At 43.5% G+C, this 288358-nt stretch overlaps 11 protein-coding genes, 1 long non-coding RNA gene and 3 other non-coding genes across 29 annotated transcripts in view; 3 read left to right on the forward strand and 12 right to left on the reverse strand.

Annotated features, from left to right (window-relative positions):
• Positions 1-497: 497 nt before the first annotated feature.
• c16h15orf40 (chromosome 16 C15orf40 homolog) lies at positions 498-7771 on the forward strand. 2 transcript variants are annotated; one of them, XR_014380860.1, is made up of 5 exons: positions 498-833; positions 5668-5797; positions 5969-6096; positions 6190-6742; positions 6899-7771. XR_014380860.1 is itself a non-coding variant. In XM_014148291.3 (4 exons), exons 1-4 carry the CDS (start codon positions 636-638, stop codon positions 6280-6282), a joined length of 549 nt encoding a protein of 182 aa, XP_014003766.1. In that variant the 5' UTR covers positions 498-635; the 3' UTR covers positions 6283-7771. The 2 variants fall into 2 exon arrangements, 1 of the variants encoding a protein (XP_014003766.1); XM_014148291.3 differs by having other exon boundaries at positions 6190-7771.
• An 11173-nt stretch (positions 7772-18944) lies between these two features.
• On the reverse strand, positions 18945-26193 carry LOC106573332 (small ribosomal subunit protein eS17). Its single transcript, XM_014148292.2, has 5 exons — positions 26094-26193; positions 25013-25164; positions 21842-21947; positions 19381-19446; positions 18945-19069 (listed from the first exon to the last, which is right to left on the reverse strand). Exons 1-5 carry the CDS (start codon positions 26094-26096, stop codon positions 18992-18994), a joined length of 405 nt encoding a protein of 134 aa, XP_014003767.1. The 5' UTR covers positions 26097-26193; the 3' UTR covers positions 18945-18991.
• LOC123727934 (small nucleolar RNA SNORA71) lies at positions 19622-19750 on the reverse strand. Its single transcript, XR_006759896.1, has one exon. It is a non-coding gene; the product is annotated as a small nucleolar RNA SNORA71 (small nucleolar RNA).
• LOC123727933 (small nucleolar RNA SNORA71) lies at positions 22116-22245 on the reverse strand. Its single transcript, XR_006759895.1, has one exon. It is a non-coding gene; the product is annotated as a small nucleolar RNA SNORA71 (small nucleolar RNA).
• Positions 26194-30209: 4016 nt separating the features above from the next.
• LOC106573333 (casein kinase I) lies at positions 30210-94401 on the reverse strand. 2 transcript variants are annotated; one of them, XM_014148293.3, is made up of 14 exons: positions 94129-94401; positions 73221-73562; positions 67340-67380; positions 67004-67073; positions 50983-51134; positions 50568-50802; positions 46782-46867; positions 46340-46424; positions 45707-45855; positions 45221-45328; positions 41828-41941; positions 40654-40760; positions 39240-39263; positions 30210-38019 (listed from the first exon to the last, which is right to left on the reverse strand). In XM_014148293.3, exons 2-14 carry the CDS (start codon positions 73390-73392, stop codon positions 37965-37967), a joined length of 1398 nt encoding a protein of 465 aa, XP_014003768.1. In that variant the 5' UTR covers positions 73393-73562; positions 94129-94401; the 3' UTR covers positions 30210-37964. The 2 variants fall into 2 exon arrangements, with proteins under 2 accessions (XP_014003768.1, XP_014003769.1); XM_014148294.3 differs by lacking the exon at positions 39240-39263 and having other exon boundaries at positions 94129-94399.
• A 909-nt stretch (positions 94402-95310) lies between these two features.
• Positions 95311-97289, reverse strand: LOC106573334 (PCNA-associated factor). Its single transcript, XM_014148295.3, has 4 exons — positions 97035-97289; positions 96337-96420; positions 95952-96126; positions 95311-95481 (listed from the first exon to the last, which is right to left on the reverse strand). Exons 1-4 carry the CDS (start codon positions 97078-97080, stop codon positions 95445-95447), a joined length of 342 nt encoding a protein of 113 aa, XP_014003770.1. The 5' UTR covers positions 97081-97289; the 3' UTR covers positions 95311-95444.
• Positions 97290-100245: 2956 nt separating this feature from the next.
• LOC106573335 (cilia- and flagella-associated protein 44) lies at positions 100246-106730 on the reverse strand. Of its 3 annotated transcripts, none has more exons than XR_006759691.2 (4): positions 103803-106730; positions 103013-103102; positions 102725-102900; positions 100246-100837 (listed from the first exon to the last, which is right to left on the reverse strand). XR_006759691.2 is itself a non-coding variant. In XM_014148296.3 (3 exons), the coding sequence occupies exons 1-3, from the start codon at positions 103208-103210 to the stop codon at positions 100834-100836; spliced, it is 378 nt and encodes a 125-aa protein (XP_014003771.1). In that variant the 5' UTR covers positions 103211-103786; the 3' UTR covers positions 100246-100833. The 3 variants fall into 3 exon arrangements, 1 of the variants encoding a protein (XP_014003771.1); XR_001321318.3 differs by lacking the exon at positions 103803-106730 and adding an exon at positions 103186-103786; XM_014148296.3 differs by lacking the exon at positions 103803-106730 and having other exon boundaries at positions 103013-103786.
• A 1531-nt stretch (positions 106731-108261) lies between these two features.
• On the reverse strand, positions 108262-124030 carry agbl2 (AGBL carboxypeptidase 2). Of its 6 annotated transcripts, XR_001321319.3 has the most exons (24): positions 123068-123439; positions 122838-122884; positions 121563-121629; positions 121053-121199; positions 118324-118503; positions 118025-118132; positions 117752-117902; positions 116953-117619; positions 116666-116808; positions 116350-116509; positions 116068-116194; positions 115891-115991; positions 115681-115799; positions 115514-115580; positions 115312-115425; positions 115043-115135; positions 114815-114931; positions 114470-114527; positions 113389-113616; positions 113094-113118; positions 112557-112940; positions 112255-112395; positions 111389-111784; positions 108262-110695 (listed from the first exon to the last, which is right to left on the reverse strand). XR_001321319.3 is itself a non-coding variant. In XM_014148298.3 (23 exons), the coding sequence occupies exons 2-23, from the start codon at positions 122871-122873 to the stop codon at positions 111523-111525; spliced, it is 3495 nt and encodes a 1164-aa protein (XP_014003773.3). In that variant the 5' UTR covers positions 122874-122884; positions 123942-124030; the 3' UTR covers positions 111355-111522. The 6 variants fall into 6 exon arrangements, 5 of the variants coding, with proteins under 5 accessions (XP_014003773.3, XP_014003774.3, XP_014003775.3 ...); XM_014148298.3 differs by lacking the exons at positions 108262-110695; positions 123068-123439 and adding an exon at positions 123942-124030 and having other exon boundaries at positions 111355-111784; XM_014148299.3 differs by lacking the exon at positions 108262-110695 and having other exon boundaries at positions 111355-111784; positions 115312-115422.
• A 6796-nt stretch (positions 124031-130826) lies between these two features.
• Positions 130827-132434, reverse strand: gdpgp1 (GDP-D-glucose phosphorylase 1). Its single transcript, XM_082962602.1, has one exon. It carries the CDS (start codon positions 132042-132044, stop codon positions 130929-130931), a length of 1116 nt encoding a protein of 371 aa, XP_082818728.1. The 5' UTR covers positions 132045-132434; the 3' UTR covers positions 130827-130928.
• Positions 132435-132541: 107 nt separating this feature from the next.
• On the forward strand, positions 132542-135123 carry cib1 (calcium and integrin binding 1 (calmyrin)). 2 transcript variants are annotated; one of them, XM_014148189.3, is made up of 7 exons: positions 132542-132730; positions 133112-133146; positions 133463-133562; positions 134052-134205; positions 134313-134431; positions 134675-134763; positions 134850-135114. In XM_014148189.3, exons 1-7 carry the CDS (start codon positions 132680-132682, stop codon positions 134869-134871), a joined length of 570 nt encoding a protein of 189 aa, XP_014003664.1. In that variant the 5' UTR covers positions 132542-132679; the 3' UTR covers positions 134872-135114. The 2 variants fall into 2 exon arrangements, with proteins under 2 accessions (XP_014003664.1, NP_001140014.1); NM_001146542.1 differs by having other exon boundaries at positions 132584-132730; positions 134675-135123.
• LOC145861089 (uncharacterized) lies at positions 135116-140568 on the reverse strand. The gene is made up of 3 exons (XR_014380861.1): positions 140288-140568; positions 135897-136041; positions 135116-135616 (listed from the first exon to the last, which is right to left on the reverse strand). It is a non-coding gene; the product is annotated as an uncharacterized LOC145861089 (long non-coding RNA).
• Positions 140569-142360: 1792 nt separating this feature from the next.
• unc45a (unc-45 myosin chaperone A) lies at positions 142361-151962 on the reverse strand. The gene is made up of 17 exons (XM_014148304.3): positions 151777-151962; positions 148821-149013; positions 148524-148699; positions 148337-148426; positions 148059-148226; positions 147777-147945; positions 147501-147671; positions 147095-147266; positions 146595-146895; positions 146325-146419; positions 146083-146224; positions 145765-145905; positions 144530-144657; positions 144365-144431; positions 144154-144267; positions 143591-143980; positions 142361-143463 (listed from the first exon to the last, which is right to left on the reverse strand). The coding sequence occupies exons 1-17, from the start codon at positions 151798-151800 to the stop codon at positions 143188-143190; spliced, it is 2817 nt and encodes a 938-aa protein (XP_014003779.1). The 5' UTR covers positions 151801-151962; the 3' UTR covers positions 142361-143187.
• A 3443-nt stretch (positions 151963-155405) lies between these two features.
• Positions 155406-159815, reverse strand: LOC106573341 (uncharacterized). Its single transcript, XR_014380862.1, has 2 exons — positions 156699-159815; positions 155406-156208 (listed from the first exon to the last, which is right to left on the reverse strand). It is a non-coding gene; the product is annotated as an uncharacterized LOC106573341 (transcript).
• Positions 159816-159824: 9 nt separating this feature from the next.
• On the forward strand, positions 159825-181866 carry man2a2 (mannosidase, alpha, class 2A, member 2). 3 transcript variants are annotated; one of them, XM_082962603.1, is made up of 24 exons: positions 159825-160037; positions 161184-161275; positions 162759-162913; positions 163600-163857; positions 164089-164233; positions 165538-165709; positions 166121-166248; positions 166537-166710; positions 166971-167157; positions 170525-170702; positions 170835-171037; positions 171268-171450; positions 171582-171696; positions 171912-171982; positions 172070-172235; positions 172400-172636; positions 172894-173016; positions 173151-173399; positions 173484-173625; positions 177794-177927; positions 178186-178263; positions 178572-178766; positions 178897-179010; positions 179244-181866. In XM_082962603.1, the coding sequence occupies exons 3-24, from the start codon at positions 162779-162781 to the stop codon at positions 179394-179396; spliced, it is 3540 nt and encodes a 1179-aa protein (XP_082818729.1). In that variant the 5' UTR covers positions 159825-160037; positions 161184-161275; positions 162759-162778; the 3' UTR covers positions 179397-181866. The 3 variants fall into 3 exon arrangements, with proteins under 3 accessions (XP_082818729.1, XP_014003784.1, XP_014003783.1); XM_014148309.3 differs by lacking the exon at positions 178186-178263; XM_014148308.3 differs by lacking the exons at positions 161184-161275; positions 178186-178263 and having other exon boundaries at positions 159868-160037.
• A 33873-nt stretch (positions 181867-215739) lies between these two features.
• LOC106573344 (furin) overlaps positions 215740-288358 on the reverse strand; it is a 170020-nt gene continuing 97401 nt past the window's right edge. For all 3 annotated transcript variants that reach the window (XM_014148311.3, XM_014148313.3, XM_014148315.3), the window contains exons 5-15: positions 282359-282487; positions 279617-279693; positions 247424-247512; positions 241885-242057; positions 229412-229624; positions 228070-228170; positions 223612-223715; positions 223209-223506; positions 222776-222903; positions 222228-222356; positions 215740-218893 (exon numbers count right to left, since the gene is read on the reverse strand). In XM_014148311.3, coding sequence (XP_014003786.1) covers positions 218190-218893; positions 222228-222356; positions 222776-222903; positions 223209-223506; positions 223612-223715; positions 228070-228170; positions 229412-229624; positions 241885-242057; positions 247424-247512; positions 279617-279693; positions 282359-282487 — 2145 coding nt within the window. In that variant the 3' untranslated portion in view covers positions 215740-218189. The remainder of the gene's footprint in view (positions 218894-222227; positions 222357-222775; positions 222904-223208; positions 223507-223611; positions 223716-228069; positions 228171-229411; positions 229625-241884; positions 242058-247423; positions 247513-279616; positions 279694-282358; positions 282488-288358) is intronic.

Here is a 288358-nt window from a genome sequence, read left to right on the forward strand (position 1 = left end):
ATTAGGCATTTTATTTTCAAAAAACGATCTAACATTTCTAAAAACATGTTTTCACTATCCTCATGTAACACAAAAATGTAGAATACGTTGAGGGTTATGAATACTTTATGAAGGCACTGTACAGCCTAACCTATGGATTGTGCACCCATGAAATGCTAATATTTGTGTAAACTCTACACAGTTGTGTTCTGTGAGTGTCAGTGAGAAGGCTGATACCCCATTTCATGAGTGCACAATCAATAGGTTAGTCTGTACAGTGCATATAAGTATGCCCCCAATGCAATTCTAAAGTATAATACATCCACAGTGAGATTTCAACAGATTTGTACTTTTTTTGTGTCAAATTAACAAATTATTGTATTTTATTGAATTTATATAACAACATTCCGACTTTGTTAAGTATTATCTAGTCCAAACATGGCATGATTCCACTATTTCAATGGGGACCTTTATTTAGAAAGCAACCCGGAAATTACACTATTGTTGCTCATCTTTATTCTGGCTAGCTTCACATAGGTCCCAGGCAGCACTCTGTGCAGTAGTTTTGTTAACATTTTCTGACCGCTGTGCCTTGACGTTACTGGAGATTAATAAAACAAATGCACTGTAGTTTGAATAGTCACTGAGATTCCTTGATGTTCACCCAAACCCGTTCTCTTCGTTTAACCCGGACAACATTACTTCAGGTGTTACATTTGAGCAACTTTATCCAAAAGCATCTGTCTCTCTACTTCTGTCGGAGACTGTCCTCATCATCACACCGGCTTGAGGGACCTTTGGCAGCAAGAAGAAATTACTCTGGAAACCATAACATGCCCAAAAAGGACAAAACGGTAGGGCTGTGCTAAAACAATGTCCGTGTAGTACAACCTCCGCCTAGTACAGTACCCTGCCCAGAATTTAGTCACTGCTACTATGCGGCTACAACCTGCGGTACTCAACCCGGCACCTTAGAGACTGCTACACTATGTGCATAGTCATTGAACACTGGACACTTTAATAATGTCTACATACTGTTTTACCCACTTCACATGTATATACTGTATTGTAAAAGCCAATTTATGCTTGATCCGAAAATGTGGTCAGAGGCTTCCTATGGAGGTTGTGACGCAATTACGGAGCCTCTGGGGCATGCAGAGGCCAAATCAAACTCTGTTCCGTTCTAAAATGTTGTAATAATGCGGAGGGCTCTGTATAGCTCCGCATTGACATGCTTGGTCGACAGTAGGTGGGGTGGTACGTGCTGTATAAACACAAATTAACTTCCTTATCAACTTCCTTCACAATAGCTCTGCTCCACTAAGCTATGAAAGCCTTGAAGTCTGCGGAGGCTGCATTGCATATGCATATGTAAAAACATGCATATGTTTTTATTGATTGCTACACTAAGGGATGGTACATTTCATGCTATCATCATGCTTTCATTTGTGTTTGGAGCTCATTATCAGTTTAGAAGTTAGAGTGTTAGCAAGGTAAATGTCCCTTACTTTGAGCCAGTGTATGTGAGGTGAGTTGAGTGGTCGGAAATCCCGCTCATTACTCGCGGAGCGGTGCACCATTCAAGTACTCAATGTTGTTTCCAACGGCTCCGCTAAAAACCGCAGCTCCAAATTCACTCCATTCATTAATATTACAATTTAACCAACACCCATCTATTTTTGTGACTACCTGGACCTACCATTTGGTTTTGAAGTATTGAAACCAAACCATATGATTTTAATGAAAAGTATTTTAATAAACAAAATTAAAAGAAGCACTCATCATTTCAAATAGGCTACATGTCTTATCAAACAGTATATACACTCTAAATAGGTCAGGAGCCAGACAGGGAGACTAATAAGGAAAATTAATTACTTGGGCCAAATTATTTCAATCATTTCAAGGCTATAGCCTACAAAGAAATACATTGTGAAGCATTTGTGAGTGTGACACACTAGGCTGACAGAGACATTAAGCAGTCAACATTTAGTTGTATTAAATCATTATAATCTATAAATTGTGCATATAGACTGACTTACTTATAATTCAATACAAATTAAATGAAAAATGCCTTATTAGGCTCAGTGTCTTTGAATTCCTTTTTGGAAACACGAGTTTGGCCAAAATCTGTGGCTTCAGGCACATGTGATGGTGCCTGGACAGCAGGCCAGCAGTGGAGAATATCCTCTCTGTGCTTGCAGAGCCACTGGGGATGCTAAACACCCTTCGGGCCACTCTTGCCAGGCTGGGCAGGGATGCGGAGTTGTAGATAGGCTTAAAGGTCGGCTAAATAACCCTGTCAAAACGGAAAACTCGAAAGAAGTAATATGCCAGGCATATTGGGCCAAAATTAATGATGGTCTATTGTATAGATAATAGAACGAAAATGAACTAAACATTTAAGAGATCAGATTATTATTATTTTTTAAATACTTTGACACACTTAGCTAGCTACCCACTTTCTTCCTTTCTGTAAAAATGTGCACATAGTAAGTACACCATCATGCTTTCAGGATACATGTATTTTCAGATTCCACAATGATTATGTAGTTGTGGACACGACACCACTGCATTCCATCTTGCTCTTGGTCCTCCTCATCTTTGTAAGTCACCTTGATTTTGCACCTGTGTGCGTTATCAGTTTCTTTATGAAAATATTTAGCGAACTCCATGACAGTAGCTAAAGCATGAGGCTATAGCAGCACACAGGTAGACGACAAATGCATGCTGGGCGGGGCATGCCCTGAGCTTGTGAAGTGAGCACTACTTGGAGTGCTCCTGGAGCGGGCGAGAAGTCCAACACTCCAGCCTTTGGCAAACTCGAAACTCGCTCAAGTTAAATTGGGCACACACTGCTCCTCACTCCAGCTTTGCTCACATACTCTGCTTGGGGCATCTAAGCCCTGAATGATGCCTGACAGGCAGTCCTGTCTCCCAGACTGTGTGCCACCCCCAAGACTACAGCCAATCACATGCAAGCAACAACGCAGCTGACTTGGCTAGTCTTATGAGTGAGCGAGCAAGCAAGCTAGCTAGTCTTGTTAGCTATCTAGCTAGCTAGCTTGTTATCTATGCTGGTTGTTAGCTTACATAACCGATGTGTATAATAGTAAGGGATACTTTTATGGAAAATAATAACATTTACAGAGTGGGTGAGCTCCATTCCTGACAGGCTGATCAGATTCAATAGCAGCCTGAGAGGTTGATACAGTGCATTCGGAAAGTATTCAGACCCCATCCCTTTTCTACATTTTGTTACATTACAGTCTTATTCTAAAATTGATTAAATATTTTTTTCCCCTCATCAATCTACGCACAATACCCCATAATAACAAAGTGAAAACAGGTATTATAAATGTTTGCAAATGTATTAAAAATAAGAAACAGAAATACCTAATTTACATACATATTCAGACCCTTTGCTATGTTTGAACAACTTGATTGGAGTACACCTATGGTAAATTCAATTGATTGGACATAATTTGGAAAGGCACACACCTGTCTATATAAGGTCTCACAGTTGACGGTACGTCAGAGCAAAAACCAAGCCTTGAGGTCGAAGGAATTATCCATAGAGCTCCGAGAAAGGATTGTGTTGAGGCACAGATCTGGGGAAGGGTACCAAAACATTTCTGTAGCATTGAAGGTCCCCAAGACCACAGTGGCCTCCATCATTCTTAAATGGAAGAAGTTTGGAACCACCAGTACTCTTCCTAGAGCTGAGCAATCGGGGGAGAAGGGCCTTGGTCAGGGAGGTGACCAAGAACCCGATTGTCACTCAGACAGAGCTCCAGAGTTCCTCTTTGGAGATGGGAGAACCTTTCAGGAGGACAATCATGTCTGCAGCACTCCACCAATCAGGCATTTATAGTAGAGTGGCCAGACAGAAGCCACTCCTCAGTAAAATGCACATGACAGCCCACTTGGAGTTTGCCAAAAGGCACCTAAAGGACTCAGAACATGAGGAACAAGATTCTCTGGTCTGATGAAACCAAGACTGAACTCGTTGGCCTGAATGCCAAACGTCACATCTGGAGGAAACCTGGCACCATCCCTACGGTGAAGCACGGTGGTTGCAGAATCATGCTGTGCGGATGTTTTTCAGTGGCAGGGACTGGGAGACTAGTCAGGATCAACGGAAAGATGAACGGAGGAAATTACAGAGAGATCCTTAATAAAAACCTGCTCCAGAGTGCTCAGGACCTCAGACTGGGGTGAAGGTTCACCTTCCAACAGGACAACGATCCTAAGCACACAGCCAAGACAACGCAGGAGTGGCTTCTGGAAAAGTCTCTGAATGTCCTTGAGTGGCTCAGTCAGATTCCGGACTTGAACCCGATCAAACAACTCTGGAGAGACATGAAAATAGCTGTGCAGCGACACTCCCCTTCCAGCCTGACAGAGCGTGAGAGGATCTGCAGAGAAGAATGGGAGAAACTCCCCAAATACAGGTGTGCCAAGCTTGTTGCGTCATACCTAAGAAGAGTTGAGGCTGTAATCGCTGCCAAAGGTGCTTCAACAAAGTACTGAGTAAAGGGTCTGAATACTTACATAAATGTAATATCAGTTTTTTTTGTATACATTTGCAAAAATGTCTAAAAACCTGTTTTTACTTGGTCATTACGGGGTATTGTATGTAGATTGATGAGGGGGGAAAAAATATTAAATCAATTTTAAAATAAGGATGTAACGTAAAAATGTGGAAAAAGTCAATGGGTCTGAATACTTTCTGAATGCACTGTAAATCAGTTCCTACCTTGTTGGCTGTTTCATAGGTTAAGCTCCTTGCAGAAAGATTAGCAAACAGTGCATTATGTAAACGATCAAGAGTTAATTCCTGGCATGCTGATTAGATTCAACAGCAGCCTCAGAGGCTGGCAAGTCAGGATGCTGCCTGGTAGGCTGTCTGCATGGAGCCTTACAAATGAAACAGCCTACAAGGCAGCATCCTGATTGAATCTGATCAGCCTGCCAGGAATAGAGCTCACCCACTCTGGTTTATTTGCATCAGCCTATAAAGCGCTGAGTGTTAATCTGCTTGCAAGGAGCTTTACCTATAAAACAGCCTAAAGCATCTAGACATCAGCCTCTGAGGCTGAAATGTAATCTGATCAGCCTGTCAGGAATGAAGCTCACCCACTGTGAGTGTAAATATTATACACAAAACATGAAGTGTCACTTATAATTACACACATATCAGTTATGTAAGCTAACAACCATCATAGATAACAAGCTAGCTTGCTAGCTAGCTAACAAGACTACCTAGCTAGCTCACAAGACTGGCCAAGTTAGCTGCGTTGTTCCTTGCATGCAATTGGCTGTAGTCTTGGGGGCAGCAAGCAGACTGGGAAACAGGGTTGTCTGTCAGGCATCGTTCAGGGCTTAAATACCCTGCGTTGTAATCAACCTGTGGCTGCTTGATGAAGTGGTTATCATGCATCTGAAGAAATTAATAGATGATTCGTGGTACTTTTATTGTTTTGTGATCTCAACAAAACAACTTTTGTTATGTAGTGATCATGAGATAAATAAGTTGTGATCTTGACATAATGAGAACTATTTTTTATTTTATTCATATGTCCTCTCTGGAGAGGTTTGGTTAAGCTAATTGAGTCAAATGAACTTTCATGCAGACCAATGGCTACTTACTACTGTACTGTACAAATGTTGTGCCTCTCTCTTCCTCAGAATAAAACTGTAGGCCTACAGAAGGCGTCAGAGAAACCTTCACCTTCTGGGCCAGTAGCTCGAAACAAGAACGGAGTGGTGACAATTTCAGTGCACGCGAAGCCTGGATCTAAACAGAACGCAATTACAGGTGCACTCTTTTTGTATGCCGAAACATTATGGCAATAGAAACTCAACTATGAGACTAATTGAGGGCTAGCCCCATATTTGTGTGCTCACATTATTTGTGTATTTTTTGTATGTAATAGATTTAACATAGCTAGGCTATGTATTTTTTTTAAAACAAAATGATCTTTCCCAGATGTGTCTATAGAGGCAGTAGGTGTCGCTATTGCCGCACCGCCAACAGATGGGGAGGCCAATGCGGAGCTTGTGCGGTATCTCTCCAAGGTGCTGGAGTTGAAGAGAAGTGAAGTCGTTTTGGACAAGGTTTGTTTATATAGCCTACTGTGTTGCCCATAACAGAACAGTTTTTTACATTTAAACTAAAATGCTGCATCATGTCCTTATGTCTCTCTGCAGGGCTCCAGATCCAGAGAGAAGATTATCAAAGTGACTGGGTCACTAACCCCGGAGCAGGTGTTGGACAGGTTAAAGCAAGAGGCTTCTGGATGACATCATGGAGGACATTGTATTCCTGGTCCTATGCACCTTTACAGTATTGGTTGATTTTCAGACATCTATGGAAAACAGCTCAGATAAAACAAGATAGTAGCTATGTGTTTGCATCAGCTGATACATACACCAATAAATACACAATATGTGACATGCCCTATATGGAAGCATTCTACAATTATTTGAAATGTATAGGGGTCTGAAATGATTCCCAAAATGTTGAAAGAACCCTTGTTTACGGAGGCCATCCTCTCTCTTTTCTCAGAAATAATTAGCTGTCTTATCATCTTTTGCACTATGATAGTTAAAACATTTTAAAAATATATGAATCACAATGAGTCTTGCCTCAGGTGTGGTTACTTATTTGATTGCTATTGATGTGTCATGTTCATACTGATAAAGTTATCTTAAGTTCCCACCTTTTCAGCCCATCTACCTTCAGCGCAAGAGATAGCTCACGGTATGTAGAAATGGCGCTGGAATGTATAGCGTCCGTTTTACGGGCTCCTGTCCAATTCTGCTATTTTGTGTGTTTTTTGCCGCTGATCTTAACTTTCTTTGTACATAATGTTTCTGCCACCGTTTCCTATGACCTAAAATATCTTCTGGACATCAGAACAGCGATCACTAACCTCGATTTGGATGAAGATTTCTACTTCAATCAGTCGGCGGCGGAGGACATACTACCCACCCCGGACCAGGCCCTAATCCTGACACTCAGAAGAGAAAGAGATATAGAGGCTGATGTGCAGGTACCCTGATGAAACTATGGCGGCGAGTTAATAAACCACCTCTACCCTCTGTTCTATTGGCGAATGTACAATCACTGGAGAACAAACTGGATGAGCTCCGTTCGAGACTATCCTATCAACAGGACATGAAGAACTGTAATATCCTATGTTTCTTGTAAACTTGGCTGAACAAGGACGTGGATAATATTCTAGCTTGTTTTTTTCTATGCATCGGCAGACATACCTCATGATAAGCTGTATACCATATTATTTACCAAGAGATTTCATCTATATTTTTCGTAGCCGTCTATTTACCACCACAAACCGATGCTGGCACTAAGACCACACTCAATGAGCTGTATAGGGCCATAAGCAAACAGGAAAATGGTCATCCAGAGGCGGCGTAAGACTGCTAAATAGTTAACCAAAATGCGGACTATCTGCATTGACCCTTTTTGCACTAACTTTTTTTGACTCATCACATACTCTGCTGCTACTGTTTACTATCTGTCAGTTTGTCTACCTCAATTACCTCTTACCCCTGCACATCCACTCTGTACTGGTACCCTTGTATATAACCAACTTATCGTTTCTCATATGTATCTATTATTACTTTTATTTTGACTTTGTTTTACTTTTCTGTTATTTCTTGTTATTTTCTTTCTCAGCGTTGTTGGGAAAGGCCCGTCAGTAAACATTTCACTGTTAGTTCACACTGTTCATGAAGCATGTGGCGAATAAAATTTGATAACATTTGATTTGATTAGTTATATCTTTTAGAAAATAGCTTAGATCCTTTTGCCAGTAAAATGTTTTCCCTGCATTCTATTTGTTGCCCCTAAAACTTACATGAATATACCAAACATTAGGAACACCTTACTAATATTGAGTTGCGCCAAGTTGGCTGGATGTCCTTTGGGTAGTGGTGGACCATTCTTGATACACACAGGAAACTGCTGCACGTGAAAAACACAGCAGTGTTGCAGTTCTAGACCAAACCAGTGCACCTACTACCATACCCTGTTCAAAGGCACTTAAATCTTTTGTCTTGCTCATTCACCCTCTGAATGGCACACATATAAAATCCTTGTCTCAATTGTCTCAAGACTTACAAATCCTTCTTTAAGCTGTCTCTTACCCTTCATCTACACTGATGGAAGTGGATGTAGCAAGTGACATCAATATGGGATCATAGCTTTTACCTGGATTCACCTGGTCAGTCTGTGTCATGGAAAGAGCAGGTGTTCTTAATGCTTTGTTTACTCAGTGTATGTTTTGTTTATTTTCTTTGACCACATGTAGGTACCAGTATTTATTTCTGTATCTTTTTTTCCCTCATTCTTTTCCCCCGTTTTATCCCCAATTTTGTGGTATCCAATTAGTAGTTACAGTTTTATCTCATCGCTGCAGCTCCCATAGGGACTCGGGAGAGGCAAAGGTCGAGAGCCGTGCGTCCTCCAAAACATAACCCAACACAATGTCCACTTAACCCAGAAGCCAGCCGCACCAATGTGTCGGAGGAAACACCGTCTACCTGGCAACCGTGTCAGAGTGCACTGCGCCCGGCCCGCCACAGGCGCCGCTAGGGGTCAAGGACGTCCCTGCCGACCAAACCCTCCCCTAACCCGGATGACGCTAGGCCAATTGTGTGCTGCCCCATGGGTCTCCGGTTCGAGGCCGGCTGCGACAGAGCCTGGACAGAATCTCTAGTGGCACAGCTGCAGTGCCTTAGACCACTGCGCCACTCGGGAGGCCCTTTATTTCTGTATCTTATTGTTGTAGTTGTGGTAAATGAAATGGAAATGGCAGTGAATTCTTAGTGACTCCATCTCCCCTGTGGTGTGACAGCGGGACAAGGCAGTCAGCCTGAAAACTACTTTTAATCAGGCTGTGGATTAATATTTGATTCACAGAAGGAATTAACCTTTATTTTGAATGTCCTTTTATTTACTTTCATGCAGCTGCTTACAAAAAACGTGACAGGATGACTGCTATATTGTTGTTTGCCCCCTTACATTTTTAAATCTGATTACATAGTCCAGATAACATGTACAGTAATCCGTTACTATGCAACCTGCTCAGCTCCAGAGGACCCAAGTAAGGGCCTCCAGCCCTGTCGGAAACCGAGCAGCTTGCCACATGCAGGCGCTCCATTCCCTGGGTCTCCCTCATCATGCTGGGCTCCACTGTGTACAACAGTTCCTCATCGATCTGCTCCCTCTCAAAGGCTTGGCAGTACTGGCCCAGGTTGAGCAGTCGCTGGCAGGAGTACACATGTGCCACACTCATGTCCGGTAGAGAGAGAAATGAATTAGAGAGCACTCTAATTAAGGAGCAGAAGAGTGGGTGCCATGAGCCGCCAGAGGAGGACTGGGAACTGGAGTTCTCCAATGAAGGGTTGGAAGTTTGTGTCTAGTGATTTGTAAATATTGCTGCTTTTCTCTGTAAAGTAGGAGGCTCGATTTTCTCCAAAGGTGTTGGCAGAGGTTGATTTCATCATCCTGCTTCTGAAGGCTCATGTCGATTGGCTTCACTCCATGTATTCATGACCAATGTTCCCTCAACATATTTGCAGCACTGAGAAAATGTCAGGTCTGCTGAGCGCAAACTTGAACGTTGTGAAAATTCTGTGCAACCTCCAGTTCTTGTTTACTGTGAACATGGAGGGTGTACCTGCTTTAAGTTATAGTTTTAACAGTGGCCATGTAGGTTAATGTGGCTATTTGATCATAATGTAGGCTTACCAGACTGTCCTACCATCAAAAACAATGGAGAAAATGCATCACATAACATTTTAACATGGAAATAGCTGTTCTATCATTCAGCATACAATAGCCTGAAAATGTTGTGTTGTTTGATGCAAGAAACCACTTTAGAAAATATAATGCATTATTATTCCCATACCATTACTACAGAGAATCACACAAATTATGCTACCCTCTGCCTATTGGCTACTTAGCTTATTCAAGCCTGTCTCAAAATACAACACTGCCACTTTAAGGGGAAAAAAAGCTCTTTACCTGACTCGCTTTTCAACAATGTCTGGAAATGTATATGTTTTGTGCTCTTGTAGGAAGCAATCCCCTATTGCTGACTCCTTTTTTAAGGAGGGAGGCCAGGTACGTATTGCGGAGTGCAAGTGCGTATTGCACAAGAGACAGAGGCTATAAGTTAGAAGCTTACGCATAACCCATCGTTCTTTAGCTAAATATAGGCTAATACTGCATTTAATTTATTACCTGAAAGACGTAGGCTAGGACAGTGTCAAGAAAAAGTATGTGAACCCTTTGGAAATACCTGGATTTCATAAAATTTGATCCGATCTTCATCTAGGTCTATCTAGACCTTTAAACAGGTCAACATTCACAAGGCCGCTGGGCCAGACGGATTACCAGGACGTGTGCTCCGGGCATGTGCTGACCAACTGGCAGGTGTCTTCACTGACATTTTCAACATGTCCCTGATTGAGTCTGTAATACCAACATGCTTCAAGCAGACCACCATTGTCTCTGTGCCTAAGAGCACTAAGGTAACCTGCCTAAATGACTACAGACCCGTAGCACTTGTCCAGATGGGTGGGGGCAGTGTGCAGTGCAATAGAGATTGCGTCATCTGTGGATCTGTTGGGTGGTATGCAAATTGGAGTGGGTCCAGTGTGTCTTGGATGATGGTGGTGATGTGAGCCATGACCAGCCTTTCAAAGCATTTCATGGCTATGGATGTGAGTGCTACGGGGCTATAGTCATTTAGGCAGGTTACCTTGGCGTTCGAGGACTATGGTGGTCTGCTTGAAACAAGTTGGTATTACAAACCGGGTCAGGGATAGGTTGAACATTTCAGTGAAGAAATGTTCTAGCTGGTCAGTACGTCCCCTGGTATTCCGTCTAGCCCTACGGCCTTGCTAATGTTAACCTGTTTAAAGGTCTTACTCACATCGAGAGATAGATCACACAGTCGTCCGGAACAGCTGGTGTTCTCATGCATGGTTCAGTGTTGCTTGCCTCGACATGAGCATAGAAGGCATTTAGCTCATCGTCTGGGTTTCCCTTTGGAATCCTTGATAGTTTACAAGCATGTCAACAGTTTCATTAAGATGAGGTGAGGTCAACTTTGTAGCAAACTCTATAGCAAACTAAATGTAACATTAAAGCACAGCCAAAAAGTAATTAGGAGACAAACATTTAATGAGTGTCTTAACTGATAAGAGACCTTGTTTTGATCAATGGAGGAAGTCAATGGGATTGATTTAGGTTGTACGGAGGTGAATTGCTATTTCTGTTCCTGGGGATGAATTGAGATTGATTGGGTCAGTTGGTGTTATTTAAGTCCTCTCATCTGGCAGTGACATTAGTCCTCCTCAATCACTACTGCTTGATTCAGAATAGGTAAGGCAAGAATTTTCTGTGAGATTTTCCTGGTAATCTGGCTCATTTTCTAAACTTTTTTCAACACAGAGGAGATTAAGGATGGAAGCTGTTGGAGGATGGTGTGTGTTGGGGAAATGGGGGTGGAGGGATAGGGTGTGAGCACAGTGAGTTTTGAAGACGGGCTACGTAGGCAGCGCTAAACAGACCTCAAAAGGAGACAAGCGGGAACCAAATTGTGGCCAATAGCCAGGCGGAAATTGGCAGAGGAACAAGGGGAGGATTTTAAACCCTTTTACTTGCCCCTCTTTTGATGGATATTTATAGCAGGTTTCACAGCACTGAATAGTGCAAAACCCATTTTTATTGTGCCCTGGGCACACAGAACTGGAAAATAAGATTTGGCTTTCATCCTTGATGCGCTTGGTTGAGACGAGATTACATGATGCTGAATCCTAACTTTAAATAACTTTTTTAACACAAACTGTCAATATCAATGCATGATTTTACCAGTTTAAGTTATGTACTTATGACTCAAGTTGATAATCTGCCTTATGCAAGGATGAAAAATACATCAAACACTATATATCCTAATCATAGTACATTGTACAACTTTTTTACCCCGCTTTCTCCCCAATTTCATGGTATCCAATTGGTAGTTACAGTCTTGTCTCATCACTGCAACTCCCGTAGAGACTCGGGAGAGGCGAAGGTCGGGAGCCGTGTCTCCTCTGAAACCAACCTTGACACAATGCCCACTTAACCCGGAAGCCAGCTGCACCAATGTGTCGGAGGAAACACCATGCACCTGGCGACCTGTGTCAGCGTGCACTGTACCCAGCCCGCCACAGGAGTCACTCGAGCGATGGGACAAGGACATCCCTGCCGGCCAAACCCTCCCCTAAGCCGGTCGACGCTGGGCCAACTGTGCGCCACCCCATGGGTCTCCCGGTCGCAGCCAGCTGCGACAGAGATCATAGTACATTGTTGAACAGTCCAATATCTATATCACTGCAGTTCTACCTGCTACCAGTGGTGCTTGTGTTATTGAATACCTAAAAATAAAGTATAAAATAGGTTACTTTAACTGTGTAATAACCATTTTACCATGTCATATCATATTCTTAGTGATTACCTGGTATTCACTATACAATATAGTTCCACCAAAGTTTCAATAGAGTGCAGAAGGGTATTGTGGTTTGTGTCTGCTATCATTTCAGATATGGTCTGATAACCCCCCCCCCCCCTCCCCCTATCTCAATCTCTACTGATTGGCCTGGTGCACCCCTTTCAAATCCACATCACTTAACCAGACCCATAACCTGCCAGTGGACACCAGGGTACGCTCTTCATCACAGCCCATGAAAAAAAGGGATGTAGCATGAAATGGGGCCTTTTATCTGTGAGCTTGAAGACCGTCATATAGACGCGTCTGGAAAAATAAAAACCACAAAGAGACCAGAGGAAAGAGTCACCCATACTGGCCTTCTAACACCACTTCTATCTGATCTCTCATCCATGGATTGACCAAGTCCAAATTTGTTAAGCTTCAGAGGTAAGTCAGCAGTGGGATAGAAGGTGGTATAGCTACTAGTCTGTTGTCTTCCATCTTCTCAAGTAGTAGGAGACACATTTTTCTGAGTGATTGTCTCTAGATGGTTGACTGAAGTGTGCTGATGTCACCCTAGCTTCCCATTATGTTATGTTTGCTGAGTGTAATATGTTTACCTAGCCTTATTTTCAGGGGTCATTGAATTCTAGAGGGTTTACAATAGGTCTTCTTACTGAATCATTTCAGGGACTAAATCATTTTGTGGCCTGACCGATGCCACAACTCCTGAACTATCTTGTCTTCATGGCAGATATCACATTTTCATTGTGTAACCGATGTGAAATGGCTAGCTAGTTAGCGGTGTGCGCACTACTAGTGTTTCAATCGGTGACGTCACTCACTCTGAGACCTTGAAGTAGTTGTTCCCCTTGCTCTGCAAGGGCCGCGGCTTTTGTGGAGCGATGGGTAACGATGCTTCGAGGGTGACTGTTGTCTGTGTGCAGAGGGTCCCTGGTTCGAGCCCAGGTAGGGGCGAGGAGAGGGACGGAAGCTATACTGTTACAATTGCAAATGCCTCGAATCCCAGAATGTTGATACCATAAAGGCTGAAACAATCGGAGCATTTTAAAGTCAATGAAAGGCTGTCCTTTTTGGTCAATGAGCTGGAGTGAGCTGGCTGGAGCCCATGTGGAGAGCTGACTTGACTTCTGCAATCGAAAGCGCCTGCAACAATTATACCTCTATCTGTGTGGCGTGTGCTCCTGCCAAGCAGATTTGAATGAACTCCTTGTGTGCCGCTTAAAGTGTGCTTCCCATTTGGCTCAGCTTAATAGCTTTTTCCGGGTTGGAAATTGAAAACCAAACTAACCCAGGCTGATGTGTATTTGTATGGATATTTTGTGATTGGCCTAGCACACTGCTCTCGCTGCCAAGAGGACACACTCTCTTGACCTCCATTTTGGTAAAGTTATGAGATGACAATCACATCTAGCTTTTAGAATTTCAATGCAAAACAGAATTTGCGTCAACATAATAATATGAACATATGTTGCAGACCTTATTCACTTCAACATACTGTATTATGTTAAACATGACATGACTAAACATAATCCAACACCCATAATCCAACACTTTTGTGACAAGGACTATGGATTTACAGGACTAAGAAGAAAAACTCATGTAAATAACAGTATTTATTCAATGACTGATTTGGGGGGCTTTAGCAAAAGCGGTGTCACTCTGCACAATTAACATAGCAACAGGAGTTTGCTCCTATTATGTACCTGCCGAGTCTGACACACACAAACACGGTTTGTTTACAAGGCCCTGTTAACTTGACAGATTTTGAAATACATGGCAGCAGTGACTTTCTGACACCCAAAATGATTAATAGATTAACCTCTTTTGTACATAATATATTATGAAATATTATTCACATTAGTCATGTAATAAACTAAACAAACTTTAATTTAATGCAGAAAAATATATGTAGGTGTACAACAGTATATAGGCTATTCCACTAGAAAAAGGCATATGGTTTATCTAAACTGAAAACATGACGTCTTATCTTTGCACTGTTCCTCTGTGGATAGAAGCGCGTTACAAACAAATATCTATTAGCAAGCTAATCTCAGAGCTTCAGGGAGAGGGGATCATCATCTCATAAAGAGATGCATACACAAAGAAGCCAGTGAGAAAATGTTTTAAACTCTAAGGGGTGGTTTCCCACACACAGATTAAGCCTAGTCTTGGACTAAGAAACACTTTCAATTGAGAACATCAATTGAACAAGTGTCTAAGTGTAGGACTATGCTTAATCTGTGTCCGGGAAACCGGCCTTAAATGCCGAAGTTCCAAATTACTTACAAAATGTAGTCCAATGAATACATAACTGACTGTTCATGGTAGGCTATTCATTGAAGAAACTCTGAGAATACATTATATATACAAAATGGACACCCCTTCAAATTAGTGATTCGGCTATTTCAGCCACACACGTTGCTGATAGGTGTATAAAATAGAGCACACAGCCATACAATCTCCATAGACAAACATTGGCAGTAGAATAGCATTACTGAAGTGCCCAGTGACTTTCAACGTGGCACCGTCATAGGATGCCACCTTTCCAACAAGTCAGTTTGTGAAATTTCTGCCCCGGTCAACTGTTAGTGCTGTTATTGTGAAGTGGAAACGTCTAGGAGCAACAATGGCTCAGCCACGAAATGGCAGGCCACACAAGCTCACAGAATGGGACCGGCGAGTGCTGAAGTGCGTAGCACGTAAAAATCATCTGTTCTCAGTTGCAACACTAGTGAGTTCCAAACTGCCTCTGGAAGCAATCTCAGCACAATAACTGTTCGTCAGGAGCTTCATGAAATGGGTTTCCATGGCCGAGCAGCCACACAAAAGCCTAAGATTACCATGCACAATGCCAAGCGTCGGCTGGAGTGGTGTAAAGCTCATCGCCATTGGACTCCGGAGCAGTGGAAACACGTTCTCTGGAGTGAGGAATCACACTTCACCTGGTAGTCTGACGGACCAATCTGGGTTTGGAGGATACCAGGAGAACGCTACCTGCCCCAATGCATAGTGCCAACTGTAAAGTTTAGTGGAGGAGGAATAATGGTCTGGGGCTGTTTTTCATGGTTCGGGCTAGGCCCCTTAGTTTCAGTGAAGGAAAATCTTAATGCTACATCCTAGACGATTCTGTGCTTCCAACCTTGCGGTAACAGTTTGGGGAAGCCCTTTTCCTGTTTCAGCATGACAATGGCCCCGTGCACAAAGTGAAGTCCATACAGAAATGCATTGTCGAGATCGGTGTGGAAAAACTTGACTGGCCTGCACAGAACCCTGACCTCAACCCCATCAAACACCTTTGGGATGAATTGGAACGCCAACTGTGAACCAGGCCTAATCTCCCAACATCAGTGCCCGACCTCACTAATGCTCTTTTGGCTGAATGGAAGCAAGTCCCCACAGCAATGTTCCAACATTTAGTGGAAAGCCTTCCTAGAAGAGTGGAGGCTGTTAAAGCAGCAAACGGGGGACTCCATATTAATGCCCATGATTTTGGAATGAGATGTTAGACAAGTAGGTGTCCACATACTTTTGATCATCTAGTGTATAACCAACTTTCCAGAACATTTTAACAAATTAATTCAGTTTTGTTTATTCCAATAAAAATGATCAGATAATATATTCAAATATTAAACTGCCCATGTCTGTATTCTATGCACTAGCAAAGACCAATAGAGCAAATATGATTCTGTAGGGCACTTGCTGGATATGGGCTTCCTACCTACGTAGGTTAATTAGATCAAGGCAGAGCAATTCAATATCAAAAGTGAATACAATCACCGAAGAGCAAACAAAAGGATGGAAAACTGCAGGGATTGGTCATTTGAATTTAATATCCCAAAGAGGAAATATAATTTAGGGCGCTTGGTTTGTGAAGCACTTTTCCCGATCAGGACCATGGTGAGCTTCATGCTGTTGACGTCTATAATGTGTGCTGCTGAAACGAGCGACTCTGAAATGGAAGTGGATTTGGAAACAATTAACAATCACGACTTCTATACACAAAAACCGAATCTACCGAACGAAAAACGTCTTGTAAATCTAGCTATATTGTTTCTCTAAATGATGCATATGCTGATGTCGCCAGGCAGTTTTTGGCATTTACATTCTTCAGGACTACCTCGATAAATAGTGGCCTAAATTATTCTACATACAAAATGAAAAGCACACTGTTCCAGAGACCATAATTGGTGTAATTTACCTTTCCTCAAAATGTGAAATATATCGTTTAAAGGACTATTACGTAAACTACACAATGAAAGACAGACCAGTCAGAGCTTGAATTCCTGTAATAGGTTGTGCATTTTATACTGTTTCGACAGCTTGTAGCTAGCTCTACATGAAGTTCTAGAAAAACTGCAGACCAAAATAATTAATCCATGGGAAAATACATTTGGCCAAGGTACCACGGTAGGATTCAGTCTTTCTCTTCAGTTTAAATGCAATGTACTATTTTTGGTAAATGACCAACAATTACAAAATGCAGAATGACAACATGAATACTTTATTATGGTAAAGTGTTCTGTAACTAGGCTATTGTAAAGTCTACTCAAATATGTCGTTGGATTATTTCATAAATGCTTACTGCTTTACATGATAATATTGGAACCTACATTATCTTCATTGTTTTAATGTGGCGCTGTCTGCTGATGGTCAGTTTTTTTTGGGGGGGGGGCGGCAGGTCGCCTTGTGGTTAGAGCCGTTGGGCCAGTAACCGGAAAGTTGCCAGAACTAATAAGGTATAAATCTGTCGTTCTGCCCCTGAACAAGGCAGTTAACCCACTGTTCTTTGGCCGTTATAGTAAATAAGAATGTATTCCTAACTGACTTGCCTGGTTAAATAAAATAAATGTAACGTTACCTTTTTCAGCGCGACATGGGAGCATTGAAAAATGTGTGACTGTCCACGGGGAGCTTTCTGCAATTTATTTCTGTTTAAGTGCTTGTGAATGTAGATTACTGGATCTTTCACTGCCATTTAATGGACAGACAAATGTAACAAGCCATTATTTTATTTTTCAAATACAGTTGGACTATATTAAATGTTATGGTGGGAATGTTATGGTGGGAACCAATGAGATAGCGACGCGCTTAGACGTACAGTTGAGTTTAGAGAAACATTTTAGTGTCATCTAAAACGTAGCCGAACTCTACAGATTGCGCATTAAAGTGTCATAACTTCTTTCGTCTCTTCTTGGTCTCTGAATTCTCAGTTTCTAGTGTTCCGTTTCTCATTAAAACTTTAGATCTTTGCAAAATGTTATATGTATTTATAAATGCATCATGAAGCCTATGTTTTAAAGGCAAAGTAATATAGAAATAAGATGTCTTTATATTATGCTGTTCTTGTGATAATATCTTTTGGAGCATTTCAACAACCATACCTCAAACCACAGGGCCTTTAATTTATTGTCATGGTTTTCTGTCATGATATATAAAAAGTATATGTTCAAAATAAGGCTGATTAAAGCGAAGTCCTCAGCCTGGGTGCAAGCTGAAGAACTAAGGGAAAATGTGTCAGGTTCACAAACTTCATTGATCTAAAACTCTACTTATAGTCATGTTTTTCTATTAACAAATAATTGTAAATAATGGAATTTAATCATGTCTTTCAATGTCCACTTAAGTGGAAGTGCAAAATGTAAAGATGCCATTTGATCATAGATGGAACTGAGTTTTAAAGTTCTTGGGTCAAATGGAATGTTTGTTCTAATCCACTCAATCCAAAACCCTACAATGGTTTTAACAGTACTGTGCAGTCCTAACTCAAGAGCTCGCGAATGTAAAGTTAAATTAATCTCACTTCACAATGCTGCTGTAGTAGTGAGTAATACAAGACGTATGTATAGGAACCCAACCTTATTGCACAAAGCCTGCAATGACAGGTCAGCCAATTGAAACAAGCACATGAACGAGGACTAAGCACTTACCCAATTCTCATTTTCCCACATAGCATGATTATTGCTTTCCCATTCTGAAAATAGTTCAAATCCCAATTATCCTGCAGTGTGCACTCATGCGTTTCTACTTGTGCTTAACCAGGAATGGGCAACTCCAGTCCTCTGGGGCCAGAGTGGTGTGTCACTTTCTCATTTACATTTTAGTCATTTAGCAGACGCTCTTATCCAGAGCGACTTACAGTAGTGAATGCATACATTTCATTTCATGCATTTTTTTTTTTTACTGGCCCCCCCCGTGGGAATCGAACCCACGCGTTGCACACACCATGCTGGCGTTGCAAACACCATGCTCTACCAACTGAGCCACAGGGAATGCTCGTTTAACACAGCTGATTAAACGAATTGCATTCTAAACTGAAGATCATGATTAGTGGATTATTGGAGTCAGGTGCGTTAACTGGGGCATAATTGTGACACCAATCCAGCCCTTGAGTTGCCCATCCATGTTCTAGACAGCAACACCACTAGGAAACACTGCTTTTTGTGTACTTTTTTTATTTTATTATTAAGCGATATTACAAATGCCTAGACTCCTCTTGGTGTCTTGAAATTCATTCCGACAGTTGGCTGGGTGACTTGCAGGTTCGACAAACTGCCAAAGTCCTGGAGGAAGGAGGAAGATAAAATCAAATTTCACCATCAAGTTACCACCAGAATACACCACAGGTTAATGCTAACAATGTAAATGGCAGAAGACTGGTCTTGTAACGCCGAGTAGTTTCACCCTGAAGTTAAGACTGGGGAGGACGTGGAAGATATTTTAAAGATGCAGGGTTTGACAGGTCCTGGTATTCCAACAAACACGGGCAAATCTGTCATGGTTCCTGTACTATCAATGACTATGGCAACAATCATGCCATTGCCACATTTTATACAGGGTTAAAACCAAGGTGTCATCTTCACGCTGGACTTACCAGTAGCTTGAGCATCTCCTTGGTGTCTGGGTCGACCTCGATTATCTCCTGGTCGAGAGCAGACACCTGGAAACAAAAACAAAGATTTAGTTACTGCGCTAATGGCATGTCGGCGCTGTCCACCAAACAATGTATTAACAGTGTGCATATTAAACAGGCAACACTGCCACATGACACCAATTCAACAGCGCATACAGCAGTTACTGGTTGCCTGGGGCAAGATTTGCGGTCTTAACACATTTTTTAAAAAGATATAGGGTTTGACAGGAACAGGTATTCCAACAAACATGGGAAAAGCTTTCAAGATCACTATTCCTGAACTATTAATGACTATGGCAACAGTCATGCCATAGTCACTTTCGATACAGGGCAAATCAAAGAGAATTTCAGATTGATTCCAAAGGTATCACATCCCAGACTGAAGATTCCCAATGGCAGCAACGCAAGGCGATTGTTGATGACTAAAAGCAGTTTATGAGAATGCATCTTATGCATCTAGGCAAAGTAGAAGCATGCATAGTTATCAGGGCTTGACATTAACGCAGTGCTACAAATTGGTTAGGATTCTCCTCTATTCAATACTAGCCATGTCATTCTGACAAAGTTAAAAAAATATATTCTTAGAATAGCGTAATTGACAAGTAATTCCAATGCTGTCAAGAAGTGAATACAATATTTTAACCTTACAAATAGATTAACATCTTAGTTAGCTACCTCGCCCACCTTAGCCATTTGATCCCTGGTTCATTGAATGAGGGAATTATTTTATGAAAACATAAAACGTATTTGGTTATAATTGTAATGTTTCAGGGTGGCCAACCCTCCTCCGGGAGATTCCAGAACTATTGGGTGCGCAGGCTGTTTTAAAATGGCCCTGCTCGAACACACATTGTTCAATATATTGGATCAGAGACCAGCAGCCTTCCATTGTCAATACCAGTGATAATGAATGAATGTTACGCTGAACACAAATATAAACGCAACATGTAACGTGTTGGTCCCATGTTTCATAACCCAGAAATTTTTCATACGCACAAAAGCTTATTTCTCTCAAATTTTGGGCACAAATTTGGTTACATCCCAGTTTGAGAGCATTTCTCCTTTGCCAAGACAATCCATCCACCTGACAGGTGTAGAATATCAAGAAGCTGATTAAACAGCATGATCATTACACAGGTGCACCTTCCCTGTGGCTCAGTTGGTAGAGCATGGTGTGTGCAACGCCAGGGTTGTGTGTTCGATTCCCACGGGGGGCCAGTTAAAAAATAAATAAAAAAATGCATGAAATTAAATGTATGCATTCACTACTGCAAGTCGCTCTGGATAAGAGCGTCTGCTAAATGACTAAAATGTAAATCTAAAAAATTGGATAATAAAAGGCCACTAAAATATGCAGTTTTGTCACAGCACAATGCCACAGATGTGCAATTGGCATGCTGACTGCAGGAATGTCCACCAGAGCTTTTGCCAGAGAATTGAATGTTGACTTCTCTACCATAAGCCGCCTCCAACGTTGTTATAGAGTATTTGGTAGTATGTCCAACCTGCCTCAGAACCGCAGACCACGTGCATGGTGTTGTGTGTGCGAGAGGTTTGCTGATGTCGATGTTGTGAACAGAGTGCCCCATGGTGGCGTTGAGGTTATGGGCAGGCATAAGCGACGGACAACGAACACAATTGCATTTTAATTGATGGCAATTTGAATGCACAGAGGTACCGTGATGAGATCCTGAGGCCCATTGTTGTACCATTCATCCGCCGCCATTACCTCATGTTTCAGCAAGATAATGCACAACCCCATGTCGTAAGGATCTGTATACAATTCCTGGAAGCTGAAAATGTCCCAGTTCTTCCATGGGCTGCATACTCATCAGACATGTCACCCATTGCGCATGTTTGGGATGCTCTGGACCGACGTGTACGACAGTATGTTTCAGTTCCCGCCAATATACAGCAACTTCACACAGCCATTAAAGAGGAGTGGGACAACATTCCACAGGCCACAATCAACAGCCTGATCGACTCTATGCGAAGGAGATGTCGCACTGCACAAGACAAATAGTGGTCACACCAGATACTGACTGGTTTTCTGATGTTTGAGTTTGCCTCTACAGCTAGCAAAGAGACATTGTCAGCCTCTACTCATGAGATTCTCACAGGCACACGACTGATGGCCCCATTACCATGGTAACCTTAAAGGGGCAGTTGAAAATGTGTCTGATATTTTGGCTAAAAGTTCACAGAATATTAAATTCAGCAATATACCACATTATTTCTTACTAGTAATACATTTCTTGTTTTAGAAACATTGCTAAGCAATTTCATGTTTTTGGGGGGGTGGTGGTGTAATATTGGCATAAAAATATATTTTGGCTGGTAAAAACGGTGGTTGGTAGATGTTTGTAAATCTAAAGTTGAAAGTTATTTTTAGGCCCTGTGTGGGTGGGGGGGGCACACTTACTTCTGGGACGTAGTTGTCCCTCCTCTCCCTCTCCTCCTCCTGGAGCTTGATGGAGATGCCTCTGACGGGGCCCCTCTGGATGCGCTTCATGAGATGGGTCACATACCTGAGTGCACAATCAAGAATCCAGTTGATTCACATTCAACTTCACAATTGTCACAGCATTCGATCACACCATAGGTTCAAGCTTTTAAAAAATTGCAAGATCACTAAAAACTAGCCTAACATGAGAACGAGGTTTCACACAAGTTTAGATTGTTGCGGATGTGGAAGATGTTTGAAAGATACAGGGTTTGACAGGAACAGGTATGCCAACAAACACGGGAAAAGCTTTCAAAAATCACTGTTCCTGTACTATCAATGACTATGGCAACAGTCATGCCATAATCACTTTCGATACAGGGTTTTAAGTGGCGAACTAGCAATAATTAGCTAGGTCAGGGATATGATAGAATTAATGAGTCTGTCCTTCCAAGCCAGTGCAGCAGACTGGCTGTGATTCTCCCATGCTATTACAAGTAGTGTTGAACTCCAACCTGACTGAACTGCAGCATAGTCAATATTAATTAAATGAACAAATGTAATGGATGAGCTACTTCAGGGTTGACCAATATGTTTTATGTTGACAAACTCAAATTCAATCCATAGGCAACACCAGCCACAAAACACAGCATAGACTAGCTTCTTTTAGAATCCGAGAGTGAAATACTTACTCGTCTCCATCATGGAGGCTCAGCATTACCGAACAGTCCTATTACAAGTCCTATGAACAAACTTTACCCGTCGTCTGCTGATTTTGTCCCCATTTCAGGGGTAATCAGACAAAATATACACAGGGAATCATCATCAACCCAACCTTCAGTACACTGGTCTGTTTATCGGTTCTTCACATGCGACAAACACTTGCACAATATGGCCGAGACGAACCGAACATTGTCCCACACAATCAGCTGGCAAATTTCACACAGTTCCAACAGATGGAGAGGAAACGTGCTTAGGTCAATTACGTTAAGCTTACTTTCGGCTATCATTTCCATATTGTGCATCAAGTGCAATGCGTCAGGAGATTGAAAAAACAAGCGACAAAACCTACAGGCGCCGCAAAAAGTCAGATACACTTCTGTGGATACCCCATCTCCACCTCCTACCGTCAAAAAGACCAACAGCACAGACAACCGGTAAAGTAAGTGTAAAGATAATTGTATTCAACATTCTGGCTTGTAGAGACTCCTGCGTCTTTTTCAGGCAGACTTCTTCCAGACTGAATATCAATGGGGTAACCGTGGAAACGGTCTGACTTTCAAGCAATGTCTAAACATGAGTCATTCAGCGCAACAAATTGAAAGGGGAAGAGCAGTGTAAAATAATTTGATGACATGTTATGCAACTCAGTGGTGTTGGTGTCATGATGACAGTATGGGGTATATCTTGTCCAATGTGATAGTGCCTCATCCCATAGCATCCATAAAGATCTCAGTACAAAGGGGAAACCCCTAAACAATCCATCGCATACACAACCACCTTAACCTGTTAGGGATAGGGTGCAGTATTTTCACGGCCGGATAAAAAACGTACCCGATTTAATCTGGTTACTACTCCTGCCCAGAAACTAGAATATGCATATAATTAGTAGATTTGGATAGAAAACACTCTAAAGTTTCTAAAACTGTTTGAATGGTGTCTGTGAGTATAACAGAACTCATATGGCAGGCCAAAACCTGAGAAGATTCTATACAGGAAGTGCCCTGTCTGACAATTTGTTCTCCTACTAGGGCATCTCTATCAAAAATACAGCATCTCTGCTGTAACGTGACATTTTCTAAGGCTTCCATTGGCTCTAGGAAGGCGCCAGAAAGTGGAATGAGAGGTCTGCAGTCTCTGGGCGAAAAACAGCAGGGGTTTTTGTGAGTGGTCCTTCTGAGGACAATGACACTGGCGCACGCGTGCACGAGACGACTATTATCGCTATTTTACGAGAAAAATCGCATAAAAATTTATTTTAAACAGCGTTTGACATGCTTCGAAGTACGGTAATGGAATATTTTGAAAAAATCTTTTCACGAAACCTGCCGGCACGTCACCCTTTGGATAGTTACCTGAACGCATGAACAAAACGAAGCTATTTGAATATAACTATGGATTATTTCGAACCAAAACAACATTTGTTGTTGAAGTAGAAGTCCTGGGAGTGCATTCTGACAAACAACAGCAAAGGTAATCCAATTTTTCTTATAGTAAATCTGAGTTTGGTGAGGGCCAAATTTGGTGGGTGTCAAATTAGCTAGCCGTGATGGCCGGGCTATGTACTCAGAATATTGCATAATGTGCTTTCGCCGAAAAGCTATTTTAAAATCTGACATAGCGATTGCATAAAGGAGTTCTGTATCTATAATTCTTAAAATAATTGTTATGTATTGTGTGAACGTTTATCGTGAGTAATGTAGTAAATTCACCGGAAGTTTGCGGTGGGTATGCTAGTTCTGAACATCACATGCTAATGTAAAAAGTTGGTTTTTGATATAAATATGAACTTGATTGAACAAAACATGCATGTATTGTATAACATAATGTCCTAGGAGTGTCATCTGATGAAGATCATCAAAGGTTAGTGCTGCATTTAGCTGTGGTTTTGGTTTTTGTGACATATATGCTAGCTTTGAAAATGGCTGTATGATTATTTTTGGGAGGGTACTCTCCTGACATAATCTAATGTTTTGCTTTCGCTGTGAAGCCTTTTTGAAATCGGACAGTGTGGTTAGATTAACGAGAGTCTTATCTTTAAAATGGTGTAAAATAGTCATATGTTTGAGAAATTGAAGTTATAGCATTTTTTAGGTGTTTGTATTTCGCGCCACGCTATACTATTGGATATTGGTGAGGCGTTCTGCTAACAGGTTAATCATCTTTATGTACATGCCACCCCATCTCATTCACATATACAAAATGCCCACTTACCCACAAACACTACCATGGTGTGATCAAATTACAAGTTATGGTCCTCCTTTTAAAAGACTGCATACAGCCAAATCTGAGTTCTTTAAAGTCACTGCTCTAAAGACTGAATCTGTTCAAAGGCCAGTGGTGCCACCAAGATAAATGGTTGAGAAACACTGCTCACTTGGTCCCCTCCTATGCTCTACTCAGAGACCATATGTCTAAAGAAAGACTCACCCAGCTATCTTGTTGCGCAGCTTCTTGCTGGGGATGATTGCGATCTCCTCGCACACCCTCTTGTTGGTGTGGAAGTCATTTCCCAGCCTGGTGTAGTACTTCTCAATGATGACCCGGGCGGCCTTTTTCACCGTCTTAGTCCTGACTCGTCCCTGTTGTAAAGTTGTGCAAATTACTTTCAGTTTCCCGAATGATCAGAATGGCCCAAATTCTCCACATTTAAAATGTCAGAACCAAGGGTCAGTTGGGGTTGAGGACCCATCAAACACGGGAAAGGCTCTTATTTCACGTTTCCTGCACTATCAATGACCTGGCCACTTCCTATACAGGGTTTAATGTAAGAAATTAAAGTACAGAAGCTGCTGAAATTGTAGGTTTCAGTATTCCCACGGCTGACATGCAACCTACATTTGGCTCTACTAACCAGAATTGCACAAACGTAACTAGCTAGCCCAATACCGTTACTACTTGTAACGTTACTAGTTATCTGGGTTGCAACTTTGTGTAGACTGGCTAACAAGCGAGGTACCTGGCTAGTAAATGGAAGTCATGACTAGTTACACCAGTGATTAATCATAACTAGCAAGCCAGTACTGTACATGGGTAAATAACTACCGGCAGCTAGACCCCTAGTTAAGGTTAACTAGGATGATTTAGCAGTAAGGTACCGTTAGTTAGCCAACTAGCCAGTTATGCTTATCAGTATCTCGAATGAAATTCAATTCCCTACACACAGCTTAAACATAGGTGCAACACCACCAAACACACAGCGGATGATTGTGCAACATTGAAGGCACAGCCAGTTCTCTCTACTGATTATAATCTAATCAAGACATGGAGAACGAGGTTGTTCATGGACAGCCAAATGCCAGCGTACTGCTTCTTCTGTTAGACTCTCGGGGAACACTCTACATAAAATTGTTCATAAAAACTGCCAGGAACGGCATTCCAACTCAATATGTCAATGTGATTGAGTAATACATCCAACATTTTACTATTACAGACCTAAATATCATTACGGTTGGTTAAAAAGCGCCGATTACGATAGATTTAGCGGGGTTGTAAATGTTTGAGTACCCACCATATTGAATCGGGTTAGTTGAAGAGGGCAAACAAATTCTTGAGCACAAGTTTAATAAGAGGGCATGCGGAACTTGCAAACCAAGGCAAAAATGTTTTGCTGGCCCCTACTGGTGGAGGAATTCGTGAAACAATTATCAAATTTCGGAAGGATTACTATTCCCAAACTTTTTACATATATAGGATTATGAATTCAAATGAAAAAAGTGAGCTGTGTCCAGCAGTGTACATAAAGGTATTGTCCAAAATAATAAAGTGAAGAGCTACAAAACACACTTTAGGCTACTTTATAATAATGCTTGAAAACAGATACATTTGGTTTCCCCTGTTGAGTGTCAGTCAGTCCGGTCCATCTTCAAATAGTGCAAAAATATTGCACATCTCACATTGTACAGTCTGAGTATTAACATGAGAACCAAATTCAAGTTTCATTGTTCCTTATGCTGATTCTGTCTGTGGCTGATATTGATTCTTATGGAATCATTCTGCCATGTTTGGTTCTCATTCAGGTGATGTCACACCATCATAAGTTCAGTGAAAAGCAAGAGTTGCACACGCCAAAAAGTTAGTAGAGGTGCTGACTAACAGTGAGTAAACTGTAGGCTTTATGAATAAAGACAATCACACACTTTGTATATACATACACGTTTCAATGACACATGCACAAGTTCAGTGAAAAGCCTTTCTGGCAAACTCCAAACATGTAAGCTTCCAGTAATTTATTGGGTAAACCAACGTTTCGGCATCACACTGCTGGAGATGCCGTGAAGGCGGCACTGTGATGCGAAACTTTGGTGGTTTAGCCAATAAATTGCTGGGAGCTTATAGTGTGCAACTATTTATTTTTTATATCCTACACATCATAAGTTAACACTATTCTATTGTACAGTGTATAGAAGTAAAAGGGATGACAATGTTCCCATGTTCATATTCAGACACCTTTTTATACCTCCAGTTCATTAAAATGTTTTGGAGATATGGTTACAAAGGGCTGCACATTTCACACAATGCAACATGGTCACCCCTCATCAACCCTGGTCCTGGAGCACTATTTATTTATTTTTTATTTCACCTTTATTTAACCAGGTAGGCAACTTGAGAACAAGTTCTCATTTACAAGTGCGACCTGGCCAAGATAAAGCAAAGCCGTTTGACACATACAACAACAGAGTTACACATGGAGTAAAACAAACCTACAGTCAATAATATAGTAGAAAAATAAGTCTATATACAAAGTGAGCAAATGAGGTGAGATAAGGGAGGTAAAGGCAGAAAAGGCCATGGTGGCGAAGTAAATACAATATAGCAAGTAAAAAACTGGAATGGTAGATTTGCAGTGGAAGAAAGTGCAAAGTAGAAATATAAATAATGGGGTGCAAAGGAGCATAATAAATAAATAAATACAGTAGGGGAAGAGGTAGTTGTTTGGGCTAAATTATAGATGGGCTATGTACAGGTGCAGTAATCTGTGTGCTGCTTTGACTGCTGGTGCTTAAAGCTAGTGATGGAGATAAGTGTTTCCAGTTTCAGAGATTTTTGTAGTTCGTTCCAGTCATTGGCAGCAGAGAACTGGAAGGAGAGGCGGCCAAAGGAGGAATTGGCTTTGGGGGTGACCAGAGAGATATACCTGCTGGAGTGCGTGCTACAGGTGGGTGCTGCTATGGTGACCAGCGAGCTGAGATAAGGGGGAACTTTATCTAGCAGGGTCTTGTAGATGACCTGGAGCCAGTGGTTTTGGCAACGAGTATGAAGCGAGGGCCAGCCAACGAGAGCGTACAGGTCGCAGTGGTGGGTAGTATATGGGGCTTTGGTGACAAAACGGATGACACTGTGATAGACTGCATCCAATTTATTGAGTAGGGTATTGGAGGCTATTTTGTAAATGACGTCGCCGAAGTCGAGGATTGGTAGGATGGTCTGTTTTACGAGGGTATGTTTGGCAGCATGAGTGAAAGATGCTTTGTTGCGATATAGGAAGCCAATTCTAGATTTCATTTTGGATTGGAGATGTTTGATGCGAGTCTGGAAGGAGAGTTTACAGTCTAACCAGACACCTAGGTATTTGTATTTGTCCACATATTCTAAGTCAGAACCGTCCAGAGTAGTGATGCTGGATGGGCGGGCAGGTGCAGGCAGCGATCGGTTGAATAGCATGCATTTAGTTTTACTTGTATTTAAGAGCAGTTGGAGGTCACGGAAGGAGAGTTGTACAGCATTGAAGCTCGTCTGGAGGGTAGTTAACACAGTATCCAAAGAAGGGCCAGAAGTATACAGAATGGTGTCGTCTGCGTAGAGGTGGATCAGAGACTCACCAGCAGCAAGAGCGACATCATTGATGTTTACAGAGAAGAGAGTCGGTCCAAGAATTGAACCCTGTGGCACCCCCATAGAGACCGCCAGAGGCCAGAACAACAGGCTCTCCGATTTGACACACTGAACTTTATCAGAGAAGTAGTTGGTGAACCAGGCGGGGTAATCATTTGAGAAACCAAGGCTATTGAGTCTGTCGATGAGGGTTTGGTGATTGACAGAGTCGAAAGCCTTGGCCAGGTCAATGAATACGGCTGCACAGTATTGTTTCTTATCGATGGTGGTTAAGGTATCGTTTAGGACCTTGAGCGTGGCTGAGGTGCACCCATGACCAGCTCTGAAACCAGATTGCATAGCGGAGAAGGTGCGGTGGGATTCAAATGGTCGGTAATCTGTTTGTTGACTTGGCTTTCGAAGACTTTAGAAAGGCAGGGTAGGATAGATATAGGTCTGTAGCAGTTTGGGTCTAGAGTGTCACCCCCTTTGAAGAGGGGGATGACCGCAGCTGCTTTCCAATCTTTGGGAATTTCAGACGACATGAAAGAGAGGTTGAACAGGCTAGTAATAGGGGTTGCAATATTTTTGGCAGATAATTTTAGAAAGGGTCCAGATTGTCTAGCCCGGCTGATTTGTAGGGGTCCAGATTTTGCATATCTTTCAGAACAACAGCTGACTGGATTTGGGAGAAGGGGAAATGGGGAAGGCTTGGGCGAGTTGCTGTGGGGGGTGCAGTGCTGTTGACCGGGGTAGGGGTAGCCAGGTGGAAAGCATGGCCAGCCGTAGAAAAATGCTTATTGAAATACTCAATTATAGTGGATTTATCGGTGGTGACAGAGTTTCCTATCCTCAGTGCAGTGGACAGCTGGGAGGAGGTGCTCTTATTCTCCATGGACTTTACAGTGTCCCAGAACGTTTTTGAGTTTGTGTTGCAGGAAGTAAATTTCTGCTTGAAAAAGCTAGCCTTTGCTTTTCTAACTGCTGGTGTATATTAGTTTCTAACTTCCCTGAAAAGTTGCATATCACGGGGGATGTTTGATGCTAATGCAGAACGCCACAGGATGTTTTTGTGTTGGTTATAAGGGCAGTCAGGTCTGGAGAGAACCAAGGGCTATATCTGTTCCTGGTTATACATTTTTTGAATGGGGCATGCTTATTTAAGATGGTAAGGAAGGCATTTAAAAAAAATAACCAGGCATCCTCTACTGAAGGGATGAGGTCAATATCCTTCCAGGATACCAGGGCGATTAGAAAGGCCTGCTCGCTGAAGTGTTTCAGGGAGCGTTTGACAGTGATGAGTGGAAGTTGTTTGACCGCTGACTATTACGGATGCAGGCAATGAGGCAGTGATCGCTGAGATCTTGGTTGAAAACAGCAGAGGTGTATTTAGAGGGCAAGTTGGTTAGGATGATATCTATGAGGGTGCCCGTGTTTACGGCTTTGGGGTGGTACCTGGTAGGTTCATTGATAATTTTTGTGAGATTGAGGGCATCAAGCTTAGATTGTAGGGTGGCCGGGGTGTTAAGCATGTCCCAGTTTAGGTCACCTAGCAGCACGAGCTCTGAAGATGGATGGGGGGCAATCAGAAAAATAAAAGATAAAACTATAGGGTGCAGGCTTTAGCTCTAACCTACTGAAACAATTGATTCAACTAATGAACTGCTCATCAAATGAAACTTGAACAAAGTGCATTTGAGCATCCCAATAGACAATGAAAAAGTTCATTAAAATGAATCAGACTACCCAATCTTGTGTATTTCTAGGACAGCAAGAAGTCCACAGCACAAGGACAGAAACACAGTGCCAAGAGTAAAGGTTAAGAGAGATTTTTATTTTACATAAAAAAATGGGTGCAAACTTGAGTTATTTGAAGTAGTGTAGTGAAATTTGGAAAGGTCCCATGACACGTTTCACTTGAGGCCTCTGGGAAGTAGGCATAATAAGACCTTCCAAACCCTTTTTTCTTTCTCCCCCCCCAAAAAAGGAATTCAAAAACCTGAAGAAAAAAACAAAAAACAAGAGGGGGTTTTTCAGGATAGGAGCCCTTAAATAGGTTGGTTAAAGCATTCAAATACATTTTGAAGTAACATTCATGTTTCAACACAATAATATTCACAATACAATTTTAAGACTTGATTCTTATATTCATAGCTTCGAAACCATTACCAGAGAACACGAGACATAAGCTCTCATAGCACTGTACAAGTTTGCGTTCCACAGCTTTGAAGAGGGTGAAAAGAAAACCAGGCTGAGAAAATAGACTCCAATTTGAACATAAAAACAAAATCAACTTCACATAATTTACTATTAAAAATAATCAGTACAATATTGCAGTCTTGTCTCTAACCACTGGAGGTCTACAGTATATAAGCAACTCTGAAAGTAATGTCAGGAAGTCTTCACTTGAGCAGTATTTGCAGCTTGCGCCCTACACAGTTCTGTAGACAAATGCAAGCAACCGTTGATAAATGGTCCCTCAAACACTGAGAAATTGCAGAGATCATCTGGAATGACAGTCAAAAAAAAAAAAAAATGGTCATTGAGGCCCTGGTGGGCCTTGCTCATTTAAGCAGGACAGTATTATTTAAAAGTACACAAAGTATACCAATACAATAACTTTGTGCTTAAAACCAACGACAAGACCTCAGGTTGAATTAAATCTACCCCTTTATGCAGTATGCAGAAGGCATGAGGAGGATACAATCGGCCAAAGCCATCTGACTCCGTGTCATCTTGTGGTTGCTGATGGAGGGTAAAAAGCCATGCCCCCTCTGCATCATCTAGATAATTTAGAGGACTTTTCATACGTACATGTTACACAAAAGTTGGCAAAAAATATTGATAGTGGTTTCCTTAATAAAAAAAATAACAATAACAAGAAAACAGGGATGATAAAACAATAACTTTGGTGGTTGGGATCAAGCAAAACAAGCAGGTCTAGAATACTTAATGAAAGAAGCAAATCATCTGTAATCATAAGCAATATTACTATAGTAGAAGCCTCATGTCACCTAAATGCGCCAAAGCAAAATAATAATATTTCACTATACAAATTCTGAGATGGTATGGTTGTCACACAAGCATAACATGGCAAATTATTATTTTGAACGGTTTTTCAAAATCACTTGCAATGATCCAGCTAACCCACCGAATGGGTCTAAAATGACACCATTTTAAGAGCAGAGAATAGGGCTCATGTCTACAACACGCTAACATTTCAGCGCCCTTGGCACCAGAGGAAGGCTAGAGGTCAACAAGCTGGCACTGGGGAGCAAAGACAGAGAGAGAGAGCAAAAAGGAGAAAGGGAATGAGAATGTGCATGTGTGTGGTGAGAGAGACAGAAATGGCTTTTCGCTGAGGTATAAATCTAATTCATAGATTATCCTGATACAGTGAGTGACATCTCAAACAAACCCTGCCATTGGAGGGGGTTATGTTAACATGTCATGGAGCAATGGGAATGTAAGGCTTCAAAATGACCCACAGTGGGATCAGACGGCTGTATGGGCAAATACAGAAATATATACTGCCACCAGGGGCGTGTGGAAGTCAGTGGAAGTCCTCTGTCCTTTCAAGAAACCCTAGTCAGCACCTCCATGCTGCACCAGCCTCATAGCAAGTCAAAAGTCCTGGTACAAACACTGTCCTTTCTCCCTGTCCTTTAAGTTATCACTAATTACATATGACTGGACAGGTGAAAGCCATGAGGGAAAAGCCATCCCTTTCACCTGTCAAATCATTACTGATCTAGCCATAGGAGGCTGGTGGGAGGAGCTATAGGAGGACAAGCTCATTGTAATGGCTGGAATGGAATACATGGAACGGAGTGAAAAATGCTGTCTCCATATGTTTGACGCTGTCACATATATTCCAGCCCTTAACAATGAGCCCATCCTCCTATAGGACCTCCCACCAGCCTCCTCTGGTTAGATCAGTAATTACTTCAAGGAAGGGAGGAAGTCACCAACAAAGAGTTGAATGAGGGAGAAAGGGCGAGAGATACATGACAACAGCCTAAGCCTGGACTTTTACTCACTTCACAATTAGCCTGCTGTGGTCAGCATTGATGTCTAAAAGAGCCTAAATGACATGTGGGTGAATCAATCAATCGATCAATTGACCAATCCATGTATAAAAACATTGCTCATACGCACATAATTTAGTCCGACAATGGCATGAGTAAATCCTGACATTCCACTCTTTGACTAAGACTTGTCCAATATCTTCCCATTCAAGTACTTTTGAAATAACTTAAATCCACACACAGCACACAAACTCTGCTTTGTTACTCAAAAATATACGGAGCATTTGTTTGTCCATCCCTAAAAAGGCAGCTAGGGAGTGGACATGCCAAAGATAAATGCGTCATCATAGCAAAGACAAAAGTCCTCCTGCACACCAGGGGGCATCACTCAGTGTTAACTTGGGAGCCTGCCAAAAGACAATATAGTAAAAATAATTAACACTGTGCTTGGGTTTCACGCCTGTGTGTCTGTGTACAAGGGAGTTATTCAATAGAAGCATATAAGGAAATTGACAATTCCTCCAGCCTTGCCTCAAGGCCACGAGTTCTTTCCACCATTTCCATAACACACAAATTAAACAGTGGATAGTACCTAGATCACGTGTCAAACTCATTCCACGGAGGGCCGAGCGTCTGCTGGTTTTTGCTCCTCCCTGTACTTGATTGATGAAATAAGGTCACTAATTAATAACGAACTCCCCTCATCTGGTTGCCTAGGGCTTAATTGAAAGGAACAACTAAAAACCAGCAGACACAAGTCCCTCCATGGAATGAGTTTGACACCCCTGATCTAGATGGTAGAGAACGAGACCGGCATCCTAACTACATTCAACAGTAGGTGCAGAAGAAGTAGTGCACTCAATCACTGTTTAAATACCTTCCCCCACCAAAAAGCAAGGTCATTACATTTTGTAAAATTACAGTACATCATACATTTTTTGTTCACATTAACAAAACAATAAATCGAAACAGACAAGATAACCCTTCAGGAGTCAACACTGGTGTTTAACAAGTGGGTTGAATATCATTCTCAAGTTTAGCATTTCACAACCTCAAATGTTTTGACTGCAGAGGCCATTCACTTCCTTTCACTCCGATGACATTACATAGAACAAAAAGGAGGTTCCTATATTTTAAATATTCAAAATCTGCTTTCTCAACCATGTCTGCGCTAATATTGATTTAAAGTGAGAGACACCACAGTATCATCTCCCAAAATGCGACCATTTCCACAGGCTAAATAGTGACCACGTTTACATGCGCACAGTATTCCGGACAGTAGATCATATCCTGCTTAAGGTCTTATTGGGGATAAGCTGTTTACATGCACCTTCGAAATCCTGTTCATGGGTATAAACAGAATATTAGTCATTTCAGTTAATATGGGTTAAATGGAAAAGTAACTGAAATATGGACACTGACTGTAGGCTATAACCCCTCACATGTAGCATAATATAATATTAACTCCTGCAGAATTATGGATTTCTTGCAGTACAAATGATACAACAAATTATAATTGTGTCTCGGGAACAGGAGTGGACAAATATGACTTTCTATCAGCATCTCTTGAGAAAATGCTTCGGCGATTGTAATGTGTTTTCTTTGACACCATTATGCAAGCAGACAGTATTTCAACCACATAAAATATGCACCCAAGAAGAACTGAAGTCTTATCAGAAATGTTTAATAGTTCTCAGCTTTTCATTTCCTTAAAACCGGTCAAAATGATGACATTGGACATTTTGCTCAGGACCAATCTTCACACTGTTTTGGAGTTATTGCGTTTTCTCCCGGTCCCTAAAAGAAACAGAAAACTTTACTGGTGTTAACTAGATTACAAATGCAGCAGTCAAAGCTGCTGAGGGGAGGACGGCTCATAATAATGGCTGAAACGGAGCGAATGGAATGGCATCAAACCATGTGTTTGACACCATTCCACTTATACCGCTCCAGTCATGACCACGAGCCCATCCTCCCCAATTAAGGTGCCACCAACCTACTGAGTAATGCATTCATTCTATCGATGTAAGACATTCTGGTGAGCACTACTTTAGTCTTCTGGGACAACAAGTTATGACAGAAGAAAAGATGCATGTATTTAACTATAGTTGACAAAGAAATGGCCTACCAAATGTCCGAAATGATACGACCTACCAAATGTCAGAAATAAGCAGAAGTGTCTAAATTAGGGGTGAAAGTAGCCAGTATGCTATACAGTCCAGTACGGAGTATCAGCAAAATAATTTATTATGGAATTATGGTGGATCGAACAGCGCCGATAGCCTTCTCTTTGGAGTGATTTGTTTGACAGATGAAAACATCACAGCACCATAGACTGTACAACACCAATGATATGCGCAACTGAGCCTGTGCAGACTGCGAAAACAGTGATGAGATGTTTACATGCCACAGTATCCCGTCTAAGATCAGCATATCTCAGGCATCTTATCCTGGTTTCACATAACCGGGACTCAAAACTTTTCGGGTTATTGTAAACGGAATCATGGCTGTGTATGTAAATATCTTCAAACGTATTTCCTAACGCCCACATGGCCAGACAGTATTTCAAGGGCCAAAGAAGGCTCAGGGAAATAAATGATAAAAAATATATTTGTTAATTTCATGAAATAAACAGTGATTTATTAGACACAGTGATGATTTAAAAATTAAATTGTAAAGACTGCATGGGGGGCTTTAAGTCCAGGTCTTGAAGGTCCACACCGCAGCACTGCAGATTTTTTTTGTTCTAGCCCCGCACTAACAGACATGATTCAAATACTTAAAGGCCCAGTGCAGTCAAAAACATGATTCTCCTGTGTTTTTATATACATTTCCACACTATGAGGTTGGAATAATACTGTGAAATTATGAAAATGATAACACCTGTTTTGGTGGGATGGAGTTCCAAACCACTCTGCCAATAACAGCTCGTTTACAGTTATCCCCTCCCCACTCAGATCACTCCCCGATAGTCCTAGCAACAAAAAAAAATGGCTTGAAAAATTGCTCTTTGTTAAGAAAGTCTTTCATTTTGACCATTTAAATTTAAAACAATCACAGTAAGGTACTTAATTGTTACCCAGAACTAATTTGATATGGAGATTAAAAAAAAAAAAAAAATGCTGCATTGAAGCTTTAACTAATCACAAAAGCCTGTGATTGGTTGACTCGGTTGTGTTAGGGCAGGGCTAGAACATAAATGTGCAACACCAGATGGTACCCCAGGATTGGAGTTGAGAAAGAACGCTCTATAGGAATCAGACTAGTCAACATGCATGTCTTCTTATTGGCTGGTATGTTGTTGCAGTGACCAGACACCTATCCTGATAGGCTCTAATGAGAAGTGGTCTGATTAAGGCATTCCATGTTAAGGCCAGAAGAGGGAGCAGTAGCATCTAAATCAATGAGAGAGCTAAGTCTGTTCTCCTTATCCAAGATTCTGTATACAGACAGACTGGCGGTAGAAGCTGCCCCGAAGTACACATCTGGGATCAGTTCATTCTATCCCAATCCTAGCCTTAAATATTAAGAGGTAAAAAAGCTAAACTGACCTTAGATCAGCATTTGGAAGCAACTTTTCCTTCATCCACACAGACAAATCTAAGTGTTTGTGGATAACAGGGACCCATTTATGGGTACGTGCAATGTTAACTAAAGCAATGCAACTCGTAACTGATCTATTGTCGATATATTGTCTCCCCCGAAAATGAACAATAGACCAAGGCCTAAAGTTGAAAAGGAGCGAGTGGGTTACAAGCAATGATGTGCATTTGCTATAATGAACAGTGCATCAAACACAGGGATCTAGAATTCAAATCATTTTCAGAAATAAATCCCAACCGGGTAACATAATTGGTCCTCGTTCCACACACATCCCTTTGGTCACTCACCAACTGCTGTCTTACATTTTTCTTGCTTATCGTTCTAATTAGCACTTCTAGTAGTTTTTAATACAAATATGGAGGCACCAGGCAAATGTAGTAACTGACTTGTGAGGTGAATAGTACAAGCAGGTTTTTTTCCCTGGCAACAATGCATTAGGAACGTGCTTGTCTTTCGCTGTTCCCTCCTTCTCTTTCTGCTTTGACTACTTATGCCCAATCCCAAATAAACCCTTAGATGTAAAAGAACTGGATGTGTGTTGAGCAATGTGGTGGACACTTCACCTAGCCAAACAGAAGCAAAAGTGGAACTATTAACATATTGCTTACACCTGTCACATCTTTGCAGATCTATGAGGGGACATGAAGCGGTGTCTAGGCTTGGAGCAAGAGGTTACTTTAGGACTTTGTAGTATTTTTTATAAATGGCCGATTCTATGCCAGGAAAATATTTTGGGTAACTCGGATTGTTATGGAAATTCTCATATAGAAACTTCATTGCTTTTTTATTTTAGATAATCATGATGTAAGTAGCAATTTTGGGCCCTTTTTAGACCTATACATGTACGTGAACCGTACACGACACAGACAACATCTTGGTGTCATTATACTCCTTATAGTGTGCTCTAACATAATGGAGTATGTCTAGATTCTGAAATACAATTTTTGATTTTGCTCATTTTAGGACATTGTTTGAAACAATATACTCTACAAGTAAATCACATTTCCAGAGTAGGCTCTCCGCAAATGTTTAAGTTATGATACATTTTATAAGCACCACCAACAGTGAATGGGAAAATGGATTCAAAAGGGAACTCCCTCTGCTGGTGATTTGCTAAATGTGCAATTCTAAAGGAGGGATGTGATTGGTTAATGACCTATAATGTCAACTTCTATATATAAAATGAGTCATACTGTATCTTCCAAAGTACCAGAAAACCACTTTCATTATGATAAAAAAAAAAAAAAAAGAGATACAAATGTAAAAAGCATGTCAAACATTCTTCCTTCCAATGAACTTTCTATGTGAGAATTGCAAGAACAATTTGATACTCCCAAAATATTTTCAGGCTGTCCTGATGTAGAATTGCCCTAATATCTCCTACACTTCCAAGACAGTCAAACAGGGCTAAGTGGGAGGGGCTGTGTGGCATATGAATCAATGAACCATTAGGACACATTCATACATCCACACCCATGTACAGACATAAATATGCATGAACAAAAAGCAAACAATTTGGGACAGCTTAAGACCAGCTTTTACTGGGGATGTGAGAGGGTTTGGTGAATGGGGAGAGAGAAAGCGCGAGAGAGAGACATGAGACACAAAAAATATGGGGTCTATAGACTGCAAGACTAGTCTCCTCACTCCCTCAAAGAGAGGGAGGGATATTTGACTTTGATCTCCACTTGAGAAAAATAAAATAAAAAAAACAGAGGAAGATTAAGAGATGTTCTCCAGTATCCAGAGGGAGGGTCAGTGGTCAAATAATCAAAGAAAGGTCTCTGTGGCGAAGGTCATTCAGTAGGTCCGGGTCATTAAGAATCGCATATCTCTCGTAATAAAAAGTCTCTCTCCCAACTACAACTGGAAATGTCCCTTAATTAGTTTCCTTAAAACCAAACCCGCTCAGTGACATCGGACAGAGTAGCAGGAGCTCATTTCTGTCGTGGAGTGTTCTTCTTCCGTTTTCGCTTGAAGAAGCAACAGCACCTGAGGAGAAAGGAATGAGAAGAGGGAGAAAAGGACAGACAGTTACTTGGAAATCTACACTGAGTATACCAAACAGTAGGAACACCTAAGGAATTGAGGCTGTGCCCTCAGAACATCCTCAATTCGTCAGGGCACAGACTACAGGTGTCGAAAGCATTCCACAGTGATGCTGGCCCATGTTGACACTAATGTTTCCCACAGTTGTCAAGTTGGCTGGATGTCCTTTGGGTGGTGGACCATTCGTGATACACACGGGAAACTGTTGAGCATGAAAAACCCAGCAGCTTTGCAGTTCTTGACAAAAACCAGTGCGCTTGGCACCTACTACCATACCCCGTTCAAAGGCACTTACTGTAAATATTTTGTCTTGCCCATTCACCCTCTGAATGGCACACATACACAATTCATGTCTCAAGGCTTAAAAATAATTATTTAACATGTCTCCTCCCAATCATCTACACTGATTGAAGTGGATTTAACAAGTGACTACCATAGCTTTCACCTGGATTCACCTGGTCAGTCGGTCATGGAAAGAACAGGTGTTCTTAATGTTCGGTATACTCCATGTGTATCTCTCACTATTATCCCTTAAGACTCATGTTGCACTCAATTCAACTTAAAATATTAAAAATGTCAGCTTGTAAACAAACCCAACAGTGACACGTACGGGTTAAAGGGGTAATAAAGAACGGACGTTGAACATTTAACAGGTATAAGAATGAGTGTGAGTGTGACGGTGAAGAAGAAAGCAAACATTCAATGGGGAGGGAATACACCCAGACTCTGTATGCTACCCAGCTGGCCCAAAAACATTTCTGTCATGTTCTGCAATTAGATTGTACAAGGACGCAGGTTAATAACTGTAGAACCAACGTTCTAGTTCTTTGCGTGCCCTGTACAAACACAATTCGCAAATCCGTTCTTGACAGAAAACAAAATCTTTGTGTGGCCCAGGCGTTGTCTTTCCAGTTCACTCAACAAACTCTCAAAAGCTTTACATTTGAGCTACATAACCATCCTTCAGCTCCTCTCAGTAGTGTGAAAAGGATATTAAAATCACATCATGTGAGAGGCCTAAAACCCAATATGAAAGTAACATAGTTATTTGTTTAATGGAAGGGGTGAAGCCAAGAAAGCAACACAGTGCTGGATATGTTGTCTGGTGCTAGTCTGGTCCACTCCCTTTTGAATGGCTGATGTGCATGGGAGCGGAGACTCACCACAGGTTGAGCAATTTCACGCAGCTACAGAGAGTGTGAGGAGAAAAGACATATTAATACTGTACAGAGAGAGAGAGAAAGAGAGGGACAACAACTCAAGATAGTCCTTCTGAAATGTAGAACTGCATGCACATACATACACACAGGCAAGAGACAAAACTGTGTCTGGGCAATGGAGGAAAGGACAATCATAGGGAATAATCAGAATAGGGATATCATCTGTAAATCTACTAGATGACATTGAATGTGAAGTTAGTTAATAAGTATCGTATACCTATTTTGAAATGATGATTGAACAGGTAGAACAGATTCTTACTAAACAAGGGGATTTTTATTTTGATATTTTTTGTTTTAGCTAGTTGGTATATTTTCAGAACATTTTAAGAAAATAATTCAGATAATCTTAATAACTTTTCCCCTCATATTGTAATTGAAACTGTAACGGAAACAAATTTGGATTTGTTGCAGATGATCAGTTTATCAGGAGATCCCCCATCAAAACCCCATCCGGTCCCAACAGGTTCTAGCCACAAGAGACAACTTGTTAGGACTTTATCCTGGCTCAAGCAGTTTGACTTCTTGGATCCAATCCTCTTTGACTGAGCTTCAAACTGGTTGGGATTGGACAGTCAGTCAATCTCATGGATTGAGCAAAAGTCATAGTAAAGAAATGACCCCAATGACCACTTGCTGTTGTAAATTGTCTTCCAACACAAATAATAACAAAGTGCTACTGAAAGAGACAGAGAGAGAGCCAGCTAGCTGCGACAGAGCGACAGAGCGAGAGCCAGCTAGCTGCGACAGAGCGACAGAGCGAGAGCCAGCTAGCTGCGACAGAGCGACAGCCAGCTAGCTGCGACAGAGCGACAGCCAGCTAGCTGCGACAGAGCGAGAGCCAGCTAGCTGCGACAGAGCGAGAGCCAGCTAGCTACGACAGAGAGAGAGCCAGCTAGCTACGACAGAGAGAGAGCCAGCTAGCTACGACAGAGAGAGAGCCAGCTAGCTACGACAGAGAGAGAGCCAGCTAGCTACGACAGAGAGAGAGCCAGCTAGCTACGACAGAGAGAGAGCCAGCTAGCTACGACAGAGAGAGAGCCAGCTAGCTACGACAGAGAGAGAGCCAGCTAGCTACGACAGAGAGAGAGCCAGCTAGCTACGACAGAGAGAGAGCCAGCTAGCTACGACAGAGAGAGAGCCAGCTAGCTACGACAGAGAGAGAGCCAGCTAGCTACGACAGAGAGAGAGCCAGCTAGCTACGACAGAGAGAGAGCCAGCTAGCTACGACAGAGAGAGAGCCAGCTAGCTACGACAGAGAGAGAGCCAGCTAGCTACGACAGAGCGACAGAGAGAGAGCCAGCTAGCTACCACAGAGCGAGAGCTAGCTACGACAGAAGACGAAGCACCAGATACATACTTGGCCTCTTCCACCACCTCCACCTCGGCCTGCGCTGTGATAGGTGCGTTGGAATGGGCCGTCATTGGGTCGTCTGCATTCAGGTCCCCATTGGTGGAGGTTACCACCTGAGGCACATGGGGGGGGGGGGGGAAAGGTCATATCTGTCAAGCCAAAATAAGGATTATTCTGCTAGGAGGATTAAAAACAGAAAAATACAACATTGACATCTCCATCATAAGGTCAACCAAACACTGACATGATCATAATATAGCCCAAAGTGTCATGATTACATTAAGTGCCTTGCTCAAGGGCACATAAACAAATGTTTCACTTAGTCGGCTAGGGGATTCGAACCAGCGACCTTTGGATTACTGGCCAAACGCTCTTAACCGTTAGGCTACTTGCCGCATTTTGTGACAACTTAACACTGTCACAACATAAAACTGTTTCTCACATATGCACACTAGCTTGCAGTAGGCCTAGCCAACTATCTCAACAACAACGTGTCAAGTTAGCGTTAAGCGGGTTGTCATAAGCTGTTACGATGACATCAGCTGTAATAAATGCTTATGGTATCTCTCCCGCTCGGTCACGCCCATGACAGTAGTATGTAGGCCCTCACCACAGAAACATCAACTAAAGTGAAGTTACCAATCTCCCTCCATACAGTTTAGCCATTGCCAGACATCCATGTGTGGCGCCATTTACCCATCTTATTAGCCTTTATCTCTACCCCTTTACTACCGGTCTCCCTTAATGGGAAAGGTTCTTGTTCGAGTGTGACTGAACGTGTTTGTCTGATGGGCCTTGTGAACCTGTCTCTCCCTGTCTGCCTCCTCCTCAGACAGAGTGTCTGCTTGCTGCTGTGTATGAGGCTGTCTCTCCTCTCTTGCTGCTAAACAGAAACACAACACGGACAGCCTCCGCTGTTGATCATCATAACAGCGTCACATACACATATACAGTACAACATTTTATCTTAAGCGTGGTGAAGGTGGTGCAAGCAATGTGGCGAGGGCCCCACCTAACGATTCAATAAGAAGTTTCTGCCATATTGCTTTCATCTACTATGTCCCTTCTGATCTGTGGGCTAGAGGGCTATCAAGGACATAGGGCAGGTTTTTTGGTTTGAAAGGCAGCCAGTGTACAGGTAGTTAACATTCGGGTCTCTCCGTTGTTGGTTGGTGTATACCTGCACAGAGCCCCCATGCCTGTCTGCAGCCAGGTGGGAGCTGCTCAGGTAGGAGGAATTTGTCTGCCGGTGGGGCTGCGCATCCCATGCTCCTCTGCGGTCTGATGCTGCCATCTGGTTGGTTGATTAGGGAGGCAGATGTGGACGTGGGTGGGCCGAGAGTGAGTGAGAGAGAGAGGAAGGCGCCGACAGGCCATGCAGCACAAAAAAAAAGCAAAAAAAAAGCAAAGGTGAGACGTATTCATGGCTTTGCCACGCGTGTAAGTAATTGAGAACAATCAGGTCAACAAAAAAAAGCTAAGCGTGAAAAGGCAAAAACAATAGCTTTAAAATTAGATACATTTGAGTATTTAAAGAAAAACGTTTTTAGCCAGTTAAGAGAAACCCTGTATGCATGTTAGACATCGTCATCTTTTTTTATTTCCTTATTTTATAACCCTGGTGTCTTTACTAAGAGACTTGCGTTGTTTCTTTGACCTGAATCCTGGCTATATTGATTGAGAAGTCTGGACCAGGCAGGCTCTGCTTTGTCCCCCTGTAATTCTTTCATCACCGTTCCCTTGGACAGGACAGGTTGTACATGACAGAACATTGAGGGATTAGCTGCTAATGGAGTTGTTGCAGGAGTTTTGGCAGGTGACTTACGCAGTCTGGGAGCTTTCAACTGGAAAACACTGTGTTCATTTCAGACTGGCTGGCATCTCCTGTCTCACAGGGCTGAAGCCCTGGCTCAGTAAAATGACTCACCTGATGGGGTGATCTAGGTCGACCTCCTCAAAACCAAGGACGTTTCCTTTCTCTCCCTCTCATTTCTCTCCCTCTCTCATTCAAGTCTACTCTGCCTTCTTCACCTTCCATCTCTTTCCGCTTTCTCCCTCCACCTAAATCCCCCCTCCATATCAATTCCTTCTCACCCTCCCTCTGTCTCTCCATCTCACAATCTCTGTCTGGCACATACTGTAGCACGAATGGTGGCACAGGTGGAGCACTGATTAGAGATTAGTCTGGGCCTCCTGGGCGCAACGCAGTCATAGGACAATCAAGTAGCACCACTCAAGCTGCAGCCAATCAGATTTGAGACAAGCTTCCCTGCCTGTCGGGAGCAAAGTTGGAGGACTTCCAGCGGAGAAATTCATTTTGCGGCTCTCCATGCCTCTCCGGTCGAACAGTCAGGCAGAGGCGGATATGGACAAGGTATTTTGGTGCCAACATTTGAAATATCATATGCTAGGATCCCAATATGCTTGGATCCCTATTTTGACCTGAAAGCTGCTTTGCTTCTGTATTTTTCCAAAAGCGAATATGCAGAAAAATATAATTTTCACTAAAACAAGCCAAATAGGACAAACCCAAAACAAAAGATGATTGAAAGCAAGGCATGAACTCCGTGGAGCAGAGGTATCAAGTTGGAACAAACTATATGGTCTACTACTTGCACCAATTTAAATGTTGGATGTATTGTAGTGTAAACTATAAAAGCTTGTTGAGATCAAATTTAGACAATCCCAAAACCATAATCATAAGTCATTCAACTCAATAGCATTGACATGAACCTTCAACAGCTTTGCAGCTCACTCTAGGTCAATTATACAATTACACTCCCCTCTTAAACTCCCCTTTACTTGGAAAGTACTGCTTGCTTGAACACCATATGCACTCCCATATTAGACAGTGAAGCCAAAACTTTAAATTTGGCTCTACACGCCAGCATTATGGATTTGAGATCAAATGTTTTTTAAGGTGACAGTACAGAATGTAACCTTTTAAAAAGTTAAAACAGATGTATGAAAATACCGTAAAATAAAAAGGTGACATTCTGTGCTTGCTGCCTCATATGAAACATTTGATCTAAAATCCAAAATGCTTCAGCATAAAGTTCAAATTGAAAGTTTAGGCTTCACTCTCCAAATAATAGGGAGGGAGTGTATATGGTGTTCAAACAAGCAATGCTTATCGATTGTCCGTGTGTGGCTGGCAGGGTTGTGCTAAATACGGCTGCTACAATCTAGAACCAAAACATTTGATCATATTACTCCAGTGCTAGTGGCTTCCTGATAAGTCTAGGGCTGATTTTGAGATTGTACTGCTAACCAACAAAGCATTACATGGACTTGCTCCTACCCATCTTGTCGATTTCATCCTGCCATACATACCTACACATACGATACGGTCACAAGACACAGGCGTCATTATTGTCCCTAGAATTTCTAAGCAAACAGCTGGAGGCAGGGCTTTCTCACATACAGCTACATTTTTTATGGAATGGTCTGCTGATCCATGTGAGAGATGCAGACTTGGTTTCAACCTTTAAGTCTTTAGTGAAGACTCATCTCTTCAGTAGGTCCTATGATTGCGTGTAGTCTGGCCAAGGGTTGTGAAGGTGAACGGAAAGGCACTGGAGTTACGAACCACCCTTGCGGTCTCTGCCTGGCCGGCTCCCCTCTCTCCACTGGGATTCTCTGCCTCTGACCCTATTATGGAGGCTAAGTCACTGGCTTGCTCCCATCGTGTGGTGGGGGAGAACTTCGTGGGCTATACTCGGCCTTGTCTCAGTGTAGTAAGTTAATGGTCTTTGATATCCCTTCAGATGTGCTTTGGCAATGTAGGTGGGGTTATATCCTGTCTGGTTGGCCCTGTTCGGGGGTAAACTTTGGACGGGGCCACATTGTTGTTCCCCCCGTCTCAGTCTCCAGTATCTATGCTGCAATAGTCTATGTGCCGGGGGGCTAGGGTCAACCTGTCCCATCTGGTGTAATTCCCGTCTTAACTGGTGTCTTGTGTTATCTTAGGACACCCTCCCTCTCTGAGGACCTGAGCCCTAGAACCATGCCTCAAGACTAGCTGGCCTGACGACTCCTGGCTGTCCCCGCCCGTCCCACCTGGTCGTGATGCTGATCCAGCTTCTGAAGTTCTGCCTGCGGCTATGGACCCCTGACCTGTTCAACAGTTGTGCTACCTTCTCCCGGACCTGCTTTTTCGACCCTCTCACTCAACCCCCTCTCTTTATTCCTAGGTTCCTGCCTTTCTAGGGAGTTTTTCCGAGCCACTGCGCTTCTACATCTGCATTGCTTGCTCTCTGGGGTTTTAGGCTCGGTTTCTGTATAAGCACTTTGTGACAACTGTCCATTTCAAATCTCTGTCAATTTTTGAATTGGATTCCATGTCCAATTCAACTGAGGAGTAGAAATGGAATTGAGTAGAACCATTGGGGTTGATGACATAGGAAACAAACTGAAATTGCATTCATGAAGTGGCTCCAAAACAAATCTCATTATGTTCTATGAGGATTTGTTGATTTATGAAATGGATTTTAGTATATTTTCGTGAAATTATTGGCATTTTCAGATACAGGCAGAGCTGAAGTGAACTGCTAAGTGAGACTACTGTGTTTACCTGGTTCCGGAGGGGTTGTTGCTGAGAGGGCCTGTCTCTGTTAGCGTGGCTCTCTCTCGTGATGGCAGACGCACCCGAGTCCACGTTGACAGACCCCACTGGAGTAGGCTGAGAGAGCGAGAGAGTCCATTGGAGCAGAAACAACAAAGTAAATATAACGCAGAGAGCGAGACAGCAAGAGACCGAGACAGAGACAAAAAGGCTCAAGTGGAGAACTGCCCAAGGAAAGTATGTCGTCTTCTTTGAAAAAATAGTTTTACAGTATTGTATGGCTTTCACTTGTTTTAAATGTCTATTGTACTTTTGATTTCACAGCTTTCCAGCTATGAACACAAATAAAGTTTACTACACCAAAACATACAGGACTGAACAGTTAACAAGCTGCTGCTAAATCAGCACATTTTCTCTAGTCTCAATAGCCTCAGTATGACTATTGTACGTGAGACTACACTTATGCTATTTAGCACGTGAATGCTAGCTACTCACAATCGGTCTGCCATCCCAGTCGTAGGTGTAGTCAAAAGTGTAACCTTTGCGCTCAAGCAGCTCGGTGAACAGAGTCCTCAAATACTCGTAGTCGGGCTTCTCGAAGAAGTCCAACCGCCGCACGTAGCGCAGGTACGTGGCCATCTCTTCTACAAGGGGTTGATACAGTCAGTCAACATGGTTCAGGCAAAACAAGAGCTCCATCTAGTCACACAGTACCGGACAATAGACTGCATGGAGTTGCAGCACCTTATGTAACGAAGTAGAATAATTTTTTGGGTGGAACACAATTGATCCATTCCAACAGATGTACTTGAGAGACAAGGCCAATATCTTCTGAGAGAAGATAGAGGAGAAAAATGTGGTCAATGAGCATTCAAAGGTCAAGGAAACATTTGCAAACAGTGTCTTGCAAGTGCATATTCTTCTAATCCCTCCCCAATGCGCCTTTCCTTCAAGAATCATCTTCTGCTCACTTAAGCCCATTTCTCAGTACAGCTCGCTCTTATACATTCTATTGCGATTATTTACTGCCACTTTACTACGTATGCCGTGCAGAGCGTGTTTTAGGAAATGTAACCACTTCAAAAGGCATGCACTAGTGTCAAGGTCAGAAAGGAAGATTGGCAATACCTGGAAAGCTTTCACAGAGGACCTCGATGGGAGTGTTGCGCTTGGTGTCGCCAATCTTCTGGTATCGCTCCTTCAGGGTGTCAGCCTGTAGATAGAAGGCACACTGAGTTCAACACACTTTTGCCATCTCATCTCCTTCCCTTCACACTAATGTTAAACGTCCTCAGCAGTCTTTCAATTGCCCTCTTTTTTGCTCTTCTGCTTCGTTTAGGCTAGCATTCCCTCTACCCCTCTCTGAATCACTAGTAGTAGTAGTGCATCACACTCTCCTAATATCTGGGTTGTGATTATTATTTGGAGTACATTGTAGTAAAATGTCATGCAACAGAAAACAAAAATGAGCGTTTCCAAATTGGACAAATTCAGATCGTGCGATCCGTTTTTCTATCCATTTTGTGCCTACTGAAAACAACCCAGCTGATATCATGCCTAGCTCTCCTACCTTGAGTCCTTGCCACGGCAGACTCCCTCGTAGGAAATACATAAACATGTGGCCCAGGGCTTCCAGGTCATCCCGTCGACTTTGCTCTGAAACAAAAAGGGAGGGTTATCCGCTTTATGCTGCAACCGACGTCCAACCTACCTACCATATCCCTGGGTTGGGGCTTATGTAGGACTTTCAATGCACTGAGCTCCAAATTAGGAACAAAATAGAACCTTTCTGATTTTGAATTACCTGTGGCTTACAGACATGAAAGGCTATGTATGGTCACATACACTACCGGTCAAAAGTTTTAGAACACCTACTCATTCAAGGGTTTCTCGTTATTTTTACTATTTTCTCATTGTAGAATAATAGTGAAGACATCAAAACTATGAAATAACACATATGGAATCATGTAGTAAACAAAAAAAGTGTTAAACAAATCATAATATATTTTACATTTGAGATTCTTCAAAGTAGCCACCCTTTGCCTTAATGACAGCTTTGCACACTTGGCCTTCTCTCAATCAGCTTCATGAGGTAGTCACCTGGAATGCATTTCAATTAACAGGTGTGCCTTGTTTAAAGTAAATTTGTGGAATTTCTTTCCTTCTTAATGCGTTTGAGCCAATCAGTTGTGTTGTGACAAGGTAGGGGGTATACAGAAGATAGTCCTATTTGGTAAAAGACCAAGTCCATATTATGGCAAGAACAGTTCAAATAAGCAAAGAGAAACGACAGTCCATCATTACTTTAAGACATGAAGGTCAGTCAAACCGGAAAATGTCAACAACTTTGAAAGTGCAGTTGCAAAAACCATCAAGCACTATGATGAATCTGGCTTTCATGAGGACCGCCACAGGAAAGGAAAACCCAGAGTTACCTCTGCTGCAGAGGATAAGTTCATTAGAGTTACCAGCCTCAGAAATTGCAGCTCAAATAAATGTTTCAGAGTCCGAGTAACAGACACATCTCAACATCAACTGTCCAGAGGAGACTGTGTGAGTCAGGCCTTCATGGTCGAATTGCTGCAAAGAAACCACTACTAAAGGACACCAATAAGAAGAATAGACTTGCTTGGGCCAAGAAACACAAGCAATGGACATTAGACCATTGGAAAGTTGTCCTTTGGTCTGATGAGTCCAAATTGGACATTTTTGGTTCCAACCGCCATGTCTTTGTGAGATGCTGTGTAGGTGAACGGATGATCTCCACATGTGTATTTCCCACAGTAAAGCATAGAGGTGGTGTGATGGTGTGGGGGAGCTTTGCTGGTGACACTGTCAGGGATTTATTTAGAATTCAAGGCACACTTAACCAGCATGGCTACCGCAGCGATAGTCCCACTAAGCCCAAACCAGATGGGATGACGTACCATTTGTTTTTCAACAGGATAATGACCCAACACACCTCCAGGCTGTGTAAGGGCTATTTGACCAAGAAGGAGAGTGATGGAGTGCTGCATCAGATGACCTGGCCTCCACAAATTGAGATGGTTTGGGATGAGTCGGACTGCAGAGTGAAGGAAAAGCAGCCAACAAGTGCTCAGTGGAAAAAGAGTTTGCAAAGCTGTCATCAAGGCAATGGGTGGCTATTTGAAGAATCTCACATATAAAATATGTTTTGATTTGTTTAACACTGTTTTGGTTACTACATGATTCCATGTGTGTTATTTCAAAGTTTTGATGTCTTCACTAATTATTCTACAATGTAGAAAATAGTAAAAATAAAGAAAAACCCTTGAATGAGTAGGTGTTCTAAAACTTTTGACCGGTAGCGTATAGCTGCGGGAAGTAAAAAAAAATCTACAAAAGTAGTAGTTCACTGGGCCTTTACTAGTCCTGTATTAGCAGACCAATATAGCCTTCTGTAGTGCAGCCCCCAAAAAATTACAGCGCCGCAATATACAGTATCTCAGTTTATTGCATAAATCGTGCATGCATTGGATTACAATGCTGGTGTGGTAAAATAATCCAGTACAGTTTAATGAATTACAATGTAGGCTAATCCAAATGTAGGCTATGACCACAATGTCAATGGAGAAGGCTAAAACATGGTCAGCGGCAGATCAAAGTAGCGGCACCAAGTCTCTGGGTGGGACGAGTTGTCCATGGTGCTGTCATTCAAGGTCCTTTAATTACACTGTTCGCAAGAGCACAGGAAGGTTGCATTTTGGCTTCTACTCAGTTGGATGAAGCCAGCGGGGACACATGCAGTTTACAGACACCATCGGCTACAGACCTACCACAGATCTGACTTGCAGTGGTGAAAATGACGTCATCATTTCCTCAATCAAGATTTGTACCGACAGATAACAGCCTATCATTACAGGGCTCTCCAACCCTGCTCTTGGAACGCTACCGTCCTGTAGGGTTTCACTCCAACCCTGCTCTTGGAGCGCTACCGTCCTGTAGGGTTTCACTCCAACCCTGCTCTTGGAGCGCTACCGTCCTGTAGGGTTTCACTCCATCCCTGCTCTTGGAGCGCTACCGTCCTGTAGGGTTTCACTCCAACCCTGCTCTTGGAGCGCTACCGTCCTGTAGGGTTTCACTCCAACCCTGCTCTTGGAGCGCTACCGTCCTGTAGGGTTTCACTCCAACCCTGCTCTTGGAGCGCTACCGTCCTGTAGGGTTTCACTCCAACCCTGCTCTTGGAGCGCTACCGTCCTGTAGGGTTTCACTCCAACCCTGCTCTTGGAGCGCTACCGTCCTGTAGGGTTTCACTCCAACCCTGCTCTTGGAGCGCTACCGTCCTGTAGGGTTTCACTCCAACCCTGCTCTTGGAGCGCTACCGTCCTGTAGGGTTTCACTCCAACCCTGCTCTTGGAGCGCTACCGTCCTGTAGGGTTTCACTCCAACCCTGCTCTTGGAGCGCTACAGTCCTGTAGAGTCTCACTCCAACCCTGCTCTTGGAGCGCTACCGTCCTGTAGGGTTTCACTCCAACCCTGCTCTTGGAGCGCTACTGTCCTGTAGGGTTTCACTCCAACCCCAGTTGAAACTAACCTGATTCATCTTATAAACCAGCTACTTATTAGAATCAGGTGCGCTAGATTTGGGTTGGAATGAAAACCTACAGGATGGTAGCTCTCCAGGAACAGGGTTGGAGATCCCTGTTATAAAATATGCATAAAATGCATCCTCCAATAGCAATGTCTGCTTATGTCCACACATATTGTCTCAAGAAAATGTTATATTTTTAATACACTCAAACACCAAGTTAGACATACCTATAGGCCATCATCACTGTCAATCATGAATGATAATTATTCATGTTTTACCAGTGAAACTGCATCAGTGCACACATGTAGCCTACGGTACTTCATTATTCGCCAGAGAGAAGACGGGGAAGAAACCACAATTAACCTAGACTGCTGTAGCTTCCATATTTGTTTGGTTTGTAATTGTATCGTTTTTCATGGAATTTTTGTGGTGATTAAATATATTTATTTAGAACAGATCAGAATAAAAGTGAGGTCCCTCGGGCTCCCCCAGCATTACTCACCTGTTTACTGGTGAGGCGAAGGCAGCTGCACTGCGCTATTTCATCAATACTAATGTTTAATTGTGTCGCATCCCCCCTTACACCTGCAGAATACATTTTTTTGCAGCACCCCCACACTACTTCCCGTGGCCATGTGTAAACAGGACAGACTAGAAAAAAATTGCAAAGGCAATGCGCTTCAAATTGCAGAGTTCAGCCAATCAAATATGAGAGTAGCCTATACTGTATCCATGTAAGTACCACACAGGGAAGTTGAGACAAGTTATGTTGTCTGGTAGAGGGGAGAAGTACTGTAGCCCTACCTTTTCCCAAGTGGGTGTTGATAGACATGTAGCGGGCGGTCCCTGTGAGACTCTTGTGCTCCCTGTACGGAATGTGTTTTTTGGTCTCGGGATCGATGTACTCTTTAGCCAGGCCAAAGTCGATGATGTGGATGATGTGCTCCTGCTTGTGCCCCTGACGCCCGATGAGGAAGTTCTCGGGCTTCACGTCTCGGTAGATGAGGTTCTTGGAGTGGACGTACTCCATCCGTGAGAGCTGGGGAGCGTAGTGTGTGTGACGGTCAACCGCATGCACTCAAAAAAAGGTGTACACACAACTCCATGCACACCGAAAAACTGAATGGACATCCACACTGGGACATACAATCAGAACAGACACATGGGCATAATTCACCAAAACAAGCTTCTTTGTCATTTGGATGGGAACTTTACTTACCAGCTGAATAGCCATCATTAAGACTGTCTTGAGAGAGAAGGTCCTGTCACAGAGGTCAAAGAGGTCTTCTAGACTGGGGCCCAGCAGCTCTAACACCATGGCATTGTATTTCCCACACGGCCCAAAGTAGAAGACCTGAGGAAGACCCTCCGCTGAGATAGAGAGGGATGGATAGAGGGCGAGAGAGACGGATGGATAGAGGGAGAGGAAAATTAAAAAAAATATAGAAAGAAGTCCATTTAAACTGAAATTTGAAAAGACTATCAGTAGAACAAATCATATGACAAACAATTTAGAGTTTGGATTATGCAGTGTTCCATTAGTTTCTTTCAAATATGCATGAGGGTCTGGCAGCGCAGTTCACATGCCCATTTAACGGCTCTACCTGTGAGACCACATACCTGGGTATTGTTTCATCATTAGCCTTTTTGGAACTAGTTTGTACTCCAGTCACATGCAGGACTTGAGACGAGCAGTAGTTATGCTGTACATAACACTTCACAAGTGGCATCTAAAGATGGCCCAAGCGGTTTGGTTGGGGTTTGTTATGAGTGTTGTTCTGAATTGTCTGTTGCAGCTGTTAGAAGCCATCTTCTAATACCCATCTCAGGAGGGAACAGAGAGGAATGGTGACCAGAGGAACCTGGGCAAGCTAATAACGACGGTCATGAAACCCACAACTAGAACCGCCCCCATTTTCTAAAGCCAAGTAGCCATTAGCGCAAAACTACAACAGTGATGGGACTGCAAAAATATCCTGAATTATCTCTGCTGTGTTACAACTCGAGGAGAATTGCTGCAAAAAAAACGATTAATAACAGAGGGAAGGATACATTTTGGGAATTTTAGAGTGGCTCAATCCATTGGGATTGCAACCTGCTCCATACTCCGCTCCAATAACATCCCTGGTGTGATGTTTCTTGTACGAGCTGAGCTCAGCGAGAAAGTGAGCTTTTTCCCCCCTCTCAAAGAGTGCTCTGGACGAGTACGGCGGATGAGTTTGTGCGTTTATCAACAATACAGGAGTGAGAGTGGATTTCAGATATTTTCTCCTGACTGAGCATATTTTAGTCAAACTGTTGTGTATAGGCATCATTTTACTTAAATGTAACTTAAGAGTGCTTCAGAGAATATCATTGAAATTCAAAACGCCATGAAAATGACTGATGTATTTTATTGGACGACAGAGGCTAACTACAGAGGTTGAGAGCTCCAAAACGATCCAATAGCAAACTCCCATCTGTACAGCAAAACAACGTTATTCTGGAGTAGTGCAGAAGTATCCTAGACATTATTTGAGGCTCTGGGAATGATAGTTTCCCGGTGCATCAATGGGGTGAGAGATGCCCAAGTTACCTTTTACAATGATCTGAACAATGGGGATTTCATTCCCAGCACCATAAACAAGACGAGAGAGAGACAGCATGGTGGAGTCGAAGAAGAGTTAATAATATTCCCCTTAGACAAAAGAAAGTGAGAAAGAAGATGAGCCAAGGGAAAAAAAATAGTTGTGGAAAGTGTGTGTCTCCATGACAAGAGGGGCCCAGATAAGCAGCAGCGGAGTAGGTCAACAATTAGCCAACGTGTACAAGCTTGGAGGCTCACAAACAGAGTAATGTGACAGAGGTAAGTGAGCAAGCAGAATGTGGGAGTGGGCAGGTGTTTCCAAGCTTGACGGAGGGAGGGAGCGAGGGAGGGAGGGCGCCAGAGAAATACGAGCTCCTGAGAAAAGCCCAGTGGTCCTGAAGGCCCGCTCTGTGTGTAATGTGAGAAAGGACAACGTTGACGACAGCAAACAGCCACATGTTCTCATGTCTTCTATATGCTGCCTAACTGTCGAGGCATTACAGGAGTTCCACTCTACAAGCTATTAACACAAATGTGATTTTACCTTACCCCTTCCGCTCCCTAAACCAATTCGTATTTGCACCATGTTTTTACCAAGTTTCGGAATGATGAAAATGGCAACTGGTCTCAGATCCCATTAAATTTAAGCAGAGGCGGGATAAAAGCCTGTTAATGCCATGAGAGTGCATCTTTTGAAATGCTTTGGGGGAAAAAATGAATTCAGTCACACAGGAGCAAATGTCGGCTTATCCTGAGACACGCAACCAATCAAACCATTAATCCACCCCCACACTCAAAGAACAGTCAGGCCTGAGTCACCTAGCTAGTCATCAATAATGGCAGCTCTGTCTGTATGCATCTCATGTCATTTATACCTGAATAAAAAAAAAAACTCAATTTAGCTCTCCAGCAAAGGTAGGCACATCAAACATACTCCACACCCACACTGTTCCAAAACGACAACAAACCATGGATCAATGCATGTCAGAGATGTGGAATCTCTCCTGGCTTGACAGCATGTTCATGAGTTTGGGATTATTTCAACACCGTCATTTACGAGTTTCGTCCATTTTTCTTTTTCATTGTCTTTTGTTTGGAGTGCTCCGTGTGAGCAATGAGTGTGTGACTGGTTTCTCTGCCCTGATAACGTGTGTGACTGGTTTCTCTGTCCTGATAACGTTGAAGGACCGTGCCTGAGCACGCACAGAAGTAGGCCTACCTGGCCTGCTGTGCGCCAACGTAGGAAAGTGCACATTTGGGGATGTCTGATCGTCTTAACTTACTACATCCACCACTAATAAGCTGGTGCTCTCGCATTCGTAGAATTTTAGTCTAATTTTTACTTTATCATTTAAATTCTGATCTTTATGATTAACCATGTGACAATGATTGAGGAACAAAAACATTATTGAATTGAAACTCTTCCACAAAAATGCACATAGAAAATATTCAGAAATGACACGCAGGTAGGTAGAAATGGAAGGTTAAATTGTAAGCTTCCCCAAACTTGAAACTCATGAGCCACCTATGGTCTTTACTATAACACCCAATTATATAATGCGGAGGTTGTTGCACACATAGGAGGTCCTGTGAAAAAAACACACCCACTGACAGAAATCATTCACTAGGCCTAATTTAGCTCTCCCTACCACTAGTGTCTCCGTTTTCGACTTCTTCTCCCCCACTGACGGGGAAGGCTAAGGGGGGGTATAAGGATTGAGGCTAGACAGAGAGGAAGAGGCTAAACAAGAGGGATAACTGGGTCAAAAATCGGTTTTCTCCAGCAGGTGGCAAAAATAAAAATTATAATGGCGTGACTGTCAAATTTGGTTAACAAAATGTAATGGATTATTTGCTACGTGTGGCTTATTTGATCCAATAGAAGTTTGGTAATGATTAGGTTGAGTGTACTGACATAAGTAGGACACGTGACATCCGGGAAACTTTGAAAAAAAAAAAAAAAACACTTGGTATATCGGAGTTGTGCCTGGTCATCTGCTAAACTCTGTGTCAAACAACTGGTTAAGTTCTCTCAGCCATGATCATACCCAGATGGCATGGTGGTTGGCACACCATGGACCCATTCCACTGACTACTCATTCATCTCATAAAGAAAGGCCTTTGAGCTGAGCCAATGTACTGTGCAGGGCATCTGGTGTCACACACGCACCATTGTGGACTGTCTGTAGTGACGGGTACATTTTCAGAATTGTTTTTGTTACATGGACCACATCAAAACATCAAACACGAGACAAGTCATTAAAAGTGCCTTGGGTCGTGCATGTGAGGCTGTACTACCTCACAGGCTGATATTTATGCAACTCCGCCCATCAAATTCAAATTGCAGATGGAGGGACAGCAAGAATAATTTTGTAATATTTCATGTGGTGGTGCCTAACTGATGCAGCTTTAAAAAAAAGCACATCGCATCCAAAAACACAAATAAAAAAATATTTGCAAAGACTATTTCAAATTTATACAGGCTGATATACACTGAGTGTACAAAACATTAGGAACAACTTCCTAACATTGAGCTGCATCCCCCCCTTTCCCTCAGAACAGCCTCAATTGATCGGCGCATGGACTCCACAATGTGTCGAAAGCGTTTCACAGGGATACTGGCACAAGTTTCACAGTTGTTTCAAGTTGGCTAGATGTTCTTTGGGTGGTGGACCATTCTTGGTACACACAGGAAACTGTTCATCCTAAAATAAACAGCAGCGTTGCAGTTCTTGACACACTAAAACCAGTGCACCTGGCACCGACTCCGCTTAAAGGCATTTAAATATTTTGCCTTGCCATTCACCCTCTGAATGACACACATACACAAGCCATGTCTCAATTGTCTCAAGGCTTAAAAGTCCTTCTTTAAAACCTGTCTTCCCCCCCTTCATCTTCACTGATTGAAGTAGATTTTACAGAACGCATCAAATAAGGTATCATAGCTTTCACCTGGATTCACCTGGTCAGTCTATGTCATGTAATGTTTTCTACACTCACTGTAGATTAGCTAGCTGCTTTGCTGGTTAGTTATATCTTTTCAAATTAGCTAACTTAGCTTGCTAGCTAGCTGCATATGGCTGCTATTTGGATGGTTTTTCATCTAACTAGATGATGCAGCAAGAACAGCTACAACTGTTACAAACTTCTTAGCTACCTATTTTCTCTGAAGCAATGTTCTAAATTGCAAGCTGAAATTTACCAGGCTGGTTAGATAGTAGGGTTGGGCGGTATCCAGATTTTCACACCGTCCTTCTCTCACTCCAGGATTTGCAGTATTACCGGTTTAGTACACAAGAGGGTGCCAAAAACGCAAAAAGAAAGCCTATTGGGCTTCCATTACCAGAATGTTAACTAAATTAGCACAAGTAATAGCGAACTTCCATGGAACCTGCTAGCTAAATATGCTAACGAGTGCAAAGACAGGCAATCCAGCACATAAAGGTATACATATATATGTAGGAGCTATCGAATGTCATTTTTGGTGATTTTGGACAAGAGACATTGTGCAAATGAACAGTACTGGCTCTGGAGGAGCATGTGTACAAGCTGTCTCTGTGTGGAGTCTAGAGTCGATAGAGCAACGGGCCTGTCTGCTCTGCTCGGAGAAGATGGGGAAGGAGCAGAGAGCAGATGGGCCGAGAACGGAGAGGAGAAAAAAACGCAAGGAAACCAAAAGATAGCAGTGGCATCTGTACAGATAACTCATCCAAAGGGCTTTGTAAAACTGCTTCTTATTGTAATTTCTACTCGGCATCACACTAATTTTGTGCTTCAACTGCATTTCTCCACTCAGATGAGAATTCACGGACGGGTATTTTATCAGTAGACAGTGCTCTAATTAATGTGTAGCTACTTTTCTCTGGTAAAATGCAAGATTAACTTGAAGAAACACATTAGGATATGTAGCTGGCTACATTCTTTCTATGATGAACAGAAATATGATGGCCATGCATAGGTTTAGCAAATAAATACCTTGATTTTTCATTATAAGCTCATTTAGCCTACTCGTGTGGCTGTCAGTGAAATAGCATTGCACTTCTGTTGCCATCTGATTAAAATTAAGCTATTTTCTGCCGAATGTGTTGCACTAATGTACTTTGTGAAGGTAAACTATAGTTGCATGTCCCTGATCCCTCTATTGAAGCAACAAAAAAAACACTTGACTGTCAATACCCAGCTGGACTAACCTGTTCCCTCCAGTTGTGCTATTTACAAACAAACACGTGACAGGCTCAACATTCCTGGGGAACTACAGTAAGCTTCATAATGTAAAATAATGTGACAGGTGAAATGAAGAACGTGATCTGCTTAATCTTCTAACATATTGCACAAGTCGATTGCAGGTATTTACTTAAGTAGCTACAAATATTAATATCAAAGAAATAGTTTCAATGGTATTCACGGTATTAAAAAACCAATCCGTGGCTATTTCTAAATACCACGGTATACAGTATATACCCCAAGCCTATTTGATAGATATAATTGCATTTAATTAACACAATGCAGGCTCCTCCCAGGCTGGTCAGTCTACTTCGAGACCTTACCAAGGCTGGTGGGCCTCAAAGCTAGCAGTTTCACCCGAAACCTCTGAGGCTGGTCTATGTGCAAGGCTCCTCGGAAGCTGATCTGAGTAAATCGGCATAATAAAAAAGGTTCCTTGCAGGCTGGTCAGTGTAAATAGGGGCTTCGTGGGTGGTCTATAATAAAGCGTTCTCGCAAGCTCGTCAGTGTTAATAGGAGCTTTTCTGGCCCATGAATAACGATGGCTCGTCTTTTTTAAAAGCAATGATTGTTCTATAAATGAACAAAAAAGTAAAATGCAACAATTTCAAAGATTTTACTGAATTACAGTTCATAAGGAAATCAGTCGATTTGAATTTAAATAAATTCATTAGGCTCTAATGGATTTCAGATCACTGGGCAGGTGCGCAGCCATGGGTGAGCCTGGAAGGGAATAGGCCCACCTCACTGGGGAGCCATGCCCAGCCAATCAAAATGCGTCCCCCCAGGACGATCCCGCAGACGCAGAGGCCAGATGTGGAGGTCCTGGGCTGGCATGGTTACACTTGGTCAGCGGTTGTGAGGCCGATTGGATGTACTACTAAATTCTCTAAAGCCAAATTGGAGGTGGCTTATGGTAAAGAAATGTACATTCAAGTCTCTGGCAACAGCTCTGTTAGACATTCCTGCAGTCAGCATGCCAGTTACATGCTCCCTCACTTGAGACATCTGTGGCATTGTGTTGTGTGACAAAACTGCACATTTGAGTGTGGCCTTCATTGTCCCCAGCACAAAGTGCACCTGTGTAACGACCATGAGGAAACCTGGCACCATCCCTACAGTGAAGCAGGGTGGTTGCAGCTTCATGCTATGTGGATGTTTTTCAGCGGTAGGGACTGGGAGACTAGTCAGGATCGAGGGAAAGATTAACAGAGCAAAGTGCAGAGAGACTCTTGATGAAAACCTGCTCCAGCGTGTTCAGGACCACAGACTGGGGCAAAGGTTAACCTTCCAACAGGACAACGACCCTAAGTACATGGCCAAGACAACGCAGCTGTGGCTTCGGGAAAAGTCTCTGAATGTCCTTGAGTGACCCAGCCAGAGCACAGACTTGATCCTGATCATACATCTCTGGAGAGACCTGAAAATAGCTGTGCAGCGACGCTCCCCTTCCAACCTGACGGCGCGTGAAAGGAGCTGCAGAGAAGAATTGGAGAAACTCTCCAAATACAGGTGTGCCAAGCTTGTAGCGTCATACCCAAGAAGTCTCAAGGCTGTAATCGCTGCCAAAGGTGCTTCAACAAAGTACTGAGTAAAGGGTCTGAATACTTATGTAAATGTAATAATTCCGTTTTTTTTCCTCAAAACTTCTTCCATTTAAAATTGGAGGCCACTGTGTTCTTGGGGACCTTCAATGCTGCAGTAATTGTTTTTGGTACCCTTCTCCAGATCTGTGCTTTGACAAAATCCTGTCGTCTCGGAGCTCCACAGATAATTCCTTCAACCTCATGGCATGGTTTTTGCTCTGAATACGTACAACTTTCAGAAGGTGTTTATACCTGCCGTTAACATGCATCCTTCGTCCTGATCTTGACCTGATTTGCAAAATTTAACAAAAAAAATAAAACTAGTTTTTTCTTTGTCATTATGGGGTATTATGTGTAGATTGATGAGGGGGAGGGGAACGATGTAATCCATGTTAGAATAAGGGGTCTGAATACTTCTTGAATGCTAGTCAGCAATGAGTCAAGTACCATTGGTATACGCGCATCAGGGTTAGGGTCACAAATTCAATTCTCTCTTCCTGTAAATTCAACATATTCAATTCCTCTGAATTCCAACGTTGGGAATTGAATTCTTGGAATTGACCTAATTCAATATTATCCCCAACAAAACCACTATTTCCAATTTGAATTCAATCTCAGGCGGATCATGTCACTGTTTAGACAGAAAGTCTAGTTCAGGCCTGATGAGTTTAAAAAAAACGTAGACAATGAATGTAGGGTGTTCCAGAAAGAGTGGACATAGAAATATTTCTTTATTGAGGTATCAGGGAAAGCTGTGTGCAAAGAGAGCATCGCTGGCTTGAAAGACTACAACTTGGCCCCGACACTTCCAGACAAGGCATGCAGAGAAATATAGGAATGTCTACTGAGCAGAGTGCAAGTGCATCGAACGAGTTGCTTTCTCAGTTGCAAAAGCAGCAAGGACTTTTCACAAAACTGCATTCAGCAAATCGATGGAATTGCGAGAGCTAGCTAAGTACTGTCCCACAAAATTTCCAAACATAATCAAGCCATTCGCTAAGGGAGAATTCATTAAAGCATTTTTAAAATCAACTCTGCAGCAATACTTTGCCCCGACAAGAAAGAGCTGTTTGAAAATGTTTCCCTGTGAAGACAAACAGTGACACGGCGTGTTGAGGACATCGCAGAGAATATGGAACAACAGTTGAAAGACAAGGTAAAGGATTTCACCTATTTCTCCCTGGCCCTGGATGAGAGCAGTGATGCACGTGACACAGCGCAGTTGTTGATATTCTTACGAGGCATAAGCCCAGAGTTTTAAATTACAGAGGAGCTTGCTTCAGTGGAGTCAATGTAGAGCACAACCACAGGGAAAGATTTATTGAAGGATGTTAATAAGTGTGTGGCAAAGCTGGGACTGAGTTTTATAAAGTTATCCAGTGTGACCACTGATGGGTGCCCAAACTTGACTGGAAAAAACATTGGCCTTTTGAAAAGGACACAAGATCTGAGCTGAAACCAGATCAGAAAATGTTTTTCCTGCATTGCATTATTCATCAGGAGGTGCTCTGTAAATGTGCCTTGAAAATGAGCCATGTTGTGGACACAGTCACTAAAGTCGTAAACTTCATAAGAGCAAAAGCTTTAAACCACAGGCAGTTTGTCTCACTGTTGGAAGAGAGAGTCGGGCCATGCAGATCTCCCCTACCACACAAACGTGAGATGGCTTTGAGGAAGGTGCTTAAAAGGGTCTGGGACCTGATGTCGGAGATTGCTGAGTTTTTGCAAATGAACGGAAAATGTGGATTTCCCTCAACTGCAAGATAAAGAGTGGTTGGCTGATTTTGCCTTCACCGTGGACATCATGGCCCTCATGAATGAACTGAATACCAAACTACAAGGGAAGGGCCTTTTTTCACATCAGATGTACAGCCTTGTCAAAGCCTTCAAGGGAAAATTAATCCTCCTGACCCGCCAAGTAGAAGCCAACAATCACCCACCTTCCAACACCACTAGTCTGTTCCCTATCAGATGACCAGCGGGAGTATACATCGCAGCTGCGTGCTTTGAACGGTGAGTTTTCTTGTCGTTTTGAGGATTTTAAAGTGCTGTTGGTTTCCTCTCCTTTCACCTTCAATGTGGATAACGCTCCCACTGACCTGCAACTTGAGCTTATCGATCTTCAGTCTGATGCAGTGATTGGAGAACTATTCAAAACAATGTCACTGACGAGGTTCTATGCATCTCTCGATGAACAAAACTTTCCGAAGATTAGGAGTCATGCTCAGAAGATGTTTGTACTGTTTGGGTCAACCTACGTATGTGAACAGACATTTTTCAGTGATGAAATATAACAAGGCACAGATCATCTCTTACTGACTCTCACATTTCAGCAATCCTGCGCATAGCGACGTCAGAAACTATACCTGACTTCACTGCTCTAGTCAATGCCCATCAGAGAATACACTCCTCACACTGATTGAGTAGTTTAAATGTAATGTACAGCTCTCTCTTTCTTGTGTTTTTGTGCATACCCATTAACAAGAGTTTTGTCCTTGGTGTAGAACGCACAGTGTACTTGTCCCTCAGTGTAGTTCATTGCATTTAATAATGAAAATACCTACCAAAAGGAGAACATGGATGTGGTTTATTTCTGTGCATGTTAAAAAAGTTAAATAAGTAGCATATCTGGACGGATTTACAGTAGGTATACAGTTGAAGTCGGAAGTTTACATTACACCTTAGCCAAAGACATTTTCACTTAGTTATTCACAATTTCTGACATTTAATCCTCGTAAAGATTCCCTGTCTTAGGATCACCACTTTACTTTAAGAATGAGAAATGTCAGAATAATAGTAGAGAGAATGATTTATTTCAGCTTTTATTTCTTTCATCACATTCCCAGGTCAGAAGATTACATACACTCAATTAGTATTTGGTAGCATTGCCTTTCAATTGTTAAACTTGAGTCAAACATTTCAGGTAGCCTTCCACAAGCTTCCCACAATAAATTGGGTGAATTTTGGCCCATTTCTCCTGACAGAGCTGGTGTAACTGAGTCAGGTTTGTAGGCCTCCTTGCTCGCATACGCTTTTTCAGTTCTGGCTTCAATATATCCACATAGTTTTCCTACCTCATGATGCCATCTATTTTGTGAAGTGCACCAGCCCCTCCTGCAGCATAGCACCCCCACAACATGCTGCTGGCACCCCTGTGCTTCACATTTGGGATGGTGTTCTTCGCCTTGCAAGCATCCCCCTTTTTCCTCCAAACATAACAATGGTGATCATACCCAAACAGTCATATTTTGTTTCATTAGACCAGAGGACATTTCTCCAAAAAGTACAATCTTTGTCCCCATGTGCAGTTGCAAACCGTAGTCTGGCTTTTTTATGGCGGTTTTGTAGCGGTGACTTCTTCCTTGCTGAGCGGCCTTTCAGGTTATGTCGATATAGGACTCCTTCCTGAGCTTTATGACGGCTACGTGGTCCCATGGAGTTTATACTTGCGTACTATTGTTTGTACAGGTGAACGTGGTACCTTCAGGCGTTTGGAAATTGCGCCCATGGATGAACCAGACTTGTGGAGGTCTACAATCTTTTTCCTGAGGTCTTGGCTGATTTCTTTTGATTTTCCCATGATGTCAAGCAAAGAGGCACTGAGTTTGAAGGTAGGCCTTGAAATACATCCACAGGTACACCTCCAATTGACTCAAATGATGTCAGAAGCTTCTAGAGCCATAACATCATTTTCTGGAATTTTCAAAGCTGTTTAAAGGCACAGTCAACTTAGTGTATGTAAACTTCTGACCCACTGGAATTGTGATACAGTGAATTATACGTGAAATAATCTGTAAACAATTGTTGGAAAAATTACTTGTGTCATGCACAAAGTAGATGTCCTAACCGACTTGCCAAAACTATAGTTTGTTAGCAAGAAATTTGTGGAGTGGTTGAAAAACGAGTTTTAATGACTCCAACCTAAGTGTACGTGAACTTCCGACATCAACTGTATCTGTCAACACAGTCATACACATGATGTATAATCCTGTAATATGATTCTGGCCCGCAATGGCAAAAATATATTCTAATGTTGCCCTCCATGGAAAATAATTGCCCAGTCCTGGTCTAGCTTTACAAATAAATATAGGAATACAGTTTGGAATAATTAAAAACAAACCCTACAGTCAATTTGATACTATGTGGATTAATTCCTTTAACTGGGAAATATAAAAAATATTTTATTCCAATTAAAATAAAATTCCAAAAGGTTAAAACATTTAATAATTCCAATCCAAAAAGTCTAAACAGTCTAATTACAAATTAATTCCAATTCCATAACTAGATAATTTGACTTTCAAATTTAATTCAACTTCAATTCTCCACTTCATGAGTGAATTCAAAAATTGACATTTCTAATTAAATTGGAAATGGCACAAACTATAAATATATCACTCACAGAGAAATAAGTAGTACTGCTCCGTTTACAGTGGGGGGGAACTAATATTTCCGGTTATTGCAAAGCCATTTCACAGCTGTTTAGATCTTGATTAGTGTTATGTTAGCTAGCTAGCTACAAAGTTGCTTTGTATCATGACAAGGTGTAGTACTGAAACTATCGAGGTTACCTAGCCAGCTACACGTTCAAAGTCAACAACGCAGCCACTGCTAGCTAGCCTACTCCACCAGCCAGCAGTACTGTATCATTTTAGTCAATAAGATTTTTGCAACGTAAGCTTAACTTCCTGAACATTCGAGACGTGTAGTCCACTTGTCATTCCAATCTCCTTTGCATTAGCGTAGCCTCTTCTGTAGCTTGTCTACTATGTGTCTGTCTATCCCTGTTCTCTCTCCTCTGCACAGGCCATACAAACGCTCCACACCGCGTGGCCGCTGCCACTCTAACCTGGTGGTCCCAGCGCGCACGACCCACGTGGACATTCTCTCTTTCTCCCCTGACCCATCTGTCTATCTCCTCATTTGAATTCCATGCTGTCACAGTTACCAGCCCTTTCAAGCTTAACATCCTTATCATTTATCGCCCTCCAGGTTCCCTTGGAGAGTTCATCAATGAGCTTGACGCCTTGATAAGTTCCTTTCCTGAGGATGGCTCACCTCTCACCAGTTCTGGGTGACTTTAACCTCCCCACGTCTACCTTCGACTCATTCCTCTCTGCCTCCTTCTTTCCACTCCTCTCCTCTTTCGACCTCACCCTCTCACCTTCCCCCCCTACTCACAAGGCAGGCAATACGCTTGACCTCATCTTTACTAGATGCTGTTCTTCCACTAATCTCATTGCAACTCCCCTCCAAGTCTCCGACCACTACCTCGTATCCTTTTCCCTCTCGCTCTCATCCAACACTTCTCACTCTGCCCCTACTCGGATGGTATTGCGCCGTCCCAACCTTCGCTCTCTCTCTCCCGCTACTCTCTCCTCTTCCATCCTATCATCTCTTCCCTCTGCTCAAACCTTCTCCAACCTATCTCCTGATTCTGCCTCCTCAACCCTCCTCTCCTCCCTCTCTGCATCCTTTGATTTCCTCTGTCCCCTATCCTCCAGGCCGGCTCGGTCCTCCCCTCCTGCTCCGTGGCTCGACGACTCACTGCGAGCTCACAGAACAGGGCTCCGGGCAGCCGAGCGGAAATGGAGGAAAACTCGCCTCCCTGCGGACCTGGCATCCTTTCACTCCCTCCTCTCTACATTTTCCTCTTCTGTCTCTGCTGCTAAAGCCACTTTCTACCACTCTAAACTCCAAGCATCTGCCTCTAACCCTAGGAAGCTCTTTGCTACCTTCTCCTCCCTCCTGAATCCTCCTCCCCCTCCCCCTCCTCCCTCTCTGCGGATGACTTCGTCAACCATTTTGAAAAGAAGGTTGACGACATCCGATCCTCGTTTGCTAAGTCAAACGACACTGCTGGTCCTGCTCACACTGCCCTACCCTGTGCTTTGACCTCTTTCTCCCCTCTCTCTCCAGATGAAATCTTGCGTCTTGTGACGGCCGGCCGCCCAACAACCTGCCCACTTGACCCTATCCCCTCCTCTCTTCTCCAGACCATTTCCGGAGACCTTCTCCCCTACCTCACCTCGCTCATCAACTCATCCTTGACCGCTGGCTATGTCCCTTCCGTCTTCAAGAGAGCGAGAGTTGCACCCCTTCTGAAAAAACCTACACTCGATCCCTCCGATGTCAACAACTACAGACCAGTATCCCTTCTTTCCTTTCTCTCCAAAACTCTTGAACGTGCCGTCCTTGGCCAGCTCTCTTGCTATCTCTCTCAGAATGACCTTCTTGATCCTAATCAGTCAGGTTTCAAGACTGGGCATTCAACTGAGACTGCTCTTCTCTGTGTCACGGAGGCTCTCCGCACTGCTAAAGCTAACTCTCTCTCCTCTGCTCTCATCCTTCTAGACCTATCTGCTGCCTTTGATACCGTGAACCATCAGATCCTCCTCTCCACCCTCTCCGAGCTGGGCATCTCCGGCGCCGCCCACGCTTGGATTGCGTCCTACCTGACAGGTCGCTCCTACCAGGTGGCGTGGCGAGAATCTGTCTCCGCACCACGTGCTCTCACCACTGGTGTCCCCCAGGGCTCTGTTCTTGGCCCACTCCTATTCTCGCTATACACCATGTCACTTGGCTCTGTCATATCCTCACATGGTCTCTCATATCATTGCTATGCAGATGACACACAATTAATCTTCTCCTTTCCCCCTTCTGACAACCAGGTGGCGAATCGCATCTCTGCATGTCTGGCAGACATATCAGTGTGGATGACGGATCACCACCTCAAGCTGAACCTCGGCAAGACGGAGCTGCTCTTCCTCCCGGGGAAGGACTGCCCGTTCCATGATCTCGCCATCACGGTTGACAACTCCCTTGTGTCCTCCTCCCAGAGTGCTAAGAGCCTTGGCGTGACCCTGGACAACACCCTGTCGTTCTCCACCAACATCAAGGCGGTGACCCGATCCTGTAGGTTCATGCTCTACAACATTCGCAGAGTACGACCCTGCCTCACACAGGAAGCGGCGCAGGTCCTAATCCAGGCACTTGTCATCTCCCGTCTGGATTATTGCAACTCGCTGTTGGCTGGGCTCCCTGCCTGTGCCATTAAACCCCTACAACTCATCCAGAACGCCGCAGCCCGTCTGGTGTTCAACCTTCCAAAGTTCTCTCACGTCACCCCGCTCCTCCGCTCTCTCCACTGGCTTCCAGTCGAAGCTCGCATCCGCTACAAGACCATGGTGCTTGCCTACGGAGCTGTGAGGGGAACGGCACCTCCGTACCTTCAGGCTCTGATCAGGCCCTACACCCAAACAAGGGCACTCCGTTCATCCACCTCTGGCCTGCTCGCCTCCCTACCTCTGAGGAAGCACAGTTCCCGCTCAGCCCAGTCAAAACTGTTCGCTGCTCTGGCACCCCAATGGTGGAACAAGCTCCCTCACGACGCCAGGACAGCGGAGTCAATCACCACCTTCCGGAGACACCTGAAACCCCACCTCTTCAAGGAATACCTGGGATAGGATAAAGTAATCCTTCTAACCCCCCCCTTAAAAGATTTAGATGCACTATTGTAAAGTGGTTGTTCCACTGGATATTATAAGGTGAATGCACCAATTTGTAAGTCGCTCTGGATAAGAGCGTCTGCTAAATGACTTAAATGTAAATGTAATACAATGATTCTCGTTTGGTCACAAACTGAAATTAGGTGAACATGATCGAATTTTAGCAACCATGACAGAGGGATTTCTACATATTGCGCCTAGGAATTTTCTATTCTCCACCTGCTTAGCTAACTTTTGTTTGTATTAAAAATGTGACTGATACAACTCTGATGTACCCATTGATGGATTTATTAGTTCATTGATTAATGACACTTGCTTAGCCAACACCGCCCAAGAGGAAATGGCCAGAACCCGCCTATACAAGACCTTATATTTGAGATTTACATCTGCCTTCCCCCAACACTGACATTATCTCTACACACTGGTCCTGTCAATGACCCACATGCAAAGGTAACACAGGAAGCTGTGTCACAACAGCTGTGCAAGTGTGAACAGACTGCACTTCCTGTGATTGTCTTCAGTGAATGGGGGGTTTCAAACAGAAAGCAGTCATCCCATATAGAACTGGACTACTGTTCAGAAAAATAGTAAAGGTGATTACCATCACATCAGACTTATCAAAAGATAATATAAAAAAGACAACTACAGCCAAATTTGTCAGACTTATAAAAAAACAAAAACAATTGGGTGTGATTGGTAAAATAGCTTAACTGTTAAAGGGAAGCGACAGCACACTCTCAGCAGCGTATTCAGGGAGATACCATGGCAACGTGTCGCCTCCCACAGAGGTTCTGCAGGTGTCTCATCAACACCACAGGACTAGTGCTACTTTCTGTACCTGAGCAAGGAGACTGACAAGTGTGTAGGAAGTTCACTGACTGAAGTGTGACTGGTTGTGTATGTGAGGGAGAGGTAATGTATATGTGTAAGAGAAAGATATCTCAAGTTCTTTCCCAGGCAACCGTTCCAATCATTAAACCACAACACGGAGAACCACAAAAAGACCGTACACCTGCACAACATTACCATGTCCTTGCAAGCCTAAATATTCTGGAGCAAAGTAATGCCTGAGATTCAGGTATTCTGCGTGAGCAACCGACAACAGGAACCACACACCTACATGCAGTCATTTATTAATATTGAGGGCCTTCACCCTATCAGACATGGAGGCACAGTGAAATTGATATAACAGGAGAGCTTGATAATTCTTCTTTTGTGTGACAGTTAAGAACGGGCACAGTCTTCCTTCATACAAAACATCACCAATCTCAGGTGACCTCAAGTCAGTAGGAGTGATTAGTGAGCCGAGGAAGAGAGAGGATGGAGATAAATATGTGGCAAACAGAGTGAAGGTCTTACCTGTGCTGCCTAATGTTTTGTAAAACCGGTACTCCAAATGCAGCTGTGGTGCCCTTGACTTTATTGGTTCCTGGAGGGAGAATACAGAAGGAAACACTTCAGTTGAAGGGGGGGCTTTTCATTCACTACACGTCAAGAATAAGAAGTACACCTAAATAGGTACATTATTCAAATAAATTATCCTTCAACAAACTACTTTCAAATTCAGGTCTACAAATACCTATATATTGTTTAAATAAAATAATATGTAAATAGGCTGTTCACTCGAGGTATGATTTTAAGAGCTGCTCATTGGGTCACTCCACAAATAATACAGAAATAAGAATACATACTTACCAATTTTATTGCAACATACTCATTGGTGTAGAGGTTTTTACCTAGGAAATAAATAAAAAAAACGGTTATTAGAAGGTTGGGTAAACTATTTATTTCCAAACAGATGCGAGGTCGCACCATAGAAATAGAATGAATAGAACAGGCTTGCGTGCTCTAACCCTGCTAATTTGACTGGCAAACTCATGGGTACGGTCACATTGCATTTCAATACCAGGAAGCCAATCATTTCTATCAACTGATACGCTGAGTCGATATTCACATCATAAGGAGCAACACCCCTCTACCACGTCCGCAAATTGGGGAAAAGAACCATTCTTTCCCATTGCACCCCATTGTAAAGAGTCAACTTTGTCGTCGTTTTTTTGTTATACAGAAATCGCAAAACATGCCAAAAAGCTGCTGATTGAAAAAATGGACACGTTTTTGCTGTGAGTCAATGGGGTAACCTAGGTAACCACAGATCGTTTTCCCCACAGGCGGGCAAGGCCGAGACGTTCTAATACTATGCTGGATTGCCATGGTAATGAAGATGCTAACCAATGTGGCTCATGCAATGGACTGTACTTTTTGTAATGTCAGTTGAGTTGACAACAAATCACAGCACAGATTGAAGGGTACACTTCCTGCTTTTACTTCCAGGCATGGGTACACTCAAAATGTCTGCCAGTACACCCATTATGCCATCATTGACTTGAATGGGGACGCCCGTTATATTCATTATACTTCTATGGTGGTACATCCAGTGCAGCCACCAAGGAATCATCTTAACTCCCACAGCTCTAAGACACATGCTTCAGAAATAACAGTGATGACTGAACAAACAGTGACTGGAAAGTCAGAGGTGTGTAAATTTGATAAATGCGGAGGTTCCCATTGGACAGTTGAGGTGAGGAGGACAACCAGGAGCTTCAAATGCACCATTAGGCATCTGAATATGCCCATTGTGCAATACTATTAGGTGCACGTCTTGCACGAAACTAACAACTTCAGATGAATTAATAAAACCAGTAACTTTGGGCCTCCATTTTAATCCAATTACCTGTCTCTTTGTTGGTAATTGGAGAGACTGTATGCCTTGCTCACGAAGTCATATCGCATTACAAAAGGTGTCATCTTGGAGAGAGAAGTGAAATGCGTTTGCAGAGCAAGCTGAGAATGAAAGAGCTAATGCCAACAGTGCGACACCAGCTGGGAAAGTGAGAACACGGCTTGTGTTTTGATGTAATGATCCTGCGCATAGCAGTGCAATGATACTTTATATAAATGTGGGGGAATACATAGGGCAGTGGGAGAATATGTTTCATTGTAGAATTCAAACACTTAGCGTAGCACATTTCAGTTTATGCGTTTTGAAAATAGACCAAACATGTTTTGAGATGCCAGACTTAAAAGGAAAGATTCACCCATGTTGAATGTTATATCATACTTTGCCATCTCTGAACAATGTTCTATTGATTCCTGGAGTCATCTCATGTTTATCTGAGCTCTTGCTGTTCACAAAGGCAGAAATACACCAGCTGCATTTCTGCCTGCTTGAAAGTGCTATATATTGAAAGCTTGACTGCTGACCAGCCAACATTTTTGGGACTGTATTTATAGTGGACTAATGAAAAAAATAAAAGATACTCAGAGGATTATTCCTTTAAATTTCAAAGGGTACAAGGTTTAGTGTACACATGGAGGCTTCTTTCCTGGTTAACACCGGCTCCCAAGACACCTTGTGACATTTGCTATTTTTACAATCCTCCACGTTCAATGTTGAAATGCCAACGATTTGTGGTGAGGTCTCCTGATTAACAAAGTCAAATTTGATGAATTGTAGTCAGAAGATAAGAATACAGGTCTCAATAACAAGTCCCTCCCAAGACAGTTAGTATTCACATCTGCTTTTTAAGATGTCTTGCACCTGTAGGCTTATCTCTTCTCAACTTCAATCTAGCAATAGCAGTCCAGCGTTCTAAATGTCAGGGCAATTTAGGCCATTCTTAAATTCCTCATAAGTGAGTAGATGAGCCTGTGGAACCCAGCCACACTCAGGCTGAGTGACAACGCCACAGGCAAACTATAGGCCTCAGAGAACCTCTGACTGCTCAGCAGCACAGTTCATGCGTGGAGCATACCAGAGAACAGGCCACTCTCTCGCCCACCCCCTCCTGGACTATTATCCACGTGGGAGGCAGCAGAGTAGAATCTCAGTCTCTCAACCAGTTTCAGAACAAACAGTAAAGCCTTTCTGGCTATAGCTCTTCCTTTCATGGCGTCATGCTCCTCACTGTTCTGCTTAGAGAACATGTTCATTAGACAATCCAGAGATCTTAGTCAGTCGCAGGCTACAGGTGATGTGAAATAGGCCCAATGAGTTTAACGTATAAGCAAAAACCGGTAAAAATAAATAAAAATAGGTCTGTTGTACTGTACCCAAATGAACAACATTGTCTCTTCTCTACAAAATAACTGTTTACCATGCAGGTACTGTATGTCCCTTTGCTGACTGGATTAAAAAGGAAATCTTATTATGAATTCTATTATATTCTTTCAGCATACATGAAACAAGGCAACATTAACAGCATATTCATGGGGAAAGAAGCAGAGGGGTCTTCTTATGAGCAGGCACCTCCATGCATAAACTCAGGTAGGGTCGCACAGTTTGGGGAATATTCAGAAGTGGAAACTTTCCATGGGAATTAACTGGAATATATGCAAAGTAATATTAATACCATTTAAAAATGCAGATATTTTTTTGCATTGGATATATTTACCATATCATAAGGAGACAGAAACATAAACCTTTTATCTTATCATAAGTAGACATAATTGCAAATTATTAAATCCTTCCAATAGAAATAAAAAAAACAATTTAGTTATGAATTGAACTTGAATTAAATGAGTTGACATGGGATGATTTCACTGAACAACCAAAAGGGAATACTGTAGGATCCCTAATGACCCATCGCATCTCCTAAAAACATTTTCAACATGCATCTGTAAAATGATAGTCTAGTAACTAAAGCTTTGGTTGTCTTCCTCTCAGGCTTCCATGTCTTCTCCCTGGACCTCCTCAATGTCCACCTCTGGTACATCAGACTCTGAGGCCTCATCTTCACTGTCACTTTCCAACCTTGTTGAGGGTGGCTCATTGTCAGGCTCAAAAAGCCTCACATTTGCCCGGATGGCCACCAATTTTTCAACCCTTGTATTGGTCAGCCTGTTGCGTGCTTTGGTGTGTGTGTTCCCAAACAAGGACCAGTTGCGCTCTGAGGCAACTGATGTTGATGGGATTTGGAGGATGATGGAGGCAACAGGGGAAAGAGCCTCAGATCCACAAAGTCCCTTCCACCAGGTGGCTGATGAGATACGTTGGCTCGACTGCCATATTGTATCTCCATCCCAAAGCCCTTGCTTGGAAGTGTACTTCGCCAGACTGCCAAGAACCTTGCCCACGTCCAGGCCAAGGTGGCAAGACATAGTGATGACACCATAGGCCTTGTTGATCTCTGCACCAGACAGAATGCTCTTGCCAGCATACTTGGGGTCCAACATGTACGCTGTGGCGTGTATCTTCACGCTTTTTGATGTATTTCAGTAATGCAGTTTCCTCTGCTTGGAGCAACAGTGAAGTGGACAGGGCAGTACGGATTTCTTCGCTTACATCTGCAAGCAGAGTCTGAACATCAGACAGGACGGCATTGTCTCCCTCAATTCGTGCAATGGCTACTGCTATAGGTTTCAGGAGTTTCAGGCTGCTTACCACTCTCTCAAAATACATCATCCAGGATGATCCTCTTGATGGGGCTGTCCATATCGGCAGACTGTGATATGGCCATTTCACGGAGACTCCTTCCCTTCCAGGAGACTGTCAAACATGATGACAACACCACCCCAACGGGTGTTGCTGGGCAGCTTCAATGTGGTGCTCTTGTTCTTCTCACTTTGCTTGGTCAGGTAGATTGCTGCTATAACTTGATGACCCTTCACATACCTAACCATTTCCTTGGCTCTCTTGTAGAGTGTATCCATTTGTTTTCAGTGCCATGATGTCCTTGAGGAGCAGATTTAATGTATGAGCAGCACAGCCAATGAGCGTGATGTGAGGGTAGGACTCCTCCACTTTAGACCAAGCAGCCTCCATGTTCGCAGCAGTGTCTGTCACCAGTACAAATACCTTCTGTGGTCCAAGGTCATTGATGACTGCCTTCAGCTCATCTGCAATGTAGAGACCGGTGTGTATGTTGTCCCTTGTGTCTGTGCTCTTGAAGAATACTGGTTGAGGGGTGGAGATGTAGTTAATTATTCCTTGCCCACAAACATTCGACCACCCATCAGAGATTGCAATACAGTCTGCTTTCTCTATGATTTACTTGACCTTCACTTGCACTCTGTTGAACTCTGCATCCAGCAAATGAGAAGATAAAGCATGTCTGGTTAGACGGGTGTATGCTGGGCAAAGAACATTCAGAAATCTCTTCCAATACACATTGCCTGTGAGCATCAGAGGTGAAACAGTTGCATACACAGCTCGAGCAAGACAGTCATCAGCATCTCTGACTATGTTCCTCCATTGAATCAAAAAAAACTTTGATTCCAGGAGGCCCATGAGCTGTTGCTATCGATAAGGTGTCTGATTCATCATTTTCACCTCGAATAGAAGTAGAGGGACTTTTGTCAGAGGTTGCTTGTTGTGAGCACTGAGGGAACTTTATGCACTTGGCCAGATGATTCTGCATCTTTTCTGCATTCTTCACATATGATTTGGCACAGTATTTGCAAATGTACACAGCTTTTCCTTCTACATTAGCTGCAGTGAAATGTCTCCACACATCAGATAGTGCCCGTGGCATTTTCCTGTAAAGATTAGAAAAACCGTAAAAAAATATATGTACAATTCCATGTACAGATAAATAGTTAAGCAGTTAGATTAAACAACTCCTTTGTAAGATAAATGTATTAAAATGAAACATGTATGGAAACAGGTGAATTAACACTCAGTTAGCAGGGTCAAGCAAGCTAGAACCCACATGGTAGCAAAAACTAACTAGCAGAAATTGTTAACAACACACTTTGCTGTAGGCTACCATTTACTAGTTTAGAAAAATCACATATGTCATGTAAAATATATTCACCCCACCCAGTATTGTAATCAAAACTTACCAGAAAGCATATAGTCCTTGGCTCAGACAGTGTAGTAGTGTGGGCTCAATAGCATCTCATTAATGTTCAAGATCTGGAGAATCAGCTGTACATGTGATGGAAGAATGCAATGTGCATGCAGAGGGTTGCAATTCCGTTTAATTGGGGATAGTTTAACCAAAATATACCACAAGACCAAGAATTGCCTTATGTGTATCCCATAAAAAGGTTCACTGTTGTAAGCTAACTTTTTTGATGAATTTAAGCAAAATTCCCAAGATGCCCATGATCAACTTCAGACGGAAAATTTACCGGGAAGTTTCCGGACTATTTTTAAGCCTTTAAGGTCACCTCAGGCTGCGAGGTGTCAGATGTGATAATGAGTTGTAGTGGAGGTGCAGGAGGATAGACATTCAGCTCTCAAAGTTAAGTAATTATCCATAACGAAAATGATATGCATCTTACTTGTCGCCAACGTAATCTGTCTCAATTCCAGTGTCTATAGCCTTTGCAGAGTAGCCGGGGCCTGACCTCATCATGATGCAGTGATTGCATCCAACTTTAATCATCGTGTTGAGATATTATGATAGCGAGGGTGAGAAGAGGGCACTGACTGCCATTAGGAATTCATCAATGAACAAGATTTTACATTTCCAAGAGGAATGTAACAGAGGCCCAAAATTGTAAAACCAATCTTCATACATACACCAAAAAAAGTTACAAACTTATTCTTGAAAGGGTGGCGAGTTCTTACCTAGCTTCAGCTCTCCAAAGTTACCACAGCCAATCTTCTTGCCCACACGGAAGTTGGGCCCAACCATGAGTACTCCGGAGGATCCAGAGGGGCGCGAGTGCCCGCTGCGCCCCTGACCCGTCTTGCTGCTGCGCGCCGGTCGCTCACCCTCTTTTTCCCGTGGGTGCTCCATGGCTCAAAATGCCTCCTAGAGGACACGAGGCACAAGGAGATGGTGCGCTCCCTGTCAGGGGCTGCTCCTCAGCTGGGCAAAGGGGCCGGGGCACCGGGCTCTGCCTCTGCCCAGCCCCGTCACTGCGACCTCGACATTGGGGTGGGGGAGCGAGAGCTTTCACAGGTATCCTGGAAAAAAGTGAAAAGGAAATGTCAGAAATTGACCAATTTAAGTGTCCTGCTGAGATAAGCTATGGAGTGACTAGGTACTGAGAAACCATGACAACCCCACCACACAGGGACCTGGAGGATAAAAGAACTCTACAAAAAAAAAAAATAATAAAAAAAAAAAAAAAAAGTGTAAGAAAATCAGACCACTTTTACTAGAGTAGCCTACATATACCGTGGAGTCCTAAATTGATATTGTCAGGATGCTTTTTTCCCCCAGAACCCCATGCTTATCCCCAATTTGACAAGCTTGCTGGACAGTTCAGATGTGTGTGCCATCCTGCACTATTCACATATAGGATACAATACTTTACAAAGGCTAATACTTAGCCCCAACCGAGTGCTACATGTTCAAATATTATTACCTCTCAAACTATGTTGTGCACATCTGTATGTGTACACAAAAAAATCAAATACCTTATTTTGAAAATCTATGCTAAGACACTTTTTTTTATTTTTTTTTATTTCCTTTTTCCATTGGTGGCGCTATAAATCTTTCACGAGTCCCAGTCTCATTTCGCCTCCTCTCTTTACAACAGGCTTGACAGCTATCTCAAGATGAACGGTGTAATTCGCAAGACAAATATCACCAAATTCAAATCAGGCCACCAATGCAACAAAAAAAAAGTCTCAGGAGAAAAACTGAAATATGACATCCCATAAATCTCAGATTACATACAGTGGGGGGAAAAAAGTATTTGATCCCCTGCTGATTTTGTACGTTTGCCCACTGACAAAGAAAGGATCAGTCTATAATTTTAATGGTAGGTTTATTTGAACAGTGAGAGACAGAATAACAACAAAAACATCCAGAAAAACGCATGTCAAAAATGTTATAAATTGATTTGCATTTTAATGAGGGAAATAAGTATTTGACCCTCTCAATCAGAAAAATTTCTGGTTCCCAGGTGTCTTTTATACAGGTAACGAGCTGAGATTAGGAGCACACTCTTAAAGGGAGTGCTTCTAACCGCAGCTTGTTACCTGTAAAAAAAGACACCTGTCCACAGAAGCAATCAATCAATCAGATTCCAAACTCTCCACCATGGCCAAGACCAAAGAGCTCTCCAAGGATGTCAGGGTCAAGATTGTAGACCTACACAAGGCTGGAATGGGCTACAAGAACATCGCCAGGCAGCTTGGTGAGAAGGTGACAATATTTGGTGCGATTATTCGCAAATGGAAGAAACACAAAATAACTATATCCCTCGGCCTGGGGCTCCATGCAAGATCTCACCTCGTGGAGTTGCAATGATCATGAGAACGGTGAGGAATCAGCCCAGAACTACACGGGAGGATCTTGTCAATGATCTCAAGGCAGCTGGGACCATAATCACCAAGAAAATAATTGGTAACACTACGCCGTGAAGGACTGAAATCCTGCAGCGCCCGCAAGGTCTCCCTGCTCAAGAATACATATACATGCCCGTCTGAAGTTTGCCAATGAACATCTGAATGATTCAGAGGACAACTGGTGAAAGTGTTGTGGTCAGATGAGACCAAAATGGAGCTCTTTGACATCAACTCGCCGTGTTTGGAGGAGGAATGCTGCCTATGACCCCAAGAACACCATCCCCACCGTCAAGCATGGAGGTGGAAACATTATGCTTTGGGGGTGTTTTTCTGCTAAGGGGACAGGACAACTTCACCGCATCAAAGGGACGATGGACGGGGCCATGTACCGTCAAATCTTGGGTGAGAACCTCCTTCCCTCAGCCAGGGCATTGAAAATAGGTCATGGATGGGTATTCCAGCATGACAATGACCCAAAACACACGGCCAAGGCAACAAAGGAGTGGCTCAAGAAGAAGCACATTAAGGTCCTGGAGTGGCCTAGCCAGTCTCCAGACCTTAATCCCATAGAAAATCTGTGGAGGGAGCTGAAGGTTCGAGTTGCAAACGTCAGCCTCGAAACCTTAATGACTTGGAGAAGATCTGCAAAGAGGAGTGGGACAAAATCCCTCCTGAGATGTGTGCAAACCTGGTGGCCAACTACAAGAAACTTCTGACCTCTGTGATTGCCAACAAGGGTTTTGCCACCAAGTACTAAGTCATGTTCTGCAGAGGGGTGAAATACTTATTTCCCTCATTAAAATGCAAATCATTTTATAACATTTTTGACATGCGTATTTCTGGATTTTTTTGTTGTTATTCTGTCTCTCACTGTTCAAATAAACCTACCATTAAAATTATAGACTGATCCTTTCTTGTGAGCAAACGTACAAAATCAGCAGGGGATCAAATACTCTCTCCTCTCTTCCCCCCCCCCCCCCCACTTTTTTTAAATCAGCCATCCGTCCCAGGAGATTGGGGTTGGAGGCAATTACTGGAACAACCTCCAAGCCAGCATTTGCGTAATTGATCTTATTCCACCTCAGAGGTACAGACTACAGAGGCAGTGCAGATAGGCAAGGTAATCTTCAGGGTCTACCTGCCAAGGCCGTGAAGTGGCATGAGAGAGATCAGGAAGCATTAGTTGTCAGTATCCTTAACCTCCCTATTCAAGGGCTGTGGTGGTTTAAGACCGTCTGTGCATGGCAACATGGGGAACCATAAACACAGCAGAGCAGGCCTTAAGAATAGCTACATGTCCCTGGGGATTCTCCCTTTGAAATTTTATGATTAGACCTAAACTGATTTGGCGGCAGTGAAATTGGCATGTCAGTAAAACACTGGAGTGAAGTGACAGGGAGGTGAGGTACTACGCAACAGTAACGCAATAAGAACAGAGGTTGTTGCCAATGACAACACAACCAAAGGTTAACATCTGAAGTGTTGAAAGGTTTTTTGAAAACTGAAAATCTCACATTTGTTAAGAATCAGGGCCTTAACATTGTGCTTCCTGTTCATTTTCCATGCAAGTTTTGTTTGTCCAGAGAAGTGTGGGAAGTTGACGTGACACCTCTTTTGTTTTGTTCATAACTGAAAATGGCAAAAATTGTGATGGGGAGTTTTGGGCTGGGCGATATATCAAATTAATTCAAATGTATGTTTTTGCGTGATATTCCAAGAATCAAGGTTGTTATTTTTCGTTTTTATGTCCGCTTATTCTCATGTTGTATTTTTGGTCTAGTCTCCGTCGCTACTCTGTGCACCTTCCCCATTTACACCAGAGATGTGTATATAATGACGAGATGTACAGTACCATTCAAAAGTTTGGACACACTTACTCATTCAAGGATTTTACATTTATTTTTTACATAGCAGAATAATAGTGAAGACATCAAAACTATGAAATAACAGACATGGAATCATGTAGTAACCAAAAAAAAAGTGTTAAATCAAAATCTAAATATATTTGAGATTCTTTAGAGTAGCGAACCTTTGCCTTGATGACAGCTTTGCACACTCTTGGCATTCTGTCAAATCAGCTTCACCTGGAATGCTTTTCTGGTCCCGTGTGGCTCAGTTGGTAGAGCATGGTGTTTGCAACGCCATGGTTGTGGGTTCGATTCCCACAGGGGACCAGTACGGCGGGGAAAAAAAGGTATGAAATGTATGAAAATGTATGCATTCACTACTGTAAGTCGCTCTGGATAAGAGTGTCTACTAAAATGTAAATGAATGCTTTTCCAACAGTCTTGAAGGAGTTTCCACATGTGCTGAGCACTTGTTGCCTTCTTTTCCTTCACTCTGTGGTCCAACTCATTCCAAACCATCTCAATTGGGTTGAGGTCAGGTGATTGTGGAGGCCAGATCATCTAATGCAGCACCCCAATCTCCTTCTTGATCAAAGAGAACTTATATAGCCTGGAGGTGTGCTGGGTCATTATCCTGTTGAAAAACAAATGATAGGGGGACTAAGTGCAAACCAGATGGGATGGCGTATCGCTGCAGAATGCTGTGGTAGCCATGTTGGTTAAGTGTGCCTTGAATTGTAAATAAATCCCTGACAGTGTCACCAGCAAAGCTCCCCCACACCATCTCCTCCATACTTCACGGTGGGAACCACACATGCGGAGATCATCCGTTCACCTACTCTGCGACTCAGACCAAAAGGACAGATTTCCACCGATCTGATGCCCATTGCTTGTGTTTCTTGGCCCCAGCAAGTCTTTTCTTATTGGTGACCTTTAGTAGTGGTTTCTTCGCAGCAATTCAATCATGAAGGCCTGATTCATGCAGTCTCCTCCGAACAGTTGATGTTGTGTCCATTACTTTGAACTTATCCTCTGCATAAGAGGTAACTCTGCGTCTTCCATTCCTGTGGCGGTCCTCATGAGAGCCAATTTTATCATAGCGGTTGATGGTTTTTGTGACTGCACTTGAAGAAACGTTCAAAGTTGTTGAAATTTTCCAGATTAACTGACCTTCTTGAAGTAATGGACTGTCGTTTCCCTTTGCTTATTTGAGCTGTTCTTGCCATAATATGGACGGTCTTTTACCAAATAGGGCTCTCTTCTGTATACCCCCCTACCTTGTCACAACACAAGTGATTGGCTCAAACGCATTAAGAAGGAAAGAAATTCCACAAATGTACTTTTAACAAGGCACACCTGTTAATTGAAATGCATTCCAGGTGACTACCTCATGAAGCTGGTTGAGAGAATGCCAAGAGTGTGAAAAGCTGTCAAGGCAAAGGGTGGCTATTTGAAGAATCTCAAATATAAAATATATTATGATTTGTTTAACACTTTTTTGGTTACCACATGATTTCATATGTGTTATTTTTATGTTTTCACTATTATTCTACAATGCAGAAAATAGTCCAAACTTTTGACTGGTACTGTAGATATATTTTTATACACACTTGAAGAACAAAAAGCAAATGAAAAATGTTTGTGGTGAAATCATAAGGAAGGCTTACTATTAACAATAAGGACCAAAATGGGCCATACAGCCTGGGATTTCCAACGGTGTGACAGGAAGATGGTGTCACAGCAGAGGAAATAGCGGTCACTCCAGGGGACATATACAAGTTTAACCTATTAATAAACAAGTCTAAACATTTCATTATAATCAAATAACACTTATTTGCATTAGACCTATTTGTATCCTGTTGCAATTTTGATGCTTTTAAGTGATTCTGAGTGCAATATTTATGAATTCATTTCCCCACGCCTGGTTTCTCACTCTCTGCAACCTCTGCGTCTGTCTCTGCCCTCTGGGGAGGGTCAAGTTTCTTTACCTGACCCTAGTGATCATACAGGCAGATATTGGGGAATGGCTGTGGTGCTCCCATTCCTGGTTCTCACTCCCTGCATTAGAACATCCATCCCCTTGGTCCCTTTATGTCTGTCCTACCAGTTTCCCCTCTTCCTGACCGATTGGCATACGTGATCCACCCTGGGAGCCTCCATCAGCCGTGCCTCTATTGGAGACTTTCCCCCCCTGCTCTACCTGGTTGATCCTGCCATATTCTTGTCCCAAAGATTAAGCCAAGTCTTAGTACACACGGCCAGTACAGTGAAACTTTGCATGGCTCATTAAATCAGTTAAGATTCTATTAAATCACTCCAATGTTACTTGAATAACTGTGGCAATTGTAGCGCTAAGATATGCCAACAAGTGTTGGCCGAAAACCGATACGGGGACCCTTCGTGGCACTGGCATCGCATTCAAATATCTGCCCTATCAACTTTCAATGGTAATTTGTGCCTACCATGGTGACGACTGGTAACGGAAAATCAGGGTTCGACTACGTAGAGGGAGCCTGAGAAACGGCTAGCACATCCAAGGAAGGAAGCAGGCAAGGAAATGAGCCACTCCCGATTCGGGGAAGTACTGACAAAAAATAATAACACAGGACTCTTTGGAGTCCCTGTAATTGGAATGAGTACACTTCAAATCTTTTAATGAGGATTCATTACTGATGTTTAGGATTGATGTTTAGAAGCATTTTTACAGTGGTCAGAAACTTCTGAAAGTGTCGTTATGTTTTAACTGCCTGTTGTGTATTGTCCATCGGTGTGACAATGTCCTATGGGGTGACGCCAATAAATGAAAATTAAAAAAGGTGTAATCTTGGACAAAATCTAAAAGACATTGTCAAGCATGAGGCAGGTAACATTATAATAATACACAAGTAAGATAATTGCTTTTATCTAAGTTCAGTGAAATCTTACCTAACATTTTTGTAAAGCTTTACACTCGGTTATCATCATTATACAAGGAAATTGTGTGTTTTTCCATTTCAAATGCCGGAATATGATTACTGATTTAAAGACAGAAGTAACTAATGAGTAAAATAATGATTGTTATTTTGGAAACAAACCATTATATTAAAATGAATTGTAATGTCACACCAGAGGACAAATTCAAGGCACAAATACAGGTTCATTAAACTGGATATAAACTCTAAATTGAAAGAGGCTATATAACATTGAGTTGTAACTCTTTTTTTAAAAACTCGTTTTGGCCATATGGCAACTACCCGTGTACAGTTTCAAACTGTACTTTGGCTCACATTGATACATTCATTATGCTGTAAACATTAGCCTTAGCATTCAACTGTAGCTTATGCTCGTTGACATCAAGCTACAACTAGAAACCAGGAACTGTGTTAAATGTATCCACTAGTGACCTTGTCAAAGTGACACAGAGCCTGTGTTTGTCTGTAGAGGCAAAGTTACAGGACCTTTGCTCTAACGTGGAGGGTATAACTGCCATGAAGATTGTCACTAATATTATTCAAATGTAATATACATTTTAAAATATAGCGTAGGCCTATTTAACTTTTATGTAGGCTACCTACCCAGTGAGGGTTAAGGCTATTAACTACAGCCATTACACTGAGTATACAAAACATTAAGGACATCTGCTCTTTCCATGACAGACTGACAAGGTGAATCCAGGTGAAAGCTATGATCCCTTATTGATGTCGACTGTTAAATCCACCTCAAATCACTGTAGATGAAGGGGAGGAGACTGGTTAAACAAGGATTTTTAAGCCTTGAGACATGGATTGTGTATGTGTGCCATTCAGAGGGTGAATGGGCAAGACAAAAGATTTAAGTGCCTTTGAACGGGGTATGGTAGAAGGTGCCAGGCACACCGGTTTGTGTCAGGGACTGCAACGCTGCTGGGTTCTTCACCCTCAACAGTTTCAAGAATGGTTCAAAACCCAAAAGGCATCCATCCAACTTGACAACTGTGGGAAACATTGAAGTCAACATGGGCCAGCATCCCTGTGGAATGCTTTCGACACCCTGTAGAGTCCATGCCCCAACGAATTGAGCCTGTTCTCAGGGCAAAAAAGGGTGCAACTCAATATTAGTAAGGTGTTTTTAATGTTTGGTATACTCGGTAATATGTCTACATACATTTCCCCCCCATACATTAATGAATTAGCCTACACCCACATAGATTTTTGGGAATAGACCAAGCCTCAGTAAATCATGATGGTTTATGTTACAGTTGCCACTACTAGACCTAAATGAAACATTGCAGGACAGGTCTCACCAACCTGCAGAGAACAGTAGGCATTTGGTTAATAATTCATGGAAGAAAGTCAACGTCTTCTGATCCCCCTTTCATTTCCCACAATTGTCTGTTCCATTTCCCTCTGACAATGACAGGAGAGGGCCTTGGTACTGGAGTATGGCGATCTGTCACTGTTCTCCACAATGTGGGTTTGTTATCGCTCTCAGTGACTGGGATCGCACAAATTAGGCCGGCTTCCTATGAGATATTTCCTGCGCCTGGATCAAAGAGTTTCTATCCGCAGAGGAAAAGTGATAGATGGGAAAAAAGCACAGTCGCTGTGAGATGGCCATCAGAAGACAAAGATAGCTTTCTGTGCTTCCTGCACCCTAGATGCAAGACCTTCAAAACTTTGTTTCACTGAGGCCATAACAGTTGGTTACAAAGCTTGGAAGGCCTCATCTAAAAGTAAAACGATACTCGTGCTTGGTTCGCATCCGACAGTGACTGCCCAGCAAAGCATTTTTCCTCCATTGTCTATGAACAGCATTGATGGAAAGGAGTTAGACAGCCACGTCAATCAAACTAGTGCAAATAACCCTTGATGTGCAATATCCAATCAGACCTGGGGTCACAGAGCTTGAACATAATAAACACAAAAGGTACTCAGCATAGAGGGGCTTCTTGAATAATTTAAACCCGTAAAAGGTTGAGTTGGGATTCACCAGTCAAACGGGGGGAGGGGAGGTGGATACAAACCGTTAAACACATGAGCTGAACAAGTGGCCATTATATCAGCTCCCCTTCCAGTTTACTACACTTGAGACCATTCACACTTCAACAAATAGCTTACTGGTAATGAGGAGGAAAGCTTTGGTAAAAAAACAGTTCCCGCAACACAGTCTAATACTGGAGGAGATTATAGAGTTTGACTAGCCTTTTTCTTTAAGGGTTGTTTTCAGAGCGGTCATGTTCCATGTGCACTAATTCAAAACATTCTAGAATTTCATTACTGTTTTTCAGGTTCTTACTATTTCAATTTTTTCAGCTCTTTTGAGTAACAGAGCTGTGAATTGAAGATGGAGGGGATTTTACACCTCAATCCAGTTAGAGCCCAGTGAAAAGAGGTAGGTGTTTTCTTAAGGTAGGACAATAAACAAAAGTACAGGGGAAGGTGTTTTAAATGGCATTGTGAGAATAAAGGCTGTTTTTTTCAATATAGAGCGTGTGTCTCGCCTGCGGTAGCAAAGTCACTGATTCACACCATGCTCTCTCTACCGGCTATTATGCAAATTCCAGCTCTGTGCACGTCGCACACTTCATGGCTAAGCCTACAAGTGTGTGTGGAAAGTCAGGGATTAAATCGCTCAGTGTGACACAGTGCGTGTGTTTTTCAAATGCATTCTCTCTCTGCCTGAATAAATGTGTATTATTTTTCATCTAGCTGTGCTAAATCAAATGAAACGTCACAGTCATGGAGTGAAGTCGTTATGCAAACATGTTACAATGGACAACTAAAACTAAGAAAAATGAATAAATAAAAGATACAATACAATTCATTCATAACTTTAACAGAATGAAGGGTTCTGTTACATTTGGGCCTTCCCGGGCCTCCTTGTAGATGGTAGAGAGCAAGTCTTGGTGTAATTTTAAACCTTACTTTGTGCTCTGGAATAGATGTTAGGCATATTGGTTTATAAAGAGCGGTTTCAACGAAATTCCTGCTATGATAGTGCTTCCCCTATATTCATTTATTAGCAGCCACCACTGCTAATATCATATATATGTATATTGAAGAAAAAAAATCTGGATGTAAAACGTTCAGTGTAAACTTAAATTGATAAAGTATGTAGAAAAGATAATGGACAGTTATGGAATAAAATAAAATAGCATGGGGGCCTCACTGAGTTTGTTAAAATGTTTAAGTCAATCAGACCGCATTAGAAAACCACAAGACATGGCAAAAATTGTAGAATTGCAGGAAATTAGCTTTAAAATGTATTTTTATCTCAGCACCATGACAAAATGTGTAGAAATGTAGGTAACTAGCTTTGAAACTGGATGAAAAATAAAGAAAAAAATTAAAAAATAAAATAAATGTATAGAATTGAAGGAAATTAACTTTAAAAAAAATGTAACATTTTGTCTCTGCGGCCAAGAGGACGGTTTCAAAAGATTTGATCTCCAGTGTTCTGTAAAATAACAATTTTTAGTTTTTTGTACTTTTACCACTTTTTCCTCCCAAATTTCGTGATATCCAAATTGGTAGTTACAGTCTTGGCATGTCGCTGCAACTCCCCTACGGACTCAGGAGAGGCGAAAGTTGAGAGCCATGTGTCCGCCGAAACACGACCCTGCCAAGCCGCACTGTTCGCTTAACCCGGTGGCCAGCCGCACCAAATGTGTCAGAGGAAACACCATCCAGCTGGCAACCGAAGTCAGCTTACAGGCGCCCAGCCCATAACACGGACGACGCAGGGCCAATTGTGCGCCGCCTCATGGGTCTCCCGGTCACGGCTAGCTGTGACACAGCCTGGGATCAAACCCAGGTCTGTAGTGACGCCTTAAGCAAGTGACACCTTAAGCACTGCAAAGCAGTGCCTTAAACCGCTGTGTCACTCGGGAGGCTTCAGAACCATTATTTTAAAAGCATGGGAACCGGTTAATGTTATTTTACGTCGCATGCATTTTACTCAGTCCAACAAAAAAACAAAATCAAAGCGCCTATACAAAGCACTCACTGTCACTCAAAAACGTCTCCTTACTCTGTCTGCCTGCCAGCTAGTTAAGGATACTATAGTGATTACATTTCACAGTGGATTTATTAACAACAAAAAATGTAGGACTTGTTTTGAATTCTGGTGCGCACCTAAGTTTGTTAGTTAGATCTGGTCCAGGGTGTTGAGCTAGCCCCGGCATTGGGCCAACTCTCAGACGTTCAAAGTTCCTCCATATTAGGCGCTCCTCCGTAGCTAGGTACAGTGAGTTCTGAAAGTATTGGGACAGTGACACATGTTGTTTTGGCTCTGTACTCCAGCACTTTGGATTTGAAATTATACAATGACTAGGAGGTTAGTGCAGACTGTCAGCTTTTATTTGAGGGTATTTTCATCTATATCAGGTTAACAGTTTAGAAATGTCACGACTTTTTGTACATAGTCCCATCCCCCACATTTTATTGGGACGAATTCACTTATACAGTGCATTCGGAAAGCATTCAGACCCCTTCACTTTTTCCAGAAATCTTGGTTTCATCAGATCACTAACAGCAGCCACACATCACTAACATTGTGTGGCTGCTGCCAACATACTGACTCAACTCAAGCCACTCTAATAATGGGAAAATTGACGTAATCAATTTATCACTTACCACTTTATATTAGATAATGTTTACATAACCTACATTTTTCATCTCATAACCTACATTATTCATCTCATGTATATACTGTACGCCATACCATCTACTGCATCTTGCCTATGCCGTTCGGCCATCACTCATTTATATATTTTTATGTACATATTCGTATTCATTCCTTTACACTTGTGTGTACAAGGTAGTTGTTGTGGAATTGGTAGATTACTTGTTAGATATTACTGCATGGTCGGAACTAGAAGCACAAGCATTTCGCTACACTTGCATGAACACCTGCTAACCATGTGTATGTGACAAATAAATTTGATATAGCAATTTGCATTTGGTACCTTGGGTCGAGCGTTAGCACCAACTCACAAAACCCCCGTTTCTCGACCGTGTAAATTGGTGCCATGTTTTTGCAGATGTAAGTTGTAACGGCAGCTGTTATCTCCTTCCATCTTTGTGATTCTTTGCCATATGGTGTGCCGCGGGCAAAAGCCTCTTGCAACGTCTGAGTCAGGGTGGGGGGGGGGGGGGTTGTTTTCAGCACTCAACTGTACTTTTTTGGTTCTCATCAGTAGACTCTCTCTGTACTGTTTCACATGATTCTTGCGTAGGTGGTAAAAGAGGTTAGGGGTGTTTGAGCTTGTTGTCGGGACCGGCCTGCGGCATATTTTACATGTGTCGATTTTCTGGTCCGTGTCAGACTTTTCATAACCAAACCTCATCCATGCAACCGAAGTACCCCTCTTCTAGATACGAGCGCCATGTCTCCATGCCACGCTCGCTCTCCTCTGTTTGTTTCTGTTGCAAATTTCCTTCCACACGAACGCAAAGCGTCGTCCAATTAACGAAAAATATTGCCGTAAAGAGTGTGATTTGCGACAACTAAATAAACGAAAGAGCATAATATGAAATGATAAAACCTTTATCATCACATGATATATCGTCATATCACCCAGCCCTATCTACAATACAAAATCCATGTATACGTGTGTGTTAGCATGTGTATGAGTGTGTGTGTGTGTGTGTGTCTCTCTTCACACTCCCCGCTGTTCCATTAGGTGATTCTACAGCTTGCGTCAGTTACCTGAGTTCCATGTAGCCATAGGTCTATGTAGTACTGTGTGCCTCCCATAGCCTGTTCTGGACTTGGGGATTGTGAAGAGACCTCTGGTGGCAAGTCTGCATGGGTGTCCGAGCTGTGTGCTAGTAGTTTAAAAACAGAAAGCTAGGTGCATTCAGCATGTCAATACTTCTTACAAAAACAAGTAATGATGAAGTCATTCTCTCCTCTACTTTGAGCCATGACAGATTAATATACATTTCAATGTTAGCTCTCCACGTACATTTAACGGCCAGCCGTGCTGCCCTGTTCTGAGTCCATTGTAATTTCGCTAAATCCTTTGTGGCACTTGACCACACAACTGGACAGTAGTCTAAGTGTAACAAAACTAGAGCCTGTAGGACCTACCTTGTTGATCATGTTGTTAAGGCAGAGCAGTGCTTTATTATAGTCAGACATCTCCCCATCTTAGCTACTGTTGCATCAACATGTTTTGACCATGACAGTTTACAACCCAGGGTTACTCAAAGCAGTTTAGTCACCTCAACTTGCTCAATTTCCACATTATTCATTACAATATTTAGTTCAGCTTTAGGGTTTAGTGAGTGTTTTGTTCCAAATACAATGCCTTTAGTTTTGGAAATATTTAAAGACCAACTTAATTCTTACCACCCATTCTGAAACTGACAACAGCTCTTTGTTAAGTATTGCGGTAATTTCACTCGCTTTAGTAGCTGATGTGTAGTGTTGAGTCGTCTGCATTCATAGACAAACTGGCTTTACTAGTTAATAACGATTGAAAAAAGTAAGAGGCCTAGACAGCTGCCCTGGGGAATTCCTGATTCTACCTGGATTATGTCAGAGAGGCTTCCATTAAAGAACACCCTCTGTATTCTGTTAGAGAAGTAACTCTTTATCCACAACACAGCAGGTGTAAAGCCATAACACGTGTTCTTCCAGCAGCAGACAATGATCGATAATGTCGAAAGCTGCACTGAAGTCAAACAAAACAGCTCCCAAACTTTTTATCATTAATTTCTCTAAGCCAATCATCAGTCATTTGTTTAAGTGCTGTGCATGTTGAATGTCCTTCCCTATAAGCGTGCTAAAGTCTTAATTTGTTTACAATAAAATAGCATTGTATTCCGTGGCAACCCGTCATTCAAGGCAGATGGGGCAGAGTGACAGTGGACTCAACCGATCACATTTAGACTTGTAATGGGCGGGTCCGTTTTTACAAAAAAAACGTATGGAAACTTGTGCCTTCTCAAAGGCCAACAGGTCACTGCGCAAAAGCGATTAGTAGTTTTTCCCACGGTCTAGCTAGCCATCTTTAGTTGTAGGCTAGTTTGCAGCAGCTGCAGCAGCTGTTATCATAGAAGATGTTGTTGCTCATTTGTTAGCTTCTACACTACCGTTCAAAAGTTTGGGGTCACTTAGAAATGTCCTTCTTTTGAAAGAAAAGCACATTTTTGTCCATTAGAATAACATAAAATTCATCAGAAATACAGTGTAGACATCGTTAATGTTGTAAATGACTGTTGTAGCTGGAAACGGCAGATTTTTTATGGAATATCTACATAGGCGTACAGAGGCCCATTATCAGCAACAATCACTCCTGTGTTCCAATGGCACGTTGCGTTAGCTAATCCAAGTTTATCATTTTAAAAGGCTAATTGATCATTAGAAAACACTTTTGCAATAATCTTAGCACAGCTGAAAACTGTTGTCTGATTAAAGAAGCAATAAAACTGGCCTTCTTTACACTAGTTGATTATCTGGATCAGCAGCATTTGTGGATTCGATTACAGGCTCAAAATGGCCAGAAACAAATAACTTTTTCTGAAACTCGTCAGTCTATTCTTGTTCTGAGAAATGAAGGCTATTACATGAGAGAAATTGCCAAGAAACTGAAGATCTTGTACAACACTGTGTACTACTCCCTTCACAGAACAGTGCAAACTGGCTCTAACCAGAATAGAAAAAGGGTGGCCCTGGTGTACAACTGAACAAGAGGACAAGTACATTAGAGTGTCTAGTTTGAGAAACAGACACCTCAAGTCCTCAAATGCCAATAAAGAGAAAAGCTTAAGATTGTGTCATTGTGCCCATCTTAATCTTTTCTTTTTATTGGCCAGTCTGAGATATGGCCTTTTCTTTGCAACTCTGCCTAGAGAGCCAGCATCCTGGAGTCGCCTCTTCACTGTTGACGTTGAGACTGGTGTTTTGCGGGTACTATTTAATGAAGCTGCCAGTTGAGGACTTGTGAGACGTATCTACAGTATTCTCCTCCATCCTGTCAACAAAAAGATAGGCCCGTGGCTGAACCTAGGTGATGATCCCTGCACTAGAGGGGTAAATGGGTAACACCCAATTGCTGTGATTCCTATGTTGTTGACACATTTATGAAATTGCTTATTTAAGTTACCAGTGTGGTAGTACTCGAGACCAGTCTTGAGTCCGGTCTTGAGACCACGTTTTAAGTGTCGAATACATTTGTACTCGGTCTTGACTCTGTCTCGGACAGTGAAGACTTGTAATTTCTTCCCGAGACCAGCGGAGTAATATATATATATATTTTTTTAACTTATCAGCTTCCATTAAATAAGCGCATAAAACCGATTCGCCAGGCCAAATGTGTGTGTACACACACACACACACACACACACACACACACACACACACGTTCCTTTCTTAAAACATTAATATCCATTATAGACATGTTTACTCAGTGGCGAACCTATTGGACCTGCCGTTTCCAGCTACAATAGTCATTTACAACATTAACAATGTCTACACTGTATTTCTGAGGATGGAGCTGATTTCCTAGTGTTTTTACAGTCTTATGTCCCAAAATAATTGCTCAAAGAACATGGGGGCCTAAATAAAAAATTGCAATTGTAGGCTTAGATTGAAGACATGGTAAATAGGAGTGGCAATATCGTTCGCTATTATCCTCAGTAATTTTCCATCCAAGTTGTCAGACCACGGTGGCTTGTCATTGTTGACAATTGTTTCACCTCTTCCACACTCACTTTACGGAAGTCAAAATTACAATGCTTGTCCTTTATAAATTTGATCAGTTATACTTAGATGTGTAGTCTCAGCATAAGTTGCTGGCATGTCATTCCTAAATTTGCTAATTTTGCCAATTAAAAACAGAGGGGCGCTGTTTCGCTCGCATGGATGCCTTCTTTGGTGAGAAATTTGCATGAGGCTGAATGTAACAAAAACGATGAAAGAGACGAAAAACAATGTTCTTTTTTTTTTTTATTGCTAAATTTGAGGACGCCTGCCTTCCCTTGGAATCAATGAATACATACCACTGCAAAACATGTTTTATTATCAACTGAAACAAGATGTTTCTCCTGTCTTGAATGAAACCCTATCCTAACAAGATTGCATGAAGTTCGCATAAGACGTAATGAAATACATCACGATATAAAACAGGGCATAAGTTGATTGTCACTAGTTACCACAGTCACAAAGTCATAAACCCTTTTTTCGTCAAATTCTGTTTTTAAAATGTGATTAACCCTAAACACTGCTAATCTTATGCATAAACTTAAAGTAAGAACACAAAAGCCATTGACTTTTTGGCTGTGGTAACTAGTGGAAACCACAAATTCCATCGGTAAATCGGGAAACCGGCCGTGGTTGGTTGGCTACCATAGGTAAAACTAGCTACACTAGCTACTTTAGAAAGGGCAGGATGAGCTAGCAGTTGGAAAGACAAATCTAGCTAGCTGAAAAGCTCAACTCAGTAGGGTGTCCACCCAGTGGGTGAAAAAAAATACTTCCCCAAAGCGCGTTATGTAAGGAAAAGAAATCCATTTTACCAATACAAATATGATTACTCATGTTCTGAATCATTCAGTGGGGTCTTTAACCTAATATCCAAAGTGTAGCACTTATTTACATAATACATCTTTTGGGTTGATTGTTTAGCAACAAAAACGACACACGTGCAACCATGGGTAAAACAGCTGACGTTGGCTTAGGTTGTTGACAACATGTATATATCGTCCCCAATGTTGATTGAAAATGTAAATAAATGTGCACAATTACCATTCATCTCAACTACATCGTTACAGTTGTTGGTTAGCCAGCTAGCAAATTTGACATATTAGCCTTGACATGAAATCAGTCAAAACAACAACACATGGTATCAATACCATGATGAAACAAGCTGATTGAGCCATATATAATTCCCCACATGGCAGTTTCTTGTCATCCTTGCTAGCAAGCTGCCGTCAAAAAAATTCACAGACTGACTTCTGCCCCATGGCAGCGCAGGCATCGTTTTCGTGACATTGTCAGCCAGGCTTTCAAAATAAAAAGCTTGTTATACGCTCAGTATTCCATTGATATTTCACAGAGATATGCTTGTTTGTGAGGAATCTTTAAAAAAAAAACATGTATTTCTAATTAATACAAAAAGGTATACTTAAGCAATAAGGCCAGAGGAGGTGTGGTCTAATGCCAAATTACCACAGCTAACGGCTGTTCTTAGCACAACAACGCAGAGTGCCTGGACACAGCCCTTAGCCGTGGTATATATTGGCCATATATCACAAACCCCCAAGGTGCCTTATTGCTATTATAAACTAGTTACCAACGTAATTAGAGCAGTAAAAAAAAAGTTGTCATACCCATGGTATACGGTCTGATATACCACGGCTGTCAGCCAATCAGCATTCAGGGCTCGGCCCACCCAGTTTATTATAACACAACACACACACACACACAAACTCAGCAAAAAAAGAAACGTCCTCACTGTTAACGGAATTTATTTTCAAACTTAACATGTGTAAATATTTGTATGAACATAACAAGATTCAACAACTGAGACATAAACTGAACAAGTTCCACAGACATGCGACTAACAGAAATGGAATAATGTGTCCCTGAACAAAGGGAGGGTCAAAATCACACACACACACACGACTCAAATGATATCCATCTTACCTGGGTCAATATTGTTTTACGTCCTACAGATTTGATAAGAAAGATTACGAGTTCAACTGGAAAGTGAGCATGTTGGGTAACCAGTAGCCTTAATTCTGGCACAGAATTGAGCATAGTTGACACGATGAGAGAAATTAGGTTTGGATGACTACTCGACAATGTGCAATCATTGGACAATACACGAGACGATCACGAATATCCTACCAACGGGACATCAAAAACTGTAATATCTTATGTTTCATGGAATTGTGGCTGAATAACGACATGGATATTCAGCTAGCGGGATATACGCTGCACCGGCAAGATAGAACAACACACTCCGGTAAGACGAGGGGGGGTGGTCTGTGCATATTTGTAAACAACAGCTGGTGCACGAAATCTAAGGAAGTCTCTAGATTTTGCTCGCCTGAAGTAGAGTATATTGTGATAAATTGCAGGCCACACTACTTGCCTAGAGAGTTCAGCTATTCTATTCGTGGCTGTTTATTTACCACCACAGACAGATGCTGGCACTAAGACCGCACTCAGTCAGCTGTATAAGGAAATAAGCAAACAGGAAACCACTCACCCAGAGGCGGCGCTCCCAGTGGCCGGAGACTTTAATGCAGGGAAACTTAAATCAGTTCTACCAAATTTCCATTAACATGTTAAATGTGCAACCAGAGGGAAAATAATTCTAGATCACAAACAGAGACGCGTAGAAAGCTCTCCCTCGCCCTCCATTTGATAAATCCGACCACAACTCTATCCTCCTGATTCCTGCTAACAAGCAAAAATTAAAACAGGAAGCACCAGTGACTCGGTCTATTAAAAAAAGTGGTCAGATGAAGCAAATGCTAAACTACAGGACTGTTTTGCTATCACAGACTGGAACATGTTCCGGGATTCTTCCGATGGCATTGAGGAGTACACCACACCAGTCACTGGCTTCATCAATAAGTGCATCGAGGACGTCGTCCGCACAGTGACTGTACGTACATACCCCAACCAGAAGCCATGGATTACAGACAACATCCACACTGAGCTAAAGGGTAGAGCTGCCACTTTCAAGGAGTGGGACTCTAACCCGGAAGCGTACAAGAAATCCCTAGACCCACTCCAATTTGCATACCGCCCAAACAGATCCACAGATGAAGGAATCTCTATTGCACTCCACACTGCCCTTTCCCACCTGGACAAAAGGAACACTTGTGAGAGAATGCTATTTATTGACTACAGCTCAGCGTTCAACACCATAGTGCCCTCAAAGCTCATCATTAAGCTAAGGATCCTGGGACTAAACACCTCCCTCTGCAACTGGATCCTGGACTTCCTGACGGGCCGCCCCAGGTGGTGAGGGTAGGTAGCAACACATCTGCCACGCTGATCCTCAACACTGGAGCCCCCCAGGGGTGCGTGCTCAGTCCCCTCCTGTACTCCCTGTTCACCCACGACTGCATGGCCAGGCACGCCTCCAACACCATCATTAAGTTTGCAGATGACACAACAGTGGTAGGCCTGATCACCGACAACGACGAGACAGCCGATAGGGAGGTCAGAGACCTGGCCGGGTGGTGCCAGAATAACAACCTATCCCTCAACGTAACCAAGACTAAGGAGATTATTGTGGACTACAGGAAAAGGAGGACCGAGCACGCCCCCATTCTCATCGACAGGGCTGTAGTGGAGCAGGTTGAGAGCTTCAAGTTCCTTGGTGTCCACATCAACAACAAACTAGAATGGTCCAAACACACCAAGACAGTCGTGAAGAGGGCACGACAAAGCCTATTCCCCCTCAGGAAACTAAAAAGATTTGGCATGGGTCCTGAGATCCTCAAAAGGTTCTACAGCTGCAACATCGAGAGCATCCTGACTGGTTGCATCACTGCCTGGTACAGCAATTGCTCGGCCTCTGACCGCAAGGCACTACAGAGGGTAGTGCGAACGGCCCAGTACATCACTGGGGCTAAGCTGCCTGCCATCCAAGACCTCTACACCAGGCGTTGTCAGAGGAAGGCCCTAAACATGGTCAAAGACCCCAGCCACCCCAGTCATAATAAAAAATGTGATTCACATTTAAAAAAATAAAATAGATTTAAAAAATCTTCACATTTTCAAACAGTACATTTATATTTTCCAACGGGGCCAAACATTTAGGTGAGGCTATAATTAAGAAGTTAGACCTCTTCTCTGTCTGCATTAACAAGGACAACACACAGGTCTTTCTATCATTGTATGATTTTTGGTGTGCAATTAACTCATGTTTACGGACAATGTCAAATGTGATATAGTGAAGCACCTGAGTGAGCTGGGTGCGCAATTACGCAGGTACTTTCCTGAAATGGATGACATAAACAACTGGATTCGTTATCCCTTTAATGCCCTGCCCCCAGTCCACTACCAATATCTGAACAAGAGAGCCTCAACGAAATTGCAACAAGCGGTTTTGTGAAAATGTAATTTAAATCAGAAGCCACTGACAGATTTATGGATTGGGCTGCGCTCATAGTATCCTAACTTGGGATGAAAAAAAAATAATCACACTGTTAATACAATGATGCCCTTTGCAGCCATGAACCTATGTGAGAGTGGCTTCTTGGCCCTCACTAGCATGAAAACTAAATACAGGCAGACTGTGTGCGGAAAATGATTTAAGACAGACTCTCTCCAATACAACCCAACATTGCAGAGTTACGTGCATCCTTTCAAGCACACCCTTCTCATTAACCTGTGGTGAGTTATTCACAATTTTCGATTAACAAATAAAGTTTGATATGAAAGATGGCTAAATAAAGAGCAAAATTATTGATTTGTTATTATTATTTGTGCCCTGGTCCTATAAGAGATTTTTGTCACTTCCCACGAGCCGGGTTGTGACAAAAAAAAACACTCATTCTTATGTTTAATAAATGTATTATATAGTGTGTGTGGCAGGCTTACAATGATGGCAAAAAACAACATTTGAGAGTGCGCTGACCTTGGCGCTAGAGGGGGTACGCAGCTGGAGGTTGAATGAAGGGATACGGGACTATAAAAAGTTTGGGAACCACTGTTTTAGAGGATTACCTACACAATTAACAATTGATTGTTGACCCATTGGTCAACAGATGCATTTTTGATTGACACCTCAATTAAACTAGTAGAGTAGGGGCCTGACGTCACACGCTTAATGTTTCGTGAAATCTGTAGTGAATGTATTGTAATGTTTTTATAATTGTATAACTGCCTTAATTTTGCTGTATCCCAGGAAGAGTAGCCATAATAAATACAAAACAAACTCAGACACTTGGCTAGCTTGGTTCTGACATGGGTTAGTGTAATGTGCCAGATTACTGGACATAGATAACCACTTGTGAAAAACGAGCGTCCCAGTGTCCTTAAATTAGATAACCTAGCAATTTTAGCCATTATCCTCCTAGCTATATCACCAGTTAACGTTAGCTAACTACAGTAGTTAACTAATGACGGAAACTCGCATTTGACAGACAACAAACACTAATAGTCAACCACTCACAATCCCATTACATACCATGTATAGTACTGTCTGCACCACACACAAACAAAACAGTGAATGCATTTCCTTGTGGTCCAATGCGCTCTAGCCTTGGTAGGTGGTTCGTTAGCTAACTACAGTAGCTGGCTAAAGGTAATTGTCCAGGCAACGTCTTCAATTCAGGCCAGCAAGTTGCTAGCTAGCTAGCTGCTACTAGCTAAACCTAGCCTAGGCGGCGTTCAGAAAACGCAGATAAGCTAGTGTTAGTTGTTAGCCAATGTTAGCTTGTGGAAATGTTACTTACTTTCAATGTGGTCTTGGATGCATTTAGTAATTTATTTTCCGTGTAGCGATTACACCAGAAACGAGGGAGCGACGTCAATTGGTGTTTTCAGTTAGCATCCCAGAGCCCTCTTCTGTTCGCCTCCACTGATATAAAAATCAAAGATGGTGCATAAACGAAGATAGCTCACTCCGGCTGTTTACCATTGAAAAAAGCAGTGAGTTCCGGTCTAACAGAGTGTCTCCCATAGACACCAATGCAATAGCAGTTGGGTCTTGTGTACTTATGTTCATTAAAAAGGGGGGGGGGGAAATGGAGTGTCTCGCTTCCTCTTCAGTCTCTGTAAAAATGGTCCCGAAGCGTTGATCCAACATCCTGCGAGAAAATCAGTTCCAAGTGTATCCTGACAGCACATTGTCATCATGGAAATTACAGGTCAATGTGTTTATGGGTGGCCGGTAGCCTTGCGGTTAGAGCATGGGCCAGCATTTGAAAGTCGCTGGTTTGTATACTGTCAATGTGCCCTTGAGCAAGGCACTTAACACTAATTTGCTCCAGGGGCACTGTACTACAAGTGACCTTGGCATATGACATTTTTCTGTCACACTTGGCACTTCTCAATGATTAAATTGGTTCCACCAACCTTTCCTGCTGATACTGGTTGAAATGCTCATGGTATTGACCAAACATGCAGCACTGGAGGTTCTCCTTACTTTACAAAAGGTCAAGCATTTAAACATAAATTGTAGGGACAACTTAATCTAAGGAAATTTTTTAGCACTAACAACATCAAGCATTGCTCAGAGGCAGTCATCCTCATTACATTTAACAAAAGAATGTGACTGAATCTTTTAAGGTGGGCGCTTATGTGTCCCATTTCATTGATGTACAAGTATGCATTAATCCTGTCCCCAACATTTTGATATCATTCTTAATTATCTAGCGCCATCTACTGGTATGTAGAGGTTACCCATATGACCAGAAAAATATTGGCTAATAAATTAGTAGGGGCATGATTTCCATAGCTGTTGGACATGCAGGGAATCCACTGATATATTTACTAATTCTACCATCAAGGCATTTCAATAACAAAAAAACATTGTTAGCACAGAAAACCTAAGAAGTGCAATTTAGATTGAGAAAATAGACCAGGTATTGTAAACAGGAAGAGCTTAACAAAACAAACGGTTATGGAATCAGGCATACAAAAAAAAAAAAAGGTTTATTAAACTTCTGTACAATAACCATGGATTCATCAATTATATACACATAAAATCTGCCAGCCCATTCAAGTACTAGAAGCAATGGCTTTTTAATTGGGACATGACTGGCAAAGCTCATTCATCCTCATCTTCAGCAGGCAGTGGTCTGGATCTGAAAAGTGAGTGGTTGACATTAGACGGGACAGCAATGTTTGGCCCATAATCACATTTGAACAGGCTCTGCAGCAGTTAAAGTCATGATGTGCCAGGTTTCACATTTTCAGGGTACATCACCCAACATACATACACGCTTACAAAGAATCATAAACAGCCAGATGAGCCTTCAAACTTAAATTACATTTTTACAGAAACAAAAATAGCACGAATGCACACATTTCCCATTGATTCTGTTGCAAAAACATTGCCAAGTTATCTATGGAGAACAGACCAAAGCAATATATTAAAGTATCAGAATGAGTTCTTAATATTAGTAACTTTGGCAAGGTTTTTGGAACAGATTCTAATGAAAATGTTTGAGAATATACTCCACTTCCTCCAGATCCGCAAGCGCTAAAAAGGTAGGCATTTTAGGGCTGCTTTTGGACTGACTCTAAAACTAAGCATAATATAATTCAAATGTACTTCTTGGATGCCTTGGACACTCCACTTCCTCCAGCCTCTTCATCATCTGACTGGGGGAGCTGGTTCTCTTTCTCAGGCTCCCTGCAGGGCCCACCAAAGAAATCCCCAATGCCTTTTTGCCAAGTTGGGGTGGGCCGAGGACACACAGGATTCCCGCCAGCAAATTTACTCTTCGCTGCAAAACAATGCCAGCATTAAAATTCACAATTTAGAGAATATCTGCCATGACTACTCACCACTTGGACACATTGAGAAAGAAATGCATCTGGAGGCAATAGTTGTTAGACATCTACCAAAAATTGTTATGTAGGTATCTAGCTTACATGGAAATATGGGCTATTAACTAGACAATTTAACTTTAAGCCTGAATGAAATCATGACTCACCAGGCGTGCCTGCTTGAGAGCCGCTTGATGCATTTGCAGAGCTCGAGGCACCCAATGACTTCCTGGGTGCAGATGCAGCCACAGCTGAAAATGGATAAGTGTGTTAGTTAGCAAGCCATTTTATTAAGCAAAAGCCGTGTATTGAAATGCAGAGTTACAGTGTATAGTAGCAAAGTAATCTTCACCGACACATGTGTGTGACTGGATTGTTTAGTTTGGGCGGTGAAATTGGCGCCAGATTGAGGATAATGAATAACAAGTAGTTAGTTAGTTAACGAAAATACTCCAATAAGACATTTTATTATCTTTTTTTTTTAAATATAGTATTTCGTTGTAAACAACACGTTTAATAACGTTAAGGTAACAATCAAATCCGGCACAAAAACCATGATGCGAGTACGAACGCGCCTGGGTTAGCATGAGCGCCATCTGTGCTCACAATTCTATTGAAATGGCGGGAGACAAATCTTACTTATCATCTAGTTACCTAACTAATCAATAAAATCCTATATTAGCAGTTACAGTTGTTCCAAAATAATGGAATGCAGGGGTTGCAATTATCTTCGCAAAACTCACTGGCTACAGTAGCTAGCGATTCCAGTTTCGTACAATGAATAACCACTTAACTAACGTTAGCTAGCATGTTATGAATCAAAATAAGTGTAACATAACTTGAAGTTTTGATTGTAGAACATTACCTTTCCTGTAAGTTCCGGGGACACTGTCTGCCTTCGTCCTCACCATGTTAAAACTTTTTTTTTACCCCACAACCTGAAACAAAACTGGACGTACACTTTCAATGTAAACTTCTACTTTCCCGCCTGGGTTTAAATGACGAACCTCCTGGCTCACCTGACGTCATTGGTTACGTGACTATTCCCCTCCCTTCACGAAAGCCTCGCCCGTTTCTTCTGTGCTTGCCTCTGGGCAGCTCAAAGCACGCACCATCTAATGCAAGCACAAGCGTGTTAAGTACTTCGATAGGTTATTACATTGAAAACGGCTTATGGTCTGAATAGAGACAAAGCCTCAGATATAAGTGCAAGTTAGGCCAAAATCGGCCTCCCGCGTGGCGCTGTGCCAGGTTCGAGTCCAGGTTCTGTCGCATCCGGCTGCGACCGGGAGACCCATGGGGCGGCGCACAATTGGCCCAGCGTCGTCCAGGTTAGGGGAGGGTTTGGCCGGCAGGGATGTCCTTGTCGCAAGGTGTAGGGTGTTTCGTCTGACATTGGTGCGGCTGGCTTCCGGGTTAAGTGGGCATTGTGTCAAGAAGCAGTGCGGCTTGGTTGGATTGTGTTTCGGAGCATGCACGGTACTGACCTTCGCCTCTCCCGAGTCCGTACGGGAGTTGCAGCGATGATACAAGATTAACTACCAATTGGATACCACGAAAAGTTAGGCCAAAATCTTCCTCAATAGAATAGTTTCCAACCCGATCAAATTTATTTATATAGCCCTTCTTACATCAGATGATATCTCAAAGTGCTGTACAGAAACCCAGCCTAAAATCCCAAATAGCAAGCAATGCAGGTGTAGAAGCACGGTGGCTAGGAAAAACTCCCAAAAAGGCCAAAACCTAGAGAGGAACCAGGCTATGAGGGGTGGCCAGTCCCCTTCTGGCTGTGCCGGGTGGAGATTATAACAGAACATGGCCAAGATGTTGAAATGTTCATAAATGACCAGCATGGTCAAATAATAATAATCACAGTAGTTGTCGAGGGTGCAATAAGTCAGCACCTCAAGAGTAAATGTCAGTTGGCTTTTCATAGCCGATCATTGAGAGTATCTCTTCCGCTCCTGCTGTCTCTAGAGAGTTGAAAACAGCAGGTCTGGGACATTGTGCCAGCTCTACGCTCCAGACCTCCAGTGCACCTCCACGCACCGTGTCTCCAGTGCGCCTCCACAGCCCAGTGCGTCCTGTGCCAGCCCCCCGCACTTGCCGTGCGAAGGTTGTCACCTGTCCAGGACACATTGTGCCAGCTCTACGCTCCAGACCTCCAGTGCGCATCCACAGGCCGGTACGCCCTGTGCCAGCTCCACGCACCAGGCCTCCGGCGACAGTTCCCAGTCCAGAGCTTCCGGCGACGGTCCCCGGTCCGGAACCTCCCGCGACGGTCCACGGTCCGGAACCTCCCGCGACGGTCCACGGTCCGGTCTACGTCCCGCACCGGAGCCGCCACCGAGGCTGGATGCCCACCTGGACCCTCCTCTATAGAGTCAGGTTTTGCGGCCGGAGTTCGCACCTTTGGGGGGGGGGGGGGGGGGTACTGTCACGCCCTGACCTTGGAGATCCTTTATTCTCTATTTTGGTTAGGTCAGGGTGTGACTAGGGTGGGCATTCTAGTTTCTTTATTTCTAGGTTGGCTTGGTATGGTTCCCAATCAGAGGCAGCTGTTTATCGTTGTCTCTGATTCGGGATCATATTTGGGTAGTTTTTTCCCACCTGTTGGTGGTAGGATCTTGTTTGTGTATAGTTGCCTTGAGCACTGCATAGCTTCACATTCATTTTTGTTCTTTATTGTTTTTGGCTGGTTCACGTAATAAAGATGATGAACCCAAACCACGCTGCATTTTGGTCCGATTCTTACAACGGCCGTGACACATGGTTCGTTTTTCTGTGTGACTCCTTCATTTTAGTTGTTTGATTGACCTGCTAATCTCGGTTCATCCAGAACTAAAGTATTGCGTAATTGGTCAGATGCTTGATTACCATTTATGTTTGCGGAGTCTGTCCATGACAGATTACAATGAGTTCTAGAGCAAGATTGATAAATGTTCCTCCGGCTCAGCGGCTCCATCAACGTCTTCCGACAAACAACTGTCTGTCACATATGCCAACAGGAAAATAGATCATGCTGCAGGCAGCATAGATTAGAAAAATACATGTTTAGAACTGATAATTGATCGCATGGATAAGAATAAATGCAATTAATTGATTATTTAATGTTATGATGGACACAGCTTTGTAGAACCAAAAAATATGCAGCCTCTGCTCAACAAACTCGAACTCAAGAATTAATTGTTTGTGGGGCTGCAGTTCGTGAACGATGTTGTGTTTATCACCCTCACGGCAGTCAAGCAATGCATTCCACCAAGAGTCGTTCACAATCTAGTCCGGTTGCTGCCACAACTAGACCTCATTTCAAAAATATCAAGAAAGTATTTTATTTGTATGCCTAGCAATCAACAAATGTAACCAACAGTGTTTAAAGCACACTTTTTTTTTGCAAGTCTCAGTCACAAATGAGACTATGGTGAACGACAGTCTTGTAGAATTATGACTCTTGAGTTTTCCCTTCTTCGTTCGCCGGTAGTGTGTTCTGCGTGCTCTGGGAATTACTGGCTCAAATTAACTAAATCAGTCAGAAAAATTATTTATTTGGACTCAACGAGTCGAAAAGATCATAGTCAGTAAAAAGAGTCGAACTTCCCATCACTATTAGTAACCTCACGTGCCATTGTTTTTTGTCAATATTTCACTGTTCTAGGATCAGACTGACATGTGACTGGGGGGACCACTCCAGCCCCTGTACATGTCCTGGGACTGTGACAAAGCCGAGGTCAAGGTCGTACCTGTCCCCCACAGTGAAGAAGAACACAGTACAGTCCATACTCTAGAGCCGGGTTTCCCAAACTCAGTCCTGTGGCCCACCCCTGGGTGCACGTTTTCGTTTTCGCTCTAGCGCTACACAGCGGATTCAAATAATCAAAGCTTGACGATGAGATGGTTATTTGAATCAGCTGTGTAGTCATAAACTAAAACGTACACCCAGGGATGTCCCCAGGACCGAGTTTAGGAAACCCTGCTCTAGAGAGGGAAGGAGAGATTGTGGAGGGGAGGTTTATTGATATTGGTTATTGTTGCATCCTAAGAAGCTGGGTTCTTTTACTGAAGACTCAGAAGCGTACTTATAATAACCGGAACAGATTTATTTCATGTTCTCCTTAACACATTACAGTCGACTACTCTCTACAGTATCTTCAGCCCAACTCTTCCATACATCGAACTTTTACCGCCCTTGCATCTCGTAATCCAATCACTTCAATGCAAGAACAGAAACCCCATTGTCATTTGTTAATTCAAATAACTGAACCCCTACATACAAATCCCATTAGCTATTTGCAACCATTTTAAATCTAAACTCATTAACACATAATACATTTATCAATACACCACAGTTATTATACCCATCCACTTGGTTTTTGATCTACAAGTGGATTGTCTATAGATGGGAGCTAATGATTGATTTCACATTGGTCAACAGTCTGTGGCACTCGCTAGTCCGAATACCCAGTTGCCAGGATCTCTCCGTTGGGTTCGTACGCAATGGCCGTCACAGGTGCATTGTGGGGTATGAAGGCCTGTTTGAGAAGGAGCTCAGCTTCTCCATAGCGACTGCGTTCGGCAACCACCCATAAGATCTGGGGGTTGTAGAGCTCCAGCAGACAGACCACTCCGTCCTGAAAGCCCACCACCACCAGTCCCTCCTCTAGGGTTCACCTACACACACAGGCAGTGGCAAACACTCTCAACACATAGTACATTACACAGATAAGCAAAGCGCTTTGAGACCTAGTGAAAGGCAACAAGGCATTATATAATTATTATTTTACCATACAGTTAAGTCTGACAACTGTAACTCAGTGAGCTCAAAAATGATTGGAACAGTGATTTGTTGTTGTTTTGGCTGTATTTTCATCCATATTGGGTGAACGGTTTAGAAATTACTGCACTTTTTGTACATACTGTTGTCCCGCCATTTTAGGGGACCAAAAGTATTGAGGCAAATTAACTTATGTGTATTAAAGTATTTGGTCCCATATTCATAGCACGCAATGATTACGTCAAGCTTGTGACTCTACACCTTTGTTGGATGCATTTGCTGTTTGTTTTGATTGTGTTTCAGATTATTTTGTGCCCAATAGAAATTAATGGTGGGTAATGTATTGTGTCATTTTGGAGTCACTTTTATTGTAAAAAAGAATACAATTTGAATATGGTAATCCTGAATTAATTGAGAATAATGATCAGAGAGAAAGTTAGACACAAATACTGTAGGGGGGGTTAGCATTTTTTGGGGGGTATGATATGTGTGTCTAACTTTCTCACTCGTCATTATTCAAGATTCATTCAGGATTTCCCATGACCATGGAGGACATGCTAACGTTGCGTCCGATCACAATCTCGTTCATTGGCTCGATCTCAAACAGACCGGTGTCATCATTACAGTCCGCTGTGTCAATACTCTCAATGTCTCAGCCCTGCACAGGGTGGAGGAAGTGACATCATCAGGGAGAAATAGTACACAGCAGGCAAAACTGACCTCGCTTTTTAGGGTTAGCAGAGACCTCTTAGACTGGGGCTGAGAAGACTGTACTATATCTGAAAGGTTAACCTAATGGCTCCGTCAGTGCCAATGGTCATGAGTTCCTCCTCGTCCAGGACAAACTGCTGGATGGTGCCAGCGTGGCAAGTCCTTCCACCCTTATGACAGATCTCCACCTTGATCAGACCCCTGTCCCACACTAGCATGTTCCCCCACTCAGACCCTGACACCACTTGGCACTGTTAGGTTTTAATTCTCAGAGTAAAAACTCAATGGACACTATGAAAGCTAAAACCAAGTTAATTCTTCCCAGAGGATCAATAAAGCTGCATTAGAGGACAACATATTCACACAAGCACTGATATTTAACCCTTCCTCCTATGCTGAGTCTCCTCCTACACATCTGAACAGCCAATGCATCTCTGCTGCTAGACAAAACCTTAGTGATATCTGTTCTTCCTCACTTCATCTGACCTGACCTCTACCCCAAAGTGCTCACTCCTGTCATGGTGATTTGTACCAGACTGTCTCTCTTCTCCTCGGATCCCTGATGGCTAACAATAACATATCCTGACATAATGTAAACATTATCTTTCCCTCAGTGACATGAATAAGTATATTTCATATTCTCAGAACCCAATAGCACACAGACAGAAGGGATGTGATCGGGACAACATAGAACAACAGGAAAAGAGCATATTGCTTTGGGTTTGGGTCATTTTCAATGAAATAGCAGGAATTGAATGATAAGAGCAGTGGACAGACTTTCCCCACGATATCTGTCAGGGTAGTCTACTTAAACCTTTCCAGAAGGCCTTTCAGTTTGAGACCAGTAAAAGTGCTGGCCATTTTCCAAAACCTAGAAGAATGCATGATAAGAGATCAACTCACATGGTGTACGACTCTGTACACATAATAAGCCATTTATGTATTTATTGTCCATATTTCATGATGAAATCGGTTTTCTCTTTGGGGGGTTTGGCGTTCTATAAAGTACTTTTTGACAAATGTATAAAAGTGCTAGTACACAAAAACATTTTGATTGATTGATTGCTACTGACTTCATGTGTCCTGATCCGGAGGTGGTGAGTTGCCCGGCGTTGTCAGGTGAGAAGGTGACCCTTAGACGTCCTGTGAGAACGAAGGCCTTGCAACACAGCATCGCCTGTTCATGCCTCCACTCCCACAGTGTTAGCATGTAGTCCGGAGCACTGCCCACACTGGCCAGCAGGGTGCCCTTACGGTTAAAGTCCACAGACCAAATGTCTTGATCCTTGATCATATGTTTTATAAATTGTAAATCTTTTAAAAATATTTAATAGTTTGTGTGTGTGTTGTAGTTCCCATACCTCTGAGAATGCGGTAGAGTTGTAGTGAGGGACGATGTTGGGCTGGTCTCCCTTCTCTGCCACAGCAAAGTATCTCTTACTGGGGTGGGCCTGCAGAGAAACACAGTGACAGATGGGTTTAAAATGAGGGTGTATCAAGGTTATCCAGGGCCAGTGTGTTCGTGTGTCACTACCATGGTGGTGTGGTACCTCCCCCATTGCAGGAGCGGAGGTAGCATTGCTCCTTGGTCCAGATGTCCAGGAAGATAAGCAGGTTTTCCACCAACGATGGTCAGCGTTCGCTCATCTAACAACTGCAGGTTTGCCTTGCGCCCACAGTCATACCCAAAAGAGTGCCTTGGAAAGCATTACAACCCACAAAACATATTAGCTTGAAGTAGTGGTCGGATATGTAGACTACTACACGAACCTCTGGCAAATGGGATCCACAATGTTAAAGGATACATGAGGTGCTCCTCCTCTTTCTCCACAGCTTTACTACTCCCACAAGGCTCAGTGGTTCTGGTATGTCAGGTCTAGCTACTGTCTGATAACCGTGGCATGATTTACATTGTCTCTCAGCTGCCTTTTCCATGCCAGGATACCAAACCTTGGTTCTGAGATGCTACTTTGTGCCCACTATTCCTAAGTGTCCTTCATGAGCTAGTGCAAGTGCCTGCACATGTAATGCCTATGGCAGCACGATGCCTGTTCTGCGAAGAACTAGGTATCCAACTACACATAAATCACTCGCTATTGAGGCAGAAGCTTTACAGTTCTAAGAATGTCCACTTGTAATAGCATTACTTACCTCTCTTAGATCTGGGTCTTTGGCTGAGGCTTCCTCTACCTCTCTGGTAGTCAGTGCTTTGGGTGTAGCACTCACTGCTGCAATCCTCACATACTCATCTGATCCATGTGAGTGTTTTTCCTGCTGTGCTCTCACTCCCAAGCAGGCAGCTTCTCACTTCTGAGGTTCTCTCTGGGTCTCTGGAGTGCATCACTGCACTCCCTCTGCTGTCAGTCCGATGCCTTTGGAATCGTTTACTGTTGGGATATTATAGCCTGGTTTGCTTGTCTCATGTCTAAGCACATTCTTATCACATCATTTGCCTTTGGTACAATGAACACTGGGTTTACCCATGGGGTGAGGTCATTAACAGGTTATACAATGTCCATGTCCAAAAGTTTCTCTACATTTTGGCCTACCTTCTTCCTGAGGTCTGTTTTGTTTTCAGTTTTCCAACTCCCTGGAACACTTGTAGGTACTGCTGATTTAGTGAGGGCTTGGTGCCTGTCACTGTTGCGATATCAGCACCTATTCTCAGAACCTCCAGTTTCATGACTGTATCTTTGCCCAGGAGTGGTTCTCCATTTCCTTTGATTACAATGAACTCTGCTTGCTCAGTTATATTGCTGGTTGTGATATGGAGCTCCCCAGTGGTGCGTGCTCAGTCCCCTCCTGTACTCCCTGTTCACCCACAACTGCATGGCCAGGCACGACTCCAACACCGTCAATAAGTTTACAGACAAACAACAGTTGTAGGCCTGATCACCGACAATGACGAGACAGCCTATAGGGAGGAGGTCAGAGACCTGGCCAGGTGGTGCCAGAATAACAACCTATCCCTCAACGTAACCAAGACTAAAGAGATGATTGTGGACAACAGGAAAAGAAGGGCCGAGCACGCCCCCATTCTCATCGACGGGGCTGTAGTGGAGCAGGTTGAGAGCTTCAAGTTCCTTGGTGTCCACATCAACAACAAACTAGAATGGTCCAAACACACCAAGACAGTCGTGAAGAGGGCACGACAAAGCCTATTCCCCCTCAGGAAACTAAAAAGATTTGGCATGGGTCCTGAGATCCTCAAAAGGTTCTACAGCTGCAACATCGAGAACATCCTGACTGGTTGCATCACTGCCTGGTACGGCAATTGCTCGGCCTCCGACCGCAAGGCACTACAAAGGGTAGTACGTACGGCCCAGTACATCACTGGGGCTAAGCTGCCTGCCATCCAGGACCTCTACACCAGGCGTTGTCAGAGGAAGGCCCTAAACATGGTCAAAGACCCCAGCCACCCCAGTCATAGACTGTTCTCTCTGTTCTCTCTTGTCTAGGACAAAAATGCTTCTCAACAGTTTTTACTCCCAAGCCATAAGACTCCTGAACAGCTAATCAAATGGCTACCCGGACTATTTGCATTGTGTTCCCCCCCAAACCCCTCTTTTACGCTGATGCTACTCTCTGTTTATCATATATGCATAGTCACTTTAACTATACATTCATGTACATACTACCTCAATTGGCCCGACCAACCAGTGCTCCCGCACATTGACTAACCGGGCTATCTGCATTGCGTCCCGCCAACCCCTCTTTTACGCTACTGCTACTCTCTGTTCATCATATATGCATAGTCACTTTAACCATATCTACATGTATATACTACCTCAATCAGCCTGACTAACCGGCGTCTGTATATAGCCTCGCTACTGTTATTTTCAGCTGTCTTTTTACTGTTGTTTTTATTTCTTTACTTACCTATTGTTCACCTAATACCTTTTTTGCACTATTGGTTAGAGCCTGTAACTAAGCATTTCACTGTAAGGTTGTATTCGGGGCACGTGAGAAATACTTTGATTTGCTTTGCTTTCACGTTTGAATGCACAGTTGACTGATAGTGGTTCACTAGAACAATAAGAATAAAACAATTCTGTCAGTGGCGATTTTAGCATGTACATCTTGGTGAGGCAAAAAAAAAAAAGTGGGATAGATGCCAGCAAAGCCACTACACAACACATTAATTGCACTATAACGGTGACCACAAACTGTTAGGGCCTACATAAAGCTGCCCCAACAGCAGAGTCCCAACACCTTACCACTGGTACACCTGGCTATCAGCGGAGCCTTTTCTGGCAGCGAAACAGTTAATTCAGCCTCATTTACTCCCTTTAAAAAAATATAGCTGATATGGCTGACTTGCAGTGAGTGCAAATGAGGTAAGTTAAGGCAATAAATAGGCCATGGTGGCGAAGTAATTACAATATAGCAATTAAACAGTGGAATGGTAGATGTGCAGAAGATGAATGTGCAAGTAGAGATACCGGGGTGCAAAGGAGCAAGATAAATAAATAAATACAGTGTGGGGATGAGGTAGGTAGATGGGCTGTTTACAGATGGGCTATCTATGTACAGGTGCAGTGATCTGTGAGCTGCTCTGACAGCTGGTGCTTAAAACTAGTGAGGGAGATATGAGTCTCCAGCTTCAGAGATTTTTGCAGTTTGTTCCAGTCATTGGCAGCAGAGAACTGGAAGGACAGACGACCAAAGGAGGAATTGGCTTTGGGGGTGACCAGTGAGATATACCTGCTGGAGCGCGTGCTACAAGTGGGTGCTGCTATGGTGACCAGTGAGCTGAGATAAGGCGGGGCTTTACCTAGCAAAGACTTGTAGATAACCTGCAGCCAGTGGGTTTGGCGACGAGTATGAAGCGAGGGCCAACCAACGAGAGCGTACAGGTCGCAATGGTGGGTAGTATATGGGGCTTTGGTGACAAAACGGATGGCACTGTGATAGACTGCATCCAATTTGCTGAGTAGAGTGTTGGAGGCTGTTTTGTAAACGACATCGCCGAAGTCAAGGATCGGTAGGATAGTCAGTTTTACGAGGGTACGTTTGGCAGCATGAGTGAAGGATGCTTTGTTGCAAAATAGGAAGCCGATTCTAGATTTAATTTTGGATTGGAGATGCTTAATGTGAGTCTGGAAGGAGAGTTTATAGTCTAACCAGACACCTAGGTATTTGTAGTTGTCCACATATTCTAAGTCGGAACCGTCCAGAGTAGTGATGCTGGACGGGCGGGCAGGTGCAGGCATCGATCGGTTGAAGAGCATGCATTTAGTTTTACTTGCATTTAAGAGCCGTTGGAGGCCACGGAAGGAGAGTTGTATGGCATTGAAGCTCGTCTGGAGATTTGTTAACAGTGTCCAAAGAAGGGCCAGAAGTATACAGAATGGTGTCGTCTGCGTAGAGGTGGATCAGAGAATCACCGCAACAAGAGCGACATCATTGATGTATACAGGGAAGAGAGTCGGCCCGAGAATTGAGCCCTGTGGCACCCGAATAGAGACTGCCAGAGGTCCGGACAACAGGCCCTCCGATTTGACACACTGAACTCTGTCTGAGAAGTAGTTGGTGAACCAGGCGAGGCAGTCATTTGAGAAACCAAGGCTGTTGAGTCTGTCGATAAGAATGTGGTGATTGACAGAGTCAAAGCTTTGGCCAGGTCGATGAATACAGCTGCACAGTATTGTCTCGTATCAATGGCAGTTATGATATCGTTTAGGACCTTGAGCGTGGTTGAGGTGCACCCATGACCAGCTCGGAAACCAGATTGCATAGCGGCCTTGTACCTGGACTTGTACTTCAAAGACCATTATACCCTCAAACCCTTCCAGGACATTACGATCTCACGACGCAGGATATTCGATGGTCCCTAGACTCCTTTCTAACAGTCCTCAAGCTTCAATAGGATGGTCAAAGACTGTGTCATTGTTGAAATTCAGAGTTAATGTTAGAATTTTTGTAAGTCTAATGGTCGGGCACAAAATGTTGTCTCCAGTTTCTTGCTTTCACGGTATTGATGCATTTTCAGTCTAGCTCCAGTCAGGTGTCCTTATGTTATAGCACCACGGCACGCACCTCCCTTTCATAACACCATCTCATCTTCTACCATTTGTCTACACTCCAAGAACCATGAGAGCCCTCAAGCTGTAGACGCCCCAAGATCCATGACGACTGAGATTCCCATATCCATAGCCTTCCTCCCAGACACACCCTCATGTCTATTAACCTGACAGGAAAGACGGGTAAAGACTCACATACAAATTGAATATTGGGGCCAGTTTGTCTGAGACCCCTGCAGAGATATGTACTGTACTGTAAAACTACCTGCAGGATCGCTTTGTTCTGTATGCAAAAGTGCTGACATGCCGTGTTTCGTTGATGGCTGACTATAAAGATTGCCAAGTTTTCTAACCAGATCAGATACTTCGGTAGAGGGTATATGCTCTGCCAATTTGTCTGTCCATTTAGGAATGTCGTGTGTATTTGTGCAACAAAATCCAGAACTCATCTTGAAGCTTTTCTCTGAAATACCTTTCTTTCTTCTCCATCAACCATAGGACCTTATGTTTGGTTCAACAGGTCTCATATTCTTCGCCAGTGGTATATTTATTTCAAATGTGTGCTAATGTAAGCAGGCCACTTGTACTTCAAAGACCATTAGTTAATTTAATGGAGGACAATCTGCAGATTTCTTACATCCAATTTCTTGAATAAACCTGTAAACTTCCACATCTTTTGTCATAAATAATTATTCTATATTACAAAATGTTTATAAAAAGTTAGAACTACACAACTAACAATTACATAGCAGGCCCATCTTCACCTGTAACTACATTCAACTTTTACAAGGTAATAATAAGAAATACACTAATAAATGCATTTCAAATGCTTACATTTGTATGACTATCTTAGAGGGAATCCTTTCATCTTTGAAGAAAACGAGAATTCCTGAGGTGTTTTATGAGTAATTTAGAATGTCTGTATGACTCTGCTTTTTCCCTTGGGAAAGCTGTCGTGGTGAAGGACAACATGGTCTTTGATAAGATGACAAAGACACACATTTGCCCAGGCCAGTAAGCAAATGGTCAGCTGGAGACAGCAAGTCTGTTTGCCGCCAGAGAGATAACATTTGCTATTGCTGAATGATACAGGCACCGTCATGTAAACAATCTGGCGATCAACGAACAAAGCAACACAGGTTCTGCTATTATGAATATTCTTTAACAATATGTTTGAACCAGATGCTTATTCCCTGTCGGACTGGAGACCGTGCTTTTCCATGTTGATGTAAACTACCTGTCAAATGGCCCACAGAAACAATAGTCTGAAGCTTCAATGTAGCTTGTAGGTCTAAAAGCATTTTTGTCCTTACTAGGGTTGAAATATCAAAGACTAAGCTTTTTGTGTGACTGGTAAGTTATTTCAAGTCAAAGCCTTGTTTTCCCTGGTACATAAATGTATACTACTAACTAGTTCTGTTAATTTTGACTTTGGCCGTGCAGTTAACTCTCCATCCCTGCTTTGGACAATTAATAATATGACTCTCGTAATTTACCCTTTTCCTTTATGGTTGATATTAACGATGGAGGGAGATATTCTCTTTATCTCTCCTATTGTGTAACGGTGGTAAATACTGTGGCAAAATAAATACTTAAGGAAAGGAAAAATAAGTACTCAGAACTACCAATTATTATAGATAAACATTAAAGAAAAGGGTAACCATAACACTGGACTGAACCCCCTAATTGTCAAACTAATATTCATCTACAACAATATAGAAGATACATAACTAAAGGTTATGCAATATGGGTATATATCCACTGCATACTTCTTAGGTGAACCTTCAGTTTGTTTGAGGTCAGTAGGTCACATGACCGAGGAGCTATTGAAATTCTAAAGATTGAAAAATGCATGTTAAAACGTGTGAGATGAAAATGGACAAACTAAAGGGTGTGCAATGTGTAGGCCCACTGAGTGTACATTCTGAACCTTGTTTGAGGTCAGTAGGTCACATGACCAAGAAGCTATTGACATCCTAAAGTTTGAAAAATTCATGTAAAATCACCTGAAATGAAAAGAGGCAAACAAATGGGTGTGTAATATAGAAGGGTAGTCAGTGGACATTCTGAACCTTCTTTTAGTCCAGTAGGTCACATGACCAAAGAGCTATTGAAATTCAAATGTAAAGCAAGTTTGTACTTTGTTTACGCTCCCTAACTAATATGGAACGCTGCTCACATTTCCACGTTTATTAGCTTTGAAAAGTGAATTCATGTTCAAATCGTGAAAATAAGACCTGTGCAATGTTGTGCGCAATGTTTCCAACATCATGACACTTATTTGGAGTCTGTGGCTCAAGTGGTTTGAAAGCTATTGAGGTTTGAAAGTGCGAATATCTGGCGAATATCCAACCTGAAACTGTCTTAACCTCAGTACTCAGTGAATATTCTGAAAGGGTTGTAGGTCATATGACGATAAGGAGCTATTGAAATTTGAAACTTCAAAAAATTCTCATAAAATCTCATGAGATGCAAAAGGGTGTGCAATGTGTAGGCCCACTGAGTGTACATTATGAACCTTAGAGGTTTGTGTACAATTTTTTTCATAAATAATTTAAAATAGTGCGAGATGTAAATCGACAAAAAAACGTGTGTGCAATATGTGTCTCTGACATTGGGTTAGCGAGAATCAGTTTTGAACATTTTAGGAGTAATGGTTAAAGAGCTATTGAAATGTGAAAAATGTGATATGTCACTATGTTGACGGTCCCTAACTGCTGTTGGTGGACATAAGGAAAACTACAGGCGAATATCCAACCTGAATCAACCTGAGTCTTAACCTCGGTCGCAGATTTTCCAATTTCAAAACGATTTGGAGCACAACACGAATTAGAAAAATAAATGCAGTACTTTTCAATGTGTGAGATGTAAGAGGTGTGCCGTGGTTGCATGAGATGAGGGTCAAATCCATGTGTCTCACGGTCAATGCGTGAGAGTTGGCACCTCTGATTTGATGGGATTCAGGATCTGAGGGCCGCCTGACTGCTCGGTTGAACGGACACACAGAAACAGAGATGAACACTGGGAAACAGAGGAAAGAGAGTCGTGTAAATCTCCTACTAATGTTGATTATGATTAAGGAGAAACTTACATGCTACTTACATGTATCTCAAGTTAGGATTAAGCCCTCAGTTTTGTATCAGTGGACCATGTTCAGATGAATTTTCATACCATGTGCACCTGGAGTAATTTTTTTGTACAGATGTGAAGAGATTAAATGTTTGTCTTTTTAGTCACATATACTGTATATTTTTTTTTGTCACGTGATATGTGGATGTCTCACCCAGCTATCTTAAGATGAATGCACTAATTTTAAGTCGCTCTGGACAAGTGTCTGCTAAATATCTATGTTTCACAAGGTTTATGCTACAGTAACATTGAGTCTGAATGATGAAGACATGCTTACACAGTTTGATAATACTACACGGGCTGCCCAGTAATACTGACACAGTATTTTCTGGACCGATGTTATATGATACTTTAACAATGATGAGTTGTCTCTTGATTAACAGAAATCATTTCTGCATTGGGAGTGACTCAATCTGATTATGCCCCATTTGAGAAATGAAAAATAAATAATTGACATTATGAAAAATGGATACAAAATATAAAAAGTATGCAAAACAGTTCAGTTAGATTTAAAGTGACATGTAGACTCATCAAATAAGAAAGGCACACAATTGAGGCAAAAATACATGTAATTTCGATATCCACCTGAAAGGCAATGTGCTGTACATCTTCTTGTGGTGAAAATAGAGCAGAAACTCCCTATAGCCTCCGCCCATCTTCAGGGGTTCATATCAGCAGTCTGTCTGGTACATTTGTCAATGTGTGTCCCTGCCTGGTTCTCAGCTCAAAGGTGCTGTACTGCGAGGAGGGGCAGACCCTGACGGTCTGGCAACCATCCTCTTCTCCAGATCCATCCCTGCTTCCTCCCCTCTCCCACTGGAGTGGAACCTGGAGGTCTTGGCCAGGCTGAGTTTCTGGAGCCTACGTAGACTGTCTAGCTGTGGGGGCGGATGATCTATCTTGGTGAGGGTGGTCGAGGACATCTGGGGTAAAATGCCCATTTCCTGTTTATCCTCCTCTTGCAATGTCTGTTGGGCCAACCTGAGAAGAATAGTACCATTCAGAGATTGCAAAATGAGCACTGAATGCAAGTTAAGCATTCCACTGAGCGCAAGCAAGTTCAGCGTTTCACTGTACTTGTGCATGTGACACTTGAACGTAGTTTTTAGACGTACTAGCTGGTAAGATAAAGAACATTATAAACTGGGTGAATCGAGCCCTGAATGCTGATTGGCTGACAGCCGTGAAATATCAGACCATATACCACTGTATGACAAAACATTTATTTTTACTGCTCTAATTACATTGGTAAACAGTTTATAATAGCAATAAGGTACCTCGAGGGTTTGTGATATATGGCTAATATATCATGGCTAAGGGCTGTATCCAGGCACTCCGCATTGTGTCGTGCTTAAGAAAAGCCCTTTGCCGTGGTATATTGGCCATATATAACTCCACCTCGGGCCTTATTGCTTAAATATGAAACTGGTATAAGCCAAGGGGTGGCATACCTGTGGTTGCTTTTCACACGCCTTGCTGCTGCATCTCCTCCACACACACGCCTGCCTTCTCCCCCCCTCAGCGGCTCTCTCTTTGAGGGGCCCTGCCTCTGTACTCCAGCCCCTGCCTGGTCCCCCCATAGACGGCCATGGCTACAGAGGAAAGAGGGAGGAAAGAGGGGTTATAACTGGAGCAGGGCCTCAGAGGGAGAGAGTTATTCTCACATGTAGAATGAAAGAAACATAAATAAACATCTGTTGTATATGCACTGTATTATACTGTGTATACCAATATACGTGGAGAGGACAGTAACCTTTTCCCTCTGAAGTCTATGTGCCTCAGGTCTGGCAGGAAGGAGTTACCGTCTGTCCCAGGTTTACTCAGTGGCTTCTCAAAGGCTGCTTGAGGTCCACTCTGGTCCTGCTCACCCACAGGCATAGCGCCTGATACACCTGCTGTGCAGTCCCTTTCTGGGCTCCTCCGTAGGGGCTCCAGGGCGTCTGTGTTAGAGGTCGGAGCCTCTGGCATGTAATAGCGTATGGAGACCCGGGCTGCGTGGCCTTGTTTCTCTGGGTGTGGCCACTGGTGGTGGGACTTGGCTGGGTAGACGTTGGAAGAGCGGCAGGGCTCCAGGCCTTGTGGCAGGATGAACTCAGGGACCACCCTGCACTGCATGCCCGGAACTACTGGGGAAGACCTGACACATTTCCAACACAAAACACATTTGTGTGACGGACTGTCCAATCTAACATATTTATGCCGACGATGTACGGTCCCAGTCCTGTATGTAATAAATGCAGTCAACTTTCAATAAAGAGCATATTTTACCGCTATGTCTCGCTGTACTTGCCTGGTGTGTAAAGCAGGCATCCTCTCTGAAAGACAAGAGTGATAACAGCATTCATACTGATCGAACATCTCTGCAATAGCAATATTTGGAATGTTTGATTAGCATCTGTTAAACTGTGGAGTGGAAAAGAATGCCACTGACTTCACTCCTGATTGCAGTTCTTTGTCATACTACTTTAATTCTAGTTCATACTACTTTTCTGTTAGTGAACACCTAACTTCATATTGGGTGTGTGTTCTTCATGTCAATATTGTACCATCCATTCTACCCACTCTATTTCTGTGCTCCAACCCACCTTTCATCCCAGCGTGGCTTCTGTGATCGGGGCTGAAGGGTATGGGTTGCTGCTGAATGGGGGTGGTGTGAACCCTGATCTTCGAGGTGGGCACAGGCACAGAGAAGCCACGTTGCTGTATGGCTGTAAAAGATAAGGGGCGACGCTGAGGTCCCGGCCATGGGGCCTGGGAGGAGCCAAACTGCAGCTGGGGACTCCAATACTGCAGCCGCTCCTCCTCCGGCTCCTCTGAGGAAGGGACGTTTATTGTAATGAATATTGCCCTGGAGGCAGAACTGAGCAATTTCCGCTATACGAGCCAGTTGCAAAGTACAAATGAATTAATGAATTTAAGGTTAGGGTAAGGCATTAGGGTTAGCATTGTGGTTAGGGTTAAGACAATATTGTATTACTTTGTGGCTGTACCAGCTAGTGACCACTCTGCAGAGGGTGTAACGTCTGATTCCAACTCACAAACACGTAGATACCCTGAACGTAGCTCACTTTCCAGCTCACACTCTCAAACACATAGATCCCCTGAATGCAGCTCACTCTCCAGATCCCAATCACCTGAATTCTGATCACACACCTGTATGTCATTATCACACACTATTTAGTTCAGTTCTTTGCACCCCATCATTGTGAGGTATTGTTTGTTTTTTGACACAATTCTATTCGAAGCGCTGGGTTTCCTGTAATTAATCCTTCTGTGTATGATAGTTTTTGCCTGCCTCCCTCCCTAACGACGCCTATTCCCTGCCTGTACTTTAGCCTATCGGATTTCCTGTTATCAACCTATTGCTTGATCTCCCGGTCGACGTTACTAGCCTGTTCCCTGCCTGTACTGTTGCCTTTTTGGTCCCCTTGTGTATGACCTGCCTGCCCCTGGACCCAGCTACCTGCCTCCTCCTGTGGTCCTTTAGCGCCCTGCACTTGAAACCAGCTCTCTGTCTCCCATCGTGGTCATTACACAGGGCAAGATTCATGACAATAAATGTCAACCTAAACATTCAGCATGTAAACTGGGAAAGAAAAAAAAATGTTTTTCTGAAGTCACATGGCCAGAAAAATAAATCCATTCCTAAAGAGTCTATCCATGTACCTGTGACAGGTGGCTGAGTACGCAGGTATGCAGCCCTTACAGCGTCCAGGTATTCATTCTGGAACACAGTTAATGCTGAGCATCAGACTAGGACAAAACACTAGGACAAAACATTGCTCGTTCATGCCTTTTGTCAAGTTTGATTCCCATCAAACTTGACAAAAGGCATGAACGATGGGGATGCTCAGAGTGCATTGACCTACTGAGAAAAGGTGGGGGGGTGGGGGTTTAGGCCCAGGTTGTTGTGAAATACCTTGAGAAAATGTTACCTGTAACATTACTTTATTGACAATGTAAAACTATCAACATGCAGTAGGGCTTGAAGGGTGGAATGGCAGCCATTACCTTCTCTGACTCCTCCTCCTGCCAGAGGGTCACATGGCCTATGACCCCGATGCGAGTGGTGGGATGGGGGATCCAGGAGCGTCCTGTCTGACGGCTCACTGTCACCACAAACGGCACCTACCGTTACATCAGAAGTGATGAGATGAAATGAGATACTGGGGAAATGCAAAAGCCACAATCTGTCTAAGCAAATGAGGAAGAGCGTGAGCTTCTCTCTCTAATCCATACCTCTCTCTTCTTCTTCTTCTTCTCTCTGACCACAGCCACCGTCTTTTCCTCGATCCTCACCTTCACCATGTCCTCAGTGGGTAGCACAGGGTCCTGCAGAGAACAGACAAGAGGAAGAATGTCATTTGTTTTGTCCCTAAAGTGAAGTGAAATCTCCACCCTTCCGAGGCAAAAGGCAATGCAAAACGAACTCGCCCAATCACGCTTGATCCATAATCATTGCATCTGGTGGATGAGCTGCACTAATGTGTTGTGTGTGTTCTTCTCACTATGTTCTTGATGTTCCTGTGGATGACCTTTGGGTCGACGTTCCTCATTCTCTCCTGTCTCAGTCTGTTCCTCTCCTTACTACTCCTCAGTTGCTTCTTCTTCGCTTGGCTCTGCTAGAAAAGAAGGTGGCATTAGACTCAGTTAAAGCTATTGTACACAAACATAACTGAGGTCATATGAAGTTTAAGGTTCGAACGGCACCTCATCAATTCGGTTCAGTAGATGGACAGGCAGGCCATCAGACTCTGTGCTGTTTGAGCCGCTGGTACTGTGGAGGAGACACAAAAAGGACATTTAGGTGTGTGTGTGTGTGTGTGTGTGTGTGTGTGTGTGTGTGTGTGTGTGTGATGCTCTAAAACCTTCCTTACCTGGACTCAATGTCAGAAATGGAGACGCTGAGAGATCCATCAGAGTCAACCTCCCGGCCCAGCCTCTCTCTGACCTCCTGCCTTAACATCGCCCGCAACTCGGCTAGGCAGTGACTGGTCTAACACACACACACACATTATGGCTCATCAACATGACAAGCTGAGACGTAACCTTGGTCACTGTGGTAGTGAGAGGTTGACTCCACTCACCTTGGTTGGGTCGGGATCACAGTAGTCCAGCAGTGTGTCACATAAGTAATACCCCAGAGACTTCAGGTCCCTGGTGGTGAAATGGGTCCCCTTCCTGTTCCCTATAATACAGAATGGCTATGTGAAATTAAGCTCTATAGCATGCATACACACACACTACACCCTGTGCATGCTTACCCAGAGTGGAGCCTCCGAAGGTGGACTCCATGGTGTAGCTGTTCCTGATGCCTAGCCTCCACATGACGACGCGTCCTGTTCCCTCTTTACTCTGATGAACCCTGAACTTACAGCTCCTGAACGAGAACTTCAGGAAGAGGGCACAAACATCGTGTTGGACTCCCTAGCTGTGATTTATAACATAAATGTATGATTGTACTGTGGTTTTATACTGGAGATGCCTTCTTGGCCAGGTCTCCAGTAAAAAAAAAATGATTTTCTTTATTTCAATGGGATTGGAACCTTGTCATTGGCGTTCTTGCTCATCATGAGCGGGAAGACTCTCTCATGGAGTCGTTGTGTGGCATCGTCGCTGTTGGTACAGCCGTACATGAAGACGTTGTTCTTACGACTGTGACCGTGGAAATCACAATACAACACCACGTCCCTCTCAGCCATCAGTCTTCGGTGCCATGGCAACAACAAGGACAGAGGGGAAACCATGGCAACAGGGTCAGAGGTCAGAAAAGGCAGAGTGAACTGACAAACCTCTCCGTAGGTTAGAAAGGTATGACTGTGTCACATCTGTTTGAGTATCCTCCGGCTTCCCGCCTCTCACCTCTTGACCATGTTCCTGGTGTGCCAGACACAGGGGAAGGAGTCCCTCAGCAGGGTATTGTAGTTCCTGTTCAGGTCCCTGCCGGCCAGAGAGCAGCGGTAGTTCCCCACAACCACCCCGTCTGGGTTCAGCATGGGCACCACCTGCAAGTCCGCAAGGGAGAAACACAACAATCAACATGGGTGTCTTTATTGGGTGTTTCTAATTCTGAAGGGAAAACGTAATTTATCCCACATGGAACACATGGATATTTACAAAGATAAAAAGGCCCAAAGTGCGTCAGCGACCTTAAACACAAAAGTCTCCCTCAGCAGCCTGGCATCGTCTGACTCTCCCAGCAGGAAGTCCAGGAAGCCCTGCATCATCCAGGAGCTGTTGGTCTCCCCGGGGTGCACCCTGGCTGTCACCACCACCGCCCGCTTGGCACTCCTATCCATCCACCCCCCTCCTGGTGACGTCACTGTCAGCACGTGCACAGCGTTGCCGGCCAGGCTGCGGCACAGCACCCGCAGCTTGCAGTAGGCGCCGGTGGCTGAGTTGGAGGTGAGGCGGCTGAGGTAGCGCTGCAGGTGGGAGTAGGTGTAAGGGTAACAGTGGGCCAAATAGCAGGTGTCTGAGTCGTAGGGGAACTGGCCAGTCCAGGTAAGGGAGTGGAGGGACTCTGTGTTGGTGGTAGTGTTGTTGTCCTGCTCAGCCTGGTGGTGCTGGTTGCGGTAGTATCTAATGTTAGAGCCAGTTCGGCGCCAGCCCTCTCCCTTCTCCCAGGCGGCTCTTTCAGAGTAGAGCAGAGGCCTCATGCCCAGGCAGTACAGACTGCTAGCCTTCATCAAGTTGACTATGGTGAAGCGATAGGTGACCCCCGCCTTCATGTTTCTGACCCGGAAGTAGAACCACTGCGTGTGCTTGGTGGTGTACATGTCGGTGCGGAGGGTGAGCTCATAGTCATGGACACCGCTGTGTAAGGGGGAGAGGGGGATAGAAAGAGAGTGAGAAGGAAAGATTCTTCCCTACACACAGTTACCCTCCCTGTAACTTAGCAACAATTTGTAAATAGGTTAAACAGTTATACAGGCTCTGTAGACTCACACTTGAACTGCCTTCTGCAGGTTGCCGCTCTCGAAGCGTGATTCAAAGGCCAGGGTGGACTTGTCCTGATGCATGGCAAAAGAGGTGGAGCTATTGATGGGCCCCCGGCTTCCTCCCACACGAGAGTAGGTGAAGTAGGAGGTCTTTGTGCCTAAACAGGGGAAAGAATAAGAACAGGAGCTAGAAGGACAGGTGAGAGAGGTAACACTGTCAGAAAATAAAAGCCTACTAAGGGCACCACTATATACCTTAATGACATACAGTTAGGGTTACCTGGGTCAATGCAGTAAACCACATTCCCCTTTTCCTCCCCGACAGGCATGGGGGCCCTCTCATGGCCCGTGGGCTGGTAGAACGGCTCTGGGTCTGGAGGGTCCCACTCTAGAACACAGCAATATATTTCAATAACATTACAATTTAGATTAACACTATACTGTATAATAGTTAAAATGGGGAGCCCACTGAGAAACAGAACTCTGTAATGGATAGCTCTGGACTGTTCTATACACTGTAGAGGTCAAAACAACAACACTTAGTGTTTGTTACAGCATATACAGTTCAGTGGTATGTACCTATGTGGTGTATGGCTTCCTTGAAGACCTCATACTCAATGGGCCAGCGGACCCCCTGGAAAGGGGTGGAGGGGATGGCAAACAGGTCCAGGGGCTCCCTAAGCCGGGGGATGGGACGCTCCCCGTCAAAATCTATTACCAGCTGCCTGGTCCTGAGGGCCTGTCCCAGGTGCAAGGTGACTGGGGATAGATTGAAAACAACACTGCATCACAAAAAAAGGTGATAGAATTTAATGACAAAACTATACCTATGCATCCTGGAGTCGCCTCTTCACTGTTGACGTTGAGACTGGTATTTTGCAGGTACTATTTAATGAAGCTGCCAGTTGAGGACTTGTGAGCCGTCTGTTTCTCAAACTAGACACTCTAATGTACTTGTCCTTTTGCTCAGTTGTGCACCGGGGCCTCCCACTTCTCTTTCTATTCTGGTTAGAGACAGTTTGCGCTGTTCTGTGAAGGGAGTAGTACACAGCGTTGTACCAGATCTTCAGTTCCTTGGCAATTTCTCACATGGAATAGCCTTCATTTATCAGAACAAGAATAGACTGACGAGTTTCAGAAGAAAGTTCTTTGTTTCTGGCCATTTTGAGCCTGTAATCGAATCCACAAATTCTGATGCTCCAGATACTCAACTAGTCTAAAGAAGGACAGTTTTATTATTACTTCTTTAAATCAGGACAACAGTTTTCAGCTGTGCTAACATAATTCCAAAAGGGTTTTCTAATGATCAATTAGCCTTTTAAAATGATTAACTTGGATTAGCTAACACAACATGGCATTGAAACACAGGAGTGATGGTTGCTGATAATGGGCCTCTGTACACCTATATAGATATTCCATAAAAAATCTGCCGTTTCCAGCTACAACAGTCATTTACAACATTAACAATGTCTACACTGTATAAAGTATTCAGACCCCTTGACTTTTTCCAAATGTTGTTATGTTACAGCCTTATTCTAAAATGGATAAAATATATTTTTTCTCTGTATCAATCTACACACATATGCCATAATGACAAAGCAAAAACTTTTTTTTTTTTAAACATTTTTGCAAATGTATTAAAAATAAACTGAAATATTACATTTACATAATATCACATTTACCCTTTACTCAGTACTTTATTGACGCACCTTTTGCAGCGATTACAGCCTCGAGTCTTCTAGGGTATGACGTTACAAGCTTGGCACACCTGTATTTGGGGAGTTTCTCCCATTCTTCACTGCAGATCCTCTCAAGCACTTTCAGGTTAGATGGGGAGCGTTGCTGCACAGCTATTTTCAGGTCTCTCTAGAGATGTTAGATCGGGTTCAATTCTGGGGTCTGGCTGGGCCACTTTAGGACATTCAGAGACTTGTCCCGAAGCCACACCTGTGTTGTCTTGGCTGTGTGCTTAGGGTTGTTGTCCTGTTGGAATGTGAACCTTATCCCCAGTCTGAGGTCCTGAGCGCTCTGGAGCAGGTTTTCATCAAGGGTCTCTCTGTACTTTGTGCCGTTCATCTTTCCCTCGATTCTGACTAGTCTCCCAGTCCCTGCCGCTGAAAAACATTCCACAGCATGATGCTGCCACCACCATTCTTCACCGTAGGGATGGTGTCAGGATTCCTTCAGACGTGACGCTTGGCATTCAGGCCAAAGAGTTCAATCTTGGTGTCATCAGACCAGAGAATCTTTTAGGTTCTCTTTGGCAACTCCAAGTGGGCTGCCATGTGCCATAAAGGCCTGATTGGTGGAGTGCTGCAGAGATGGTTGTCCTTCTGGAAGGTTCTCCCATCTCCACAGAGGAACTCTGGAGCTCTGTCAGAGTGACCATCGGGTTCTTTGTCACCTCCCTGACCAAGGCTGTTCTCCCCAGGAGGCCAACTCTAGGAAGAGTCTTGGTGGTTCCAAACTTCTTCCATTTAAAAATGACGGAGGCCACTGTGTTCTTGGGGACCCTTAAATGCTGCAGATTTATTTTGGTACCCTTCCCCAGATCTGTGCCTCGACACAATCCTGTCTCAGAGCTCTACGGACAATTCCTTTGACCTCATGGCTTGGTTTTTGCTCTGACATGCACTGTCAACTTGGGGACCTTATATAGACAGGTGTTTGCCTTTCCAAATCATGTCCAATCAATTGAATTTACCACAGGTGGACTCCAATCAAGTTGTAGAAACATGTCAAGGATGATCAATGGAAACAGGACGCACCTGAGCTCAATTTCGATTCTCATAGCAAAGGGTCTGAAATCTTCTGTAAATATGGTATCTGTCTTTAATACAGTTGCAAAAATTTCAAAAAACCTGTTTTCACTTTGTCATTATGGGGTATTGTGTGTAGATTGAAGACAAAAAACAATAATTTAATCAATTTAAGAATAAGGCTCTAACGTAACAAAATGTGGGAAAAGTCAAGGGGTCTGAATTCTTTCCGAATGCACTATATGTATAATATTTGATCTATACTGCTGAGAAAAACAAAGCCGGTTGATGGTAGTAGACGCTAATAATAAGATGCTTAACCGTAACTAGCAGAGGCATTCAACAGAGATCTAATCTGGTCTTTTGGGATGACAGGGCTTTAAAAGATGACTAAACTGACACCACCCTCTGTGTCCTCTAATCAAGGTATTACCCCTACTACTATCCAGATGAAGAGTATATTGTTATAGTTCAAGTGTAAAATAGCTTTATTCGCTATTTAGACCCATTTGTCCTTTTTGCATGTCCATTTTGTGGCTCTTATCTTACATGCCCTCCTGCCAGGCTCCTGCTCCTCATCCTCCATGTTGGAATTATTGCTGTCAGAGGAGTGGGTGCCTGGGTGGATGGATCCGGGGTGGTGGGAATCCCTCCATCTTTGTCTTAAGAGGTTGCTTTGGAAAGAATTCTCTGTGCCTGAGGGGAGAGAATTGACATTTCTGAGGGAAGCACTCTGTAATGTTTTTTTTTTTCTTGGTTTAATAGCAAAGAATGCATAAACATGTTACATAACTGGCTAATATGGCAAGAGTAGCAGTAGCACAATCTCATGTACTATGCTCAACTACTGTATAAAAGGTCACAATGGCATCTTGTTTGTTGGGGTAAGATTGATGCCCTTGAATTGATTGATTTGCAGGATTAAATTGCATGGTAATTTGACAGACAGTGGAATGATGTAGGTCAGGTCTCACCAAGTAACATTTATGTAAACAAATGATGCAAGGCAAGCCTCTTGAGTTTCCAGTAATTATGTCAGGTTGCCAAGTGCCAACCTACTTGTAAAGAGTCCATAGTGCTGTAGGTGGTGCAGGATGAGTCTCTCATTGACATCCTCTGATGGCCTCTTGGAATAAATCAGATGAAGCTTGCATTTAGTAGGCTAGGTGATAGACTACTGCAATTATTGTAAGCATTTTGTAAAAATACTGTAAATATGTGAATAACCGTAAAACACCTGGGGCCGGTTTCCCAAAAGTATCTTACGGCTAAATTAATCGTTAGAGCCTTTGTTGAAGCATTGTTAAATCTCTGAGCCATTCCCAAATCCATCGTTATTAACGTCGCACTTGAAAACGCTCCTAATCTAACGCCTGCCTCAAACCACTCGTAGAACAGCTAAACATGAAATCACATGATTTATCCATCTATCTGTGACGGCAGATAACTTCCGACCAAAGTTGACTAGAAAAACAAAGTTGCCAGTGTCTTTGCGATTAATCAAAACAAGCAACCGAGATGACTGCATTAACATATAAAACAGTTGGCTATAGGCTTATTTTAATCATATTGAAATACATTTCATGTTCAATCAATTTAGTTATATTTGGAGGCTAAGGTATGTAATTGGTCTCAATATATGACGTGTAGCCTAAAGTGTGCAATGATGTGCCAAATCGGTTATTCTGTGAAATTTTTTTTGGGGGGGGGGGGGGGGGGGGGAAGCGTTAGAATAAGCCACCTCAATATTTACAGCCGTAGGTAGTAATATCTCTCTAGGAGCTGATCCCTCGTCAGTTTTGTGAAATAATGATAATGTTAAGGAAAGATTTGAATGGAGAAAGCTGATCCGAGAGCAGCGCTCCCTTCCTATCCTATCAGGATCGATACAACGACGCACTGCAAACCTCTCTGCTTGGTGTTTTGTGAAACGCATGTTACATCTTCTGCCTTTGTAGGAAATATGCATAATTAAAACACGAAATTCCATCGCTATCGGGAAACCGGGTCCTGACTAGTAACGTTATATGTACAATCTTACCTGATCACAACAACAATCACGTTTGTGTTTTGTTGGCATAGGATACTTTGTAAAAAAAATTGTCGCCTATGGCTTCAAATATTGTACAACACCTCATACGTTGCTCTCATATAAATAATTCCTAGAGATCATTGAAGATCTAGCTAGCTAGCCTAGCAATCAAATAAATCTGATTTGCATGTGAACATGTTTATTATGGGATGCTTTTGCTCTACTCATGTTTAGGTTTTTGTTAGTGGTCCACCCAACATGTTAAAATGTTTCTCATCTAACTAACTAGCTACAGTACTGACCAGTATCTCTGTGTCTGTCTTCAATGCTGGGCACATCCTGGGTAGAACTGCAAAAGAGAATTCCCACAGAAGTTAGTATTCACGTGTTGCTTGCTAAGTTAGCTAACATTACTTAGCTAGGAACAGAACTTTAGACCAACAACAACGAGTGGTTACAGTTTCTCAGATATTATCACATATTATTGAACATTCCTAACAGCAAATAACGTTAGACAAAACCCCAAACGTACCTTTGAATGAAAAACACGTCTTGACTTGCAAGAAAAGTATGGGTGAACTTCATAGCTAGCTAGGTCACTTGACCAGTAGCAGCGAGCAAAAAAGAACTTTCACTACAATGTTGCTTAGGAACTAATGTTCCATGCACCGTTGCCATGGGATCAGGGGTGCGTTCAGTATGACAGAATGGTATTGAAAGTTTAATTCAACGGAAACGATCATGTACTGAACGACCAGTTTAATACCGATGTGATTATGTGGGCCAGAGAGAGATTGTATGCTGTGTGCTGCACGAGTTTTGCGATTTCAAGTGATCACACCCACCAAACGGGAGCAAACGCACCTCAAACCGTCACGCAACGTAGCACACGTTGAATCGAACTGAACTCACCCCAGTTCTCTTGTTTGTAGCTTTGCTTTGATCGTGGTGGCGACAATACCTAGCTAGCTACTGCAAGATCAAGAAAGCTTGCAGTGCTCACCTTTTGTTTACACCACCGGCATGGGAAGAGCACACGAAGGTAGCTTTCTAGCTGCAACTTGCGTTATCTAAAAAAGTATTCAATACAGTTGCTACGGGTTTTTCTCAACAAGCGATTAACAGTTGCTGTTGAGATATTCCGGGCAGTTGAATAAAACGCAAACTGAGTACCAGGAAGAACTTTCCCCTTCAAAGGAGGAAAACGACTGTCTGCAAAGGCTGCTTGAAATCGCTGTTATTAAACCTGAGATCAGGCTACACATAGCAGGTTCGTTAGTTTGTCTAGTTCGACTACTCTACATTGTATGTAACAAAATGTACAGTATTTATTGGACGACTCATATCAGCTTTTGCGTTTTCAATGTCAATGCGTGTATTGTGTATGGTGATTGCAGTCTACCTACCCTAGGCGACTCGTGACAACGTTTACATTGTCATTTCATCTAGACCTCCAGCAGCTCACTCTCCATGCTGATCAGGAGGTTCCCCCTGATCAGCAGCACTGTGTGCAGGAGTGGAGCCCACACATATTACAGAGGAACATGGGGAGCTCAGGACCAGTCAGTGGGAAGAGCAGCTTCCAAAGCTGGAAGATGGTACCAAACACTCCATATTCACTCCTGCCTGTGTGAAAAGTGACTGTGATGAGAACCTAATTCTGCACTCATATATTTATCATGGTCAACATGAAGTTAATTATGAAAGGGTCTCTCTCCCCAGCACCTCAACTAAACAGATCAATACAGAACCTTATGAAGAGGACTACATAGTATCAGAACTAACCAGTGAGTTATTATCTCACTGCAGTAATCCAGACTGTTCTGCAGTTCAGTGTGAAAACAGAGTGTCAATGGGGTGGAAAGTTAAAACCTGACTGAGGGACTTAAGCCCAGCAAATCAAATATAACATGGACAGAAAAAAGACAAAACTCCTGTGTCATTAATAAGGGTAGGAATTCTACAGTCATCCAATCTGAAATCACCCAGTCAACGTCATAATGCTTCTTGTCATTGTAAGGTGTTTTAGTGAATCATGTGAAAATTCATACAATGGATAAAGAACATCCTTGTGCTGTGTGAAAAATGCATTGAGTCTTCGGAAAGTATGAAAGATCACCTGCAAATGCAACTTACAGCGAAGTTTCCTTGTAACATTTGTAGTAAATGTTTTGTAAGGAATTGTAAGCTGACAGTGCACACAAGGACTCATTCACCACTGGTTCCCATCTTAGAGTGCACGAGGCCTCATACAAGGGTGAAATCATATGTCTGCCCTGATTGTGGCACAGGCTTGTTTCAGAGTGAACATCAAAGCACACAAGGATCCACAGGTGAAAAATCATACCATTGCTGTTTTTGTGACAAATGTTTGAGGACTGGCACTAATCTGACGGGTCACATGAGGACTCACGGGGGAGTAACCATATACGGTGCATTCTGAAAGTATTCAGACCCCTTGACTTTTTAAATTTTTTGTTACATTACAGCCTTATTCTAAAATGGATTAAATCCCCCCCCCCATCAATCTACACACAATACCCCATAATGACAAAGCAAAAACAGGTTTTTAGAAATGTTGGCAAATTTATAAACAATAAACTGATTAAATTTACATAAGTATTCAGACCCTTTACTCAGTATTTTGTTGAAGCACCTTTGGCAGCGATTACAGCATCGAGTCTTCTTGGGTATGACGCTACAAGCTTGGCACACGTGTATTTGGGGAGTTTCTCCCATTCTTCTCTGCAGATCCTCTCAAGCTCTGTCAAGTTAGAAGGGGAGCGTCGCTTGATGCTGCCATTTCTACAGCATGATGCTGCCACTACCATGCTTTGCCGTAGGGATGGTGGCAGGTTTCCTCCAGACGTGACGCTTGGCATTCAGGCCAAAGAGTTCAATCTTATTTTCATCATGGTCTTAGTCTTTTAGCTGCCTTTTGGCAAACTCCAAGCGGGCTGTCATGTGCGTTTTACTGAAGAGTGACTTCCGTCTGGCCACTCTACCATTAAGGCCTGCCTGGTGGAGTGCTGCACAGATTGTTGTCCTGGAAGGTTCTCCCATCTCCACAGAGGAACTCTGGAGCTCTGTCAGAGTGACCATCGGGTTCTTTGTCACCTTCCAGACCAAGGCCGTTCTCCCCCGATTGCTCAGTTTGGCCAGGCGGCCAGCTCTAGGACGAGTCTTGGTGGTTCCAAACTTCTTCCACTTAAGAATGATGGAGGCCACTGTGTTATTGGTGACCTTCAATGCTGTAGAATTGTTTTGGTACCCTTCCCCAGATCTGTGCCTCGACACAATCCTGTCTCAGAGCTCTACAGACAATTCCTTCGACCTCACGGCTTGGTTTTTGCTCTGACATGCACGGTCAACTGTGGGACCTTACATAGCAGGTGTGTGCCTTTCCAAATCATGTCCAATCAATTGAATTTACCACAGGTGGACTCCAATCAAGTTGTAGAAACATCTTAAGGATGATCAATGGAAACAGGATGCACCTGAGCTCAATTTCGAGTCTCATAGCAAAAGGTCTGAATACTTATGTAAATAAGTTATGTTTTTTATTTAATACATTTGCAAAAATGTATAAAACCTGTTGTCGTTATGGAGCATTGTGTGTAGATTGCTGAGGATTATTTTTTTATTAATCCATGTAAAAAAATAAAATATATATATATATATAACAAAACTATTCCTGATCTTTCTTATATCTCTCAGATATAGGAGAGACACTTCAGAACCAACTTCCTTTTGATATTTTTTGGGGACTGTTTCATGTAGTGAATATTTTATTAAATTTGTTTGTATGGGCTAATAGCAGTAAGGCCAAAAAATAAATATTTTTTAAATATCTTTTTGTTGTTACTGCAAGTGGTCATAAAATTCCAAATCAAAAAGCTAAATTATCCTTTGTATGACCTTAAAACAATTCCATATAGCTTAGTAGAACCCCCCCCCCCCCCCAAGCAGGTTTGTGATAACGTTAGTTTATTTAACCTCTATTGTATGGAAGTTTATAGAAAAATAACACAGCTTTTACACGTACATAGCTGTGTCGTTTGTCTGCTTCACTAGTAATAGGGATCTGACTGTGCACATGAGAAGCCACACTGGGCAGGAAGCGTATCAATGTTATGTAATAAAAGTCACAATGGGGAAAATGTGTAAAAGTGCAATGATTGGAGTAAATATTTCAATGACAGTGGCTGCATGAACTTCCAAAAGGCCCACGCACGCCACTGTCAACTATTTTGCTCACAGTGGTGTTCAGGGCCGTTTACGATGAGGGAGGATGATAAATTTTTTTAGGATCATGGCCTTGTTTATATTACAGCATATTGGATGACTGTCATTCATATTCCATTCACCCAGCACCCAATGTAACATCGCTAGGTTTAGGCTACTACATGATACTCAAATTTTCCCTGTACCCATCATTTCATTGCTAAAACAAAGCTTATGACTTAAAGTTTACAACATAGGTGCACTGGTCGAGAGAATTTTGAGCAATCAAGGTAAGACAGTGACACATTCAATACCGCCTTGCACACTCTTGCCTGCATCTAGCTGATCTAGGGTGTAATCATTAGTCCCAACAGTTGGAAACATAAGTTTCTATTGGATAAATTCAGGTATGTTTATCCCCGTTTTGTTTGCTTCCATTTAAGAAACATTTTTTAACAGAATTGAAGGAATGAATACACCCCTGATCACACGCAAACACAGTTCACTTTCATAGCAGCCACATAAAAACAGCATGATCACATTGCTCGTTGTATACATATATACACTGCTCAAAAAAATAAAGGGAACACTTAAACAACACAATGTAACTCCAAGTCAATCACACTTCTGTGAAATCAAACTGTCCACTTAGGAAGCAACACTGATTGACAATACATTTCACATGCTGTTGTGCAAATGGAATAGACAACAGGTGGAAATTATAGGCAATTAGCAAGACACCCCCAATAAAGGAGTGGTTCTGCAGGTGGGGACCACAGACCACTTCTCAGTTCCTATGCTTCCTGGCTGATGTTTTGGTCACTTTTGAATGCTGGCGGTGCTTTCACTCTAGTGGTAGCATGAGACGGAGTCTACAACCCACACAAGTGGCTCAGGTAGTGCAGCTCATCCAGGATGGCACATCAATGCGAGCTGTGGCAAGAAGGTTTGCTGTGTCTGTCAGCGTAGTGTCCAGAGCATGGAGGCGCTACCAGGAGACAGGCCAGTACATCAGGAGACGTGGAGGAGGCCGTAGGAGGGCAACAACCCAGCAGCAGGACCGCTACCTCCGCCTTTGTGCAAGGAGGAGCAGGAGTAGCACTGCCAGAGCCCTGCAAAATGACCTCCAGCAGGCCACAAATGTGCATGTGTCTGCTCAAACGGTCAGAAACAGACTCCATGAGGGTGGTATGAGGGCCCGACGTCCACAGGTGGGGGTTGTGCTTACAGCCCAACACCGTGCAGGACGTTTGGCATTTGCCAGAGAACACCAAGATTGGCAAATTCGCCACTGGCGCCCTGTGCTCTTCACAGATGAAAGCAGGTTCACACTGAGCACGTGACAGACGTGACAGAGTCTGGAGACGCTGTGGAGAACGTTCTGCTGCCTGCAACATCCTCCAGCATGACCGGTTTGGCGGTGGGTCAGTCATGGTGTGGGGTGGCATTTCATTGGGGGGCCGCACAGCCCTCCATGTGCTCGCCAGAGGTAGCCTGACTGCCATTAGGTACCGAGATGAGATCCTCAGACCCCTTGTGAGACCATATGCTGGTGCGGTTGGCCCTGGGTTCCTCCTGATGCAAGACAATGCTAGACCTCATGTGGCTGGAGTGTGTCAGCAGTTCCTGCAAGAGGAAGGCATTGATGCTATGGACTGGCCCGCCCGTTCCCCAGACCTGAATCCAATTGAGCACATCATGTCTCGCTCCATGCTTTAGTCCAGGTCTGGGAGGAGATACCTCAGGAGACCATCCGCCACCTCATCAGGAGCATGCCCAGGCGTTGTAGGGAGGTCATACAGGCACGTGGAGGCCACACACACACACACACACACACACACACTACTGAGCCTCATTTTGACTTGTTTTAAGGACATTACATCAAAGTTGGATCAGCCTGCAGTATGGTTTTCCACTTTAATTTTGAGTGTGACTCCAAATCCAGACCTCCATGGGTTGATAAATTGGATTTCCATTGATTATTTTTGTGTGATTTTGTTGTCAGCACATTCAACTATGTAAAGAAAAAAGTATTTAATTAGATTTCATTCATTCAGATCTAGGATGTGTTATTTTAGTGTTCCCTTTATTTTTTTGAGCAGTTTATATATAATATATATATAATTCTCACAACTATCTACGTGCTCTCCTCTCACCTTTTCCCTTCGCTTGTGGACTTCAGTGCACTACACATAAGCTGTCTGTGACCAGGCAAAAAAAACTTTCCAAGCCAAACCTTCATATCAAGACCGCTAAACACTACACACAGACTACATGGTTGTCACGTCATAGTCAACATACCAGGACTAACGCATTAGTAAACTATCATGCAGTAAAGTCAGATATCAGTTTAGCAGTTACACCGGCACGCCCCGGTGGCAATAAATTAATAAAACCAAAAGCTTTCCTTGACTTACCTTGAAGTTCCAGTGTTGGATAGCCATAGCAAGCTAGCTAACATTGCATCCCTCTCTGTTTGATTAGGCTAAACTTGCTAGCTGCATTCACTAGCTAAGTAAAAAATATATATACACAACCTAAAATAGCTAGCTCTCTCGCTTCTCAATTTTGGAAGAAATTAATTTGTTCAAAACTGTTCAACTATTGTCTTTCTTTCTCTTTGAGTCAACTACTCACCACATTTTATGCACTACAGCGCTAGCTATCTGTGCCTTATGCTTTCAGTACTAGATTCATTCTTTGATCCATTGATTGGGTGGACAACATGTCAGTTCATGCTGCAAGAGCTCTGATAGGTTGGAGGATGTCCTCCGGAAATTGTCACAATTGCTGTGAAATCTATGGAAGTGGGTGAGAACCATGAGCCTCCTAGGTTTTGTATTGAAGTACCCAGGAGGATAGAAGCTAGCTGTCTTCCAGCTACACCATGGTGCTGCCCTACAGTGCTGCTGAGGCTACTGTCGACCTTCCTTGATAAACAATTTTTTCATCAATTATTTGGTGACCTGTGAATATATTTAGTAGTTTTATCTAAAAAGGATCACTTTTAATGTTTCACCATTTTTATGAAACTCACTGAGGATGGTCCTCCCCTGGTTTCTCACCTAGATCTGTGTAGTCCTAATGCTGGATGAGAGGATTAACTTGCAACCTGTGAGGCCTAAATTAGTTTGAAGTAATTCTAATATGGTGGGGAGGAAAGGAAGTAAGCTACTTATGCTCACTGACATACCTGTGCGCCTGTCATTGATGTAAAAAGATATGTAGGTATTAAATCATTGACAGTAACCCTCAAAAGCCATTAATACATAAACCTTTTTAATTTCCATATGTACTTGGAAACTAACAGGCTGACTACACCACTCGCGTCGCGTTGAAAAATACATTTAGAAATCTATATTATTCAATTATCACCTGCGTTGCTAAGGGCTAAAATAGAAGTCAGTTCTATTTGTGACGCAGATCACGCTAGAACTCCTGCCTCCCCCATCTCCTCATTGGTTTATAGAAGCAGGTACCCATGTGCCATCTCCTCATTGGTTATACCCACGTGGGTGACAAAGACGAACGAGGTCGGTGGCGGTAACGAACCTAATTTATGAGTTGCCAGTCGCAATATAAAGTCAAGAGAAGTAAAAGCCTGGAAGGAGGAGAGATGACTAGAAATGATTCGGGTTGACCATTTTATGTGTGGATTAATTGACGGAGTAGAGGACCTTGTGCATTTCTGGTAAAATAACAACGCAATGTTTATATCCCAGGACAAATTAGCTAGCAACAGCAAGCTAGCTAAATAGGACAAATTAGCTAGCAAGTGCAAGCTAGCTAGCTAAATTGCCATGAAGGTTTAATGCTTTTCGACCTGTCCCCAAATGAATGGAATTGGTTCAGTTTGTTTTGATATTTTAACCTGCGTGTCGTGATCGCGTTTGGTGTGGGGAGACAAAATAAATGTATGCACAATGGCGCCGGTTTGGGTTCGGAGGACCGTTCCTGTCATGCAGGTTCAGGTATCCTATACAGGACAGTTGTATATTCTAAAAACAGAGAAACTGCATTACGCCAGTGTTTGTGGTCATCTGAAAAAGCAAAAAATAAAAAGTTACTGCGATTTCAAGTATGTTTAATTCAGTTGAGATTTGTTGAGTTATTCTTTAATGCCCATGAAATATAATAAGCCCAATTGTTCACTTCCAGGTAAATCAGGCTTAAATGTCTTTCTGTAAATGTGCAGTAAGTTGCTGTTCCAACTGAAGAAACTGTTGGTCAGGCAGCAGATACCTCTGAATGATGGCCATCACATCTTTTTCAGTGCTGTGTTCAAAGTCATGTCTGTTCTTGAATGGTAAATGTCCAGCCAGCTCACACAGAGCCACATTGAAGGCAGATTCATCTTTGGCACCAAAGCAGGACCTCCTAGGCCACACGACAATGCGCACACCACGCCTGGCACGCACATCAGACTTCCCAGGTGGGCAGCCTCGAGTGAAAAACAGGTTGTGTGCCTTGTTCCCCTCCACCAATGAGTCTGTGACCTGACTAATGGCACAGACAACTTTCTCAAGGTCATCCACTTCAGAGTAGAACATAAAGCCGACAGGGAAGTCTCTCAGACGGTAAAATCCCTTTTCCGGCACTAAGGGTTGGGTTGAAGCAGTTTCTAAGTTTAGCTCCTGGTTCATGTAGTATCCATGAAGGTGGAGATGATTGACAGATGCAAACGCACCAAGACTATTGAATCCCACCCGGAAGCCCGGGTCAGAACTCAGGAGCACAGATTCAATTCCGATTTGGATGGCAGCGGGGGTCAGGACCTGTGGCGAACACTGGGTGGGTTCTGGAACTAATAAACAGTGACCAAATTCCAATGGGCTAACATTGACCATCACCATAATTCTACAGAGTTCATCACATGGCCGTCCATTTTCTTTATAGGGCCCCCCACCTTTGGGGTGCGACGTAGGCTCAATTTGCTTACTCATTTCAAAAATGACTTCATCTGGATTTATTTTGTTGAAGTTGAACTGCTTGGTGTCAAAGTTTTGTTTGATGCTTAATATTTCCTGAGGCTGTCTTCTCTCTATCCCTCTTTGAATATTCAGTTGGGCCACATACCCAGCCGGCCCAGGTAAAATTCTTGTCGCCAAGTCACCCAGGTGATAACGGAACAGCCCTCTGTCCATCCTGTCAGTCCAGCCGGCTTGAATTGTCGTGTCAAATTTTGACATCGGGGCAGTTCGGTCACCACATCCAGACCAGCAAACATGGTCAGCAAAATCTCGGTTACAGTAGACGAAGCGTGTTGGCGATTTGCCGTTCTCCATTGGTCTGCAATAAATATTAGCACCGGTAGCTACCCTGACGTTACGTGGCACGATGTGTCTCGTTTCAACAAGGAGATGAATGGCATGGAGTGAGAACGCCGAGTCTTATCTCAAGTTAAATAGCATGTAGCTAACGCACCGATATCTGAACCAGCAGCGTAGAAAATAAATTACATATCTGTCGAGTTTAACCCCGTTATTTACCACAACTATCAGGAAGCAACTAAAAACATGGCATACTTTATCAGCGTCTCCGCATCAACACTAAAAAGTACTTCCGGATTTCGGACATTTTCTAAATAAAAATGTTCCACGTAATAGTAGAAAAGAGTCAATAACCTGTATTTATTAATGATTTATTCAAATAATTGAAGGAAAAATACGTAAACTGGAAGTCAATGTGGTTAGGATCCATCTTTTGTTCCGATTTTCTTCCTGTGTCAGCGATTTGTATTGAGGCACGTGATCGCCATCTGGTGGTGTGTTGGCGTGCTCTATGCAAATCTTGTTACTATGGTATATTTCGTCGATTCTGGAAAGGGGAAGTGGCTAGCTGCTTTGGAAAGTTATCGAAGCAGAAAGTTTTCTTTCTCTGAAGTTGGCTAGCTAATAACAAACAGAAGAAAAAAAACAACATGGGAACAACAGCAAGTCAATTAAGGAAGGATCTGCTCTCAGAATATCAGGTGAAATAAGACAGCCATCTAGCCAATGTAACGTTACACAACAAGTTGTTGGTCATTGTACTTTCTGATAACGTGGTTAGGTTAACAAATAGCTTCTTAGCAAGCTAGTTAACGCGGTATCTAAAAACTAGCCAAGTTGTTTTTAGCCAGCTAGTTAGTTATATAGTTTATGCCCTCATAAAGAGTCGCTGTTCGGCTTGAATAATTGCCTTATTAATTCTCAAGTGTATTGTCAGCTTTTGATGACGTTGTTGGTAGGACAACTTCTTGAGCGCATTGCAAGTAACACGACACTGATAAAAGCAAGAAGTTGAGGCATAATTATATCAATTTGGAATGTGTGGTGTATTTGAAAATAATGCACCAACTCTTCCCCTCCAGGAGCTGACGTTTCTTACAAAGCAAGAAATTATTCTGTAAGTAACTAGCGTTATTCCCCATTATTTCAATTCACTGATGCTATTGTTGTCAATATCCTTTTTGATCATATAGTAAATATATAGGCTCCATCTTGCCAGAGCCAAACTTCCTTGTCAACTGAACTTTAATCCTTACTTACACTAAGTACTAAAGTCTAATTTACAAGGAAGTTTGACAGGCAAGATGTATTTACTGTAACAGTTTGAACTAGGGTGGAAAGGTTTGTCATTGTACATCTATTGCGAAAGAGACTTGTTGAGCAATCAACATCCATACAGGCAGAGTGCAGGTTGTGATGCATGCTTTCTTTAGGGCACACAAGAGATTCAGTGAACTCCTCTCCAAAGAGGACAGAAACATCCCCACCCCTCGAGTGCCCATGGAGAAAGTCCTTTCACTGCCAGAACTCAAGGTGACAAGATTGCAATTAAAATTATACTAAATTACTAATACAGCGAGCAAATTATTTTTAGTTAAAAAACATTAACATGTTTGATTTACTTTTGACTGCACTGGCCCTTTAAGGAACAATGTGGTTTTATTGTGTGTTATATATATTTCCATACTGAGGTTGGAATAATATTGTGATAATGATAATGCCTTTTTAGTGTAAGCTGTTTGAAAAGACTGCCTGAAATGTCAGTCTGTTTTGGTGGGATGGAGCGTTGGCCTTTCCATGGTGACCTCACCAAGCAGTAAATTAGTTAGTAGTTTTACCCTCCCCACTCAGACCACCCCAACAGTCCTAGCAAAATTCTTGCTTGTGAAATTTCTCTTTGCTAATAAAATGTTAAATTTATTTGAATTTAAAACAGTAAGGTAATTGTTACCCAGAAGTGACATCGACAGAGAAAAATGGCTGCATTGGACTTAATGTTTATGTTCTGTCCCCACCCTGTAGTCCAACCCTTTCAGAAAAAGGATCTGTCACGTATTCTCAACATCTGATATGAAAGATGGAAGTCTCACCTTTGAGGACTTCCTTGATCTCTTGAGTGCCTTCAGTGATTCAGCTACACTGGAAATCAAGTCCCACTACGCATTCCGCATTTTTGGTAATACAATTGAGACTTTCTTAGGCCTGTATATGCATGTAGTGTATTCATTGTTGTTTGGGGGGGGCTGGTGAAAATGTTGAATTGGTATTGTTTTGTCTGTTCAGACTTTGATGATGATGGCACTCTGGATGGTGGGGACCTGGAGAAGCTGGTGAACTGTCTGACTGGTGAGACGGATGACACAAGGCTTACCACTGAAGAGATGAGGCAGCTCATCAGCAATGTGAGTTAACAGATTAAGGCCACTATTGCCTGGTTCTTTCCAATGTGGCCCTGCCTCAGGGGAGACCATAAACTGGGAAGAGCATCAGCCTAGCCTATAGTAGCAGCTGTGGCAGATTTGAAAACCGTCTCAACACAGGAAATTGCATTGCTGAGTATGATCTATGGTCCTATCGAGTCTACCTTTCAGGTCTCCGTTTTCAATCTCCAAGGCTAAAACAAATACTTATTTACAATATTGCAGATTCTTGAAGAGTCTGATATAGACAAAGATGGTACTGTGAATCTGTCAGAGTTCCAACACGTCATCTCAAGGTCACCAGATTTCGTCAGGTCAGTACAAATCTGATTAGAATACTCTTCATAATCTCTACATTGCACCTATGAGCCTCCCTCTAATGCTCTGCGTTGTTCTCTAGTTCTTTTAAGATTGTTCTGTGAAGTCGACAAATAAGATACCAGGATATGGATGCCTTGGATTCTCTGTCCCATTAATACTCAGAAGACCCATTTTTTTCTTCTTCATTGTAATAATATATTTTTAGATTTTGCCTTATTCTTTAGTCTGTAGATTAATATTCTATTATGTTTGATAATGTATTTTTACATAATGTATATGCAATAAGAGCCCTCTAACTGTATTTTTTAAATCTAAATATCTAGAATAAAAGTAATCAAGTCTTAGTCACTGACTGTCATTTTTTTATTTGTCTGAACAAATAACCATGAATATCTAGTCCAGGGCTCTCCAACCCTGTTCCTGGAGAGCTACCCTCTTGTATGTTCACTCCAACCCTAGTTATACTGTAACTAACTTGATTCAGTTTATCAACCAGCTAATTATTAGAATCCGGTGCGATTGATTAGGGTTGGACTGAATATCTACAGGACGGTCGCTCCAGGAACAGGGTTGTAAAAGCCCTGATCTAGTCAATCAAAATATGCACTGTCCTTAGTGCTCAACTCCTACAGCCAGTTTTTCCATTCCATATAGTCCTTAGTTACAAAGGAAGGATAAAGGATATGTGTCAGGATGGAGAGGGGTCCTCTTTGATAGCAGAAACAAAAGTGTTCCATGGCCCAAACACTACATCCACCACACGCAGCCCCTGGTCCTTGAAGAACTCTACTCATCTTGGCTCGTCTGAGCTGCTCACAGTCCCCTGTCCCAGCTGGCTATATTCACCTGAAACAGTGATACAAGCAGAGCTTGTAGCCGTGGTTATGAGGAAAGGCCAGGTCTTTCCATTCCTGGATATGTATTGCGCTTTGGAGTTCATAATGACTTTATGCAATACATAGGCCTACTCGAAGCCACCTACAACAGGTGACATTTTCTAATCATGAATAAGTTAAGCTTACCCCAGCCGCAAGTGTAGAGATCACCCGTACCAGAAAAATAAATGGGGGAAAAAATGATATTTCTAAATTAGCAGTTTGAGGACGCTTATGTGAAGGGCTCTTACTTGTGACTGCCGCAGTATGGCAGGACCCACAGCTGATCTTGCTGACCTCACATGAATGAGTGACATCCACCAGGGCTGGGAAGGCCCTGGTGGATGAACACCTCGTCGCTGCTCTCCTCTTGATCTTCACATGTGCTGGCACCACCTAAACGGCATACAGCAGTCCAGATAGACAACATCAATAATATATGTTCTACACTGAACAAAAATATAAACACATGTAAAATGTTGGTCCCATGATTCATGAGCTGAAATAAGACCCTAGAAATGTTCCATATGCGCAAAAAGTTAATTTCTCTCAAATTGTGGGCACAAATTTGTTTATATCCCTGTAAGTGAGCATTTTTCCTTTGTCAAGATAATTATTCCACCTGGCAGGTGTGGCATATCAAGAAGCTGATTTAAACAGAATGATTATTACACAGGTGCACCTTGTACTGGGGACAATAAAAGGCCACTCGTGCAGTTGTCACAAGTTGAGGGATCATACATTTGGCATACTGACTGCAGGAATGTCCACTAGAGCTATTGCTAGATATTTTAATGTTAATTTCTCTTCCGTAATCCGCCTCCAACGTCATTTTAGATAATTTGGCAGTAAGTCCAACCGGCCTCACAACTGCAGACCACGTGTGACCACGGTAGCGCAGGACCTCCACATCCGGCTACTTCACCTGTGGGATTGTCTGAGACCAGCCACCTGGAAAACTGATAACTGTGGGTTTGCACAACCGAAGAATTTCTGTGCAAACTGTCAGAAACCGTCTCAGGGAAGCTCATCTGTGTGCTCATCTTCCTCACCAGGGTCTTGACCTGACTGCAGTTCGGTGTCTAACGACTTCAGTGGGCAAATGCTCACCTTTGATGGCCACTGGCACTTTGGAGAAGTGTGCTCTTCACGGATGAATCCCGGTTTCAACTGTACCGGGCAGATGTGTGAGCAAGCGGTTTGCTGATCGCAACGTTGTGGACAGAGTGCCCCATGTTGGGGGTATGGGCAGGCATAAGCTACATACAACGAACAGAATTGCATTTTATCGATGGCAATTTAAATACACAGAGATACCGTGATGCAATCCTGAGGCCCATTGTCATGCCATTCATCTGCCGCCATCATGTTTCAGCATGATAATGCACAGCCCCATGTCGCAAGGATCTATACACAATTCCTGGTGTAACCGATGTGAAATGGCTAGTTAGTTAGCGGTGGTGCGCGCTAATAGCATTTCAATCAGTGACGTCACTCGCTCTGAGACTTGAAGTAGGGTTTCCCCTTGCGTTGCAAGGGCCGCGGCTTTTGTGGCGCGATGGGTAACGATGCTTCGTGGGGTGTCAGTTGTTGATGTGTGCAAGGGTCCCTGGTTCGAGCCCGGGTTGGGGCGAAGAGAGGGGCGGAACCTACAGTTACACTGGAAGCTGAAAATGTCCCAGTAATTTCATGGCCTGCATGCTCACCAGACATGTCAAACTGAGCATGTTTGGGATGCTCTGGATGGGTGTGTTACAGTTCCCACCAATATCCAGCAACTTTGCACAGCCATAGAGGAGTAGGACAACATTCCACAGGCCAAAATCAACAGCCTGACCAACTCTATGCAAAGGAGATGTTGTGTAATGCTGAATTAGGGAAATGGTGGTCACACCAGATACTGACTGGTTTTCTGAGCCACACCCCTACCTTGAAAACAAGCTATCTGTGGTCTCATAACACAACTGGTTATTGTGTGTTCGTGCTATTTGTAACTTATTTTGTACATAATGTTTCTGCCACCGTCTCTTATGACCAAAAAGAGTTTCTAGATATCAGGACAGCGATTACTCACCTCGTACTGGAATAAGATTTTTTTCTTTAATGAGTCGGACGCAAAGGATTTACTTAACACACCTGACAAGGCCCTCATCCCCGTCATTCGCAGGAGAAAGACCGAGATATCAGGGACATAGGTCGGGGTGCCTTGTAAGGATCCGACAGCGAGTGGGTAATCTGCCTTTACCATCAGTCCTTTTAGCCAATGCCAGTGTTTTCCCCGCACATTAACTCTGTACTGGTAACCTCTGTATATAGCATCACTACTGTTATTTTACTGCTGCTCTTTATTTTTTACTTAAGACTTTTTCTTAACTGCATTGTTGGTTAAGGGCTTGTAAGTAAGCATTTCACTGTAAGGTCTACATCTTTTGTATTCGGCGCATGTGACAAATCAAATTTGATATCTGTATTCCCAGTCATGTGAAATCCATAGATTAGGGCCTAATGAATATATTTCAACTGACTGATGCCCTTTTATATAAACTGTAACTCAGTAAAATAATTGAAATTGTTGCATCTTGCCTTTTTCATCAGATAAAGCATCCGAGCGAGCGAAACAGCGGCCCTCTATATGTAGCCCGTGTATCTGATGCTATATGGCCAGAAATAGTATGACATTCCACAAGATATAGTCCCGACACATATCTAGGGTTGCCAGAGGCTCGACCCAGTCATTCAGTATCTATGGATGCGACCCAGTTGTTTAGTTCTAAATGTTCCATTGCCATACTGGCTGGCAACGTGCTTATCCCTTGCTTGTTAGCTAGCCAACTACGGCTAATTTGCAGTCACGTCAAACAGTGCAGACAGAATAACAGTGGCCGCTTTTGTTTAAAGTGTTTTCTAGTGACATTTATTTGGATACATCCATAACAATGAGCTAATGAGGTATGATTTCGCAATGTGCTCTCTCGGTAGGACACTGTTGTTCAGAGGAGCTAGTCAACACAACTTCAAACTGAAGATGGAAAGACTGCAAACAATTTTTATTTAAAAAGGCAAGTCAGTTAAGAACAAATTCATATGTACATTGACGGCCTAGGAACAGTGTTCAGGGGCAGAACGACAGATTTTTACCTTGTCAGCTCCGGGATTCGACCTTGCAACCTTTCAGTTACTGGTCCAACCAATGAGGAGATGGGAGAGGCAAGAATTGCAGCGCGATCTGCATCACAAATAGAACTGACAGGCTGAGTACACTGCTCACGTCGTAAAATAAATTTAGAAATCTATATTATTCAATTATTGCACCCACACTGCTCGCGAGTGTCTGCGTTGCCATGCGCTAAAATAGAAGTCTGTGACGCAGATCACGCTTCAAGTCCTGCCTCTCCCATCTCCTCATTGGTTTATAGAAGCAGGTACCCACGTGCCATCTCCTCATTGGTTATACCCACGTGGGCGACTGAAAGATGAACGAGGTCAGTGGCGGTAATGCACCTAATTTATGAAAGTTGCCAATCGCAATATAAAGTCAAGAGAAGTAAAAGCCTGGAAGGAGGAGAGATGACTAGAAACGATTCGGTTGACCGTTTTATGTGTGGATTAATTGTTGGAGTACAGGGCCTTGTGCATTTCTGGTAAAATAACAACTCAATGTTTATATCCCAGGACAAATTAGCTAGCAACAGCAAGCTAGCTAAATTGCCATAAAGGTTTAATGCTTTTCGACCTGTCCCCAAATTAATATAATTGGTTCAGTTTGTTTTGCTATTTTAACCTGCGTGTCGTGTGATCGCGTTTGGTGTGGGGGACAAAATACATGTATATGCACAATGGCGCACGCGCAGCCGTTTTGGCGTGTTTCACTTTGGAATAAATTGGGCATGGTTATTTTGTTTTATTTTTGTGTGGTGTCTGTGGGTTGAGCAGTTGTCTCGGGGGAATATCCGTGGCTTGGGGGGGAAATCTGCCAGCGTGCTGGGGTTTTTCATTGCCAGCGGCCTACAGTGCGTAATTACCCACCGCGAAGACTAGGATTGAGTTATTGTAGGATTTGGGGAAGCTGCATATATTTCATCGCTCCCCTGTGGTGCCCAGTGTGATTGGCGTTTCTCTTGTGGTTTGGTGTGCTCAGCAGAGGGGAAGAGCGAGTTAATTTAAAAAAAATGTATTTACTTGTGACTATGGCGTCTAATGTAGACGAGTTCATTCGCTTTCCATCAGAGGAACTGTTATAATTATGTACTAAAGAACAGCTGTTGCAGATCGCTGAACACTACAAGGTTGAAGTTAGTTATAAAGGTCTAAAATATTCTGTTGGGTTGACTATTGAAAGCCAATCTGATGAAGTGGTATTCTTTAAGTTACCACTGGGGCAGCCTCTGCCGAGAACTCGCCACCCCCATCGTCTCCCTTTTTCGTTTCAATGGCCGCTCCATCTGTTAGCCCTAGTAGTCTTTCTTTTGAACACCAGAAATAACTGCTTTGTTACAGCTAGAGCATTATTATGAAAAGGAATTGGCATTTAAACAAGATTTGTAGCGTACTACAATCAAGTTGCAATAACTGCGGCTAGAGTTGGTTAGGGAAGGAAAGCTCTCAGGGGAGAGTTTGCGCTGGGAAGGTGACTCAGATTTACCTGGTGGTCGCTCCTCTCTCGGTCGTTCCCCGGACTCAGTTGATATTGTTGCAAAATTACTGTTAACAAAATTGAACGAGAAGGACCCTGAGACGTTCTTCTCGTTGGAGCTTGTGGCTGACGCACTCTCTCGTGCGCCCTGTTCCTGAATGTCTACGTGACTGACCATTGTTTATTTTGTTTGGTATCGTTCTGTCGCTTCTGTCTGGTCTCGTTTTTTTCTTTCCTCTTAAAAGTTTCTTCCTGTGCGCAAAGGTTGCTGAGGTCTGGGGAGGGCAAGTGGAAGTGTGAACACGTACCCCCGATATTATATATGGAATAATCGGGACATGCTGTATAAAAAATACTTTTTAGAATACTTGTTCCGAAATAATATCCTATTGTTGAACCAACTTGTAAATGCAGATGGTCTTTTACTTAATTATAAGGAATTCTGATCACTTTACAAGATCCCTGTAAAACCTAAATATTTGGCAATTGTTTTAGATGCCATTCCCTCAGGTGTTGCTTTATTATTCAGGAACCTGACCTTACCTTCAGAACATACCTACAATTAACCCCGTTGACCCAACAATAGGAAAGTTTTGTTTTTCTTTTCGTCCATTCAACAACAGAGCTATAGGAGCCATGTTTCAACAGGATGTTGTACCTATGCCTTATGTCATGCCTTATTGGAATGGTTTTATTGATGTCTGTTGGAATTTTGGGGGGGATGTTGCCACACACACCTACTTATTAACAAAATGAAGGCAGTTTCTTTCAAAATTATTCATAAATATTATCATGCCTACCACTATACGAAGAAGTTTAAAAAAATCAAATATTTTTATAATGACCACCCAGAAAGTGTTGCATCTTTTTTGTCATTGTATTCATGTAAGGGCTTAAATGTCCTTTGTATATTCTTTCTATATACTTGTTTCCCAATTAGTTTTTGTGTTGATTTGTTAAAAAGTAACACATTTTTTAAACATACTATACTATTTGCCTCGTACCATGAATATGCATAGCCATCTCGAGAACTCTAAACGTTTTCTCAAAGTTTCCGGGATGTCACATGGCCTACTTATATCAGTACACTCATAACTTAAGCATTACGAAATTTATATTCGATCAACTAAACCTCACGTACCAAATAATAATTTTTGGTTGACGAAATTCGATACTCATTGTCCTCCATCCGAAACAATGGAAAAACGCCACCTGGTGGAGGGAGACATTTTCCGCTGTTGGGCCTCTTTCTCTGGTCTAGATTAAGGGGCCAGGGTTCGGGTCTAGAAGCACGATTTCGACTGCTCCTACACTTTCGCTTCAGTACATCAGTTTAACTGACGCCCGGCCCAGAAATAGAATTTCCATAGAGATGTCAGATTTGAAAACTAAGACACTTTAGTCATCACCTTTGTGCACAAAGCATCCATTGAATTATTCCCCCGACATTTTATTCCATCACTTGCAGCCAAATATATTATTTTATATTCATCCAATATCTGCCATGTTTTTGGATAACATCATGCGCATGTGATGTTGGTCCAATTCATGCCAATGACTGGAACAAATTGCAAAAATCAATGAAGCTGGAGACTTACATCTCCCTCACTACATTTAAGCATCAGCTGTCAGAGCAGTTTACCGATCACTGCACCTGTACAGAGCCCACCCACCTACCTCATTCCCCAAATTGTTTATTTTTGCACCCCAGAATCTCTACTTGAACATCATCATCTGGACATCTATCACTCCAGGTTTAATGCTAAATTGTAATTATTTTGCCACTATGGCCTATTTATTGCCTTACCTCCCTAATCTTACTACAGTTGCACACACTGTACATAATTGTCTATTGTTATTAACTGTACATTTGTTTATCCCATGTGTAACTCTTTTGTCGCACTGCTTTGCTTTATCTTGGCCAGGTCGCAGTTGTAAACGAGAACTTGTTTTCAACTGGCCTACCTGGTTAAATAAAATAAAAAAATAAACAGGATGAAATCTGGATATAGAAGGTCCGTGAATCGGCATATGTGAACATGAGTAGATTACCTTAAACAACGGGCAAACATGTCTCATACCTCAGTGGTCTAGATGCAGTCTTTAGTGATGAAAACATTTGATACAATGGATTAGTTAATGAATAATCATTGACTTTACATAGCAACAGTTTTTGTCAGCCAGCCTTCTAACTGGGTCGTGCTGGTTGTTTAAAAAACAACCAAGACATTGGAAATGTAGTGGAAAAAGAAGAGGCAAATAAAAACAATGATCCATATAAGGTGCAAGTAAATCATAACATAAATATTGTGTTGCAAACATTAAAAAGGAAATACATATTGGAATAGAAAACTACAGCAAGATAAAGGAATGACTTGTGATGAATGCATGAAGTACTATATTTGGTTGTTTAAGTTGTGTTACTCTTGTTGGCTATGCATTGTGCCTCTAGCATCAAACAGAATAATCCATGAGTGTAAAGTGGCACAACAGTTGAAGCATGTATAATGTGTCCTCTTTCTCCCAGACCTAGGAGATCTGTTATGATTGAAAGAAAAATTGGTGTGCTCAAATGTTTGTAGAGACAAAAGGTCATTGGGTGGCAGTTTCAAAAGGCATATACTTGAAGGAAAAGGCTGCTAACTCTTTTGATTAAAACAAATCATATTTAAGTGAGTGCGTGTTTTTCCTTTCTTCAAGATCTATTATGAACATTCACCAACTCCAGCTCTCAGGTTGTTGCAAAGCATATCAGCCCTCAAACCGAAACCAGCACAGCCTACTGACCTCAAACACCAAAATTGCTTGCCTCCTATTCTACAAAACACACCTCACACAGAACAGCAGTGGAACAATCATCTTATAAGTCTCTTCTCCTGTAGCATCACACAGACACTTCCATACTGTCCTCAGGGCTCATTTCCTTCTCCCCCTTCCTCTGGCTTCTTGATGATGCCGTACTCAATGGCTTTATCCAGGCAGTGCTGTGCTGCTCTGGAGATGGGGCTCTGCTCTGTGGATTTAGCCAGGACGGAGAGGATCTCCAGCGCCTCGCTCTCCATCAGCGTCTCGGCCAGGCTCTTCTCCGCCTGCATCAGATTCAGTATGACCACCACTCCACGGTGACGCAGCTCCAAGCTGTCACTAAGCAACAGGGCCTGAAGGATCTCTAGCCAGTGACTGGTCTGGAATCAGAGCAAGGGAAGTAAAGTCAAACTCTGGACAGAAATAGTAAAGGAAAGTTGTCTGGTACAGTATATTCAATTTAACCTATGTTAGTGTGTATATATATCTCGAGGGAGGATGCTTCACCGTTCCAGGGATGCGGGCACAAAGCTCAGGCTGCTCTGCGGTCAGCATGGCCAGGGTTCCAGCTGCAGCTTTCCTCAGCCTCTCATCTTCCTCTCCACTGTAGAGCACCAGCAGCTTCAGACGGTCATTCCCTGTGGCCACGTAGAGCTGCTGCACCTCAGTGCTCAGGACCAGGTTACACATGCACTCTGTGGCTGCAGCACGGACCAGCTCATGCTCCTCAAACATGTAACCCTCTACCTTGGGTACAGCTTTCTCCTTGATGATCTTCTGTCTGAGCCGCTCGCTGATACCAGCCAGGTTGGTGAGGGCCATGAGAGACTCAAAGTTCTGCAGCAGGGAGCAGTCCAGGGTGAGCAGACTGACCAGGGGACGCACCACCTCATAGATCTACACACACACACACACACACACGAGAGAAAGGAATCAGGGAGTTTACATGAGACCACCACCATGGATTGAAATGGTCAAATCTGAACAGGCTCAGCAATATCTTATTACTAGATCTCCAGACAAACATATTTATTTCTCATCAGTGGAGCAGGATAGGGCAGTTATCTCACTCTCTCCCCAGGGAAGGCTATCTCTGGGTTGGATGTGATGGTGATCTTGGCCAGGGCCTGTGCTGCCTTGGTCTTTCCAACATCAGTACTCTCAGACACCAGTGGGAGCAGAGCCTGGCAAGACAGCATCATTAAATGCATTTTACTGGTCAATTAAATCAAGTAAGAAAGGTGGTGTGTTTAGACATAACTGACGTGAGGATGGTCTCACCTTTCCTCCACCCTGTGCCACCACTGTACCCCTGTCCTCCTGCCTCTCCACCAGAGCCAAGAACACCCTGCAGAGAGAGATACACACAGGGGGAAAAGACTGTGTTGTAAACGGGGAGGACAGAGTATTGTTAGGCTAGAGCCAGGGAAGATAAGACAGACAAACCTGGCGATGCACTCCCTGCAGGTCTCAGTAAGGGCGGGACTCTCCTGTTTCCCCATGCACACCAGAGCAGACACCACACCTGCCTCCAGCAGCTTCATCAACCTCTTCTCCACAAACGAGTGAGCGTCCTGAAACAAAAACACAGTCAGTGGGGCAATCTCATCGCCATCTTGGTCAGAGTTACTCTATTGGCCAGGTCTCTCTTAATAATGGATGTCTTTGACCTCAAATGGGACTTACTGGTTTAAACAGTTTAAGTAATAAAATAAGTCTGGGACAAGAGCTGATAAAAATAACCTAATTAGAGGAATATTCCCTGTGTCGAGACTTGGGGTGTAACGGTTCACCAAACCCACGGTTCGGTACGTATCACTGGTCGATTCGGTTTCAGTACAGGAGGAAAATAAAATGCCATTCATAATGTTCCTGGCATGGTCTGTTGTGACATGATTGTTATGTTGGGCCTCTAAAGTTTACACTGATGCTGCGTTTGTAACCATGTGGGAGGTGGGAATTTACCAGTTGTGAAGTCGTAAATACCAGTTGGATTCATTCATGTGATTTGAACTCTAATGCTGTGTCAACCATGAACTAAAAAGTACAGCTATCATGCTTATAAACAAAATTTGAATTCAAAAACCACATTAATAGATTGCTTTTTGTAAATAATATTTTGTTGTAACATTTAACTGCCGAAAATGCTGTTATAGAGGCCATTTCCTTAGTTAGTGACATCAGAGGTCACCATATGGAAGTGGGTGCTCAGGATGATAAACGAGTTTCCCACGAGTAAGTACCAGTTGGAGGACCTTTCACATTTTATCCACAACTCTCTGTCCATCGTCATTGTAATCTACTAGGAAGCCAAAATCTTAAACTGGAGATTTAAACGATGGAGGATCCTCCAAATCTGGTTTATCGACCCCACCGGAGAAAAAGCTCCCGGCTGCACCTCACAAAAGGATAGTTTGAAATGCGGCGATTAAGATTTTATTTTTTCAAATGTTTTTCAGCTCAGATTTACTCAAGAGGCATATCCTATAGGCCTAGTGTTTTTATTTGTTGTGATGTATTCATTCGGGTTCACAGTGCGAACTGAATCGAGGTCCCCGTACCGACCAGTTCGGTACTAATACGTGTACCATTATACCTCTAGTCGAGACCCAGTGATTAGTGAGGTTTGGATGTCTATAAGTACCTTGGGTAACACGGCCCTGACACACACAGTGCACTACCTTGGGGTGTTCCTCTGGTACGTGCTGTTTTGCATACTTGGCCAGCTCCACCATCTGAGGGTCAGGCTTGTCCACATCATAGCTGTTAGTACAGTTCACCAGGGTAGAGCCCACTGCAAACAGTACTGTCTTATCCTCTGACTGTAGGGACACAATACACCACCAACAGATCATTAAATTAAATTACTAGTTATCATTACATCTCTACACCAGTACAATGGGAGGCTGAGCGGTACATATAGCCTCATGATATAAAAATATATAATCCTATTGTCCAATTTTACTTTGATATTGGGGGGGGGGGGGGGTTAAGCTTACCTTAGCTAGCTGAAACATTGCCTGCAGGGCATTCCTGTCCTCAACTAGGTCCTCCTTTACGTCAGCGTCGAAGGTGAGGTAGGCCAGGCCCTCAATGGCCCACCGCCGAGACGTTGGGGGGAGAGACTCGTTACACAGCCACCTGGGACAGGAAGAGGTACATCATCTGACTGTTTCTATAATAACAAGCTACATTTTAAGTTACACACTTTGAAAAAAAAAAAAAAAAACAGGTCACATACTTCCTGCACTGTTTGGCCAGTTTCAGTGTGGATCCCTCAGCAAACTGCTTCATGCTGAAATCTGTCCCCCCAGCTGAGCCCAGCTTACACAAACCCTGTAAAACACACACACTTTTTCAGTCAAAAACAGATTCAGTTGTCACTACTTATTTCAATGTTTTTTTTGTTATTCCAATGGGACAATTGGCCCAGTGTGTTGGAGTTTAGCTGAACCATAGACAATATAACAATTGTATAGTATTGTTCTATAGCTATTGGCTGAACCCTCACCACTAGCGCTCGAACACGTATCTGGTCGTTCTCACTCTTCTTGTATAGGTCCTTGAGCAGTGCCACGCCATTGGCTGTGATGAACGAGGCCCTCTTGGCCTTGCCTGCAGCGTGGATCAGAGCCTCCACCGCCACCTGCTGGTGACACACGACCTCCGAGGCACACAGAGAGATGACCGCATCCATCATACCCGACATCTCCAGGGTCCTGTTGCCCACGTCGCTGGGTCCTTGCAGAAGCACAGACACCGTCTGAATGGCGCGCAGCTTACTCTCCAGGCCGGGGCGGCCAAAGTGACGCCTGCACAGAACAATATTAGTAAAGGTATCAGAGTAGTTCACACATGCACACACAAGCAGATAGTTTGGATTTGTACCGACAATGAAAATAAAAAGATGTTCACAATTCAATAACCTACAAGACATGACTATGCAACTTGGTGGGAGGCACAACCACAATCAACACAGACTAGAAAATCAAGACAGGACAAAACACTCACTGGACATATTCCTCGCAGAGTTTATTGAAGTTCTCCCTCTCAGCATCACTCTTCAGGTCATCGTAGAGTTTGCTGAGGAGCACAGAGCAGCTCATGTGGGAGTTGTCTGTGAGGGGAGGTCCCTCAGACATCTCAGGGACCGTTCCTGCTACCTCTAGAATCTTCTTTAGCCCTGCACAGGAGAGAACAGAGATATGGTTGATCTAACACCTTGATAGTTCATATTTACATGTACATCAGATTCAAAATACTATACAATACTGTGTGAGCCTCATCTGCATGTCAGAATGGCTGCATCCACCAAAGAGGAAAATTCAACATGCTCCGTCTCTACCATACCCTGGTCTCTACCATACCATGGTCTCTACCATACCATACAGTGTGAGGGAGTTAGTCCAGCTCTTACCCTGGTCTATGACCCACAGTGTGAGGGAGTTGTCTGGGTTCCTCTGGGACTTGCGGGGCACCTGTTTGACCAGGAGGTTGATGGCGCTGTCTCGGCCCGGCCCAGACACACTGCTCGCTGGCATCATCTCCACCAGGTGGCGCAGCATGGACCGCAGCTCACGAGACGGCTCTGTATGGCACACACACACAAATATATTTAAGTCAGTCACCTTTCTTTTCTTTCTCCGTCTTATCGAGAAGCCGCAACCTGTAACCGGAAGACATGTCATCTCACCAGGCAGTATGGCCTCGTCCTTCCCTCTGATCTCCCTCTTCATGCCCTCTGTCAGGGCCTCGAACATCACCTGCAGCAGGTGACAGGCAGCCAGGGACACAGCAGACGCCCCAGAGCCCATCACCCCACACAGCTGCTCCATGCCCAGCTCGTTCACTATGGCCATGGTCTGGAGAAGAAGATGGTGAAGGTGGTCATGGTTGAATGCAATGTCGCTAGAATCTTAATTTAAATAATGTCTAGTGTTTCATATGGAGAAACACAGATATGACCAATACTTACTCTGGACTGATGGCCAGTACACAGGCCAACCAGGGTCCTGAGAGCAGACAGGACCACCTCCTCCTGCTTGGAGCCCAGCAGACTTTGGATCAGCTTCACCCCGTCGTTACGGAAGATCTGCTCGGCTCCCGCCTCCTCACGAGACAGCACCACCAGGTTCTGAGCAGCCTGCCATTGAAAAATAGATCACAAGGTGTAAGGTTCATCAAAGCTGAAAACATGCCAGTGTGTGCTTTTGTGTAGTCAGTGTTTATGTGTGTATGGTGTGGCTGTTTTACCTTCTGTCTGTCCGAGGGCTGTGCTGAGGGGTCCAGGAGGAGAGAGAACATCTGCTGAACGCGAGCGTCTGTGGAGGACATCTGAACTGACTACAAGGGAGAGAAAAATAAATCCTTATTATGGCCTTGGACCTCCTGGGTACATTGTAGAGACTTCATCAGAACTACATAGTCTCTGGTACGTCACCTTTTTCTGGCTCTGTGCTCCCAGCAGTCTGAGCATCTCCTTGAAGGTGTTGTTTGTGGGCTCCATCTGTGCACACCTCTGAGCGTCCAGAAACGCTTCGTTCAGACGACCCAGCTTCTGCAGGGCCTGTGCCCGCCGGAACCTGGCTTTCACGTCACCAGGGTCAACATCAAGAGCTGGAGAGAGAGAGCCTCTACTTAGTCAAATGTAGTATGTAGTATATATATATATATATATATTTTTTTTTCCCCCATTGGTGAATGACAACATCGACAGGGTTGTTCTGCACTCTCCCACCTTTGGAGGCATCAGCCTCAGCCTTGGTGTAGTCCTCTAGCTTGAGGTAGCAGGCGGAGCGGTTGCGGTGCAGGACAGCCCTCTCCGCCTGGCTGTCGCTCAATTTGAGAGCCTTGGTGTAAAAGCACAGAGCCCCCTGCATGTCCCCTGCATTGAACAGGGTATTCCCCTCTTCCTTCAGGGCACTTGGGTCCTGGATCAAAGATGTACAGATAGTGGGCACAATACTGTCACGATCTGACAACGAATCATCCAACTTCTCTCCACAATATCATGGTCATATGGGATATGCGGTACCAGTCGTAGCTCTGACAAGCTATCCACCTTCTTCCCATCTAAAGGCACTTTGCCTCAATAAAGAGAGCCTCCCTTCAAGTGGTCCTTTACTTCTTTCATGTTAACAATTTCTGAAACTCCTGTAGTAACTCCCTTCACCCAATGCCGTCCAGCATGCTACTCTCAACTACACGTTTACATACAGTAATAGTCAAAAAGGTTGGACACACCTACTAATTCCAGGGTTTTTCTTTATTTGTACCATTTTCTACATTGTAGAATAATAGTGAAGAAATTAAAAATATGAAATAACACACATGGAATCATGTAGTAACCAACAACAAAAAAAGTGTTAAATCAAAATATATTTTATATTTGAGATTCTTCAAAGTACCCACAGCTTGGCATTCTCTCAACCAGCTTCATGAGGTAGTCACCTGGAATGCATTTCAATTAACGGGTGAGCCTTGTTAAAAGTTAATGTGTTATTTATTTCCTTCTTAATGCGTTTGAGCCAATCAGTTGTGTTGTGGCAAAATAGGGGGGTATACAGACGATATCCCTATTTGGTAAAAAGCCAAGTCCATATTATGTCTCGAATAAGCAAAGTGAAATGACAGTCCATCATTACTTTAAGACATGAAGGTCAGTCAATTCAGAAATCCATCATTAAGAACTTTGACAGTTTCTTCAAGTGCAGTTACAAAAACCATCAAGAAATATGATGAAACTGGCTCTCATGAGGACCACCACAGGAAAGGAAGACCCAGAGTTACCTCTTCTGCAGATAAGTTCATAAGAGAGTTACCAGCCTCAGAAATTGCAGCCCAAATAAATGCTTCACACAGTCCAAGTAACATACACATCTCAACATCAACTGTTCAGAGGAGACTGCATGAATCAGGCCTTCATGGTTGAATTGCTGCCAGGAAACCACTACTAAAGGACACCAATAAGAAGAAACTTGTTTTGGCCAAGAAACACGAGCAATGGACATTAGACCTGTGGAAATCTGTCTGATGAGTCCAAATGTGAGATTTTTGGTTCCACCCACGTGTCATTGTGAGACGCAGAGTATGTGAACGGATTATCTCTGCATGTGTGGTTCCCACCGTGAAGCAAGGAGGAGGTGGTGTGATGGTGCTTTGCTGGTGATACTGTCAGTGACTTATTTAGAATTCAAGGTACACTTAACCACCATGGCTACCACAGCATTCTGCAACAATACACCATCCCATCTGGTTTGCGCTTAGTGGGACTATAATTTGTTTGGGAGTGATGGGAGTGCTGCGTCAGATGACCTGGCTTCCACAATCCCCCGACCTCAATCCAACTGAGATGCTAAGTGCTCAGCATTTGTCAGAACTCCAAGACTGTTGGAAAAGCATTTCAGGTGAAGCTGTTTGAGAGAATGTCAAGAGTGTACAAAGCTGTCATCAAGGCAAAGGGTGGCTACTTTGAAGAATCTCAAATATATTTTGATTTGTTTAATCAAAATATTTTTTGACTACTACATGATTCCATGTGTTATTTCATAGTTTTGATGCCTTCACTATTATTTTACAATGTAAAAAATAAAGAAAAAACCTTGAATGAGTAGGTGGTTCCAAACTTTTGACTGGTACTGTACATGGTTAGATGCAAATGTAGAGAAGCCGTACTAGCTAGTGGTGCATGCCCCAGCTCTTGTTCATAATGGTAAGTAAAAATACTGATCAAACATAAAATTGCCAGAATAAGACCAAATGCATACATGTATCATCGTAGTAGCATGTGGTTAAATGTTCAATCTGTGGATGAACCCAAATAGCTAACAGTCAGATTCATCAGGCTGTAATACAATGAATTGGTACATACAGGCTGAAACGAATGACTACAACATCATGTACATTTTCCTTACAAACAAGAATGTTTAATAAAATTACATTTCAACTTACTCTACAGGTTGTCCATGGTGTTTGTCCTTCAGATGGTCGAGACAAAATATCCATAGGAAAGTATTATTTACCCTACTTTTTATTGCGCCGGTAGTGAAGTTGACATTTCAGGGTTAACCATACTTTCCTGTGGATATTTCCTCTCAAATGTCGAGCAGCTGAAGGACAAGCCGCACAGCCAACAGGTAGAGTAAGTTGAAATCTCATTTTATTCAACATTCTGACTTGTTAGGAATATTTACACGATATTGTGTAGTTTCAATCTGTATTACAAATCAATTGTGTATTACAGTCTTATGAATCAGACTAAACAGTAAGCTAACGTTGCCCCATTTTATGTGCTTTAGGTATCGACAATGAGCATTTTTTCGGTTGCTTGTAAATGTTTATTTAGACCTTTTTTTTTAGAAGTACATACCGGCCGTAATGGGAGTAAATTAAGATAGTTGCTCAGCGAAACTCCATATTTTCTGAGTAACGAACGTATTTTGACAACGCTTTCATCTCTCTAGATATGCTGCATTCAAATCAATCGGAACTAGGAAACTCAGATTATTTCCGACTAACAAATGTGTCTGTGTATAACTGCAACCATCAGTAAGTCGGAAATTTCCGAGTTTCCTAGTTCACACCAGTACGTGAACGCGGCATCGGACAACAGCTACTGGGGAAGCTAACGTTAGCTAGCTAAGAAACCCACCGAGCAATAGACTCAAAACTCTCCGCTACTGGCGATCTCTTACCTTTTCCTTCCCGTTTACACTCATGACTTCTTTCTCTGGCCGATAAGCTCTGACTGTAAATGAGACTCTTCTCACTGCAGATTTGTTTCTTTATTTCATTGATTTCTCTGCTTTTACAGGCGCTAGTTTGTGACAGTACTTTCTGAAGTTCTTCCTGTGGGTGCACGATGATGACGATTATGGAGCGGCTCCTCCCTCTACACATGCTCCATGACCAAATAAGGCAGAGAATCTCTATACGCTTTCACACTTGACCGTTTATCTCTTAAACGCTTTATTTGGTTACATTTTCATTGCAGGTATGTTATGTATTGGACCAGTAGGCCTACTGTCAATGCTTTTTACATAGGGACTGATAAAGTGAGTGCAAAGCATCTGAACAAGGCCTAACGTCAAGATGTGACATTTCATAAAATATTAGATTACTATTTATTCCATTTTAAAAAAATGCTATAATATAGGGATATGTAGTTGTCTTTTTCAAATGAAATACAGATCAAAGCCCGGTGCCTTACTAAATCCATTAAGTGATAAAAATAACGGAATCCTGCAGGAAAACTACTTAACAAAAATATAAACGCAACAATTTCAACGATTTTACTGAGTTCTAGTTCATGTAAGGAAACCAGTCAATTGAAATAAATTCATTAGGCCATAATCTATGGATTTCACATGACTGGGCAGGGACGCAGCCATGGGTGGGCCTGGGAGGGCATATGTCCACCCAGTTCAGAGCAAGGCCCACCCACTGGGGAGCCAGGCCCAGCCACTCAGAATTCGTGTTTCCCCACAAAAGGGTTTTTATTACAGACTTCTGTCTGTAGTAAAAATCCTTTTGTGTGGAAAAACAAATTCTGAGTGGCTGGGCCTGGCCGCAAAACCTGACTTTATAGGGGAGGGTCCAGGTGGGCATCTAGCCTCGGTGGTAGCTCCATTTCGGGACGTAGACCCCGCTCCGCTCGCTGATCCCTCCGCTTCCATGGAACCGGACTGCGGACCGTCTCAGGAGGCTCCGGACTGCGGACCGTCTCAGGAGGCTCCGGACTGCGGACCGTCTCAGGAGGCTCCGGACTGCGGACCGTCTCAGGAGGCTCCGGACTGCGGACCGTCGCAGGAGGTTCCGGACTGGGAACTGTTGCCGGAGGCTCCGCGCCATGGATCATCCCTGGAGGCTTCGGGCCATGGATCATCACTGGAGGCTTCGGGCCATGGATCATCACTGGAGGCTTCGGGCCATGGATCATCACTGGAGGCTTCGGGCCATGGATCATCACTGGAGGCTTCGTGCCTTGGATCATCACTGGAGGCTTCGTGCCTTGGATCACCACTGGAGGCTTCGGGCCATGGATCATCACTGGAGGCTCCGGGCCATGGATCATCACTGGAGGCTCCGGGCCATGGATCATCACTGGAGGCTCCGGGCCATGGATCATCACTGGAGGCTCCGGGCCATGGATCATCACTGGAGGCTTCGGGCCATGGATCATCACTAGAGGCTTCGTGCGTGGAGCCAGCACAGGGCGTACCAGGCTGGGGAGACGCACTGGAGACCGGGTGCGTGGAGCAGGCACAGGATATACTGGGCCGTGGAGGCGCACTGGAGTTCTGGAGCGTAGAGCTGGCTCAACCCGTCCTGGTTGGATGCTCACTTTAGCCCGGCAAGTGCGGGGCGCTGGCACAGGACGCACTGGGCTGTGAAGGCGCACTGGCGACACAGTGCGTAGAGCCGGCGCAGGATATACTGGACCGTGGAGGCGCACTGGAGGTCTGGAGCTTAGAGCTGGCACAACACGTCCTGGACAGATGACCACCTTCGCACAGCAAGTGCGGGGGGCTGGCACAGGACGCACTGGGCTGTGGAGGCCTACTGGAGACACGGTGCATAGAACCGGCTCACATTGTACCGGAACGGTGACACACACCTCAGGGCGAGTGCGTGGAGGAGACACAGGACGTACCGGACTGGGGAGGCGCACTGGAGGCCAGATGCGTGAAACTGGTGCATATGACGCTCCTCAGCACGCCCGCTCTGCAGCGCTCTCAACGCCAACACCTCTCTCTGGAATCTTTCGTCGAGTTCCTCACTTGACTCCCCGACTAGCTCTGGTTCACCCCTCGGCTCCGCCGACCACTCCGTGTGCCCCCCCAATTTTTTTTCGGGCTGTCTTTTGGGCTTGCGTCCTGGACGCGAACCCTGGCGTCGTCGTTCCTCCTTCGCTGCTTCCACCTGTTTCCATGGCAGGCTTTTGTCTCCTGCCATTATTTCCTCCCAGGTCCAGGATGTCCTCCACTCCTGGCTTTCCTCCCAGGCCCAGGATCCCTGCTCCTCCTGGGCACGCTGCTTGGTCCGTTGGTGGTGGGATCTTCTGTTACGTTCATCGATGGAAGGATCGGACCAAGGTGCAGCATGGTAGGCGTACATCATAAATGTATTAAATGAACACCAAAAAACAAGAAAGATAAACGACACGTAAAGTTTTGTAGCGCTAACACAACAACTAAACAAAATCAAGATCCCACAAACTAAAGGTGGAAAAAAGGCTGCCTAAGTATGATCCCCAATCGATAGACAGCTGCCTCTGATTGGGAACCATACCCGGCCAACAAAGAAATAGAAAAACTAGATTGCCCACCCAAATCACACCCTGACCTAACCAAATAGAGAAATAAAAAGGCTCTAAGGTCAGGGCGTGACACCTATAGCCTAATTTTGTCTGTCAAACAGGTAAACCTACCTTTTACTTCTTAAATGTGAATAAATAGGCTCCAACACAAAGGCTTCTTTTTTTTTTAGTAAAGTCTAATTAAAATGAACACTGTTTTGAATTATGCCTATTTCCAGCACCATGAGCTGTCCATTCCCGATCGATTGTGCTGCGACTGCTGCTTCAAGGGTCAGAACCCCAATGTAAATGACTTGAATCTGGATTATTGTGAGGTCAATAACTCTAATAGGCTACATCATGGGAAACAAACATATTGTTTTTAATACAATAAATTATAGTTTAGAAAGCTATCAAAGTTTACCGGTAGTCCACATTTTCGCACAATCCTTCTCAAACTGTATGCGTAGGATGTGCATTTTTTGGACTAAGCCTAATAGATCATTTTTGGAAGAAGCCTTTGACTGTCCTGCTCTGCTCTTGCTAAAAAACATTTTTGTGTGCTGCCTAACCATTGGCTGTGCTGTGTAGGCCTACTGTGGCAGTTCAGGAGGTCAGGGGGGCTCAGGATTGGAATATACATTGCAGTGTGTACTGCAGCCTAGTTGTATTTACACTATCCCAGCAGCTATATTAGAAATATAACTTTGCTCTGTGCTTCTCCAAGCATGCACTTCGTAGCCTATAGATCATTTTATTGACACCACACTAAATAGCCTATAGGCACACTTGATAATGCATGCCCATCAGAGAATCAGAGATGAGGGGCGGCATCTGGCACACATCAATATATAGCCTAATAAGCAAATTATTCTAAAACACAGAAAAATATTGACATTTCATCAATTACAAATTATATGACCCTCCCGTTCACTGAAATTTAAAAAGCATGACCCTCCCCCGTTTTACTCCAGTAATCATTCTGAAAATGTAGATTCATCCCTAAATAAAAAGATTCACCAAGTATTGATTTTATTAGGGCTGCAATGTTACCTTTTATTTAGTATGAAGCATTGTATTTCATTATGATAATGATGACAAAATACAGACCATAGATATCATACAGTATCATCCAATGTTCCATACATTTACCTGAAGTAGACACCCAATGCAGGGCATTAGGTATGAGCCCTCTTGCTCAGTATAGAGACAAAATAGTTTACTGATTCACTGTATATCCTAATACATCTGGTGCTGGTGGGAATAAATGTACCTATTAAAACTATACACATTGGAAATATACAAGCAAAACCATAAGATACCTTATGATCACTCATTATCCCTATATACTCTGGTGTGATCCATATGCATGAAAACACCCTGTTATGCCATAGTGTGGCAGTATGTTATCCAGTTTTTTGTTGTTTTAAATTGATGGCCATCAAGGGATTCAAATGCTCAAATGTAGAACTTGGCATGGACATTTCTCCCCTAGGACACTCTCAGTCTTTAATGGGTCAGCCAAATTGCCTGACTGTTGTCGGTGTCCTCTGTTACCTTAGAGACAAGAGGAGTCTTGAGGGATCTTGTGCTCACCTAGGACTTGTGAGTCCCTCCCATTGCCATGGTAGCGGTAGAGCTGCTGCTGTGTCTTGTTGCTGTACGGGAAGAGGAGGCTAGAGATCCAGCGGGGACACGTGACATGCCTCGTAAGAGCTGACATTACTGAGAGACCCCGCGCACGACAGAACCATAGGAAGTCCACAAGCATCAGGACCAGTACCAAGGACCCATAGAGCAGAACCACAGTCTGGAACAGGGACCTGTAGCTGTATTGGAATCAAAACAGAAAGCTCTCATGAAGAACTAGAGCCAAGCTTTCCAGTGGTCAATGACTATGATGCTTCCATGAAAGTCATTTTTGCAGACAGTGCCCAAAGTTTAAGGATAATAATTTGATTTGATCAGTTTCCCACAAAAAATTATAAATAAACATCCATAACAATGCAAAAATAACAACACAGGAAATATCAATATGATCAAAGCTCCAAAGTGTTCCAAGGCTGAAATGAGTCACAAACACCATCTGTCTCCAATATATTCCTAACAGCTTGTTTAATGAATTATTGAAGTGTCAGCTTTGCTTATATTTCCACAAAAGCAACAAGTATAGGGCGTGAAGTATGTTGTATCAACTAAAAAGCCTAACATACGCTCACTCAATCTAAGGAAAAACACAACATAAATGCTGGATAGAAAGTTCTGCTCTCCTAGGGTAGCCATACTAGCCTACAGGTTTAGGTGAGTATGGTTACTAACCTGTAAATAGGTTCTTTGGAGTTCGCTCTGGTCTCTGTCTGACTGCTGTTCATGCTATTGTGGTACAGGGAATGTGGGCAGCACTGTTTGAGCCCCAGCCCCTCTCCCAGCCAGCAACAGAAGGACAGGTCAGGGGGGTCAGAGAGGCGGGGACAGTGGAACCCTGTGTGGTGACCACCCCAGTGGTCAGAGTAGGCCTCACACAGCATAGCTCCACACCCTACTTTATTAGGATTTCTGCCAATGAAAAGCAGCTCGTTAGTTGCATATAAGATATGTTAGTTACATGTAAGACAATTGTTAGTTACAATTGTTTGTAATAGGTGACTTAATCAATATTACAAATTAAATCAATCACATTTTGTCACATGCTTCGTATACAACAGGTGTAAACTATCAGTGAAATTCTTACTTACAGGTCCTTTTCCAACAAGGCAGAGTTAAAGATAAAGAGGATACAATTAAGATAGAAACAAGGATAAAGTGGAGAGTCTTACCTGGTTTAAGTCCACAGTATCCCCTGCCTTTGGTTTGTGCTTTGTGTGGATCATGTATGATGTAGAGCAGGAAACTTACCTGGCATTCCATAGGGAATGCTCACCTAGGGATCTGCTTGTCACATGGCAAAACCTTGCATGTCCTGTTTACTCCCTATCTGGTCCCATATCATCCCTACATTTTTTATCCAAACCTTCCTCCCAATCCAGTCATCATCCATCACTGGTAGATAATTAGCTGAATAATCAGGCACTCTGCTATATTTTTATATAATACTCTGCAATATAATACAAATTAAGGACATTTTTTATTGAACAAAAGAACATTCTCAGATGGACCAAATGTTATCAAAACATATTTCACAAAGTTCATCATAATGTAACAACTTTTCTGAGTGCGCATAAAAATCGATTTAAGATATAGATGGTTATTTAATCATTGGCTTTTGAGTACATCCCACAAAGCTTTGCAGGTCTCAATCAATCGAGCTAGGCTAAAACAAAGATGATGAATACATTAAAATAAATGGTCAGTTCCTGTCTGCTTACAGGATCCGACCCTTTTTTTTAAATTTTCGCCTAAAATGACATACCCAAATCTAACTGCCTGTAGCTCAGAACCTGAAGCAGGGATATGCATATTCTTGATACCATTTGAAAGGAAACACTTAAGGTTGTGGAAAAGTGAAATTAACGTAGGAGAATAACACATTCGATCTGGTAAAAGATAATACAAAAAAAAAAAAAAACATATTTGAAATGCAAGAGAAAGGCCATAATGTATTATTCCAGTCCAGGCACAATTTAGATTTTGGCCACTAGATGGCAGCAGTGTATATGCAAAGTTTTAGACTGATCCAATGAACCAATACATATCTGTTCAAAATGTTGTATTGACTGCCAAAATGTGCCTAATTGGTTTATTAACACATTTTCAATTCATAATTGTGCACTCTCCTCAAACAATAGCATGGCATTCTTCCACTGTAAGCGGTTAAGGGTGATCTCAGACGGGAAGCACTATTTTCATGCCACTTCGATACCATATTGACTTTTTAGTAGCAGGTTAGGATAATTAACATAGCAGGTTAGGAGTCTGAGGTTAAGGTTAGAGAAAGGGTGAATTTGCAAAAATCACTTTGTATTAAAGTGGCGTGAAAAGTGTGTCCCCTGTTACGAACCGGCTCAGAGTTCGCAACAAAAGGGAGACAACGTGGAGACAAGGAGTATCAAAATATATATTTATTAAATAAAGTAACTAAGTAATTAACAATGGTGTGTGTAATCAGTAGTGTAAGTGAGTGTTTTGCATACCTGAATGTAATAATGCAGAGTGTTGAAGGGTGCCAAAGCAACCAACCAACCAACAAGCCACAACTAGCACAACCAAAAAGCCACAACTAGCACAACCAAAAAGCCACAACTAGCACAACCAAAAAGCCACAACTAGCACAACCAAAAAGCCACAACTAGCACAACCAAAACAACAAGGTGTCTGCATGGAGAGAGTCTCCCCCAATGACTGTGGAAGAGGTCTATTTATCCTGGGACACACCCGGTCCCAGGTGTCTCCCATGTAGCTGACGACCCTCCCAGCTCCGCCCACCTAATAAGGAAACAAGAACAAAAAGAGAGAATACGGCAGACAGAGTGGGAGGGTCGTCACACCCCTCAGAGTAGCTAGGAGGAGATTGTTGACCCTTCCTGTCCGGAAGTAATTTAGCCATTGCGATCTGTAGAATTGCTATTTTCTCATGTCAATTAACTTGTGACATTCTGGGATTACGCATTATATTAATAAAGTCCGATTTAAATCAACAAATAAGATTAAGGGTAAAAAAAAAGGTTAAGGTTACGAGACTGTACATATCAGTGGTGGCTGCTGAGGGGAGGACGGCTCATAATAACGTCCGGAACGGAGCAATGCAATGCCATCAAACCATGTGTTTGATCTATTTCATACGGTTGCATTGATTCCGCTCCAGCCATAACCACGAGCCCGTCGTCCCCAATTAACATGCCACCAACCTCCTGTGGTACATATCTGTCTGTTGGCAGAATCACTTCATAGCCCATAGAGCCATAGATAGGCTGCCCGTCGTCACAGTTCCAAGACCAGTCAGAAACGTCCTGCTAACCCTACGTCAATGCCGGTGGATCTCAAAACTGAACTTGGATCCGCGTTAAGTAGTAATGATATCCTTCGCCACCGTTTTCTTACAATAAATAATTTCAAGATTCTTTCCAGCGAATTTCTTGGATATATTATTTTAGAACTAGCTAATTAGTTTTGAAGTTGAGGGTACAATATTTATGAAGTTTGGCAACGAGGACGAAAACTAGCATAGTTCCGCTAGCCAGCTAGTTTAGCCAGGGAAAACTCGGGAAAGGATATAGCTGTGCGAACTAGACTAATTTTTGTGCCCTGAAATCAGGAGCCGGCGGCGAAAAGTTTGATTAAAAGTTTGAGACTGAAACGAATACATCAGATAACAAATATTTAAGGAGAGAATCGATATACAATCCCGAAATCGGTAGTAACTGTCACTAGCTAAACAAAGCTTAAAACGTTTGAATGACCCTGAATCCAGAAAATGAATGGTGACTGAAGTCGCTTATGGACACGTCGGTAGACTCCTCCTCCTCACCTCATTGAAAGAAAAAAAAATGAGGGAGTGGGATGTTTCGGTTCCTCTTTCGTCTCTGACACGCATATCCAATCTGTGGCTGACGGCGAAACAGAGAACCATTCGGTAGCTGTGGATAACCGTCCACCAGCATCATAACGTAAATGTTTTATGTGTCCCGAAAACAGATATTCAGGATGATTCGACTCTGACTGGTAGGTTGATTCCTTTGACACTGAGCTAGCTAGCTAGTTACTGGTAGCTAGGCTAATGCTAGCTAACTGGTTGAGTAGTCAGATAACTAACGTTACGTTAGCTAGCAAACGTTAGTGTTTGAGCGGTGGGATTGTGCTCAGCAGCTGTCAGTCAGTCAGAGATGAGTGCAAACTCCAGTGGCAAAAGGATTGATGAAGCAAGCTTGCTAATGCAGTAATGTAACAGCACCTGCTAGCTAGCTAGCTAGCTAGCTAGCTGTCTGTCTAAGACGTTCTTAACCTAACGTAACAGGCGTAAATGAAACAGACAGGCTAACTAGCTAGCTAAGTTGTTATGGTAACAGAGAAATGCCAACCCATAGAAATAGAATGAATAGAACGGACTTGAATGGACGCTCTAACCCTGACAAGTTGGTAAACTCATGGCTACACTCGCAGTGACTGCCTGGTATTGCGATGCAATAATTTCCATGGTAATTTGAAATGTTCTATCAATTGATGCTGGATTGCCATGGTGATGTAGATTGTTCATTCAAATAATGCTTGCTGATGTGGCTCTTGCAATGGAATGTATTTTTTTGTAATGTCAGTTGAGTTGACTCACAGCACAGATTGAAGCGTATGTACACTTCGGATACACTCAAATTGTTGCAAACCCACCCATTATGCCATCAATGACTTGAATGGGGATGCCCGGTCTATTCATTCTATTTGTGTGTCAACCTGTCATTATAGATTCTAGCTAATTTAGCTAGCTGTCTGTCAGGCATGACTGCATGAATCATATTTTATGCCTGTGTATGAATGGTATCCTATTTGGAACTACCTAGCTCATTTAAAAATACAATGACACAGACTATTCAATGAAAGCTTTAGCTAGCTAGCTAGGGCCATTAATTCAAATAAAATCACATTTTATTTGTCACATGTGCCAAATACAACAGCTGTAGACCTTACTGTGAAATGCTTACTTACACGCCCTTAACCAACAATGCAGTTTTAAGCAAATATAGTTTTAAAGTTAAAACTACGCAATACAATAACGGGGACACCTGCTTCACACCTCATCCCACACATGGGGAAATCACCATGAACTATTCCGGAGCTTTATTTGACTTCACTGATTGCTGCTGTTTTCATTTACAGGTTCGACAAACAAGGATACATTTCCACAATCAGGGATATTTCTTTACCACGTCGGTTTCCATCATCTCTGTATTGATGAAGGGGAATCAGCAGTCAGTGGCCCCATCTTTTTCTTACAAGCTCATGCATGGGAAATAATCAAATGTAGTCTTTGGAGTCTGATATCCATATGTAGTGATTTATGCATTGAAAAAGATGTGGAGCTTTCAACAGTGACTTTTCCTAGCAAAGATTGCAAGCTCATTTATATTAAAGGCATAATACTTTACTTAGCTAATATCACTGGAGCCTGTCATTTCCATGTTAGGAGAGGTTTAGTCATCATGCACAGATGGCCCAACAAATCATTTTTGAATTGGGAACCATTTAGTTGTTTTTCAGCCAGTGTAAGTGTTGGGTTTTATCATCACAAATCCCCATGCCAAGGCTGTCACTGACAGCCTGTTAGTTGATAGGATTATGATCATACAGGATTTGCAGTTGGAAGGAGGAACACCTGTCTGTCTTTAGCTAGCAAGCGTCCTGAAATCCAGGCCACTGGGCTCAGCATGGTTGTTTTTGCTTCTTGGTATACATTCTTTATCAAGATCTGTCTGTGACTCTCCTCTCCTACACACTTGCATACAGCCTTTTACTGAGTACAAAAAGCGGGATTACATAGTTGTTTTGGCCATGCTTCCTTAAACTGAGATTATTACCCTCCGGCTTCAGAAAAGGACCCTAGGACATAATTTAAACATGATGCAAACGTGACCAAGGAAACGTATCTTATTTTTTTGCCATTGTTGATATGCTTAGGCTTTGTCAAAGAGAGCATCGTAGTGACATTTGTCTCATCCTGGAGTGCTTTGAGCCAAGCGAGAAAGGCTATCTAAAGAGCTGGTGGTACCTGTAGCCAAGTCCTTCATTCACCCCTGTTTCTCCGCACCACTGAAGCCATGTGCTTACTGTTATGGCTATGCCCTGGCAGCCAACCAGAGCAAAAGGGGACTCTGCCAGTGCTAAAGAATTAGACACAGCCCTGAGAGTTGGACTGGACCAAAGGATTGCACACACACACACACACACACACACACACACACACACACACACACACACACACACACACAGACACCATGCTGCGGAGACAGTAGGCTCCCTGTTTGAGCCCTCGCTGTTTAGTGCTTGTTTTTGTGTGTGTTTTTTTTCCTCCTCCGCAAATCTCAAAGGTTTGGATGGTTGGGAGCACAAGGGCCACTTTGAAGGAGCCCGGCTGTGGTTTGGCCGGAGCTGACAGACTGCTTGCCAGCTACTGCTGATTTAAGTACCCTGTGTCCCTCACCACACCTACATCCACCTTCTCTGCCAACTGTTCCACCTCTGACTGTTCTGGTTAATGGAGGTCTAAGGGAGTGTAGGCAAGGGTGCGGAATTGTTGCTGACACTGGTCCTGCCGGTCACTTTCAGGCACTTTTTGCACTCCAAGGACTGCACTCCACTCTGTCCTAACTAAGGACCATTCCCGCTTATCTTGGAAGTAAAGAACTACAAGTCAAGGTCGTTTTTTTTCTCCCCCCCCCCCCCCCCCCTCAAAAGGCTTTTCTACAGGCTAAAGTATGAAGCTGAAGAAGCAGGTGACTGTGTGTGGAGGAGCCATATTCTGTGTGGCCGTATTCTCCTTATACCTGATGTTGGACAGAGTCCAACACGACCCTGCAAGGCGACAGAACGGCGGCGGGAACTTCCCAAGGGTAAGACATCTATAGACATGGCACCACTAGTTAGCTTGTTAGTCTCAACCCTTGTCTGCAATCAAACACCATGTTGTTGTGATACATCTGTGTGCTGCTACAAGCCAGAGGCAGTACCTTTTTCAAGTTTAATGAACACTTTTCCTTTGATATTGAGTTGCATCAAAGCTTAATTATCAAACATAGAATACTCTAGGGCCTAAATGGTGAGATGCACACATGTTTAAATAATTCATATCTCTCATTTATGCATTTATTTAGTACTGTATTCTGAGAGGCATTGAGTTATTTTCATAAACACACCATGTGTAGAGATGCCCAGCCACCACAGCTGTACTGCTTGGCAGCAGCACATATTTGTGACCTGCAGACCCGCTCCAGCAACAGTGTAAATAACGAAGCCTGGATTTGATTGTTTCTGACAGGATTTTAGGCATGTTGGCCTAAACTTGTTTTGTAGCATTTGGCTTAAATAGGACCCATAAATTGTTTGCTTTTATTTATTCATTTACGTATTTGCTACAGCTTGAGTGAATAAGGACCTGGATTTTCACAACAGTGTTTCCTTTGGGGAGGGGACAGTGAAGTAGTGTATCCATCTAAATAGACTTGCTTGCCATGTTTAGCTCGTCCTGTGACGTTCATCCCCATTTTCCCCCCGGGGCCTTTTTCCTCCTGCATTCTAGAGCCAGATCTCTGTTCTGCAGAACCGCATAGAACAGCTGGAGCAACTGCTGGAGGAGAACCACCAGATCATCAGCCACATCAAGGACTCTGTCCTGGAGCTGACCGACACCGGCGCTGTGTCCCCCAGCGGACAGCTGCCTTTCCGCAGTGCCAACGGCTCCTGGGTCCTGCCCTTCGACGGACGCCCCACTTTCCTCTCTGTCAAGCCCCAGGACTGCCAGTTTGCCCAGGGCCGCCGTGGACAGACCGACCTGCAGGTGAGCTGCTCTCCAGGGACTTTTTGGGTGTTGTTCTGTTGGCCATCAGTAGGCCATATGTGTATGTAATTCTTAACACACAGTCTCTTGTCTACGTGACACGTTTAAGGTGAGAGATTACCGATTTCATGTGATTTGCCTCTTCTCTCCACCCCCACCACCCAAACATTGGCTTGTATTCCAAACCCAAAGCAGAGATAAGTTTGCCAACTTCGGTCTGTTGTCTTCCAGATGCTGGACGTGTACTCCCTGCTGAAGTTTGACAATGTAGACGGGGGTGTGTGGAAGCAGGGCTTTGAGATCACCTATGAGCCTGGGGAGTGGGACAATGACCCTCTGCAGGTGTTTGTGGTCCCTCACTCCCACAATGACCCAGGTGAGGCACGCCTCAAAAGCTAGTTTCTTCCGCGCACACCTTAGCAAAACGTTATGAAACGGATAATGAAAATGAGGATTTCTTATTGGACGAGGTCAGGTAGTAGATCTACCTTGCTGTTTCAAAACTGCAAAGTGTGAGGAAGGGAGGCCTAGCGACAGGGAATACCTTTATTTTTTGGGCTTTACCACAATTCAATCAATTTTTCATGTTTTGCTATTACCTGCTGATGACAGGATTGACAAATGGAGTGACACAATTACATTAGAATGCCAACGTCTAGGCTATTTTTAGGTTAGAATGGCTGTTACTTGGCACAAGATTTGATTTTAGCCAGAGATTGACAGTTCCATTAGATTTATTTACAGCCAGTGTGAGGCCCGCTAGCTAACTTGACAGTTATTGACTTGTTGACCGTGGTAGAGCTTGCAGGTTGTCACTCAAGAACAGGAATAGCCATTCATTATGCTTCCATTTGAATTAGTATAGACTTTACTCATTACTAAGGTGTCACTGAGTAAATGTTCACAGCTATGAGAGACCCCTGGGACTGTTGTCAGTGAATCACGCTAAAGCAGTTTTCTTTTGTTCTGGGATGTCCTCCAAAAGCCAGGCCAGAGCTTTTAAGGTTTAACAAGACTGCAGGTAAAGTGAAGTAGGTCAAATGGCAGGACTGGCGATTTGAAATTGTTATTACATTATTTAAAAAATAAATAAATGTTAAAACCACTTTATATTGTAATAATCAATGCATAATGTAATAATTATTTCATACGCAAAAACTTTAAGTTATGCGTTCAGCATTTACTACATTATTGGCAATTTATTACATTATCAGCATTTATTACATTTTAAATGCCAAAGTTGTTAAATTATTAGCAGTTTTACATTATCAGTTGCTACATGCATCTCATCCTTTGACAATGCATTCAAGGTGGCTCATTGTAAGGCACAGTTTCTGTTCTGTTTAAATAATAAAACGGGTGTTATTTTTAATACCGCACAGCTGTTTTGTATGGTACTGTACCGCTGACCTGCTCCTACCCCTCGTCTTGTCATGGCGCAATGCAGAATACACTATAGGTAATGGTACAGTGCAATACAGGGTCATATTTTGTAGACTCATAAATGCTTTGAAACAGGGAGGTAGCCAAAACCACAGGAACTTTTCCAATAAGGAACTCCCATTTTCGTTTTCAGTTTAAGCGTTTTGCTTCAGGACTGCCAGTCCTCCCCTCCTGATCTGTATTGTTGTGCTCATCACCTTTGTGCTGCTGTCTCCCATCCCCATCCCATCCCGGCAGGCTGGATAAAGACATTTGATAAGTACTACACAGACCAGACGCAGCACATCTTCAACAACATGCTGGTGAAGTTGACTGAGGACCCACGCAGGAAGTTCATCTGGTCCGAGATCTCCTTCTTCGCCAAGTGGTGGGAGAGTGCTGACATGCACAAGCAGGAAGCCATGCGCAAGTAAGTGTCTCACAGTCACAGTACTAGCTCTCAGGCATCTTACTACTGCCCAAATGGATTCTTCCTTAAAGTATTTGAGCCGTCTTTTGAGGATAGCCCACATGGGGGAAGAGTCAATAGTGCCGGTCTTGGTAGATTTGATTTCAGTTGTTTTCTGTAATTAGGAACTCGTCCAGCTGTGAATGTCTACCGAACTAGCAAAACAGTATATTTTCAGTATCACTTATCACAGGCTGTAAACAACCTGCCAGGCCATATTAGCAGGGTGATCTACAGTAATTAGCTAATGTGCCACACATCTCCCTTGTCAGAGAGACTTGATACTCCTGACATAGTCTGCTTTCTGGTTAATGCAGTGGCTCGGAGTAAGAGTTTGCTTTTTCTCACCTCCCTATTGTGTGGATGTCTCAGGCTAATCCTAGGAGGTCAGCTGGAGATGGTGACTGGAGGCTGGGTGATGAGTGATGAGGCCAACGTTCACTACTTCGCCATGATCGACCAGCTCATAGAAGGCCATCAGTGGCTGGAGAAGAACGTGGGTAAGTGACACGTCTGCCCTTTCCAAGACACTTTTTCTTATTCATGCAAGGGGCTTTGCACCCTAAGGTTTGGAGCAGAAGCATTTGAAAGTTAAACTGATTCAAACTCTGAGCGGATAACTTTGCAACGACAACTTTTGTGCATATTGTGTGAAATCCTGTATGACTTCGGACATAGTTCTGTCTTCTGTTCCTGTATGAGTTCCATTAAGATGACATGGAAACTGTGCACCATGCTCTGTTATATTCTCCATGATGTTAACCCTCCTGTGCTGTGCCCTACCGCAGGTGTGACCCCCCGGTCAGGCTGGGCTGTGGACCCCTTTGGCCACAGTGCCACCATGCCCTACCTGCTGAAGAGGGCCAACCTGACCAGCATGCTCATCCAGAGGGTCCACTACTCCATAAAGAAGCACTTCGCCTCCAGCCGCAGCCTGGAGTTCATGTGGAGGCAGGCCTGGGGTCAGTGGCTGGCTGGTCTGCTGCCAGGAAAACCATCTCATCTATTTACACCACAATGTGCTTTTCTCTCTGGAATGCGCTGCCACTCTGGACTGTCTTTCAAAGTCAAATTGAGTTTGTGGGAAATGTGGCAATGGCCAATTTATAGTTTTAACTAAGAACAGTAACTGTGTTCCTTGCTTGTATTTGCATTGAACTTTTTATAGTCACACAAACTCCAAATAAGTCAACTATTTTCTTCCTTTTGTTTGTATTGCCAGACCAAAAGTCGAGCACAGACATCTTCTGCCATATGATGCCCTTCTACAGTTATGACGTGCCACACACCTGCGGGCCGGACCCCAAGATCTGCTGCCAGTTTGACTTTAAGAGGCTGCCAGGCGGCCGGGTCAACTGTCCTTGGAAGGTTCCTCCGCGGGCTGTGGTGGAGGCCAACGTGGCAGAGAGGTGAGCCAAGCAGAGAGAGCCTCCCCGGGGCCTTGTACACCGCACTGCCGGGGGTGAATGTGGGTCAAGGAGCATTTCCAGGGGCTGTGTGGGGGATTGGGGGTGAGGAGATGTCAGAGCTCTGCAGTAGAACAGGGAGTGTGGTTGCAGAAAAACAGGAAAGATGCAACTGGCTTTGGAGACCGTCACTGCAACTTGCTTGTCAATCACTAGTTTTGTGTAGAAAAAACAAACGCTTCATAGAACTCTACAAAGCACACATTCCAGAGAGAGGCTAATAGAAAATAGCTCTCTAACTGAAAGCTATTGATTGCCTTTTTCCATTAAAGGTTTTTTTTTTTTTTTATCTTCCATTTTCTAAGGTCATGTACAGTCATCTATTGTCCTGTAACACTGGCATTACACTGGGATGCACTCACACATCTAAGAGATGTGATTGAATATGTAATGCATTTCAAAAGAAGACATTTCTGCACACTGCTTGCAAGCTTTCTTCTTTTCATTAAAATGTATGCTTTGACGAAGGTCACTAGACAGAAATGTTGCTAATGCCAATAATGTCAATATTCTAATGCTGATATTCCCAAACCAGGGTACGTGCAATGCCGTCGGGGGTACGCCAAATAAAAATGTGATTCACATTTAAAAAAATAAATACAAATAACTTATTTTTTTCTCACATTTTCAAACAGTCCATTTATATTTTCTAACGGGGCTATACATTTGGGTGAGGTTTTTTTCTCGCCTGAGTAGCCTCGTTTCACTGCCAAAAATAACATTAAACCATCTAGTGTTCAGCGAAATAACAGCACAATGTCAAATACAGGTAGCCTAGTCAAGTAGTTAACATTCAATCACATTAACCGTTACTCTCTCGCGGGAATTCCACAAACGTAGCTGCTGCTCATTCCATTTGCTCGCAAATTGAAAAATGGTTAAAAAAAACGAAGGCCTGCGTCCATAGAGACACATACCAGCTCTACTGGTAGTACTACTACTACCAGCAGTACTACACCTGCACCTGTCGACAACACAAGTTGTTCTGCTTCCACGAGCACATCCAATGCTAGCATCAGTAATTCTACATTTATTGTTAGCCCAGCTAGCATGGACACTGACCGTTCTGAATCTGATTCAGCTAAAGAGCCCCTTCACCCGGGAAAGCACCGAACAACAGACAGGGACGTTGGACCATCGAAGAGGTGCAAATATGATGAGAACTACATTGATTTGGGGTTCACTTATATTGGGAGTAGTGCCTTTCCTCAGCCACTGTGAGTACTTTTGCACATATAACAATCTCACAACTCGATGAAACCTTCACTCTTGTGCAGACATTTAGAAACAAAACATGCCAATTTGAAAAATAAGCCACGAGTTTTTTTGAGCGAGAATTAAGACAACTTTCGCGTAGTAAGACATGTATAAAAGCAACAGATACCATTAATAAGAAGGGGCTAGAAGCGTCTTATATGGTGAGCTACCAAGTGGCTAGGACAGGCAAGCCCCATACTATTGTGGAGGACTTCATTCTTCCTGCTGCCGCGGATATGGCTGGGACAACGCTGGGGGAAAAGGCCATTTGAAAACAGTACAGACAATGTCTTCATCAAACAACACTTTCACGACACATCAGTGACATGGTAGGGGATGTTTGAAACAATTACTGCTTCGCACACAAGCCAGTGAATTCTATGTGTTACAGTTGGATGAGCCAACAGACGTGGCAGCCTGGCACAGCTTCTGGTATATGTCCGCTACGTTTATGGGGGGTCAATTAAGGAAGACATCCTTTTCTGCAAACCACTGGAAACCAGGACAACAGGAGAGGATATTTTTTAAGTACTGGACAGCTTTGTGACATCAAATGGACTTTGGTGGTCAAGATGTGTTGGTATCTGTACTGATGGCGCAAAAGCCATGACAGGGAGACATAAGGGAGTGGTAATGCGCGTGCAAGCAGTTGCTCTCAACGCCACTTGGGTTCACTGCAGCATCCAATGAGAGACTCTTCCTGCCAAAGGAATGCCTGACAGCTTGAAAGACGTTTTACAATGAAAAGGGTTAACTTTGTTAAACCAAGGTCCCTGAACTCTTGTGTATTTTCTGCGTTATGCAGCGACCATGTAACGCTTTTACAACATACAGAAGAGCGCTGGTTATCAAGGGGCAAAGTATTGACACGTTTTTCTGAATTGAGAGACGAGCTTAGTGTGTTATTTACTGACTGTAATTTTCACTTGTCTGACCGCTTGCATGATGACGAGTTTCTCACACGACTGGCCTATCTGGGTGATGTTTTTTCTCAAATTAATCATTTGAATCTAAGATTACAGGGACTCAACGCAACTATATTCAATGTGCGAGAAAAAATTTGAGTCTATGATTTAAGAAGTTAGAGCTCTTCTCTGTCTGCATTAACAAGGACAACACACAGGTCTTTCCATCATTGTATGATTTTTTTGTGTGCAAATGAACTCAATCTTACGGACAATGTCAAATGTGATATAGCGAAGCACCTGAGTGAGCTGGGTGCGCAATTACGTAGGTACTTTCCTGAAATGGATGACATAAACAACTGGATTCGTTATCCCTTTCATGTCATGCCTCCAGTCCACTTACCGATATCTGAACAAGAGAGCCTCTTCGAAATTGCAACAAGCGGTTCTGTGAAAATGTAATTTAATCAGAAACCACTGCCAGATTTCTGGATTGGGCTGCGCTCAGAGTCACCTGCCTTGGCAAATTGCGCTGTTAAGACACTGACGCCCTTTGTAAGCATGTACCTATGTGAGAGTGGATTCCCAGCCCTCACTAGCATGAAAACTAAGTACAGGCACAGACTGTGTGTGGAAAATGATTTAAGACTGAGACTCTCTCCAATACAACCCAACAGTGCAGAGTTATGTGCATCCTTTCAAGCACACCCTTCTCATTAACCTGTGGTGAGTTATTCACAATTTTTGATGAACAAATAAGGTTTTATATGTAAGATGGCTAAATAAAGAGCAAAATGATTGATTAGTATTATATAATTATTTGTGCCCTGGTCCTATAAGAGCTCTTTGTCACTTCCCACGAGCCGGGTTGAGACAAAACGCACTCATTCTTATGTTTAATAAATTTATTATATAGTGTGTGTGGCAGGCTTACAATGATGGCAAAAAAAACTGACCCTGGTGCTAGAGGGGGTACACAGCTAGAGGTTGAATGTTTTAAGGGGTATGGGACTATAAAAAGTTTGGGAACCACTGTTCTAAAGCAAGCACTGTTGAGGAATTTATTATTTTGAATCCTGTAATACTGGCACCCACAAGCCAGAATTGTGATTTTTAATCAGTGTGTAACCTCTCTCTCTCCACCCTAGGGCCCACCTGCTCTTGGACCAGTACCGAAAGAAGTCCAAGCTTTTCCGCAGTAAGGTGGTTCTGGTTCCACTGGGAGATGACTTTCGTTACGACAAGGCCCTGGAGTGGGACCAGCAGTATCTCAACTACCAGAGACTCTTTGACTACATGAACTCTCACCCCGAGATGCACGTGCAGGTCAGAGACTTAGCCCACAATTCTCTGGCTCTTCTGGGCAGAGGTCTGTTAGTTATTGAACATTTGTTTTTGATTGATGTTTAGAGTGAATCTAAAATGTCCTATCTCACCTGTGTTCCTGTATGTCTCCAGGCCCAGTTTGGGACCCTGACCGACTACTTCACTGCGGTTTACAAGGCCAACAATGTGCCCCAGGGTGCCAGACCCCCAGACTACCCGGTGCTGAGTGGGGACTTCTTTGCGTACGCAGACCGTGAGGACCACTACTGGAGTGGCTACTACACCTCCCGGCCCTTCTACAAGAGCATGGACCGCGTGCTGGAGTCCCATCTCCGGTAAGGCCAGATGGAATCAGACAGACATGGCTTCAATACACCTGTGAAACAGCAGGTTGGCATCTGAGCCTTACTCTCAGTTGTTAATTCAACAATGTTAACCACGTGTGTAGGTTTCAAGAGCTAAATAATTGGAAGATGGAAACCTGTCATGCACACTGTCAAGGTTTGGGAAAAATCCCAAAGGTTCACTTGTCTTTGTTAAAGTATTCCTGTGTGGTGTTCCCAAGGGGGGCAGAGATCCTGTTCAGTCTCGCCGTGGCCCACGCTCGCCACACAGGCATGGAGGGCCGCTACCCCACTTCAGACTACACCCTGCTGACAGATGCAAGGCGTACCGTTGCCCTCTTCCAGCATCACGATGCCATCACCGGCACCGCCAAGGAGAACGTGGTCATTGACTACGGCAACAGGTCAGTGGCTAAGAGAGACACAGAATAGAGATGTGCATGGTTTGGTGACACTGGTTTGATAAAAGACACTCATGTCACCAGCTTCAGGAATATTAGGATAATTTGTCCTTGGTCCTTTGTCTCTCCTGTAGGTTACTGCACTCCCTGCAGGGCCTGAAGAGAGTGATCATTAACGCAGCTCACTTCCTAGTGATGAAGAACAAGGATGTGTATCGCTTCTACCAGACAGAACCCTTCCTAGAGACGGTGAGGAAGAAGGACTGGGAACGTCAACCTGTTCATAACATGGAGCTCTCTAACAATGCATTAGTGTTACAGTAGCTTATAAGTCTATCTTCTCTTTTCTGTCACTTTCCAATGGATTCTGTGGTTGACAGGAGTTGTGATCTACTACTCAGTGCTTCTCTAGTGTAAGCAATCAGTGCAACTGACGATCACATACTCATATCCTTATCCTATAGGATGACAGACGTGCCACCCAAGACTCCCTGCCCCAGCGCACTCTTATCGAACTGGACCAGTCAGGACCCAGGTAACCCCCCCCCCCCTCCACTCTGCCCCAGTACAGTCTCTCATCGGTGGGGTGTTTGTGACTGATATCCCCCTGTCTTTCCGTCAGGTACCTGGTGCTTTTCAACCCGGTGGAGCAGGATAGGCTGTGTGTGGTTACAGTGTTGGTGAACTCTGCCAGGGTCAGGGTACTCACAGAGGACGGACAGACCCTCCCTGTGCAGCTCAGTGCCCAGTGGAGCTCTGCTAGCCAGATGAGCGCAGAGGTCTTCCAGGTGTGTGTGTGGTTGCTGGTTTAATTTGTGGTGCTCTCAGTGACTACTTAATGGGCATTGCTTGGTACTTCATTTGACAGATGCATTGATTATATTAGGTGTAGCATGAGTGCCTCGGTCTGTCTGCCGTGTGTGTGTTTAACTGTGTTCTCTCCTGTCTACAGGCCTCCTTCATGGTGCGTCTGCCTGCCCTGGGCCTGGCTGTGTTCCACCTGTATGACTCTGCCGACACCCCCATGACGCTGCGCTCTGAGACCCTGCTGAGGCTGTCTGGTCGGGGGCAGACTGCCCACGCCGTGGATCCCCTCCCCCTCCGCTCCCAGACGGCAGACCCACAACCCTTCTACATCGCCACCCAGTCCCTCACATTGGGCTTCTCAGGAACCACCGGCCTGCTGGAGGTACGTGGAGAGGTAGAGGGCTGGCTGCAGCCCAGATGGTAGCCTATGTAATGCAGTACTTTTGGCCAAAGGCCTGGACTGTCATTTGGGGATGCAGCCACTGACTGTGCTTTGTCTCTAACAGATTTGGAATTCAGCCTAAAAGTTTACTAAAATGATCAAATTCGTCCAAGGCCCTTTCTTATTTGATGAATTCCAAATGGGCAGCACAGACTAATTTGGTTGAAGTGTAATGTATAATATGGTCTCTCGAGCAGAGTATCCGTCGTAAAGACGACCCTCAGGAATTGAAGGTTCAGATCCAGTTTGTGACATATGGTACTCGGTCCTCCAAGGATAAGAGCGGGGCTTACCTCTTCCTGCCTGACGGAAAGGCTAAGGTGAGCTAGCTTTAAAACCCTCCTACCTCTACTAGAGATACAGTAAGTTACATGGAGACCATTTTAGGATCAGTAACCTGCCTCATTCCTAACCTTAACCATTCCTAACCTAACCTTAACCATTAACCTTTCAGCCCTACAGTCAGAAGGAGCCTCCTGTGGTGCGTGTGGTGGAGGGACCTCTTTTCTCTGAGGTAGTGTCTCTCTACCAACACTTCCAACAGACCATCCGCATACACAATGTGCCAGGTGTGGACGGTCTGTCTCTGGATGTCACCACCATGGTGGACATCAGAGAACAGTCTAACAAGGAGCTGGCCATGCGGCTGGTCACTGACATCCAGAGTGACGACACCTTCTACACAGACCTCAACGGATTCCAGGTCAGACCACAACACACACTTTACACTATAGAATGTCTGATCTTCGGCTTCAACATGTACCTCAATACTGTAATGTTTCCACAGATGCAGCCCCGGCGCCGCCTCCTGAAGCTCCCCCTGCAGGCCAACTTCTACCCAATGCCCAGCCAGGCCTACATCCAGGACAGCCAGCACCGCCTCACCCTGCACTCTGCCCAGGCCCTGGGTGCCACCAGCCTAGAGAGTGGTAGGGAAGGACCGCTCATATGTTGTTTTTTCCTAAAGGGGAAATCTGCAGTTGCTCCATCAATTTTTGGATTTATGAAGTAATGATATGTACCCACTGATTTTTTTTTTTTTACATTTATTTTTATTTCACCTTTATTTAACCAGGTAAGCTAGTTGAGAACAAGTTCTCATTTACAACTGCGACCTGGCCAAGATAAAGCAAAGCAGTGCGATACAAACAACAACACATGGAATAAACAAGCGTACAGTCAATAACACAATAGAAAAAAAATAAAGTCTATATACAGTGTGTGCAAATGGCGTGAGGTAAGGCAATAAATAGGCCATAGTAGCGAAGTAATTACAACTTAGCAAATTAACACTGGAGTGATAGATGAGCAGATGGTGATGTGCAAGTAGAAATACTGGTGTGCAAAAGAGCAGAAAGTAAATAAAAGCAATATGGGGATGAGGTAGGTAGATTGGGTGGGCTATATACAGATGAGCTATGTACAGCTGCAGCGATCGGTTAACTGCTCAGATAGCTGATGTTTAAAGTTAGTGAGGGAAATATAAGTCTCCAGCTTCAGTGATTTTTGCAATTCGTTTCAGTCATTGGCAGCAGAGAACTGGAAGGAAAGGCGGCCAAAGGAGGTGCTGGCTTTGGGGATGACCAGTGAGATTGACCTGCTGGAGCGCGTGCTACGGGTGGGTGTTGTTATCTATAGACTTATAGATGACCTGGAGCCACTGGGTCTGGTGACGAATATGTAGCGAGGGCCAGCTGACGAGAGCATACAGGTCGCAGTGGTGGGTAGTATATGGGGCTTTGGTGACAAAACGGATGGCACTGTGATAGACTGCATCCAGTTTGCTGAGTAGAGTATTGGAAACTATTTTGTAAATGACTTGGACAAAGTCGAGGATCGGTAGGATAGTCAGTTTTACGAGGGTATGTTTGGCGGCGTGAGTGAAGGAGGCTTTGTTGCAAAAGCCGATTCTAGATTTCATTTTGGATTGGAGATGTTTAATATGAGTCTGGAAGGAGAGTTTACAGTCTAGCCAGACACCTCGGTATTTGTAGATTCCACATATTCTAAGTCAGAACCGTCCAGAGTAGTGATGCTAGTCGGGCGGGCGGGTGCGGGCAGCCATCGGTTGAAAAGAATGCATTTGGTTTTACTAGCGTTTAAGAGCAGTTGGAGGACACGGAAGGAGTGTTGTATGGCATTGAAGCTCGTTTCGAGGTTAGTTAACACGGTGTCCAAAGAAGGGCCATATGTATACAGAATGGTTTCGTCTGCGTAGAGGTGGATCAGGGAATCACCTGCAGCAAGAGCGACATCGTTGATATATACAGAGAATAGAGTCGGCCCGAGAATTGAACCCTGTGGTGCCCCCATAGAGACTGCCGGAGGTCCGGACAACAGGCCCTCCGATTCGACACATTGAACTCTATCTGAGAAGTAGTTGGTGAACCAGTCGAGGCAGTCATTTGAGAAACCAAGGCTGTTGAGTCTGCCGATAAGAATACGGTGATTGACAGAGTCGAAAGCCTTGGCCAGGTCGATGAATACAGCTGCACAGGACTGTCTTTTATCGATGGCGGTTATATCGTTTAGTACCTTGAGTGTGGCTGACGTGCACCCGTGACCAGCTCGAAAACCGGATTGCACAGCGGAGAAGGTACGGTGGGATTCGAAATGGTCAGTGATCTGTTTATTAACTTGGCTTTTTAAGACTTTAGAAAGGCAGGGCAGGATGGATATAGGTCTATAACAGTTTGGGTCTAGAGTGTCACCCCCTTTGAAGAGGGGGATGACCGCGGCAGCTTTCCAATCTTTAGGGATCTCGGACGATATGAGAGGTTGATAATAGGGGTTGATAATAGGGGTTGCAACAATGGCGGCGGATAATTTTAGAAAGAGAGGGTCCAGATTGTCTAGCCCAGCTGATTTGTACGGGTCCAGGTTTTCAGCTCTTTCAGAACATCTACTATCTGGATTTGGGTGAAGGAGAAGCTGGGGAGGCTTGGGCAAGTAGCTGTGGGGGGTGCGGAGCTGTTGGCCAGGGTTGGGGTAGCCAGGAGGAAAGCATGGCCAGCCGTAGAGAAATGTTTATTGAAATTCTCGATTGTCGTGGATTTATCGGTGGTGACAGTGTTACCTAGCCTCAGTGCAGTGGGCAGCTGGGAGGGGGTGCTCTTATTCTCCATGGACTTTACAGTGTCTCAAAACCTTTTGGAGTTAGAGCTACAGGATGCAAATTTCTGTTTGAAAAAGCTAGCCTTTGCTTTCCTGACTGACTGTGTGTATTGGTTCCTGACTTCCCTGAAAAGTTGCATATCGCGGGGACTATTCGATGCTAGTGCAGTGCCATAGGATGTTTTTGTGTTGGTCGAGGGCAGTCAGGTCTGGAGTGAACCAAGTGCTATATCTGTTCTTAGTTCTACATTTTTTTTAAAGGGGCATGCTTATTTAAGACGGTGAGGAAATTACTTTTAAAGAATGACCAGGCATCCTCGACTGACAAGACAACGTCAGTATCCTTCCAGGAAACCCAGGCCAGGTCGGTTAGAAAGGCCTGCTCGCAGAAGTGTTTTAGGGAGCGTTTGACAGTGATGAGGGGTGGTCGTTTGACCGCGGACCCATAGCGGATGCAGGCAATGAGGCAGTGATCGCTGAGATCCTGATTGAAAACAGCAGAGGTGTCTTTGGAGGGCAATTTGGTCAGGATAATATCTATGAGGGTGCCCATGTTTACGGATTTAGGGTTGTACCTGGTGGGTTCCTTGATAATTTGTGTGAGATTGAGGGCATCTATCTTAGATTGTAGGACTGCCAGGGTGTTAAGCATATCCCAGTTTAGGTCACCTTACAGAACGAACTCTGAAGATAGATGGGGGGCAATCAATTCACATATGGTGTCCAGGGCACAGCTGGGAGCTGAGGGGGGTCTATAACTGGCGGCAACAGTGAGAGACTTATTTCTGGAGAGATTCATTTTTAAGATTAGAAGTTTGAACTGTTTGGGCACAGACCTGGATAGTATGACAGAACTTTGCAGGCTATCTCTGGAGTAGATTGCAACTCCTCCCCCTTTGGCAGTTCTATCTTGATGGAAAATGTTGTAGTTGGGTATGGAAATCGTATAATTTTTGGTGACCTTCCTAAGCCAGGATTCAGACACGGCAAGGACATCAGGGTTGGCAGAGTGTGCTAAATCAGTGAGTAAAACAAACTTAGGGAGGAGGCTTCTGATGTTAATATGCATGAAACCAAGGCTTTTTCGGTTACAGAAGTCAACAAATGAGAGTGCCTGGGGACACGCAGGGCCTGGGTTAACCTCCACATCACCTGAGGAACAGAGGAGGAGTAGGATGAGGGTACGGCTAAAGGCTATCAAAACTGGTCGTCTAGTGCGTTGGGGACAGAGAATAAAAGGAGCAGATTTCTGGGCGTGGTAGAATAGATTCAGGGCATAATGTACAGACAGGGGTATGGTGGGATGCGGGTACAGTTGAGGTAAGCTCAGGCACCGAGTGATGATAAGAGAGGTTGCATCTCTGGACGGGATAGTTATGCTGGGTGAGGTCACCGCATGTGTGGGAGGTGGGACAAAGGAAGTTTCTGAGGCATGTTGAATGGGACTAGGGGCTCCACAGTAAACTAAAACAATGATAACTCTCCTAAACAACAGTGTACAAGGCATATGGACATTTGAGAGAGACATAAAGCGAGGCATAAAGCAATCACAAAATGTAACTTAGAAATGCCTCATGAGCTTAGTTCAACTGTCGAACCCAAAATATAAGCTTCTCTTAAGCCAAAGTTTGTAAACAAACAGAATATAGCCTCAAAACATGATTAAAACTATAATTTTGATATCATGGTTTGGCCAGTCCTTGCATCTTTAGCTCTGTCTATAAATTTGTTTGTTTTTTACTCCAGCCCCATACTTCAGCATTTTCCAAAACAGAGGCAGGGAAAATGCCATTGACCATCCATAGGCAACCCAATTTGAAGAAGACAATGCTCTGGTCATTGTCTGAATGCTCCCAACCCGTAGGAATCCCCACCCAGTTAGAATGGTGGAAGTCCTCAATGGGAATGTCAATCATAAATCACAGTCTATCCAGATTCTATGATAGAGCTCTATGTGCATGTCTCTGCTTTTCCCTACCTCAGGCCAGTTGGAGGTGATTCTGGACCGGCGGCTGATGCAAGATGATAACCGCGGCCTGGGCCAGGGACTGAAGGACAACAAGAAGACGGCCAACCGCTTCCGCCTCCTACTGGAGAGTAGGTCTACTGGCAACAAGGTCAGTCAATCTAGAGTCCTCAGATGGAAGTTACTGGAACTTCCTGGATCTTGTTTATAGGTGTCATATCAAATCAAATGAAGCCACTCTAGTTTTAGTGGGAACAGTAGCTAAGCAAGGAATTCTGTTTATCAGCAGTTGTTGAAAATGTCTCATCTCTCATGCTGCGATTGTTAACCCCTGTCCCTCTATTCTTTGGTCAACCCCTTCCATTTATTTTTGTTATCTTTGTCTGTCTGCTCTTTCATTGCACTCCAGCATGCTGGCTTCTTTGCCAAACTCTCCTCCATGTTTCACTCGCTCATCACAATCGCTCTGAGAGGCGGTGCTCAAGAGGTAAAGTTGCCATGGCAACAGTGAGGTTGCTAGCTACCCAGCCGTAGCTGGCTGGCTGTCTGTCTGTGTAATCTGTGCTATAGATGTAGTTCTTAACTTAAGTTTAACCTGTGTTTTCGCTGCCCTCTACCCTGTAGCTCAAAGGTCTGCTATAGCAGCATCCTGGAATTGGATATGCGCTTAAAATTAAAATAATTGTTTTTAGCTCTGCAGCTTCCCTGCTGTGCTGAAGATAAGCAGGGTGGGACGGGGTTAGTTGTCAGATATGACCCGTGTTGTCTGTTGTGACATGTTTCTCTGCCTCCCAGGTGGTGGACAGTGGACCAACCAGCTTCCCCTCCCTGCTCAGTCACTTGACCTCAGCCACCCTCAACCACGAGGTGCTGGCGCTGCCCGTGCTGCCCAAGAAGCGTGGCATCCCTCCCCTGCACACCTTCGCCCCCCTCACAGGGGCCCTGCCCTGCGACTTCCACGTGATCAACCTGCGCAGCATCCAGCACCAGGTAACTAGAAATGAAGTCCTTCTCTTGTTTGTGGAACATCAATATACTAGAAGATATAATACATGTAGGGTTCTGTGTGTTTACCATGGATGCTGATATGTTTCTGCTTTGCTGTTTGTGTTATGTGTAGCAGGACACCCACTCCCCGTCTCCCTACACGGCCCTCATCCTGCATAGGAAGGGTCTGGACTGTGGTCTGGAGACCCCAAATCCCGGCTTCAACTGTACCACTACTGAGGGACAGGTCAGTGGTCCTCAACCACACACACACACACACACACACACACACACACACACACACACGGCTCACCACAAACACACATGGTTAGTACTGTAGGTTACACACGCATGCAATTGGAGTCATTATGGTAGTCTGGAAAGATTATTCTAGCAAACACACTCTACCCCTCTTTCACAAACTGTATTTGTCTCTCTCTCTCTCTCTCTACATCTCTCTCCTTGTGGCTATCCCTCCAGCTGGGTTTGTCGTCTCTGTTCCGTAACCTGGACCTCCAGCTGCTACAGCCCGTGTCGCTGTCCCTGATGTACTCCAGCCCCCCTATGGCCAACGACTCCTCCGTCAGCCTGGAGCCCATGGAGATCTCAGCCTTCAGGCTCAAACTGCGCTAGCCGGGCCCAGATACACACCTCCACACCAGTCCAGGCCCAGACCAGACCCACCCAGACCAGTTTTGGTCCCACCTGGTCCTGCTCTGTTCAGTTTTATTCTATAGGAAAACTGCCTCCAAGTGCACAGAAGGGTGGCCACGCTGGTGCTTCCTGGTCCAACCTGTGTATACACTACGCACTACACACACACACTACACACCACATGCACTACACACACACACACTACACACCACACGCACTACACACTCTGAACTGTAAATTCAGCCCGTAAGAGCAGGTAGCCTTCATGACTAAACTCTATCTGCAGGGGGCAGAAGATGGCTGTCGCAGACACAGGCAGACAATCTCAGAACCAGAAACCTTTTGGGGGTTTTGTGCTTGTGATAATACAGGTGCTGTCTTTATCACAGAACAGATATTGGCGGTCTTCTGCCTTTGCATTGCAGTAGTGATGTCAAGTAACAGAAACATACTTTGTTTTCAGTTAAGAGAACTTTATTTGATTATTTTTTGTATCCCATCCTGGACTAACTACTGAATGTAAATATCACAGGGATAAGGACCTGGGAATAACGTGGCAACGAGTGCAATTTCTAAAGCTTTATTTGGTGTGGACAGTTAAAAAAAAATATATATATATTATATATAATTCTGATGGAGCCTACCTGCGGCGGACTAGAGAACTGTTCATTCCATTAGGTGCTCATCACTGCTCATTGTTTTCTATTGACTGCATTAACCGACTGAATGCAGCTGTGTACTAGCAGTGTGAATGTGTTCTCTCGCTCTCACTCTCTATGGCTCTCTCTCTATGGCTCTCTCTCTATGGCTCTCTCTCTATGGCTCTGTAAGATACTGTATGTCAGGTAGTTAGTCACTACCAGACTGGTGACTAGATCACACACACTACGGAAATCCCAATCCTCACGCTACTTTTTTTCAGTCATCATTACCGAATGAACTGGACGGCTTGCTATCCTTTCAACCCCCCCCCCCCCCCTTGTAGATGGTCTGAAGACAAAGCTATCATATCCTGATGAGTTGGCTGGCTGTGGAGGACCTGGAATGGAATTTAAATTCTCCTAAAGCCGTTGTTGTTGTGTACTATACTGTATGCAGTGGAAGATACAACTATGATGACGATACCTCGTATTTAACATATGACACATGGTTATGTATAGTATATTGCTGTGGAAAACTTCTGTGAAGATGCAGTATGCCGGAGGAGCAGTGAGTGTGTAGTGAGACCCAGAGTGCAGTATCGGGGACAAGGTTTCGGTTCATACTACTGGACTGCTAATCATCATATTAGTGAGTCTGTGTAGTGGTGTTGGAGCATCGGCGTACTTCCTTATCTCCTTGTTTCAAAGCCAGGCATTGAAGGCCCCTGTCTTTGCAGGGAGGATTGTGGTTCAACCTTCACTACCTAATTATGTGGAGACATTAACAGGGGTCCTCCAGGGCTGACTTAGACAACCAGTGTACTTTTGCATATGTGGTCTTTTAAAAAAAAAATCTGCTTTCATCATCTCTATAGCCTTGACCCTGGTGAGGTGAAGGTACTCTATGATCCATATCTGTCTTTGGTAGTGGTAGTGAAGGTAAATCATCAGTAATGGCAGATGCACTATGTTGATATCGGGCCACTCTTTCTGCCATTTCTCACTATATGTTTCTCCTCTACCTTCTTCCCTGCCTCTTCTACCATCCTAGTATCAGTGGAGGCTGGTGGGAGGATCTCTTTGGTATGGCTGAAATGGAATGAATGGAACGGAGTCAAACGTCATTTCCATATGTTTGATACGTCCCTTTTTTAAATTCCATTCCAGCCATTACAATGAGCCCGTCCTCCTATAGCTCCTCCCACTAGCCTCCACTGCCTAGTGTCCAATGCTACATTTCCTCTGGGCTTTTTATATTTCTCCACCTTGCTGCCCTCTGTTTCACCTCCCTCACTACATCCCTGATGTTTTACACTCCTTCCTCACAACACACTTCCCTATGGTCCAACATTTCACTCAACAATGCTCAGGCACTAGCCTGGTCCTATACAGTGTAAGTGCTGTAGCCAATTCCTCTATTGGTATGACAACAAAAGAACACAGTGGTGGTTGAAGTACCAACACACTGGACCACCAATGTACCTGCATCACTTTTCAGGTTGCATTTTCCCTCTGATTATATGTTCTACCATGACATGACACTACCACTGTACCTAGTACAGCACTCTCCCCTGTTGTCCCTTTCTCCTCTATTTCCTACTGTCTATGTGTCCGAGTCACTCTGTAGATTTGTCTTTTGTATGTGATTTGTTGTAGCACTTTTTTTTGTTTAAGATGGAATTTATGAAGGAATAATTTGATGTTTTCCTCAGTTTTTGTTTCTTCCTGGATGTGTGTTTCAAAGAAGATGCATAGAAATCAATTGCAGACAAGGTGGAGACACAATAAAGATCAAATATGACACTTGGTATGCGTTTTGCCACTGCTTATTTTCCTCTTGTAACCAACTCTTTGTTAACACCTTTTATTAACCTCTATGGGCTAGGTGGGACGTGACCGTCCCACTCTATTCAACAGCCAGTGGAACAGCGTGGCGCAAAATACAAAAACCTCAAATGCAATAATTTCAATTTTTCAAACATACGACTATTTTACACCATTTTAAAGATAAGACTCTCGTTAATCTAACCACATTGTCCGATTTCAAAAAGGCTTTACATTGAAAGCAAAACATTAGATTGTTAGGAGAGTACATAGACCAAAATAATCACACAGCCATTTTCCAAGCAAGCATATGTCACAAAAACCCAAATCACAGCTAAATGAAGCACTAACCTTTGATCTTCATCAGATGACACTCCTAGGACATTATGTTATACAATACATGCATGTTTTGTTCAATCAAGTTCATAGTTATATCCAAAAACAGCTTTTTACATTGGCATGTGATGTTCAGAACATGCATTCCCACCAAAAACTTCTGGGGAATTTACTAAATTACTCATCATAAACGTTGACAAAATACATAGTTATTTTAAGAATTATAGATACAGAACTCCTTTATGCAATCGCTATGTCAGACTTTAAAATAGCTTTTTGGCGAAAGCACATTTTTCAATATTCTGAGAACATAGCTCAGCCATCACGGCTAGCTGTTTTGACACCTGCCAAGTTCAGGGTAACCTAAACTCTGAATTAGTATTAGAAATATTGTATTACGTTTGCTGATCTTCGTCAGAATGCACTCCCGGGACTGCTACTTCCACAAATGTTTTTGTTCCAAATAATCCATAGTTATGTCCAAATTTGTTCGTGCGTTCAGGTCACTATCCAAAGGGTAACGCGCGAGTGCATTTCGATACAAAAAAAATCAAAATGTTCCATTACCGTACTTAGAAGCATGTCAAACACTGTTTAAAATCAATTTTTATGGTATTTTTCTCGTAAAATAGCGGTAATATTCCAACCGGACAATAGTGTATTCATTCAAAGAGGAAAAGAAAAAACAGGGTGCTCGCGTGAATGTGCATATCCAATCTCTTTGTCACCAGGCAGACGACTGAGAGACTGAGCTACTATACACCGCCCAGAGACAGAAGACGCCTCAATCCGCTTTCTGAAGGCTTTAGAGAGCCAATGGAAGCCTTAGAAAGTGCAACGTAACCCCACAGATACTGTAGTTTCGATAGAATCAAAAGAAGAACTACATATTCTCAGACAGGCCACTTCCTGCTTGGGATTTTCTCAGGTTTTTGCCTGCCATATGAGTTCTGTTATACTCCCAGACACCATTCAAACAGTTTTAGAAACTTCTGAGTGTTTTCTATCCAAATCTACTAATAATATGCATATTCTCGTTTCTGGGCAAGAGTAGTAACCAGTTTATTATCCGGCTGTGAAAATTCTGCCCCCTAGCCGAGACAGGTTAAAGGCCCAATTGCAGCCGTTTTTATATCAATATCGAATCATTTCTGGGTAACAATTTAAGTACCTTACTGTAATAGATTTCCATTTATAATAGGTAAAAACCTATCATTTTACTAGGACTGTCTCGGAGTGGTCTGAGCAGGGAGAGGAAAATTGCTTTTATAGAGCGGTGAGGAGAAGTCGTCTACGGAAGCGACTTCACCATTCATTTGCTGTGTTCAGGGTTCACTCAAACATCGTTTTAAGCTTTGTTTTACTGTTGAAGTTACAGCTGATTTCGGGTTTGTATATCAATACCCTCCTTAAATATGTCATCTGATTTATTCGTTTCAGTCTCAATTGTTTAATCAAACTTTTCGCCGCCAGCTCCTGATATCAGGGCTAGGCCTGAGCTTGTTTTCCCTGGCCAAACTAGCTGGCCATCTAAACTATGCTAGTTTTCGTCCTCATTGCCAAACTTCATAAATACTGCACCCTCAACTTAAACTTATATTGTAGTTATACATTCATGTAACTAAGACATTTGCCAGAAAGAAACTTAATTAAATGATTTATTGTTTGTTTGAATAGTCATGGCTGGTTCGAGATATCTGTCGTAAGATGACGGTGGCTAAGGATATCATTGCTACGTAACACGGATCCAAGTTCAGTTTGGAGATCCACCGGCATCATTAGCGAAGGGTTAGCTGGACGTTTGACTGTTCTTGGAACTGTGACAACTGGTAGCCTCTCGCCGCTTGGCTCGATGGGATATGTAGTGATTCTGCTAGCACAGCCAGATATGTACACAGTCTTGTACCCAACTTCTTAGGGCTAGGCCCCTTTTTTCTCCACTTCCTGCCTGAATGACGTGCCCAAAGTAAACTGCCTGTAGCTCAGGCCCTGAAGCCAGGATATGCATATAATTGGTACCATTGGAAAGAAAACACTTTGAAGTTTGTAGAAATGTTAAAATAATGTAAAAGAAAAACCAACCTGAATAGTTTTTTTTGGAGAGAGACCATCCTCTTAGAAATGCAAGAGAAAGGTCATATTGAAAATTAGATCCCTGGATGCAATTCCTATGGTTTCCACAGGGTGTCAGCAGTCTATGTTCAAGGTTTCAGGCTTGTAACTTCAAAATGAATAAGAAATATCCGTTTTTGTAGGACACAGTCTTGGAAATTCGTGTTTGCGCGTGCCATGAAGACATTATGCACCTGCTAAAATCGGTTTCCTATTGAACATACTTCTTTCCGAAATAAATATTATAGTTTGATTACAATTTAGGGTATCTGAGGAGTAAATAGAAACATATTTTGACTTGTTGAAACAAAGTTTAGGGCTAGATTTTTGGATTTCTTTCTCTGCAAGTTGAACGAGTGGATTACTCAAATCGATAGCGCCAACTGAACAGACTTTTTGGGATCTAAAGAAGGATTTTATCTAACAAAACACCACATGTTATAGCTGGGACCCTTTGGATGACAAATCAGAGGAAGATTTTCAAAAAGTGAATATTTAATCGTTATATGTGAATGTATGAAACCTGTGCCGGTGGAAAAATATTTTGATGTGGGGCGCCGTCCTCAAACAATCGCATGGCATGTTTTAGCTGTAATGGCTACTGTAAATCGGACAGTGCAGTTAGATTAACAAGAATTTAAGTTTTCAGCCGGTATAAGACACTTATATGTACCTAAATGTTTCAAATCCATAATATTTATGATTATTTATTTGAATTGCGCGCACTCCAGTTTCACCGGAAGTTGTCCCGCTAGTGGGACACCGATCCTTAACCTTTTTTTAAATGAAAAACTCCTTATCGTATTTGTTGATTAAATCCGACTTTATTAATATAATGAGTAATCCAGGAATGTCACGAGTTAATTGACTTGAGAAAATAGCAACTCTACAGAGAGCAATGAGTAAGGTTACCATGGCACGGACCGTGGCAATATGTTGGCATATGAGAATTATTAGAATATGGCAAATATTAGTCAACCCTTGCTACCTGCGACATGAAACAGCAAGGTGGGAGGGCATACAGGATGTCGCCAATGTATTAATACGCAATTTGCCTAAATGGGTAAACACTTCAACCACTACATTTTTATTCGTCACTGTAGGTTTCTGCAACAAAATAAGTTTTACTTCCAGCGGTTAATATCAACACAAGATAGTTAAATGTCAACTCACCCTAGCAGGCAATTGTCGCATCTGCTTTTATGCAAACTTTCTAAATGTCACAAAAAAATTTAAAAAATCACAGGGCAAGTTAATGGAAACATAGCTTGTGAGTATATTTACATACACACAAATAATTAGATATTAAACCGATTATGGCAGTAGGACGAGTGCATTAGTCATTTAAAAATGGGTTGAAGTGTACAGCGATTAAAACACTTGGTTTTCTGAGCAATCTTTCGGATTAGTAAATGTATTAATCGGAATTAAAGTGGTTTATTTGATCTGTCCATGTGTTAGCAAGAACAGCGTGAGCTTCCTTCTTTTTGAGGAGTGAAGTGAGTTCGTAAAAACAAAGTATGCATCTTAGAAATAGTTCACATATGAAGTTTGTGAGTCCGAATTCAGAATCAAATAGGCTTCACAAAAACATGGTCGCTGTGGTAGAACGTTTATTTTGATTAGCGATTTTCTGCATTTATCAAGGTCCCATCAGGTAGCCTGATTTCAGATGTGTCCATGTAAACAGGATTATTATGGAAATCATTCTTCTTGCAAAGCATGTAAAGTTTAAATCAAACTATTATAGAAATCTGACACACAAGATTCACAATATTGTGGTCATGTAACATGTGAAACTTGCACTGTAAAATCTTGGATGGTGAAACTTGCATCCATCCAACCAGAAAAGCAATTCAGCCATTCTTTAAAGTCAGGAAAACGATCCTGCAAAGAAACATCCTTTTTTATAGTTTAAAAATAGATTTAGCAGTCAGTTGGCATTTAGAATTAAATGTGTAGTGGAGCTTCATAGTTGTATTGACATCACGTGCTCCGCGTACCTTCAAAATTATTCTGCAACAATCATTTGAAAAACTGTTTCCATCATTTGTAGCAATAAAGATAAATCCACCCCTCTCGAACAGATAAAACTGTTGTCTTTCTACACTAAAGAAAAATACACTGAGTATACCAAACATTTAGGAATACCTTAATATTGAGTTGCATAACAAAACAGCCTCAATTCGTTGGGGAATGGACTCTAAAAGGTGCCGAAAGCATTTCACAGGGATGCCGGCCCATGTTGACTCCAATACTTCACACAGTTGTCAAGTTGGCTGGATGTCTTTTGGGTAGTGGACCATTATTGATACACACAGGAAACTGTTGAGCGTGAAATACCCAGTAGCATTGCAGTTCTTGACACAAATCGGTGTGCCTGGCACCTATTACCATACCCTGTTCAAAAGCACATCAATCTTTTGTCTTGCTCATTCACCATCTGAATGGCACACATACACAATCCATGTCTCAGCTGTCTCAAGACAAAATCCTTTAACCCTTCTCCCTTTCATCTACACTGATTTGAAGTGGATTTAACCAGTGGCCTCAGTAAGGGATCATAGCTTTCACCTGGATTCAACTTGTGGAAAGAGCAGGTGTTCTTATTGTTTTGTATACTCAGTGTATAAACGCAACATGTAAAGTGTTGGCAGTTAGCCTAGTGGTTAGAGCATTGGGCCAGTAACCGAAGGGTTGGTGGATCGAATCCCCAGGCTGACACGGTAAAAATCTGTCATTCTGCCCCTGAACAAGGCAGTTAACACACTAGGCCGTCATTGTAAATAAGAATTTGTTCTTAACTGACTTGCCTAGTTAAATAAATAAAAAATGAGCTGAAATAAAAGATCCCAGAAATGTTCCATATGTACAAATCATATTTCATTTTGTGCACATGTTTACGTCCCTGTTAGTGAGCATTTATCCTTTGTCAAGATAATCCATACACCTGGCAGGTGTGGCATATCAAGAAGCTGATAAAACAGAATGATCATTACACAGGTGCACCTTGTGCTGGGGACAATAAACGGCCACTTGTGCAGTTGTTACACAACACAATGCCACAGATGCCTCAAGTTTTTAGGGAGTGTGCAATTGGCATGCTGACTGCAGGAATGTCCACCAGAGCTGTTGCCAGATCATTTAATGTTCATTTCTCTACCATAAGCCGCCTGCAACGTTGTTGTAGAGATTTTGGCAGTACGTCCAATCAGCCTCACAACCGCAGACCATGTGTATGGAGTCGTGTGGGCGAGCGGTTTGCAGCGTTGTGAAGAGAGGGCCCCATGGGGGGTTATGCTATGGTCAGGCATACGCTACAGACAATGAACACAATTGCTTTTTATCGATGGCAATTTGAATACACAGAGATACCGTGACGAGATCCTGAGGCCCATTGTCGTGCCATTCATCCACCATGTTTCAGCATAATTCATGGCCCCATGTTGCCCCATGGGGGCCCCGTCGACGTGTATGACAGCATGTTCCAGTTCCCACCAACATCCATCAACTTCACACAACCATTGAAGAGGAGTGGGACAGAATTCCCACTAGTGGTTCTGGGGGGGGGGGGGCAGAGGGGGCCAGTGGCCCTGTGACAACAATTTTGGACCCCCTTGTGGCCCCCCTAAATGTGGAGTATGAAATAATTTTTACATAACACATTTTTGCTATCGTTCATTTTTTACATCCGTTATTAGACAGTGGCAACACGGAACACTAATTTAACCCACACATTTTCTAAGGGACGGCTTTAGGCGGAACACAACAGTATCGTACCACATGCATCTGCATTATGAACATGGTCTTTTGCCTGCTAATGCCTGCAATGCAGTAAAGAAAACGATATGACAACAATAACGTCTAATGTAACTGGCCCCTCTAACAGTACAACTGGCCCCAGCTTGGCCCCCCCAGTTGAAATGGTCTAGAACCGCCACTGAGTATTCCACAGGCCACAATCAACAGCCTTATCAACTCCATGTGAAAGAGATATCGTGCTGCATGAGGCAAATGGTGGTCACACAAGATACTGACTGGTTTTCTGATCCACGCCCCTACCTTTTTTTTAAGGTATCTGTGACCAACTGTATTACCAGTCATATGAAATCCATAGATTAGGGCCTAATGAATTTATTTCAATTGACTGATTTCTTTATATGAACTGTAACTCAGTAAAATCTTTGAAATTGTTGCATGTTGCAATTATTTTTGTTCAGTATATTAACTATAGTGCCAGTGAGGATTTCCTACCACTGGACAACTTGTTACAGCTGTTGATAAGCCAATTTTTTTTCATGTCATTACATTAAGATATAAGGGGGATCATAGCTATAGTCAATCAAATTCACGAGTTGATTTAAAAACTGTGTAACATGGTTGGTGTCTTGACTGATTTGTCCAACATCGTGTGACAAAACGTGACTTTTCTGACCTTGCATTTATGGCAGTGTGACACCATGCACAAACCCTGTCTGTCAAAATACCCCTGTCTGTTAGATTTGTATATATCTTTTTAGATCTTTTTCTTCGCATATCTTTTTAAAATATTTTCCTAAACCTCAACTTCTAAATACTCTCCTGCAACCAGCCACACCCAATATAAAAAATAAATAAAGCGTGGATCTGTTTTTTCTAAAGTATTTTTATTTACATCGGATCTGGAATCCCTCAACTGAAGCTAGCCAGCTAATTACCTACCAGCTATCAGTCAGCAGAGCAAACCAGAGCATAACGGACATATTTTTTCTATCCATATCCCCAGATTCTCCATACCGCAACTCTGAACATTTTCATCTAGATCTTCGCAACTAGCTAACCGCAATCCCAGGTGACTACTCCTAGCTAGCATTTCCATCCCGGAGCAAGCACCAATTAGCCTGAAGCTAGCCCGACTAGGGCTCCTGGGCCACGACCGAAGCCCACTCCTGGGCTACAATATCCGGATCCCTTCTACTGCCGGTACGGGGCACGGAACCCCGCCGATCCTCTACGACTGGAATACCGACATAATCTGCCTGACGATTCTAACAGGCCCCTCAGGCGCGACGTCCGCTGAAGGCCCCTTCTGCTAACCATGGCCTGCTAGCTACCTAGAGCTACTTGGAACCCTACTAATTCCACGACTGGTCTATCGACGTCACCGCACGAAGAGGCAAAAATGGACTTACCTCCATCGCGACGTCCCCCAAAGGCCCTTCTGCTAACTTGCTAGCCCCGGTCTGCTAACTACTAGCTTGCTAGCCCCGGTCTGCTAACTACTTCTGCGTTATGAACTAGACACGGACACGAATGATCCATTGGTAGCTTGTTGTTACCAAGTATTGGTGCTAACCATGTGTTATAGGATGCTAGCATGCTAGTTAGCTACGGCGTCATAGGACACAGTGCACTAGGTGGGTTTTCACGGAAGAATACTGTACCAAGTTATTTAGCGGAATAAACTAAGTTTGAGCCTATTCCTGGAAACATTGAACCACTGTAGTTTACATCAATTTTAATATCTAGTGGTAGCTAGAAAAGTTATATTTTAGCGTTTTAGTGTTTCAGTGAATTGTTAGTGAGGGAGGCCCTGCTCTCTCGCTTCCCCAGTTGTTTAGTTAATTTTCATGCCAATCTCCTTTGCATTAGCGTAGCCTCTCCTGTAGCCTATCAACTATGTGTCGGTCTATCCCTGTTCTCTCCTCTCTGCACAGGCCATACAAATGCTTCACATCGCGTGGCTGCTGCCACTCTAACCTGGTGGTCCCAGCGCGCACGACCCACGTGGAGTTCCAGGTCTCCGGCAGCCTCTGGAACTGCCGATCAGCGGCCAACAAGGCAGAGTTCATCTCCGCCTATGCTACCCTCCAGTCCCTCGACTTCTTGGCGCTGACAGAAACATGCATTACCACAGAAAACACTGCTAATCCTACTGCTCTCTCCTCGTCTGACCACGTGTTCTCGCACACCCCGGGAGCATCTGGTCAGCGGGATGGTGGCACTGGAATCCTCATCTCTCCCAAGTAGACATTTTCTCTTTCTCCCCTGACCCATCTGTCTATCTCCTCCTTTGAATTCCATGCTGTCACAATCACTAGCCCATTCAAGCTTAACATCCTTACCATTTATCGCCCTCCAGGTTCCCTTGGAGAGCTCATCAATGAGCTTGACGCCTTGATAAGTTCCTTTCCTGAGGATGGTTCACCCCTCAGAGTTCTGGGTGACTTTAACCTCCCTACGTCTACCTTTGACTCATTTCTCTCTGTCTCCTTCTTTCCACTCCTCTCCTCTTTTGATCTCACCCTCTCACCGTCCCCCCCTACTCACAAGGCAGGCAATACGCTTGACCTCATCTTCACTAGATGCTGTTCTTCTACTAATCTCACTGCAACTCCCCTCCAAGTCTCCGATCACTACCTTGTATCCTTTTCCCTCTCGCTCTCCTCTAACACTACTCACTCTGCCCCTACTCAGATGGTATTGCGCCGTCGCAACCTTCGCTCTCTCTCCTGCTACTCTCTCCTCTTGGATCCTATCATCTCTTCCCTCTGCTCAATCCTTCTCCAACCAATCTCCTGATTCTGCCTCCTCAACCCTCCTCTCCTCCCTTTCTGCATCCTTTGACTCTCTATGTCCCCTATCCTCCCGACCGACTCGGTCCTCCCCTCCTGCTCCGTGGCTTGACGACTCATTGCGAGCTCACAGAACAGAGCTCCGGGCAGCCGAGCGGAAATGGAGGAAAACTAGCCTCTCTGCGGACCTGGCATCTTTTCACTCCCTCCTCTCTACATTTTCCTCCTCTGTTTCTGCTGCTAAAGCCACTTTCTACCACTCTAACTTCCAAGCATCTGCCTCTAACCCTAGGAAGCTCTTTGCCACCTTCTCCTCCCTCCTGAATCCTCCTCCCCCTCCTCCCCTCCTCCCCTCCTCCCTCTCTGCGGATGACTTCGTCAACCATTTTGAAAAGAAGGTCGACGACATCCGATCCTCGTTTGTTAAGTCAAACGACACCGCTGGTCCTGCTCACATTGCCCTACCCTATGCTTTGACCTCTCTCTCCAGATTAAATCTTGCGTCTTGTGACGGCCAGCCGCCCAACAACCTGCCCGCTTGACCCTATCCCCTCCTCTCTTCTCCAGACCATTTCCGGAGACCTTCTCCCTTACCTCACCTCGCTCATCAACTCATCCTTGACCGCTGGCTACGTCCCTTCCGTCTTCAAGAGAGCGAGAGTTGCACCCCTTCTCAAAAAACCTACACTCGATCCCTCTGATGTCAACAACTACAGACCAGTATCCCTTCTTTCTTTTCTCTCCAAAACTCTTGAACGTGCCATCCTTGGCCAGCTCTCCTGCGATCTCTCTCAGAATGACCTTCTTGATCCAAATCAGTCAGGTTTCAAGGCTGGTCATTCAACTGAGACTGCTCTTCTCTGTGTCACGGAGACTCTCCGCACTGCTAAAGCTAACTCTCTCTCCTCTGCTCTCATCCTTCTAGACCTATCTGCTGCCCTTTGATACTGTGAACCATCAGAACCTCTTCTCCACCCTCTCCGAGTTGGGTATCTCCGGCGCGGCTCACTCTTGGATTGCGTCCTACCTGACACGTCGCTCCTACCAGGTGGCGTGGCGAGAATCCATCTCCGCACCACGTGCTCTCACCACTGGTGTCCCCAAGGCTCAGTTCTAGGCCCTCTCCTATTCTCACTATACACCAAGTCACTTGGCTCTGTCATATCCTCACATGGTCTCTCCTATCATTGCTACGCAGACGACACACAATTAATCTTCTCCTTTCCCCCTTCTGATAACCAGGTGGCGAATCGCATCTCTGCATGTCTGGCAGACATATCAGTGTGGATGACGGATCACCACCTCAAGCTGAACCTCGGCAAGACGGACCTGCTCTTCCTCCCGGGGAAGGACTGCCCTTTCCATGATCTCGCCATCACGGTGGACAACTCCATTGTGTCTTCTTCCCAGAGTGCTAAGAGCCTCGGCGTGACCCTGGACAACACCCTGTCGTTCTCCGCTAACATCAAGGCGGTGACCCGATCCTGTAGGTTCATGCTATACAACATTCGCAGAGTACGACCCTGCCTTACACAGGAAGCGGCGCAGGTCCTAATCCAGGCACTTGTCATCTCCCGTCTGGATTACTGCAACTCCCTATTGGCGGGGCTCCCTGCCTGTGCCATTAAACCCCTACAACTCATCCAGAACGCCGCAGCCCGTCTGGTGTTCAACCTTCCCAAGTTCTCTCACGTCACCCCGCTCCTCCGCACACTCCACTGGCTTCCAGTTGAAGCTCGCATCTGCTACAAGACCATGGTGCTTGCCTACGGAGCTGTGAGGGGAACGGCACCTCCGTACCTTCAGGCTCTGATCATGCCCTACACCCAAACAAGGGCACTGCGTTCATCCACCTCTGGCCTGCTGGCCCCCCTACCTCTGCGGAAGCACAGTTCCGCTCAGCCCAGTCAAAACTGTTCGCTGCTCTGGCACCCCAATGGTGGAACAAGCTCCCTCACGACGCCAGGACAGCGGAGTCAATCACCACCTTCCGTAGACACCTGAAACTGTCACAGGATCCAACGAAAGTGGCGCCCCTCCTCAGTCGGCCTATTAGCTGCCACCAATCGTTGTTTCTATGTCTTTTAGTTTTGTCTGTCTGTTCAGCACCTGTTTTGTGTATGTCATTAGTGGGGGCTTATTTAATGTGTGTTTTCAGTTGGGATTTTGTGCGGGATTGTTTATTGTCCACGTTGTGTTTACCGACAGTTTTGTTGAAGGATTTACCGGGCTGCGCTCCTTGCCTTTTGTGCCTTGGAATATATATTTTGTGTTTTATGGGAAAGTGTTTCTCCCAGGCGAACTTTGTATAGCACCCTGTGCTTTTCGGCGTTTGTGTGTGTCAGTTTTATTAAAAGACACTCACCTCCAGCACCTCTGTCTCCTGCATCTGATTCCGCCTCTACGCCAGTCCAAATCAGACGTGACAGAATCCCGCACCGAACACTTATGGAGTCAGCAGGAGCAGAAGCGCCATCCATGGCTGAGCAGGTCTCCCAACATGCCGGCCTCCTCCACCGCCTAGGCTCGGCCATGGATCAGGTGTTGGCCCGGTTGGAGAGATGGGAGAGAGGTGCCTCCCCAGCCGGACCAGCTCCGGTCCCTCACCCTGCGCCCCTACCCACATCCACTGAAGCGGGTGCCAGCGGGATCCGGATTTCACCTCCCAGGGAGTTCGATGGGACGGCCGCTGGGTGCAAGGGGTTCCTCCTCCAACTGGAACTGTACCTGGCGACCGTCCGCCCCCCTCCCTCGGACGAAGAGAGGGTGAGCGTCCTCGTCTCGTGTCTCATGGGTCGAGCCCTGGAATGGGCCAATGCGGTCTGGGATGGTCCAGACTCGGCCCGGGGTGACTACCCTGAGTTCACCCGCCGCTTCCGGGTGGTTTTTGCTCATCCCCCGGAGGGCAGGGCGGCGGGTGAGCTACTATTCCATTTGAGACAGGAGACGAGGACCGCTCAGGATTTCGCGTTGGAATTCCGGACTCTCGCCGCTGGATCGGGGTGGAACGAGCAGGCCCTGATAGACCACTATAGGTGCAGCCTTCGCGAGGACGTCCGCCGGGAGCTGGCATGTAGGGACAACACCTCCACTCTGGACCAACTGGTGGATTTGTCCATTAGATTGGACAACCTGCTGGCTGCCCGGGGACGTTCCAGTCGGGGCCTGTTCGTTCCGCCTCCCAGTCCTCCCGTTCCACAGCCCATGGAGATAGGGGGGGCTGCATCGAGGAGGACCGGAGGGGGGGGTCTCTCCTGCACCCGATGTGGGCGCAGAGGACACACTGTGGACCGGTGCTGGAGAGGTCCCTCCGGGAGTTCGGAGGGCAGGCAGAACACTGCTTCGACCCCCCAGGTGAGTCCGCACCAGCCACACCCAGAGCCCCCTGTCGACCACTTGTACACCTCCGTTTGTTTTCCTAATTTTTCCCCTCACTTCCAGTATAAGGCGCTAGTCGATTCAGGTGCAGCTGGGAGTTTTATGGACCATGGGTTAGCTAAGAGGTTAGGGATTCCCCGGGTTCAGCTGGACCACCCCTTCCCCGTGCACGCCCTAGATAGTCGACCGCTAGGGTCAGGCCAAGTAGGGGAGGTCACCGTGCCACTGGTTATGCAGACGTGGGGGGGTCATGTGGAGCGTATCAGCCTGTTCATCATTGACTCCCCAGCGTTTCCAGTGGTACTGGGAATCCCCTGGCTAGCCACACACAACCCCCAGATTTCGTGGGGGCAGAGGGCTCTAACGGGGTGGTCGAGGGAGTGCTCAGGTAGGTGCATAGGAGTTTCCATCGGTGCGACTACGGTGGAGAGTCCAGACCAAGTCTCCACCGTGCACATTCCCTCAGAGTATGCTGATTTGGCTATCGCTTTCAGTAAGACGAAGGCGACTCTATTACCACCCCATCGACGAGGGGATTGTGCGATAAACCTCCAGGCTGACGCGGTTCTTCCTAGGAGTCACGTGTATCCTCTGTCTCAGGAGGAGACAGTGGCTATGGATACAAACGTCGCTGAGTCCTTGAGACAGGGATACATTCGGCCCTCTAAATCCCCCGTCTCCTCGAGCTTCTTTTTTGTGAAGAAGAAGGAGGGAGGTCTGCGCCCGTGCATTGACTATAGAGGTCTAAATGCTATCACAGTGGGTTTCAGTTACCCGCTACCTCTCATTGCTACGGCAGTGGAGTCATTTCACGGGGCGCGCTTCTTCACGAAATTGGATCTCAGGAGTGCGTATAACTTGGTGCGTATCCGAGATGGAAACGAGTGGAAAACCGCATTTAGTACCACATCGGGCTATTATGAGTACCTCGTCATGCCGTATGGGTTAAAGAATGCTCCCGCTGTCTTCCAATCCTTTGTGGACGAGGTCCTTAGGGACATGCTCGGGCAGGGTGTGGTGGTGTACATCGATGACATCCTGATCTGCTCCGCCACACGCGCCGAGCATGTGTCCCTGGTGCGTAAAGTACTTGGGCGGCTGCTGGAGCATAACCTATACGTCAAGGCTGAGAAATGTGAGTTCTTCAAAAGAGCCGTCTCATTTCTAGGATATCGCATTTCCACCTCGGGGGTGGAGGTGGAGTGTGACCGCGTGACGGCTGTGCGTAATTGGCCAACCCCAGCCACTGTGAAGGAGGTGCAGCGGTTCTTGGGGTTCGCTAATTATTATCGGAGGTTTATCCGGGGTTTTGGCCAGGTGGCAGCTCCCATTACCTCACTGAGGAAGGGGGGGGCGGTGCGGCTACGATGGTCAGCAGAGGCGGACAGAGCCTTCCATCGTCTGAAGGTTCTGTTTACCGATGCACCTGTCCTGGCGCATCCGGACCCCTCTTTGCCATTCATAGTGGAGGTGGACGCGTCCGAGGCTGGGGTAGGAGCTGTGCTATCGCAGCGCTCGGGCGTTCCTCCGAAGCTCCGCCCATGTGCGTTCTTTTCTAAGAAGCTGAGCCCGGCGGAGCGCAACTATGATGTGGGGGACCGGAAGCTGTTAGCCGTGGTCAGGGCTTTGACGGTGTGGAGACATTGGCTTGAGGGGGCACGTCACCCTTTTCTCATCTGGACCGACCACCGTAACCTGGAGTATATTCGGGCAGCGAGGAGGCTTAATCCCCGTCAGGCAAGGTGGGCCATGTTTTTTACGAGGTTTAACTTTACTCTCTCGTACATTCCAGGTTCCCGGAACCGGAAGGCTGACGCACTGTCGCGTCTCTACGACACCGAGGAGCGGACCATCGATCCTACTCCCATACTTCCTGTCTGGTGGCACCGGTGGTATGGGAGGTGGATGCGGACATCGAGCGGGCGGGTTGGTCAGAACCCACTCCACCGCAGTGTCCCGGGGGCCTGAAATACGTTCCGCTTGGTGTTCGCGATCGCCTGATCCGATGGTCCCATACTCTACCCTCCTCGGGTCATCCTGGGGTGGAACGGACAGTGCGGGGCCTGAAGGGAAGGTACTGGTGGCCCACCTTGGCTGAGGATGTTCGGCGTTATGTCTCTTCCTGTTCAGTGTGCGCTCAGTGTAAGGCTCCTAGGCACCTACCTCGAGGGAAATTACAGCCCCTCCCCGTTCCACAGCGGCCCTGGACTCACCTCTCGGTGGATTTCCTTACGGATCTCCCGCCGTCTCAGGGGAACACGGCGATCCTGGTCGTTGTGGACAGGTTCTCTAAGTCCTGCCGTCTCCCTCCCTTTGCCCGGTCTTCCTACGGCCCTGCAAACCGCGGAGGCCCTGTTCACCCACGTCTTCCGGCACTATGGGGTGCCCGAGGACATCGTATCTGATCGGGGTCCCCAGTTTACGTCCAGGGTATGGAAATCGTTTATGGAGAGGCTGGGGGTCTCGGTCAGCCTGACCTCGGGGTTCCACCCCGAGAGTAATGGGCAGGTAGAGCGCATTAACCAGGATGTGGGCAGGTTCCTGCGGTCGTATTGCCAGGACCGGCCAGGGGAGTGGGCGCAGTTCGTGCCATGGGCCGAAATGGCCCAAAACTCTCAGCGCCACTCCTCCACTAACCTGTCACCCTTCCAGGTGGTGCTGGGGTATCAGCCGGTCCTGGTGCCATGGCAACAGAGCCAGACAGAGGCTCCTGTGGTGGAGGCATGGGTCAAGCGCTCTCAGCAGACCTGGAACGCGGTCCAGGAATGTTTAAGGAGGGCGAGCGAACGACACAAGGAGAGCGCTGACCGCCACCGCAGTGACGCCCCCGTGTTTAACCCGGGGGATAGAGTCTGGCTCTCGACCCGGAACCTGCCTCTCCGCCTGCCCTGCCGGAAGCTGGGTCCGCGGTTTGTGGGGCCGTTTAAAGTCCTGAGGAGGATAAACGAGGTGTGTTACAGGTTACAACTTCCTTCGTATTACCGCATTAACCCCTCGTTTCATGTGTCTCTCCTCAGACCGGTGGTAGCTGGTCCACTGCAGGACAGTGAGGTGCTGGAGGCCCCCCCGCCCCCCCTGGACATCGGGGGGATCCCGGCGTACACAGTCCGAGCCATCCTGGACTCCCGACGTCGGGTAGGGGGCCTGCAGTACCTCGTGGACTGGGAGGGGTACGGTCCGGAGGAGAGGTGCTGGGTTCCGGCGGCGGACGTTCTGGACCCCTCTATGCTGCTGGATTTCCACCGTCGCCGACCGGATCGGCCGGCGCCTCGCCCTCCCGAGGCCGGCGTCGGCGCACGGCTGGAGCCGCGCGTCAGGGGAGGGGTACTGTCACAGGATCCAACGAAAGTGGCGCCCCTCCTCGGTCGGGCAGCGCTCGGCGGTCGTCGTCGCCGGCCTATTAGCTGCCACCGATCGTTGTTTCTATGTCTTTTAGTTTTGTCTGTCTGTTCCGCACCTGTTTTGTGTATGTCATTAGTGGGGGCTTATTTAATGTGTGTTTTCAGTTGGGATTTTGTGCGGGATTGTTTATTGTCCACGTTGTGTTTACTGACAGTTTTGTTGAAGGATTTACCGGGCTGCGCTCCTTGCCTTTTGTGCCTTGGAATATATATTTTGTGTTTTATGGGAAAGTGTTTCTCCCAGGCGAACTTTGTATAGCGCCCTGTGCTTTTCGGCGTTTGTGTGTGTCAGTTTTATTAAAAGACACTCACCTCCAGCACCTCTGTCTCCTGCATCTGATTCCGCCTCTACGCCAGTCCAAATCAGACGTGACAGAAACCCCACCTCTTTAAGGAATACCTGGGATAGGATAAAGTAATCCTTCTAACCCCCCCCCCCCCCAAAAAAAAAGATATAGATGTACTATTGTAAAGTGGTTGATCCACTGGATATCATAAGGTGAATGCACCAATTTTTAAGTCGCTCTGGATAAGAGCGTCTGCTAAATGACGTAAATGTACGAGCTTGCTAGCCCCTGTCTGCTAACTGCTAGCTTGTTGGCCCCGGCCTACTAACTGCTAGCTTGTTGGCCCCATGCTTGTTAGCACCGGCCTGCTTAACTGTCTGAATCTCTGTGTCCCCAGCCAGCCCAACCACTCACTGGACCCATATGTTCACTTGGCTACGCATGCCTCTTTCTAATATCAACATGCCTCATCCATTACTGTCCTGGTTAGTGATTACTGTCTTATTTCACTGTAGAGCCTCTAACCCTGCTTAATATGCCTTAACCAACCATGTTGTTCCACCTCCTACATATGCGATGACATCACCTGGTTTAAACGTCTTTAGAGACTATATCTCTCTCATCATTACTCAATGCATTGGTTTACCTCCAATGTACTCACATCCTACCTTACCTTTGTTTGTTCACTATGCCTTGAATCTATGCTATCGTGCCCAGAAACCTGCTCCTTTTACTCTCTGTTCCGAACGTGCTAGACAGCCAGTTCGTATAGCCTTTAGCTGTACCCTTATCCTACTTCTCCTCTGATCCTCTGGTGATGTAGAGGTTAATCCAGGTCCTGCAGTGCCTAGCTCCACTCCCACTCCCCAGGTGCTCTCATTTGTTGACTTCTGTAACTGTAAAAGCCTTGGTTTCATGCATGTTAACATTAGAAGCCTACTCCATAAGTTTGTTTTACTCACTGCTTTAGCACACTCTGCCAACCCGGATGTCTTAGCCGTGTCTGAATCCTGGCTTAGGAAGACCACCAAAAACCCTGACATCTCCATCCCTAACTTTAACATTTTCCGCCAAGATAGAACTGCCAAAGGGCGCGGTGTTGCAATCTACTGCAAAGATAGCCTGCAGAGTTCTGTATTACTATCCATTTCTGTACCCAAACAATTCGAGCTTCTACTTCAAAAAATTCACCTTTCCAGAAACAAGTCTCTCACTGTTGCTGCTTGCTATAGACCACCCTCTGCACCCAGCTGTGCCCTCGACACCATGTCAACTGATTGCCCCCCATCTATCTTCTGAGCTCGTGCTGCTAGGTAACCTAAACTGGGACATGCTTAACACCCCGGCCATCCGACAATCTAAGCTTGATGCCCTCAATCTCACACAAATTATCAAGGAACCTACCAGGTACAACCCCAAATCCGTAAACAGGGGCACCCTCATAGATATCATCCTAACCAACTTGCCCTCTAAATACACCTCTGATGTTTTCAACCAAGATCTCAGCGATCACTGCCTCATTGCCTGCGTCCGTAATGGGTCTGCGACCAAACGACCACCCCTCATCACTGTCAAACGCTCCCTAAAACAGTTCTGCGAGCAGGCCTTTCTAATCGACCTGGCCGGGTTATCCTGGAATGACGTTGACCTCATCCCGTCAGTAGAGGATGCCTGGTTATTCTTTAAAAGTGCCTTCCTCACCATCTTAAATAAGCATGCCCCATTCAAAAAATGTAGAACTAGGAATAGATATAGTCCTTGGTTCACTCCAGACCTGTCTGCCCTTGACCAGCACAAAAACATCCTGTGGCTTTCTGCATTAGCATCGAATAGCCCCCGTGATATACAACTTTTCAGGGAAGTTAGGAACAAATATACACAGGCAGTTAGGAAAGCTAAGGCTAGCTTTTTCAAACAGAAATTTGCATCCTGTAGTACAAACTCAAAAAGGTTCTGGGACACTGTAAAGTCCATGTAGAATAAGAGCACCTCCTCCCAGCTGTCCACTGCTCTGAGGCTAGGAAACACTGTTACCACCGATAAATCCACTATAAATGAGAATTTCAATAAGCATTTCTCTACAGCTGGCCATGCTTTCCACCTGGCTACCCCTACCCCGGTCAACTGCTCGGCACCCTCCACAGCAACCCTCCAAAGCCCCCCCCATTTCTCCTTCACCCAAATCCAGATAGCAGATGTTCTGAAAGAGCTGCAAAATCTGGACCCATACAAATCAGCCGGGCTAGACAATCTGGACCCTCTCTTTCTAAAATTATCTGCCGAAATTGTTGCAACTCCTATTACTAGCCTGTTCAACCTCTCTTTCGTATCGTCTGAGATTCCCAAAGATTGGAAAGCTGCCGCGGTTATCCCCCTCTTCAAAGGGGGTGACACTCTAGACCCAAACTGCTACAGACCTATATCTATCCTACCCTGTAGTTCTAGGGTCTTCGAAAGCCAAGTTAACAAACAGATTACCGTCCATTTCGAATCCCACCGTACCTTCTCCGCTATGCAATCTGGTTTCAGAGCTGGTCATGGGTGCACCTCAGCCACGCTCAAGGTACTAAACGGCATCATAACCGCCATCGATAAGAGACATTACTGTGCAGCCGTATTCATCGACCTGGCCAAGGCTTTCAACTCTGTCAATCACCACATTCTTATTGGCAGACTCGACAGCCTTGGTTTCTCAAATGATTGCCTCGCCTGGTTTACCAACTACTTCTCTGATAGAGTTCAGTGTGTCAAATCGGAGGGCCTGTTGTCCGGACCTCTGGCAGTCTCTATGGGTGTGCCACAGGGTTCAATTCTCGGGCCGACTCTCTTCTCTGTATACATCAATGATGTCGCTCTTGCTGCTGGTGATTCTCTGATCCACCTCTACGCAGGCGACACCATTCTGTATACTTCTGGCCCCTCTTTGGACACTGTGTTAACTAACCTCCAGACGAGCTACAATGCCGTACAACTCTCCTTCCGTGGCCTCCAACTGCACTTAAATGCAAGTAAAACTAAATGCATGCTATTCAATCGATCACTGCCCTCACCTGCCCGTCTATCCAGCATCACTACTCTGGACGGCTCTGACTTAGAATAAGTGGACAACTATAAATACCTAGGTGTCTGGTTAGACTGTAAACTCTCCTTCCAGACTCACATTAAGCATCTCCAATCCAAAATTAAATCTAGAATCGGCTTCCTATATCGCAACAAAGCATCCTTCACTCATGCTGCCAAACACACCCTTGTAAAACTGACCATCCTACCGATCCTCGACTTCGGCGATGTCATCTATAAAATAGCCTTCAACACTCTACTCAACAAATTGGATGCAGTCTATCACAGTGCCATCTGTTTTGTCACCAAAGCCCCATACACTACCCACCACTACGACCTGTACGCTCTCGTTGGTTGGCCCTCGCTTCATACTCGTCGCCACTGGCTACAGGTTATCTACAAGTCTCTGCTAGGTAAAGCCCCGCCTTATCTCAGCTCACTGGTCACCATAGCAGCACCCACTCGTTGCTCGAGCTCCAGCAGGTATATCTCACTGGTCACCCCCAAAGCAAATTCCTCCTTTGGTCGCCTTTCCTTCCAGTTCTCTGCTGCCAATGACTGGAACGAACTTCAAAAATCACTGAAGCTTGACTCAAAGCTCCTTCACTAGCTTCAAGCACCAGCTGTCAGAGCAGCTCACAGATCACTGCACCTGTACATAGCCCATCTGTAAACAGCCCATCTATCTTCCTCATTCCCATACCGTATTTATTTATTTATCTTGCTTCTTTACACCCCAGTATGTATACTTGCACATTCATCTTCTGCACATCCACCATTCCAGTGTTTAATTGCTATATTGTAATTACTTCGCCACCATGGCCTATTTATTACCGTAACTCCTTTATCTAACCTCATTTGCACTCACTGTATATAGATTTTTTTTTTTAATATTGTATTATTGACTGTGTTTCGTTTATTCCATGTGTAACTCTGTGTTGTTGTATGTGTCAAATTGCTATGCTTTATCTTGGCCAGAACGCAGTTGCAAATGAGAACTTGTTCTCAACTAGCCTACCTGGTTATTAAATAAAGGTGAAATAAATGATGTACTCTTGTTTGCATATTTCTGTTTATTTGTATTTGTTGTGTTCATAATAAAACATTTTTTTTTTAAAACATGCACAAACTGGACACGCGCGTGCGTCCGCGATCGTGAGCAAATTCATTTTGACCCCCCTCACACCAAACGCGATCACGACACTGAAATATCGCAACAAGCTCTGAACCAATAATATTACTTTGGGGGCGGGACGATGTTCGCGACTTTTCTTGCTTACATTTTTCATTGACCGTGTTGAAATGTATTCTGATTCTTCTGATATCACCGAATTGTGACATGGGTAAGTACATGATTGCATATTGTACAATAGTGATGCCAGGACAGGAGTTAATACATTTAATGCATGCAAATTGTAGTTTTACACATCTAGGCACTTTCCTCTCACAGACTCCCATATGCCAATAATACACATGATGGCAGGCTGATTACTATGATTAGCTAGTTGCTTTCACCTTACTACCAAACAACTCTGGTATTAGATATAAACAATGCATTTACTGAATAAAATCCCTTTACATAAACTGTAATATTATACAAATAAAAAATAAATACTTTATGCATGCTTTTCTAAACAACATGGATTAAACAGACACCACCTGCTAAAACAGAAGTTGGTCACCCTTGTATTATTGAGGCGCAGACAGGGAAGGAGGTGGTGGTTATGGGTGCATCCCATAAATGTGCTGTGAAGGGAGCATGGGCAATACTACCACCTTGTCCAGGAGCTGCTCTTGGACTGTGCCCCAACATCACCGATACTTCCGATGAGTGCAGAAGAGATGGAGAATGTTTTTTTGTCAGCCCAGACCTCACCAAGCAGACAATCAACTACAGGACCCCAATAGAGCCAAAGAAAAGACTAGCTGTCACTCTAAGGTTAGTTATTGGAAAAGGTTGTGCTGTGTAAGCAGGTGCATGAAGAAGAGCAGTATACTATAGTGTAAAGAAACTCCAGCACACTGGTGATCATGATGCTCCACAGATGTAGGCCTATGTTCCATTACATCTAGGAAGCAGATAGATCACCAGGTATAGTGTCTTCATTATACTCAAGGTAAGCAAGACACACTGTTCTTTGTTTAGTCTTTTGTTTATAATTATTCAAGGTGACATTAACTTCTTAAAGTATAGGGGGCAGTATTTTCACGGCCGGATGAAAAACGTACCCAAATTAAACTGGTTACTACTCTGGCCCAGAAACTAGAATATCCATATTATTAGTAGATTTGGATAGAAAACACTCTGAAGTTTCTAAAACTGTTTGAATGGTGTCTGTGAGTATAACAGAACTCATATGGCAGGCAAAAACCTGAGAAAAATTCAACCAGGAAGTGGGAGATCTGAGAATTGTAGTTCTTCTTTCTAATCCCTATCGAAACTACAGTGTCTGTGGGGTCACGTTGCACTTCCTAAGGCTTCCATTGGCTGTCAAAAGCCTTCAGAAAGTTTTTTCATCCGTCTCCTGTAACCGGGCAGAGAAAAGGAGCTCAGTCAATCATTGGACTGCCTGGGGACAAAGGGATTGAGGATGCGCGATCCTGCGAGCGCGCCGTTCCTTCTTTTTCTTCTTGAATGAATATGCTATTGTCCGGTTGGAATATTATCGCATTTTTACGTTAAAAATACCATAAAGATTGATTTTAAACAACGTTTGACATGCTTCTAAGAACGGTAATGGAACATTTTGACTTTTCGTCTCTGGTACCACGCTCGCGCGTTATGCCTTTGGATAGTGCTCTGTACGCACGAACAAAACGGAGGTATTTGGACATAAATATGGATTATTTCGAACAAAAACAACATTTCTTGTGGAAGTAGCAGTCCTGGGAGTGCATTCTGACAAAGATCAGCAAAGGTAAGAGAATATTTATAATACTAATTCTGAGTTTAGGTGATCCCAGAACTTGGCGGGTGTCTGTATAGCTTGCTTTGATGGCGAGCTATGTACTCAGAATATTGAAAAATTTGCTTTCGCCGAAAAGCTATTTTAAAATCTGACACAGCGGTTGCATAAAGGAGTACTGTATCTATAATTCTTTAAATAATTGTTATGTATTTTGTCAACGTTTATGATGAGTATTTTTGTAAATTGATGTGGTCATTCACCGGTAGTTTTGGTGGGAATACATTTTCTGAACATCACGTGCCAATGTAAAATGCTGTTTTTGGATATAAATATGAACTTTATCGAGCAAAACATACATGTATTGTGTAACATGATGTCCTAGGAGTGTCATCTGATGGAGATCGTCAGAGGTTAGTGCTTCATTTAGCTGTGTTTTGGGTTTTTGTGACATATATCCTTGCTTGGAAAATGGCTGTGTGGTTATTTTTGTCTATGTACTCTCCTAACATAATCTACTGTTTTGCTTTCGCTGTAAAGCCTTTTTGAAATCGGACAATGTGGTTACATTAAGGAGAAGAGTATCTTTAAAATGTTGTAAAATAGTCGTATGTTTGAGAAATTGAAATTATGATATTTTTGCTCTTTTGTATTTCGCGCCATGCTATTTCACTGAATACCCACTTTTTTCCCCCACTGTATAAAACACATCGGTGCTCATCGGCCATTGGACAAACATTACACAACAAGTTGGAAATCGCAAATTCAACAATGAGTGGTTTGGAAGAAGTCAGTGGCTAACTGCCAGCATTGCAAAACAATCACGAGCCTGCTATTGAGTGGAGTGGGTGTGTAGTCCAAGTCTGGGTTTAAGGGTCTCTTTTCCAAGCTTAAAAGGATAAAAATTCAACATTGGCCATGCTGTCAATCCATCATGACTGCTGCCAGCGTTCAAAACAACTGGAAACTCGGTATTGGGAAATCTCAGACATCCGTGAGTTCAAAACAACTGGGAACTCGTAAAAAAATGAGCTCCGACTGGGAAAATACGTTTTAAACGGTGATCCAACTCGGAATTCCAAGTCGGGAACGCTAGCCTCATTCTAGAGCTCCGACCTGAAGATCACTGACGTCATGATTCGACCTTGTTTTTTTCCCCAAGTTCCCAGTTGTCTTGAAAGCACCATAAATCCAGAAAATGCCAGACTTCAATTACAAAGTATGATGACAAAATGTCTTGTATGCTGCTGCATAAATTAGGTAATATGCCAGGGAGATACTAAGTGTATGTTGTGTAGTAAGCTGTTAGTAGCCCATGTGCCTAACCCTAATAATTTGGCCCCTTTTCCCCTCATAACTTAGCCTACTGTTCTGACTTGGTGGTGCACATGTAGGCTGTAGCCTGTTTTAGAGATATGTCATAATGAAATATTGTAAGAGCTTTCATTATCTGTTTATATGCCCCCTTTATTTTCTTAAGGTTCTGACTTGGTGTACACAGAGAATACTGTTCTGAATTCTGTCACTGTACATTTAAAAAGTGCTGAACAAATACTTATATTTACTACGTCCATCCTAGCTCACTCATTAATGTCTTAATCAAAATTACGGATTGCCTCTTATCCGCTCGTTGTCCCCTTATGCCATAGTTTGTACATCTCAATTGTCAGTAGAAACTACATTTGTTTAAACAAGTCAGCCATGTAAGTAATGTTTTTTTTAAAGGCAGTAAATGAGGCTGAATGAACTGTTTCGCTGACAGGTGTAGCAGTGGTAAGGTGTTGGGACTGCTGTTGGGATAACTTTATGTAGGCGCTAACAGTTTGTGGACACTGTTTGTCCTCGTTATAGTGCAATTAATGGATTCTTTAGTGTTGTGTAGTGGCTTTGCTGGCATGTATCTAAAAAAAAATATTTGGGGAGTTTGGCCCATCAAGATTTACATACTAAAATCGGCACCGAGAACAACCCTTAGTCGGGAGTTATCACACTACAATCCACGGGTTCCCCTGACTTATTGCTAAATTAACCAATTTAGTTGAAACTCCCGCGCATGCAAACCTGCTTATTAGAAGGTCCTGTGTAGATTGTATTTTCAACCAGTCAACTACCAGGAAATAACACTGACCAAATCAAAGTGTTAGTGTCATCACCTGTACAATGATACAAAATATAAGAAAAACATAATTTTGATCACACTGGGCCGTTAACTGTTTTTTACCTACTGATCTCTAGTTTGTCAAACTAGTTGAAGGGGGCAGGATTGTAGCATCCCCAGCTGAATGAATGGTCAACTCTCAAACTGATGGTTGATGAAAGTTTAATACCGTACCATTCCCATAAACACGCATTAAGAGCTGATGGAGAAACAAAAATGCTCTTACAATGTGAACAATACATTCCACAAACAATACACTTTTACACAACTTTAATTTGGTGTGTATGATACATCAAGTGCATCAACATGCATGATAATTTCTACCTGAATATTTGATTACATGCTAATGTGGTGCAAGATAAACTAATATTAGCCATCACACAGTGGAGCTAGGCTACAGCTAATTACGTCATATTGCTAGCAGACTTCAGAACATCAATTACAGTACAAATATCCGTTCAGTACACTTTCAAAAGAATTAGAAAGATATCTGAAACAAGACCAATATTGAAAGACAGTAAATATCTTGTTCCCTTTCCAGCTAGGTGCTAAATTTGACATTGTTTCTTGGGTGCTTGAACAACCTTAACAATTTTTTTTCTCCCTTTTCCTCTCTCGCGCCCGTTTTCCATATACCCTTGGCGCATAAAACTTATTGAATTCAACCATTATTTGGTTCAAAAACACATTTAGATTTGTGAACAGCCATCCACAACAACCACAAACCGTAAGGTGCAAATACCTAAATGAGAGAGCAGCAGTGTGATTCACATCAATGCGCTATGTAGATATCAATAATAAGTGATATCCGTATCGCCGTAGACTACACCACTACTGTCATCCTTACCTCCAAGCATTTATTCAAGTTGGATCTTTGGATGCCGACAGCAGTCGCACCATTGGAAGACAAAGCTTGGACTGTAGCGTACAAAAGCCTATTCCTGCTCTTTTCCCGCGATACATCAAACACATTTGATGTGTCATCAAAGTGGTCTCTGATTTATGGTCAGACTCGCTCAGGTGGAACAAACGTAAACTTGCGCTTTTGTTCAATGCTGATTTGAATGTCATTGAGAAAACAGAGAAGTGTCAAAGATTTTTTTCGCAAACATCCTTTCTGAATTTAAAAGTAATCCTTGAAGTAATCAATATTTTTCAAAAGTATCTGTAATCTGATTACAATATTTTTGCTGGTAACGTAACGGATTACAGTTACATGTAATCCGCTACTCCCCAACCATATAGTATGTAGTATATACTCATTAAGTATGTTGTATACAGTATGTTAGTACGGGTATTCAAACACAGCAAGGATGTATTGTATGAGGTTTTGCTGTGCTTGTACAGGGTGAAACAGATGGGGGTATTTGCAATGTTCCTCTGGTACCAGTGCATGTGGGAGAAGAGGGTAATGAGCAGGTTCTTAAACATCCAAATGTTGATATGGAATTGTCAAATCAGTAAAGCAGAAGCCAAGGGGTTAATAAGAACAGTGGTTAAAAACAAATGGCAAGAGTTGTGGAACAGGGAGAGAAAGGGAAGACACCTGTATACGATCCAGGAAAAGGTGGGGGCAAGGATGTCCACAGGATGAGAGAGAAGAGAGGAAAGTATAGTCACAAGGCTGAGACTGGGACACACAAGGATCAATAGTACATTGTAATTGGTGGGGAAACATCCAACTGGGAGGTGTGATCATTGTCAGGAGGAGATGGAGACAGTGGAACATGTTCTATTTCAATGCCAGAAATATGTGAGGGAAAGGTAGGGATTGTTATTAGATTTGATGAGTAAAGGGGTTGAAGAGCCAGGATTAAGTGAACTGCTGGGCAAATCTTCAGGGGATGTGGTATATACAGTTGAAGTCGGAAGTTTACATACACCTTAGCTAAATACATATAAACTCAGTTTTTCACAATTCCTGACATTTAATCCAAGGAAAAATTCCCTGTTTTAGGGCAGTTAGGATCACCACTTTATTTTAAGAATGTGAAATCTTAGAATAATAGTAGAGAGAATGACTTATTTCAGCTTTTATTTCTTTCATCACATTCCCAGTGGGTCAGAAGTTTACATACACTCAGTTAGTATTTGGTAGCATTGCCTTTAAATGATTTAACTTGGGTCAAACGTTTCAGGTAGTCTTCCACAAGCTTCCCACAATAAGTTGGGTGAATTTTGGCCCATTCCTCCTGACAGAGCTGGTGTAACGGAGTCAGGTTTGTAGGCCTCCTTGCTCGCACACGCTTTTTCTGTTCTGCCCACAACATTTCTATAGGATTGAGGTCAGGGCTTTGTGTTGGCCACTCCAATACCTTGACTTTGTTGTCCTTAAGCCATTTTGCCATAACTTTGGAAGTATGCTTGGGGTCATTGTCCATTTGGAAGACCCATTTACGACCAAGCTTTAACTTCCTGACTGATGTCTTGAGATGTTGCTTCAATATATCCACATAATTTTCCGTCCTCATGATGCCATCTATTTTGTGAAGTGCACCAGTCCCTCCTGCAGCAAAGCACCCCCAGAACATGATGCTGCCACCCCCGTGTTTCACGGTTGGGATGGTGTTCTTCGGTTTGCAAGCCTCCCCCTTTTTCCTCCAAACATAACGATGGTCATTATGGCCAAACAGTTCTATTTTTGTTTCATCAGACCAGAGGACATTTCTCCAAAAAGTATGATCTTTGCCTCCATGTGCAGTTGTAAACCGTGGTCTGGCTTTTTTACGGCGGTTTTGGAGCAGTGTCTTCTTCCTTGCTGAGCGGCCTTTCAGGTTATGTCGATATAGGACTCGTTTTACTGTGGATATAGATACTTTTGTACCCGTTTCCTCCAGCATCTTCACATGGTCCTTTGCTGTTGTTCTGGGATTGATTTGCACTTTTCACACCAAAGTACGTTCATCTCTAGGAGACAGAACGTGTCTCCTTCCTGAGCGGTATGACGGCTGCATGGTCCCATGGTGTTTATACTTGCGTCCTATTGTTTGTACCGATGAATGTGGTACCTTCAGGCATTTGAAAATTGCTCCCAAGGATGAACCAGACTTGTGGAGGTTTACACATTTTTTCTGAGGTCTTGGCTGATTTCTTTTGATTTTTCCATGATGTCAAGCGAAGAGGCACTGAGTTTGAAGGTAGGCCTTGAAATACATCCACAGGTACACCTCCAATTGACTCAAATGATGTCAATTAGCCTATCAGAAGCTTCTAAAGCCACAACATCATTTTCTGGAATTTTCCAAGCTGTTTAAAGGCACAGTCAACTTAGTGTATGTAAACTTCCGACCCACTGGAATTGTGATACAGTGCATTATAAGTGAAATAATCTGACTAAACAATTGTTGGAAATATTACCTGTGTCATGCACAATGTAAATGTCCTAACTGACTTGCCAAAACTATAATTTGTTAACAAGAAATTTGTGGAGTGGTTAAAAAACGAGTTTTAATGACTCCAACCTATGTGTATGTAAACTGCCGACTTCAACTGTAGGTAGTTAGATGGGCTGTGTACAGCTGCAGCGATCGGTGAGCTGCTCAAATAGCTGATGCTTAAAGTTAGTGAGGGAGATATGTCTCCAACATCAGCAATTTTTCCAATTCATCCCAGTCATTGGCAGCAGAGAACTGGAAGGAAAGGCGGCCAAAGGGGGTGTTGGTTTTGGGGATGACCAGTGAGATATACCTGCTGGAGCGCGTGCTACAGGTGGGTGTTGTTATGGTGACCAGTGAGGTGAGATAAAGTGGAGCTTTACCTAGCAAAGACTTAGATGACCAGGAGCCAGTGGGTCTGGCGACGAATATGTAGCAAGGGCCAGCCGACGAAAGCATACAGGTCGCAGTGGTGGGTGGTATATGGGGCTTTGGTGACAAAACGGATGGCACTGTGATAGACTACATCCAATTTGCTGAATAGAGTGTTGAAGCTATTTTGTAAATGACATCGCCGAAGTCGAGGATCGGTAGGATAGTCAGTTTTACGAGGGTATGTTTGGCAGCATGAGTGAAGGAGGCTTTGCTGCGAAATAGGAAGCCGATTCTAGATGTAATTTTGGATTGGAGATGTTTAATATGAGTCTAGAAGGAGAGTTTACCGTCTAGCCAGACACCTAGGTATTTGTATTTGTCCACATATTCTAAGTCAGAACCGTCCAGAGTAGTGATGCTAGTCGGGCGGGCAGGCACGGGCAGCGATCGGTTGAAAAGCATCCATTTAGTTTTACTAAATGGTGTTGTATGGCATTGAAGCTCGTTTGGAGGTTTGTTAACACTGTGTCCAAAGAAGGGCCAGATGTATACGGAATGGTGTCGTCTGCATATAGGTGGATCAAGGAATCACCCGCTGCTCCAAGTCAGAGAAAAGAGTTGGCCCGAGAATTGAACCCTGTGGTACCCCCATAGAGACAGCCAAAGGTCCGGACAACAGGCCCTCCGATTTGACACATTGAACTCTATCTGAGAAGTAGTTGGTGAACCAGGCGAGGCAGTCATTTGAGAAACCAAGGCTCTTGAGTCTGCCAATAAGAATACGATGATTGACATATACCTTTTGCAAATTCGTAACATATTGTCCGTTTTGCAAAATCGTAACATATTGTACATTTTGCAAATTCGTAATATGTCATACGAAATGGAGTGCCTCAGATAATACAGAATAATACAAAATGCTCTGAGACCAGGTTGAGGGCCTGAGGGTGATCTCCACAGCACAGAGAGGAGATCCTGCTGTGCCTTTGTGGGAGGGAGATAATGGAGTCAGGGAGGTAGAGGGCTGAGAGGAGAGATGATGCTGGAGGAACCCTGGGGCAACAAAACACCTGCATTGGAATCCGTTTTATCAGATGGGATTTATTTCTGGATTAACAGAATTTGACCTTTTGACTGACCTTTTCAACAACAGTAATACTATTCCTTATCTTATCCTGTAGATAAGATACTATTTAATCTTTATTTTGTAGCTTGTCTTTGTACTAGACTGGTAGCATTTTATCATGGTTTTCTATGTTTTTGCCCAGTATTTCTCATTCTGTTCCCTTGCAGAAATTGTCATGTTACAGAACTACTCAAATTGAACTAAGAGCTTAAAAAGACAACTTAACTGGAACACTAGTGAACAGTATTCCATAGACCATGACTGTTCTACGGGGATTTGCTTAAAAGCCTGGAGCAGAATCCATCCTGCCAGCCTGGCCTTCCAGGAGATCCAAAACAGCCAGATACCCTCCACTACAGTAGATCCTTCCTCCATCCAACTGCAGAACGACAAAGAGGACAGACTAAATGACCACTGAACAACCTCTACAGCACACCCACACACAAGTACATGGGTGAGTGAATGACAAGTGACTCTCCATCTCCTCAGATTCAACACATGGACAGACACACTCATTCGCTCACTCACTCAACACACATACTTGCCATGCAAGGTATGCACAGGTTCCGGGATCTGAAATTAACTACAATTTCTCCCTGTAGATCTAATTATGAGGTGCATTCAGAATGTACTATTATCTTAGACCTGCTCCCCTCTACGCTTCTGGGGAATGGAGGAAATTTCCTGTTAATGAACTCCGCAAATACAACCTACAGACACGCAAAACTTTCCATATGAATCTAGTTTAAATATGAATGTCCTTGTATTTCAGCAGTATTTAGGACTAGAGGAAGTTATTGAATCTTAGGGGGTTGTGGTGATGCTCTTCCAGAAGCTGGAGAAAGTGGAAGAGAAAACGGTAGAGGACAGAAGCCCTAGATATCAGGAAGTGGGCTTGTGTATCGCTGGCGGGCACTGACAAAGCATTTGCGGCGTGTGTGTTGTGAGTGTCTGTAAGCTTTGGCTGACTGCTGTGAAACCACGCCTACACAGAGCTCCACAAGGGTGCGCTGGCGGGCACTGACAAAGCATTAGCGGCGTGTGTGTTGTGAGTGTCTGTAAGCTTTGGCTGACTGCTGTGAAACCACGCCTACACAGAGCTCCACAAGGGTGATACAGAGCACAGAATGGGTCAACACACCAGCTTTCATCTCACATGACCTACAAAGTCATTTTATTTTAGCATGACATTTATCCCCACAATATTGACATCAATCATCAGTTAAATAAAAAAGGATAAAATATAAAAAAGGATAGAAAATACAATCTATTTAAAATATGCTGTAACTGATCTATAAACATTTCACTATAGCAGTTATCACATACAATACTCAAGAGCTTTGATTGTAAAGACCAGTCCAAAATATGTTCTTAAAGTTGACCAATAACTTAATAACGCATGTCTGTAAATACCAGCAGGCCAATACATTTGCTTGTCAAAATATGTGAAATGTGTAATAACAAGAGAAAGCTATTATCTTTTTTCCACTGATAAATACTTGGCAGAGAAACAAACCCTGAAAATCAATAGAGCCTCCATGGGGAAAATGAAGACAAAATGATCTTATTTCTTGCCGATAGCAAGAGAATAGAGAGATGTTGAGAAGGTCAAATAGCTTTGGGTTAAGTGTTTTTTTCTTCTTCTTCTTTAGAAAGTTGGGAACAGTACTGCAGGGTTGGTAATCCCTCTAAGTAACCCAGTGTGCAAATGAAAAAAGTGGCTGACTAATATTACCTGCCATCCCTTCTCCCACTTGTCCTGTAGTGTGTGCGTTTGCTGATTGATGCATGGGCTTTCTACTTACATCGAAAAACCACAATACTAGAAGTTTGGCCTTTCAGCAAATGTCTATATTGGTATTAAGTGCTTGTAAGCTGTTGGTGACCATATTGCTAAGCTAAAGCTCAATAGTTATCAAAACCTTGAAGTCTACTCCAAAAAAGTCTGTGCTGGATTTGATGTGTTGTCTATATTGGGGTTATATTAGCTGATTAAGAAATGCTGGAGCCCACTGATTATGGAAAAGAGTAGGAAACGCAAAAAACAAACAGTAGGAAAAAGTGTTATAAAAAAGTGTTTAAAGGCCCAGTGCAGTCAAAAATGTGATTCTCCTGTGTTTTATATACACTGCTCAAAAAAATAAAGGGAACACTTAAACAACACAATGTAACTCCAAGTCAATCACACTTCTGTGAAATCAAACTGTCCACTTAGGAAGCAACACTGATTGACAATACATTTCACATGCTGTTGTGCAAATGGAATAGACAACAGGTGGAAATTATAGGCAATTAGCAAGACACCCCCAATAAAGGAGTGGTTCTGCAGGTGGGGACCACAGACCACTTCTCAGTTCCTATGCTTCCTGGCTGATGTTTTGGTCACTTTTGAATGCTGGCGGTGCTTTCACTCTAGTGGTAGCATGAGACGGAGTCTACAACCCACACAAGTGGCTCAGGTAGTGCAGCTCATCCAGGATGGCACATCAATGCGAGCTGTGGCAAGAAGGTTTGCTGTGTCTGTCAGCGTAGTGTCCAGAGCATGGAGGCGCTACCAGGAGACAGGCCAGTACATCAGGAGACGTGGAGGAGGCCGTAGGAGGGCAACAACCCAGCAGCAGGACCGCTACCTCCGCCTTTGTGCAAGGAGGAGCAGGAGTAGCACTGCCAGAGCCCTGCAAAATGACCTCCAGCAGGCCACAAATGTGCATGTGTCTGCTCAAACGGTCAGAAACAGACTCCATGAGGGTGGTATGAGGGCCCGACGTCCACAGGTGGGGGTTGTGCTTACAGCCCAACACCGTGCAGGACGTTTGGCATTTGCCAGAGAACACCAAGATTGGCAAATTCACCACTGGCACCCTGTGCTCTTCACAGATGAAAGCAGGTTCACACTGAGCACACGTGACAGACGTGACAGAGTCTGGAGACACTGTGGAGAACGTTCTGCTGCCTGCAACATCCTCCAGCATGACCGGTTTGGCGGTGGGTCAGTCATGGTGTGGGGTGGCATTTCTTTGGGGGGGCCGCACAGCCCTCCATGTGCTCGCCAGAGGTAGCCTGACTGCCATTAGGTACCGAGATGAGATCCTCAGACCCCTTGTGAGACCATATGCTGATGCGGTTGGCCCTGGGTTCCTCCTAATGCAAGACAATGCTAGACCTCATGTGGCTGGAGTGTGTCAGCAGTTACTGCAAGAGGAAGGCATTGATGCTATGGACTGGCCCGCCCATTCCCCAGACCTGAATCCAATTGAGCACATCTGGGACATCATGTCTCGCTCCATCCACCAACGCCACGTTGCACCACAGACTGTCCAGGAGTTGGCGGATGCTTTAGTCCAGGTCTGGGAAGAGATCCCTCAGGAGACCATCCGCCATATCATCAGGAGCATGCCCAGGCATTGTAGGGAAGTCATACAGGCACGTGGAGGCCACACACACTACTGAGCCTCATTTTGACTTGTTTTAAGGACATTACATCAAAGTTGGATCAGCCTGTAATGTGGTTTTCCACTTTAATTTTGAGTGTGACAACAAATCCAGACCTCCATGGGTTGATAAATTGGATTTCCATTGATTATTTTTGTGTGATTTTGTTGTCAGCACATTCAACTATGTAAAGAAAAAAGTATTTAATAAGATTATTTCTTTCATTCATATCTAGGATGTGTTGTTTAAGTGTTCCCTTTATTTTTTTGAGCAGTATATATTGCCACACTACGAGATTGGAATAATACTGTGAAATTGTAAAAAAAGGTTGATAATGCCCTTTTAGTGTAAGAGCTGTTTGAAAAGACACTGTTTTGGTGGGATGGAGTTTTGGCCTGCCTGGTGACATCACCAGGCAATAAGATGAGCGTTCCAAACCTTTGCCAATAACAGCTAGTTTTCCCTTCCCCACTTAGACCCCTCCCAAACAGTCCTAGCAAAATTATTGTTTGAGAAATTGCTCTTGCTAAGAAACAATTTTGTTTTCAATCAAATGGTAAAAAAAAAAAACTGTAATGTACTCAATTGTTACCCAAAAATGATTTCATATGGAGAAAAAAACATCTGCATTGGGCCTTTAAACCCTTACACTCGTGGGACTATTGATGGGGCTTAATTGAAAAGTTTCTTACAGAATAAATATTAAAAGCATATGCATAAACATGGAAGTAATTGAAAGGAACAGTTTGGAGATTATGGTTAAATTATAAGACCGAAAGGTGAGGACACAACAGTTCATTTGACTGAATCCAAACATTACACTGTCTATTAGTGCTGAGCGATTAACCAAAATGTCAGTTATTTTTCAGTTTTCAAACAACTAATTGACCGAAGTCGTTCGTAAAAAAAATTATCTGTGAACTCAATGCTGACATCACTCAGTTTCTCTAGAGATCCAGCCTGAACTGTGTGATGTAGTAGGGAGTTGTGGTTTCCAATTGGCCAATTTCCTACATAGTTCAGCGCATAAAACATGGCAATTAACTACAATCACCATAATCCATTGCGCATCTACTTGTCCAGTCTGTCTTTATTTTATGACAGCTACGGAAGAGAGACGAATGCGCGATCCTGAGGGGATATAGAGAGCAGCTGTTGCTTAGCGTGGTATCTCTACCTGAAAATACATGATCTAAGTGATTGATAGTTGGTATTCAGCAGTCATAAAATTATGCCTTATTTACTTTGAAGAACTACAAAATAGTGATTTTGTCAGACAGCATAGGAAGCAGCTCTATAGAGATGAGATGATGACTTGGAATGAAATAATAAAGTCATAAAATAAAACAAATGTAATATACACAACAACTGAAATATTTTATTAAAGTAATGTGAATAAATGATGGTTCATAAGTGATAAACAGTAATGGGCAGTCACTACCATCATTGTCTTTTATTAATTGTTTTATTCTGTGTTGTTACAGCATTCAACCTACATAATGCATAGAGCATTTCATCTAAAAACAATCGAAACCGACACCGAAAATCGCTTAGCACTACTGATGATAAAGGTTTGTGTGAGAGGACTAATTGGTGTCTCCAAGTGGCCACACACCAAGTAAATTCAATGCACTTGTATGACTCAAAGAACAGCCTTCAACTATAAGGTGCTGTTTTGAGCTCTCCTATATGTGCCGTTGAGGAACTAGAGCAAGCACACTTGAAGTTGTTTTGTTTGGAACACAACCCATTGTCCCCGCCATTACACAGTTACTGGTGTTGTTTACGCAATCCAAAAACCATTATAAATCCCAATCTGGGTCAGGTGGGCATACTTTGAAAGCTTGTTCTATTGCCAACATGACTAGCTAAGTTATAAAACACGATATTACAGTGTTAGGCTTTCAAAATGCAATTCAGGGAAACAGATTGTAACATTGGTGCGCATAGAAAGCAGTCATGAGTGCATTCAGGTGCGTGTGCTGCGTCATATTTTCTTTACAGTAGACAAACGTATGCACATTCTGTTCAGAATAACCCAGGGTATGACGCCATATGATCTTGTAACTGTACCTGTACTTAAATATAGATCATATACGGAAATGTGAAGTACACATTTGGACTCATGGGTGTTTGGCTTGCTTGTATGACATCAAAACAGTATTTAGTTATAATCCTCAACGTCTCATCTTTCAAAATACATAGTCTCATTCATTTACAACTTTCCCTCACTCAGTCAACAAAAAAAGTTGCCCAATTAGTGAGCGAGATTGGGGCAACTTCATATCGCGTGCGGTGTTCAAGTGCAGAACGGCTGTCAGTCAAAACCCATACAGCGCTATGAAGCGCAGAGCTTGAGGTCTGACGTCATATATAGCATGTTACTGTACTGCCACTGCATTCAAATGTAGTCATTTATCAATGCCCAAATCTGCAAACTTTCTCTCTTACATTAAATAAAACCCTGTTGAGGTCTTCATCCAATCAGAAACTGTGTTGGGAGGCTATTCAGTTCTTGTCTACAAAGTCACTGTCACACAGGCACACTCATACACACGTATACTAATACATACGGACATCTCTTCCGATGTCTGCTTAAAGGAAAACTCCACCCAAAAACGATATTTTGTTTCATTACATGCTGACCAGACCGGACAAGTCGCGTGCGCGAGCGTCGCAATATAAATTTAGAAATCCATGTTATTCAATTATTGCACCCACACTGCTCTGCGGGCCAACGAGCGTCTGCGTTGTCAAGGGATAAAATAGAAGTCATTTCTATTTCTGACGCAGATCGCGCTGCAAGTCCTGCCTCTCCCATCTCCTCATTGGTTTATAGAAGCAGGTACCCATGTGCCATCTCCTCATTGGTTATACCCACGTGGGTGATTGAAAGACGAAATGTTTTGCCGGTTGTCGTGGTAATACTATGAAAGTGTAGATGCCGATCACCATATAAGTTCAACGATGAAAAAGCCTGGAAGGAGGAGAGATGACTAGAAACGATTCGGTTGACCGTTTTATGTGTGGATTAATTGTCGGAGTAGAGGACCTTGTGCATTTCAGGTAAAATAACAACTCAATGTTTATATCCCAGGACAAATTAGCTAGCAACAGCAAGCTAGCTAAATAGGACAAATTAGCTAGCAAGTGCAAGCTAACTAGCTAAATTGCCATAAAGGTTTAATGCTTTTCGACCTGTCCCCAAATTAATGTCATTGGTTCAGAGTTTGTTTTGATATTTTAACCTGTGTGTCATGATTGCGTTTGGTGTAGGGAGACAAAATACATTTATTCACAATGGCGCACGCGCGCAGCCGGTTTGGGTTCCGTGTCAGTCCATTGTTGATATAGTCCCAAAATGTTTTGCATGTCACAGCAATCAAGTTTTCAAGATATGCAACTTTCAAAATACAGAAATCGGCCTTTCTACAATAAACTAAAGGTCAATGGGAAACATTAGCGAAAACTGTACTTTACCAAGACCCTTGGGCAAAGGGCAAATAATCTTATTCAAGTGTTTAAAAGCAAAAAATGAAATTAAAATAAAACCAAAATAATATATATATATAGTCATTATAAAACAAAAACATTTTCAATTGATTAATGCTTGAGGGTGAATCATTGGACCAGGAGCTGCTTGCTGGGCTGAGCCATTACATCCCTGGATCAGAATCTCTGTGTATCAGCTAGGGACAATGCCTAAACCAGACTCACACTACAGACCCATGAGCTCTAGCAGAGGGAGGGGCTGGAGAGACCAAACCCTCTGAAGAGTTTCCTCCAGACGTAGGGGTCAGAGAGGGGGCTAGAGAGAGCTCTGTGTCCTGATAAAGGCTGTCCTCTCACTGTGGCAGTTCAGTTCTTCACTGTCGGAATCAGAGCCCCCCAGTGTTACCTGGTCCTCGTCACCCCACACGGTGGGGATCCCTTTATATGATACTCTGCCCTGCCTCTCCCAGCCCAGCCCCAGGCCGAAGCCCCCCGAGGCCCATCCCCCCGTCTCCACAGAGTGCAGTTTGGTCCTACGGGCCCAGGAGGCGCCACGAGAGCGCAGCTGCAGCATAAGGAAGACCCCGGCAAAGGCTGCCAGGATAAAGGCACAGCTGAGCACCGCCAGGAGGGTGGCCAGAGGGGAGGACAGGGCCAGGCTAGGTCCTGGAGGCTCCCCCACTCCCCCACCTCCCCCCTGTTCTAACCCCACTGAGCTTTCCCCTGGTCCACCCACATCTCCCTGGAGGTCGGGGCCAGTGGGGGACTTGCGCTGGACCTGGTTCTGGTGCAGGCAGGCGGTGAGGACCAGGTGGCTGTGAGGGGGGCAAGAGAGGCAATCGCTGGGCCCGGGGCCGGAACAGGTGAGGCAAGCAGGGTGGCATGGCAGGCAGGACTGAACGGAGGACAAGTCCACCCAGTTGTCCAGGGACATGTTGAGGAGCTGGGGGCCCGTGGTGAAACCGGGGGGGCAGAGCTTCACACAACCCTGCAGGAACAGGGAGAAGCCTAGGCTGCACTCTGGAAAGGGGGAGAGAGGGGAAGAGGGAAAGAGAGAGAAAGAGAAACTGAGAAAGCAAGATGATACACACACAGGGGGATGAGGTGCTGATTTTCTGAGCATTCAGTGGGGACAAAGGCTTGTACATTTACATTTTAGTCATTTAGCAGACGCTCTTATCCAGAGCGACTTACAGTAGTGAATGCATACATTTCATACATTTTTCTTCTCCGTACTGGTACATACATACTGTACATACACCCACACACAAAAAAGCAAAAACATGCCACGAATTAAGCCTTTTAACACTCCTGTTATATGTGCAGGTTGACGTTTATTGTCATGAGTCTTGCCCTGGAGGCAGAACTGAGGGGTTTCGCTAGATGGGCCAGCTGCAAAGTCAAAATTGGGTATATCGTAAAAATGTATGAAAGCAAAAATGTGCATTTAGGTCTTAATTTAAGGTTAGGCTTAGGCATTATGGTAAAACCGGGTGTACACTACTTTCAGAATCCTAACATCGCTGAGCCTCTCACATTAAACAACCGTCTTTCCTGTAGTTTTTTGTCTTGCCAAAGTAGTGATGCGCACACTACACGATGAGGCACAGATGGGGTGTCACACACTACACGATGTGGCACAGATGGGGTGTCACACACTACACGATGTGGCACAGATGGGGTGTCACACACTACACGATGTGGCACAGATGGGGTGTCACACACACTACACGATGTGGCACAGATGGGGTGTCACACACACTACACGATGTGGCACAGATGGGGTGTCACACACACTACACGATGTGGCACAGATGGGGTGTCACACACACTACACGATGTGGCACAGATGGGGTGTCACACACACTACACAATGTGGCACAGATGGGGTGTCACACACTACACAATGTGGCACAGTTGGGGTGTCACACACTACACGATGAGGCACTGATGGGGTGTCACAAACTACACGATGTGGCACAGATGGGGTGTCACACACTACAAGATTCTTCACTTGGCTGTGAGGATTTTCGATACCACCACAATGTCTCACGAAAATGTTTTCAGTCACACATTCACACCTGCCATACAGAGTTAAAATATACTGCTCAAAAAAATAAAGGGAACACTTAAACAACAAAATGTAACTCCAAGTCAATCACACTTCTGTGAAATCAAACTGTCCACTTAGGAAGCAACACTGATTGACAATAAATTTCACATGCTGTTGTGCAAATGGAATAGACAACAGGTGGAAATGATAGGCAATAAGCAAGACACCCCCAATAAAGGAGTGGTTCTGCAGGTGGAGACCACAGACCACTTCTCAGTTCCTATGCTTCCTGGCTGATGTTTTGGTCACTTTTGAATGCTGGCGGTGCTTTCACTCTAGTGGTAGCATGAGACGGAGTCTACAACCCACACAAGTGGCTCAGGTAGTGCAGCTCATCCAGGATGGCACATCAATGCGAGCTGTGGCAAGAAGGTTTGCTGTGTCTGTCAGCGTAGTGTCCAGAGCATGGAGGCGCTACCAGGAGACAGGCCAGTACATCAGGAGACGTGGAGGAGGCCGTAGGAGGGCAACAACCCAGCAGCAGGACCGCTACCTCCGCCTTTGTGCAAGGAGGAGCAGGAGGAGCACTGCCAGAGCCCTGCAAAATGACCTCCAGCAGGCCACAAATGTGCATGTGTCTGCTCAAACGGTCAGAAACAGACTCCATGAGGGTGGTATGAGGGTCCGACGTCCACAGGTGGGGGTTGTGCTTACAGCCCAACACCGTGCAGGACGTTTGGCATTTGCCAGAGAACACCAAGATTGGCAAATTCGCCACTGGCGCCCTGTGCTCTTCACAGATGAAAGCAGGTTCACACTGAGCACGTGACAGACGTGACAGAGTCTGGAGACGCCGTGGAGAACGTTCTGCTGCCTGCAACATCCTCCAGCATGACCGCTTTGGCGGTGGGTCAGTCATGGTGTGGGGTGGCATTTCTTTGGGGGGCCGCACAGCCCTCCATGTGCTCGCCAGTGGTAGCCTGACTGCCATTAGGTACCGAGATGAGATCCTCAGACCCCTTGTGAGACCATAAACTGGTGCGGTTGGCCCTGGGTTCCTCCTAATGCAAGACAATGCTAGACCTCATGTGGCTGGAGTGTGTCAGCAGTTCCTGCAAGAGGAAGGCATTGATGCTATGGACTGGCCCGCCCGTTCCCCAGACCTGAATCCAATTGAGCACATCTGGGACATCATGTCTCGCTCCATTCACCAACGCCACGTTGCACCACAGACTGTCCAGGAGTTGGCGGATGCTTTAGTCCAGGTCTGGGAGGAGATCCCTCAGGAGACCATCCGCCACCTCATCAGGAGCATGCCCAGGCGTTGTAGGGAAGTCATACAGGCACGTGGAGGCCACACACACTACTGAGCCTCATTTTGACTTGTTTTAAGGACATTACATCAAAGTTGGATCAGCCTGTAGTGTGGTTTTCCACTTTAATTTTGAGTGACTCCAAATCCAGACCTCCATGGGTTGATAAATTGGATTTCCATTGATTATTTTTGTGTGATTTTGTTGTCAGCACATTCAACTATGTAAAGAAAAAAGTATTTAATAAGACTATGTGTTGTTTAAGTTCCCTTTATTTTTTTGAGCAGTGTATTTGGTCAACATTTTGATTTGAATAACATTGCCTTTGAACTTCAGAGCTATAACGATTTGTCACTTTGGTTAAAGGCAAGTTCAAATGCATACTAGAAGCAGTCATCGCTCCTGCTCGAGAGTCTACACATTTTGTGTGATGCGAAACAACGTCATCTCACTGGATAATTGTTTTTGCGAGCTCTCATAGGCTATTGCTGATCACCTTTCTTAAAACTTGTCATTGCACATCTCACACTGCAAGAGCATTGAAGATTTAATGCTGATAAAATCTAACATGTTTGAAAATATCGGGATGTCTGGAACTGCTCAAAGATAGGATCAGATTGTGTCGCTTACTCGCTCACATTAAACGAGCGTTGGGGACAGCCGCGCACCCCGAGTAGGCAACGACATGGGAATTTTGTCTCTCCGATCTCAAAAACTACACCGGGGCCAAAACCGTGTCATGTACACCTGGCTTCAGGAGGTTAGGGATAGGTTTAAAATCCGATTTGATAACTTTGTGGCTGTGCCAGCTAGTGACCACTCTGCAGAGCTGCCTCTAGTACATGAGTCATCTCAAAAAACGCCAACCTGCATCATATGCATGAGAACCCCACATCCACATGCTGAGTGTCACCAAGAGGCTTCTAAACTCATCTGGAATCTTTTAGTGCTATAGATATCTCAGTGTGTCTCGGACAGTCAGTCTCACCGATGCAGATCTGCTGGGTGTCAAAGGTCTTGCAGCTGTTGTTGGACGGCCGGGGGAAGTCAGGAGACGAGGGGTTAATGGAGCTGGAGCCTGTACCGTACAGGATCAGAGTAAACTGACTCAACACACCTGGGAGGGGTGGAGGAGAGAGAGGGTGAACACATTTCAAATTCAAGAGAGAGGAGAACAGAAGGAATGAACAATTCAATACCTCTAAGAGGAGAGAATGGGTGAGTGTCAGAGAGATACTAATATGATGACGGTGAAGAGGTAGGTGAACTGACTGAAACACAGGGAGAGGAGAACAATTGCTGATTAAGAACGAGAGAGAGAACTGATATGGTGTGGACAGGAATATGGATGAAGAGGAGGCAGAGGGAGTAAAGAGAATCACTCATCTTATTTCCCCTGCTGTGCTGAGACTGTAACAAACGACAGCAGAGGAGACCTTCTGGAGAAGGAGAAGGGAAAGGAGAGAGAAAAGAGGAGGGAGGAGCCTCTCCTGTGTATGTGAGGAGGGGTATGAAGGTACACAGATGTCCTCTTACCATAGTCATGTCCTTGTTCTGAGACGTTCTCTATCTCCAGGGTCCACTCCCCTCGAGGGTCCTCGTCCCACATGTGGGTGGTCATGAAGGCCCAGTCAATAAATCCCTCTGGCGAATAGTCTTTAGGCCTGAAAAGAGGGGGAGAGAGAAAGAGAGAGACACAGAGAGAGTAGTTAGGGCTCACAGCCAAAAACATAGATCTCATAGCAACCATCCTAAACCATGAAGGGCTCTTCAAAAACAATACCTCCCAGAACGGCTGCTAAAAATACACAGCACTTCAAGCAAACATAAATTAAAGACGTCAAACACTGCACTGTGTTTTTCTGTGAACATGTTTATGTTTACCTGGAGGATGATGTATCTATCGGACTGATATGAGGTTGATGAGGATTCCTTTGTATTTCTACAGTAGGTGTGTGTGTGGGTGTACCTGGGAGCCAGCAGGGTAGAGCGTGTCCCTAGGGGGCTGATGAGGTGTATAGCCAGGTTTCCTCTGTGGTTGTAGGAGAGAGTGAGGCGGGCCTGGACATGCTCCAGAGAGTTGACATACTCTGGTCTGCCCCAGCAGGAGTCCAATGTCTTACTGAACAGCAGCCGGCTACCTATGTCCCTCGGCTCTGAGAGCATGGTGAGGACACACTGGTGCTGTGGGCCCACGCTGGTCCAGTTCTGAGCCAGGGCCACCATGGCCCCCGCATCCAGCAGACCATACCCATACGAATGACTCACTGAGAGAGACAGAAAAACCATGAGTGAAGTTCCAAAGAGTCAAGTGAGTCCACTTATCATGTAGTTGTCAGCCAAGGCATGTCCAATGAGTGCTCTCCTGTTACCTTTGCGGCCCACTCCATTGGTCCTCCAGTCGTCAGTGCTGAGGTGGGCGGGGTGAGAGGTTCTCACCACCAAGTGCTGCATGTCCCGCCACGTCAGGTTCATACTATACAGCGAGAGAAAGATATGTATTCTTATATTAGAGATGTTCTAATAAAAGAGAGTTTAAGAGGCATTTCTAGAGAGAGAGAGAGATGTCCCTCCACATCAGGTTCATAGTTCAAGCAGATAGGAAAGAAAGACATGCAACACAAAAAAAGATACATACAAACACCACTAGAGACATGTCAATGTCAGTCACACACAGCAGTGAAACGGACGTGGACGTGGTCCATAAGGTTTTAACAGCAGTGTCCAGTAACAGCACCATTATAAAGGCAGCCATTAAGCACTGGTGTTTAATGGTGAGAGAACACAGTAACACCTTAAAGTAGTATAGCAGAGTACTGTACTGAACAGTAGCCCACATAGAGCAGTCAGTAATGACATCAAGCCTAGATGCTAATGCTTTTGTTCTTGAAACCGCCAGGACGGGTCACCTTCCACTAAATAGAAGGGCCATATTAAATCTCTCCAGCTGATTTAGCAGGGAGCGGCAGTAGGTAGGTAGGAAGAGCAGAGAGGACAAGAAGTTTAGGGAGCACATGCCTTTGGAGTGAGTGGAGAAATGGAGGCCCGCGGGCAAAGATAATCAAACCATAAATCACATGGGTTTACAGCTCAACTCGCTGCCTGCGCCGGGCCGAGACAGAAATAGAAGCGCTAGAACTGCTCCGCAGCTTGACAGCGGTAGCGAAAGCAGCAGACTCTCACCTCAACAACCTTTCACATCCATACACTCCCTCCGTCACCATTCACGTCTCACACTCATGTGTTATTAATGGACATCCCTCCATCCACTCAATGTCACCTCGCTGGAAAAACAGCGCTCTCCCTATTAAATGATTCAATCTCCATGAATTCCATCTGCTGGAGAAATACAGGCAGACCTGTTATTATTGCTCTCTCTCAGGAAATGCTGAGGTGATCTGCACTTTGTGGAGAATTATTGGGTTTGAACTTTCATTGTCTGTGAATGATAGGGTATATTGAAGAAAACTTCCTCCCTGCATTCACAACACCCTTCTCTGTGGCTGCAGTGGCTGGAGGGTTGCAACGACTACCAGTATGCAGTACATACAGTGCATTCGGAAAGTATTCAGACCCCTTGACTTTTTCCTTTATGAAAACCTGATCCACTTTCCATCAGGACAATGACCCTAAGCACACAGCCAAGACAATGCCAGAGAGGCTTAGGGACAAATCTCTGAATGTCCTTGAGTGGCCCAGGCAGAGCCCGGACTTGAACCCGATCGAACACCTCTGGAGAGACCTGAAAATAACTGTGCAGCAATGCTCCCCATCCAATCTGACAGAGCTTCAGAGGATCTGCAGAGAAGAATGGCAGAAACTCTCCAAATACATGTGTGCCAAGCTTGTAGCGTCATACCCAAGAAGACTTGAGGCTGTAATTGCTGCCAAATGTGCTTCAACAAAGTACAGAGTAAATACTTATGAATACTTACATAAATGTCAAATTTCAGTTTTGAATTGTTTCTATATTTGCAAACATTTCTAAAAACCTGTTTTTGCTTTGTCATTATGGGGAATTGTGTGTAGATTGATGAGAAAAAACAATTTCATCAGTTTTAGAATAAGGTCGTAACGTAACAAGATGTGGAAAAAGTCAAGGGGTCTGAATACTTTCCGAATGCGCTGTACACTACTATACACACCTTTTGTCTTTGCCCAGTGACAATGTTTGTGGGGGGACAGTTAGGACACATGCCAGGAATACGCTAATGAAGATGTAGAGTGTATGAGCCTGAGGACTGACAGCTGACTGGATCTGACATCTGTCAGCCTATCAAAAATGAGGGAGGAGATACAAAGAGATGTACGCTACTATAGGAGTAGTCTACAGACCTGATCACTGGCTGGCCATGCCAGTCTCACTAGCCACCACACACTATTCTTTTCAGGGCAGTTGTCTTATTCTATTGAGAGTTCTACTGAGAGACAAGTTAAACAGAAGTTCTACTGTTCTTGGGGGGCTATCCTCCTGTAGGTTTTCGCTTCAACCCCAGTTGTAACTAACCTGATTCAGCTTATCAACCAGCCAATTATAAGAATCAGGTGTGCTAGATTAGGGTTGAAGCGAAAGCCTACAGGATGGTAGCTCTCCAGGAACAGGGTTGGAAAGCCTACAGGATGGTAGCTCTCCAGGAACAGGGTTGGAAAGCCTACAGGATGGTAGCTCTCCAGGAACAGGGTTGGAAAGCCTACAGGATGGTAGCTCTCCAGGAACAGGGTTGGAAAGCTATGTTCTAGTAAGAGATGACAGTTTAACTTTTTAAGGTATAGGGGGCAGTATTTTCATTTTCGGATGAAAAAAGTGCCCAGAGTAAACTGCCTAATACTCGGGCCCAGAGTCAAATATTTGCATATTATTAGTAGATATGGATAGAAAACACTCTGAAGTTTCTACAACTGTTTGAATGATGTCTGTAAGTATAACAGAACTCATATGGCAGGCAAAAACCTGAGAAAAATCCAACCAGGAAGTGGGTAATCTGAGAATTGTAGTTCTTTTGAATCCCTATGGAAACTACAGTGTCTGTGGGGTCACGTTGCACTTCCTAAGGCTTCCATTGGCTGTCAACAGCCTTTAGAAACGTGTTTCATCCTTCTCCTGTTACTGGGCAGAAAATAGGAGCTCAGTCAATGAGTGGACTGCCTGGGACCAGTGAGTTGTTTACTGCGCAGGCACATTTGGCGTGCCGCTCCTTCTTTTTCCTCTGTAATGAATACACTATTGTCCGGTTGGAATATTATCAACGTTTTATGTTAAAAAGACTAAGGGTTGATTGTAAACAACGTTTGACACGTTTATACGAACGGTAATGGAACTATTTGACTTTTCGTGTGGATTTACGCTCGTGCGTTATGCCTTTGGATAGTGATCTGAACGCACAAACAAAACTGAGGTATTTGGACATAAATATGGAGTATTTCGAACAAAAATAACATTTCTTGTGGAAGTAGGAGTCCTGGGAATGCATTCTGACGAAGATCAGCAAAGGTAAGAGAATATTTATAATACTAATTCTGAGTTTAGTTGACCCCAGAACTTGGCGGGTATCTGTATAGCTTGCTTTGATGGTTGAGCTATGTACTCAGAATATTGAAAAATTTGCTTTCTCCGTAAAGCTATTTTAAAATCTGACACAGCGGTTGCATTAAGGAGAAGTATATCTATAATTCTTTCAATAACTGTTGTACATTTTATCAATGTTTATGATGAGTATTTTTGTAAATTGATGTGCTCATTCACCGAACGTTTTGGTGGGAATACATTTTCTGAACATCACATGACAATGTAAAATGTTTTTTTTTTTATATAAATATGAACTTTATCGAGCAAAACATACATGTATTGTGTAACATGAAGTCCTATGAGTGCCATCTGATGAAGATCATCAAAGGTTAGTGAATATTTTAGCTGTATTTTTGTTTTTTTTGTGATGCATGTCCTTGCTTGGAAAATGGCTGTGTGGTTTTTCTTGTGAAGTTTATGTCCTAACATAATCTAATTTTATGCTTTCGCCGTAAAGCCTTTTTGAAATCGGACAATGTTGTTAGATTAACGAGAAGTTTATCTTTAAAATGGTGTAAAATAGTTGATTGTTTGAGAAAATGAAATGATGAGATTTTTTTCTGTTTTGTATTTCGCGCCATGCTATTTCACTGGCTGTTGATAGTGTGTACCGCGGGTGGGACGCTAGCACATATAAGTTAACAGAGATATTAGCGTGTAACTGAGATACGGATGGGGATTTGACATTATTTCACTATTCAAATAATATCATTACATTTTTTTCGGATAAAAAAACAAAACAAAAACTAAATTAAACATGCTTTTCACCAATCAGAATGACGTGAATGCACATGGCAGAGGTAAACAGTGGACAGGATGCTTTTCTCCATTGTTTTTCGCCATTATAGAACTGATTCTGTTAAAAATATATTTTCTGGTGAGTATTTTGCATAGATCTGTCAGGTCTTGTCGAAAATCTGTATGCGCCCTGTAGTTGCACCATTTTGTAAGTCGCTCTGGATAAGAGTGTCTGCTAAATGACTTAAATGTAATGTAATGTAGTTGCTATTTGAAGTGGGTGGAAATAGCATTCCGATGTCAGGGCAGACAAGGGCTAAATGCGCAGCAGTAGGTCAACGAACGGTTATAAAAACTACATTCAAAAGTTTGTTGTTTTATTAAATAAAGTATTTCAAATGTCACATTGTCAAAATAAGCCTAAAAAGAAATTCTCCATAAATGAACACTCACTCAAGTTATCGAATACTAACGACAGTTCGGATTTCCGGATAACCGCGCCCATCCCTAAACAGAGATAACTCACTTGGCCTCCAGAGCCAGGGCGATGATCCCAGCAGCCAGGGGGGCCGATGCTGACGTCCCCGTGTGGGTGTCTGTACACTTCTGTCTCAGGTCTGTGGTCACCTAGGAGAAGAGAGACAAGAAAAAAGAACAGTCATATAGATTCCTACAGAAACTGGCTGATCTAACATGCAAGTGGAACAACTCATTTAAACGCATTACTTATCTATGCAAAATAAAGAGTATGTAGATCTCAAGTCACAATTTTGACATTGGGTGACTTCTGCCTAGGAGGGACAAAAAGGTGATGGAGAAGAAAAGGGGCGGGGGGGCACAGCAAAGTCCAGAGTGTTGTACCTGTTGTCAGAAGCAGAGTTAATGAAGCATGTCTGGAGCAATGTGAAGATACATCAGTTATGACAGGCAGAACGTTAGCTAATCAACCCACTCAGTGTGTGTAACTTACAAGCTACTGTATGCCCCAGAACACTGAAAAAACTATGGTCTAGTGAACACATCTCTTTAGAACCACGCTGAAAAAAGATGGCATTCATTTTAAGGTATCAGGACTGGTTCTTACAGCTTACATCACTGGAATAATGACACAAAAAGCAGAGGGTCTTCCATGAACTGAAACACCACCTGCAAGTTGGTCCTGTCACACACATTGTGACTGGTTATTGTCTTGTAACCGTACCTATAACAGAGTATAAACATTGATGAGTTTGTTGAGGCAACAAGCAGCATGCGGTTACTAAAACAGAAGTGCATTAGTTGGGAGCGCTGTGCCTTCAGTTAATCACCTCAGAGTGAGACAATGACACAGCCAGACAGAGATGTGTTTGTTCACCTGCAGCAGCCCTCTGGTGTGTTTGGGAGGAAAGCGGAGAAAGCGTTGAGTTGCAGGAGTATTCATATTAGTTGTGGTCAGGGAAGAGTGGTGTATATTAGTCACTAATAGTTTGGTATGAATCACTATCTGTTTCAAGTGGAGGTTTACGCTGCTATAGGTATGAGTGTGTTTGTGTTTCAGTGTCAATCTGTTTCTATGAGGTTTCCTCTGATGTGTGTTGTTGCGATCCTAGAGGTGTGTGTGTGTGCGTATCAGAGGTACTTGCTAAATGTTTCTGGTTGAGGTTGAAGTGGGTGTATCGATATGCTTCATTATTAGGAGACGGTTTCATATTGTGCTTTCTGCTTTGTTGTATGTGATAAAGAGATCATCCTGGACCTCGAGGGATTGCTAATGATGACTCATATCATCTGTTTCTCATTGGGGTTTCTAGAGCTGAAAATATGTGTGGAAGATAGGAGTGTGTTATACTGTATGTGTAAGAGAGTGTGTGTGTGTCAGTACTACTCACTATCTGTTTCTCGTTAGGGTTCCCAGAGCTGAAGGTGGTGGCGAGGGTGGAGGAGCAGGCCTCGCTGTACCAGGGCACCATGCCGTACTGGGTGGTGCTGCTGATGGACAGGGTGTAGATGCTGTTGGTGTAACCATCACAGTTACAGCTGTCCTTCTCACGACCACCGTTCCCCGACGCCCACACAAAGATGGAGCCCAGCCCGCCACGGCCCTGGAAATGAACACATATAGGCAAGGATTACACACGGGCATCTACACTTAGAAAAAAAGGTGCTATTTAAAACATAAAAGGGTTCTTCAGCGGTCCCCATAGGAGAACCCTTTGAAGAACCCTTTTTGGTCAATGTAGAACCCTTTCCACACCTTTTTTCTAAGAGTGTAGAACACACACAAACACAGATAACACAGAGACAGAGACATACAGTATAGTACAGAGACAGACATACAGAGACAAACAGTATAGTACAGACAGACAGACACACAGAGACATACAGTATAGCACACAGACAGACAGACACACAGAGACATACAGTATAGCACACAGACAGACAGACACACAGAGACATACAGTATAGCACACAGACAGACATTCAGAGACAAACAGTATAGCACAGAGACACACAGACAGACATACAGAGACATACAGTATAGCACAGACAGACATAGAGATAAACAGTATAGCAGACAGACACACAGACAGACATACAGAGACAAACAGTATAGCACACAGACAGACATACAGAGACAAACAGTATAGCACACAGACAGACATACAGAGACATACAGTATAGCACAGAGACTCACAGACAGACATACAGAGACAAACAGTATAGCACACAGACAGACATACAGAGACATACAGTATAGCACACAGACAGACATAGAGACATACAGTATAGCACAGACAGACTCACAGACAGACATACAGAGACAAACAGTATAGCACACAGACAGACATACAGAGACATACAGTATAGCACAGACAGACACACAGACAGACAAACAGTATAGCACAGACAGACAAACAGTATAGCACAGACAGACACACAGACAGACATACAGAGACAAACAGTATAGCACACAGACAGACATACAGAGACATACAGTATAGCACAGACAGACACACAGACAGACAAACAGTATAGCACAGACAGACACACAGACAGACATACAGCGACAAACAGTATAGCACACAGACAGACATAAAGAGACATACAGTATAGCAGACAGACACACAGACAGACAAACAGTATAGCACAGACAGACACACAGACAGACATACAGCGACAAACAGTATAGCACACAGACAGACATAAAGAGACATACAGTATAGCACAAACAGACACACAGACAGACACACAGACAGACATTCAGAGACAAACAGTATAGCACACAGACAGACATACATAGACATACAGTATAGCACAGACAGACACAGACAGACATACAGAAACATACAGTATAGCACAGACAGACACACAGACAGACACACAGAGACAAACAGTATAGCACAGACAGACAGACACAGACAGATATACAGAGAGACATACAGTATAGCACAGACAGACATACAGAGACAAACAGTATAGCACAGACAGACACACAGACAGACATACAGAGAGACATACAGTATAGCACAGACAGACATACAGTATAGCACAGACAGACATACAGCAGACATAGATATAACACACACACGCACGTTCAAGTGTGTGTATGTGGAGAGATGGATGCAGATGGAGTTTGTGTGTGTGTGCGTGCATGCAGCTGTATGTGTGTGAGTTTTCAGTTGCGAGACTGATAGTGTGAAATATTGCACCAGACAAGGATGTTTACCCCCCCATCCTGTAAAAGCCTTGACATCCTTTCACTGGATGTGATATGCTGTTGTATTCTTTCTGACACACACTGCACTGCTGCCGGCATAACTCTTATTAATGTATCATGAACTATATGGTAGACTATTTACTGCTGCGGAAAAGCCAGTAAAAAAATGATCACTTCATTACTGAAGTTAGTTCGATCGCATCCCACAACTGTCCCAGACTATGTTTGGAATATTTATTTCCCGCACAGAATAGGTCTATTTTTGTACTATGGGGGATAGTAGATTGACATATGCTAATGCTTTTGCTGTTCGGTAGGCCTACTCATCTTGTTGGCTGACAAAAAGTAAATGTGGACAGTTCTTCCAATATCTATTTATTTATTTAACCTTTATTTAACTAAGAACAAATTCTTATTTACAGTGACAGCCTACCCCGGCCAAACCATAAAGCGGACGACGCTGGACCAATTCTGCGCCGCCCTATGGGACTCCCAATCACGGCCGGTTGTGATACAGCCTGGAATCGAACCAGGGTCTGTAGTGACATCTCTAGCACTGAGACGCAGTGCCTCAGACCGTTGAGCAAGTCGGGAGGGCATGGTTGTACTGGACTGGGAGGAGGAGCAGCAATAAAGATACACTTTGAAGCTTTTTCTTTTCATAACCAAATATATAAGAGGAGCTACATACTGATGAGAAAATATCCTTCAGATGGAGAGTGCAGAGAGAAAGGAGAGAAATAGAGAGTGCAGAGAGAAAGGAGAGAGGAAGAGGGAAAACAATAGAGATGGAGAAAGACAACATTCTACAATGAAAAGGATATGGATATAGCAGAGCGGCACAGTTGAACAAATATGCAGAATACGGATGGGCACATGACATTATTTCACTGTTCGAATAATATCACATTTCTTCGGATATCCAGATAGTCGAAATTCACAATAAAAAAATTAAAAATGCGACTCTTGTCCAATCAGAATGATGCAAATGCACATAGCAGAGGTAAACACCGGACAGGCTGCTTTTCTCCGTAGTTTTCCGCAAAAAGTAACAGGTCATGGTATATCCTTTAAGTAACAATGTCACAAGGAAAATCTAATTGAATTTATAACAACACTTTTTCCATGATCAAATTAGGCCTATCATTCCCCCGCTAACCTTTATTTAACTAGGCAAGTCAATTAAGAACAAATTCTTATTTACAATGACGTCCTACCCCAGCCAAATCCGGACAACGCTGGGCCAATTGTGCGCCGCCCCATGGGACTCCCAATCACGGCAGGGTGAGATACAGCCTGGATTTGAACCAGGGACTGTAGTGACACCTCTTGCACTGAGATGCAGTGCCTTAGACCGCTGCGCCACTCGGGAGCCCACTAAGTAATCGAACACTAATGTCCGTTCGGATATCCGTGCTCATCCCTAATGGAGAAATAGAGGGATTGATTGAAAATGTGAAAGAGGTTGCATAAAAGAGCAGGGGCGAGAAAGAGATATGAAGGGAAGTAGGGGCTAGATAGGCACACACTGTGTTGTGCCTCAACTCCAGCTGAGACTGAGATGAGAAACAGTGGAGGTGGGCGTGGGAGTGCCAGCGACATGAACAAAACATATCTCATATCTCACACATGCACACGCATTACAGTACTGCTTAGGGAATGCGCCCACAGTCTTTATGGATCTAAAGAAGTGCTGTGAGAATGTTATTTCCTAATCCCTGTCCCCTGTGGAGGGTTTGTCCCAGTGTGTGACTCAGTGGGACTCTCCTGCTCTCTTCCAGCTCACTAGTCCTGACACCTTAAAAAGAAGACCATCTCTTTTCAGCATGGTTCTATTGATGCATTGCTTTGTTTTCTTATGGATTAACTCTAAATCAACAGGTATTCCCCATTTCAAATCATTATGGGAATCTTTTCAGTAAAACAGAAAATGCCCTGTTTTGCTGCAGGCTATTATTTTCTTTCCATCGGTCCATTATCCTGGGAGTGTTAGATGTGAGATTTATGTTATATGAATCATATTTCTTACATTGAAACTCCCTCTCCCCACATTCTTACAGCGATGGCTATTCCCTTCCTATCTAAATCTAACTCTGTGTCAGCGATTTTGCTCCCATTTCTCCTCTGCCATTTGTCATTGCACATTTGTTTCAAATTTCAAAGTTTATTTGCCACGTGCACAACAGGTGTAAAACAGTGCAGTGAAATTCTTACCTTGAGAGCTCTTTCCCAAAATAGTGATGATAAAAATAATATAATTAATAGAAAATAGTATAAAAAAAAACACACGATGAGAGTTAAAGAAACACGATAATGCAAGTATATACAGGTCAGTGCCAGTACCTTATTTTTTTTCAATGTGCAGGGGTACTGGAGTGGTTGAGGAGGGTTTATACATAAAAAGTGACTAGTAGTAGGATATACATGTAAACAGGGCTGAAAAGTGACTAGAAGTAGGATATACATGTAAACAGGGCTGAAAAGTGACTGGTAGCAGGAATATACACTGACACCTTCCTACTATTGAGCTGCACCCCCTTTTGCCCTCAGAACAGCCTCAATTCATCGAGGCATGGACTCTACAAGGTGTTGAAAGCATGCTGGTGTTGAAAGCATCAACATGCTGGATCATGTTGACACCAATGCTTCCCACAGTTGTGTCATGTTGGCTGGGTGTCCTTTGGGTGGTGGACCATTCTTGATACACATGGGAAACTGTTGAGTGTGAAAAACCAGTAGCGTTGCAGATCTTGACACACTCAAACCGGGGCACCTGGCACCTACTACCATACCCCATTCAAAAGGCACTTAAATATTTTGTCTTGCCCATTCACCCTCTGGCACACATGACCTAGATTCACCTGATCAATCTATGTCATGGAAAGAGCAGGTGTTTCTCTCATGTTTTGTTCACTCAGTGGTAATAAACTAGTGGTAATATATACATGTAAAATAGGAGTAATTGTGACCAGTAGCAGGATAAATAGTTAAATACTAATGGCAATCAATAATCAATGGACAGCAGCGTAATGGAGTAATACATCTAATCAATAAGGCCAGCATCCCGGAGTCGCCTCTTCACTGTTGACGTTGAGACTGGTGTTTTGCGGGTACTATTTAATGAAGCTGCCAGTTGAGGACTTGTGAGGCATCTGTTTCTCAAACAAGACACTCTAATGTATTTGTCCTCTTGCTCAGTTGTGCTCTGGAGGCCTCACCCTCCTCTTTCTATTCTGGTTAGAGCCAGTTTGCGCTGTTCTGTGAAGGGAGTAGTGCACAGCGTTGTACCAGATCTTCAGTTTCTTGGCAATTTCTCAGCCTTCATTTCTCAGAACAAGAATAGACTGACAAGTTTCAGAAGAAAGTTATTTGTTTCTGGCCATTTTGATCCTGTAATGAAACCCACAAATGCTGATGCTCCAGATACTCAACTAGTCTAAAGAAGGCCAATTTAATTGCTTCTTTAAATCAGCACAACAGTTTTCAGCTGTGCTGATATAATTGCAAAAGGGTTTTCTAATGATCAATTAGCCTTTTAAAATGATAATCTTGGATTAGCTAACACATGGTTTACAGGAGTGATGGTTGCTGATAATGGGCCTCTGTACCCCTATGTAGATATTCCATAAAAGAAATCTGCCGTTTCCACCTACAACAGTCATTTACAACATTAACAATGTCTACACTGCCTTTATGATCAATTTGATGTTATTTTAAGGGACAAAAAAACGTGCTTTTCTTTCAAAAAGGGACCCCAAACTTTTGAATGGTAGTGTAGGTATTCCTCTTGTCCAGGTGTGAGAGGGTAGTGTGGAGTGCATTGTCTGTAGATCTGTTGGGGCGGTATGCAAATTGAAGTGGGTCCAGGGTGTCTGGGATGATGGAGATGATATGTTCTTGGGCACAGGAATGATGCTGGTCAGCATGAAACAAGTAGGGCTTATAAACTGGGGCAATGAGAGATTGAAAATGACCGTGAAGATGCCTGCCAGCTGGTTTGTGCATGCTCTGAGAATGCGCCCTGGAATACTGTATAGCCCCATGGCCTTGGAGAGTGTTGACCAGATTAAAAATACTTTACTCACGTCGGACTCGGAGAGCGAGATCACCCAGTCCTCAGGGACGGCAGGGGCCCTCATGCACAGCTCGAGTAAATGTATTGCGTTCGACTGGTAGGGAGGCATCATTGGATAGATCATGGCTAGGTCTACCTTTGTAATCCATAATGGACCGTAGCCCTTGCGTCGAGCGTCGGTGCCGGTATAATAGGATTCCACCTTGTTCCTATATTGTCCTTTTGTCTGTTTGATGGCTCTGTGGAGGTCGTAGCGGTACTTCTTGTACGTGTTCGTGTCCTCAGCCGTAGCCTCGGGGTTGGCTGCAATAGCCCTGTGTGCAGTAGCTCTGTCCTTTAGTTTAGCGCATACGTCAGTGTTAATCCAGGGCTATTGATTGGGGAAGCAGTGAATCTTCACTGTGGGGACAACGTCTGCAATGTATTTCCTGATGAAGCACGAGACGGAGGTGGTTAGTGCGTCGATGCTATCAGCAGAGTCCCAAAACATACTCCAGTCAGCGCTAGCAAAGCAGTCCTGCAACATAGCCTCTGATCCTGTAAGCAGGACACAGGAGTATAGAGACATGATCTGATTTGCCGAAGGGGGGATGGGGGAGGGTCTTGTATGCTTGTTTGTGGGTTGAGTAACAGTGGTCTAGGACTTTATCGGCCCCAGTGGAGGAGATGTGTTGATATGTTTTTTAAATGTTTATTTCACCTTTACTTAACAAGGTAGGCCAGTTGAGAACAAGTTCTCATTTACAACTGTGACCTGGCCAAGATAAAGCAAAGCAGTGATCGGTAAGCAGCTCAGACAGCTGATGCTTAAAGTTAGAGAGGGAGATATAAGACTCCAGCTCCAGCTTGTTGTTGTTGTCCTGAGGTGGAATATATTCAGCAGTCACGATAACAAAGAAAACCCTTCTACCCAACCCTTCTACCTCTCGGGAGGTAGAAGGGTTGGTATTTGATTATCAGGTGTTCCAAGACGGGTGAACAATAAGTAGAGACTTCCACTGCGCTAGAGTCTGCACCAAGGGTTGGAACCGGTTCGGGGAACAGAACTGAAAAATAACAAAACGATTTGAGGAACAGAACCCGAACCCGAAACTAAAGTGATCTATACAGTTCCGGAACATAACTTATTTTTAAAGCATGGGAACCGGCAACTCTGTTACTCAAACTTATTCCAGCGTCTGCCTGCCAGCTGGAAATCTTTGCCAGAGGGTGTGCGTGTGTGTGTAGGCTGGGATTACACGAGATAGGAATGACATGGGTAATGTATTGGGTGTTCTGTAAACTCGTCCCCAGGCTCAATTGCTATTGCATATAAAGACTGGAAACACTGTGCAACAAAATAGGACTTGAAAGGGGTGTGGGTTAAAATCGGAGTGGTAGAGAGAGAGCCTGCCACAGCTGTATTAAAATGCAGAAAATCGTCAATCAAAATAAATGTTCTATCACAGTGACAATATTATTTTTGGGTAGCCCAATTGATTCTGAGTTCAGATATATAAAGTTATGTGAAAACTATTTTAAGATGCATACTTTCCGATATCCCGAACTCACTTCCTTGTTTAGCCTAAATCACTTGCACTGCTCGCACTTTGAAATCCAGAGTTCAAGTTCAAGTTTCAACTTTTATTTGTCACATGGACATGTACAGTGAAATGCTTAACTTTCAAGCCCCACCCAACAGTGCAGTATTCAATATCAAAATATTATAACTGATAAAAAATAACATGAGAAATAAGGAATAAGTGAGGAAGCTATAGCGCTTCAGAAAGTATTCAGACCCCTTGACATTTGACATTTTTGTTACGTTACAGGCTTATTTTTCCCCCTCATCATTCTACACACAACACCCCATAATGACAAAGCAAAAACAAGTAAAGAAATGTTTGCAAATGTAAAACAAAAAAATCCAGAAATATCACATTTACATAAGTATTCAGACCCTTCACTCAGTACATTTTTGAAGTACCTTTGGCAGCGATTATAGCCTCGAGTCTTCATGGTGATGACGCTACAGGCTTGGCACAACTGTATTTGGGGAGTTCCTCTGAAGATCCTCTCAAGCTTTATCAGGTTGGATGGGGAGCGTCGCTGCACTCGAAATTGAGCTCAGGTGCATCCTGTTTCCATTGATCATCCTTGAGATGTTTCTTCAACTTCATTGGAGTCCACCTGTGGTAAATTCAATTGATTGGACATCATTTGGAAAGGGACACACCTGTTTATATAAGGTCCCACAGTTGTCAGTGCATGTCAGAGCAAAAACCAAGCCATGAGGTTGAAGGAATTGTCCGTAGAGCTCAGAGAAAGGATTGTGTCGAGGCACAGATCTGGAGAAGGGTACCAAAAAATGTCCACAGCATTGAAGGTCCCCAAGAACACAGTGGCCTCCATCATTCATAAATGAAAGAAATTTGGAACCACCAAGACTCTTCCTAGAGCTGGCCGCCCGGCCAAACTGAGCAATCGGGGGAGAAGGGCCTTGGTCAGGGAGGTGACCAAGAACCTGATGGTCACTCCCTCAGCACTCCAGAGTTCCACTGTGGAGATGGGAGAACCTTCCAGAAGGACAGCACTCCATCAATCGGGCCTTTATGTTAGAGTGGCCAGACGGAAGCCACTCCTCAGTAAAAGGCGCATGACAGCCCTCTTGGAGTTTGCCAAAAGGCACCTAAAGACTCTCAGACCATAAGAAACAAGATTCTCTGGTCTGATGAAACCAAGATTGAACTTTTTGGCCTGAATGCCAAGCGTCACATCTGAAGGAAACTTGGCACCATTCCTGCGGTTAAGCGTGGTCGTGGCAGCATCATGCTGTGGGGATGTTTTTCAGCGTCAGGGACTGGGAGACTAGTCAGGGTCGAGGGAAAGATGAACAGAGCAAAGTACAAAGAGATCCTTGATGAAAACCTGCTCCACAGTGCTCAGGACATCAGACTGGGGCGAAGGTTCACCTTCCAACAGGACAACGACCCTAAACACACAGCCAAGACAACACAGGAGTGGCTTCGGGTCAAGTCTCTGAATGTCCTTGAGTGGCCCAGCCAGAGCCTGGACTTGAACCAGATCTGACATCTCTGGAGAGACCTGAAAATAGCTGTGCAGCGACGCTCCCCATCCACCCGTTTTTGCTTTGTCATTATGGGGTATTGTGTGTAGATTGATGAGGGAAAAAAAGGATTCAATCAATTTTTGAATAAGGCTGTAACGTAACAAAATGTGGATAATTCAAGGGGTCTGAATACTTTCTGAATGCACTGTATATAGGTAACTGCCAAAATAAAGGAAACACCAACAAAGTGTCTTAATAGGTTATTGGGCCACCACAAGCCAGAACAGCTTCAATGCACCTTAGCATAGATTCTACAAGTGTCTGGAACTATATCGGAAGGATGCGACACCATTCTTCCACAAGAAATTCCATAATTTGGTGTTTTGTTGATGGAAAACGCAGTCTTAGGCGCCGGTCCAGAAGCTCCCATAAATATTCAGTTGGGTTGAGATCTGGTGACTGAGACGGCTATGGCATATGGTTTACATTGCTTTCATGCTCATCAAACTATTCAGTCATCACTTGTGCCCTGTGGATGGGGGGCACTGTCATCCAATGGGGCATAGCCACAGAGCTTTCATACTTCTTGCGCTTTGGGGAGCTGTCATATGCATCCAATAAATTAGTCTTCACCACTCTTAGTGATTCAGGGCTAATCTCTATAGCTAGCCAGCTAATTACGACTAGCAACTAGCTAAACTAAAAGATAAGACCTTAACTTTTCTGAGAATGAGATGCTGTAATCCGTTTCCCGGTGCTTGACACTGAAGTTCAGTCAAGATAGCATGAAGTAAAAAGGTGTCCCCTTCCATAGATGCGGTAAAGAGGTCAATGGAACTTGACCAAAACAAAAGAAATGCCATGGAAACTCGTTGGGAAAGATGCCTTGAGGAAAAGATGCCGAATCGCCTCATTGCAGATTTAGGCTATTGTTTATATGTGTGTTTCACATAGGTAAAAATTGGAGTATAATGTTTGTATGGACGTCAACCTCAAAACATGTTCATGTCATCAATCAACTGCACTATGCTACCAGCTTATAGGAATGGAAGTTAGCATTTAGCAGTCACTTCTTCTAAACCTGAAAAGGGATAACTTCAATATGTTATGCAGCGAAAACAGCCAACTATATTCAAACCGGACTTCAGTAACCACCTTGTTAGCCTGTAACAATACATCAATCATGACAGATTTCACAAATATCCACTTTGTTAGATCAGATTTGTTAAATGTGTGCCAAACCAGCATCCTTCTATCCCCCGTTTAATTGACCTCTATACCGCATCTATCACCGTCCGCATTGTTACACATTTTTAGAAGCGCACGACATTGCCATACAAAGATTGATTTAGCCTCTTAAAGCCTCTGGAGGCTCCCTAATTGCGTGACACCCTCCTTACGGACCCTCCGCACTGCATTGCTGGATCAAGCATAAATCATGTTTAATGGCCTGCCTGGCATTTTTATACATGACCCTAGGCATGATGGGATGTTAATTGCCTAATTAACGCAACAACCACACCTGTGTGGAATCACCTGCTTCAATATAATTTGTATCCCTAACTTAGTCAAGCGTATATAAATTATTTTGGTAGTTACCTGTACATGTAAAGAGGGCTGAAAAGTGACTGGTAGCTGGAATATATAAATACATATGGTAATATACAGAGGGGAGGTTCTAAAGGTTATGCTAGATGGTGATTTGAAATCCAGAGGATTGTTTCTAAGGGTTATATGTTAGATGGTGGTGGACAAGGATCAGCCAATTAAAACCAGCGGTTGTTTTTTCCGCTCCTGTCATAGACTTCCAGTCAAGTCCCATTCTGAGGCGCTCGGAAACCAGACATCTCGACAGCGAGAGAGCCGGCTGGTGGGTGAGATTAGGTGTTCTGGCCTGGTGTAACTATCATGTCAGGCCTACAGCGTATTCTCTGCTAAGCTAATAACAAATGCTCTGAGTAAACTGATCAAATAAAGCAGAGGTGAATAGTTACAGTTCTGGCATGATATGACAGTTCAATCTGGTGCTCCAGGCCAGAACATACTCTAGGTCAGGTATGGTGGTTGCATCGCTTTAATTTAGATACACCTTCTACTAAATATTATCATGGAAAACCTAATTATTTTGAAGATCATTTGTGATAATGTGTGTAAAATTTTAAACAGCAATACCTTGTTTCCAATACAATTTTTCCCTGGTGGACCATACAGTTGTTCCTATTCTACCCTTCTTATGCGTATGTGTCTTTAAAACAAAATCTGGTAGGTATCGTGCTGTGGTGGTCATAAAATGTTATCAGACGGTTATTGTCATGCAAAAGCCGGCAGACTTTTACATGACAAACACGTTTAGCATCTCCTGTCCTCCAGACATACAAGCCGCTGATCCACGGCTTTGGAACATCTATACTGAACAAAAATATAAACACAACATGTAAAGTGTTGGTCCCATGTTCCATGAGCTGAAATAAAAGATCCCAGAAATGTTCCATACTCACAAAAAGCTTATTTTTCTCAAATTTGTTTACATACCCGTTAGTGGCCATTTCTTATTTGCCAAGATAATCAATCCACCTGACAGGTGTGGCATATCAATAGGCTCATTAAACAGCATGATCATTACACAAGTGCACCTTGTGTTGGGGACAATAAAAGGCCACTATAAAATGTGCAGTTTTGTCACACAACACTGCCGCAGATGTCTCAAGTTTGGCATGCTGACGGCAGGAATGTCCACCTGAGCTGTTGCCAGAGAATTGAAAGTTAATTTCATCCCATAAGCCGCCTCCAACGTTATTTTAGAGAAATTGGCAGTACGTCCAACCAACCTCACAACAGCAGACCACATGTAACCACGCCAGCCCAGGACCTCCACATCCGGCTTCTTCACCTGCGGGATTGTCTGAGTCTAGCCACTCAGACAGCTAATGAACCTGACCTATGTCTGTCTGTGATAAAGCCCATTTGTGGGGAAAAAAACAAATTCCAATTGGCTGGGCCTGGCTCCCCAGTGGGTGGGTCTGGCGCTTGGGCTAATAAACTCTAATATGCTCATGGGTGTTTTGAATTAATCATCAACTTAGAAAGCGCTGTCCATTTCGTTGTTAGGCTTTGAAACAACATCCACAACAACCATGTTTTACATTGTTTCAACCTGCTGTTGAACTTCAACCTTCAAATTGATCATCACAGTGAGGTGAGTTGTAAAAGTATGATAGGCTACTGTTTTGATGATAAGTGTTTGATGTGACTTTCGATTGCATTTGCATTGATGTCAGAGTGGTTAGAGGGACAATAGAGCCCTGAGTACCAGGCCATTAACGACCTAATGGTCGTTAGCAAGTTCAGTACTCCCAAAGCATGTCCAGAGTGCATAAAAGGAGATTACCGTGACTCAGGGGTCACATAGAATTTTTCTGCGGTCACACTGGTGTGGCAATAATGTCATCGCAACAACCCTAGGTAGGTATGCATCATAAACCAAGTGTGCTCCAGTAATGAATTAGCTCCACTGACTGACCTCAGTGACTCCTTGGAGGAATGCCTCCTTGGCCAGCTTGGCGGGGCCATCTACCGTCTTCCCATCATCCTCTGGGCCCCAGCTGGCGCTGTAGATGTGGATGTGCTGCGAGTTGAGGCTGAGGGAGTGGGCCTCCACCACATCTGTCACCTCTCCATCCAGCATACGCACACCTGGACACACACACGCAAGGTCAGTACACAGATCGAGAGAGAGAGACAGGTGAAATTAGAGGTAAAATAAAGTAGATAGACAGGTAGGGTGAGACAAAGGGAGAAAGAGAGGTGACAGAAAGAGAGAGACAGAGGAACAGAGAGACAGCATGAGCAGAGAAGAGGTAGGGTGCTATAAACATGATGCAGTTGGGAAACAAAGCCTTTTGTGTCTGGCTGTCATATTGACAAACACACTGGGGCGACAAAGGGCTTATGAGCCTGTCACTCTGCCAGATGTGATGAGCAATTGTACTCTCAAACACAAGCATGCAGACGTATGCTCACTTACTCACACGCACACACTTTTTACTGTTGTAGCTATAAACAAGCACAGCTGGCCATTAAAACAAGAGTCAATACCTTCTCCTTCATTAAACAACCAGGTAAGAAAACATACATCTCACAAACAACGCAAGATTGACAGAACATTCCTTCTGACGAACAAGTGCGGAAGGGTTTTAGGGTTTTTACGGTGCCTCCAACAGTGTCTGTGACCTGAGGGAAACCAACTGGCCCAGTAGCAGTGTCATTCCATGAAATGAGTGCCTTATTTTTTTAAGTAGAAATTGTGCACCAATATTGAATTTTAAAAGCCAGTTACATTAAATAAAGGGCCCTTTAATATAGACCACATGGAGAATTCAATAAATCCAAATTTGTATATGAATAAAGACTTGCCAAATTGGCAAAATTATGCATTTTGACATGTGTATCCTCTGTGACTTCTAGGAAGATTTTAACTGCCAAATGTCTCCAAGTTTTCACCATCATTGTAAAGCCTTTGTTGCTTTGGCAATGTCATTTCTGAAGATTGTTATTTATTTAATGTGATTAGTGACTCATTTACATCTGTCCCTCATTTTAAGGTCAACCCTGTTACGTGAACTGAACACTCATTTTAATATGGTGAAACTATTCGTTTTTAAATATTTTTTTCAAAAGAAATATTGAACATCTAATAGTCAAAACATACCGTAAAAGCAGGTGCTGGTTCTACTATTTTTGGCCATTTCCTGGTGTTTTGTGGTAGAAAGCAGGCTAGAAACGTTTTAACAATATATTTTAAAACTTGCATTCAATAGCCCCTACCTGTTGCACATATTAAACTTCCATTCATGGCTGACAACCCTGTACTTTAATTGACACTCAATAGGCACTTGTACTTTAATTGACACTCAATAGGCACTTACTAGGGATGTGCATCTTACCCTTTTAAGACGATTCGATACCTATCTAGATACAGTGCCTTCAGAAAGTAGTCACACCACTTGACTTTTCCACATTTTGTTGTATTACAGCCTAAATTTAAAATGTATTAAATTGAGATTTTGTGTCACTGGCCTACACACAATACCACAGTGTCAAAGTGGAATTATGTTTTTAGAAATGTTACAAATTAATTAAAAATGAAAAGCTGAAATGTCTTTAGTCAATAAGTATTCTACCCCTTTGTTATGGCAAGCTTAAATAAGTTCAGGGGTAAAGATGTGCTTAACAAGTCTCATCCAGTTGAAATTGGAAGTTTACATACACTTTAGCCAAATACATTTAAACTCCGTTTTTTTTCTGACAATTCCTGACATTTAATCCTAGTAAAAATGCCCTGTCTTAGGTCACTTAGGATCACCACTTTATTTTAAGAATGTAAAATGTCAGAATAATAGTAGAGAGAATTATTTATTTCAGCTTTTATTCCTTTCATCACATTCCCAGTGGGTCAGAAGTTCACATACACTCAATTAGTATTTGGTAGCATTGCCTTTAAATTGTTTAACTTGGGTCAAACGTTTTGGGTAGCCTTCCACAAGCTTCCCACAATAAGTTGGGTGAATTTTGGCCCATTCCTCCTGACAGAGCTGGTGTAGCGAGTCAGGTTTGTAGGCCTCCTTGCTCGCACATGCTTTTTCATTTCTGCCCACAAATGTTCTATAGGATTGAGGTCAGGGCTTTGTGATGGCCACTCCAATACCTTGACTTTGTTGTCCTTAAGGCATTTTTCCACAACTTTGGAAGTATGCTTGGGGTCATTCTCCATTTGGAAGACCCATTTGCGACCAAGCTTTAAGTTCCTGACTGATGTCTTGAGATGTTGCTTCAATATATCCACATAATTTTCCGTCCTCATGATGCCATCTATTTTGTGAAGTGCACCAGTCCCTCGTGCAGCAAAGCACCCTCACAACATGATGCTGCCACCCCTGTTCTTCACGGTTGGGATGGTGTTCTTCGGTTTGCAAGCCTCCCCCTTTTTCCTCCAAACATAATGATGGTCATTATGGCCAAACAGTTCTATTTTTGTTTCATCAGACCAAAAAGTAGGATCTTTGTCCCCATGTGCAGTTGCAAACCGTAGTCTGGCTTTTTTATGGCGGTTTTGGAGCAGTGGCTTCTTCCTTGCTGAGCGGCCTTTCAGGTTATGTCGATATAGGACTCGTTTAACTGTGGATATAGATACTTTTGTACCTGTTTCCTCCAGTATCTTCACAAGGTCCTTTGCTGTTGTTCTGGGATTGATTTGCACTTTTCCCACCAAAGTACGTTCATCTCTAGGAGACAGAACGCGTTTCCTTCCTGAGCGGTATGACGGCTGCGTGGTCCCATGGTGTTTATACTTGCGTACTATTGTTTGTACAGATGAATGTGGTACCTTCAGGCATTTGGAAATTGCCTCCAAGGATGAACCAGACTTGTAGAGGTCTACAATTTTTTTTCTGAGGTCTTGGCTGATTTCGTTTGATGTCAATGATGTCAAGCAAAGAGGCACTGTGTTTGAAGGTAGGCCTTGAAATATATCCACAGGTACTCAAATGATGTCAATTAGCCTATCAGAAGCTTCTAAAGCCATGACATAATTTTCTGGAATTTCTAAGCTGTTTAAAGGCACAGTCAACTTAGTGTATGTAAACTTCTGACCCACTGGAATTGTGATACAGTGAATTAACTGAAATAATCTGTCTGTAAACAATTGTTTGAAAAAAATACTTGTGTCATGCACAAAGTAGATGTCCTAACCGACTTGCCAAAACTATAATTTGTTAACAAGAAATTTGTGGAGTGGTTGAAAAATGAGTTAATGACTCCAACCTAAGTGTATGTAAACTTCCGACTTCAACTGTAATAAGTTGCATGGACTCACTCTGTGTGCAATAACACTGTTTAACATTATTTTTGAATGATTACCTAATTTCTGTACCCCACACATACAATTATCTGTAATTTCCCTCAGTCGAGCAGTGAATTTCAAACACAGATTAAACCACAAAGACCAGGGAGGTTTCCCAATGACTCACAAAGAAGGGCACCTATTGGTAAATGGGTAAAAAAAGAAGAAGCAGACATTGAATTTCCCTTTGAGCATAGTGAAGTAATTAATTATACTTTGGATGGTGTATCAATGAACCCAGTCACTACAAAGATACAGGCGTCTTTCCAAACTTCACCATGAGGCCAATGGTGACTTTAAAACAGTTAGAGTTTAATGGCTGTGACAGGAGAAAACTGAGGATGGACCAACAATATTACATATATAAGAAGGAAGCCTGTACAGAATAAAAATATTCCAAAGATGGTAGCTTAGGCTACTTTCATTCTGTTAAAACAATTTTCAACAGTGCATTTGATAAAAATATCCTAGCAAATTACATTGGTTGTCACTCAACTAATAAAGCCTAATATTGAACAAGCCATTTTACAAACATTTGAATGCTGAAGCGCAGATGTGCCAGATCAGGAATAGGCCTACCTCTCATTGGCCAGCGCGCACAGTTTGACTACGCTACTGATATTGCCTGGGGTTGTTTGGTATGCCAAACGACTTGCAGATTAATGACTGTCAACATAATTACATGCTTAGTTCGACACTGAAGGAGAGGACGCAGTTGTCACAAAAGATGAGAGGTATTTTTGGAAGGTAGAAAGCAAGTAATTTGAGCAATAAACATTTGCGAAACGGCGATTTGTAATGTTTGAATCGATTTTCTGACCGATGCATGCTCATGTATTTGGATCGGTTTGGAGTACCCACAGACTGATGCACTCATAACTTATGTTTGAACTAGAGGATGCATATCGGTGAATCGTTAGTTACCTAGCACTTACTATAGTAATTGTTTTATTTAAGATCTTGAGATGGAAAAACTTGCTCTTTGTGACAGGGCCTGTCCGCAGCTTTGATGTGGAACGTCTCAGATCAGTGTTCTGAACATTAATGGTAGCAGAAGGCGTGAAATGAGCCATTGTCAAATAAGTCCTATACTGCAACGGTACCTGACTAGCTAACCACAGGTTATCTGCTGCATCTCGGAGACAGATGATAAACCACATAAAGACTTCAATTACACACTCTAGGAAACCTACCTGGTTAAATAAAGGTGAAATGAAACAAAAATGGGAAAAAAAAAAAACAGGCCCTTCAGACACACACAAATTGATTGCGTGTGTATGGAGCAATCAGTCTGGATAAAAGCAAGATGGTGTTTGAAAGATGAATTGGGGTCTTGATTTGAGGTAAATGTGAATGGAAATGTCTTGAATCATGCAGTAGCTAACACATTAATGCCGCTATAACAATCATCATCATAATCATTAGTGTCATGGGGCGGCAGGTCGCCTAGTGGTTAGAGCGTTGGGCCAGTAACCGAAAGGTTGCTAGATCGAATCCCCGAGCTGACAAGGTAAAAATCTGTCGTTCTGCCGCTGAACAAGGCAGTTAACCCACTGTTCCTAGACCACCATTGTAAATAAGAGTTTGTTCTTAACTGACTTGCCTTGTTAAATAAAATTTAAAAAATTGGCAGGAGGTTAGAATCCCATAGAGAGACACTGCTGGGTTACTTTCCCTCCAGCTGTGTTCACTGGCTCCTGTCTAAAAGCTGTGAGCTGTGAGAGATGAGTGTGTGTGTGTTTGGGGTCAACGCAGCCACTAAATGCTAATCACTGTACAGTAATTAGGAACGGCCCAGCAGGAGAACACACACACTGAGCTGCTAGAGCAGGAGATGCATGCTAGGAGGAGTAGGAGAGTTATGGCTGACTGCTGGGGACTGCTCTCAAGGCTCCACTGTTGGCTGCTTGTCTTTGATAGAGTGCTTAGGGACACAAGTTGGTAAAGGCCAGACAGTTGCTTGATATAGTCCATTAGACTGATTAGAGTACTTGGTTTTGACGAAAGATTAGCGCCAAAAGTTGGTAAATATTCAGAAGTGGCAGCTAGCAAGTATAGAGATCACTACGGTGTGCTCTACTGAAATTGACACTGGTTCAACTGACAGCAGACCCTAGTCAACCAATCACAATTGGCTATTGGCAGAGCATGCCTCAATCACCTCCAATTTTGGCGTTGTAGGCCACGCCCACCCCACAAACATCGTTGTTGGCGGCCGCAGCAACCTCACCAGCACACCGTGTTCCATGTCTAAATGAGAGAGACAGAGAGAGACAAGTTAGGATTCATTAACAAAAACACTCATTGCTCATAGTAACCACCCTGAACCGCGCAGGGATCTTCAAAAACAATAACTTCTAGAACGGCTGCTAAAAATACACAGCAGCACCAGGCTTGGGCGGTGTACCGTATATATACCGTATACCGGTGTATTTGGAAAAATACCGTAACACTGTAATTTTTCAATACTGTAATACTGTCCAAACTATTTCATTAAAGTTTCAATAAATGTGAATATCAGTAGCTACTTTTTAATGAAGTTAATAACGGCAGTCTACTTGTTTAATACGTTAGGAGATAAAGCAGATCACGTTCTTCATTTCACCTGTCACATTATTTTACATTATGAAGCTTACCGTAGTTCCCCAGAACAGTTGAGCCTGTCACGTGTTTGTTTGGAAATAGCACAATGGTAGAAAGCAGGAGCTGGTGAGTCCATAGCGTTCTATATCTATTGGTGAGTCGCTGTTGTGCGACCAACATGAGGTGATTACACTTGTATGCAATTCAATACTAAATGTTTGCCATCAGATATCTTATAATGGCTTTCTATCCTGTTTCAGAAGTCAAACAGCTCTGGATGAGTTCTGTACAGCTGCCATTCTTTCCCTGTGCTTCATACTATGATTTTATTCCCTACTCCATTTTTCTCCCCTCTGATCCATGTACACATGCACGCTTTCTGAAGGAAGAGCAGCATCACAACTAGTTTATGTTAGTTTTCGCTTGTTAGCATTTAGTTAACAGCGTCTATATGATGCTGCTATTACTTGTGCCATTTTTTTTTGCATTCTGGTAATAGACGCCCATTCAGCTTTTTTCCCCCATTTTTAGTGCTAACTTGTGTGCTATGCCGGTAATACCGTAAATCCCATTATATAAAAATCTGGATACCGCCCAAGCAGCACACCAACGAATAGACGAAAAACAGAGGGCCAACTGTTCTGCCTGCGGCTATGGAACTGTGACCTGTTCACCGGACGTGCTACCTTGTCAAATGTGGAGTGAAACCTGAAAGACAAGGCACTGTCTAAAACTATGATGGACGGTCACTGGACGCAGGCCATCAGAGAGAAATATGGGATACTATTGATATGTATGAATTATTCACTGTGACCTTCATCAATGATTATGAGCAGTATTGCCTTGTGTAAAGAGATAGAGACAGGTGATCTGAGGACGGCAGGTTCATCACACCTCTCAGTTCTACCTTGCTGCTGGCATGCTGTTGGGCATCACACAAGTACGCACGTACACAAACACACTTGTAAGGCCGCAGGGCCAGACAGTATTCCAAGGCGTGTCCTCAGGGCATGTGAAGACCAGCTGGCAGGCATCTTGAAGGACATTTTCTAGCTCTCCTTGTCCCAGTCTGTGATCCCCACATTTCAAGCTGACTACCATCATTCCTGTTCCCAAAAACTCTTAAGGCATCCTGCGACAATGACTACCGCCCTCTAACACTCACATCTGTAATAATGAAGTGCTTTGAAAGGCTGGTCATGGCACATCTCAACTTCATCATCCCAGACACCCTGGACCCACTCTAATTTGCATACCTCCCCAACAGATCCACAGACAACACAATTGCACTCCACACTGTCCTCTCCCACCTAGAAAAGAGGAATACCTATGTGAGGATGCTGTTCGACTACAGTTCAGCATTCAACACCATAGTGCCCTCCACCGACGACTCCAACTCCATCATCAAGTTTGCTGAAGACACAACAGTGGTAGGCCTGATCACCAACGGCGATAAGAAAGCCTACAGGGAGGTCAGAGACCTGGCAATGTCGTGCCAGGACAACAACCTCTCCCTCAATGTCAGTAAGACCAAGGAGCTGATCGTGGACTACAGGAAACAGGGGCGGGTGCACACCCCCATCCACATCGACAGGGCCGCAGTGGAGAGGGTCAAGAGCTTCAAGTACCTCGATGTCTACATCACTGAGGACTTAACATGGTTCTCTCACATCAGCACAGTCGTGAAGAAGGCACGGCAGTGCCTATTGGCCCTCGGGAGGCTGACATTTTTTGGCATGGCCCCTCAGATCCTTAGCAACTTTTACAGCTGCAACATCGAGAGCATCCTGACTGGTTGTATCACTGTCTGGTATGGCAAATGCACCGCCCTCGACCGGAAGACCTTAGAGAGGGTGGTGCAGACAGACTAGTGCATCACTGGGGTTAGCTCCCAGCCATCCAGGACGTAGATGCCAGGCGGTGTCTGAGAAAGGCCCGAAACATTTCCAAACACTCCAGCCACCCGAGACACGGACTGTTCTCCATGCTCCTGTCCAGCAGGCGGTACCAATGCATCAAGTCTCAGACCAACAGACTCCTTAACAGCTTCTATCCCCTGGCCATAAGACTGTTAAATGGCTAACAACTACTTTTCTCCCTCCACACCTAGGCTGCTGCTAAAAATATTATTGATTAGATTTATGACTACCACTAAGCTGCTGTTCATTAATTATTGATTGCCATTACCATTAGTATTTCTACCATTCACTTTCTATTAATCCCTGCCTACATGTACATTTCTACCTCAAATACTCCAGTATTGGTAATCCCTGCACATTGTTAATTTGGTACTGCCACTGACCCTGTACTGTATATAGCTTCCTCTCTTATTTCTCTTGGTTTTTAGTTTTCTTATTAGTTACACTATCTTGATATTGAATACTGCACTGTTGGGTAGGACTTGCAAGTTAAGCATTTCACTGTACTTACACGTGACCTATATAACTTGAACTTGAACACACACAAGTATACGCGCACACGTACACAGACATACACTTTTGTTTTAGCAACTCCACTATATATAGAAAATATATATACAGCCCTTCAAATTAGTTGATTCGGCTATTTGAGCCACACCCATTGCTGACAACGAGCACACAGCCATGCCACCTCCATAGACAAACATTGGAAGTAGAATGGCCTTACTGAAGAGCTCAGTGACTTTCAACATGGCACCGTCGTAGGACCTTTCCAACAAGTCAGTTTGTCAAATTTCTGCCCTGCTAGAGCTGCCAATAAGTGCTGATATTGTGAAGTGGAAACATCTAGGAGCAACTAGGGATATGGTGGTCACGAAATTTTGTCAGCTAGTGATTGTCAACAAAATAACTGTCAGTCTCATGGTAATTGACCATTATTAACAAACACATTTAGCATCTCCTGGCTTTCATGCATAGCCTACAACCCAATCATGCAAACATTTGGAACATCTACATTTGAAAAAGTCTAAATCCATGTAATATATGAAGAAAATGTAGTCTATTTCTGAAGAACAGAATAGCATACTCTGAGATTTACTTATGTTAGGCCCTGATCTGGCTATGCCATATGACTGTGGGCTACACTAGTTCATTTAGCAGACAAGATTTGCTTAGAATTTTATTTTATAGTATGAAGAATACAATTGAACACAGCTGAATAAAATAGAAAGGATATTTTCTCTAAATGATTTGAGGGAGTGTGCACATGCGGCTATTTGGTGTTGAGTGGTTAACAAAGAAACAGGTATTCCTACATGCTTCATTTTTTCATCCTACATGCTTCAACTTTAGTTGTGATACAAATGTTGAGCTATGTTATGATTTTTAATACATTCTAAGGCTGCATGATCCGACTAATGATGATTTGAAAAAAGTTGCATGAAAGGCATGAGCTCTGCTATGTTTTTTTGCGCAGGCTGCACACACTACATCAGTCACTCATTCACAATTTGACAAGCACTTGATAATGCCTCGAATTTCCCGGCTGCATCCCTTGTGTGTGGCCACAATGCCCCCTAAAGAAATCCATGTCTTTTGCAGCTAGTGGCCGTTGTGCCCTTGGGTTGAATATAATATTTATTATACCCTTCTCCCGGCTGCGTGCCGAAGCACCTCTCACTCACATGGCTCTCTATCACGTGATCGGGTCTTTCTCACAGGCTATAAGTGAAGACCGACACATCGAGGACACAACTGCGCACGTCCTTATCCAATTCCGGTGCACATATTGAAGATATGACCGAGTGGCACAGTGGTCTAAGGCACTGCTACACAGTGCTAGAGGCGTCGCTACAGACCCGGGTTCGATCCCGGGCTGTATCACAACCGGCCGTGAACGGGAGCCCCATTGGGGCTGCGCACAATTGGCCCAGCGTCGTCTGGGTTAGGGGAGGGTTTGGCCGGGGTAGGGCGTCATTGTAATTAAGGATTTGTTCTTAACTGACTTGCCCAGTTAAATAAAAAGGTACAAAGAAAATGGATATTGGAAGAACTGTCCACATTTACTTTTCGTCAGCCAACAAGATGAGTAGCTCTAACGAACAGCAAAAGCACTAGCCTTGTCAATCTATTATCCTCCATAGTACAAAAGGTGACCTATTCTATTCTGTATGGGAAATACATATTGTTGTTAGATGCGATAGATCCCAAATCAATACAACCACTAGCATCAAAAAACCTCTTAAGCAATGAGCATGACGCAACAGATGAGAACGTTTAGCTTAAAATGTTAATAAACCATTAGGCTATTTCTTCGCATTTTCAGCTCAGTAATGCGCACACGGCATTAGGCTATAAGCGCAAATGTTACATTAGCAGGAAAACACCATTCTAAAAAGTGACCACAAATCTGATTATGCATGTAATGCTTTTATTATAAAGGTGCATTTTTATGATGAAAATCATCTTCCCCAAACTTGAATCTCAAGTGCTGCGGATGGGTATAACTAGCCCACTGGGGTAACTGCCGCCCAGCCTCCCCACTAGGGTTATGAATGCAAGCAGTACCGGAGCACCAGGTCTAGGTCCAAATGGCTCCCTAACAGCTTCTATCCCCAAGCTATAAGACTGCTGAACAATTAATCAAATGGCCACCCAGACTATTTACATTTACTTTTGTTTTTACACTTATGCTACGTGCTGTTTATCATCTATGCAGTCACTTTATCCCTACCTACATGTACAAATTACCATGACTAACCTGTACACCCGCACATTGACTAGCCTTGTTATTGTTAAGTAATTTTATTGTGTTACTTTTTATTATATTTTTTACTTTAGTTTATTTAGTAAATATTTTCTTAACTCTATTTCTTGAACTGCATTGTTGGTTAAAGGCTTGTAAGTAAGCATTTCATGGTAAGGTCTACACCTGTTGTACTCGGCGCATGTGACAAAACATTTGATTTGAATGTGTTCCTACCTGTCATTTAGATAAGGACTAGCCCAGTTTATGCTAGCTTGCTAGCTAGCAACTTTACTAGCAGTAAATGCTAGCCAACTAGCTAGATAGCATAAGATGCTAAAAGTGCTAGCTAGCAACCTTACTACTATCCAGCCAACTTGACACAACTGTGGGAAGCATTGGAGTCAACATGGGCCAGCATTCCACAGAGATGAGGAAATTATAAAAAAAAATATTGTTAAACACTATTATTGCACACAGAGTGAGTCCATGCAACTTATTATGTGACTTGTTAAGCACATTTTTACTCCTGAACATATTTAGCCTTGCCACAACAAAAGGGTTGAATACTTATTGACTCATTTCAACTTTTCATTTTTAATTAACACCCCCCCACTTTCAAAGTCACTGAAATCTCTTCTACTAGCCATTGTAGCCAAAACAATGGGCAACTGTGCATTTTTGTACATGACCCTAAGTATGATGGAATGTTAATTGCTTCATTAACACAGGAACCACACCTGTGTGGAAGCACCTGCTTTCAATATACTTTGTATCCGTCATTTACTCAAGTGTTTCCTATATTTTGGCAGTTACCTGTATATCAATCTTGAACAGTATTTTGGGGGGATTCAATTTGAATCAAATTGATGGAGAGAAAGACAGAGTGCTTGCGTGCGTACTGATTTAAAGCAATGATATTTGAATGATAGGTTGTTTTAAAACTCTGCAGCTCCAATAAAAAAATAAAAAAGATCTTTACAATAAGAAAATAAGGTGACCCCAAAGCGAGATGGAGATGTGTAAATTAGACGCGCATTCAGTCCTAATATTACTCTAGCATAGGCTGCAGCAAATGTAAAGTACCTGTCACAAGATTTTTTTTTTACCAACTGATGACATGATACTGTACACATGCATTGTGAACTGTGCTGCATAATGTGGTGCGCTTCCTGTTCCCACCCTGAGCGTTGATGATTGATCATGCAGATAGCAGAGAGGTCATGGAGATGCCCGATTTAGACATTGCATATCATTTAACAGTTCCATTTCACCTCATGCTGTTCATATAAATAATTTATTATAATTTACAGTTTTTCACAGTTAGTTATCCCAGGAAACAGAAGTGGGTTTGGGCAGGAAATCTCTGTAAATCTCGGTAACCTGGTTCCTGCTATTAAACCCTAGTACATAGTACCTTGCTGGTGCGTCAGAGGAAAAGGGTAGGAGCTCTATCTCAAGCTGAGAAGCTGATTACACTGGAGCACGGCTCTGTAAATCATTACATTACCCACCTGCTATTTACCCATAATGTATAGAAAAAATGCAACACAAGACACTTTTACAATTCATACTAATCGACACAGAAAAGTTTTGCACAGCTCAAGAGAAATTGTGACAAAGGCTTGGAAAGTAGAGAAAAAAGTTAAATTATGTTTTCTACACTTCGCTTATCGCTTGACCTTGGCTATCACACGTTGGATTAGAGTGATTTATAAGCAATGACACTGTCATGAAAATGGCTATTCTTCACTGACAGCTCTGCCCTTTCCCCCAATATGCCATGCACAGCATATGCTAACATGTCGTACACCATCCGTGAACACAAAGAAGCAATTAAAGTTAAATCTTAGCAATTAAGATGTTGTGCTTGTTCGTTGTGTTGCTTTGGTAACATGTTTATCAGCCAATCCATGAACAGAACAGTCAACTTGTCAATGTGCACACACAATCACACATACCCACGCACGAATGCACACACTGAACGTGACAGTTCAGTGACAACTCATAAACATGCCTAAAAACGTGCACACTAGCACATATCACCCACAAACACAGTATGTCCCTCTGGCTGCTGGCCAAACATAAAAAACATTAAACCCACATTTTTATCCCTGCCATAGACAGAAACCCTGTGTCGCATTCGTTTCTGAGAGTGTTAGATTGAATTTTAAAGAAAGGGGGGATCCTAAGGCACACCACACTACATGGTTTTAATCGCCATCAAGAGAGAAAGCAGCCCTGCTAACCCTGATTATGTCTATACTGGTCCAATTCAACACAGTAGCCAGGAGGCAACTGGCCTGTCTGGGCCTGCATTTTTTCTAAATTATTCCTGGCTGCCAGTGACATCATTGTTTCATCCATAGGATCTCAAAATGGTATTTGTGGCAGCGGGTATCGTGGCACAATTATAATTTGCCCAAATATGTGTAAGCGGGGAGGGTATCCACCACACCCATAGCGGTCAACAACTAAAGTGCAAGGCCTGGAGGCACTTTCAAATGTTTAAACTTGGGCTGCTTGAGGGTAGCCATCCAAATTTACCAGACACACAAACAGACAAATACACAGATGCTGCGTGATTACAGAGTGTAATTGAACTGGACCCCTTTCAGATGAGACAGATGACAGCTTCATGTGTGGAAGTGGCCCAGGAGTGTGGGTCTGATGACCAGATGACATCTTAATTCTACATTTGTCAAAACAAAAATAGCAGGAAATGATTTTAGAGGCACTTTATTGACCCACTCTCTTCTTTCTTTTTCTCTCCTTAATGCACTGGTTAAAGTGTCACACAGAACAGACAAGACTATCAAGTCAAAGGCTGTGTTCCCGTAAAATAACACCTTCTCTGAACAGTACCTGTTGTACCCAACTCCTAAGTCATGGGGTTAACTGAACAACCTGCTACATTACCTATACGACTGAAGCAGACAGAAAGGAAGGGTTCTGTCCTCAAGTTACTCCATGTTAGGTGTTAAACATGTGAGAAGACCAATTATAAAGGTGCTGCATCCATCATGCAGCCTCCCCTCCTCAGTGTAAACCCAGAAGCCTGCATCCCCAAGTAACTCTCCAGAAGGAGGGTTGGAAGGCCACCCCTGCAGTAGTCCATGGCAGACAAAGACAGGTAGCCTAAATACTATCTACAAGGTCACTGTGCCCTCTTTATCTTATCTGAGGGACGGAGGGGGACAGAGAGGGAATATTTTGTATCTCTCTCTCTTCTTCAGGCTTATACATTCTCTTCCAGCCTATTGGTTGCCTTGTCCCTTTACTTCAGAATGGTATGAGGCAATGTGGTGATTTTGTGTTGTTTTGTCTCTTCCGCAAAGAATGTTCTGATTTTAGACACAGACAAATAGGTCTGAAATATGCACTACACATTATGTGGACACCCCTTCAAATTAGTGGATTCGGCTATTTCAGCCACACCCGATGCTGACAGGTGTATAAAATCAATCACACAGCCATGCAATCTCCATAGACAAACACTGGCAGTAAAATGGCCTTACTGAAGAGCTCAGTGACTTACAACGTGGCACCATCATAGGATGCCACCTTTCCAACAAATCAGTTCATCAAATTTCTACCCTGCTAGAGCTGTCCCGGTCAAATGTAAGTGCTGTTATTGTGAAGTGAAAATGTCTCGGAGCAACAACGGCTCAGCAGTGGTGGTGGTGGCCAACACAAGCTCGACACCACCTGGAAGTGGTGGCCAACACAAGCTCACAGAACGGGACTGACGAGTGCTGAAGCGCTTAGCAAGTAAAAATACCTGTCCTCAGTTGCAACACTCAATACCGAGTTCCAAACTGCCTCTGGAAGCAACTTCAGCACAATAACTGTTTGTGGAGATCTTCATGAAATGGGTTTCCAGGGCCGAGCAGCCGCACACAAGCCTAAGATCACCATACGCAATGCCAACACGTTGGCTGGAGTGGTGTAAAGCTCGCTGCCATTGGACTCTGGAGCAGTGGAAACTCGTTCTCTGGAAAGATGAATCCCGCTTCACCATCTGGCAGTCCGATGGACGAATCTGGGTTTGGCGGATGCCAGAAGAACGCTACCTGCCCCAATGCATAGGTCCAACTGTAAAGTTTGGTGGAGGAGGAATAATGGTCTGGGGCTGTTTTTCATGGTTCGGGCTAGGCCCCTTAGCTCCAGTGAAGGGAAATCTTAACACTACAGCATACAATGACATTATAGACAATTCTGTGCTTCCAACTTTGTGGCAACAGTTTGGGGAAGGCCCTTTCCTGTTTCAGCATGACAATGCCCTCTTGCACAAAGCGAGGTAAATACAGAAATAGTTTGTCCTGATCGGTGTGGAAAAACTTCACTGGCCTGCAGCCCTGAACTCAACCCCATTGAACATCCTTTGGGATGAACTGGAACGCCGACCGCGAGCCAGGCCTAATCACCCAACATCAGTGCCCGACCTCACTAATGCTCTTGTGGCTGAAGCAAGTCCCTGCAGCAATGTTCCAGCATCTGTTGGAAAGCCTTACCAGAAGAGTGGAGCAGCAAAGGGGGGCCGACTCCATATTAATGCTCATGATTTTGGATGAGCAGGTGTCCACATACTTTTGGTCATGTAGCGTATTATAGTGTGTGACTGATGCCGGAGCGATGTTTGGCTAACGTGGTGGATTTGCGCTCTGCCGCTGCCTACTGTAGTGGAGCTTTTGGCTGTGGGGTATCTGTGCTGTGGCAGTGTGAGTGAATGGGGCTGGATCCAGCGGTCTGCTAAAAGGATTAGGTTATTTTTTGCTTGGCTTAACTGAGCCCCGAGGAAGCTAGAGGCTTGGTTGCTGCTCAAACAGTTACTTGGAGTTCCTCCTGAGCCAAATCGATCGGGAGCATTCTCTCTCTTTCAGGCCTTTGGAAGAGGGCAATCAACTGCCCTTGTCAGTGCTCACACGTCTCTGGTTGCACATCTAAAGAGAATCGCTCATCAGGCGACTCGACCAGGCTCATGGGATTAAGACTACCTAACAATGATAAGCTTTCTGAAAATGGCTTTAGAAGATGCACGCCAACCCAATGAGACACACACTTTAACTATAATGAAGTGATTAATTCGGCAGTGGTTTAAAGGAGACTCGTGGGATAAAGCCAGTCAAACAAAGAGGCTTCTAAACAAAGAAACAAAGCAAGCCAAACTAATGAGACAGACAATTAAAAACGTGCCGTGTCTCACCAAGGAAGGACTAACTCTTCACACCACTGACACACCTGATTAAATCTTCTATTTATCAGGCCTGCTCAGTGTCTGTATATTGGGGATGGTGTCTGGTCTGCTGGGGGTTTCAGGGGCTTAGACCATCTGCAGAACTCAATCACTGCTGCCCACTGCCCTGGGCCTTATTGAAGTGACTGGAGCAAGAGCACAGCAGCCTTCCATCACACATACAGGCACAATTTCAATCACTCAGCCCTCTGGTCCCTCTCTCTGGACATTGAGGGTAATAATGGAACAAACATACAGAGAGCGAGAGACCGAAAGAGAGACATACAGAGAGAGAAAGCGAGAGAGACAGAGAGGAATCAGGTGTGAAGGTGGAAGGTCGGGCGCCTGCCAACATCACCTCCTGAAGTCTATCTGTTAAATCATCTCAAAGCTCTGGGCTGTCTGGGAAATAAACACACGGCCTCAGACAGATAGAAACAGAGGAAGATGGTAAACAACATAGCCAGGCCTTTAAAAAGACGGGCACTTTTTATGTGTTGAACTTTGAGGTCAGGAGTCGGGGGCAAGAGTTGTGTAAAAGAGAAAGAGAGGTAGTGAAAGAGGGAAAACATTTTCTATATACCAGGCTCTCTCTCTTCGTCTCACATAACTGCCTCCAACACTGCAGGAGTATTTTTAATTTTTTTAAATTTCACCTTTATTTAACCAGGTAGGCCAGTTGAGAACAAGTTCTCATTTACAACTGCGACCTGGCCAAGATAAAGCAAGGCAGTGCGACAAAAACAACAACACAGAGTTACACATGGAATAAACAAACGTACAGTTAATAAAACAATCGAAAAAATCTATATACAGTGTGTGCAAATGAGGTAAGATTAGGGAGGTAAAGGCAATACATAGGCCGTAGTGGCAAAGTAATTACAATTTAGCAATTAAACACTGGAGTGATAGATGTGCAGAAGATGAATGTGCAAGTAGAGATACTGGGTGCAAAGGAGCAAAGAAATTAAATAACAATATGGGGATGAGGTAGTTGGATGGGCTATTTACAGATGGGTTATGTACAGGTGCAGTGATCTGTGAGCTGCTCTGACAGCTGATGCTTAAAGTTAGTGAGGGAGATATGAGTCTCCAGCTTCAGTGATTTTTGCAATTCGTTCCAGTCATTGGCAGCAGAGAACTGGAAGGAAAGGTGGCCAAAGGAGGAATAGGCTTTGGGGGTGACCAGTGAAATATACCTTCTGGAACGCGTACTACGGGTGGGTGGTGACCAGTGAGCTGAGATAAGGCGGACCTTTACCTAGCAAAGACTTATAGATGACCTGGAGCCAGTGGGTTTGGCGACGAATATGAAGCGAGGGCTAGCCAACGAGAGCATACAGGTTGCAGTGGTGGTGGATCACCACCAGTGGATCCATAGGATAGTCAGTTTTACGAGGGTATGTTTGGCAGTGTTAGGTTCTTATTTTTCAGAGTAAATAACACAGACACCAGAGAAGCTTTAATCAAGTTTAAATATTCTCAAAGGTTCTGTACAGCTGTATTTAGACAGCAAAACATTTCTCTCCATCACAGTTATATACATCCTACTTAAGACACGCCTTCTCTCCAATCCTTACATCTTATGGTTCAACAGAAAGAGGGTAACAGGATACCAAACCCTTATTACTCCCTTAACAGAATCTGTCCTGACCTCAACCCCTCCATCTAATCCACAGATGTCCATCGGTCTCCCCTGTATCAACACGGTGCTCTGCTCCCGTCCCCCAACACATTCCACAGCTATCTGTCGTTCTACAGAGACCCAGTCTCTTTCTCCTTTGATTATATGCTTCTTTCCTATCATTTATTTAATATCTCAATGTTCAAAATGTCGAATCCAACAGCAGCATGAGTGAAGGATGCTTTATTGTGAAATAGGAAGCCGATTCTAGATTTCATTTTGGATTGGAGATGCTTAATGTGAGTCTGGAAGGAGAGTTACAGTCTAACCAGACACCTAGGTATTTGTAATTGTCCACATATTCTAAGTCAGAATCGTCCAGAGTAGTGATGCTGGACGGGCGGGCAGCGATCGGTTGAAGAGCATGCATTTAGTTTTACTTGCATTTAAGAGTAGTTGGAGGCCACGGTATGGCATTGAAGCTCGTATGGAGGTTAGTTGACACAGTGTCCAAAGAAAGGCCTAGAAGTATACAGAATGGTGTCGTCTGCTTAGAGGTTGATCAGAGAATCACCAGCAGCAAGAGCGACATCATTGATGTATTCAGAGAAAAGAGTTGGCCCGAGATTTGAACCCTGTGGCACCCCCATAGAGACTGCCAGAGGTCCGGACAACATGCCCTTCGATTTGACTCACTGAACTCTGTCTGAGAAGTAGTTGGTGAACCAGGCGAGGCAGTCAGAGGTGTAAGAGGTGTCCAGACTTTAGGTGAAGATTGTTCAGGGGAGGTGAAACAAAGGGAGGACATTCAAACATCACTGTGCCAGTGGGTGGGTGTCACAGTAGAGTGCTTTGGATGTGAGAAGACCTGCTGCAGCTAGCTGCTTCTCCTCACAGAGCCAAATGTATACTGGAACTACCTCGTACTAACCAAGGTGCACCAATAAGGGATCCAAAGTTGAACTGTGTCACTGGATACGTGCACTGTCTCTCACAATTGATAGGATATACAGTAACAGGGATTAATGCCAAGCCCAGAGACAGATAGGGTGGTGGCTGGATTAGAAACTACAAGTCTGTGGACAGCAGCCCTGTCATCATGTTTCTTCATCAACAACAAATGGTATGCAGACTCTAGAGCAGAGAATTTCGTCCTATTGTTCACTCGACCCGGAATACCGGATGATCAAATGCCGATGCTTCTATTTCACATCTGTTATCATCACTGTACGAGGCTCTAAACAAACAGGAAACTGTACACCCCGAGGCTGTGTTTATTGTGGCAGGGGATTTTAACTCTGCATTACTAAAATGTGTGACGTATGACTTTTACCAGCATGTCTCCTGTGCCACGAGCTGCAAACATTCTGGACCACTGTTATTCGACCCACAAGGAAGCATACAAGGCCCTCCCTCGTTCCCCTTTGGCAAATCAGATCACAACTCTATACTCCTGCTTCCTGTTTAAAAACAGAAACTCAAGCAGGAAGTGCCCGTGATATGCTCAGTAGAGAAATGGTCTTACGAAGCAGATGATAAACTACAGGATTGTTTTGATAGTGCAGATTGGAATAGGGAAAGTGAAAGGGGGATACCTAGTCAGTTGTACAACTGAATGCATTCATCGGAAATGTGTTTTCTGCATTTAACCAAACCCCTCTGAATCAGAGAGGTGCAGGGGGCTGCCTTAATCGACATCCACGTCATCAGCGCCCGGGGAACAGTGCGCTAACTGCCTTGCTCAGGGGCAGAATGACAGATTTTTTTTTTTTACCTTGTCAGCTCAAGGATTCGATCCAGCAACCTTTCGGTTACTGGCCCAACACTCCTACCTGCCAGGCTACCTGCAAATATGACCTTTGTTATTGGCTTCATCAGAAAGTGCAACGATGACGTTGTCCCCACAGTGAAGGTCTGCTGTTTTCCCAATCGAAAGATTTATGGCGAGATACTCGCTAAGCTAAAGGACAGGGCCACCACAAATAGGGCTATCGCAGCTAACCCGGAGGCTACGGTTGAGGCCACAAACGCATACAAGAAGTCCCGCTACAACCTCAGAGCCATCAAACATGCAAAAGGACAATACAGGAATAAGTTTAAATCCTACTACACTGGCTCTGACACTTGACACGTGGCAAGGATTATAGTTTTTTTTACGGATTATAAAAGAAGAACCAGACGTGAGCTGCCCAACAACGCCTCCCTACAAGACAAACTCAAGGCTTTTTTGCATGCTTTGATAAAACCAACAATTCAGAGCCTTGCATGTGGGCCCCTGCTGTTTCCGGAGGACTGGGTGATCTCGCTCTCTGAGGCCGACGTGAGTAAGACTTTTAAACAGGTCAACAATCCTAACGCCGCGGGGCCAGACGGAATACCAGGGAACGTCCTCAGAGAATGCGCATGGAAGCTGGCAGGCATCTTCACAGACATTTGCAGCCTCTCCTTGTCCCAGTCTGTAATCCCCACATGCGTCAAGTTGACCACCACCATTCCTGTTCACAAGAACTTTAAGGCAACCTGCCACAATGAATACCGCCCTGTAGCACTCACATCTGTAATCATGAAGTGCTTTGAAAGGCTGGTCATGGCACACATCCAGTCCCTCATCCCATACACCCTGGACCCCTCCAATTTGAATACCGACCCAACAGATCCACAGACGATGCAATCTCAATCCACACTGCCCTCTACCACCAAGACAAAAGGATAGGGATGTGCCGAGTACTTGGACAAAACAAGTGTCGTAACAGATATGGAGAATTTTCTGAATACGCTTTTGATAATTACCCCAAACATTTTTTTTTGTAATTATCCGTAACTGGGAGAAAAAATATTTTCATCTGTCAGCACGCATTCCTCTTTCACTCAAAAGAAGCACTGTGTTCTCTAAACAACTATTGACTAGCTCTTCTGTCTGTAAAGAAACGGGCAGAGTATTGGTTGAGCCTGCTGCAATGTTTGAATTAGAACAAGCTGTTCTCCCTCTGCTCTCGTTTCACACAGTCACTCATAGTCACGTGTCTCAGGGCACAAGTCTCCCCTTCTCCAAACATTGTGTATGAATCAGAATTCATAGCTTGTCATTGTTGTTCAATCTAAACTGAACAAAAATCTAAAAGCAACATGTCAAGTGTTCATCCCATGTTTCATGTGCTGAAATAAAAGATCCCAGAAATGTTCCATATGTACAAAAAGCTTATTTCACCATTTTTTTTGTGGGACGAAATTTGTATACATCCATGTTAGTGAGCATTTCTCCTTTGTCAAGATAATCCATCCACCTGACAGGTGTGGCATATCAAGAAGCTGATTAAACAGCACAATCATTACACAGGTGCACCTTGTGCTGGGAACAATAAAATGACACTCTAAAATGTGAAGTTTTGACACACAACACAATGCTACAGATGTCTCAAGTTGAGGGAGCGTGTAATTGAAATGCTGACTGCAGGAATTTCCACCAGAGCTTTTGCCAGAGAATTGAATGTTCATTTCTCTACCATAAACCGCCTCCAACCGACCTCAAAACCGCAGACCATGTGCAAACACGCCAGCCCAGGACCTCCACAGCCGGCTTCTTCACCTGTGGGACCTTATAAGACCAGCCGTGATTGGCTCAGTGTTCTGTCACTCATGGGGACACAACGTCACCACAAAATCTACAGGGAGAGCTCGAAAATTCAAGCCCCTTGGGTGTTGCCATAGACTTAAATTAGAAATGCCCATCCAAGAAGGCGTATCTGTGGTCATTGGCCACAGATAAAATGACGTCAAATCACGTTATATCTACCTTAGCTTTGATTGGACTGATCATATCACCATCATACTTTCAAAATCTTAGCTAGCAAGCTAGCAGTCATGTATCAAATTGACAATCTACTGGCAAATCCTTTTCAATCCTTGTCATATGAAGAGAAACTATGAAGAGAAATTAGAGACAAAACATATCGGTGCTCATCGGCCATTAGCAATAAACATTACACAACAAGTTAGAAATCGCAAATTCAACAATGAGTGGTTTGGAAGGAATCAGTGGCTAACTGCAAGCATTGCAAAGCAATCACTAGCCTGCTATTGAGTGGAGTGGGTGTGTGGTCCAAGTCTGGGTTTAAGGGTCTCTTTTCCAAGCTTAAAATGATAAATATTCAACATTGGCCATGCTGTCAATCCAGCATGACTTCTGCCGCATTCGAAACAACTGGAAACTCAGAACTGGGAAATATCAGACTTCAGTGAGTTCAAGGCAACTGGGAACTGGGAAAATAAGTTTTGAACAGTCATCCAACTCGGAATTCCAAGTTGGGAACTCTGGCCTCTTTCTAGAGCTCCGACCTGAAGATCAACCTTGTTTTTGTTCCTGAGTTCCCAGTTGGCTTGAAATCACCATAAATCCAGAGAATGCCAGACTTTGATGACAAAGTGGAGTCCAAAACTGTATTGTATGCTGCTGCATAAATGATGTAGTATACCAGGGAGATATGTATACTGTAGCTAAGAAAGTAATACTAAGTGTATGTTGTGTATAAAGCTGTTTGTAGCCCATGTGCCTCACCCTAATCATTTGGTCCTTTTTCCCCTCCTAATTTAGCCTACCGTAATTTCCGGACTATAAGCCGCAACTTTTTTCCCACGCTTTGAACCTCGCGGCTTTCAATTTTTTCTCTCCAAAAAAACACATTGTGACGTGCTCAGTTTTTTGGCAGCATGAAGCTTTCATTAGACCAATGAAATTGCCGAATGGGTTACGGTCAAACAACTTTTTTGTTTACTGTTTAGATTAAATCGAGCGCTCTCAAACTTCCCATCATTCTGATTACGGTAGTCATTTTGTCACCCTCATCATGGCAAAGACACGGAGAAATGCATATGATGCAGCTTTCAAGTTGAAGGCGATTGATCTGGCTGTTGGACAAGGAAATAGAGCTGCTGCACGGGAGCTTGGTCTTAATGAGTCGATGATAAGACGTTGGAAACAGCAGCGCTAGGAATTGACTCAGTGCAAAAAGACAACTAAAGCTTACTGCTATTTTTTTGTTGTTACAAGCCGTGTTTCGTTAAAGCCTATTTATTTTTGTTACAAGCTGTGTTTCGTTAAAGCCTGTGTAAAGTTCATTTGTTTCAATGTACCGGTAGGCACCTGCGGCTTATAGACATGTGCGGCTTATTTATGTTCAAAATAATATATTTGTTTTAATTCAGTGGGTGCGGCTTATATTCAGGTGCGCTCAATAGTCCGGAAATTACGGTACTATTCTGACTTGGTGGTGCACATTTAGCCTATAGCCTGTTTTAAAGATGAGTCATCATTGAATATTGTAAGAGCTTTCAATGTCTGTTTATATGCCCCCTTTATTTGTCCTATGGTTCTATTTGTCCTATGGTTCTTAATCTAAATTTCAGATTGCCTCTTATACGCTTGTCGTCCCCTTATGCCATAGTTTGTACATCTCAATTGTCAGTAGAAAACACATTTGTTTAAGCAAGTCAGCCATATCAGCTTTGTTTTTTAAAATGAACTGTTTCTCTGCCAGACAAGGCTCTGCTGATAGCCAGGTGTAGCAGTGGTAAGGTGTTGGGAAGGCTGTTGGGACTCTGCTGTTGGGACAGCTTTATCTACGCCCTAACAGTTTGTGGGCACTGTTTGTCACTGTTATAGTGCAATTAATGTATTCTTGAGTGTTGTGGCTTTGCTGATATTCATCAAAAACATATATATATATATTTTTTTTTCCCCCCACCAAAATTTGCATGCTAAAATCGCCACTGTATAGGAGTGACTGGAACTCAAGTCAGTTGGGAAAAGGGAGGGGCAGGGTCATTCAAAGCTACTATATTTAAAGAGAGTTCTGAAGGAGATATCTGCTTCACTCAGTCTTTGAGTAAAACAGCATCATCCAACTCCAGTATCAGTTTGTTACAGAAGGTATACAGTATGCTGCTACATGTGTTAGTACAGAAGTACACTTTTTGCATATCGCTTGTTTGCATAATTACCGTTAACTGTAGCTAAAATAGTCATCCAGATAATACATTGAATGGCAAAGTTTTATTTGTGTGGTATACATTTATAATCATTGTTTATTGTCCAGTTAGCCCAAGACTGTACTGTTAAGGAGTGTAGACGAGCCTACTCCTTTAACATCCAAGGACCTTATAGGTTATGTTCAGAGGAAAACTGGCTCTGGCACCCAAAACAACCCAATACCCCATCTAATTGTGAATCGTATTGTAGAAACAAAGTGACTTTCATTTCACATCAAAATAATTTCACAAAAGCAAAACAAACACTTTCTGTACACTGTTTTAACCGGTTTAAATCAGTTGCAGCCTAGTGTTTTTCAGTTGGAACATTTTTCTGGCATCCTTCTTCCCTTACATTTGACATTTTAGTAATTTAGCAGATGCACTTATCCTGAGCAACTTACTAACAGGTGTTTGGAGATGCTATCTAGCTAATTAGAACAGGTGGTCGCCTCGGTCTTCCGTAAACAAGCGCTGTAACATGGAAATATGACAGTGTAATTTTAAACTGTGTGTTTTCAGTCATTTAACCTTTTGTTTTAAAAAATCTTTCTCATTGATATGAATGTTAAAAGGTGCAATATGCAGAAATCACTCCACCATTTCCTGGTTGCTAAAATTCTAATAGTTCATGTAACAAAATAAGCAAGTATAGTGTAGAGCAGGGCTTCCCTAAGCACTACAAAGCTGATTCAAATAACCAACTCATCATCAAGCTTTGATTATTTTAAATCAGCTGTGTAGTGCTAGGGCAAAAACCAAAATGTGCATCCAGGGGGATCCCAGGATCCAGTTTGGGAAACCCTGCCACCCTGCTCTACACTATACTTGCTTGTTTTGAGCGGATCATGCTGTTCAAATTAATCAGCTTCTTGATATGCCACACCTGTCAGGTGGATGGATTATCTTGGCAAAGGAGACATGCTCACTAAGACGTAAACAAATTTGTGCACCAAATTTTAGAGAAATAATATTTTTGTGCGTATGGAACATTTCTGGGATTTTTTATTTCAGCTCATGAAACATGGGACCAACACTTTATATGTTGTGTTTTATATTTTTGTTCCGTGTAGTTATTTCCTGTCGACTTTGCTGAGGACATATGGTTGTTTTTGTCTGTCTACTTGGTGCTGTTTAGTAGGCCTACTTTGTTGTCTGTATAATTATTCCCTTGCCGACGACGTCTGTCGTTATGTCATGATTCAAGCCCATGCTTGCTTGCTATTATGACTTCTTGCCCAGGCATGTTTAGAGTGACAGATCATTAGAAAATACAATTACAAATGTAAATTGTTTATTTTGATTGCATATATTTATTTTGAAACAATATATGGGGCAAGCAAATTAGTCTACCTTCATCTAAATATGTGTCTGGAATGAATGCAGGCAGTAGTAGCCTATTAGCCTATTTCATTGATAGTTGCATAGAACTAAGCAAGTAAATCATGTGTTTTTTTTAATCTGTTGGGGTCATTTACATTTGAAGAATGTGTGTGAATGAGCGAAGGAACATAACGATGCTCTCTGAGATGCACTTTGACTGATAGCGCAGTAATGCACACTTGAGGTATAGGCTTTGCAGGCATTTAAAATGCACTTCCGGGTTTTCCGATTACGAGTGTTGGGTTCTGAGAATATAAAATATACTTTTTCATGTCAATGAGGGAGTGCTGAGGTTTAGAGGGTCTACACCAGAAGTTAATGTTTATAGGAGGAAGGTATATAGTGTGAGCAATTAAGCTTGGAATGGATTGAGTGCAGGGAAGCTATTACATGTGGCAAGCATTGATAAGGGGAGAGAGCCATGCATTAGTGATGGAGGGGGGGTTGAGGTAAGGTCAGGTCACCTTAAAACTTCTTTGGGATAGGGGGCGGTATTTTGATGTCCGGATGAAAAGCGTGCCCAAAGTAAACTGCCTGCTACTCAGGCCCAGAAGCTAGGATATGCATATAATTGGTAGATTTGGATGGAAAACACTCCAAAGTTTCTAAAACTGTTAAAATAATGTCTGTGAGTACAACAGAACTGAAATGGCAGGCGAAACCCCGAGGACAAACCATCCCCGCCAAAAAATCATCCTACCACTGATTTCAATGGCTGGCACTTTTATAATAGGGCAAAATCGTGCCCGATTGCAGTTCCTAGGGCTTCCACTAGATGTCAACAGTCTTTAGAAAGAGTTTCAGGCTGGTTTTTGAAAAAATGAGCCAGAAATTGTAGTTTTTCTTGGTGGCTCCCATTTTTGCTGTAGAGTTTCCAAGCGTGTGAATGAGAGCGTGTTCTTTGGTATTTTTCTCCGGTAAAGACAATAATGATCCTCCATCTTAAATTTGATCGTTTATTTGCGTATTAGGGTACCTATTGTTTGATTATAATTGTTGATTGACTTGTTTGGATAAGTTTATTGGTAACGTTTGGGATTCATTTTGTATGAATTTTGAAGGAGGGAAACCGAGTGGATTATTGACTGAAGCGCGCCAGCTAAACTGAGTTTTTATGGATATAAAGAAGGACTTTATCGAACAAAAGGACCATTTGAAATGTAACTGGGACCTTTTGGAGTGCCAACAGAAGAAGATCTTCAAAGGTAAGGCATATATTATATCGCAATTTCTGACTTTCGTGTCGCAACTCCCTGGTTGAAAATGAATTGTTATGCATTTGTGTGCTGGGCGCTGTCCTCAGATAATGGTTTTCTTTCGCCGTAAAGCCTTTTTGAAATCTGACACGGCGGCTGGATTAACAAGTTAAGCTTTATTTTGATGTATTGTACTTGTGATTTCATGAAAGTTTAATATTTATAGTAATTTAATTTGAATTTGGCGCTCTGCAATTTCACCGGATGTTGGCCAGGTGGGACGCTACCATCCCACCTATCCCAAAGAAGTTAAGGGAGAAATAAAAGTTTAAGGCCTGTGTCATTACTGTCCTGCCTAGCAGTTAAGAACAATGTTTGTACAGATGTGGAGGAGACTCAGCCTATGAGGAACGGTTAAATATCAGTGCTTGTATGAAATTGTCTTTGTCTGAATGCAGCTGTATTGACCCTCTGGGAAGAATTCAACTTGGTTAAACTTTCAGTGTCCATTGAGTTTTTTACTCTGAGAATTGGAGCCTAATACGAGTAAATCCAATTACGAGTATCAAGTGTGATGAAATGGATACGATTACGAATACGAGTATGACGAGATCGGCACACCCCTACAAGTGGAATACCTACACTGAGTGTACAAAACATTAAGGACACCAGCTCTTTCCATGACATAGACTGACCAGGAGAATCCAGGTCAAAGCTATGATCCCTTACTTATGTCACTTGTTAAATCCACTTCAATCAGTGTCGGGAACAGGTTAAAGAAGGATGTTTAAGCTTACAGACAATTGAGACATGGATTTTGCATGTTAATTCAGAGGGTGAATGGGCAAGACAAAAATATTTACAGTTGAAGTCAAAGTTTACATACACTTAGGTTGGAGTCATTAAAACTCGTTTTTCAACCACGCCACAAATGTCTTGTTAACAAACTATAGTTTTGGCAAGTCGGTTAGGACATCTACTTTGTGCCTTGACATAAGTCATTTTTCCAACAATTATTTACAGACAGATTATTTCACTTAAACAATTCCAGTGGGTCAGAAGTTTACATACACTAAGTTGACTGTGCCTTTAAACAGCTTAGAAAATTCCAGAAAATGATTTCATGGCTTTAGAAGCATCTGATATGCTAATTGACATCGTTTGAGTCAATTGGCGGTGTACCTGTGGATGTATTTCAAGGCCTATCTTCAAACTCAGTGCCTCTTTGCTTGACATCATGGGAAAATCAAAAGAAATCAGCCAAGACCTCAGAAAACACCTGAAGGTACCATGTTCATCTGTACAAACAATAGTACGCAAGTATTAGTAAGGAAGGAGACTCGTTCTGTCTCCTAGAGATGAACGTACTTTGTGCGAAAAGTGCAAATCAATACCAGAACAACAGCAAAGGACCTTGTGAAGATGCTGGAGGAAACAGGTACAAAAGTATCTATAACCACAGTAAAACGAGTCCTATATCGACATAACCTGAAAGGCCGCTCAGCAAGGAAGAAGCCACTGCTCCAAAACCACCATAAAAAAGCCAGACTACGGTTTGCAACTGCACATGGGGACAAAGATTGTACTTTTTGGAGAAATGCCCTCTGGTCTGATGAAACAAAAATAGAACTGTTTGGCCATAATGACCATCATTATGTTTGGAGGGAAAATGGGGAGGCTTGGAAGCCGAAGAACACCATCCCAACCATGAAGCACATCATGTTGTGAGGGTGCTTTGCTGCAGGAGGGACTGGTGAACTTCACAAAATAGATGGCATCATGAGGTAGGAAAATAATGTGGATATATTGAAGCAACATCTCAAGACATCAGTCAGGAAGTTAAAGCTTGGTCACAAATGGGTCTTCCAAATGGACAATGACCCCAAGCATAGTTCCAAAGTTGTGGCAAAATAGCTTAAGGACAACGAAGTCAAGGTATTGGAGTGGCCATCACAAAGCCCTGACCTCAATCCCATAGAACATTTGTGGGCAGAAATGAAAAAGTGAGTGCGAGCAAGGAGAACTACAAACCTGACTCAGTTACACCAGCTCTGTCAGGAGTAATGGGCCAAAATTCACCCAACTTATTGTGGGAAGCTTGTGGAAGGCTACCTAAAACGTTTGACCCAAGTCAAAGCTACCAAATACTAATTGAGTGTATGTGAACTTCTGACCCCCTGGGAATGTGATGAAAGAAATAAAAGCTGAAATAAATCATTCTCTTTACTATTATTCTGACATTTCACATTCTTAAAATAAAGTGGTGATCCTAACTGACCTAATACAGGGAATTTTTACTAGGATTAAATGTCAGGAATTGTGAAAAACTGAGGTTAAATGTATTTGGCTAAGGTGTATGTAAACTTCCAACTTCAAGTGTAAGTGCCTTTGAACGGGGTATGGTAGTAGTTGCACCGGTTTGTGTCAAGAACTGCAACGCTGCTGGGCTTAAGGAAGGTGTCCTTTATGTTTTGTAAACTCAATGTATGTGAGAATGCTGTTCATTGACTACAGCTCAGCATTCAACACCCTAGTGCTCTCCCAGCTCGTTACCAAGCTAGGCACTCTCTGACTGAACACCGCCCTCTGCAAGGATCCTGGACTTCCTGCCCTCGACTGCAAGGCTCTACAGATGGTGGTGCGTGTGGCCCAGTGCATCACTGGAGACGAGCTCCCAGCCATTCAGGACATTTATGCCAGGCGATGTCTAAGAAAGGCCTGAAAAATTACCAAAGGCTCCCATCACCCATACCATGGACTGTTCTCGCTGCTTCCGTTTGGCAAGCGGTACTGGAGCATCGGGTTTTGGACCAACATCTCCAATACAGCTTCTTTCCCCAAGCCATAAAAATCCTGAACAGCTAACTGCACTGACTCTATGGTCACCCAGGTCTCTAGCAACACATTCTCACAATCTTCACACACACACACACACTCATCACCATGCACACACCCACTTACGCTGCAGCTATATTAAATAGTATTGATTATTATTACCATTAGTATTTATCCTGCTACCAGTCACTTTTTACATGTACATACCTACCTCAATTACTCCAGTACACCTGCACATTGTAATGATGGTACTGGCACTGACCTGTATACAGCTTGCACGTTTTTTTCACGTTCTTTCATATGCACTACCGTTCAAATGTTTGGGGTCACTTAGAAATGTACTTGTTTTTTAAAGAAAAGCACATTTTTTATCTATTTAAATAACATTAAATTGATCAGAAATACAGTGTAGACATTGTTACTGTTGTAAATGACTATTGTAGCTGGAAACGGCAGATTCTTCTATGGAATATCTATATAGGGGTACAGAGGCCCATTATCAGCAAACATCACTCCTGTGTTCCAATGGCACGTTGTGTTAGCTAATCAAAGTTTATCATTTTAAAAGGCTAATTGACCATTAGAAAACCCTTTTCATTTTTTCCCCAGCTACATGCATGCCCCTTTCAAAAAAATGTAGAACTAAGAACAGATATAGCCCTTGGTTCACTCCAGACCTGACTGCCCTCGACAAGCACAAAAACATCCTCTGGTGGACTGCACTAGCATCGAATAGTCCCCGCAATATACAACTTTTCAGGGAAGTCAGGAACCAATACACGCAGTCAATCAGGAAAGCAAAGTCTAGCTTTTTCAAACAGAAATTTGCATCCTATAGCTCTAACTCCCAAAAGTTTTGGGACACTAAAGTCCCTGGAGAATAAGAGCACCTCCTCCCAGCTGCCCACTGTACCGAGGCTAGGAAACACTCACCGATAAATCCACAATAATCGAGAATTTCAATAAGCATTTCTCTATGGCTGGCCATGCTTTCCTCCTGGCTACCCCAACCCTGACCAACAGCTCCGCACCCCCCACAGCTACTTGCCCAAGCCTCCCCAGCTTCTCCTTCAGCCAAATCCAGATAGCAGATGTTCTGAAAGTGCTTCAAAACCTGGACCCGTACAAATCAGCTGGGCTAGACAATCTGGACCCTCTCTAAAATGATCCGCCGCCATTGTTCAACCTCTCTCTCGTATCATCCGAGATTCCAAAAGATTGGAAAGCTGCCGCGGTTATCCACCTCTTACAGACCTATATCCCTGCCTTTCTAAAGGAACCGCCACCAAGTTAACAAACAGATCACTGACCATTTTGAATCCCACCGCACCTTCTCCGCTGTGCAATCCGGTTTTCGAGCTGGTCACGGGTGCAGCTCAGCCACGCTCAAGGTATTAAACGATATCATAACCGCCATCGATAAAAGACAGTACTGGGCCACCGTCTTCATTGACCTGGCCAAGGCTTTCGACTCTGTCAATCCCCGTATTCTTAACGGCAGACTCAACAGCCTTAGTTTCTCAAATGACTGCCTCGCCTGGTTCACCAACTACTTCTCAGATAGAGTTCAGTGTGTCAAATCAGAGGGCCTGTTGTTCGGATCTCTGGCAGTCTCTATTCTGGTATCACAAGGCTCAATTCTCAGGCCGACTCTTTTCTCTGTATATATCAACGATGTCGCTCTTGCTGCGGGTGATTCCTTGATCCACCTCTACGCAGACGACAGCATTCTGTATACATCTGGCCCTTCTATGGACACTGTGTTAACAAACCTCCAAACGAGCTTAATGCCATACAACACTCCTTCCGTGGCCTCCAACTGCTCTTAAACGCTAGTAAAACTAAATGGATGCTTTTCAACTGATCGCTGCCCGCACCCGCCCGCCCGACTAGCATTACTACTCTGGACGGTTCTGACTTAGAATATGTGGACAACTACAAATACCTAGGTGTCTGGCTAGACTGTCTCCTTCAGAATCATATTAAATATCTCCAATCCAAAATTAAATCTAGAATCGGCTTTTTATTTCGTAACAAAGCCTCCTTCACTCACGCTGCCAAACATACCCTCGTAAAACTGACTGACTATCCTACTGATCCTCAATGTCATTTACAAAATAGCCTCTAACACTCTACTCAGCAAACTGGATGCAGTCTACCAAAGCCCCATATACCACCCGCCACTGCGACCTGTATGCTCTCATCGGCTGGCCCTCGCTACATATTCGTCGCCAGACCCACTGGCTCCAGGTCATCTATAAGTCTTTGCTAGGTAAAGCTCTGCCTTATCTCACCTCACTGGTCACCATAACAACACGCAGGTATATCTCACTGGTCAAAGCGAACACCTCTTTGGCCGCCTTTCCTTTCAGTTCTCTGCTGCCAATGACTGGAACAAATTGCAAAAATCGCTGAAGTTGGAGATTTACATCTCCCTCACTAACTTTAAGCATCAGCTATCTGAGCAGCTTACCGATCGCTGCAGCTGTACATAGTCCATCTGTAAATAGCCCATCCAACTACCTACCTCGTCCCCATATTGTTTTCATTTACTTTTTTGCACATCTATCACTCCAGTGTTAATTTGCTAAATTGTAATTACTTCGCTATTATGACCTATTTATTGCCTTACCTAGTATGCCATTTGCACACACTGTATATAGCCTTTTTCTATTGTGTTATTGACTGTACGTTTGTTTATTCCATGTGTAACTGTGTTTGTCGCACTGCTTTGCTTTATCTTGGCCAGGTCGCAGTTGTAAATGAGAACTTGTTCTCAACTGGCCTACCTGGTTAAATAAAGGTGAAATAAATGTAAAAATATATATTTTTTACAACAATAACAATGTCTACACTGTATTTCTGATCAATTTGATGTTATATTAAATCAACAAAAAAAATGGCTTTTCTTTCAAAAACAAGAACATTTCTAAGTGACCCCAAACTTTTGAAAGGTAGTGTATATAAATATATTTACCTATATTATTACCTTCATATTATTTCCTCTCACCTAGATATTGAATTGTTGGGAAAAAGCTTAGTAAGCAAACATTTCACTGAACTGCTTTACACCTGCTGTATGCTGTGCACGTGACAAATAAACTAAACCTGGGACTACAAGAATCTCAGGCTCTTCTCACCCTCTCCAATCCACAGTATTGACAGCACTGTAATCGAGGAGAAGAGGAGAGAAAGCTCTGAGAGAGGACAAACATTCTGATGATGGAGCACAAAATAATTACCTGCTCGGGTGAGAGCCTCACCTGGCTTGAAACCCTTTCAACAGTACCTGCCAGTCCTGCCAACTTGCAGTACAAAGCACCCAGAACAACTACTAAATGGATGCAAATTCAAAACCCAACCTTGCATGTCACCAATACAAATGAACCAGCCTTGGCAGGGGAAGGGGACGTAAGCTTCCGACTTAAGTCTCCTGTTCCCTTTTCTCCCCATGGAAATATTCATATAATCCCATTGTGGGGAGGCGGAGAGCATTACTCAGCATCTGGCCGCACGCCTCTATGGGGATTTACTGTACTCATCTGCTAGAATTTCTTCTTAGGTCACTCCAAACACACAGTGCTCAGAGCTATTGACAGAGACACACTTGCTTCTCATTTCATGGTCACATATTGATTCCGTCCTGGATTATTACCTTGACAGCAACAGCCGAAGTCTGTGTGTAGTATACTGTGTCTTTACTGTGTGTGTAATATACTGTGTCTGTACTGTGTGTGTAGTGTACTGTGTCTGTACTGTGTGTGCATGTGCTTGCTTAGGTACCATGTGTATACAGTGCCGTGATAAAAGTATTTCCTGTGTTTCAGATTTTCAAAATTTTTGCATATTTCTGACACTGAATATTATGAGATATTTAACCAAAACCCAATATTAGATAAAGGGAACCTGAATGAATAAATAACAAAATGTTTACACTTATTTCGTTTATTTAATCAACTAAGTTATGCAACACCTAATGACCCTGTATGAAAAAGTAATTTCCCCCTTACACTCAATAACTGATGACTGCAACCAAACACTTCTTGTAGTTGTTGATCAGTCTTTGCTATGTCTGGCAAAAACCAAACACTGCATTCCACAACCTCATACCAATGGTCAAGCATGGTGGTGGTAGTGTGATGGTTTGGGGATGATTTGCTGCCTCAGGACACGGATGACTTGCCATCATTGAAGGAACCATGAATTCTGCTCTGTATCAGATCATTCTAAAGGAGAATGTCAGGCCATCCATCCGTAAGCTGAAGAGCAGATGGAATATGCAGAAAGACAATGGTCCAAAACACACAAGCAAGTCCAGAATGGCTCAAAAGCAACAAATATTTTTTTTATTATACCTTTATTTAAATAGGCAAGTCAGTTAAAAACACATTTTTATTTACAATGACGGCCTACCCCGGACGACGCTGGGACAATTGTGCGCCGCCCTATGGTACTCCCAATCACGGCCGGATGTGATACAGTCTGGATTCAAACCAGGGACTGTAGTGACACGTCTTGCACTGAGATGCAGTGCCTTAGACCACTGCTCCACTCGGGAGCATGGCCTATAGAAATGGCCTATAGTCAAAGTCCAGACCTAAACCCGATTGAGATGTTGTGTCAGGACCTGAAATGATCAGTTCATGCTTGACAAACCACCAATGTAGCTGAGTTAAAGCAATTCTGCATGGAAGAGAGGGCCAAAATTCCTCCACAGGGATGTGAGAGACTGATCAACAACTACAGGAAGCGTTTGGTTGCAGTCATCGCAGCTAAAGGTATAATTACTTTTTCACACGAGGGCATTGGGTGTTGCATAACTTTGTTTTTGAAATAAATGGAAAAAGTATCAATATGTTGTGTTATTTGTTCACTCGGGTTCCCTTAATCTAATATTAGGTTGTGGTTGAAGATCTGATAGCATTCAGTGTCCAAAATATGCAAAAACAGAAAATCAGAAAGGGGGCAAATCATTTTTCAGGACACTATGTGTGCGTTTTCTGAAGTTCTGTGCAGCAGCGGATCTGGAAAGGAGAAGCTTAACCAACCAAGTAGTAGTCCTGTGTTCCCTAGTCAGCAGAACTGAGTGGCACCTGCCTCAAGGGGGGCAGGGGTGGACTAGGCAGAGCTACTGTAGTACTACTCCAGGCAACAATGGAAACAAGGTCCCTGGTTAAAGTGAAAGCCTTTGGCCTTGACTATGCAAACCAATTGCTTTTCTCCCAGTGGGGAAAAGAGAGAGGGAATCTCTTCTGTAGAGGCAGAATAAAACATTGGACTTAAATGCTTTCGGTAATGCCAATCACTTCAATATGTACAGTAGATACAGTACAACACACACCAATATGTACAGCAGAGAGGCAGCAAGAAGACAGGGTTCTTGTTCAAGGGAAGGGAAAACATTTGGTGATACAACATGCAAAGCCATTTTCAGTTCACTGGTAGAAATGCATTGAATCTCTTTAGTATTTACAGTAGAGGCAGAGGCAGCTCAAATAATGTAAGCATGGGGAGCATGTGCTGTGGAGAGATTAGTTCTATCTGAAATATGTTTCGACAGTGTTATGAAAGACTCATTTATCATGTTTCCTGACATACTGCAAGATTCTGTTAAGCTTTGAACCAAAATAAATGAGAAAAACAAACAACAAAAAGACTGTGGGCCTTTAGAGTGGCGCAGCTGTCTAAGGCATTGCAGTCCTGAGGCGCCACTACAGCATTGGGTTCGATCCCAGGCTGTCACAGCCGGATGTGCCCGGGAGCCCAATAGGGCAGCACACAATTGGCCCAGCGCTGTCCGGGTTAGGGGAGGGTTTGGCTGGGGGGGCTTTCCTTGCCTCATCATGCTCTAGTGACTCTTTGTGGCGAGCCGGGCGCTTGCAAGCTGACTTCGGTCGTCAGTCGAACAGTGGTTTCCTACGACACGTTGGTGGGCTGGCTTCCGTGTTAAGCGAGCAGTGTGTTAAGAAGCAGCTCTGCTTGGCGGGTCATGTTTCGTAGGATGCATGTCTCGACCTTCACCTCTCCTGAGCCCATTGTGGAGTTGCATCGATGAGACAAGATCGAAACTACCAATTGGGAGAAAATGTTGGAAAAATTACAAAAATATATATATATAAAAGACTGGCATTCGTTCCAGAATAAAAGGGGGAGATTTGCGACAAATCCTGCTGTGTGTTTCAGAGGCGGGAGGAATTCAACAGTGTCTAATCTCATCCACGGGAGATGGAGCCATGGCAGAAGACACAGCCACACGCTGGGTTCACGGTGAGGGAGTGAGGGGCTGAGGAGGCACTTTGGAAACCCCCTTTTACTTTTGGACCAGCGCTTTTTTACTTCAATCACCAAAAGCCGGGAGAGAGGAGCTGGTATCAGCCAGGGGCAAATAAACTACTGTACTAGCTACAAACAAAGTTGCTCAGGCTCTGAGGTGGAGGTGGAAGTGGTGGTGTTGACCCTTTTTGCACTAACCCTTCACATACGCTGCTGATACAGTTTTTTATCTATCCTGTTGCCTAGTCACGTTATTCTTACCTATATGTACATATCTGCAGAGCATTTGGAAAGTATTCAGACCCATTGACTTTTTCCACATTTTGTTACATTACAGCCTGATTCCAAAAAAAAAATTACATTTTTTTAAATAATTAGTCAATCTACACACAATACCCCATAATGATAAAGCTAACCCATGTAAAAATAATAAAAAAATATCACGTTTACATAAGTATTCAAATCAAAGTTTATTTGTCACGTGCGCTGAATACAACCTTACAGTGAAATGCTTACTTACAGGCTCTGACCAGTAGTGCAAAAAAGGTATTAGGTGAACAATAGGTAAGTAAAGAAATAAAAACAACAGTAAAAAGACAGTGAAAAATAACAGTAGCGAGGCTATATACAGTAGCGAGGCTACATACAGACACCGGTTAGTTGGGCTGATTGAGGTAGTATGTACATGTAGATATGGTTAAAGTGACTATGCATATATGATGAACAGAGAGTAGCAGCAGCGTAAAATAGGGGTTGGCGGGTGGCAGGACACAACGCAGACCCTTTAGTCAGTACTTTAAAGAAAGCACCTTTGGCAACGATTACAGTCTCTTCTTGGGTATGACGCTTCAAGCTTGGCAAACCTGTATTTGGGGAGTTTCTCCCATTCTTCTCTGCAGATCCTCTCAAGCTCTGTCAGGTTGGATGGAGAGTGTTGCTGCACAGCTATTTTCAGGTCTCTCCAGAGATGTTCGATCGGGTTCAAGTCCAGGCTCTGGCTGGGCCGCTCAAGGACATTCAGTGACTTGTCCCGAAGGCACTCCTGCATTGTCTTGGCTGTGTGCTTAGGGTCGTTGTCCTGTTGGAAGGTGAACCTTTGCCCCAGTCTGAGGTCCTGAGCGTGTTTTCATCAAGGATCTCTCTGTACTTTGCTCCATCCTGACTAGTCTCCCAGTCCCTGCGAGTGAAAAACATACTCACAGCATGATGCTGCCACCACTATGCTTCACCGTAGGGACGGTATTGGCCAGGTGGTGAGCCGTGCCTGGTTTCCTCCAGACGTGATGCTTGGCATTCAGGCAAAAGAGTTCAATCTTTCATCAGACCAGAGAATCTTGTTTGTTATGGTCTGAGAGTCCTTTAGGCGCCTTTTGGCAAACTCCAAGCGGGCTGTCATGCACATTTTACTGAGGAGTGGCTTCCGTCGGGCCACTCTACCATTGTGTTCTTGGGTACCTTCAATGCTGAATAGATTTTTTGGTACCCTTCCCCAGATATGTGCCTTGACACAATCCTGTCTCGGAGCTCTACGGACAATTCCTTCAACCTCATGGATTGTTTTTTTACTCTGACATGCACTATCAACGGTGGGACCTTATATAGACAGGTATGTGCCTTTCCTAATCCTGTCCAATCAATTGAATTTACCACAGTTTGACTCCAATGAAGTTGTAGAAACATCTCAAGGATGCTTAATGGAAACAGAATGCACCTGAGCTCAATTTCGAGTCTCATAGCAAAGGGTCTGAATACTTATGTAAATAAGATTTCTGTTTTTGTTTCGACATTATGGGATATTGTGTGTAGATTGCTGAGGAAAATGTTTTATTGAATCAATTTTAGAATTCTAACAAAATGTGGAAAAAGTCAAGGGGTCTGAATCCTTTCCGAAGGCACTGGACCTCAATTACCTCGTATATCAACTCGGTACTGGTACTCCGTATACATAGCCAAGTTATCGTTACTCATTGTGTATTTATCCCTCGTGTTATTATTTTTCTATTATTTCCATATTTTTCTCTCTGCATTGTTGGGAAGGGCCAGTAAGCATTTCACTGTTAGTGTACACCTGTTGTTTACAAAGCATGTGACAAATACAATTGGATTTGATTAATCTGGCCTAATTGGTTTGGGGGAAAATAAATATTGGGACAACGACATAGATAAGAAACTCTAGGATAATCTGACGCTGGGCTGTGAGAAGCACTGTTACAGGGCATACTGGCATTTCATACGATTAAATCACCAGTCAACAATCCCCTCAAGTTATTAATGGATGACACTGTGTCAGAGAAGCAGTGCTGTTTGACTGCTGTGGGCTGTTTCTGTTTGTAAATGAGGGCAGACAGACTGAAAGACAAGGGCTTGCTTGAGGGCCTATACTGAAAGAAACACAGCGTTACACGATGCAGTGAACCTGCAAAATAAGCTTGCACAATCTAACAAACTTTTGACATAGCTCATTTGGCTGTATGTACTGCATGTATGGTCCAGTTTAGGAGTGTGGGGCAGAGCAGGGAAATCACATTACAGTACCTGTTCTCGTTGCGCTGTGTGTAGCGTGGCTGGGGATCAGAGTCTCCATCATTAACATCATAGCTGGCATCAGGGTCCTGGGAACAGAGATGGAAACAGGTGTCTGAGATGTGAGACTGGGGCTATGGCTGAAGAGCATCCTTTCCTTTCATGTTAAGGAAGTGAGGATATGGTAAAAGTGAGAGTGACCACTCTTAGGATGCATCTCAATAGCCTTAAAGGCTCTGCATCGTCAATCCAACGTCTGCATTGGCCGTACACCATTTACTGCAATGCGGCCTCCGCAGAAGTCAGAGCAAACGGGGAGTTTCTGTTATTACAGAACCTCCCGCCCCCACCTACCGTCAACCAATCATGTCAATGCGGAGCTATACAGAGCCATCCGCATTGTTCCAAAATTTGAGAAGCGCACGGCGATGCGGTACGGAGCTCGATTTGGCCACTGCATGTCTCCGAAGGCTCCGCAATTGCGTAACACCCTCCATACGAAGCCTCCAACCACTTTGTCAGATCAAGCATAAATTGGATTTTAAGAGTCTCTTTTCCTCCATCTGTTGCTGCACTCAAACGAAAGCAATTCCTGGAAAGTAATTTGAGGTAGGTATTAGGGATGTGCATCTTTCCCATTCAAGACGATTTGATATGCATCTAGACACATGGGCTCCGATACGATACAGGAACGATATGCTTTAATTGTAAACGATTCAGTGCGATTCGATTTTATTAGAGAACGAATCGATGCGACTTGGTTCCATGCGGTTCGATGCACTAACATTTGTTGCATAAATAAATGAAAATCTGCTGCTGATGGAGCTGATGAGCTGTGCCTCTCTGAGTTGGATCTATCTGAGCTGACTTCTGTGTGTGTGTGTCTATGGTGTACGTACTATGTAGGCACCTTATGTGAGCCATTAGGGAGACTAGGCATCTACCACCCCACTACCACTATCAGATTTGGCGGGCAATGTGCCCTATGTTTTTTGTCACTCCACTTTGGTTCTGAAATCACCATCACCCACTAATTAACCTGTCATTTTTGCAGATTAAGTTGTGGGGGCTGGTAATGTATCAATATTTATCATTTACAAATTAGTTATGACATAGCCAATGAATATATAACAGAACTTTGGATTTCACCCCCATCTCAAAATGGAATGGTTTTGACCGTTTGGAAGATTTATGAAGTGAGCTTGTTTTCTGTCCTCGTTATGAAATTATCAACTTTACCCTGATGGAAAAAATAAGAAATTGTCAAACTTGACTAAAAGTAACCAGATACTTAACAGAAAATGACTCAAGTAAAAGTAAAAGTCACCCAGTAAAATACTACTTGAGTAAAAGTATCTGGTTTTAAATGTACTAAAGTACAGCTGTGGAAAAAGTACCCAATTGTCATTCTTGAGTAAAAGTAAATGCTATACATCAAATTCCTTATATTAAGCAAACCAAACGGCACAATTGTTTGCTTGTTTTTTACAGACAGACAGGGGCACACTCCAGCACTTAGACATCATTTACAAATGCAGTATTTGTGTTTAGTGAGTCCACCAGATCAAAGGCAGTAGGGATGACAATACGTTATAGTGATAGCTGCATGAATTGGACCATAATTCTGTAGTACTTTTTGGTGCTAAGGAAAATTGATGGGAGTAAAAAGTACATATTTTCTTTAGGAATGTAGTGGAGTAAAACGTACTCAAAAATATAAATAGTAAAGTAAAGATACCCTAAAAAAACATAAGTATTTTCACTTCATTATTTTTACACCACTGCCTTTATATCTAAAAATGACCAAATACACTGATTGTTTAAAGCGAAATTACCTAAACCATTGCAGACGGAGAACCTGAACAATCAAAATAAAATCTATTGTAAGCCCTGTTCAGCAGGTAAAGTCAGATAAGAGTGTCTCCGGTAAAACACAATGTTCAACAGCGCATTGATAACAATAACCTTGCAAATTACAGTGCATTTGGAAAGTATCGAGACCCCTCCACTTCTTCCACATTTTGTTACATTACAGCATTATTCTAAAATGGATTAAACCGTTTTTTTTCTCCTCATCAATCTACACAATACCCCACAATGACAAAGCAAAAACAGGTTTTTAGAAATGTATGCAAATGTATAAAAAATACAAAACTGAAATATTACATTCACATAAGTATTCAGACCCTTTGCTATGAGACTCGAAATTGAGCTCAGCGGCATCCTGTTTCCATTGATCATCCTTAAGATGTTTCTACAACTTGATTGGAGTCCCCCACTTTAAAAAAAATGTAATCAATTTTAGAATACGGCTGTAACGTAACAAAATGTGGATAAAGTCAAGGTGTCTGAATACTTTCCGAATGCACTGTACATAGGTTGTCACTCAACTAATAAAGCCTAATATAGCGCAAGCGGTTTTTACATTTGAATGCTGAAAGTGCCCTGAAGATGTAAAAGATCAGATGTGAAAGATTTGTTGTCAGCCCACAAAACTGGGCACAGTGCACCGTTTGACTAGGCTACTGATATTATCTGGGGTTGTTCAGCATGCAAAATGACTTGTAGATCAATGACAGTTACATGTTTAGTTCGACACTGATGGAGAAGATGCATCAGTTGTCACAAAATATAAGAGGTATTTTCAGAAGGTAGAAAGAATGTAATATGAGCTCCCCTCAAAAATGAATAGGCGATTCATAACGTACTTCTTCCATCTATCGAGACAGCGCAGGTTGTGGTTGCAGTACTCACGTAGTTGGAGGCAAGGTCTGGGTGGTCTTTCTCTATGCCGTCATCCAGGATCGTGACCACCACTCCTCTCCCGGTGTACCCCTGGGACCATGCTCCCCTGGCATTCAGGTCTGCTTCGCTGGGGTTGGACTGGAGAGAACACAGAAGAACAAGCATTCATGAAGCCATTGCTATCACAAAGACACAGGGTGTTTCTCAATATGTATACCACCGTGCTCCACACTCTCATGCTCCGACCACGTTCTCTCGAGTACGTTCTTGTGAGGACGAGTGTGGAGAATGCGTAAAACAATAGATTTGAAAAGGACTCACACTCCCCCTACTGTATTACCTCACACTTCAGCTCCCAATTCACGGAACCTTCTTCCAAGCACATACACAAAGCAAACTTTTTACTTCATAATTATCAGTTATATATGTGAATCGTAATAATCTAGCTAGCCAGCTAGTTAAACAGGCTAAAATGACTTAAAACTAATATTATGCAAGATAGATATCAATTATTCATTGGTAGCTAGGCTAACAATTCCTTGTGGCCATCTGGCTAGCTAACAGTACTATTAGCTAACCAGTTAGCCCTATTGACTTACTATGGGCTTGCGATCTACAGTACGTAGGCAGGTCAACGTTCCAAAATTAAACACAGCATGTACAGTGTATTCGGAAAGTTTCCAGACCCTTTGACTTTTTTCACATTACAGCCTTATTCTAGAATGGATTACATCGTTTTTTCCCCCCCTCCTCAATCTACACAAAATACACGATTGTGACAAAGCAAAAACAGTTTTTTTGAAGAACTGTTCGCAAATTTATTAAAAATAAAAACATAAAATATTACATTTACATAAGTATTTGGACCCTTTAGTCAGTACTTTAAAGAAAGCACCTTTGGCAACGATTACAGTCTCTTCTTGGGTATGACGCTACAAGCTTGGCACACCTGTATTTGGGGAGTTTCTCCATTCTTCTCTGCAGATCCCCTCAAGCTCTGTCAGGTTGGATGGGGAGCGTCGCTGCACAGATACTTTCAGGTCTCTCCAGAGATGTTCGATCGAGTTCAGGCTCTGGCTGGGCCACTCAAGGACACTCAGATACTTGTCCTGAAGCCACTCCTGCGTTGTGTGCTTAGGGTCGTTGTCCTGTTGGAAGTTGAATCTTCGCCCCAGTCTGAGGTCCTGAGCACTCTGGAGCAGGTTTTCATCAAGGATCTCTGTGTACTTTGCTCCGTTCATCTTTCCCTTGATCCTGACTAGTTTCCTGGTCCCTGCCGCTGAAAAACATCCCCACGGTATGATGCTGCCACCAACATGCTTCACCGTAGGGATTATGTCAGGTTTCTTCCAGACGTGACGCTTGGCATTCAGGCCAAAGAATTCAATCTTAGCTTCATCAGACCAGAGAATCTTCTTTCTCATGGTCTGAGAGTCCTTTGGGTGCCTTTTGGCTAACTCCAAGCGGGCTGTCATGAGCCTTTTACTTTAGTGAGTTCCATCTGGCCACTCTACCATAAAGGCCTGATTGGTGGAGTGCTGCAGAGATGGTTGTCGTTCTGGAAGTTTCTTGGTGGTTCCAAACTTCTTCCATTTAAGAATGATGAAGACCACTGTGTTCTTGGGGACCTTCAATGCTGCAGAAATATTTTGGTACCCTTCACCAGATCTGTGCCTCGACACAATCCTGTCTCGGGTTTCCATGGACAATTCCTTCAACCTCATGGCTTGGTTTTTGCTCTGACATACACTGTCATCTGTGGGACCTCATATAGACAGGTGTGTGCCTTTCCAAATAATGTCCAATCAATTGAATTTACCACAGGTGGACTCCAATCAAGTTGTAGAAAAAGATCAATGGAAACAGGATGCACCTGAGCTCAATTTCAAGTCTCATAGCAAAGGGTCTGAATAATTAAGGAGAGGAGAGGAGGAGGAGAGAGGAGTAAGGCCAAGTGTGCACCACCGGCAATCCGGATGGGACCCAAAGTGGCTTAAAATTGACAGACTGAAGCCGTGGCTATATAATACGCCACATGGTTAGTCAACTTTCCTTTAATTAGGCTAAGGGCTAAAAAAAATGGTGCATATTTAGTCTGTACTAGTGTACAGCATTATGCGTTTATTTCTGAGCCAACTCCACCAGGACCTCGATGACCCAATGGGTTTGGGCACATTCAACATCAAGGTAGAGAGGGAGGGAGAGGCCAGGTGGAGAAGACCAAGACCAGGGAGCAGTTCTGGGTTCAGAGAGGAGGTAAAAACATTTGTTTTCAAATGCTGTGATGAAACCAATGTTACATCATGTGCGTTGGATAAACTAAAATAAACAGCTATTAATCAGTTATTTTCTGTTTCGTGCTGTAATTAGGTAATGGATTCATATCTTGTTGGCCTCCAGGACAGCCTAGACCAGAGGTTCCAACACCTGGAGATTCTGGGGGCCTTCAGTGTGTTGGGACCTCAGGCTGCATTCTCTAGTGACAGGATAAACACCTTTAACCTGACCCTCCTCTCCAGGCCGTTCTGGAGTGCCAGAGGCTGCTGTGTTGCAAGAGTAGCACTCTTACAAGCAACATGTGCTAGTTGGAGCATTTTAGGTCAGTGTTGCCCAACTCTTTTTCCTGTTGAACTACCACTCTGTTGGCTCTTCTTTAATGTTGTACATCTTTTTGTTTTTCATGTATTTCAGGGGTTGGACCAGTTGACGGCAATGACAAATACGGTATCTTCACACCTAGAATAAAAACCTCCAGGCTTTCGTCATAACTGTCAATTTATTGAACAAAACTACGAATTACAGGGGACAGTTTGGAAAAAACTAACCGAATCGTCCTCTGGAAAAACAAAGTAATAATTACATAAGCAACGTTCTCTAGTAATACTAGTCCCGTACAAATAGGTCTTTGGTCGCATGCATGCGATGCATACATGTCACGTAAAGAGAGCAAGGGTTGAGGATAAAAGGGAATGTTTTTCCTAAACAAATTAGGGGTTTTGGTAACAGAACTTTTCAGTCAGAAATGACTGCAATTATGTTGCAGTTTCAGCAACAAGTACAGCTCGATAAACACTTTGACGTTCTGTGGTGGTCGCTGCAGCAGGAAGGAGACTGACACAACGGGTGCTAGTCACACAGTCACTCGCTGTTTTTTTGTTGTTTTTTTACACAACGCAGCAAGTCTGAGCCTGGCCCGGCACAATCAGGGGCGGCAGGTAGCCTAGTGGTTAGAGTAACCGAAAGGTTGCTGGATCAAATACCCAAGCTGACAAGGTAAAAATCTGTTGTTCTGCCCCTGAACAAGGCAGTTAACCCACTGTTCCCCGGTAGGCCGTCATTGTAAATAATAATTTGTTCTTAACTGGCTTGCCTAGTTAAATAAAAATCGAATCAATTGCTGGTCGGACTCCCTCTAGTCATTTGGGTGTCTTAATTATTTAATCAAACTGTTTGCTTAAAGCATCAGACAAGCTCAGTGAATATGGCTGATTTGATTAAAACACATATGATTTGTCAATATATGGCAAAATACATGTTTTAAAATTTCTACCAATTGACTCCTGGTCGGCCAAGATTTATTTTAGTCGGGGACAGTCCTAATTGAGTGACAGGTCGGCACAAAAAAAAATCAGCACAGTGGACAGAGCGCGCCGCGGTGTGTATTGGGGGGATATGGAAAGCCACTGGCCGGTTATGTATGACTCCTTTGGGTTTCTACAAAAAGCGGGAAAAAAACACTTCTCACTTCTCATCTCTGCGGTAGCTGAATAACGTGATATGCCACCACCTGTAATATTTGATTTTGATTGATAAGGGTGGGGTCAAGTTTACCATTGAAGCTGCTTCACTCTTAGCTAGCTAGCTGTAAAACGTGTTAGTGTTATTAGCCTTGGCCTATTTAGCCAGCTTGAACCAGCTAATCTGCCACAATGGATATCAGAAATTGCCTTTGCCAAAGTACCCAAACAAAGGAGAAGGAGAACGATGAGCAGCAGCAGCATCATACCACCGAGGCTGCCGCTAAGCCCAGCAGCGATGATGCTGCCGAGCTCCAGCTAGCTCCATGTGCAGAGCCTACCCACGCCGCCACAAGTTCCGCCAGGATAATGGCTCCACAGCAGTTTCCATCTCCGACTATTTCTGATGATCTTGGAACAGAGGAGCCAGCTCAGGTTAGCCTAGAATCCTACCCCAGCCGCAGTCTTTCTGTCCAAAAACGTTCATTTAATAGCAACTGGTTCATAGGACGAGAGTGTCTGGAATACTCTGTTACTGCAGGTGCTATTATGGATTTCTTGGTTTTTGTTGCTGTAAATGGAACTGTACGTATTCGAAACATGTTTATGGTAGACTGGCATTGCTTAATTGATTACGTGGGTCAAATTTGATTCACAGAAGTGTATTGTGCCATATCACAACGCGTTGCTAAACTCAAGAGCGAGCGGCATGATTTTCCATGTTTGAAGCAGCCTGTATAGGCCTATTTATTTGTCAAGGAAACAGTACATGGCTGCATCTCACTGTAGTAGGCTGTAGGACATGTTTTGGTTATTTGGATCTCCATTCACCTTTTGTTTACTGCATTTGTTTTCTGTTAAGGTAAGTAGCCTAAATAATGATTGTGTCATGCCTTTTTCGCTCAGATATTTTGTTTACTAGATCTATTACTTGGTATTTCTGTTTTGTTCTGTTTGCATTCGTTGACATTTGCAGTTGTCAGTATTCTAAGCCAGACTGCTATTCAGTATTTTTGTTTGCATGCATGAATAACTAGGCTAATACTTTCAGCATTTAGTTTGCATTATTTAGGTAAGACAGCTGTGTGTACGGCTGCATTCACATAGGGTAATTCACCTATTACAAACAGCCTAGCTATATTGTAGCCTATATTCATTACCAAAACGGCCTAGCTGTAGGGCGCTGTCCATTGTGCTGATACAGTGCAGCAGAGATTTCAAAAGCACTCAATGATCTCGGAGTCTCAGCATTTGAACTTTGTTAATTGTGGTATAACGTGTTTTATATAAGCAAAATTCAATATAATTCCAATGCAAGAACCCCCCCCCCCCCCCCCCCAATTTCAACTGCCCCCTTAGTCACTTTATGCTGGCGCCGGGTCTGACACACACTGTGTCACTGGGAAGCCTCTTTGGCGGGGTTATGCTGAACAGAGCAGGGGCTGACTATAATTTCCCTGTCAGAGAAAGCAGGCCTGCAGCTGGAAATATCAATAAGTGAGAGATCCTGGTGAGAGCATTTGCCTTACTCACAGGGGAATTATAAAAACAGAGCTCCACTCTAACCAGCAGGGAGAAATGCAGGAGGGGGAAGCGAGATAGAGGAGAATGTGTAGGAAGTGACAGATAAAGAGTGAAATGTAGGAGATAGAGTGAAGACAAAAATATATAAAAAGAGAAAGTGAAAGAAGGAAGGAGGCAGAGAGAAAAACAGAGTGAAAAAATATGCTTCCCCCTAGGGGTCCTTTTTCCACCTCCCAAACCTCCCTGCTGATTTTCTCCTAACAAGGCAAGCATCCTGCTGGGCCAACGCATTGTCAGGGCCTTTAGCCCCAGGGAAGCCACTGTGCTGCTGACATGTTCTAAGGGACTACACAGAGTAAGGCAGTTAGTTCCTGCTAGTGTAATCCTTGAGGCATACAGTATAACGTCGTCTTATTTATATAGCCTATGAGGAAGCAAATTTGAACAGTCTATGGCAGTACCTACTATGTGCAAACCCTGTATTCCACGAGGAAATACTCACAGGACAAATAAAAGGTTAGTATACACTGTCCAAAAGGCTTGTATGCAATATCACCCTATAACATCTGCATTCATCCCATGCAAACCTCATTAAACAATCCTCCAGTGTTTGGCTTCAGAGGAACGGTGGAACAGCCTCAAACAAACAGCAGAACAGGCTCAGAGCCTTCAGCCGATTAGAGCAGTAATGCTGAATGACAGAGGTAGTTTCACAGCCTTCCATTCACAGGTGATTTATGTCTGGCCC

Source organism: Salmo salar, chromosome 16 (genome assembly GCF_965601325.2).
Source record: "Salmo salar chromosome 16, fSalSal1, whole genome shotgun sequence".
NCBI classification, from domain to species: Eukaryota; Metazoa; Chordata; class Actinopteri; order Salmoniformes; family Salmonidae; genus Salmo; species Salmo salar.

Bases quoted from the DNA above. Each gene is read 5' to 3' on its own strand.
- c16h15orf40 (XM_014148291.3), top strand. From the start codon at position 636: ATGTTCACCCAAACCCGTTCTCTTCGTTTAACCCGGACAACATTACTT. The intron at 5,798-5,968 runs GTGCACTCTTTT...GATCTTTCCCAG, and splicing joins TAAACAGAACGCAATTACAG to ATGTGTCTATAGAGGCAGTA. The intron at 6,097-6,189 runs GTTTGTTTATAT...GTCTCTCTGCAG, and splicing joins GTGAAGTCGTTTTGGACAAG to GGCTCCAGATCCAGAGAGAA.
- LOC106573332 (XM_014148292.2), bottom strand. The intron at 21,948-25,012 runs GTGAGTCTTTCT...TTGTGCACTCAG, and splicing joins CTGCGCAACAAGATAGCTGG to GTATGTGACCCATCTCATGA. The intron at 19,447-21,841 runs GTAAGTGTGCCC...TTTTGTTTCCAG, and splicing joins GGGACAACTACGTCCCAGAA to GTGTCTGCTCTCGACCAGGA.
- LOC106573333 (XM_014148293.3), bottom strand. From the start codon at position 73,392: ATGGAGCACCCACGGGAAAAAGAGGGTGAGCGACCGGCGCGCAGCAGC. The intron at 67,074-67,339 runs GTAAGTATGTAT...TTCTCCCTCCAG, and splicing joins AGTATGTTGCAATAAAATTG to GAACCAATAAAGTCAAGGGC. The intron at 45,856-46,339 runs GTATTGCCAATC...AACCCCTTGTAG, and splicing joins CCTCTGTGAAAGCTTTCCAG to AAGAGATGGCCACGTACCTG.
- LOC106573334 (XM_014148295.3), bottom strand. From the start codon at position 97,080: ATGGTGAGGACGAAGGCAGACAGTGTCCCCGGAACTTACAGGAAAG. The intron at 96,127-96,336 runs GTGAGTCATGAT...ATTGTTTTGCAG, and splicing joins CTCTCAAGCAGGCACGCCTG to CGAAGAGTAAATTTGCTGGC. The intron at 95,482-95,951 runs GTACATTTGAAT...CTCACTTTTCAG, and splicing joins GTGTCCAAGGCATCCAAGAA to ATCCAGACCACTGCCTGCTG.
- LOC106573335 (XM_014148296.3), bottom strand. From the start codon at position 103,210: ATGGGGGAGGTACCACACCACCATGGTAGTGACACACGAACACACTGG. The intron at 102,901-103,012 runs GTATGGGAACTA...TTTAACCGTAAG, and splicing joins ACTCTACCGCATTCTCAGAG to GGCACCCTGCTGGCCAGTGT.
- agbl2 (XM_014148298.3), bottom strand. From the start codon at position 122,873: ATGTGCCCAGCATTGAAGACAGACACAGAGATACTG. The intron at 115,800-115,890 runs GTGAGTGGAGTC...TGTGTGTGTTAG, and splicing joins GTGATCCCGACCCAACCAAG to ACCAGTCACTGCCTAGCCGA. The intron at 115,136-115,311 runs GTGAGAAGAACA...TGTTCTCTGCAG, and splicing joins ACAGGAACATCAAGAACATA to GACCCTGTGCTACCCACTGA.
- gdpgp1 (XM_082962602.1), bottom strand. From the start codon at position 132,044: ATGGAGAACGGCAAATCGCCAACACGCTTCGTCTACTGTAACCGAGAT.
- cib1 (XM_014148189.3), top strand. From the start codon at position 132,680: ATGGGAACAACAGCAAGTCAATTAAGGAAGGATCTGCTCTCAGAATAT. The intron at 132,731-133,111 runs GTGAAATAAGAC...CTTCCCCTCCAG, and splicing joins ATCTGCTCTCAGAATATCAG to GAGCTGACGTTTCTTACAAA. The intron at 134,206-134,312 runs GTAATACAATTG...TTGTCTGTTCAG, and splicing joins CTACGCATTCCGCATTTTTG to ACTTTGATGATGATGGCACT.
- unc45a (XM_014148304.3), bottom strand. From the start codon at position 151,800: ATGAGTGTAAACGGGAAGGAAAAG. The intron at 146,896-147,094 runs GTGAGTGTTTTG...TGTTCTGTGCAG, and splicing joins CTCTGCGAGGAATATGTCCA to GCGTCACTTTGGCCGCCCCG. The intron at 143,464-143,590 runs GTGAAGCATCCT...CTCTGATTCCAG, and splicing joins GTGCCCGCATCCCTGGAACG to ACCAGTCACTGGCTAGAGAT.
- man2a2 (XM_082962603.1), top strand. From the start codon at position 162,779: ATGAAGCTGAAGAAGCAGGTGACTGTGTGTGGAGGAGCCATATTCTGT. The intron at 173,017-173,150 runs GTGAGCTAGCTT...TTAACCTTTCAG, and splicing joins TGCCTGACGGAAAGGCTAAG to CCCTACAGTCAGAAGGAGCC. The intron at 173,626-177,793 runs GTAGGGAAGGAC...TCCCTACCTCAG, and splicing joins TGCCACCAGCCTAGAGAGTG to GCCAGTTGGAGGTGATTCTG.